The 258562-nt window shown below is 48.1% G+C and overlaps 2 protein-coding genes, 1 long non-coding RNA gene, 1 other non-coding gene and 2 pseudogenes across 7 annotated transcripts; 3 read left to right on the top strand and 3 right to left on the bottom strand.

The window, feature by feature from the left end:
* The first annotated feature begins 17143 nt into the window (after positions 1 to 17143).
* On the top strand, positions 17144 to 164315 carry UGGT1 (UDP-glucose glycoprotein glucosyltransferase 1). Of its 3 annotated transcripts, none has more exons than XM_028134827.2 (42): positions 17536 to 17596; positions 20425 to 20495; positions 22403 to 22538; positions 26887 to 26969; positions 29418 to 29548; positions 51146 to 51258; positions 52779 to 52953; positions 54013 to 54109; positions 55304 to 55382; positions 62428 to 62528; positions 63420 to 63519; positions 65105 to 65165; positions 68367 to 68458; positions 69717 to 69867; positions 72320 to 72439; positions 74562 to 74647; positions 76159 to 76294; positions 80267 to 80398; positions 91018 to 91182; positions 95174 to 95294; positions 98220 to 98318; positions 99033 to 99056; positions 99537 to 99631; positions 102363 to 102569; positions 103273 to 103404; positions 104157 to 104287; positions 120905 to 121000; positions 125821 to 125923; positions 126719 to 126798; positions 128080 to 128269; positions 132327 to 132485; positions 133645 to 133730; positions 135633 to 135717; positions 137374 to 137462; positions 137874 to 137978; positions 139333 to 139417; positions 140679 to 140861; positions 141414 to 141574; positions 146840 to 146954; positions 161415 to 161531; positions 161789 to 161954; positions 163132 to 164315. In XM_028134827.2, exons 3-42 carry the CDS (start codon positions 22417 to 22419, stop codon positions 163155 to 163157), a joined length of 4599 nt encoding a protein of 1532 aa, XP_027990628.2. In that variant the 5' UTR covers positions 17536 to 17596; positions 20425 to 20495; positions 22403 to 22416; the 3' UTR covers positions 163158 to 164315. The 3 variants fall into 3 exon arrangements, with proteins under 3 accessions (XP_008156352.3, XP_027990628.2, XP_027990627.2); XM_028134826.2 differs by having other exon boundaries at positions 20425 to 20521; XM_008158130.3 differs by lacking the exon at positions 20425 to 20495 and having other exon boundaries at positions 17144 to 17596.
* Positions 46172 to 46681, top strand: LOC129150777 (protein tyrosine phosphatase type IVA 1-like; annotated as a pseudogene).
* LOC103301219 (ORM1-like protein 1) lies at positions 123726 to 124526 on the bottom strand (annotated as a pseudogene).
* A 31036-nt stretch (positions 164316 to 195351) lies between the features above and the next one.
* HS6ST1 (heparan sulfate 6-O-sulfotransferase 1) lies at positions 195352 to 226017 on the bottom strand. The gene is made up of 2 exons (XM_054723319.1): positions 225251 to 226017; positions 195352 to 196339 (listed from the first exon to the last, which is right to left on the bottom strand). The coding sequence occupies exons 1-2, from the start codon at positions 225766 to 225768 to the stop codon at positions 195634 to 195636; spliced, it is 1224 nt and encodes a 407-aa protein (XP_054579294.1). The 5' UTR covers positions 225769 to 226017; the 3' UTR covers positions 195352 to 195633.
* LOC129150730 (uncharacterized) lies at positions 210377 to 212406 on the top strand. Of its 2 annotated transcripts, none has more exons than XR_008557473.1 (4): positions 210377 to 210448; positions 211556 to 211655; positions 211893 to 212202; positions 212309 to 212406. It is a non-coding gene; the product is annotated as an uncharacterized LOC129150730 (long non-coding RNA). The 2 variants fall into 2 exon arrangements; XR_008557472.1 differs by having other exon boundaries at positions 211465 to 211655.
* Positions 226018 to 236830: 10813 nt separating the features above from the next.
* LOC114229951 (U6 spliceosomal RNA) lies at positions 236831 to 236939 on the bottom strand. The gene has a single exon (XR_003615815.2). It is a non-coding gene; the product is annotated as a U6 spliceosomal RNA (small nuclear RNA).
* Positions 236940 to 258562: the final 21623 nt, after the last annotated feature.

The following is a 258562-nucleotide window of genomic DNA, read 5'->3' as shown; positions in this document are numbered from 1 at the left end:
CATCTCTCGGATAATTAGTGACGTTGAGCATGTTTTCATGTGTCTCTTGGCCTTCCTTCTGTCTTCTTTTGTAAATATTCTATTTAGGTCTGTTGCCCATTTTTTTTTATTGGATCATTTATCTTCCTTTTATTAAGTTGCATAAGCTGCCTGTAGATGTTGGAAATCAAACCTTTATCAGTGATGCCATTTGCAAATATGTTCTCCCATGCAGTAGGCCTTCTTGTTGTTTTGTTGATGGTTTCTTTTACTGTGAAAAAGCTTTTTATTTTGATGTAGTCCCATTTGTTAATTTTCTCTTTAGCTTCCATTGCCCTAGGGGCAGTGTCAGTGAAGAATTTCTTTTGGCATATGTTTGAGATTTTGCTGCCTGTGGATTGCTCTAATATTTTTATGGTTTCCCGTCTTATGTTTAAGTCCTGTATCCATTTTGAGTTTATTTTTGTGTATGGCGTAAGTTGGTGATCAAGCTTAATTTTTTTCATGTATCTGTCCAATTTTCCCAACACCATTTATTGAAGAGACTGTCTTGACTCCATTGTATGTTCATGCCTCCTTTATCAAATATTAATTGAGCATAGTGGTTTGAGTCAATATCTGGATTCTCTATTCTGTTCCATTGATCTATATGTCTGTTCTTGTGCCAGTACCAGGCTGTTTTGAGAACAGTGGCTTTATAATACAGCTTGAAATCTGGTATTGAGATCCCACCTACTTTATTCTTCTTTCTCAGGATTGCTGTGGCTATTCGGGGTCTTTTTTTATTCCAGATGAATTTTTGGAGAGTTCTTTCAAGGTCTGTGAAATATGCCATTGGTATTTTAATGGGGAGTGCATTGAATCTATAGATTGCTTTGGGTAGTATGGACATTTTAATGATGTTGATTCTACCAATCCATGAACATGGTATGTTCTTCCATCTGTTTAAGTCTTCCTCTATCTCTTTTTTCAGTGTCCTGTAGTTTTCCGTGTATAGGTCTTTTACCTCCTTAATTAAGTTTATTCCTAGGTATCTTAATTTTTTTGGTGCGATGGTAAATGGGATTGCCTTTTTAGTCTCTCTTTCTGTAAGTTCACTATTGGTGTATAGAAAGGCCATAGATTTCTTGGCGTTAATTTTGTATCCTGCTACATTGCCAAATTCATTTATTAAGTCTATTAGTTTTTTGACAGAGTCTTTCGGATTTTTTATGTACAATATCATGTCATCTGCAAATAAAGACAGCTTTACTTGTTCTTTTCCAATTTGGATGCCTTTTATTTCTTCTTCTTGTCTAATTGCAATGGCTAATACTTCCAGTACTATGTAAAACAGGAGTGGTGAGAGTGGGCATCCCTGTCTTGTTCCTGTTCTTAGGGGAAATGTTTTTAGTTTTTGTCCATTGAGTATGATGTTTGCTGTGGGTTTATCACATATAGCTTTTATTATGTTGAGGTATGAGCCTTCTATTCCCACCTTGTTGAGAGTTTTTATCAAGAAAGGGTGTTGGATTTTGTCAAATGCTTTTTCTGCATCTATTGATATGACTATGTGATTTTTATATCTCAACTTGTTTATGTCATGTATCACGTTTATTGATTTGCGGATATTGTACCATCCTTGCATTCCTGGGATAAATCCTACTTGGTCATGGTGTATGATCTTTCTGATGTACTACTGGAGCCGATTTGCTAGAATTTTGTTGAGGATTTTGGCATCTATGTTCATGAGGGATATTGGTCTGTAATTCTCTTTCATTGTGTTGTCTATATCTGGTTTTGGTATTAGGGTGATGCTGGCTTCATAGAAGGATCTTGGAAGTGTTCCTTCTTCTTGAATTTTTTGGAATAGTCTGAGGAGGATAGGTTTTATTTCTTCCTTGAATGTTTGGTAAAACTCTCCTGTGAAGCCATCAGGCCCCGGGCTTTTGTTTGCCAGAAGCTTTTTGATGACTGCTTCAATTTCGTCCATAGTTATTGGCCTATTGAGCTCTTTAGATTCTTCTTGATTGATTTTTGGAAGATTATATTTTTCTAGGAATATGTCCATTTCCTCCAGGTTGTCCAGTTTGTTGGAATAGAGTTATTCATAGTATTTTGTAACAATCCTTTGTATCTCAGCGGGGTCTGTTGTTATTTCACCTCTTTCATTTCTGATTTTGTTTATTTGGGTCCTCTCTCTTTGCTTCTTGGTGAGCCTGGCTAGAGGTCCATCAATCTTGTTTATCCTTTCAAAGAATCAGCTCTTGGTTTTGTTGATCTTTTGTATTGTTTCTTTGGTCTCCATGTCATTTATCTCCGCTCTGATCTTTGTTATTTCCTTCCTTCTGGTTACACTGGCCTTTTCTTGCTGCTCTTTTTCTAGCTCTTTGAGTTGTAGGGTTAAGTAATTTATTACCATTGTTTCTTGTTTTTTGCAATTGGCTTGTAGAGCTATGAACTTCCCTCTCAAGACTGCTTTCGCTGTGTCCCATAAATTTTGGATTGTTGTGTTTTCATTGTCATTTGTTGCCATGATGTTTTTTATTTCTTCCTTGATCTCTCTGGTGACCCAGTCCTTGTTTAATAGCATGCTGTTTAGTCTCCATGTGTTTGATTTCTTTGGATTGTATTTATTGTAGTTGATTTCCAGTTTTATGCCACTGTGATCTGAGAACATGCTTGATATAATTTCTATCTTCTTGAATTTGAAGAGACTTTGCCTGTCACCCAGCATATGGTCTCTCTTTGAAAATGACCCATGTGCACTTGAGAAGAATGTATATTCTGTGGCTTTGGGGTGAAATGTTCTGAAGATGTCAATTAATTCCATCTGGTCTAGTGATTCATTTAGGATTGCTGTTTCTTTGCTGATTTTTTGTTTAGAGGATTTGTCCAGTCGTGATAGTGGGGTATTAAAATCTCCTACTATGATTGTATTGCTATTAATCTCTCCCTTGAAATCCTCCAGGAGTTTTTTAATGTATCTTGGTGCTCCTATATTGGGAGCATATATGTTTACCAGAATTATTTCTTCTTGTTGGATTTCTCCCTTTAGTATTATGAAGTGGCCTTCTTTATCTCTTGTTATGGCATTTACTTTGAGGTCTATTTTGTCAGATATAAGTATTGCTATCCCAGCTTTTTTTTCATTTCCATTTGCCTGAAAGATATTTTTCCATCCCTTCACTTTCAATCTGTGTGAGTCTCTTGTTCTGAGGTGGGTCTCTTGTAGACAGCATATATATGGGTCGTGTTTTTTTATCCATTCAGCTACTCGATATCTTTTGATTGGAGCATTTAGTCCGTTTACATTTAAAGTTATTACTGAAAGGTATTTGTTTGTAGTCATATCTATTTTTGTGTCTGTATTCCTTCTTACATGTTTATTTCTTCTTTTTACAGTATTCCCTTTAGCAATTCTTGCATTGCTGGTTTGGTGGTGATAAACTCCTTGAGCCTTATTTTGTCTGCAAAGCTCCTGATTTCCCCTTCAATTTTGATTGATAGTCTTGCTGGATATAGTATTCTTGGATTCAGTCCTTTGCTTTGCAACACTTTGTATACCTCCTTCCATTCACTTCTAGCTTGTTGTGTTTCTGTTGAGTAATCATTTGACAATCTGATGGGTGTTCCTTTGAAGGTAACTCTCTGTCTCTCTCTTGCCGCCTTTAAGATTCTCTCTTTATCATTCATATTTGCCATTGAAATTATGACATGTCTTGGTGTGGGTCTTTTGGGGTTGATCCTGCTTGGGACTCTCTGTACTTGCGTAACTTTTATCTTTCCCATATCCGGGAAGTTTTCTGTCATTATTTCTTCAAATAGATTTTCTAATCCCTGCTGCTCTTGTCCTTCTGGCAGCCCTATTACACGTATGTTACTTCGTTTCATGTTGTCCCAAAGCTCCCTTAGGCTTTCCTCCTGCTTTTTAATTCTTTTCTCCAATTGCTGTTCAGATTGAGCTTGTTTCTGTACCTGATCTTCTAACTCACTAATTCGGTCCTCTGCTTCTTGTAGTCTACTGTTGAAACTTTCCATGGTGTTTTTGATTGTAGCTATATCACTTTTCATTTCTTCCTGATTCTTGCATAAGTTGTTGATTTTCTCATCCATCCGATGTATAAATTCCATGACCATTACTCTAAACTCCTTTTCAGTCATGTCGCAAGCTTCAGTTTCACTGATTTCCTTTCTTGGCGACTCCACATTTTCTTTCCTCTGTGAGTTATTTCGTTTCCCCATTCTGGCTATCACCAGAAAGCTCAAGCTTCCGTTTGCGTGGACCTGGGTCGTGTGTTGTGGGGACTTCGCTCCACCCGAGTTTCACTGAAGTGCTCTGACACTAGGACATGTGGCTGCCTTTGGTTGGTGGGAACCAGACTTGCCCAGGGTCAGTGTCCCCAGTGTTCCGTGTGGTCTCGTGTGCACACTTAGAATCAGGGGCCCTGTCTGCACCACACTGTTGGTATGTGCCGAAAATGAGATCCTTAGCATGTGTCAGGAGTCAGAGTTTCCCTATTTCTGCACCAAGACTCGAGTGTCAGAGTCTCTGTTGCCTTGTGCGGTTTCTCGTTGAGAATCAGGGTCCCTGTGTGTGCATGCACCAACAATTGGGGTTGCTGGCTCTTAGTGTGAATGCGCTGTGAGTCAGGGATCCCAGGCAGCTGTGTCCAGTGTGCCAAATTCCCTGAAGTTGAGCTGCGTCCTGTTTGAGCTCTCTCTACTGAGCCAAACCGGGCGCACACTCTTAATTTCCTGAAGGTGAGCTGGCTCCGTGCACTCTACCGGAGTCCTAACCTTTTTCCAGCCCTTTACTCTCAGTCTGTATGCGTCCTTTTTTTTTGAGGTGGGTTTCCTGTAGACATCAGATATATGGGTTTTGTTTTCTTATCCAGTCTGTTACCCTGTGTCTTTTGATTGGGGCATTCAATCCATTTACATTTAAAGTTATTATTGATAGGTACTTATTTGTCGCCATTTTTATTCTATACCCCTGTGTTCCTTCTTTGCTTCCTATTTCTTTCTTTCTTTCTTTTTTTTTTTTACAGCAGACCCTTTAGCATTTCTTTCATTGCTGGTTTGGTGGTAATAAACTCCCTTAGTCCTTTTTTGTCTGTGAAGCTCCTGATTTCACCTTCAATTTTGATTGATAGCCTTGCTGGGTATAGTATTCTTGGATTTAGACCCTTCCTTTGCATGACTTTGTATATTTGATTCCATTCCCTTCTGGCCTGATGAGTTTCTGTTGAGAAATCAGTTGCTAGTCTGATGGGGGTTCCTTTGTATGTAACTGTCTGTCTCTCTCTGGCTGCTTTTAAGATTCTTTTTTTAAAAAATATATTTTATTGATTTTTTACAGAGAGGAAGGGAGAGAGATAAGAGAGTTAGAAACATCGATGAGGGAGAAACATCGATCAGCTGCCTCCTGCACACCCACTACTGGGGATGTGGCCACAACCAAGGTACATGCCCTTGACTGGAATCGAACCTGGGACCTTTCAATCCGCAGGCTGATGCTCTATCCACTGAGCCAAACCGGCTTCGGCTGCTTTTAAGATTCTTACTTTGTCGTTGGTGTTTGCCAACTTAATTATAATGTGCCTTGGCGTCGGTCTTTTGGGGTTCATTTTGCTTGGAACTCTGTGAGCTTCTTGGATTTGTGTGGGTTTTTTCTTCCCTATATCAGGGAAGGTTTCTGTTATTATTTCTTCAAACAGGTTTTCTATTCCTTGCTCAGTTTCCTTTCCTTCTGGCACATCTATTATCCTGATGTTGTTTTGTTTTGTGTTGTCCCGAAGTTCCCTTAGGCTCTCCTAAATCTTTCTAATTTTTGTTTCTAGAAGCTGTTGTAATTGGGTATTTTTTTCCATCTTGTCTTCTAGCTCACTTATGCGGTCCTCTGCTTCTTCTAGTCTACTCTTGATGCTTTCTATTGAGTTCTTTACAGCAGCGATGTCATTTTTCATTTCTTCTTGGTTCTTCTTCATTTCCTCTTGGTTCTTAATCATATTGTCGAATTTGTCTTCCATCCTTTTCAGCCACCTTATGACCATTTCTCTGACTTCTTTCTCTGATAGGTTGTTTGCCTCTAAATCGTTTACTTCCTTTTCTGGTGATGCCTGCTTTTTTTTCCTATGGGGGCTATTTCTTTGTCTCCCCATGGTCTCTCTTCTCCGGATGTCTGGTTATATAGATCTCTCTCTCCGGCGGTGATTTAAAGGTACAAAATACAACACAACCAGGCACAACAGACAAGGCACTTTCCGTGGTGCAGTGAAGAGTTCCTTTGAATCCGAATGTTTGCGCCGATAGGGGACCGGTGTTCTGGTGCTCGCAGCTGTTCAGTGTTTGCAGTTGTCGCGGAAAGTTAGGTTTCCAATAAAATCCTCCTTTCCTTGCAAGATGGCGAGGCGCCCGGTGAACCCGCAGCTCCGGGAGGGGACCCAGCCCCTGTGGGTGCTGCCCGGTCAGTGGAACACTGTCCAGCATTCCCCCGCCTTCTCCTGGAGTTTAGCTGTCCCTTGGCTTGCCAACATACACTCCCCCTGCGAGCCTCTGCTGCTCCTTCTCTCCACCCCAGGACCAGACTCCAAACACAACTCTGTTCAGTCACCATTTTTTATCTCTTTTCTTGGCTTTTAGAGGGAATGGAAGGGATGGGGAGATACAGAGAAACATCTATGTGAGAGAGAGACATCAATTGGCTGTTGCTCACTTGTGCCCTGACCAGGGCCAGGATGCAACCAAGGCATGTGCCCTTGACTGAAATGGAACCCAGGACCTTTCATTCCACAAGCCAACGCTTTTCCACTGGAGCCAACCTGGCTAGGGTGATTGTTGTATTTCATTGTAATTTTTATTTAGTCCTGAAAGGAGGTAAATACAACTCTTACCTACTCTGCCACCATCTTGGATTTATAATATACATGAATATTTTAGTATGTGTATTATCCTTTTTGCAATATATTGGGCTGTATTTTTCCCCACTTCACTCTTAGTGCTAATTGTACTGTACAGAGTTTGTTATTTTGAAGATTATTTCCCTTGTGAATTCCTTGTATTTTACCTCATGCCAATGTTTAAAACTGAAATGTCAGAAAGAATAATCCTAACAGTAAAAACCTATTAGTATGAATAACATGATTTTATTTAAAACAATTTTTAAAGGTTTTTTAATTGGTTAACTTTTTTAGAAAGAGAGGAAGGGAGAGTGAGAGAGAAACATAGATGTGAGAAACATCAATCGGTTGCTCCTCCCCCTACCCCATATGCACCCCAACCAGAAATGGAACCAGCAAAACAGGTATGTGTCCTGACCGGGAATCGAACCGAACCCACCACTTAACCAACTGAGCCATACAGCCCAGGGTGTAACATAATTTTAAAAGTTAATGATTTTGTAAATTGTGCTATTAGAATTAAAGTGCCATGTGATGGATGTGTTTTCTCTGAGCCAGATTATCATCCACTAAATGGTACTTATGCCCACAAATCTTTAGTAGGTGCTATAGAAGATACAGGAAAAGAATAACACCTAGTCTTATTCACTAAGCTTATTTTAATTTAATATAGAATGTCAAACTGCTATCTGACAATTAGGGAAAAATCTGTCTTTACTGGCAGTTGGTCTTAACCCCTCAATTACTGATCCAAGAATACAGCTGTACCACAGACATGCCTTTTAGGGTGTGTAAGGGAGGCAACCAATTGATATTTCTCTCCCACAATGATGTCTCTTTCTCTCTCTCTCTCTTCCTTCATTGCTCTCAAAAAAATCAATAGAAAAACTTTGAATAATAAAAAAGTTTACTCTTATGATATGAGAGGACATAAAATGGAATTATATAAAATGCTCAATTCACAAAAGAGATGGCAGCCCTGGCCTGGGTGGCTCAATTGGTTGGAACATCACCCTATACAACAAAAAGGTATCAGATTTGATTCCTGGTCAAGGTACATACCTAGGTTGCATGTTCAATCCCTGGTCAGGGACGCACAGGAGGCAACCAAGTAATGTTTCTCTCTTGCATCAATGTTATCCTGTCTCTGTCTTTCCCCCTTCTTCTCTCTCTAAAATTAATGAACATATCCTTGGCTGAGGATTTAAAAAAAAGAGATGGCAGAAAAGAGGGGTTGATTGTAAAACAAAACAAAACAAAACAAAGGACAAACACAGTGAACATGGAATCATTACAAACATGAAAGGATAAACTGTGGTAGACCCATACAATGGAATATTATTAAGCAATAAAGATAAATGAGTACTCACACTACAAAAGACATGGAGAAATCTTAAATATGCTAAATGAAACAAGCCAATCTGAAGGCTACATACTGTATAATTTCAACTATGTGACATTTTGGAAAATGCAAAACTATAGAGGTTTCTTAGTCCTTTCTGACTGCTCTAAAGAAGAGAGAATCTGGGTAGCTTATAAACAAAATAAACTTACTTACCCGAGTTCTGGAGGCTGTTTTATGGAGAGGCTGAGACCGAGTCTCTGATCAGTGTGGTGTCTGCGAGGCCCGCTTCCTGCTTTGCCGTCAGCTGGCTGTCTCCGTGTCCTCACGGGGTGGAAGGGCCAGGGACTCTCGGAGTTTTTAAAATCCCCATACTTAACCCACTTCATAAGGGCTTTACTCTCATGACCGACGGTGCCTCCCAAAGATCCCACTCCCAAATATCACCACATTGGGGATTAGGTCTGAACATATGGATTTGGGGAGGGACACAAACATTCAGTCTATACAGATGGCGAAAAGGTCAGCGGTTGCCAGGGATTTGGGGGGAGGTGAATCGGTGAAGCATACAGAATAATTTCACCACATAAGAGTGGTGAAATTATTCTGTATAAATCTGTAATGGTGGATGCATGTTGTTATACATTTGTGAAAATCCATAAAACTGCAATGCTAAGAGTAAACATTGATATAAACTATGAAGCTAAATTAATAGTAAAAACATTATTTCGACAATATTGAATTTTGAGGGTCCTTTATATATTTTAGATATGGTGGTTTGGACGTTATTCCATTTGAAAATAATTTCAAATATTCCACTGTATTTATGTTATTCTAATGTGCCACAGTGATGCAAGGTGTTAATATCAGAAACTCTGGATTGGGTGTTGGGGTGGGATGGGTATATGGAACCATATGAATTATCTGTTCAATTCTGTAAAATTAAAACTGTACTAAAAAATAAAGTATAGTCCTTATTTTTAAAGTCTGAGTCTCCTTTGTCCTCATTTTACAATGAGCACAAAGAGTTAGGTTATCTTTTTATGTATTTTCCATGTTTAAAATTTACGATTTCTCCATTTTAAATGTACTGTAGTGCTCACTTTTACCATATACTAAAAATTGGAATGCTGCAGAGATTAATATGTTCTCAGAGCAAAAATGACACAAATTCATGAAGTATTCCATTTCAAACATATATTTATACTTTTTAGAGCAGTTTTAGAGCCACAGTAAAATGAGCAAAAGTGCAGAGTTCTTCTACATCCTGCCTTGCATGGCATCTCCCATTATCAACAACCTGCATCAGAGTGGTAGATTTGTTACAACTGATGAACCTACATTGACACATCATCACCCAAAGTCCATAGTTTACATTAGGATTCACACCTGGACCCTATAGGTTCTATAGGTTCGACAAATGTATCATGCATCCAGTACTAGACTATAATGTAGAATAGTTTCACTACCCTAAAAGTCCTCTGTGCAACACTACTTGTATCTTTTTCCCCCCTAACCAATCAGAGATCTTTGTGGTGCTGCAATAGTTCTGTATCTGGATTTTGGTTGTGGTTACGCAAATCTATACATGTGATAAAATGACAGAACTATACACACACATTATACTAATTTCAATTTTCAGATTTTGATGTACTACAATTGAGATATAATCATTAGGGAAACCACTGAAGGTACTCTCTGTACTTTGTTTGCAACTTCTTCTGATTTGATAATTATTCTATACTACAGGCCCGGTGCACGAAATTTGTGCACAGAGGGGGGGTTCCCCCAGCTCTGCCTGCACCCTCTGCAATTTGGGACCCCTACACCTTTTTCTTATCTAGCTAACCTATTTACATTTTAAAAAATTAACTGAAAATCACCTACTCTAGGAAATCCTCTTTGAACAAATGTCTTTACAATCTGTATTAAGTATTTTCATAGTATACCATTCTTTATCTTTAACAGCTACTTAGAGTGGATGCAATGTGGTTTTCATTCTTGCATCTGAATTTTTTCTTCTTGCTCTTGTAATAGCAAAGCTTATCCAATTTACATTTGCCCTTCAAGGGCTTATATTTGGTTCAGTTTCTAGTTGGCTCCCTGCTTTTTTTCAAGCAATAAACTTGGGTTGTGATAGTAAGCCTCACTTGTAATCAAGCCTGTAGATCTCTCTATCTGAATATTTCTATATACCTATCACTTTAGCATACCAGAGATTGTGTTCATTTATAGAAAATAACAATAAATGTCACCTGATCATTTGATCTTCTAGTAATATTTTATAGCAAGATGTATTATTCTAGTAATTTAACTATTACAAAACTGAGGCATACAGAAATAAATCACTTTGAACAATAAAGAATGACTCAAATATCAAAGCATGGTACACTTAGGGCCTCCCTTGTCCTGTGCCTCAGATATCATAGCATAGTTCACAGTTCACGTGGAACTCAGCTTCCTTTAAAATAGGAAGGGATGCCATACTCATGAAGCAGCTGATTTTTATTTAAGGGCCTCACTTGTTCTGCACCTTTACAGAGGGGTGAGTAAGGGCTGAGGGAATTTGAGGAAACCCAGACAGAATTCTCCTCCTAAAAGATTTTGCTAAGCTGGCCACCGGGTCTGCTGGGCATTTGTCCAATTAAAACCCGGACACACGGCAATAACAAAGGCACTGGTCTCCTACTGCACATGCGTGGGGATCAAACCCCAGCCTGCAGGAACTCACCCTCGCAGTCAGGACCAGGCCGCTGGGTAGACCTGGGCTGGTGCTCCTAACTCTGGGGAGAGGGAGACTTCCCATGGCTGCAGGCTAGAGGCCCTGGACTCCGCACGACGCTCCCGAACAGGTCCCTAGCGTAGGTTGGTCAGCAGAGCGGCTTCTTCGCCTGGGATTGCAGGGCAGCTTGGCCTGGCCTATTCTGTTCTCCCATGATCATGGGGGTCAGCTCAGCTTGGCCTGTTTGCCCCGTGATCGCAGGGCACCTTGGACCACGGCTCTTCGCCCAGTGATCGCAGGGAGGCTTGGACCCAGGCAGGCAGCAATGCCGCCTGCCCGAGTCCAAGCTGCCTGACGCTGCCTGCCTGGGTCCCCATCTCAGCTTGGATCCACTGGTGGCTTCAGGCGCTGCCCCCTGCTGCCTGCCCCTGTCCCCAACTCCATCAGCTGCATAGGGCCTCTGCCTCCACCACCTGCATATGCAAATTTACCCGTCATCTTTGCTGGGTTAATTTGCATATCACTCCTGAATGGCTGTGGGTGTAGCAAAGGTACGGTCAATTAGCATTTTTCTCTTTTATTAGTGTAGGTAATATGCAAATTGAGTGTCAAGCCCTCGCACACAAGATGGCCTCCCCCATGTGGTCACAAGATTGCCGTGCCCCTGTCATCACAAGATGACTGCCACAAGATGGCCAGCAGGGGAGGGCAGTTGTGGGCGACCAGGCCAGCAGGGGAGGGCAGTTGCGGGCGATCGGGCTGGCAGGCAGAAGCGATTAGGGGTGATCAGGCAGGCAGGCAAGCAGTTAGGAGCCAGTAGGCCCGGGTTGTGAGAGGGATGTCTAACTGCCGGTTTAGGCCCATGGAATCGGGCCTAAACCAGCAGTCGGACATCCCCCTTGGGGTCCCAGATTGGAAAGGGTGCATGCTGGGCTGAGGGACACTTCTCCCCGTACCCTCAACCCCCAAAGCATGAATTTTGTGATTTTTGTGCACCGGGCCTCTAGTCCTATCCTATCTAATAAAAGAGTAAATATGCAGCCTTAACTGGTTTGGCTCAGTGGATAGAGCGTTGGCCTGCGGACTAAAGGGTCCCAGGTTCGATTCTGGTCAGGGGCATGTACCGTGGTTGCAGGCACATCTCCAGTAGGGGGTGTGCAGGAGGCAGCTGATCGATGTTTCTCTTTCATCGATGTTTCTGGCTCTCTATCCCTCTCCCTTCCTCTCTGTAAAAAATCAATAAAAAAAGAGAGTAATATGCAAATTAACCATCACTCCGCTACACCCATAAGCCATGCCCACAAGCCAATCAGGATCAAATATGCAAATAAACCCAACCAAGATGGCTACAGCCGCAGAGAGCAGGAGGGAGGCTTGGGCTTCCCCGGAAATGGAGGAAGCCAAGCTTTCTGCCTGCCCTTGCTAGCCTAGGCCTCCACTCAAGACTACAGTTTCAATTATAGAAGGTAAACAAATCCAAACAGAAATGGTGGCAGCCATGGAGCTGGAAAGAGCGGGAGGCTAGGGTTGCCCCCAGCAATGGAGGAAGCCAAGCTTTCTACACACCCTGGATGGCCCAGGGCTTTACTTAAGGGTACAAAGTTTCAATTATAGAAGATACACAAACCCCAAAAGAAATGGCTGCCCCCTCAGTGTGGCTTTGCTTCAGGCTACAAAGTTTCAATTGTAAAATATACATAAATCCCAGATACCAGGACCTCCGCTTGGGTTGCCAGGGGGCGTGGCTGTCCTGCAAACCACCACAGGCCCCTCTCTCAGGCTGCCCCACGAAACAAGGGAACCCCCATCCTGATCTCGGACACCTTTCAGGGCAAACCAGCCGGCCCCCACCCATGCACCAGGCCTCTATCCTATCTAATAAAAGAGTAATATACATATTGATCATCACTGCAACACACAATATAGCTGCCCCCATGTGGTCAAAGATCCTGTCCCCATGTGGACACAAGATGGCCACCACAAGATGGCCAGCAGGGGAGGGCAGTTGGGAGGGACCAGGCTTGCAGGGAGGGCAATTGGGGGTGATTAAGTCTGCAGGGGAGGGCAGTTAGGGGCTATTATGGAAATCGGCCGAACAGCAGAACGACAGGTCGCTATGACGTGCACTGACCACCAGACACTCAGTGCAGGAACTGCCCCCTAGTGGTCAGTGCGCTCCCACAGGAGGAGTGCTGCTCAGCCAGAAACTCTGAGCCGTGCTCATGGTGAGTGCAGCGGCAGTGGCGGGAGCCTCTCTTGCCTCTGCAGCAGCACCAAGGGTATCCGTTGGACATCCCCCGAGGGCTCCTGGACTGTGAGGAGGCACAGGCTGGCTGAGGGACCCCCTGAGTGCACAAATTTCGTACACCGGGACTCTGGTTTCAAAATAAAAAGTTTAAAAAATTAAATGTCTTTATTCAAAGAAAATAGCACTGAATTGTCTGTGGTTTAGGAAAAGGGAAACCCACATTTCTTCAGAGCTCCCACTTACTAATAGTTGTATGTAATAACTAAGCAACCATTGGTGATGTCCAGCAATAGTCTCTGCCACCTATTCAATGCCATCAGTAGTTCCCATTGTGGGGTTTAAGTGAAGGGTGAGACTTTAAGCAGCTCAAATGTTGCAGTTAGAGTGTTGCTGCTCTGATGATACAGCAGAAACTGGGGCAACTCAGCAGAACTTGTGCTCTACTGATACAAAGGGAGAGAGGTTACTGCCCCCGGCCCTGATTGGTCCATTTCTATGCAAAGGACTCTAAAGGCACACAGACTGATCCAAATAGCACCGCCTTGATTGGCCAGCTCCACATATTCTGGTCGTTGTGGAGCTGTTCTGATTGGTCAGTAAAGGTGCAAATGAGGTCAAAGCTCTAGAGCTCCAATTGGACAGGAACCTCTCAGTCCCATTGGTCAAAATAGTATTCTAGGAACTCCTTTATAAGGATCAACTCAGGACAGGAGCACAGTGCAGGAGGCTGGCAGTCTGGTCTGTGGGTTTTCCCCGAAAGGCAGCCCCTGGTAAACAATGGCTGCTACTAGACTCTGGTTATGATTTTGGGCCCAGTCAACCACAAGGAGTCCTTCTAAGCAAGTACATCCTTTCTTGGGGTCAACTGTGGTGTTTATGTATCACAGAGCAGAAGACAAAGTTAAATAACAATAAAAAAAAGTAAAAAAAATCAGCTCTGTAATGTGAATTAAAAAACTGTGTCTTGTTTTGTTTATTATTGGAAGCATCACCTGAAGTATTTTGACAGTGGCAAAAAAACACCCAATGGAAAGCTACTAACAAAAAAGTTCACTCAAGGGTGAGGCCACATTCCCCTGGGTCAGGGATGGTCTCATCCCTGGGTCCGGGTGAGACCATGTGTCCCTGGATCTGGGTGAGGCCTTGTGCACCTAGGCCCGGGTGAGGCCACGTGCCCCTGGGTCTGGGAGAGGCCAAGCGTCCCTGGGGCCGGGTGAGACCATGTGTCCCTGGATCCGGGTGAGGCCTCATGCACCTAGGCCCAGGTGAGGCCACGTGCCCCTGGGTCTGGGAGAGGCCAAGCGTCCCTGGGGCCGGGTGAGACCATGTGTCCCTGGATCTGGGTGAGGCCTCATGCACCTAGGCCTGGATGAGGCCACGTGCCCCTGGGTCTGGGAGAGGCCAAGCGTCCCTGGGTCCGGGTGAGACCATGTGTCCCTGGATCTGGGTGAGGCCTCGTGCACCTAGGCCCGGGTGAGGCCACGTGCCCCTGGGTCTGGGAGAGGCCAAGCGTCCCTGGGTCCGGGTGAGACCATGTGTCCCTGGATCCGGGTGAGGCCTCCTACACCTAGGCCCGCGTGAGGCCACGTGCCCCTGGGTCTGGGAGAGGCCAAGCATCCCTGGTTCCGGGTGAGACCATGTGTCCCTGGATCCAGGTGAGGCCTCATGCACCTAGGCCCGGGTGAGGCCACGTGACCCTGGGTCTGGGGGAGGCCAAGCGTGCCTGGGTCCGGGTGAGACCATGTGTCCCTGGATCCGGGTGAGGCCTCGTGCACCTAGGTCCAGGTGAGGCCACGTGCCCCTGGGTCTGAGAGAGGCCACGCACCCCTGGGTCCGGGCGAGACCATGTGTCCCTGGATCCGGGTGAGGCCTCGTGCACCTAGGCCCGGGTGAGGCCACGTGCCCCTGGGTCTGGGAGAGGCCAAGCGTCCCTGGGTCCGGGTGAGACCATGTGTCCCTAGATCCGGGTGAGGCCACGTGCCCCTTAGTCCGGGTGAAGCCGTGCCCCTGGGTCCGGCCGAGACCAAACCAGAGGGAGTCGGACCTCCGTTACCACCATTTGTCCACCATCTAGAGCTGAGGGGTCAGTGCTGACATGTACACATAAGGAACTGGTGGACATTGAAATTTGGTCTCAAAAAAACTGTTGGTCCAGAAAGAAACTCACTACAGACTGATCCATCTGCCTGTCAGCATAGCTATTATTGCTCGTCTCACATTCAGTTCTCATAAGTATATATCTAGTGACGTATGATCTCGCTCATCTAGGGGAAATGATGAACAACATAGACTGAGGAACAAGAACAGAACCAGAAGCAAGGAGGCATCGATCGGACTATGGGCCTCAGAGGGAGGATAGGGGAGGGTAGGGGGAGGGTGGGGGGAGGGGGAGAGTTCAACCAAAGGACTTGTGTGCATGCATATGAGCCTATCCAATGGTTAAGTTCAACAGGGGGTTGGGGCATGCGTGGGGAGGGGGGGGGGTTGGGAATGGGGGGATGAGGACAAATATGTGACACCTTAATCAATAAAGAAATTTAAAAAAAAAGAATATCAAAACATGTATTTTCATTCCTTAAAATTATTTTTAACTCCTTTTGTCCTAGCAAGGAACAGAAAAACAATAGTTAGCTGTTAAATTCTTAAACACAGTCCATACGTACAACTGTTAGGTGAAGGAAAAGTGTTTCAGTCCTTGTTCTGGCATTCTCAGGGGAAGGGTTTGTGTCACACAAACAAGCCAGTCAAAATTTTACACCTTTTATGTACTTTTGTTAATCCTCACCAGAGGGTTTTTAGAGAGTGGAACGAAGGGAAGGAGGGAAGGAGAAGGGGAGGGGGCAGGGGAGAGGAAGCGGGAGAGAGACGCGTATTTTGGCGCCCCCTTGCCCCCCCAACCAGGAACCTGCAACCCAGGTAGATGGCCCTGACCAGGAATCCAACCTGGGACGCTGCCGTGTGTGGGTGAAGCTCTAACCACTGAGCCCACTGGTCAGACACCTGTTATGTACTTTAAAATCTATTTTTGGCTTTTAGTTCACTTTGACTTTATTGTTAAAAATATACCCTCTAAAGACATATTCATTGTTGGGTGGGTAAAATGATCTGCCCAGTGTCACATATTCTAAAACAATTTTACATAGCGATTTATACTGTTAAATAAATAAACAAATAATTGTAAGGACAAATCAGGGGTCCTCAAACTTTTTAAACAGGGGGCCAGTTCACTGTCCCTCGGACCGTTGGAGGACCGGACTATAGTTTAAAAAAAACTATGAACAAATTCCTACGCACACTGCACATATCTTATTTTGAAGCAAAAAAACAAAACGGCAAAAACACCCGCATGTGGCCCGTGGGCCGTAGTTTGAGGACGCCTGGACAAAGTAATCCCTGTAGATTAAGTTGCTACTGCCAGTATAAAATTAAATTTTATAAAATTCTTCATAAAATTTAAGTCTTCTTTTCCTGAAACGGGAGCTACCAAAATTTGTGGTTTCAAACAATGACTAAGATATTCTGAAATATCATCTTTCTTTTTTAAAAAAAATCTATTTTATTGATTTCTTACAGAGAGGAAGGGAGAGGCATAGAGTTAGAAACATCGATGAGAGAGAAGCATCGATCAGCTGCCTCCTGCACACCCCCTACTGGGGATGTGCCCGCAACCAAGGTACATGCCCCTGACCGGAATCAAACCTGGGACCCTCCAGTCCGCAGGCCGACGCTGTATCCACTGAGCAAACCCGGCCAGGGCAATCTTTTTTTTCTTTATTGTGCTTTAAAAGAACCTGTTTTTAATCCTCACTAGAGGACGTTTTCAGAGAAACACTGCGCGGCTGCCGCCCGCGGGGCCGGGGGAACCCTCCCTAGGGCTGCGCCGAGGCCGGAAGTCCAGGATCCGCCGCCTTTCAGGTTGGCGTGGGGCGCCGGGCGGCGGGCGGAGGGGCTTTAACCAGAAGTCCACGGCGCTGGGCCGCCGAGGCTCAGGCGGAAAGAGCGCCAACCCGCTCCGTGGGCCGCGCCGGCAGGGCCTCCGGGCTCCGCGGCCGTCCCTTCCCCCGCGGAGACGGCCGTGCTCCGGTCGCGGGAGCCCGGAGGAAGGCGGGGCCTCCTCGGGACAAGATGGCGGCCGCGCGACGCTCTGGGCTTCCCGGCCACGACTCGGTCGCCGGAAGTCCTCTGGGTCTCGCCAATCGGAAGCGGAAGTAAAGGGCAGTTGGCTGCCGGGCTCTGGCTCCGCGAGGCCGCCGGCGAGCGGAACCGCGGGAAGGCGCGTGTCGGCCGCTCACTGGCGCCGGCGCCGGCCCCGCCCCCAGCCCCGCCCCGGCGCCGTCCCTGTGCCGCCGCGGACGGAGCGCGCCCTGCTTGGGCCGGAAGGGGACGCGAGCCGTGTGGCGTCGCGGCTGCGCGGCAGGTGACAGGTACCCCGGGCTGGCGCGGGGGGGTCTCGCGGACGGGGAGGGTATGGGGCGCGAGGTGCCCCTCTGCCCCTGTCACCCGAGCTTCCGCTTCTTCCCTGACTCAGTTTCCCCTCCGTGTCCCCCGCACCCGTCGCGGGCTTCCGTGCAGCGTCCTTCCCTCGCGGCCGTGGCGCCGCAGCGGTTGGAGCCTCGGCGCAGGGCTCCGGGACGCACGTGCCCGGCCGGAGTGGACGGCGCCTGGCCTGCGGGCCGCGCGCCCGGGTCTGCGGGCCCCGCTGGGGAACAGCTGGGTCCCTACAGCCTTCCGTGTGGAGGGGGCCGCCGGCCGCCGTTTTCATTGAATAGGAGGGGGTCGTGGCTGAAAGCTGGGCGATCGGTGCCGCTGTCCGTGGGGGCCCTGCCGGGAGAGGATACGGCTGTGCCTGTGAACAGTTCTTGTTCCTGGGCCGGACTCAGATTGTTGTGCATTTCTCGCCAGATTTGAGAACTAGCATATTTTGTGCTACACTATTTTGGCAACATCCGCCGTGCACTTGCTGGCTGGTTTTAGTGCAGGTTTGAAGGCATTTTAAATAGCTATTTAGCAACATTACAAAATTTGGGGTGATTGTAGCCTTTCTATTTGGCTTACTTTTGGTAGATTTAGCTGAAACTATTTTTTTATTAAAGGAAATGAACATAGCGTTGTACAGTAGTGTGTCACCTTTACAATGCACTTTTAATATCAGGGGAATAAATGGAACTAAAGAGAATTCTATTAGACTTCCTTTCTGCAGCTACCTGTGATCATTTTCATGTGAGATGAATAGTAACTACTTGCATCAGAAATTAGATTTATATGGTTCACAACAAATGGTTTTGTAATAGGTATACACGTATATTAAGTTTATTATTGGAGAAGTGAAGTTATTTTTAGGGAAGGGTACGTCCTAATATTTTTTTACTGGGATGTATGTTGAAACACGGATGGCCATCTCTGCACTTGCAGGGTGTGAGTTGTTGAGTTTATTAGGTGTTATCTTCAGGTTAACAATGGGCGAAGAGAAAGTTGGCGATGACTTAGAATTTTATGCCTTTTTTGTTTCTCAAAAAGGGAAAAGCATTTCCATATTATAAAATTTAATATTTCTCATATCTTATTGTAGATCCAGAGATAGTGTCTTCAATTTAAACTGAGAAAAACAGGCCACAGAGTAGCTTTTACAGATGATACATTTGGACCTAGAACTTTTTTAAATTTTTTTTTATTGATTTCAGAGAGGAAGGGAGAGGGAGAGAAACATCAGTGATGAGAATCATTGATCGGCTGCCTCCTGCGCGCCCCCTACTGGGGATTGAGCCCACAGCCTAGGCATGTGCCCTTGACTGGAATCAACCTGGGATCCCTCAGTCCACAGGCCAATGATCTATCCACTGAGCCAAATCAGTTAGGGCAGACTTAGAACCTTTTTTTTAATCCTCACCCGAGGCTATATTTCTATTGGTGAGAGATAAACCGGAGAGAGAGAAAATCAGTTGTCCCCTGAACACACCCCAAATGGGGTGAACCTGCAACCTTCTGGTGTACAGAATAATGCTCCAACCTAGTGAGCCACAGGCCAGGGCTGGGCCTAGAACCTTTTAAAGAATGTTTTTATTTATATATCATGCCACATTGCAGATTCTGACAGCTATTATTTCTCAGACTATTCATCTTTATAAACAACATTTAAAGACCGATAAGGTCAGGGTGATAAGGGATCTTGTAAAATGAAGGCATCCTCAAACAAAAGTCCACTTCAGTGAGGTTCTTACCTTTGCTTCTCTAGACCAGCGGTTGCCAACCGCTGGTAAGGTTGGTGACTGCTGCTAGACCACCGTTTCCTTAATAATGAAGCCTGCGTTTGTTTCTTTTATTTTGATAATTTCCCGTCTTCCAAGCAGTAAGCTAGGCCTGTGACAGTGATAGACAAAACTACCAGCTCTCCAGGAGCCCAGCCTAAGTGTGCATCTGGTAGGCTAGTTGGATAGTTTGCTCTGGTCCCAACTTCAGACCCACACGCTTGGTTTCAGTTAAAACTGTTCCTCTCTCAGCCTCCGGGGTCCCAAGGACTCTGTCCCCAGAAAATCCTTGTCTTGCCCTTGTTTGCTCAGTCTGGCTCTGCACAGTTTGAATTCTTATCCCTTGTGAAATAGAGAACCAGGAGAGAGAACATGGTAGAGAACTTTTAAAAGCAGGCCGATGTGCGTCCGAAGCATTGCTGTGGCTTACTCAGCCTCTGAGCTTCCGTTTTCCTACTTTTAAGCAGGAGTGCTAGTGCGGATGCAGCATCCTCATGGCGCAGCTCCTGTTTGCCAGGCTGTTGCTGTGGTGACCGGTGGACATGGCTGCTCCCACCTCAAGGAACTGCAGTGTTTGCAGAGCACCTGCCCGGCTCCACCCGGAGTGATTGCGCATTGAAGGCTGATGCTTCCTCAGTTCCTGTAGCTCCCTGCAGGGGTGTCCAGTTTCTCATCTGGGTCATCTGCCTTTGAGGGTTACCCAGCTAGACTCCTTCCGGGAAAGGCATGCATATGGCCAGCGCATACTATTGGCTCAATCGTTCAGATGCTCTTGCCAGGTTATAAATTTAGTGACTTTGGGGAGGATTTATTTTTATTTTTTTCCTAGCCAGAGTTTAGGTTTTCATGGCATATTTTTGAGGCCATGTAATAATGGTGATACATTATTCTGTAATTTAAAGATAGTTTTTAGTTTTTTCCCATGATGATGTATTTTATTAGAACAGTGTGGTATAGTATTTGGCACTTTTTGCAGTGATATTCATACTGCCTTTTCATTTTCACAGGGACCCGGTGTGGCAGATACTGTTACTCCTATTTTAGAGACTGGGAGACTAAGGGCCAGAGAAGTTATTAGGTAACATGCTTGTGGTTAAACTGCTAGTAAGTAGCAAACCCAGGAATTGATCTAAAATGTTTTCTCTTTTCCATGACCTTGTTTTTTCTATCAGGCAGGCTGTGGGGGAGGGTGTCTATTAATACCCTAAGAGAGTTGGGGTGGTCTGCAATTGTGAAAGTTTGTGTCCTTCTCTGCACTTCTGTGGGAAATGTTGGTAGCTTCTGCTGGATCAAGAAAGGGCCCTACGTTATCCTCTCTGCAACCTCACCCCAGCCCCCAGCAGCTCCCTCCCCCACGCTGCTAGTAGGTTTCATTGTCAAAAGTCTAGTTTGGTTAGCCCTAGTCTTTGAAAATACTGATTGCTTAAAATACTTACTTGTAAATGGGATGTTCATATTTTTTGTTTCCAAAGAAGCTGGCAGAGCCTGAACTTAAAACCCACGTAAAAGCAACTTCTATTTGGTAGAATTTATTTTGCTTTTGCCCTTTGCCCTTTAGAGATATTGTGCGTTATATGAACAGAATGATAATGCTTTTTCTAAAAGGAAGATACCAAATGGTGGCCTGCAATATGGACTTTCTTCCCCAACAATAGATTTTATTGTTGTTTTTTCTTAATCCTCACCTGAGGATACTTTCCCATTGATCTTTTAGAGAGAGGAAAAGACAGAGAAACATTGATGTGAGAGAAACACATTGATTGGTTGCCTCCTGCATGTAGCCAGCGGGGAGGAGCCTGCAACCAGGATACCTGCCCTTGACCTTGCCCTAGACCAAAATCGAACCTGCAGACCCACCCTTTGGTCTGCAGGCCGATGTTTTAGCTCAGTGGTCGGCAAACTGTGGCTTGCGAGCCACGTGCGGCTCTTTGGCCCCTTGAGTGTGGCTCTTCAACAAAATGCCATGGCCTGGGCGAGTCTATTTTGAAGAAGTGGCGTTAGAAGAAGTTTAAGTTTAAAAAATTTGGCTCTCAAAAGAAATTTCAGTCGTACTGTTGATATTTGGCTCTGTTGACTAATGAGTTTGCTGACAACTGTTCTAGCTCTATCCACTGAGCAAAACATGCTAGGGCCTCCAACAACAGATTTTACCGCCAGTATTGAGGAGTTGGGACCAGCCTTTCCAGATATTAATGCTCAGAAGCACAAGCTTGGTTTATTGTTTCCCACACTCACATTCCCTTCAGCTGACGGGTGGAACTTGGATGTTGACTTACAGATAGCCCAGACAGAAGTCTGATTAGGAGTGAAAAATCCGATCAAAGGAGTCTGAAGCTGGAGACCTCTCTCTGAGGCTCAGTGCGCTGGGGGAGGCTGCTGCTGGGAGTCCAGGACGCCTGCATTTTATGGCTGTGCCAATTTACCAGTGACCTCAGCTTCTTTAGTTTGTGGTTGAGTTCTTACATTTCCGTTTCAGAACCTACCTTTGAGCTTACATCGAGACCCGTCCTATTAGCTTCCTAGGGTTCCCATACAAAACACCACAGCCAGGTGGCTCAGAGCCACAGCAGTTTGCTGTCTCACAGTTTGGGAGGCTAGAAGTTCTAAGGCACCAAGTACTACCCTGACAAGCTCAGGGAAGGTCTGCACGGTGGCTTTACAACTCAGAGACCTACAATAACCACAAAGGAGAGTCTGAAATTTAAACTCTTTAGCTGGAAGCAGTGTATGGTGGGTAGTCATGTCGTGTCTGTCACTCAGCAAATATCTGTTGAACTATGTACACATCAAGCATGTCAAACTCGTGGTCAGCGGGCCACACCGCATGCCTCTGGAGTTTGACATACTTAATGTACATAGTAGGGCCATTGTATTTAGGAAGCATTTCTGTTTCCGTAATATTCATGTTACTTTGTGTCTCTTAGTATTAAGATTGAGGTTTAAACAGTTCCTTGTAGCTAAACTTTTTTTTTTTTCCCTTTTTAGGGGTTTGCTGTAAAATGGGACTTTTGACTGTATTCACTGGACTGTGGCTGTTTTCCTTAGTAAAGGCAGATTCAAAAGCCATTACAACCTCTCTGACGACAAAATGGGTTTCTGCTCCATTGTTGTTAGAAGCCAGGTAAGAAGACCTTTTTCCCTTTCACATGTTTGAGCAAAGTACAGACTCTCTACTAGTGAATTTTCAGGAGCTTTTTAGAAAGTGAGGTTATCATCAAATGTATTTATTGAAGGCCTCTTTCCGTGTCCATTGTGCTGTTAGAACACAGAATCTGTCTATTAGTAGGATAGGACTATATGGATTCATAGAGAGACTTCTTTAGACAAATATGTTGAATTGGTTAGATTATTATGCTATCTTCCAGGAAGAGTGTATGTGGTAATAAGGGAAGAGAGAGTCGTACTTAAAGGAGAATTTCTATTTATTTATTTAAAAGGAAGAGAAGAGAGCTTGGCAAGATATGGGGAAAAGAGGACCTGCTTTGGGAGAAGACAAAATAAGATAGTGCCGGGGAAGCGGGGGAGATGGCCAGGTTCTACCTGCTGTAAGAAGTGCTTGTTCGACATGTGAACATTGCCCCCATCAGGATGCATTCTAATCAAATCAGAATGCTTTCTTACAATTAGAATTGGCAGCATCTTTCATTTTTGGTGTTTCATAAAGCAATAATATGTCTTAAAATCACTAGTGCCTTAAAATCAACAAAATACAATATAGTAAATGATTTCTTGGAAAATTTATATTCCAAGTGTACTTATTACTTATATATAATTTATATGTAACATATATATTACTGATATATAACATATATATTACTTATATATAACATATATTACTTATATGTAACCAAATACCTCTCTTTCAGTCTTTTTTTTTTAACGTTTACAGATGGAAACTTACTGTGTGTGAAATAATAGATAGCTAGGACTTGCACAGAATCTTCCTAAAGTGTAAGTTAGGTGGGTTGAATGGCAGGCATTTGCTAAGTCTTATAGTTTGATAGTGCTAGAAATTTGAACCGTTGGGTTACTTCAGTTAACTTTGTGGTCTACCTTTGTGATCTTCAACTTAGAATTTCATCTTCTAACATTTCCCCCTTAATCGCTAGAAAAGTGGGAATGAAAGCTTTGTCCTGTTGGTTATGTATGTGAATATGGCTTCTCCTAAGGAAGAGCCGAGTTTGGCATTGATAAGGGGCAAGTAGGACGCTTGGGCGTGGTCTTGACTTGCGTAGAAGCCCCTGACTTGCTGCTGAGCAGACTTGCTTCCATCCCTACTGCGCCTGCTTTTCTCATCAATAAAATGGCAAAGGCAAACAAGACAAGCACTGCATCTGTGTCGTAGTGCTGTTGCAGTAACTAGCTTGATAGATGGGGTGAGCTCCTCAAATACAAGTACTTGGTTAGATTTAGGGCAGTTGTTCAAGTGAAGTGACTGAGATCTTTAGAGATCCTAGCCTGCCTGCGCCAGGACTCCTAACTCACCTTTTTCTTCCTTTTGCTAACCTTATTTTTGATGATTTGTCTGGTGTAAGTCTAGGTTATTGAGATTTGCTATCACTCTCTAAGTGCATTTGTGTTATTAACTGTAACATGTTTTATGATATTCTGCTTACCATTCTTAACTGAATTCCATTCCATTACTCTCACACTGATTGGTTTCCTATTTTCCCCAGTGTACATTGTCTCAGAAGATACTTTTGGCATATCCCTATGGACTTTTGAGAAAGTATGTTAAGTTTGTCAGCCTTAATTGATCACTTTTTTTCCAGTTTCTTTGATGTGTCTGAAGTGAGTATTGGATACTTCACCAGCTTACCCAGCACAGACACCTCACCTTTCCAGCGTATCCTGGCCATTTGCCACTTGGCTCACTGTTTTGAGCCCTCTCTGTAGCTATTTGCAGACAGCTTGCTAGAGTAGTGGGATATGTTTGCAACTCAGAAATGAGCTGGCTTATTTGAAACCACTCCATGTGCACTTCAGAGCTAGCTGACGCAGGCTCTGCCCTGGTCCTGGCAGCACTGATGGTGGGTGTGGTCCAGGGGGAGGGGACAGACTCTCTCCACACATAAATGCTCCCTACATTTGGCCTTAGGGACAAAAACTACTCCCAGGTATATTTTAATATTGGGCCTGATGCTTTGTAGTTATCCGTAAAGTGTTAGACTGGTATATTTAATTGAAGTCAAACACTGGATATGTTTTGAACAGCTATAGTTACTAACAGAAATATTATGTAAATGAAGTACTATTAAAAATGAAAACATAGTTTTTTGACTGCTAGATATTATAATGGCTCAAGAATACAGCATGATAGAGATATAAATCAAGGATATTGGAACTCACATTCTGGATTTTCCATTTGCTACCTCTGTGCCTTGAAGCAAGTCTACTGAATTGGAGGGTTGCTGTGAGGATTTGGAGACCTGGATGAATATGCTGAGCATAATGTCTGTCACACAGTAGAACCACTTAAATACTCATTTCCCTTTCCTTTCTAGTTCTGTATTAAAGAGAGACCTACTCTGATCTCGCACAATAACTTCAGAAATCGAATAAAACAAGTTTACTACCAGACTTACGCTGATAGGTAGACATTTGTTTTTTTTCTAGTTTTTTGTTTTCTTTTGCCAAATATTAAAATCTTTTTATTAATGGCATTCCAAAAATGTTTATAATTGGAGAGAATGGTATAATGTGCCCTCCCTCTACTTATCAGGATTTTACAGTTATCAACTCAAGTCCAATAACCATTACTAGCACCATTCTCCTCCCTTCCCTTGCTGGAATGTTTTTTTGTTTTGTTTTTATGTTTCTGTTGATTTTTAGAGAGAAAAGAAGAGGGACAGAGAGATAGAAACATTGATAAGAGAGAAACATCATCGATTGGCTGCCTCCTGCACACCCCCCACTGGGGATGGAGCCCACAGCCTGGGCATGTGCTCTGACCAGGAATCGAACCAAGACCTCTTGGTTGCTAGGTTGACACTCAACCACTGAGCCCCGCTGGAATGTTTTAAAGCAAATCCCAAACAGCATATAATTTTATCTGTAAAACTATAGATTTTTTTTTTTTACTCAGTGGAATAGCTATAAGAAGCTAATAAGCCTTTATAGGGGGGACCTTACAATAAGCCTTTATAGGGGGACCTAACTTCACTGAATCCCTGTTCTCATCATACAGTTGATCAGTGTATTCCCTCCCCCTTCTGCTCACTTATTTGTGAGTGAAGCTTTAATTTAGGAATTTAGTGTTCGTCTGCATGTCATAATCTATCTGTCTTAGTGCCTGCCTTCTTAGACTGTAAACCACTGTCAGGTTGGTATGAAGTCTTAATCAGTTACTAGAAAGCCTAGAAAAATGCCACACTTAGTGAGGCGCCAGATACTTCCATACGTAATGATGGGTATTTTCAGAGCCAGTTTTTCGAGAAGCTGTGTATTACCAGGAGATGTTTCCTATTTTCCCCATATACCTGTGTTGAGCTGTGAAGTAGGGTGAGAGCTGTACACCTGAGTGTTGACAGGTACTGGGAAAGTCTTCCTTTGGCTAGGTGAGCTGAGACCCACTGCCGTTCACGTGCAGACGGAAAGATGGCCACGAGGAGGAGAGAGCCAGTTTGTGTGCGTCTCACTTAACAACGCGCCTTTTCTTTCAGGGATAAATGACTGAATGAATGAAAATTGAATGCAGTCATTATTTTAGGTCAGTAGTATTAAGTAAAAAGAAAGTTAAAATGGCATTGAGTTCTAAGACCTGATTTTATTAGGTCAGTGTTATCTTTAAACTAAAATTTGGTGATTTTGAGAATGTGGATTTATGGCTATTAAAAGATTACAAAATGCTGCCTTTAGTTTTCTAGAAAAATTTTAAGGTTTATGTTTTCCTTGGGAGATCCTTAGATAAAACATTTTTTTTTTTCTTTGTAAGGTCTTTGAGAAAATAAGTGAGCAGAACTAGTGCTAGAAAAATAAATTTATTTTTAAAAAAAATTTTAAAATTGATTTTAGAGAGAGAGAGAAACGTCGATTGGTTGCCTCCTGCACTTGCTCAGATCTGGGGTCAAACCCGCCTCCTGGGTGTGTGCCCTGATGGAGAACAGAGGTCTGTGGTGCGCAGGAAGACGTGCCAGCCACGTGAGCCACACGCCAGGGTGAATCACCAGCTCCAACTCTGTTTCTGCCGCGGATAGCATGTTCCCAGTTAGCCTTCTTTGTATGGGGGCTTCTCTGTTGTTTCATTTTATTCTAGTTTTCTCCAAGGAATATCCATTGAACTATTAAATTATTAATAGCTAGTTAGCTAGTAAGATTTGCTTATCATGTATGTTTATATAATATGTATTATAAATTAAAAGATAAACTGAACATTTGGAAACTCATAAAAACCTAATTCCCTTTCTTTAGTAATAGAGCTTATATTCGAAGATTTTTATTTTGAAGTTATTTTATTTTTTTTCTCCCAGTGAATTTTTAGCAGAAGACAGTCAAGAGAAGTTTTGGAATTTTGTAGAAGCCAGTCAAAATATTGGATCACCAGATCGTCACGGTAAATTGAAGCCAATGCTGCTTTGACTTTGTCGTCTGGGAAAATATTGGGAAAAGGCTCTTTCAGAGTATGTGTGGCACGGCAGTGAATGGGATTCACTTTAAACTTAATGACTAGAGTTATGATGGCAGCCAGCAGAGCCAACACAGACTAATAATTATTTTTGAAGTTTATAACTTTGGCTTTAAGCACTATCCTTGACTTTCACCCTCTTGTTTTTGTGTTGTTTTATTAAAAATGTGTGACTATTTTGTGGAAGTCAAAATCATTTAGTATTAATATTAAGTTAATACCCATTAGATTTTATTTACTTTTTTTGTTATGAACCAATTACATAACTGATCTATTATCTGTTAAGTCTAACTTGTTTGTTTGTTTATTTATTTATTGGTTAATCCTCATGTGAGGATAGTTTTTCCATTAATTGTTAGAGTGGAAGAGAGGGAGGAGGACACAGTGAGAGAAACATCATCAGTATGAGAGGGACACATGAATTGGTTGCCTTGCACAAGTGCCCCGACCTGGGCTTGGGATCCAATCTGCAACCCAGGTACGTGCCCTTGACTGGGAATTGAACCCTAGACCCTTCAGTGAGTGGTCCGATGCTCTAACCTCTGCACAACACTGGCCAGGGCAAGTTTGTTATTATTAAGTTAGTGCTACCAAAAATGTTTTCTATTATGTCTGCCAGCCACCCACAGATTGAGTGTCAAGGTATCAAGTAAATTACAACGTAAATTTTCTAATTTGTTTACAGATTATGATGTGCTTTTATATATATTTTCTAATTCAATATAAACTATATAGAGTATAAAAATTAATAGTTAAAGACATATGAGTAGCTAAAACCTTAGTATTAAATTGACAGGCCCATTTGAAGAGAAAATATGTAAAAATTTTGTGACTGCTGCCACTGCTAATAGTAAACTAAATTGATTTTAACATAGATTTTTATTCACACAATATGTATTAATAAAGTTCTGTCTGAATTTTTGTGTGGTATAAACACAGAACAATTTTGAACAAGCACCTGTGCGTTTTAGTTATGTAATTCAGAGTCAACTAGAATTGTTTGAGTTATCAGAAAAATAATTTTACATTTAGTTTATAATTTCATGAAACAAATTATAAAGTGGGCTTTATAATGAATTTGAACTCTGACATATAAATGACATGTCTTCAATACAAGTGGCTGGTTAGAATTATGTGAGTATGAATTCTTGAAAGTGATCGTAAAAGTATGTTAAACATTTTATTTGAACTATATCTGTAGTCTACCACCCAAAGATATTCATCAACATTCTGACACAACTTTGAGATACTCTTTTCTACCTAGATGCTAATGCAGACTGACCGTTTATATTTTGCTTTTTAAAATGTTAATATTTCCTAAAGAAAAGCTATATGAAAGGTTATACTTACAGAGAAAAATCTTGTTGCCTCCCTCTTTTTGTTTCTCTCCCATATTTTTTTAAATGTATTTCATTAATTTTTTACAGTGAGGAAGAGAGAGGGATAGAGTTAGAAACATCGATGAGAGAGAAACATCAATCAGCTGCCTCCTGCACACCCCCTACTGGGGATGTGCCCGCAACCAAGGTACATGCCCTTGACCAGAATCGAACCTGGGACCCTTGAGTCTGCAGGCCGACGCTCTATCCACTGAGCCAAACTGGTTAGGGCTCTCCCATTTTTTATAACCATTTAATTTAATTTGTTTGGCCTTTAATTTTTTTTTGCAACAAATACATATGTATTCTTATTTCTCATTCTTTCTTAGGGTGAAAAATGATAGCTTATGGTATATATTGTTTTATATGTTACGCTTTTCATTTAGCAACATATCCTTGGGGTTTTTTCATATTGGTTCATGTACTTTTTTCTTCCTAGATAATTTGTTCCAATTGTTTGTTTAAATGCTTTATCCCAAACTATAGTTTTATCAGCATCCTTTAATACCTTGCACTTCCTCATCACCTGGCTCAGGAGTGTTGGGTTATTCGAGTAGATAACATGTAGTAGGCACTAGGGATACAAAGACAAATAAGCCATAGTTTCTGCCTGTGGGGACTCAGACTATATGGGGAGGAGTAGATAGTGAATAAGTAATTTAGTAAATAATGTGAATGAAAGAGGTAAGCAAAGAAATATGAGAGCAAAGAAAAGATGTACTTGGTCCAGTGAAGCATGGGTGGTATTTGGGTGTCTTCTTGGAGTAGGTAACTAGCAGTCCCATGGGGAAGGAAGACTGGACAAAAGGTAGAAGGGAGGAAAAGTCCACTTGTGTACTCCAGGGAATTCGGAGCATCTGACAATAGTTGAAGACAGTATAGTGGTGAAATGTTGCTTTCCTATGCCTTTGTATCACAGAGCTCTATACCTTACAAGCTATCTTACTGGGATATCTCCAGTCATGGGACTATTTTGCTTCATATTTTTTCTTGGCAGGCACTGATTACTCCTATTATCGTGCAATATTGGGAGCTGCATTTCCGTTTCTGTCACCTCTGCAGCAGAATTTGCTGAAATTTTCTCTGTCTCTCCATTCCTACTCTGCTACAATTCAAGCCTTCCAGCAGGTGAGTGCAGTGCTTACACATAACAGTGTTTGTTAAGGGTTGTATAGCATGATAATTGGATATATATATTGCAGAGCTGTAACTTTTCTGCCTAAAATTTTCTAGGGTTTATGATTTGTTTGTAAATAAGCAAAGTTGTTGTTCAACCTTCAAAACACATATTATAAGAAATACTAGAGACCCATTGCATGGTTGAATCATGCACGTGTAGGGTCCCCTACACGCTTTCGCTTTTCGCGGTGGAGCTGGGTGCCTGTCCGCTGGTGCACCAGGCCTTTCAGAAGCCTCGGCTCAGCGAGGCTTCTGAAAGGCCTGGTGCCAGAGCAGACAAGCACCCAGCTCCCCCACTTTTGATGGTCCACGGCCGCTGAGGGGGGCTACCCTGCGGTTGAGAGGTGCAGGGAGTGGGACTCCCGCCCCCTGTGCCTCTCAACAGCCGCTGAGGGGGGCTGTCGCGGACACCTGGCTACTCTGACGTTGAGAGGCGCAGCTGGGTGTCCACGGCAGGCCCCCTCAGCGGCCGCGGATCTGGCCGTTGAGAGGCACAGGGGGCAGAAGTCCCGTCCCCTGCACCTCTCAACAGCAGGGTAGCCCCCCTCAGTGGCAGCGGATCCGTGCCTCTCAATGGCCGGATAGGCCACCCCGAGTCCCGCCGCCCAATCGTGGGCGTAGCGGAGTGATGGTAATTTACATGTTACTCTATTATTAGATAGGATAATTTGCACTTATTTTCATTTAAGAAATAAAAAAAATATATACACAAAAAAGAGACTACGAGACTTAATTTGTACAACATACCCTAGGAGGTAGTCTTTGTTTTTGTTTTTTTAATCCTCACATAAGGATATTTTTTTCATTGCTTTTTCAGAGAGTGAAAGGAAGGGAGAGAGGAGGAAGAGGAAGAGAGAGAGAAACATTGATGTGAAAGAGACACATAGACTGATTGCCTCCTTCATAAACCCTGACCGACCAGGGTTCGGGAGCGAACCCACAACCCAAGTACATGCCCTTTGACTGGAAATTGAACCTGAGACCCTTCAGTGTGTGGGCTGATGCTCTAACTACTGAGAACACTGGCCAGGGCAGGAGGTATGGTCTTGCTAAACCAGTGGACCCTCACTCTGATCACAGCCTGTAGATCACAAAGCAGTTCACAGGAAATACAGATATGGGAAATGTGAGGCAGTATAGCAGGGGTACAATCAGCAAAATCCAACATGCGGGAGACTTTAGAGCAGTGGTTCTCAACCTTCCTAATGCCGCGACCCTTTAATGCAGTTCCTCCTGTTGTGGTGACCCCCAACCATAAAGTTATTTTCGTTGCTACTTCCTAACTAATTTTGCTACTGTTATGAATTGTAATGTAAATATCTGTGTTTTTCAATAGTCTTAGGCGACCCTGCTAGCAGTTCTCAACCTGTGGGTTTCGACCCACAGGTTGAGAACCGCTGGTGTAGAGCCTAAAACCATGTTAGAGTAACGTGATTTGATATCTTCAACAAGTAAGTTAAAAGGAAAGGGAAACTGGGAAGGAGGCACTTCAAAAGAGACTAAAAATGTGTCAACTTAATGCAATTTGCAGATCTTGTTGGATTTTTCTAAAAATATACTTTTATTATTGACTAGTGGCCCGGTACATGGATTCGTGCACATTGAAAGAAAATTAATTAGAAGAAATATTTTAATATCGCTATTTGTTCTTTCTCTATAATAGAAGTGTCAGAGATGAAAGGAATTTAGTAAAATGTATATGAAAGTAATATATAAATTGCTTAATAAATAAACAATATAACAACAAAGACATATAAAAACAACAAAAACATGCTATAAAAACAATGTTGATAAAAACAATGACTGATAAATTGATTAAACTCATTCTAATATCTCCTGCTATATCTCATTAAGAGTAAAAACACTTTCAGAGTGCTTGACTAATGTAAACTAAAACAACCAAATTCACGATTGACAGTGACAGATCAAAACACGTGCGATTGGCGCCAGGGAGAGTGTTATATGTATCATAGATGCGTGAGTCAACATTTATTTTTAAACTAGAGGCCCGATGCACAAAGATTCTTGCAAGAATGGGCCTTCCTTCCCCTGGCTGCTGGCACTGCCTTCGCTTTGGCTGGAGCCCCCTTTCCACCTTCCCATGCTGCCCAGAGGCCCAGAGCAGTACGGAACGCCTGTGTCGTCGCCATGGCCCCGCATTGGCCATTCTGTGCCTGCGTATGCAAATTAACCGGCTATCTTTGTTGTGTTAATTTGCACACTCACTCCTCATTGGCTGGTGGGTGTCGTGAAGGTACAGTCAATTTGCATCTTACTCTTATTTATTTATTTTTTAAATATATTTTATTGATTTTTTACACAGAGGAAGAGAGAGGGATAGAGAGTTAGAAACATCGATGAGAGAGAAACACCAATCAGCTGCCTCTTGCACACCCCCTAATGGGGATGTGCCTGCAACCAAGGTACATGCCCCTGACCAGAATCGAACCTGGGACTCTTGAGTCCGCAGGCCGACGCTCTATCCACTGAGCCAAATCGGTTTCGGCGCATCTTACTCTTTTATTAGTGTAGATTGCCAGTGTGCATCATATGTACCCGCCCTGGCCAGTCCTTCTGATGGATAGATGGACGGTCAGTCGGTCACTTAGCCACTTATATATATATAGATGGTATTACAGATATCTCCCATTTCTCCTCCTTTACTCCAGTCCTCTGAGCCCCTACCCATCCCACCCAGGTCTTTACTACCCTACTGCCTGTGTCCATGGGCTATGCATAGAAGTATATAAGTTCTTTGGTTTAATCTCTTCTTGTACCTCACCCCCACATCGAGGTATATCAGTCTGTTCCATGCCTCCCTGCTTCTTGTCTTATTTTGTTGGTTAATTCATTTCGTCCATTAGATTCCACAAATAAGTGAGATCATGTGGTATTTGTCTTTCTCAGATTGCCTTATTTCACATAGCATAATAGTCTTCAGGTTCATCCATACTGTCCCAAAGAGTAAAAGATCCCACTTTCTTGCAGTTGCATGTACTCCATGGTATAAATGTTTGACAGCTCTTTTATTCACTCATCTACTGGTGAGCACTTGGGCTGTTTCCAAATCTTAGCTATTGTAAATAACAATGCTATGAACATAGGGGTGCATATACTTTCTGATTGGTGATTCAGGTTTTTAGGATATATTCCTAGAAGTGGGATCACTGGATCAAACAGGAGTTCCATTTTGATTTTTTTAAGGAAACTCCATACTGTTTTTCATAGTAGTTGTACCAATCTGCATTCCCACCAGTAGTGTGCTAGTATTCCCTTTTCTCTATATCCTCGCCAGCACTTGTTGTTTGTTTAGTTTTTGATGTTAGCCATTCTGACAGGTCTGAGGTGATAGCTCATTGTGGTTTTATTTATTTTTTAATATTATTTTTAAATCTTTATTGTTAAAACTATTACATATGTCTCCCTATTTCCCCCAGCCTGCCCCGGCCCATCGCCCCAGGCCTTCACTAACTCTATTGCCTGTGTCCATGGGTTATGCATATATGCATACAAGGTCTTTAGTTGATTACCTCCCACCCACCCTTCCCCCTCCTTCCCACTGAGATTCCGCACTCTGTTCCATGCTTCCATGTGTCTGGATCTATTTGGTTCATCGGTTTTATTTTGTTCATTAGATTCTGCATATGAGTAAGATCATGTGATATTTGTCTTTGCTTAGCATAATACTCTTCAGGTCCCTCCATGCTGTCTCAAAGGGTAAGGGACCCTTCTTTTTTACTGCTGCATAGTAAAGACAGTCTTTTCAATAAATGGTGCTGGGAAAATTGGATAGATACATGCAAAAAAATGAAACTAGACCACCAACTTACACCATACACAAGAGTAAACTCAAAATGTATAAAAAGACTTAAATGTAAGTTGTAAAACCATAAAAATCCTAGAAGAAACCATAGGCAGCAAAATCTTGAGAGTGATATGTTTACAGATACATCTCCTAGGGCAGTGGTCGGCAAACTCATTAGTCACAGAGCCAAATATCAACAGTACAATGATTAAAATTTCTTTTGAGAGCCAAATTTTGTAAACTTAAACTTCTTCTAACGCCACTTCTTCAAAATAGACTCGCCCAGGCCATGGTATTTTGTGGAAGAGCCACACTCAAGGGCCAAAGAGCCGCATGTGGCTCACGAGCTGTGGTTTGCCGACCACTGGCCTAGGGCAAAGGAAACTAAGAAAATATATAAAGCTATGTAAAGATGAAATCATGAGCTCATGCTGATATTTTCAATTTAAATTAATGGTTACTTTGTTACATGTATGTTTCTTTTCTTCCACATTGAGCATCTTAGTTCTGAAGGATATAAGGGATGATAGAATTAAGACTGTCTCAATATTACTTACTAGAAGCCCGATGCACAAAGATTCGTGCAGAATGGGCCTTCCTTTCCCTGGCTGCCAGCCCCGCCTTCCCACGCTGCCCAGAGGCCCGGAGCAGCTGGGGCGGTGTGGGACGCCATGGCGATGACACCAGCGTCCTGCGCCGACCTCCAGCCACTTGGCGCCCGAGAATGCAAATTAATCCGCCATCTTTGTTGGGTCAATTTGCATACTCCTGATTGCTGATGGGTGTCTCGAAGGTACGGTCAATTTGCATCTTTCTCTTTTATTAGTGTAGTTTTTTTTGTCTACATTACATACACAATAGCATTAACAATCAAAGTCATGCTATTGCCACAATTACATTTACTGAATACAAGCAAAGAATTTTCTTTTGGCCTAGTGATCCCTATTCTCCATCCCCCCCATTCTACAAAATGAGTACATTCCATCTAGAACATAGATGTTTCATTTCATATACTATCTCCCTTTAGTCCTCATTTCGTTGTGCTTATGTAAATAATCATATCTGTAATGTTCACCACCGGTCCTTTTGCCAACTGTCCATAGTCAGTTGGCTTTCCCGATGCTGCTTGCTGGTAGGTTTCTCGCGAAGGGCTCACGGAAATGGTGTTCCTTGAGTTTTTGCATGTTTATATAATAGTCTGGATATAAAATAGTTGGTTTATATTTTTCTTTCTTGACTATCTTAAATGTATTTCTGTATTTACTTTCAGTGTATGTCTTTCTTGTAGAAAAATGATAGTATAATTTTTTTCCTCCTTAAGAGTTTCTTGGTATTTTATTGTTTTTTGTCTAGAAGCCCAATGGACTTTTTCTTTAAAGACATAGTTTACTAGAATATAATATAGCAGTGATTGTTCTGGGCCAGTATTTTTAGGTATATGTTCTTTTAATGTAGAGTTTCTAATCATTTTTTTATTTCCAGAAAGTTTCCTTAAAAACTTAAATTTGTTCTGTACCCTGTTTTGGAATTGGTTATTGTCTATATGTTGAATTTTCTTTACCAGCACATGCCCAGGTTGCAGGCTCATTCCCCAGTGTGGGGCGTGCAGGAGGCAACCCGATCAATTATTCTCTCATTGTTGGTGTTTCTAGCTCTCTTCCCTTCCACTTCCTCTCTGAAATCAATAAAAATCTATATTTTTAAAAAGTATAGCTCTTCAGCTGCGTATCAGGCAGTGCCAGTGTAAAGATTCTGTCCCCACAGAACTTTCCCTGGTGTAGTGCTCACCTGTCAGTGCAGAGTGATGGACTCCCTCTGGGCGGGAGCTGGCGGCAGTGGTGGCACCGGTATCCCCACCCTAACTCACCACTCCCTGTGTCCAACCCGTGCCCTGCCTGGGAACCGCTAGGACCCCTCACAAACTGCGGCCTGGCAAGAAGAAACCCGACTGGGCTACAGTTATCAGGTTCCGCTTGGCCATTCTGGGCCCCGCAATGCCAAAAGCCAATGTGGTCCGTTCCCTGCCTCCCTCCTCTGCAGCCTTGCCCTGGGACCAGTCAGAGGCCTCCATCTTCCTCTCAGAGGTGTGGTTGCTTGGACCCAGCCTCTGTCTATCCAGCGGCTCCAAGGCAAAATTCATTGTTGGAGGAAAATATACACTGTATGAAGATTGGGTCTGGCTCCTTTGGGGACATTTATTTGGTGATTGACATCACCAATGGTAGGAAGTGGCTTCCTCATGCAGCAGGAGAGCAAACTCTATAAGATTCTTCAAGGTGTGTTTGGCATCCCCCACATAAAGGGGTACCATCAGTAAAAAGACTTCAGTGTGCTAGTCATGGATTATGTTAGACCCAGCGTGGGAGACATGGATCGCATTAGACCCAGCCTGGGAGACCTGGATCGCGTTAGACCCAGCCTGGGAGACCTGGATCGTGTTAGACCCAGCCTGGGAGACACGGATTGCGTTAGACCCAGCGTGGGAGACCTGGATCGTGTTAGACCCAGCGTGGGAGCACCCAGCCTGGGAGACACGGATCGTGTTAGACCCAGCCTGGGAGACCTCCTCAGTGTCTGTTCAAGGAGGTCCATAATGAAAACTGTACTGATGTTAGTTGACCCAATGACCAGTAAAGTTGAAAATGTACACACAAAGCATCCTAGTATATAAAAATGCTGGGTCCGTAGGTCCATCCCCCGGCCCTCAGGCTCCATTGATCAGGCGATGGCTATTGGGGGAACTGGGTCCCTCAGGCTCCAATGAATCTGTGGCGGCAGCGACTGGTGAGCAGGTGGAAGGCAGACCTCCTGGTCCCTCCCCCGGCCCCCAGGCTCCCTTTGATTAGGGGATGGCTAACAGGGAACCGGAGTGAGTTCTGCAGGGACTGGCGAGCAGCTGGAAGCTGAGTTCTGCAGGGACTGGCGAGCACGCCTTCTGGTTCCTCCTCCAGACTCTCAGACTCCAATTAGTCGGTGGCGGAGGTGGGGCGGAACTGGGGACTGGCTCCCTTAGTAATGCTGCAGGTGTAATCTCCAGAGGACAGGCCCGGCACCAATGGACCAGCGCTGCCTGCACGATCCTGGTAGCGCTGCCGGCCTCCTGGAACTCAGCCTCGGGCACTGCAGCCGCTTCTCCTCCCTAGACACTCCATAAGGAAGAAAAGGATATCGCCAGCAGCGCCATCTAGCGCTGTTACTGCCCTACAGCGCCAGAAGTTACTGCTCTCCCTGTGCTTCCTCCAGGTCGCCTGCCGCTCCAGATGAAGTGTGTGCACTGCACACGGAAGGAGATGTGAGTAGATAGCTCACAGGCAATTAATTTCAAAAGATTTTGGACCAGTCATTTCCCTCATTGGCCTGTTGGTTTGTTCCTCTCTAAGTATTTCCTCAACAACCTCACAAAAGGAGCAGATACCAATAGGAATAGTCTATTAAGGCTGATTAAAGCCATTAAAGTTAATTTTGTTTGGAGATTTATTGGGAAATTTGGGACTCCCATTGATGCACGCCAGGGAGTCACCCAGCGGAGCCCCTGAAGCCACTGCTGCTGGGGGCTGTGACGCAGTGGCTGCCCCCCTGCCCCCCGCCCTGCAGGCCTGGCACTGGCTCTGAGGGGCTCTGGCTCTCACTCTCAGCTCATCATCGAAGCTGCACCTCCAACCCCTTCAGGTTGTGAGGAGAATAAGAGGGTGTGAACCGTGAAGGCCAAACTGGGAGATAGATGTTTTCACAAGAAGAAGGACCCAGCCGTCATTTTTGTGATGTGGTTTGTGAGCCATTGAATGTCCCCCTTTAAAGTACATCCTCAGGGCGTGCCCAGTGCCAGGGAGCCCTTAGATGTGAGCATTCTGTGCGTTTCAGGGTCTCCTGAAGGTGTACGTCCCCTGGAGGGTGAACCCCAGGCTTCAGGGAGGCCTCACAACGTGTGAAGGCAGGAAAACCGGCCGTGACATTTGCACCCCGTCCCCAGGTGGTACAGGGCGACACGCAAAGCTAAAGGGGTGGAACTGCGACGGCGCCTTAGCTGACTGAGGCGGGAGGGTGCCTGAGTCCCTGGGCCTCTGTGATCGCGGGAGTCGCACGGGGGAAGGAGGCAGAGGAAGGACCTGAGGAAGCGTGAGGGGCTTGGCTGTTCTTGCTGAAGGAAGAGGCTGGACGCAGAGCCAGTGGTTCTCCCGAGGCCCTGGGCAGAGACGCGCCTGCCACCCCCAGCGCCGCCGCTGTGTCCCCGCCCACAGAACTGCAAGTCCATCACGTGCGCTGCTGTCAGCCCGTGTGCGTGGTCCTTTGTTACAGGAGGAGGGAAACTGGCCCCCAGGGGGATGGGGTCAGAGGCTCTGTGGCCTGAGCGAGCAAGTGGAGAGTAAGGGGCGGGAGGGTGAGGCCAGCACTTCAGAAAGTGAGGTGCACTCAGGAATACACGGGGGACACTGAGCAGTGCAGGACCCGGGGGCTGGGCAGGCAGACAGCGGTGCTGCACGAGAGGGAGGTGGTGGCAGAAGGCATTGGGGGCAGTAAAACCCCCGTGGACTTGGCCAACAGCAGGCCTGGGTCTCACAGGTCCTGTGGTCAGAGTGGGGCAGCTTAGCGGACCCTCTGCTCCAGCTCTCACGCTGCGCAAGGCTGCGGCGAGCGGGGAGCCTTCTGGCCCACGCTCATCGGGACGCTGGCAGGACCCGTCCTGGGGACTGTCTGCCTAGAGGCCCAGCTGCGTGCTGGCTGTGGACAGAGACCCCCTGAGGTCCTAGAGGCCACCCCGGCTCCTTGCCACGGCTTCTCCAGTCCCCAAGGGGGCCTCCCACCACGGCTGCCACGACCGAGCAGGACAAGCCCCAGGGAGCCGCGTGAGCCACGTCCCAGCTCCCTGGCTGGGCTGTTAGGAGCAGCCATGCCTCTCCCACACTCAAGGGAAGCGTTCACACGAGGCAGGACACCAGGAAGCTGGGCCACTGGGGTCTGCCCACCATGGACACTAGTCAACCTGGACCTCGTCACAGTGCTGCCTGGATCCTAAATGTTGGGAAACGTGCGACTCCTGCCAACTGTTTGTCCGAGGAGACGATGGGTCCATTCTCCATGGTCCTCACGGGCAGTTGTCCGATCTCCCAGGAGGCCTTGCAGAGGCCGTCTTGCTGGGGGGCCTAGAGACTCAGATCTTTTTGTCAATGTGAAACGGCCCAAGTCTAGCATGTCAGACACAGATTCCACTGTGAGAAACATACAAATGACCAAAACAATTCTGAGATGCAGTGTCTGTCAGCAGTGTCTCCTACGAGGGGCCCTCGGGGGTCGTTGTAGAAATTCCGTCACCTGGGAACCCACAGGAAGACTGCTCAGGGCTAGAGAAAGCGCTGGAGGTGTTCGCCGAATGAGTGCATGACAATATGGTCCCCGATTTCTGTAATAGAGGGGACGTCTTAGGCCTTACCAGGCAGCCTCTGTTATGATATATTTACATCATCCTATATATCCTATCTAATAATAGAGTAACATGTAAATTACCATCACTCCGCTACGCCCACGATTGGGCAGCGGGAGGCTGGGGGGCGGGACTCGGGGTGGCCTATCCGGCCATTGAGAGGCACGGATCCGCTGCCACTGAGGGGGGCTACCCTGCTGTTGAGAGGCGCAGGGGGCGGGACTCCCGCCCCCTGTGCCTCTCAATGGCCAGATCTGCGGCCGCTGAGGGGACCTGCCGCGGACACCCAGCTGCGCCTCTCAACGGCAGGGTAGCCAGGTGTCCCCGGCAGCCCCCCTCAGCGGCTGTTGAGAGGCGCAGGGGGCGGGACTCCCGCCCCCTGCGCCTCTCAACAGCAGGGTAGCCCCCTCAGCGGCCGCGGACCATCAAAAGTGGGGAAGCTGGGTGCCTGTCTGCTCCAGCACCAGCGGACAGGCACCCAACTCCACTGCGAAAAGCAAAAGCATGTAGGGGACCCTACACGTGCATGATTCAGTCATGCACTGGGCCTCTAGTATATAATAAAAGCCTAATATGCTAAGTGTCTGGTCAGCCATTCAATCAAAGCGTAATATGCTAATGGTATGCTAAGGTCGCCCAGCGGCTTACTATGACATGCACTGACCACCAGGGGGCAGATGCTCCAACCAGTAGGTTAGCTTGCTGCTGGGGTCTGGTCAATCGGGACTGAGTGAGACAGGCCAGACACATGCTGCAGTCCTCCCATGGTCTCTCCCCAGCTGGCCAATCTCCCGCATCCCTCCCTGTCCCTGATCGTGCACCAGTGGGGGTCTCTTGGCCTGGCCTGTGCCCTCTCAATCCGGAACTCCTCGGGGGATTTTGGAGAGCCAATTTCGGTGCGACAGCGGAACGACTGGTCTCTATGACATGCACTGACCACTGGGGGGCAGATGCTCAACCCAGGAGCTGCCCCCTGGTGGTCAGTGTGCTCCCACAGGGGGAGCACTGTTCAGCCAGAAGCTGGGCTCACGCTGGCAAGCACAGCGGCAGTAGTGGGAGCCTCTCCTGCCTCTGTGGCAACGCTAAGGATGTCTGACTAACGGCTTTGGCCTGCTCCCCATGTGGGCGAGCGGGCCAAAGCCGTTAGTCGGACATCCCCTGAGGGCTCCCGGACTGTGAGAGGGTACAGGCTGGGCTGAGGAACATCCTCCCCCTCCCCCCTCCCCAGTGCACGAATTTTGTGCACCGGGCCTCTAGTGTTATATACAGAGACATTATATCAGGTAACTTCCTAATGAGTATTGGGCATCACTGTAATAAGTTATTCCTTATTGATTTTGGTTTGGTCAAAAGTACAGAGTCAACAGGATGAGGCAAGACATACCATGTAGAGAAGATAAAAATCTTACTGGCACTGCCGATAATGCTAGCATCGATGCACATCTTTGTATTGAACAGAGTTGCTGAGATGACATGGAATCAATAGGATCTGTTTTGATGTATTTTAATGGAACCAGTTTGCCATGGCAAGGACTAAAGGTTAGGGCAAAGATATTTAAAATATATATCGTACCTAATAATAGAGTAATATACAAATTGACCGCACCTTCGCTACACCCACCAGCCATGCCCACCAGGAAACCGTCGCAGGGAGGCTGGGGTGCAGCCGAGCCCAAGGCCGCCGCCCGGGGCCAAGCCCCAACCCTGAAAGAAGGCAGAAGGCGGTGGCCACAGCCAAGGCCTGGGTCCCCGGTGACAGCAGAAAACTGGTGCAGGCAGCCAGGTGAATGAAGGTCTATTGCACGAATCTTTGTGCAAACGGGCTACTATGTGTGTGTGTGTGTGTGTGTGTATATATATATATATATGTGAAAAGATTAGTGAAAAGAAGTTTTATGTAAGGGGTTTCCTGCAGAATTTGCCATGCTTACACTATTGTTGGGGCTACATTTGAGGATGCCCTGGGTCACAGGTATCTGAGGCAGCCATTTTCCGGACCCTGAATCACCAACAGGCCTGCACGTTGGACTGGTCAGTGTTAAAGCAGAAAGCAGCCATCAGGCAGCTTCAGGTGGACAGGGTCAGCAGGCCCACCCCCCACAGGTTTCTGAGCATGAATTGAGGAACAGAAGCAGCTGTGTCGTGATCGGAGCAGCATTTGTTTCCCCCCAAATGTAGAAGTTTTGGTTCTTATGTACACTAGCTAGTGGTTATGAGGAACCATTTATTGGGAGTAAAGAACCTAATTTCAGTATAAACTGGGTCAGGGCATCACTGGTGATGCTCTGTCCTGGGTTATAGACATTGTAATTGTGAATATTAAAACAGTGAAGCATTTTTTTCAAGTGGAAAAGTTAACTAGATGGTTGCTACCCACAAATTAGTGAAGAAGTTGTGCTTATGCCATTTTTTTTTTTGTTAAAATCTTTTACTTTGAGATCTCATTTCAGAAGAACGGCATGAACAACCTTCAGCCATACCTGTGATGGTTGTGAATGCTCACAATTGTGCATTCTTAGAGTTTATCCATCCTGGGGGATTTGCAAGTTGTTCACCTAAAACATTCTTAAAGTGGTGGCTTCTTGCCCTAGCTGGTTTGGCTCAGTAGATAGAGCGTTGGCCTGCGGACTGAAGGGTCCGGGGTTCGATTCTGGTCAGGGGCATATGCCCGGTTGCGGGCTCGGTCCGCGGTTGGGGGTGTGCAGGAGGCGGCCGATCAATGATTCTCTCTCATCATTGATGTTTCTGTGTCTCCCTCTTCCTCTCTCTAAAAACCAATAAAAATATATTTTTTAAAAGTGGTGGCTTCTTGTTTGCAAGGCAGCTTATTTGGTAGCAACCAAAGATTCTGTGTTTGAGCACATGAAAGACTGCCTGCTCCCCTGTGCTGGACAAAGCAGCATTCAGAGCACAGACCCAAAACTTAGTGACCCCTAGATTATCCTTAGGATTCTGCGTTAACTCTGTAATGTTACTGGTATTAATAATAATAACAAAAGCAGGCCTGGCCTGGTAGCTCAGTTGGTTAGAGCGTTGTCCCTATATGCCAAGGTTTCAGTTCCATCCTGGGTCCGGGCACATACACAAATCAACCAGTGAATGCATAAATAAGTGGAACAACAAATCGATATTTCTCTCTCTTTTTAAAAAAAATATATTTTCATTGATTTCAGAGAGGAAGGGAGAGGGATAGAGAGATAGAAACATCAATGATGAGAGAGAATCATTGATTGGCTGCCTCCTGCGCGCCCCCTACTGGGGATCAAGCCCGCAACCCAGGCATGTGCCCTTGACCAGAATCGAACCTGAGACCCTTCAGTCTGTAGGCCGACGCTCTCTCCACTGAGCCAACCTGGTGACTTTCTTTCTGTCTTTCCCATTCTCATTCATTTCTCTCTCTCTCTCTCCTCCCTCCCTCTCTCTCTCTCTCTCTCTTCTCTCTCTCTCTCTCCCCCTCTCTCTCTCTCTCTCTCTCTCCCCCCCCTTTCTCTCCCTCTCTCTCTGAAATCAATAAATTAAAAGCATATTTTTCACAGAAATTGTGTTAACATCTTAAAACTGAAAATGTATGTATGTTGCTTAGGTAAATGCAAACACTGTAAACATTTATGTATTCTGGAATTTTATTTTTATTTTGAAATGGGAGCTTATTGGTTTACAAGTTCATTAAAAACTAAAAAACGTTTCTGTAAAAAAAAGAGAAGGGTGTATTTCTGTTATCCCTCCACCCCTTTTCTTACAGTAGCTTTGTATGGGGCTTGACATGGAGGCTTTTCTGCTCATTTTGATGTGAAATTAGTTTTACTTTTAGAAATTGACGTGGCTCCCCTTCTGTTGATTTTATGTAAATGTTAAAAAATAAGGGTGGTTTAAAAAATAGTGGCTTGCTTTCTGAAATTTCCTGACTTGGTTCCTCACCTGTGCTTTTACTTGGACTTTCTCTTTCATTGCCTCTATCTTTCTGTCCAACTCCAATTTTCTTCCACCCTCAGCAGTTTTTCCTTAAGAGTGGGGCACTAGAAGGGAGTCCTACTTGTGAGTTTGAGAGTTCAGAGTGGCTTAACTGCCCTAACCCCTTTAAACTTTAATATGAGCCCCTTGGATTCCCCAGATACGAGATTGAACAACACCCGTTGACCCACGACTTTCCAGTGAAATCTCTTGGCTGTTGAGAGTTTTCTTGTTCTCAGGTTCATCTAAATCTCTTGTTTACCTCTGTGTCCTTTTCCGTGGCCTCCTGATAAGTTGGATCTTGTTTAGGTTTTGTATCATGGGGATTTCTTTCCACCTTGTTTTCTCATAAATGTGTCCATTTGCTTTTTGCTATCTAGTTGCTTTGTTTTTGTGGGGAACTTGGGAAAATTGAAAAATTATGCTGTCAGTTGCCCTTTGTGCAGAATTTTATTACTTTTTAAAAAATATATTTTTTAAATTGATTTCAGAGAGGAAGGGAGAGGGAGAGAGAGAAATAGAAATAGCAGTGATGAGAAAGAATCATTGATCGGCTGCCTCCTGTATATCCCCTACTGGGGATTGACCTGGGCATGTGCCTGTGACTGGAATCGAACCCGGGACCCTTTGAGACTGATGCTCTATGGACTGAGCCAAACTGGCTAGGGCCAGAATTTTATTCCTTTTTAATGATAGTGGTATTATGTTATTGTAAAAAACTCTTATTGTGACATACGAAAACTTTACAAATGAAATGAAATGTTATTTAGAATTTATGTTGTAATGACTCAGTGATGTGTCCTAGAAAGGTAAATGAAATAGATTGGCCATAAGTTGATAATTTTGAATATTAGTCGCCTGGTGCACGAATTTGTGCACATTGAAAGGCAATTAGTTAGAAGAAATATTTTAATATCACTATTCACCCTTTCTCTATAATAGAAGTGTCAACCAAATTCACAGTTGACAATGGCAGATGGAAACACATGCATGCGATTGACGCCAGCGAGAGCTTTATATGTATCACGCATGCGCGAGTCAACTTAGCGTTTTATAGATATAGAATAAACTTGCTTAATTAGACCTGCTTTCTGATGTAGCTAAACTTTTTCCAGCCCAGTGAAGCACCCCAACGTCTCTTTCAGGTAATTATCAGCAACACAGCAGTTAATATCAACACGAAGCAGATTATTGTTGTAGATCACCCAGGGAGAACAAAGGGTAAAATATTTAACTGCAGCAGTGTTTGACTATATTCTGTGCAGTGAGAAAACCTGAAGCCATTTTCAAGGTCCACCATTTCTTACTTCTTTAAAGTCGGGTCAAGTTTCTAAGCTTTCTAAATCTCCATTTTCTGGCTAATGAAAATAGGATTCCACCGAGTCTCCTATCTACCTACTCCAGGACTTCTGTGAGGATCAAATGGGATGAGACACGGGAAAATGCTTCAGATGTTTGGTTACAGTGTGAAATGTTTGCACCTGGTTATAAAGCAAGTCGTGTTCCTGGGCTGGAGAAACTCCAAGGAGGCTAGTTGCCAGGGAGAGGAAGCCGGGCGCTGCTATGTGACATCATTACTTGGTGCCCACAGCCACCATTGCTGGGCTGGGCTGTGGGCCGTATTTTGTGCCATGGAGTCTCTGCAGCGTCAACTGTGATTTGTTGGGGTGTCGCTCCAGGGTGGTGGCGGGGCCTGTGTCCCACTTGGGGGAAGCTGAGTGTTGCTTTGTGGGCACAAGGTCTGCAGTGCCATTTCTCTGTAAATGGCCAGTGTGCATCACGGCAGCTCCTGCATTGAGCATCTGCCCTCTGGTGGTCAGTGCACATCATAGCGACCGGTTGGACGGTCAGACACTTAGCATATTAGCCTTTTATATATAGAGATGGGTCACAGGTACATGGGGGCTTATTACTATTTGTTCTTGTGTTTGTAAGTTTTAGAGTAACTTGCAGGAAAAAAAAGAATATTGAAAAAGTTTTAATATCAGTTTTTTTATAGCAAGCTTTACATTTCCTCCCTTTTCTTAATTTTATCTATAGAAGAAGGTGTCTTAATATTAGTATGTTACACCATCAATGCGTACACCAGTGCTTGTCATTTTATCCTTTCCTTTTTTCATATTATCATACTCACTCTTCTCAGTGTGCCTCTCAGTAAAGTTGCAGATTGACTGGTCTCATTCTGCACTGGCATTAATGCATTTCACTCCAAGCATAATCACCTAGTGTTCAGCCTTTCCCTTGATTATCTTACTGTGCTCATTAATTTTATCTTTCCATTTTTACAATTTTTTTAAGCCCCGTTTTTTTCTGGATCTGGGTTATTCCTCTGTTAATTTGCATGTTATGCTTAATTAGGACTGCATCCTTATTCTTTGGTACTTAAAATAGACATTTGTAAGCTTAGTTTTCTACAAAGTACATACTGCATTCCCTGGATACCTTTTTATATCTTCTGAGATAGATTTTTAAAAAAAATATATTTTATTGATTTTTTACAGAGAGGAAGAGAGAGGGATAGAGAGTTAGAAACATCGATACATCGATGAGAGAGAGACATCGATCAGCTGCCTCCTGCACAACCCCCATTGGGGATGTGCCCGCAACCAAGGTACATGCCCTTGACCGGAATCGAACCTGGGACCCTCCAGTCCGCAGGCCGATGCTCTATCCACTGAGCCAAACCGGTTTCGGCTCTGAGATAGATTTTTAAAGTTCTGTTTTGGGGGTAATAATAACACCTTCCTCATGGGGTGATATCGCGAGGAACTAGAGGAAATCATACAAAGAAAGCAGCTATGGCCTTGGGGCACGTATTGGCCCCATGGACTGTGGACCAGCTTGGCTGCATGCTCTCCCGAGCAGTTCACTGCGTGGTAGAACGTGGTGCGCCCTCCCTGCCCTGCTGCTGCCTCCACCGCCGCTTGGGACAGGCTGTAGGTTAGGCTGCAGTCCTCAGTGAGCAGACATACTCCCCAGGTCTGTGGAGCTCTCGGCCACACATTGATGCATTGCTGAAGGGCAGTGGAGGTTATTGCCGGGCACAGCACAACCTCTATGCGGACGAGTGAACTGCAGAAATTCATTACTGCTCCGCCAAGAGGGCCCATGTGAGTGGTTAACCTGGACACAGAAGTGTTGAATTGAAAGCTACAGAGCAATTTATAAGAGTTGTGACCTGGATGGGGTAACCCTCAGTGCACTTCCTTGCTGAATTACTCGGTTGAAGAATTGCTGCTTCCTGTCAGGAGGTTCGTATCATTTCCCATTACTCCCAGCGTCACTCGCAGCACTGAGAATGCCCAGTGGAGTATACTGAAGTAGACTGTTTCTTTGCATCATTTCTGCATTCAATTTTTAAATTCGTCTCCCTATTGAGTGTTCTTTAACTAGATTCATGGCTCGCGTGAGCCGCCCCGCTCCTGTGGCAGTCACATACAAGAATGTGAGATTTCTTGTTACACACAATCCAACCAATGCGACCTCAAGCAAACTCACAGAGGAAGTTAGAAGCACGGCGTTACATAGTGAGACCGTGTGGAGCAATGTCTGGCGCTCTTGTTGTGGGGAAACAAGGAAGGCTCCGTGTTCTTGATTGGCCTTCGGTGATGGTGCGCTGCCATTCAACCAGATGGTTGACTGGTTAAATCTTGTAACAATTAAGTGTCGTGAAGAAGCTGGTGTGGTATTGCGGCTTGGGTTGCAGGCCTGGGAGGAGCTCCGGTGCTCGCTGCCCTAGCCTTAGTCGAAGGCGGGATGAAATAGGAAGATGCAGTGCAGCTCCTAAGACAAAGTGGCGTGGAGCTTGTAACAGCAAGCGACTTCTGTATTTGGAGAAGTTCGTCCTAAAATGTGCCCTAAAATGCGGTTGTGCTTCAAAGATTCCATCTGTCATAGAATCCACTGATGCCATTGCCTTGGGAGTGGAACTTGAGATGGGACCTAATTTGTCTTACATCTGAGCCGACATGTTGGTGAGGTGCATAAGTCTAATGCGGCTTCCATAGGAGTGTTGAAAAGCAGTTTTACTCTGCTCTTAGCTTGACAGAATTGCAACCTCTATGTTTGGGTTCTAATCAACCTATTTTGACACTTAGCAAAGCAAAAGATCCTTACTGTTCAGCATTTAAAATGTGCTTATCATTTGTACCAATTTGCTTTTCCTGAAATTGTACAGTATTGAGTTATGTCCTTAAATCTATTCCCATGCCAGAATCTTATTGATAGACTAGAGGCCCGGTGCACGAATTCGTGCATGGGTGGGGTTCCTCGGCCTGGCTGGAGATCGGGGCCTATTTGGGCCACGGGAGGTTGGCCGGTGGGGGGAGGGGCCATGGGAGGTTGGCTGGCGGGGGGAAGGGGCCAAGGGAGGTCCTCATTAGGGCCATCAAGGCCAGCTGGCTGGAGGAAGGGGCCACGGAAGGTGGGCTTGTTGCCCCATTGGAGCAGATGGAGCTGGCTGGCCGGGGGGAGGGATCGTGGGAGGTTGGCTGTGGAAGCACATTGACCACCAGGGGCAGCTCCTACATTGAGCATCTGCCCTTGGTGGTCAGTGCATGTCATAGCGATCGGTCGAGTGGTCATTCAATTATTTGGTCACTTAGGCATGTATGTGTGTGTGTGTGTGTGTGTGTGTGTGTGTGTGTGTGTGTGTGTATCTATATCTATAGATATAGATTAGAGGCCTGGTGAATGAAATTTGTGCATGGGGGGGGTCCCCTCAGCCAAGCCTGCACCCTCTCCATTCCGGAACCCCTCAGGGGATGTCCCGACTGCTGGTTTAGGTTCGGTCCCGGGGATTGGGCCTAAACTGGCAGTTGGACATCCCTTTCACAATCCTGGACTGCTGGCTCTTAACCACACACCTGCCCGCCAGCCTGGTCACCCCCAACTGCCCACCCCCCGCCAGCCTGGTCACCCCTAACTGCTCCCCCCTCCCCCCCCGCGCCGGCCTGGTCGCCCCTTACTGCCCCCTGCTACAGGCCAGGTCACCCCTAACTGTCCCCTGCTGCCGGCCTGGTCGCCCCTAACTGCCCCCTGCTGCTGGCCAGGTTGCCCCTAACTGCTTCCCGCTGCCATCCTGGTTACCCCTCACTGCCCCCCCTGCCAGCCTGGTCGCCCCTTGTAGCCTGCTGTTCATTCGGTCATTTGGTCGTCCCTCACTAACCTCCCTGCTGGCCTGGTTGCCCCAGGCAGCCTGCTGTTCAGTCGTTTGGTCGTCCCTTACTAACCCCCTGCCGGCCTGGTCGCCCCACGCAGCCTGTTTGCTTGTTCGTCCAGTTGTTTCAGTCGTGAGGGCTTCTGGCTTTTTATATCTATACTAATAAAGAGAAACATGAAAATTGATTGTTCCTCCGCTATGCCCACCAGCCAATCAGGAGCGAGTATGCAAATTAACCCAACAAAGATGGCGGCGGCCATGGAGCTGGAGCGAGCAGGAGGCTTGGGTTGCCCCCGGCGACAGAGGAAGCCAAGCTTCCTGTCCGCCCTGGCCTCCATTCAAGGAGGGGCTGGGGGGAAAAAAGGGTGGTTGGGAGCCTGGGTCACCCAGGGCCTTGGCCAGTCTGAAAACGGCCCTCAGCCCCTTACCCAGGCTGGCCACATCCCCATGGAGTAAGAGTCCCCGCTTGGGGGCCTGGCCAGCCTGCACACAGCCATCAGCCCCTCACCCAGGCTGGCCATGCCCCCCAAGTGGGGACCCTCACCCCATGGGGGTGTGGCCGGCCTGCAAAGAACCACCCCTCGCCCAGGCTGCCCCATGCCTCAAGAGAACCCCCACCCTGATCCGGGACACCCTTCAGGGCAAACCAGCTGGCCCCCACCCGTGCACCAGGCCTCTATCTATACTAATAAAAGGGTAACATGCTAATTAGACTGGGAGACCTTCCAGGAGGCCTTCCGGACATTCTTCTGGACAAAGCCATGGTGGTGGGGCTGAGGTAGAGTCAGTTAGAGTCCAAGAGGGGAGGGCAGTTGTGGGTGATCAGGCCAGTGGGGGGGCAGTTGGGGTTGAACAGACAGGAGGGGGACCAGTTGGGGGCGAGCAGGCCGTCAGAAGGGGTCAGTTGGGGGTGATCAGGACAGCAAGGGGGGCAGTTGGGGGTGAGCAGGCCAGCACGGGGGGCATTTTGGGGTGAGCAGGCCGACAGGCAGAGTGGTTAGGGGCAATCAGGCAGGCAGGCAGGCAGGTGAGCGGTTAGGAGCCAGCAGTCCCGGATTGCAAGAGGGATGTCCAACTGCCGATTTAGGCCCGATCCCTGTAAACCGGCAATAGGACATCCTTCAAGGGGTCCCAGATTGGAGAGGGTGCAGGCATGGCTGAGGGGATCCCCCCCCCCCCCCGCATGAATTTCGTGCACCCGTCCACAGTATATAGATAAGAGATTTAGAAAGATTAGGTGCCAGAATACCAGCATAATACTTGTATACTTTAGTTTCATACAGAACTAAAACCAGGAACTGTGAACACTCTGGACCTTATGTGGTTTCTCCCTTCAGGTATTTCAAACTTAGAAAGTAGGGCCGATATGGTTATTTGCCTGCTGACTTTATGCTTACACCTTCCCTCATTCATACAAGTATACATCAGTGTCAGAACCAGCCTGACAGGTTGAACCGGGCTGAGGTAGGGAGGTGGGATTTGAGAAAAGAAAGAATAGGAGAAACAACAGCAAGAGAAACAACAGCGGGATCAGGAGGTGTACGAGTCTTTGAGAGGCTGTAGCACCGTTTATTAACTCTGTAATGCCTTTCATACATAAGACACTAAGCAGGGGATCAACCAAGAGGAAAACATTCTTTGTTCTTCTAAAACCACTACTGGAGGGATAAGTTGAAGGACAAGTTCTGGTTACAATAAATCTCACTAATTGGATATATATTTCTTGGTAAGCCATGAAAGTAGCTCTTATCCTATTGATATATAAACAAACCTTGGAAAGCTTTGTAGGTAGGGGTTGCTCTCATTGTACTGATTAATTGCCATCCAAACAGGCCTGGGAAATCTGTGTAAGGTAAGGGACTGAGCCTTGCTAGTCCCTTCAGGTGCAAGGACCGTGTCAGCTTACACCTTGTCTCCAACACATCAGGTTTGCTCAACATTTTTATTTTTAATCCAAGTCTTAGTTATTATTTAATGTCTTTCTATAAATCTTATTTATTGTCTTGTGTGAAACATGTAGAATATTCTCTTTGGTCAATATTTTTTTAAAGGTAGACATGCTATGTTGTAGCTAAAACGATTCTTAATCACAAAAAGTCTGAAATTCTTGTATTTTTTTCATACATTCTGAAGTTGTTTACCAACTTATTTTTGTTTGAAGTGTGATTTTTCCCTTCCCTCTCTTGCAAAAAAAAGGAGTGGGTTTCTGCTTATGAATTGAGCAGATATCTAATATGTTATTTGCCTTTTGAGCTGTGTAACTTAATGTTTGTATACTTGATAATTTGTTTTATTATGTAATAGATAAAATGGTGTTGTGTATTGATGTTCGTTCAACCATATATTTATACTGTTTGGGAGTGCGTGGTTATAATACTGTGGGAGAAATAATTTGTCATTGTTCACTAGCTTGTAAAATTTAGTGTCAGAGCTTAAACATCTAAATAAATGAGAGACATTTATCATCACTGTTTTTGCTTAATGTTAACTTAGAACATGTTAAGACTAAATTGGGCTTCACTTAGTACCTAGTACCATTTGAAGTAAAGTGTGTATGTGTTTTTTTAACAAATGAATGATTAAAGGAAGTTGTCATTTTAGTAAGCTCCTTATAGACACAATTTGTTAGGGTCATGAAGACTATTTATTATTAAAAGTGCTTTCCATTATAAACTGCTTTTTAGAGATTTAGATAATTTTGAACCATTATGTACTATTCTCTACCGAGGAGAAACGTATATATCATAGGGGAAGTCTTTGATTTTAATTTCAATTCCACCAAATAATAACTGGTTAGGATCAACTTCTGAGCTTCAGTTTTCTCATTTATAAATTAATTATATAACTTTATAGGTTTTTAATTAATTTAAACAAGTATTTGGCACAGGAGGGCTTGATAAATGATAAATTTTTTTTTTCAGTAATCTGAAACAAGCATACAAAGCTTATGCTAATCTAAAAGGTCCTTGTCTGTTTCTTTTTTTAAATTACAGTTACATCCAAATAAAAGACTCAAATTTGAGTGAAGAAAAAAAAAAGGAAAGCAGCTACATGTAAAGCTCTTCCTGTCACATAACGGGTGTTCAGTAGAGGATAATTTTTGCTTTTACTGATGTTTTGTTATCATTTTATTACCTATGTAGAATATGCATGTCTTTATCTTGCCTTTGGTTAGAAGTTATTTTTAAAAGACTTGTCTTAAAATGACAGATAGCGGCAGACGAGCCTCCCCCGGCAGGATGTAGTTCCTTCTTTTCAGTGCACGGGAGGAAGACCTGTGACTTCGATGCCCTGGAGACTCTTCTACTGACAGCACCTGAACGGTAGAGTGTGTGTTTCTCTCTAAATGTCATGCATTCACTGTGCTCCCTTTTTCTTCTACATCAAGACTACTTCTAGTTTTTTAATGAGTTTTACAGCCTCGAGTATGGATTCTGGAACCAGACTGATTAGATTTGATTCCATCTCTGTGGCTTAAAAAGTTTTGTGAACGTAGGCAGATTACTAACCTTTCTTTTTCATCTCATTTTAAAATGGAGATAATGAGAGTATTTAATATTACTGTTATTATTTAGTAGTGACTGCATCTGAGAAATTACATGTGCTTTGTCATCAGCTCGGTGAGGAATGCTCTGTGCATTAGAGCCAGAGCCTGAGGGGACTGTAGTCACGGTAATGACCTCTCAGGGTGGATTCGTTTCAGACAAAGGAAACTGTTCAATTTGAACATTAAATGGGTGATGAACAGGCTAGCTTTTGCTTAGAGGCTGATTTCCTGTGGTGGACAAGCATCTACTCCCTCTTGCTGTTGGCTAGGGCAGGAGGTGCGCCCTCCACGGGCCTGATGAGCTGGAGAGCAGTGCCCGCTCTTTGTGGTTTGCTCTGCGGGGTCAGAAGTGCGGAGGGTGTTGTCAGCGGGTAGTTCTTTCCTGAGGTTACCTGCCCAGCACTTGCCCAGCAGATGCCATGAGTGCTTCTCACTCAGCTGACAACCAAAACCCAGCGGACCGAGGTGGCTATGTGGTCAAGTAATGCTCCTTGGGGGAAACCAGACAGATTAATTTTTGTTTCACTTGTTATAACAATAATGCATACTTTGTAAGGAGAAGAGTGGTAGTTGACTCTCTTTTGAGAGGTGGCAACTATTTTTAATGGTTTGGCTTGTATCCTTTTAGACTTTTTCTGTGGTTATGCTTTTCCTGGAGTCATCTTTCTTTAGTACACTTAAGTGGACCTCCTTATGGTCATAAAGTCTATGCATTAATATCTGTTGGTATCTCGATGTTATTTTTAAAGAAGTGTTTTTGGAGGGTAAGTTGTAAAATTTGAGGAAAACATAAATTAGGAAGATCATAGTAAAGATGATAGTGAAGGAAGATGCTCTGATTGACAAGTTATAGCTTCAAGCATTCCTCTGCCTTTTTGCTTTACTTGTACTTAGGTTTTCAGGTAAAAGGGCAATTATATCCTATTTATGGCAGAATCATTTATTAAAGTTTTAGTGCTGTGAGGTCTGGATATATATCTTTCTTCTAGCTTCCCCCCTTCTCTAGGAATTGGTAACAATTACTAATCAAAGTCTGCATTTTATAGCTAATATTTTATGTAATGTACTATTATTATTATTTTTAGTGAAAATAATATCCTTTTTAGAAAGGAGAGGGAGAGATGGATGATGAAATAAGACTCATACCTGACAGTATTCTTTCTGAAAACTATTTAGCGTTTTGATATTTTTATATTAAGATGCTCACAATCTTTACTTAAATTATTGCTGCATCTATATTTTCTTTTAAAAACTTTTTAAAGTTTATAATTTTAAGCTTTTGCTATTTATTTTCAGACCCAAGCCCTTATTGTTCAAAGGTGATCACAGATACCCCTCATCCAGTCCTGAGAGTCCAGTGGTGATTTTCTACTCGGAGATTGGTTCTGAGGTGTTTTATAATTTCCACCGCCAACTTGTATCAAAAAGCAATGCAGGCAAAATCAATTACATATTCAGACATTATGTATCTGTAAGTATTGACTTATTTTACAACTCCTTTAAATACTAATTTGCCCAGCATGATTTTACCACACAAGCTAATAATTTTCCCATTTATAAAGTTTTATTTTTTTGAAAAGTTAAGTACTTTCATCAAATGTGTTTTGCACAGAGGAGATACTTTGCTTACCTTTCTGAAGTGTAAAACAATTATGCTTAAAAATAGCGTAATAAAGTTTATGTTCTATTTCAAAATGAACCACGTAAATTATATTTAATTTGGCCCAGATTTAATATGCTCGCATACTATGGAACTACTTCTTTAATTAATTTCCTTTCTAAACTTTTTTTTAAAAAAATCTTTTCATAAGATTGAAAAGGAAGGATTTCTAGAGGTAAAACCAGGCAGAATCGATTGAAAATGAAGGTTTTGAAACCTTGTATAGCATTTAGCTTTAAATTATTTATATGTACAGATTGTTAGCCTTAAAGTTTCTGTGTTTTAATAAGCTTAATAAATATTGGATGCTAGGCCCATGCAAGTAAAATAAAAAGTTTGAATGAAAATTTGTATGAGCAGGAACATTTAAATTAATATTTAATTTTTGACAACTGCACTCCTTCCCTCTGCCCCCCTTCCCTGTGGCTGGTCTTAAAGATTACACTGTCTAAAGGCCCATCCTTATTCAGGGTGGCGGTAAGCCTGTGCCATTGGGTCAGCCCAAACCCTGACTGAAGACGTTTGAATTCCATCAAGAATGGAAACACGCTCCGCACACACGCCCAACGCGCACTTCTGGGCAGAGACCTCGCTCGCTCTTTGCAGCCTCCGCGCAGGTTGTGAAACTCCTCCTTCCTCCGCTTCTTCACGTGGCTTCGTGCCCTTCCTTTGCCTTTCCGCCTCCTCCCTGGAGTCCCCATTTTCATCCGTGTGGCAGGATTCGCACCTAAAGGAGCGAGGATTTCCACGGCAGCTTAAGTGTATCAGAGTGCGCAGTCCTAGGTTAACCTCACAGCACTGACACAGTCACGTCTGGACATGTGACGTGTGAAGACTCAGGTAACGGTGGAATTCTCGCTCTACTTGCAGCGGCCCAGGAGGGAGCCTGTGTACCTCTCCGGCTACGGCGTGGAGCTGGCCATTAAGAGCACCGAGTACAAGGCCAAGGATGATACTCAGGTGAAAGGTGAATTTGTAAATTAGACCAATGTGTTTTCTTTTCTAAAAACAATGAGTTAAAGGAGAACCTTGTTCCTTAATGATAAAGAATAAATTTAGGAATATGATGAACCTGAGTCTTCTGTCCCATGTGAGTTGGGTGACATTAAGCAAATGCTTATGTCCCAATTTTTTCCTGTGTACAGATAATGATATATGCTTCTTACAGTACTTGTGTGGAGAAAACAAGATGTATAAGTAAGAAATTAACACAGTTTTATGCACAAAAATGTTCAATAAGTAGTAGCTATTGTTATTGATGATACGCAGTTCACAAATATCCATTAATTTGTGGCCCAATATGAAATCTTAAACTACCCTATAATTAACGTTTTAATGGTTTCTATTATTTTCGGCACTTGGAACAATTTACTATGGATACTTCTTGACATACTCTAGGGTTTTTAATTTATTATTTCAACCACAAGTTTTATTTTTATTTTTTCAAATATATTTTTATTTATTTCAGAGAGGAAAGGAGAGGGAGAGATGGAAACATCAATGATGAGAGAGAATCATTGCTTGGCTGCCTCCTTTATGCCCCCTACTGGGGATTGAGTCCACAACCTGGGCATTTGTCCTGACCGGGATTTGAACTGTGACCTGGTTTATAGGTCAACGCTAAGCCACACTGGCCGGACTCAACCACAAGTTTTATGTACAGTCTTCTTTATTTCTTTTGTTTTAGCCTTTTAAACTTTTTTTTTTTAATGTTTAGTTATTTAAGTTGATTGTGGTTCTCTATTTCTTTTGAGCTTATTTTAAAGATAAAAAGGATTGGCTTGGTACGTGGAAGATAGCCTAGTAACTCATCATTCTGTTCTCAATAATCTATTTAGGGTTAAGTTGCCTCGTTGCATGTTCTTTAGAATTTTGATATTGAAAAATCCATTGTTTGTAATTTTAAAGGTATTAATTTAGAAAATTTTAATGTAATTTTCCAAAGTTTAAGGAAAAAAATATATTCTTTATCCAGCAGCATAGGACATATTAAAAACACATTAATTTTCTTTGTTACCATTGCAAGATTAGATATCAACATTTTAAATGGTATAATAATATTGGGTGTTTCTGATTATTTTTCTTACATTAGACGTATGAGGTTATAGTGTTTTTATTTCTAATCTGAGTGATTAGACATGACTTTGCTGTGCCTTTACAGGAATGGAAGTAAACACCACAGTTATTGGTGAAAATGATCCTATTGATGAAGTTCAAGGATTTCTCTTTGGAAAATTAAGGTATGTATATTCTTTTGGGAAATGTTCTTAACTCTATTTAAACCTCCAGGCTTCCTCACACTATGAACATCATCTTCCATACTGCTGTCTGAGTTACAGATCTCTCAGCAGGATTTTATACGTGTCATCTGATATGAAGGGACAACCACTTAATTATAGGGCAGTTTGTGATTTCCAGTCGTTCTGAGCACATATGATACTGTGGTTCCCTGCTTATGGCTTACATTTGAGTTCCTTTTCTGGGCTTCGTAATCGGTGGCATAAAATTACATGTCATTTTTTTATTCACATAATAGGAGAAATGTAATTGTTTCAGTCAATATTTTCCTAAGAAATTCAAATGTATTTTAAGTTAGCAAGGTAATAGCTATTTACTCATGCTCAACGTAGTCTGCAATAAAAATGCAAAAGAGGCGTAGCAGGGTGTGTCGCAGATTTTATACATGCTCAGTTAACGTCCATTCCATTAGTGTTTGCTCTGTGTGAAAGAGGATAGAAAATGGTTTTCTTTTGAAGAAAATTTCATAACCATCTTATGAAGTATCAAAGGATCTTAGAGCTGAAAAGTCTTCTTAGCTCTTTTTTAATTCATTTTATATATATATATTTTTTGCTGATAAATTAAAAAATATATAATTCTTTATTGTTGAAAGTCTTATATATGTCCTCTCCCCTTCCCCCACCTCCCCCCACACCCCACATCAGCTCTCTCCAGCTGGCCCCCACCCCCGCCTAGGACCTCACCCTCCACTGTCTGTGTCTGTGGGTTATGCATATCTGCATACCAGGTCTTTGGATGATTACCTCCCACCCACCTACCCTCCCCCCGCCTTCCCTCTGACATTCCACACTCTGCTCCCTGCTTCCATGTCCCTGGATCCACTCCCTTCATAAATTTATTTTGTTACTTAGATTCCACATATGAGTGAGATCATGTGATACTTGTCTTTCTCTGACTGGCTTATTTCACTCAGCATGATACTCTTTAGGGTCGCTCCGTGCTGTCTCAAACCGTAAGAGATCCTCTTTTTCACCATAGTACTCCATGGGGTAAATGTACCACAGCTTTTTAATCCACTCATCTACTGAGGGGCACTGGGGCTGTTTCCAGATCTTAACTATTGTAAATTGTGCTGCTATGAACATAGGAGTGCATACATTCTTTCTGATTGCTGTTTTGGGTTTCTTAGGTTATATTCCTAGAAGTGGGATCACTGGGTCAAATGGCAGTTCCATATTTAATTTTTTGAGGAAACTTTGTACTGTTTTCCATAATGGCTGCACCAGTCTGCATTCCCACCAGCAGTGCACTAGGGCTCTCTTTTCTCCACTTCTTCACCAGCACTTGTCATATGTTGACATGGTAGCCATTCTGATAGGTGTGAGGTGGTACCTCATTGTTGTTTTAATTTGCATCTCTCTGATGATCAGTGACTTTGAACATTTTTTCATCTGTCTCTTGGCCATCTGCATGTCCTTTTTGGTGAAATGTCAATTTAGGTCCTTTGCCCATTTTTTTTTTTTTAAATATATATTTTATTGATTTTTTTACAGAGAGGAAGGGAGAGGGATAGAGAGCCAGAAACATCGATGAGAGGGAAACATCGATCAGCTGCCTCCTTCACACCCACTACTGGGGATGTGCCCGCAACCAAAGTACATGCCCCCGACCGGAATCGAACCCGGGACCTTTCAGTCCGCAGGCTGACACTCTCTCCACTGAGCCAAACCGGTTTCGGCCCATTTTTTAATTGGATTGTTTGTCTTCCTTTTGTTAAGTTGTATGAGTTGCTTATATGTTTTGGATATTAACCCCTTATCAGACGTATCATTGCCAAATATGTTCTCCCATACAGTGTGCTCCCTTTTTGTTTTGCTGATGGTTTCTCTTGCTGTAAAGAAGCTTTTTACTTTGATGTAGTCGCATTTGTTTATTTTCTACTTAGTTTCCTTTGACCTAGGAGATGTGTCCATGAACATATTGCTATGACAGCTGTCTGAGATTTTGCTGCCTAAGGTTTCTTCTAGGATTTTTATGGTTTCCCAGCTTGCATTTAGGTCTTTTATCCATTTTGAGTTTATTCTTGTGTATGGTGGTCTAGTTTCATTTTTTTTTTTGCATATATCTATCCAATTTTCCAAACACCATTTATTGAAGAGACTGCCTCGACTCTATTGTATGTTCTTGCCTCCTTTGTATGTTCTTGCCTCCAAATATTAATTGAGCATAATGGCCTGGATTGATTTCTGGGGTCTCTGCTATGCTCCATTGATCTCTATGCCTGTTTTTATGCCAGTATCAATGATGAGAGAGAATCATTGATTGGCTGCCTCCTGCACGCCCCACACTGGGGATTGAGCCTGCAACCTGGGCATGTCTCCTGTGAACCGTAACCTCCTGGTTCATAGGTTGCTGCTCAACCACTGAGCCATGCCAGCTGGGTGCTGTTGGTATTTTAATAGGGATTGCACTAAATCTGTAGATTGCCTTGAGTAGTATGGACATGTTTATGTTGTTCATTATATTCCATAAATGAGTGAGATCATGAGGTATTTATCTTTCTCTGACTGGCTTATTTCGCTTAGCATAATGCTCTCCAGGTCCATCCATGCTGTTGCAAATGGTAAGAATTCCTTCTTTTTTACAGCAGTGTAGTATTCCATTGTGTAGATATACCACAGTTTTTTGACCCATTCATCTGCTGATGGGCATTTAGGCTGTTTCCAAATCTTAGCAATGGTGAATTGTGCTGCTATGAACATAGGGGTGCATATATCCTTTCTGATTGGTGTTTCCATTTTCTTAGGATATATTCCTAGGAGTGGGATTACTGGGTCAAATGGGAGTTCCATTTTCAGTTTTTTGAGGAAACGCCATACTGTTCTCCACAGTGGCTGCACCAGTCTGCATTCCCACCAGCAGTGCACGAGGGTTCCTTTTTCTCCGCATCCTCTCCAGCACTTGTTGTTTGTTGATTTGTTGATGATTAAATTTTTTGGCATTTTAATTATGATGTGGGCTTGCTTGGGGTTCTCTGTTCTTCTTGAACTTGTGTGACTTTTTCCTTTACCAAGTTAGGGAAATTTTCTTCATTATTTCTTCAACCACATTCTCTGTTCCTTTCTCCCTTCTTTCTGCCTCTTTTTAAACTCCTGCTACTCAAATATTGTTACGTTTCATGTTTTCCTACAGCTCCCTTAAGCTGTCTTCCTATTTTTTTTTTTTTTTTGGTTCTCATTGAGTGATTTTCTTCAATCCTTTCTTTTAATTCACTGGTTAGATCCTTAGCTTCCCGTAATCTGCTGTGTATTTATTCCTTCCAATGTGGGGATTTTTTTTGTTCTTGTTTGTTTGTTTTGTTTTGTTTTCATTTAAATTTTTTATTTTTTAAAGAATTACATATGTCTCCTTTTTTCCCCTATTGACCTCTCTTTGGCCACTCCCACCACCCTACAATCTGTTCTTTATTTGTTCAATGTCATTCTTTATTTCTGTTTTCTTTTCTTTTTTAATTTTACTTTTTAAAATATATATATATTTTATTGACTTTTTACAAAGAGGAAGGGAGAGGGATAGAGAGTCAGAAACATCGATGAGAGAGAAACATCGATGAGCTGCCTCCTGCATACCCCGTACTGGGGACAAGGTACATGCCCTTGACCGGAATCGAACCTGGGACCCTTCAGTCCGCAGGCCGACGCTCTAACCACTGAGCAAAACCGGTTAGGGCTATTTTTGTTTTCTTACTTACTATATATTTTCTTATGCTGTCGAGCATCTTTACCATCAGTATTCCGAAGTCTATATCCGATACATTTCTTATCTCCATTTCATTTTTATCTTCGGAGAATTCTCTTATTCTTTCATTTGTGGGGTTTTTTTCTTTGTCTTCTCATTTTGGCTGCACGTTCGGCTTGTGACTATGTATTAGGTAGATCTGCTATGTCTCTCAGTCTCTAGTGCAGGACAGTGTCAAATGCTGTTTCTGACTAATTAGATCAGGAAAGACTCAAAGCCTCCAGAGACCTGCCTCTGCCTGCAGATTGGATTCGTATTGAATAACCCTCAGGCAGTTGTCCACAGATGTCATGAGAGTTTTTCAACAGAGTGGGGCAGTTGCTTCTTCCTGGAGGCTAATTGTTATTCTCAGTCTTTAATTGACTTCAGACACTATGCACCATGCAGTGGGTCAACTGTCTTACCCCAGGCAAAGCCGCCTGGATGGTTAAAGTCTTCCTTTTAAAGATGTCCTCTGCAGTGTGAGGGAATGACTCACTACAGGAAACCAGGGTGCCTGCTTTCCCAGGTCTAACCCCAGAGCCGCCAACCCTGGCTTCTGCTCACAGCTCCAGTCCACTCTGCCCTTCCTCTGCCAGAGCACAAAGTTGGTGGCTCCACAGGTTGCCCTTTAAGAGGGTGCCTGCATTTCCAGCCATGTCTCCCTGGTGGACAGCAACCCTGTGGTTTTTCACAGCCACATGGTATGTGGGTACCCTTCTCAGTTCTGGTGCTCTGGGCTGGGGAGCCCAACTTGGGGATTAGACCCCAGAGTTCTCAATGGCAACCCCCCACAGCTGAGATCTCTCCAGAACCTCAGCTACTGTCTCTGTCTGTGGGAGCCCGGCCAGCCCTTTCGCGCTTCTGCCCCTCCTACCAGTCTCTATGGGGTCTTCACTTTTGGTCCTAGGTGATCAGGGTTCTCTCAAGCGAGTCTTCTGTTGATTATTCAGGAAGTTTTCTGTATTTTAGTTGTAATTCCAGTTTGGTCCTGGGAGCGTGTCTGTGAAGCATCCACTTACTCTGCCGCCATTTTTAATCTCTTAGCTCTTTTTATAAATGTTGCAGTTATTTGAGATATGACTCGATAATTGTTCAGAGCCCTGAATTCTGCTTTATCTGAAAATCTTAATTAGGACATCTATAGTATGCTTTGTTTTTGTTTATTTTTAAAGGAAGAGATCATCTATACTAATAAAAGGGTAATATGCAAATTGGTCAGGACACCCTCATAGTAACGACTGAACAGCAGGCTGCTTGGGGCGACAAGGCCGGCAGTGGGGTTAGTGAGGGACAACCAAACCACTGAATAGCAGGCTGCGTGGGGCCACCAGGCCAGCAGTGGGGGCATTTGGGTGTGACCAGGCTGGCGGTGGGGGGGGGGGCAGTTGGGGGTGACCAGGCTGGCAGGGGGGCAGGGGGGCAGTTGGGGATGACCAGGTCGGCAGGGAGGGCAGTTAGGGGCAACCAGGCCAGTGGGGGGGCAGTTGGGGATAACCAGGCCGGAAGGCAGAGGTGGTTAGGGGTGATTAGGCTGGCAGGGGAGTTAGTTAAGGGCAGGCAGGTGAGCAGTTAGGAGCCAGCAATCCAGGATTGTGAGAGGGATATCCTACTGCCGGTTTAGGCCCAATCCCAGGGACATCTGGCAGTCAGACATCCCCCGAGGGGTTCCCAGAATAGAGAGGGTGCAGGCTGGGCTGAGGGGACCCCCTCACCCCATACATGAATTTCATGCACCGGGCCTCTAGTATAAAAATAATAATGTATAGGCTCGGTTTCCTCTACTTGCTTTAACATTTGGCTGAGTGAAATGCCTTAACCAGACTAAAAGTTTAGCAGAGATGGCTTAGTTCATGTTAAATTGCTGTGGATATGTTATGTTCCTATGCATATGTACATTTCTTTGTGTTTAACATCAGTTTTACTGAATTAGTATGCAATCAAATTTCATTTTTTTAAATTGGCTTCAGGTTTCCAGAATTACTTTGAATGTTCATGTTTTTTTGTTTTTGTTTTTAATAGGTTTTTCAATATTGATTTTAGAGAAGGGAGAGGGAGGGAGAGAGAAACATCATCGATTTGCTGCCTCCTTTGTGCCCCTTACTGGAGATTGAGCCGTAACCTGGGCATTTGCCCTGACCAGGAATTGAACCCATGCCCTCTTGTTTGCAAGGGTTGATGCTCATCCACTGAGCCATACCAGGCACGTTATGTTTGTTTTTTGAATAGCATTATGATTTCATGTATTTACAGTACAATGTATTTTTTTGAATATTGAATACATTTTTTTCTTTTTGGACATTCAGAATAGTTATTTATTTATTGACAATAATTTGAGCATTTTTTGATACTTTTATCATGAAAAAGTTTATAGTGACTGATTAGAAGTGGATTCTTTGGAAGGTAAAAGATGTGAGTAAATATTTAACTTTATGCATGTTGTATTTAATGTTTATGCTATACATCTGAAACTGGTGTAGAATGGTATTGAATGTTAACTGGTTGAAAAAAGTTAAAAATTACAAACAAGAGCCGAAACCGGTTTGGCTCAGTGGATAGAGCGTCGGCCTGCGGACTGAAGGGTCCCAGGTTCGATTCCGGTCAAGGGCATGTACCTTGGTTGCGGGCACATCCCCAGTAGGGGGTGTGCAAGAGGCAGCTGATCGATGTTTCTCTATCATCGATGTTTCTAACTCTCTATCCCTCTCTCTTCCTCTCTGTAAAAAATCAATAAAATATATATTTTTTTAAAAATTACAAACAAGAAAATTTGAGTTTCTAGCATTTAAAAGAGCAGAATGACTCTTATCAGCCATTTGTCTCTCTGTCTAAATGATATATCTCTGCTTCTGTCTTCTGTTGAGTACTAGATTGAAAGAGAATGTACTATATTTCAAGATAAAACTAAACAAAACTCAATAATCTTTGTTAGCTTGAATTGTATTCATGAGACCAAAGGATTTATGAGCATTTGGGGATTAGTCCAATATAGATTCAGTTTTATTTTGAGAAATTATAAAGACTCACAAAAGTATGGAAAATAGTATAACATACCCATGGATTGTACTTACCACCCAGAAATGATTGTTGCTATCATACTTGCTTTTCTGTACCAAAGAATTATTTATCAAGTCCCCTACCCCCAACATACATGTGCTTTTACTTAAAGAGAAACAAGGTGAAAATTATGAAATAAAATTGGAGCCAACCTTTGAGTGTGCTTGGAGAAAGAAAAGACACATGACAAGGACTGATTTTATGTTTCAGAGACCTGCACCCTGACCTGCAGGGACAGTTGAAGGAACTTAGAAAGCACCTTGTGGAGAGCACCAATGAAATGGCACCTTTAAAAGTTTGGCAATTACAAGGTAATAAAAACATACAGCAATCACTGGCTGACTTTTTGACTTTATTTTGTAGTACTACAAAAAGGTAGAATTTGAATGCAATTGTATTGATTCACATGATTCTAAAGGTACCACCAGTTTTAAAGCTAGTCATTAATTATGATTAATCAGACAAGAAAGTCCTTTTGTAGAGAGATATCACTATTCAGAAGTAATGTTTGTAAATGAGTGCCAGATCTTTCATTGTGTGACCAGATGCATAAGCTTGTAGTATCTATAATAATAAAAGCGTAATATGCTAATTAGACTGGACAACCTTCAGGACGAAGCCGGGGCTGCAAGGGAAGCCCGGGTCCCGGGTGCCAGAGGGAAACTAGTGCCAGCAGCTGGGGGAAGGAAGGCCTACTCTTGCATGAATTTCGTGCATCGGGCCTCTAGTAGAAACATATTTGCCTTGGTCTCAATGTGTCTCTGTGTATACATTTACTAAACAGTGTATCTATCAAATGTCAGAGGCATGTCAGTATAGGAGAATGGATGTATACTTTTCTGTTCCAAAAAACTATTCATTATTTTTTTCCCCAACATAATTTACTGAAGCCCTATGTTATAATTTGAGATTTGTTGTAAATTCAGAAGAAGGAAAAGTATTTGGGATGGATTTATCCTCTGCTTTGTGAATTAGTATATGCCCTATTATTTTATGCAGGTAGATGAAGAAACGGTTATAATAGATACCATAGGGACTAGGAAGTCAATAAAATCTGAAATTAAACAGTGGGCACTCTCTGGAATGGTTGCATTCTAAGGCATTCTTAATTACCAAGAAAATAGTGGGAAATAAATGTGTTTTCTTTCCTGTTTTTCATTGCATTATGTTAATACACTTTGTTATATTTTACATTGTTGCAGATCTAAGTTTCCAGACTGCTGCCCGAATCTTGGCTGCTCCTGTTGAATTAGCTTTGGTTGTTATGAAGGATCTTAGTCAAAATTTTCCTACCAAAGCCAGGTAATATGAGGCATTTATTCCTGAACATATGCCTAATTAGCTTCATGCTTATATGTAAAAATGAAGCAATTAAAATATATAAAAGCTTAGAAAATGAAAGTTCTCTTGCTGTCAACACCATCCTGCTAATGATACTCTCTTTCTGGGTAGAGGCAAGACTGCATTGTATGGTTGAATAGACCCATATTGGTTGTATTCCTGGCACTGCACTTCCTGGCTGTATGAACTTGTAAATAAACTTTCTTCAGCAGTGAAATAGCTGCCTTTCAGGATTGGATGAATTAACAATCTAACCTAAGCAAACAACCAATCCAGGGTCTCACATGGATGATAGTATTTTTCTTTTTCTGAAGAGTTTCACATATATTATCTTATTTAATCTTGATGAAGAAAATGAGTTATAGAGGCTGATGTGTGTTCCTAGTGACAGAGTAAGATTCTGAATGCAGCTTTTCTGGTGTCGGGTCCGAGCTCCTCTGCCAGGGGCTGGACCTCCTGGGACCCTGGGTATTTGATGAAGAAGCCATTAGAAGTCATGGGTAGATAAGAGAGTCTTCATTGTAGGAGCCAGTGGCCATGTTGCCACTGCTAACAAAGAGCCACTAGACAAAACAATTCTATAAGCATAGTTCCATACAGCAGGTAGCCCCACACCGGCCAGGTAACAACACATCTTTCCACATAGCAGCAGCAGCCTCACATAGTAGCCACATCTGAACTCACAGCCTCATAGCCTCAGTAACATACTTTAAAACTACTTAGACAAGAGGCTTTCTGCCAAAACGTGACATCAGTTCTTTGGGTTATAGAAGGTCATGCTTGCGAGTCTAGGTTGCTGGGTCCATGCACCTGTGTGTAGCATCTTAGCCTTGAACATTCTTTTTAAGATTCCCACGCTCAGAGTGGCCTTGGGCATCCGGTGTACTCTGGCATGATTCCCATATCCGGTATTGCTTTCAATTGAATAGTAGCCCTCCATATCTCATAAATCCATGGCAAATTGTTTTAAAAGTCAAATTTTTATAGACTAATGACTTAAATGAGTGTCAGTTTTTCTTAAGTCACTGAATGAGGTATTTTGAATTCTGATATGAGACGTTTTATAAATAAATTTGTTTTATTAGTCTTGAAAATATTTCTTAGGACTTATATAGTATGTTCTCCTTTAGTCAAGCACACTATTGAAGATGTACATATAGGATTCCCTCTTCACCACAAGTGCGTAAATAGGATGAGCAGTCTGTTGCCTTAACTTATTTAACATTATCCTTTAGCCTATTAACTATAGAGATCATACACAGGAAAAGAGTTACATTAGTTAACTAATATCTTGGAAATAACTGTACTTGCATTAAAATGCTGCCATTACTGCTACTTTTCCATGATATTGTAGCTTTTAATAATGAAAAAATATATACACATCTGAGAGGAGAAATATGTTTATCAATTGTAAAGGTTTAAGATTTTTTTCCATTAGGTTTTTGTGTTTTATCAAGCAATTTGTTGTTTCATATGTAAATATAGGGAATTTGAAGGCATTTATATAAATATTAAACTAAGTACTGCTAATGTCTTCTTTCCTTAGAGCAATAACAAAAACTGCTGTGAGTTCAGAACTTAGAACCGAAGTGGAAGAGAATCAGAAGGTAATAATAGCCAATGGAAAATAGTGTCCTTTCTGTTTTTTATTATAGCTTTAAAGTTGAGAAAATCTTAGTTAAATCCGTGACATGAATAGTTTTAAACTTGTTTGATCAGAGGTAGTGGTATTTTAATTCATTTCTGTAATCTTTTATATTTTTAGTTTTTAATCAAAGTTGAATATGAATATAATTTAAAGCACCAAATGATGCCACCTGTTTATTAACAAAAATAGCATCCCCTCAACATGTCTCACTCCGTGTGCCCCTTTTCCCAGAAACATCTGCTTCCAACGCTTAGATGATTCTTTTGATATCTGTCTCCAGACTTGTAACAAGCTTAAATTGGTACTTTATTTTTGAGTTTCAGATCTTATTTATTGGCCTCTTATTACAAGGATGAGATTTAGCTTTCTGTCACTATCCCCTCCCACCCATGTCTACCATGACTCCATATTGGCACTTTCCCCATCTCTTCACTTTCCCTGTGTTTTTATGTCATGATTTTACCCCTTTTTTACCTGCTCCACTGTGGACAGGTGGTTTCCCATGTCAGTGCCTAGCAGTGGTCCTGGGACCGTCCTTTCACCTCTTTGCTGGATGTCCTGTTCCTTGGACTCCAGGTCTTTGTTTTTGGTTATTCCCTTATTTTAATCAGCAAATCATTCTTCATGAGAAAAGTTTCAAGCAAGGTAAATTTCAGACTGAGAAATCAATTTTCTATTTTTGTTTTTATTGCTAGTTTGGCTGGATATAGAATTTTAGATTGGAAATCATTTGGAAGTTTGAAGGCATTACTACTTTTAATTTTGATTTCCATTGTGGCTATTGAGAAGTATAAAATCTTTGAGATCTGGCTTTTCTTTCTAGAATCATCTAGGATCTTTTCTTTGACCCTAAAAATATGAAATTGTATAATGACATGTCATTTAGAAAAAAATCTGTAGTGTTGGGTGGTTGATGGGCCTTTTGAATCTGGAAAATTATTTTCTCTAGTTTGGGGAAATTTATTTATTTATTTATTTGCATTTCTTCCATTGGTTTCAATTTTCTGTTTTCCTAGAACTATTTATTTTTAAGATTTTGCACATCCTTGACTAGCGTGGCCTAATTTAAAACAACCACCTTTTCTATTTTTCAATTCTTTTGTCTTTTACTATAAACTTTCTGGGAAGGATTTTCCACTCCTTGGTTAAGGTGTATTTTCCGTGGTCTCTTGTCTTTAATGTTAGAGGCTTCCCAGAATGTCTGGTATGCGTGATATGGAAGAATGAGGCAGTCAGAAGCTGATTGGAATCCCTAAGGGTGAGGCTTTTTTACTGTAAGCTCTCCTGGAATGGCCACTTCCGAGGGAACCCCAGTAACAGTGTCTTTCAACCTTTCCCCTTGAGCTGTTGAGTCTCAAGAAAAGGATCTTCTATAGTCTTCTGCCTGGAGGGTGAAGTTTGGCTGCCCAAGTGGAAGAGGCCCAGTAGAGAAGAACAATCAGTAACTTCACTCAGTACCCTATTTTCAGTGTGGGCTCCCCACCCTCAATTGTGCTTCATTTCCCATAGTTCCAGATTCTCTCTCTTACTCTTTCCAAGGATGAGCCTTCAGTTTTTTGGAGTGAGTCATGACAGCACTCACCTGCTATGTTAAATTAGGGGAGCCTGGAGCTGTTATCTTCAAAAGGCTTTACATGGGAACTCATTTTTAGCCTAATCATTGCCCTCACACACTGTTCTTTGTGCTCTCACTTCCTGGTGTCACTGTTGCCTTCTCCCACTGTCAGCCTAGCATCCAGCTTCCTCAGGGTCACTAGATACTGCTGCTCACACCTCCTTCTAGCTTCCAAAATTACTTTCTTTCCTGTTCTCTTTCCTGTTGTGGATTTATAACTTTAAGAGAGTCCCTTTTTTAAAAACTGACATTTCCAGAATGTTTCAAAAGAGGAAAAAAATGTTTGTGTTCAATCTACTACCTATAAGCCAGATTTTCTAAATCTTTATGTAGATTAGTTATTTAAATAGACCTAAGGAATAAGTAAGCCAGATATATCTTAAATATTTGCTAACTTGAAGAAACTTGACAGCTTTTATTTACTTAATTTTTAATTTCCAGGATAACAGCATCAAATATTACCTTAATTTTAGGGCTCCCCCAGGAAAATAAAGGTTATATATTGGTACATCCTGAATTTTTCATTTTTTTGAGTAAAATATTTTATTAAAGTATAAAAAACAAAAATATAAAACACATACGAAAACATGCATGGAATTTTAGTGTGATGGATTTTCAGTAAGTGAAGCCAACTATGTTATCAGCATCCAGATGTACAAATAGATATGAGCTGTGTCTTATAGTCAAAGGTCGCTGTTCTTGCTGCCTGGCAGGGAGTGGACATGCAGTTTTTCTCTCCTGTGTAAGAAAATTTAATTTTCATTGACACAACTCTTCATTATCCCCTTAATCTCACTTGCCATTTAATCCCGGAGGGGATAGAAGCAAAGCCATGGCTTCCTCATTGTTTCGTTTGTGTTTTTCCCAGGTAGTGCTAAATCTTAAAGATGATTTCTCTTAGTCCACTGACTATGGGAGAAGGAAGGAGCGCAGGGTCCCTGTACTTCCTTCCCCAGCAGTGGGAGAATCAGGGTGCAGCCGTTGAAGGCACCCCCTGCCCCATGGACGCCAGGTCTTGGAGAGCTACGTTACCTGTAGGTGCGTCCTTAGCACAGAAACTCGAGTCTCTCGTGTGCTTTAGTTTGGAAGCTGAAGGGAGGTGTGGGGTTTTGAAACCCTTCCCTGGACTTGATCAAGAAGGCCTAGCTGTTACTGACTGCTGTCACCATCTTGGTTGGCATCACAAACAGGGAAAAGTAACAGAAGTCCTTTTATGAAAAGTGACCCTCTGCACTTGGCTAATTTGACACCACCACCCCCTTCCCCCCGCACCCCCCTCCCCATTATAGGCAATAGTTTTGTTCATTAACGTGGGAAGGAGTGAGGGAGCGGTAGGTGAGGAGCAGGCCACATAAGCCAGCAGTTTGACCAGATTGGGTAGTAAATGCCGAATGGGGTCCGTAAAAGGCAGTCTTCCCAGCCTTGGGGTTTCCTGTGGGCCTTCAGAGGACGGCAGCATTAGTGCACACAGTAAAGCCAGAAACATGGACGTTTCTGTTGAACATTCTCTTCTTGCTCCTTAATAACTCTCTTTAACTATTTCAGTATTTCAAAGGAACTTTAGGGTTACAGCCTGGAGACTCGGCACTGTTCATCAATGGACTTCATATAGATTTAGATACGCAGGATATATTCAGGTATGGATAATATTTCCCACGCTCTGGAAGTCTTGATCATGTGCAGTTCCTTGCTGTACATTCACATTGTTCCCATGGTGGTGGCATGTTGGCAGCCTGATGGCTCACCAGCCAGGGAGAGCACTCAGGGAGGGTCTGTGTTCTGACTGGGAGGGCAGGATGACACTTGCCCTTTTTTTCCTTAATCACCATGTCCATTTAAGGCCTTGGGCACGTAAGGCCCAAGTGTCTTTCGAGAATGCCCTTGTAGAAGCTGTATTGTCCTATTAACCAGGACAGCAGAAGAGGGCAGCTTGTGCTCTGGGAATAGAGTGAAAGAGGTTATTCCATGTGCTGCTTCTGGTGTCCAGGACACCTCCCTTTCTGTTCCGTTAAAATGTGGTTTAGGACTAAATTGTTGTAAATTGCCCTCATGAATTTTTGGAGCAGGTTGGTGACAGTCAGGTGGACTTCACATTTTGTCCTGTGAGTTAAGATTGACAGGCGACACCATGGCTTCCCAGCAGCAGAAACGAAGCAGTTCCCCAGGGTGTGCTCCACAGGACCTGAGCTTGTGCACACACGACTCCGCAGAGCGAGTAAAAATTAGTCAGGGACGCTCAAAGATTGCCCATGCTTGTTTTTCTAATTAAAAATACATACCTTTAATTTTCCCTGGTATTACAGACTGGGTACTTGCTCATAGTAAATTTTAAATAACTCAACTATATCAAAGAACTAAAAAGTACAGACTTTATCCTGTCCTCTTATTTCCTCCCCCCTGGCAAACCTCTGTTGGGTGTGCCTTCCTCCAGCTATGGTCATATGTTGTGTGCCTGTGTAAATTGCTACTGATATTAAAACACGTTAAACATATGTAATGTAGTATTTCTTTCTTTGGTGTTTTTTAATAAACTCTTGGTTTTGAGATAATAGATTCATGTGCAGTTGTAAGAAATAACACAGAGCGATTACTATAGCATATTTTAAGATGTGCAGTGTAAATTCCAGATCTAGGATTATTTTGCCCTGAAATTGTATGTTTATATTAGATAATTTCCATATGCAGTGTATGTGTTGGTAAGTGTAAATAAGCATGAATCAAGAAGGAAGTACCACTTGCTTTTTTCTACATACTTGGCAAGAGAAAACAGAGGGAAGACCACCCTTTTCTGATTTCCCACCTAATCCTACAGGGAACTGGGTTTGAACTGATACCTTTCTTTTTATGGCAAGAGTATTGTTAAAAGCTTTTTCTTCTAAATGCCTATTTTTTCAGTTTGTTTGATGTACTGAGGAATGAAGCTCGGGTCATGGAGGGTCTGCATAGCCTGGGAATACAAGGCCTTCCTCTGCACAGTGTTTTAAAACTGAACACCCAGCCCTCCGAGGCCGACTATGCCGTGGACATCAGGAGCCCTGCGATTGCGGTAGGTGTTCTATCAGAGGCCCGGGGCGCCTGGCCGGGTGTTTGGTTACATTTTTTTAATGAGAGGTAAGTTATTCCTGCCAGCTCTTTTGTTGGCATCAAACAAAGATTTACCACAACTGCGTATATGGGATTGTGTGCATGTAATGTAAGGACTTAAATGCTCCAAAAAGTTGAGTGATGCTTAATATGGTTAAGACAGTGATTTTTCCACTTTCGTATCACCCTGTGATTCAGCAGAGCATGTCTTAGGAAAGAGTGTTTAGTTTATATTTGCTCTGCTGCGTATTTGACATTTTGTATGTGAGGGATTCATGTAGATTCCTGTCTGCTGTCTGATGCCTCTGGGCCTTTGTCTTCACGTCTGTGAAAGGGAGTGGAGGGAGTCGAGCTATCCTGAGCAGTCAAGATGAAGTGAGATCAGTGTTGGAGATAGTCTAGCTCAGCCTTGGCACTCCAGTCCTTTATTTCTTGATTTTGTACTGCATTTATTTTAGGGAATATATTTTTATTGATTTTTAGAGAGAGAGAGGGGAGGGAAGAAGAAACGGGAAAAGAGAGAGAGAGAGATTGGGAGGGAGGGGAGAGAGAGAGAGAGAGAGATTGACCAGTTGCCTCCCATATGTGTCCCAACCAGGGATCAAACCCAAAACCTAGGTATGTGCCCTGACCCGCAAATTGAATCCGAAACCTTTTGTTGTATAGGACACGGGACAATGCTCCAACCTACTGAGCCACACTGGCCAGGGCTTTAGGGACAGTTTTTAAAAGAGAAATAATATAGAACCTAGATGGTCATTATTTGAATTGTCACTTGGTGCTATTTTGGTGAATACTGCTGTTATTTATTTTTCTATTAAAAATGTTTTTAGCCAAAACCGGTTTGGCTCAGTGGATAGAGCGTCGGCCTACGGACTGGGGGGTCCCAGGTTCGCTTCCGGTCAGGGGCATGTGCCTTGGTTGTGGGCACATCTCCGGTAGGGGGTGTGCAAGAGGCAGCTGATCGATGTTGCTCTCTCATCGATGTTTCTAGCTCTCTATCCCTCTCTCTTCCTCTCTGTAAAAAATCAATAAAATATATTTTAAAAAAATGTTTTTAATTACAAAGAGTAAAGAGATTAACATAATTAACAACTGTGTGACCCACCGCTATACTTAGTAAGTGTTAGCATTCATTTTGTGTTAGATCTGGCTCTCGCTGTTCCCCTCCTGTCTGTAATTGCTCTTCTGCAGCTGGTGTGCATCCCTCTGCCCTGTTTTATCCTGTTATTCCATACTGTACGTTTTAAAAGTTTGATAAATGCCGTATCAGTGTCCTTCATCAGCTTCCTTCTTCTGCAGCAATTTTTTCAAGACTTATATAGGTTGACATGTACCAATCAGTTTTAGCATATGAGGTTTTATCTTTTACTGATTTAAAAAATGTTTACAGAAAGTTTAAAATTTAAGACATACAAAAGAGTTTATAGTCTCACCTCTCAACTCTTGAGTTTTTCTCCCCAGAAACAACAGGTATTAGCAATTATTTGTGTACCCTTTCAGAAATACTCTGTTTGCAGTGACTGCTCCAGGGGACCCTTCCCCCTCCCCACGTGGGAGTCCATTCTGTGGGACTCTTCCTCTCCCCACGTGGGAGTCTGAACTTGTTCTTCAATAAATCGCCACCTTTGCTCTACCACTTTCTGTCCATGGATTCATTCTTCGACTCCAGCCGACAAAGAATCCGGGTTCCAGTCCAAAAATTTGGTATCAGTGTCAACAATAAAAATAATATTTGAAAAATGAATAAATAAGTAAATAAAGTCACTGCTCCAGACACGAACATACATGAGAATTCTCAGTGCTCTGTGTCCTTGCCTACTTTTAGATCTTGACAAACTTTTAAATTTTTACAATTTAATGAGTTTGAAGTTTTATTGTGCTTTCAGTTTATATGTCTCAGAGGACCAGTGTCGATGTACAGCTTTCCTTGTGTTAATTGCTCATGAATTTTTTTCTATAAATTTCTCATTCATGTTTTTTACTAATTTGTTTCTCATATATTGTTTGCCTTTTATTGATGTTAGATTTCCATACATATTCTTTCTAAAATTGAATTTATTGGGGTAACATTGGTTAATGAAATTATAGTTTTCAGGTATACAATTTTACAATACATCATCTGTATATGTATATTGTGTGTTTACCACCCCAACTCAAGTCCCTTCTATCACTTATCCCCTCTCCACCTTCTCCCATACATATTCTCGACACTAGTCCTTTATTACTTTTATAAGTTGCAAGTATCTTCTATTCTTGGCTTATGTTTAGCCACTCATTTTTTACTTGATCTTTATATTTTTGAAAATGGTGTTTAACTGTGTAATTCTTAAAACAATTTAAAGTCTATTTTTTCTGCAGATTTCATTAATGTTGACTAAAGTGTATGTACCATGTTGTATTTTTTTTTCTAGTGGATCAACAACCTGGAGGTCGATACCAGATATAATTCATGGCCTTCTAGTCTACAAGAGTTGCTTCGACCCACTTTTCCTGGTGTTATCCGGCAGATCAGGAAAAACTTACATAACATGGTAAGTAAAAGTCCTCATTGTCTGGTGTGAACTCTGTTTCTGCCTTGCCTGCTCTCCTACCTTTTGTCACATCTGGAATGTCACTTCTCTCCTTCCTAGCTGCTGTTGCCCAACGCTGCGCTGCCAGTGCCCCCTTGGCCCAGCTCCGTATTCACATGAAGAGGGTTTGAAATGTATTGATCGTTGTAGGGCTGTAAGATTAGTGTGTTAGGAAATGCCTCTCACCCCACAACCTGGAGATTCAGACTGTGTTGTTTTATTTTTAAGATAGTGAAGATACATATGTTGCTACTTGTTTTTCTTAAATATCTTAATCCCTGAACTTTAATAGATCAGTTTATTTCCTTAACTAAGTCTTTCTGTCCTATTTGTTATTCCATATTTCAGTGCTTGAGGTAGTTATTGGAAGAGGGTTCATAATTCGCCCTCTTTTCCTTCCCATTTCCTTCTCTGCCCTTATTGGCTCCTAAAGAGGTAAGAGGCAGGTGAGTGCCAAGGTTGGCTTCCTCAGAACTTTCAAGGAGCACTGTCCTCTGTACTTCCCTTATTCTCGAAACCACCTATTTCCTTCCCAGCCAGAATGTCTGTGTTACTTCTTAACCATACGTCTGACTTATTAAATGAAACTAGAGGCCCGGTGCACGAAATTCGTGCACAGAGGAGGGTTGTCCCTCAGCCCAGCCTGTACCCTCTCCAATATGGGACCCCTCTCACAATCCAGGACTGCTGGCTCCAAACTGCTTGCCTGCCTGCCTTCCTGATTGCTCCTAACTGCTTCTGCCTGCCAGCCTGATCACCCCCTAACCACTCTGCTGCCAGCCTGTTTTCCGCCAACTTCCCTCCTCTGCCAGCCTGGTCACCCCTAACTGCCCTCTCCTGCAGGGTTGATCACCTCCAACTGCCCTCCCTTGCAGGCTTGGTCCCTCTCAACTGCCCTCCCTTGCAGGCCGGGTGCCTCCCAACTGCCCTCTCCTGCTGGCCATCTTGTGGTGGCCATCTTGTGTCCACATGGGAGCAGGATCTTTGACCACATGGGGGCAGCTATATTGTGTGTTGCAGTGATGATCAATCTGCATATTACTCTTTTATTAGATAGGATAGAGGCCTGGTACAGGAGTGGGGGCCAGCTGGTTTGCCCTGAAGGGCATCCCGGATCAGGTGGGGGTTCCCTTGGGGTGTGGGGCGGCCTGAGCAAGGGGCCTGTGGTAGTTTGCAGGCCGGCCACGCCACCTGGCAACCCAAGCAGAGGCACTGGTATCTGGAATTTGTTTTCTTTCTACAATTGAAACTTTGTAGCCTGGAGCGGAGCCAAGCCTGGGGCTCCTCCGAGGCCAGAAGCCATCTGTGTTGGGGTTATAATTGAAACTTTGTTGCCTTAAGCGGGTGGGCCCAGCCAGGGTGTGCAGAAAGCTTTGCTTCCCCTGTTGCTGGCGGCAACCCTGGCCTGCTCTCTCAACCTCCATTCTGCCGCCATTTGTTTGAATTTGTTACCTTCTATAATTGAAACTTTGTAGCTTGAGTGGAGGCTTAGGCCTGGCAAGGGCAGGCGGAAAGCTTGGCTTCCTCTGTTACCTAAGAAACCTTGCTCTCTGTGGCTGTAGCCATCTTGGTTTGGGTTAATTTGCATACTCGCTCTGATTGGATGGTGGGCGTGGCTTTTGGACGTGGCTTGTGGGTGTGTCAGAGGTATGGTCAATTTGCATATTTGTCTATTATTAGAGAGGATAATATTTTTAAAGCATGTGAAAACTTAATAATGATAGCTTTTATTGTCTCAAAATTGAATTCTGAATTCAGAGATCCTTAGAAATCTAATCCAAATTTTCCAAGGTGAGAGAGTTAATTAAACTTGGGTTTTTAAGGTGTAGTAAAGAGAACGTGTTAGCAATCTGGACCGTACCCACGTTAGCAGCGTTGACCCTGAGAAAACCCCGTGTCCTGTCAGGGCCATGCTTTTGAACGTAAAGGGAGGGTAATTGCTATTTGTGTGACTCCTGTCTCACGGGGTTCGAGAGTAATTGGAAAAAGAGGGCCTTTAGGTGAAAGGACTGTGGGCATTTTTATTGGCCCAGGGACCTCGTAGTGAATGTCATCTCATGCTTTCTTTTCCCTCTGCCCACAGGTTTTCATGGTTGATCCTGCGCATGAGACCACGGCAGAGCTGATGAGCATAGCTGAGATGTTCCTTAGTAACCATATACCACTGAGGTAACACTGGTGTTGGTTTGATGACCTGTTTAATTAAACTGAGATGTTGTTTGTCATTCTTAAGTGCAAGACTGGTGCTATTAAATTGTAGGATAATTAATAGTGGGAATCATTAATAGCAACATGAAGCCAGCATCTTTGGGGTAAAGAGTTTGATTCTCAAGGAATAGAAGCTTACCACCGCTGAATTATTCATCAGTGGCTTGTACACGAGGAGTTTGTGGTCTGAGTTTGCTTGCCAGGGAAAGGGTTTTACTGAGTGCGTGTCTATGTCACAAGCCTCTTCCCTTTCAGTGCAGACAGTCTTGCCAGCAGCTTTTGTTAGACTGTGGAGGACTGCATGTATAGGACAAGCATTGTTTAGGTGCACACAGACACACTTAATTCATTTGTGTTGCCAAGTATACCAACAGGGTAGTTGAATGCCTTTGAAGAACAATGTGTTTTCTTTTTCTTTTTAAAAATATACTTTTATTGATTTCAGAGAGGAAGGGAGAGGGGGAGAGAGATAGAAACATGAATGATGAGAGAAACATTGATCGGCTGCCTCCTGCATGCCCCACACTGGGGATCGAGCCTGCAACCCGGGCATGTGCCCTGCCCAGGAATTGAACTGGTGACCTCCTGGTTCCAGGGTCATTGCTCAACCATTGAGCCACACCAGCCAGGTGGAAACAGCTTGCTTTTTTTTTTTTTTTTAATATATTTTATTGATTTTTACAGAGAGGAAGGGAGAGGGATAGAGAGTTATAAACGTCGACCAGCTGCCTCCTGCACACCTCCTACTGGGGATGTGCCCACAACCCAGGTACGTGCCCTTGACTGGAATCGAACCTGGGACCTTTCAGTCCGCAGGCCGACGCTCTATCCACTGAGCCAAACCGATTAGGGTGAAACAGCTTGCTTCAACAGTTGAAAGTCCAAGCCACCTTTGGAAACCTCCTTTTTTATCCTGTAAGTGATGAATGCCTTTGCCAACCATATTGGAGTAGGATGTGAACTGTGTTTTTCAATAACGAATAGTTTTCCTGTTTCAGGTGTAGAGCATAGTGGGTAGACAGTCATATACTTACAAAGTGTTCCCCTTCATATTTCCAGCACCCACCTGGCACCATAAATAGTTATTACAATATTATTGACCATATTCCCTGTGCTGTACTTTACATCCCATGACTATTCTGTAACTACCAACTTGTACTTCTTAATCCCTTCACCTTTTTCACCTCAACCCCCTTCCGCTCTGGCAACCATCAGTCTGTTCTTTGTATCTATGAGTCTGTTTGTTTATTCATTTATTTTGTTCTTTAGATTCCACATGTAAATGAAGTCACATGGTATTTGTCTTATTTCACTTAGCTTAATACCCTCTAGGTCCATCCATGCTGTCACAAATGGTAATTCACTTTTGTGTTTGTGTCTGTTGATGGGCACTTGGGTTGCTTCCATATCTTGGCTGTTGTAAATAATGCTGCATTGAACATAGGGGTGCAGCTCCTTCTTTCTGTCCTCAGACTTGGTTTAATCTTCGTGGTTAATGATTCTGAAGATGTGGATGGGATGCAAGATGCTGGAGTGGCTATTATGAGAGCATATAATTATGCTGCCCAGGAAGTGGATCATTATCACGCCTTCCAAACCCTGATGCAGGTATGTTTTCATTCAAAATGTTGAAGAGTTTTTAAATCTAACCTACTCTAAGAAACAGTGTGTGGTAAGAGAATTCGGTATATCTTTAAAGAGAAAAGGTAAGAAATCACTAGCTAGTGTCTTTTGGTAAATGTGATGTTTTCTACTTGTTTTTAAAAAATGTTTGCTTTTCCCCTCTAAGACCATCATGATATTTTCATTAGGACTGAGTTTATTATTCAAGTCATGAAATTCTCAATGTCTGCTTTCTTCATATTAACTGGAAACTTTTAAATGCCCTAATTTTACATATATTTAAAATTCTTGCTCAAGTTCAAATATAAAAAACTTCATAGTCAATAAATTTTAAAAATTATTATATTCAGAAGAAGTACCAATTAATTCTGTTACAGATTAGTGGTAATCATTCAAAACCATCTGAAGCATTGAGTCTCACCACATTTATTTTACCTGGAAACATGGAGTCAGTCTGCTGTCTATTATGCTGTTATTTAGAGATTCAGTCAGGGGTGCTTTTTAATTAGTTAAAATGTGTGTTTATTGGCTAACAGTCACCAAAGGCCCTTTTCCAGACCTGATATTAGCTGGGAGGGGTAGAGAACGGGGGTGAGAAGTCACCTGTGTCCTCAGAGAACTGGCGGTCTGGTGGAGACACCCGCAGTGTGGGAGCACAGCTGGCTGTGGCAACACCAGGCCTCAGCCACGAGGGTGGCCGCGGCGTCGTTAGGGAGGGGCCGCTGTCCCGCCGCGTGGAGCAGGAACAACCCGAGTAGGTGAACAATGGCTGCAGATCAGAGGTAGTGATTCTAAGTTGTGAATAGGACTTGAGTAGAGGACTGTGAGAGCCGAGTGGAGAGGAGCACCTGGTTATCGAAGCCAGGGGGCACAGGCGTGCAGATCCCAGAGTTAAACTACAATTAGAAACGCCATTCTGATCACGCGTGGAGATGGATCTGATGACGGTCAGGAGAGCGGCCGGGGTGCCAGGTCAGCCGTTGCTGTTTCTCTGCGCAGTGAGGGTGGCGGGAGTTAGCAGGGCCGGGAGCATGAGGAAGTCCGAGACGGTGCTGCGGATGGTGTGTGAAGTCTGCTTTTTAACGATCCCCCCATAGTTATGTGAAAGAAAGGATAATGAGTTTTTATTTATTTTTGTTTATTCTTAATTGCAAAAGTAAAAAAAAAAAAATCACTGTAAATGTTTTCCCTAAATAATATTAAAGTGTGAATTTAAAATTTAGCTGCCTCCACTCCCTAATCCTGCTCCTTAAAGTTAACCACCATTAAAAGATTGCCTTGTTTCCTTCTAGATCAAGTGCCCTCAATCTACAGCCTGCGGGCCACATGCAGGTGTTTTTGCCGTTTTGTTTTTTTACTTCGAAATAAGATATGTGCAGTGTGCATAGGAATTTGTTCATAGTTTTTTTTAAACTATAGTCCGGCCCTCCCACGGTCTGAGGGACAGTGAACTGGCCCCCTGTTTAAAAAGGTTGAGGACTCCCGTTAGATGTTTAACAGCACATGTATGGACATCTGTTTTATGTCTGCTTTATAAAAACAGGGATTTTGCCATATATATATTGCAACTTATTTCCTCTAAACATCATGGACATGAGTTCTTATTTCAAGGATTACTTACATTCAGATTTTGGAAAATTTAACACAGTTTTACATTTGGGGCTTAATGTAAGTATGAACAGATTGGGTCATTTTATCAATATATAGTTTCTAAGAAGGCATCTTGAAAATACTAGCAAATTAAATACAACAATATATTAAAAAAATGATACATCATGATAGAGTGGGGTTCATTCCAGGGGCACAGGATGGTTTAACACACACAAATCGATCAATGCAAGACGCCACATTAACAAAACAAAGAATAAAAATCATATGATCTTATCAATAGATGCAGAAAAAGCACTTGATAATACAACTTCAGAAAAAGAAATGGAAAAAAACAACAATTCCTTTTGCAATTGCCACCAGAAGAAGATACCTAGGAAGATACCTACATACTGAAAACTACAAAGCATAATTAAAAGAGATGAAAAAGACACAACAAAATTGAAAGATATTCTGTTTGTGGATTGGAAGAATCAACATTGTTAAAACAGCCATATTACCCAAAGCAATATACAGACTTAATACAATCTCCATCAAAATCCCAATGTCAGTTTTTAATGAAATAGAGGAAAAAAATAATCAGATTTGTATAGAATTACAAAAGACCCCGAATAGCCAAAGCAACCTCGAGAAAAAGAACAAAGCCAGAGGTATCACACTGCCTGACCTCCCATTCTACTGCAGAGCAGCCTGGCACTGGGAGAAAAACACAGACGAGTGGGCCAGAAGGGAGAGCCCAGAAACAAAACCACGTGATCATGGGCAGATAATTCTTGGCAAAGGAGCCAAAACACACAATGGAGAGAAGAAAGCCTCTTCAGTAAATGGTGCTGGGAGAATTGGAAAGCCACACGCAAATGAATGAAGCTAGATTACAGTTTGTCCCCATGTACAAAAATTAATCTAGAAAGCATCAAAATCCTAAATACAAGATCTGAAAACAATAAAGAACATAGAAGAGAACATAGGAACTGAACTTAATGGACCTTGGTCTTAGCGAACATTTTATGAATTTGACTCCAGAGGCAAGGGAAGTAAAGGCAGAAATAAATGAATGGACTCTGTCAAACTGAAGAGCTTCTGTGCAGCAAAGAAACCAGCAACAACACAAAAAGGCAGCCGACCAGATGGGAGATGATATTTGCAAACCCACAAAGGTTTACTATGCAAAATCTATAAAAAACTCATACAATTCAACACCAAGCTAACAGTCTAATAAAATGTGCACTTCTCAAAAAGACATACAAGTGCCCAATGCATATATATGAAAATATGCTCAACTTTAGTAGGTATTACAAAAATGCACATCAAAACTACAATGAGATACCACCTCACACCTGTTAGAATGGCTGTTATCAACAAGACAAATAGTAAATGTTGGAGAGGCTGTGGAGAAAAGGGAACCCTCACTCCCTGCTGGTGGGAATGTGGATGGTACATCCACTGTGGAAAGCAGTCTGCAGTTCCTCAAAAAATTAAGAATAGAGTTACCATGTGACCCAGCAATCCCTTTCCTGGGTATCTACCTGAAAAACTCAAAAACATGTATTTGCAAAGATATATGCACGTCTATGTTCATTGAAGCATTATTCATTGTGGCCAAGACATGCAGACAACCAAAGTGTCCTTCGATAGAGGATGTGATAAAGAGGATGTCATATATACTATGGAATACTACTCAGCCATGAGAAAGGAGGAGGTACTACCATTTGCGACAACATGGATGGACCTTGAGAATATTATGCTAAGTGAAATAAGTCAGTCAGGAAAAGCTAAGAACCCTACGATATTGCTCATGTGGGTTATAAACAAACTCAGATACAGAGAATAGTATGATGATTACCAGAGGGAATGGGTGAGAGGGGTGGGAATTAAAGGGGCCTAGTATTTGGTGACTGAAGATGATTTGACTTTGGGTGGTGGCACACTTGAAACTTGTTAATACATTTAATTAAAAAAAAGAAGGCGCCGAAACCGGTTTGGCTCAGTGGATAGAGCGTTGGCCTGCGGACTGAAGGGTCCCAGGTTCGATTCCGGTCAGGAGCATGTACTATGATTGCGGGCACATCCCCAGTGGGGGGTGTGCAGGAGGCAGCTGATGGATGTCTCTCTATCATAGATGTTTCTAACTCTCTATCCCTCTCCCTCTCTGTAAAAAATCAATAAAATATATTTTTTTAAAAAAAGAAGGCATATTGAGGTATATGGAAAAGAGAATTGCTAGCCCCTATTGACTCCATTTGACCTTTTAAGAAAAATAGTCATGTTTTCCTCCACATTCATTAATCTTTTGTAATAAACGCTCTGAAATTGAAAAGTGTAGTTGGTTAACCAGTTGTTTTTTTCCAGATATATAACAAAGTAAGGACTGGAGAAAAGGTGAAAGTTGAACATGTGGTCAGTGTCCTGGAGAAGAAATACCCATATGTAGAAGTGAACAGCATTTTGGGGATTGATTCTGCTTATGATCAGAATCGGAAGGTAAGGATTCTTCAGCATTTCTCATTGGACGGCAACACGGTACTTTTCTCACCTCCCTTTTTTGATGTTGTCATTATTAGTGGTGCTGGTTAAAGTACTTAGGTACTAGCATTTAAAAATTTAGAAACCAGATCACATCTCTGAGTCTACAAATGTAGTTTATATTTCAATTTTGTGAAGATACTGATTTTTTAGCTGGCATATTAAATTGAAAAGCCTTTTCATTTTCACAATGCAATGGTAGTACTTGTATGATATACTGTATATTCTGGATAAAATTTATTGAAAGTATGATTGATTGCCAGAATATGAGGTATGACAGTGTGTATCATTTATAGTTATTCAGGCTAAAGACGGAAATGTCTTAAGAAATGTAATAAACAGAATGGCAAAATGTGGTAATAAAAATATAGAGAAATATTTGAAAATTTTATTTAAAGCTAGTATGTTCCTTAGTTTAATATTAAGTACAGTAAAGCTCTTACCTATTGCAAGCAGTAATGAGGTGGTCAGTTTATTGAAAACAAATGTTGTGGCAGTGAATCAAAATACATTTCCAGAACATATTAATTTACAACTATAAAAGGATATTTGTTTACCAATGGCTTTCTTTTTCTCAAATGAAGAACAAGGCCTTTGGTTCTTCTCTTTGGAGATCTGAGCTATCATTCCTTTAGAAGTCATACTCATGATTAATTGTTTATTTCTTTTTCATCTGAGTATAGAATCCTTTGAGATTTTTATAATCTTCATCTCCCCTTTTGTAGTTGTCTTACCCACATCTAATTCAGCATCAGCTGTTTTTAGTTTTTCACTTTTTTGAATTTTGCTAGTCATTCAGTTTTTCTTCGGGAGACCGACTTTTTCTTTTTGCAGTCATATTTTGTTGGCTGTATAATATTAAATTTTTTTTTTTCATTCACTAAGGAAAACAGTTGGTTTGGAAACAGACACAAATGATTTTTGGTAAACAAACAGCTCAAATGAGGGGAGCTAATATGTGTGCATTCTAGAGAGTAGCTCACCAGTGTAAGAACTGAGCATGCTCTATAGCAAGTCTTTGTTGTATTACCTTATATTGGTTAAGAGATCTGCTACTATAAATTTTCCTCGTTTTAGAGATCTTCAACAAAAAACTACGTAGTAAGAACAAAACTTAACAACTAGAGACATTTCTGAAATACTTTGAAATAAGGAATAATGTTTTACTTTAGACACACCTGGTCACCCCTTTATCATAGAAAGGGAACAAGCGTGGTGCCTGTTGTTGGGGCGCCTGTTGGGGAGTGACACACAGCATGAAGTGTGGTTGTGATGGTAGTGTTGGCATGTTGTAGGTGGGAAGCCTACCGTGGGCAGCTCTGCCAGTTTGGGCAGTGATTGATGAAAGCTTCCTAGGGAGGTGGTGACACTTGTCTACCCTGGGATTGAAAGTTTTTAGAGGGATAAGTGAAAAAATAAAATAAAACATAAACCCACAGGTTTAGTATATGTGTACATTGATATTGAGTACAAAACTAATTAAAATACTGGCTCTCTACCAATTTGTTTGAAAAGGTAAATTCATACCAGGAGCTAGAGGGTCTATGAGGATGACAGCTTGTTTTTCCTCTTTACTATTTCTATTATGTGCTTTAGTATCGTTGTTGTTTACAGCCAATGATAAGGAATTTCCTGCAGCTTTATTGTGGTACTAGGGGCCCAGTGCATGAATTCATGCACCTTGAAAGGAGCTTTGGGCCACAAGGCTGCAATGGGCACAGGTGAGGGTCTCGGCCCATCCTCTGCGCCCCCACCCAGCCCCTCCCGCTGTGGGCCCCGGTCTCCTCTCTGCCAGCAGCCCCGCTCCTGCTGCTCCCATGCACTGATGGCGCCAGCTCCGCTCGCACCCACTGATGGTGCGGAGCGATTGGGGCTGGTGCCAACAGCAGATGCAAGTGGGGCCGGCGCTGTCAGCGAGTGTGAGCAGTGGCTGCTGCCCCGATCGCCCCTCAGGAGCAGGGGCCAATGGAGAAGCCCTCACGGGTGATTGGGGCCGGCAGCTGCCGCTTGCACCCGCTGATGGCACCGAGTGATCGAGACCAGCGCTGGGCGCCAGCAGTGGGTGCAAGGAGTGGCTCCGGCGCTGGCAGCAGGTGCTAGCAGGGCTGTCACCAGCAGCTGGTGCAAGAGGAGGCAGCTGGCCCCAATCGCCCCTCAGGAGCAGGGGGAGGTGGAGAAGCCCTGAGGGGCAATCGGGGCCAGCAACCACCGCTCGCACCTGCTGACAGCATGGAGCAACTGGGGCCAATGCTGGGCGCCAACAGCAGGTGCGAGCAGTCCCGGTGCCAGCAGCAGGTACGAGTGCCGGGGGGGACAGTGGCGTACGGGAGAAAAGAAATTTCAGTAAACCACCAGAGGCTTATCCCGATGACAGCGACTGGCGTCCTGCCTTGTTCAGGCACACCTGCTCACCTGCTCCACCATCCTGCCGTGGCCGACGCCTGCCATGTTCTGCGCTCTGCTTGCTGCCTGCTGCTGATGCCCGCCATGTTCCACATGCGCCCCCTGGTGGTCAGTGCACGTTATAGCAACTGTTTGTTCAGTTGTTCTGCCATTCGGTCTATTTGCATATTAGGGTTTTATATATATAGATAGTTGACTTGTAACATTGTGTAAGTTTGAGGTGTACAGTTTGTTGATTTGGTACATGATTAACCAGTAATGTTAACACCTCTATCACCTCACATAATTACCATTTCTTTTTTGTGGTGAGACTATTTAAGATCTACTCTCTTAGCAATTTTCAGGTATATAATATAGTATTGTTAAGTGTAATCATCAGGCTGTACACTAGGTCCCAGAACTTATAACTGGAAGTTTATATATTTTGAAGAACATCTCTTCGTTTACACCATACCCAGCTCCTGACAACCACCATTCTACTGTTTCTATGAGTTCAGCTCTTTCAGATTCCACATATAAGTACTTGTCTTTCTCTTTCTGATTTATTTAGATCCATGATATTGCAAATGGCAGGACTTTTTTATTTCTCTTGGCTGAATAATGCCATATATATATATATATATTTGTGTGTGTGTGTGTGTATAAAAGGCTAATATGCAAAGTGTCCCCTTGAGAGTTTGAGCAGGAGACCGGGAGTTCAGTTGCTCACTATGATGTGCATTGACCACCAGGGGGCGGCGCAGAATGAAAGAAGGCCTCGACGTCAGCCAGAAGGAAAGCCCCAGCCGGCAGCTGGAAGGCCCTGATAGGCCCTGATTGCTGGCCAGGCCTAGGGACCCTACCCGTGCACAAATTTTGTACACCGGGCCTCTAGTTTCATTATATATCCATTCTGATAGACACTTAGGTTGATTCCATATCTTGGGTCTTATAAGTCATGCTGCAGTGACAACATGGTAATGCAGATATCTCTGAGAGCCTGTCTCCATTCCCTTTAGCTCTATCTCTAGAAGTGAGATTGCTGGATCATGTCATAGTTTATTTTATAATTTCTGAGGAACCTCCATACATTTTTCTACAGTGGCTGCACCAACTTATATTGCCATCAACTACATGAGGGTTCCCTTTTTTTCATACCTTCATGAAAATTTGTTATCTCTTGACTTTTTGATGATGGCCTTTCTAACAGGTATAAGATGATATCTCATCTTGGTTTTGATTCACATTTCTGTGATGATTAGCGACATTTAACACCTTTTCATGTACTTGTCAGTCATCTCTATGACTTTGGCAACATATCTTTCAGTTGTTCTACCCCTTATTAATCAGACATTTTTTTCTTACATATTTTGGATATTAACCCTTTATCATATATGTGATTTGCATGTATTCAATAGACATCTTTTTTATGTTGTTATTTGCTTCTTTTGCTATATAGAAGCTTTTAATTTTCATGTAGTCCCATTAGTTTCTTTTTGCTTATGCTTTTGTTGTCTTATCTAAAAAAAAATCATTGCCATGACTGATGTCAAGGAGTTTTTTCCATCTGTTTTCTTCTAGGGGTTTTATGGTTTCAGGCCTGTGTTTTAGTCTTTCATCCATTTCTAGTTAATTTCTGTGAGTAGTGTAAGATGTGGTCCAATTTCATTCTTCTGCATGTGTTTATCAAGTTTTCCAGCACCATTTATCAAAGAAACTATCATTTCCCCATTGAGTATTCTTGGCTTCCTTGTCTTGTGGGAGCCCCTTTCATGTCCCACGTGGTTCAGGGTTCCTGTTCAGGGTTCGGGTTCTGGAGAAGGCCGCACACAAATGAAAAGAGACTAGAAAAGTATTAATTTGGCGATATTGGAGGGCCAGGCGGGAGTCTACCTCTAGGGGGTGGACTACCACTGCTCTGGCCTTGCCATCCCTTTTATTAAGGTTATGAGATACACCCAAATCCTTTAGGCAGGAAATTCCAATAATAGACAATCAGCAAGAATTTACATATGACTAACAGGTGGAGGCTGCTTTAACTACCAATGTCTCAACTAAACAATGAGTGATTAGCTCCGACCATTCAGAGCAATTAAGGTTGACCAGCCTTCCGGATTCCCTTTTCACATTTCTCTATTAGTGACAATGATCGGTTTCTGGCATTGTCTAACATTAGTTGGCTGTATATGCATAGATTTATTTCTGAGTTCTTGATTCTCTGGTTGTGTGTTTATTTTTATGCAGTACCATGCTGTTTTGATTACTATATCATTACTAGAGGCCTGGTGCACGAAATTCGTGCATGGGGGTGTGTGTCCCTCAGCCCAGCCTGCACCCTCTCCAATCTGGGACATCCCTCTCACAATCCAGGACTGCTGGCTCCCAACTGCTCGCCTGCCTGCCTTCCTGATTGCCCCTAACTGCTTCTGCCTGCCAGCCTGATCACCCCCTAACCACTCCCCTGCCAGCCTGATTGATGCCTAACTGCCCTCCCCTGCCAGCCTGATCGCCCCTAACTGCCCTCCCCTGTAGGCCCGGTCACCCCTAACTGCCCTCCCCTACAGGCCTGATTGCCCCCAACTGCCCTCCTGTGCAGGCCTGGTCATCCCTAACTGCCCTCCCCTGCCAGTCTGGTCACCCCTAACTGCCCTCCCTTGCTGGCTCAGTCACCCCTAACTTCCCTTCCTTGCCAGCCTGGTCACCCCTAACTTCCCTCCCCTGCCGGCCTGATCTCCCCCAACTGCCCTCCCCTGCAGCCTGGTCACTCCTAACTGCCCTCCCCGCCGGCCCGATCGCCCCCACTGCCCTCCCCTGCAGGCCTGATCACCCTCCACTGTCGGCCTGGTCGCCCCTAACTGCCCTCCCTTGACAGCCTGGTTGCCCCCAACTCCACTGCAGGCCCAGTCACCCCCAACTGCCCTCCCCTGCTGGCCTGATGGTCCACAACTGCCCTCCCCTGCTGGCCATCTTGTGGCGGCCATCTTGTGATGACATGGAGGTGACCATCTTGTGATGACGAGAGGGTGAGATGCCACCTAGGCTTTTATTAGTATAGATTAGAATCCTTTCACTTCAGCTTAAAGAATTCCTTTTGACATTTTTTGTAGGGCAGGTTTAGTTGTGATGAACTCTTAACTTTTGTTTGGGAAAGTCTTTATTTCATTTCTAAAGGATACCTTTGCCTGGGAGAGTATTTTTAGTGGGCAGTTTTTTCTTTCAGCACTTTGAACACATCAGGCCACTCTCCTTGCCTATGAGTTTCTGCTGATAAATCTGCTGACAGCCTTCCTTTAAAGCAACAAGGTTCTTTTCTCTTGCTGCTTTTAATATTCTCTCTTTGGCTTTGACTTTTGACAGTTTCATTATAATGTCCGTTGCTGAGGATCTCTTTAGTTGATTTTTTTTTTTTTTTGATGAGTTCATGAACTTGGATATCAAAATCTCTCCCCAGATTTGGAAAGTTCTCAGCCATTTCTTAAAATAAGCTTTCTGCCTCTTCTCCATCTTGTCTCCTGGGACTCCAGTAATTTCCAATTTAACCATATACCATTTCTTTCATTCACTTTCTTTGTTCTTCTCTGGCTATATAATTTCAAAGTTCCTGTCTTCTAACTCAAAGATTTATTTCTTCTGATTGATTGATTTGATGTTAATGCTGTTTCATTTTTCATTTCATTCATTGTATTTCTTAGCTCTGGAATTTCTGCTTGGTTCTTTTATTATGATTTCTCTTTTTTTTTTGTTAAACTTTTAATTTTGCTTAGATATTGTTTGCCTTATTTTGTTGAATCTCTCTCTCTCTCTCTCTCTCTCTCTCTCTCTCTCTCTCTCTCTCTCTCTCTCGTAGCTTATTGTATTTCCCTAAAACAGCTATTTTGGATTCTTCATTGGGTAAATCACAGGTCTTCCTTTCTTTGGGATCAGCTTATAGAAGATTATTGTGATTCTTTTGGTGATGTTATGCTTTCTTTATTTTTCATGTTTCTTGCAGTTTTGCATTGCTTTCTTTGCATTTGAAGTAGCAGTCACTTTCTCTAGTCTGCCTTTGGGTGAGAAATACCTTTCTTCAGGCTGCTAGGCATTCTGAGGCATCCTGACGGTCTGTGGATACACCTGCTCCGTGCTCTTTGTTCCCTCTGATACAGAATTCAGAAGCTTGTATAAATTCTCTTGATTCTGCAATGTCAATATTGAGCCCTGACCAGCCCCCTTTTGTTTCCCCCAAGATGGCCCTAAAGCTCAAGTCTTTTGGCTCTTTCTGGCCCACAGATTTGGGCTGACTTTCTGTGTGTGCTAACTGGCCATCTGGCAAAACCCGTCTCTGCACTGTCAGGAGTGCACTGGAAGCCGCCACAGGGTGGAGTGTGTTTGGGGTGAGCACTGGTACCGTGAGCCCTTGGGGGAGTCTGTGGAGGAGGTGTTCTGGGTGGCTCATGGGTGTACATCTTGATGAAGGCAGTATGATCTGCCTCCATTAATGCCCCCTGAAAGCAGCGTCTGTGTTCCCAGCCTCCTCCCACTCCGGCATGCAGCTCCCGGTCGGTGCTTTGGGATGGATGAGAGAAATGAGCCTCTGTGCAGCATCCTAGATAGTTGGGAGCCAGGGCCTGCTCACTCGCTCTCACTTTCCTCTGCAGGAGAAGCCACAGGCACAGAGGTACCTCTGGGCCATGAGCTGCACTGCCTTGGGGAGGGGTGGTATGGGTAAAGTCAGACTGTTGCTCTTAACCTCTTAAGTAAGAGCTGCTATGTCCAAACTTGTAGTTATTTTCTCCAGTGCTGTCCTGGGGCTTCTCTGCTAGAAGCCTGCACTTCCACAAAGGCTCTCTTGTCCCTGGATGATGTCGTAAGACATTTTCCCCAGGCTGTGTCCAAGAGGCTCTGGAGCCAGTTCATGGACCACGCAGGGTCCATAGGCAGGGTTGGAGTCTGGGTGCCCTTCACCCGATGCACCAGTGGGCAGGACTCTGCCTGGGCCACGTGGCAAATGGTGCTGGATAACCAACCTCTCACAAAGGCACTTTTGTCCGTGGTGGATGCCAAATGGTTGTGGGAGGGATACCGTCTTCAGCCATAATGCTGACATCATTCTGCTTTAGTGTGACGTCTCCTTGTGTTATGACATATCCAGGTGGGTGTGGAGCTGAAGCTGGGCATCAGATCTGTTCAGTTGACACTGGAGATGGATCCGTTATGATATTATAGCATTCTGCTCAGTCACTTATCTTTTATGATTTTTTAAATAAAGTAATATTGATATGGACACCCAGTGATATTTTTATTAAAATTTTTAATATGTTTTTATCAAATTTTTTTTAGAGAGAGGAAGGGAGAAGGAGAGAGAGGTAGAAACGTCGAAGAGAGAGCAGCATTGATTGGCTGTCTCCTGCACATCCACTACTGGGGATCAAGCCTGCAATCCAGGCATGTGCCATGACCAGCAATTGAACCAGCAACCTCTTTTAGATATATAGGGTGTATATACAGTGTGTGTGTGTGTGTGTGTGTGTGTGTGTGTGGGAGAGAGAGAGAGAGAGAGAGAGAGAGAGAGAGAGAGAGAGAGAGAATGGGAGACGGAGAAGAAGAGGGGAGAGAGAGGGAGAGAAACATCGATCTGAGAGAGAAACATCGATTGGTTGCCTCCCATATGTGCCCTGACCTGGGAATCAAACCGGAAACCCGGGTAGGTGCCCTGACAGAATCAATCCAGCAATCTTTTGGTGCATGAAATTGAACCAACTAAGCCACACTGGCTGAGCTTAGTACTTTTTTTTTTCATGTTTTCACAAACAGCAAGAATACTAGAATACTAGATGAAATAAAGAAAGACCACTTGGGAATACCAAAGATTTGAGGAAGTTAATGGAATTTTATCTATTTCACATTTAGAAAATATTTAATTCTAATTTTCTCTATTCTATTGAAGAAAAAATTCATGTTGCCTTTTTATTGTGGGTGATTGTTATATCAAAAGTATTTGCTTGGAAAGTATGCAGTAGACAAGTTTGGGGGAAGGGTATTTTTACATGTTGTCTTTTACGTTTTTAAATCTTTATTTTGCTAAAGAATCAAATGGGTGTATCAGACCTAGCTCCTCAGGAATTTCCAGACGTGGCCATTTTCCTCATCTGCACTGATGAGCAGCTCTTCCTGTATGAGAGATCATATTACTGGCCGTGCTACTTCATTTTCTAACTACTTGAGTCACTTACCTTTGTGATTTTTTGAATGAAGTAACATTGATAAGGATGGCCAGTGCGTGTCTCACCTACCCCAGGGCACTGAATTGTTGAGCTGCATGCTGGGAGTGGGAGGAGGCTAGGTATACTCTTAAGAGAAGGGTGTTGTGAGATTCCTATAGATTCTAAGAATCTAATGATTTAGTAAGATTTTTAAACTCGTGGGAGCTGTACCCTCACACAATAAAAGCCCAAGGAAATAGATTCTTTTGAACAAAAGGAGAAATGAGTGCATTCAGCAAATTTTTTATACTTATACATATCTGTAACTTTTGTTATAAATCTGAAGCTGTGGAATCTTCTATCTCTGATTATGGAAGGAAGCAGTTATTTCTAAAACTGAGCAGTACAATTAAAGTAGAACTTTTAAACTGAAGAGTATCATCTGGTAAGTGTATCTTTCAAAGCCAGTAAGATAATGGTAGTTAAAAAAGTTCTAACTTAACACATACAAACATTTTGCATTTGGCATATTAATTCTGTGTCTTTATTAATCCCAGTTGTCACTTGTGAGTGGCTCATTCATAAGACTTTTCTAGTGGTTAATGTTTTAACATTATTTATAATTAACATTTTTGGTGATCACTTCATAGGAATGCTCACATGTAATTTTTAAACTTGGCTCTTTGATAATTGGGCTGCATTCTGTTATTTTGTCTGGTAAACTCTTTACAAGTTGTAAAAATGGAAGCTATGTAGTCAAAGCGTCTTCTTTCCACTCCTGCCTGTCACTCAGTTGCCATTCCCAAAGACCACCAATGTTACTTAACTTTTTCTTGTCACTTAGAATTAAAATGTGGGTTTGGTTTTGTTCGGGAAATGATTTTCAAAGCTCAAAGTATATTAAAATTGAGTTTTTACAAACTTCTTTGAAAAAGCTGAGATATCACAGAACAGAATTTACATGGTTACACTTTTGAAAGTGTAAATTTTAAGTCTGAACAATGCTATGGAGAAAAGGCCTTTGTCCTGAGCCATCTCCAGTCCCTCAGAGGTCTCGCCGTCAGGTCTACTTTGGCCAGATCTGGGTGGGAACGAAGCAGTCCATGGCTGACGCTTGGTGCTGGTTACCCAATCCCTGTGTTCTCTCGCCAGCGGTCGCCAACCGGTGGTCCACGGTCCACGGCCACTGCTGGTCCGTGAGGTCCGAAAGGTTGGCGACCACTGCAGTAGTGTGCAGGTGAAAAAGTTCTGCCGTTTTCAGTGATAAGATATTTAACAAGGAAGTTTTAATTCTGGGCTCTGTGGTTGTTATGTGGGAAATGTACCTATTTTGACAGGGAAACATGGCAGTCAGGAAAAAATATATTTACCTGCCATTTATATTTGCCATTTTGTCAGCCTGACATTTCCCTGCCAAGGAACCTCTTATGTCCTGGAGAGGAAAAAGCTTGAGCTGAGTATATTGTAGAGCAATTTTTGAACACTGTTTTCCCATTAACTGTGGTTTGTTTTCTGCATGTGTGATTTCTTTTTTAGTGACATGGACCCTTTTCCACTTAGAATTGGTGTGAATGTTTCTTCTTAGACTGTATAGCCAAGAGCACTAATAATTTATGGCAGGCTGTTGTGTTGCCCCTTCAGTAGCCTCTAGCTTTCACGTGGATATTTGTGGTCAGTGGCTGCTGCATTGGAGAGTGGAAATAGAAGATCTCCATCATTGCCACAAGATCTGTTGTATAGTTTTGGTAGCTTGAGCTACTTAAAATTACTCCTAACCCCAAACGACTTCCTAATTTGCAAGGTTTTGTGTTTTTATAAAATGTCAGTAATTTAATCTCAGATTTACCCAGTAGGATATTAACTATGATGTCATCTGTGATTCTTCAGTTATTTCTTGGTGACCATATTTCTGTTTACTTTTTGGGGTAGAATTTGTATGTATGAAAAATAGGCTGTGTTCCATTTGTCTTATGACGGACAAAAATGTGCTGTTTGTGGTCCCTTGTGTTTTAGGAAGCAAGAGGCTACTACGAGCAGACTGGGGTTGGTCTGCTGCCTGTCGTTCTGTTCAATGGGATGCCCTTGGAAAAGGCACAGCTGGACCCTGATGAGCTGGAAACCATCACCATGCACAAGATCCTGGACACCACCAGCTTCTTCCAGCGAGCAGTGTACCTGGTGAGCTGGGTTTGCAGACTGGTTTTGAAAGAGAATGGTTTGCTTGCATTTGTGTAGTAGGCAATAAAGCTCTTTAAGTATCACTATTTTCTATACACTACTAATAAGTGATTTGCAGATTTCTAGCAAGTTCTGTAATAATGAAAATATTTTTTAAATATATATTTTTTATTTCAGAGAGAGTGGGGAGAGAGCTATAGAAATATCAATGAGAATCATTGATCGGCTACCTCCTGCACGCCCCCTACTTGTGATCAAGCCGGCAACCCAGGCATGTGCCTGGACCGAGAATCGAACCTGCAGCCTTTTGGTGTGTGGGTTGACGCTCACCCATTTAGCCACACTGGCCAGGCTCTAATGAAATATTCATGAGACTTTCTATACATTGTTTTTGTAATAGCTGATTTTATTCGTTTCAGGATTAAATTTTATTTTTAAAATTCTTAAGATAGTCATTCTGGGAGATATTTGTTCTACTTATAAGGAATTTTGACTTTTAAAAAGTTAAAATATTTCACATATATAATTATTGTTGAGATATAACTCATATGCCATAAAATTCAACCTCTTAAAGTGGACTGTTCACTGGTGTTTAGAGTATACACAGTTATGGAACTGTTACCTCCGTCTAGTTTCAGAACATGATCATCACCCCTAAAATATACCCGACACCCAGGAGCAGTTACTCTCATTTCCCCTTACCCGACCGCTGCCAACCATGAGTCTGTTTCTCTGTGGATTTGCCTCTTTCGGTCATTTGACATAAACGGATTCATACAGTGTGTGGTCTTTTGTGACTGATTTCTTTCACTTAGCGTAATGCTTCCAAGGTTTATCCTTGTTGGAATCTGAGTTAGCGTGTCAGTCCCTCCGTGGACAAATGGAGTTCCTCAGATGGATACAGCGCGTTCACCTCCTCAGCGGCTGGGGCGTGTGCGGGCTGCTCCCGCTCTGGCTGCTGTGGATAGCCGTGTGCGTGCTGCCCTGGGCAGGAAGCCAGCAGTGGAACTGCCTGCTGTTTTCACAGGCTCTGTTCCAAAGCAGCTGCACCATGAACATTCCTGTCAGCTGTGTATCCAGGTTCTGCTTTCTCTGCATTGTAGCCAACACTTGGTATTATCCGTCTCTTTAAGTGTAGCCTATATCTTCTTTGTAGAAATGTCTATTCAGATTATTTGCCCATGTTTAATTGGGTTGTTTTGTTATTTTTGAGTTATAAATTTTTTTATGTATTCTGGATACTAATCGCTTATATATATGTATTATTTTCACACATTTTCTCCATTTTATGATTTGCCTTTTCTTTTTTTTGTTTTGCTTGTTAATCTTCACCCAAGGATATTTTTCTTTCCCATTGATTTTTAGAGAGTAGCAGGGCAGGGGAGAGACACAGAGAGAGAGAACATCAATGTGAGAGAGACACATGGATTGGTTGCCTCCCAAAAGTGTCACGACCGGGGCTGGGAATTGAGCCTGTAACCAAGGTACATGTCCTTGCCTAAAATTGAACCCATAACCCTTCAGTCTGTGGGCTGGCACTCTAACCACTGAGCAAAATTGGCCAGGGCTGATTTGCCTTTTCACTGTTTGGTGGTGTCCTTTCAAGTTCAAATGTTTTTAATTTTGATTAAGTCCAATTTACTCTTTTTCTTTTGTTGCTCATGCTATTTGAATAATATATAATAAACTATTGTTTAATTCTAGGTCACAAAGATTTATACCTATGTTTCTTTTTTCCTGAGCATTTTATAGTTTTTCTCTTAACATTTAATTTTTGGATCCATTTCAGTTAGGTCTCCCAGTGAAAAATCCTCTTCATTTTTCTTTATCTGGGAATGTGTTTATTTGCCCTTCATTTAAAAGTGATAATTTACTTGGATATGGAATTCTTGGTTGACTGCCTTTTCTTTTCAGCACTTTGAATATGTAATTCCATTGCCTTTTGATCTCTGATTTCTCTTGAGAAATCAGTTGTGAATCAGACTCAGGACTGGGTCTATGTGATGAGTCTCTTCTCTCCCTGTTTTCAGGGTCCTCTCTTTGGTTAGTTTTAGGATCTTTCAGGACCCCCTTCCACTGTGACATTTCATCATTAGGTGTAGGTGTAGGACTCGGAGTTTTTCCTACTTGAAGTACATTACATTTCTTTCTCAACTTTCATTTTTGTTGGTTTTTTTTTTTGTTTTTACAATGAACTACAGTTGATCCTTGAACAATTTAGGGGTTGGGGTGCCAACCTCCCTGCAGTTAAAAATTTGCATATAATTTTTGACTCCCTAAAACTTACCTACTAAGCCTACTGCGGTGACTGGAAGTCTTACTGTTAACATAAGAAGTTGATAAACACACATTTTGTATGTCATGTATTATATACTGTATTCTTATAATCAAGTAAACTAGAGAAAAATGTTAAGAAAATCATAATGAAGAGAAAATACATTTATAGCATTTATTGGGGAAAAAATCTGTGTATCAGTGGACCCCTGCGAACCCAAGTACTTCAAATGGTTATTTTTCAAGGATTAGCTGTACAAGTATTTCTATAATATGAGAAGTATAAAAGGGAAGAGTCCCCACTATAATTGTGATTCTGGAAATACGCAGTTACTTGGATGCCTGAGAGGGAAAAGGCTTGGGGTGATTTTTATTACAAAGTATATTAACTGCTTGAGAGAATTTATGTGGCCTTTTTCTTTAAGAGAAACTAACAATGAGCAGATCTCAGAATGTTTTTCTGCTTGTGTTAACTTTTTTTGTTGTTGTTGTTAATCCTCACCCGAGGATGTTTTTTCATTGATTTTAGAGAGAGTGGAAGGGAAAGGGAGAGACAGAGAGAAACACCGAAGTGAGAGAGACACACACATTGCTTGTGGTTACCTTCTGTACACGCCCTGACCAGGGACGGGTATCGAACCCACAGTCAGGTACATGCCCTTGACTAGAAATCAAACCCATGACTCTTTGGTATGTAGGCTGATGCTCTGACCACTGAATAACTGGCCAGGGCATGCTTGTATTAACTCTTCATTTTATTTTATTTTTTAAAGTATGGCAACATTTTATTACGTATTTTCCGGCGTGTAAGACGACTTTTTAACCCAGGAAAATCTTATACGCCCAGTCGTCTTATACGCCTGAAAATACGGTATATACCACTTAAGGACAGGTATTGCCAGATAAAACTAATACCGTATTTTCCGGCATATAAGACGACTGGGCATATAAGATTTTCCTGGGTTAAAAAGTCGTCTTATACGCTGGAAAATATGGTATTTTTGGTGCATCTTCTTACGCATTTCTTCAAGGGCTGCTTCTTGCATCTGCTTAAGTCTTATTTTTTCATCTCTAGTAGTTTCTTCTAACTATGGTGGTGTCATAGGAAAAATGTCTTCAGTATAATTTTTATTAAAGGACTGACTTTGTCCAAAATCTGCATTTGAAACCAATGCGACTTTCTCCTGGCTCTCACGGGTACGGGTTCCACCTCAGTTCTCCTTTCTCCTTTGGTGGGGTTGCAGCTTGTGACCATGTTATGGTGTGAAAATGTGAAGTTATAAAATACAGCTTATGAGTTGGGAACTGGTGACATTAACTCTTTACTAATTTGAAGAACTTGCTTATTTCTGGGGAAGCACAGTGGTATGTGGAGAGATCAAATAAACCTGGATTTGCATTTTATATTCCCTTCTCATTAGTTCTGTGATCATGAGTTAGCTATTTAACCTTCTGTGCCCTAGGTGCCTCATCTTTAAAATGGGCTTCAATGATATCTGCCACACATTGTTGAGGGAGTTAACATTACACTGTGCGTAATACACCGAGCTATGCTTGGCAATACCAGGGACCTGTGAGGTGATAACGTCTGTTTGTAGCAGTTACTGTACATAAGAAGATAATATAAAGTTAATGATTTCTTAGTTTCTAATAAATTATTTTGATCAGATGTTTTAACGCTCATCCCACCCACACCCTGTTTTCTTCTTTTCTTTAGGGTGAACTGTCCCATGATCAGGATGTGGTAGAGTATATTATGAATCAGCCAAATGTTGTTCCACGAATCAATTCTAGGATTTTGACAGCTGAGCGAGAATACCTGGATTTAACAGCAACCAGTAAGAAGCATTTCAGGAACAACTTTTGGGCTGTTTTTTATTAGTTTTTCAGAATCTTTGCATTTATTAGATGTCAGTGTTCAGAAGATAACCCAAGATTGTGACACAATTTTATGTTTAAACTCATTGCACCTTGAATTTATAATACAAGCTTCTAAATTCACAAGAGTATCTTCCAAAAGGAGAGAAATTCTTCCTGGATAAATCCTTGTAAAGTTTGAAAAATATTCAGTGCCTTTAACCAACTAAACAAGCATAGATGATAAAGGGAACCTGTGTCATTCACTTTCTTAGTTATAAAACTCACGCAGCTATCTCTTCATCACCATTCCAGAAACAGCAATAACGTCAACAGATAATTTAGGTAGCTTTACTTTGAGAATATAATGCCTTTCTAAAAAATAAAGCTTCATTGAGAAATAGTGTCATGCCATAAAACTAAATCCTTTAAAGTGCGCAATTTCAAATTGTACACATTTTAGTATATTTTCAAAGTTGTGTGATCATTACCACTATCTAATTTTAGAACATTATCATCACCCCCAAAAGAATTGATGTGCCCATTAGTAGTCACCTTCCATCTTTCTCGTCTATCCTCCAGCAACCACTAATGTAGTTTCTGTTTCTGTGGATGTTTCTATTCTGGAAATTTCACGTAATGGGGAGTTTTTGTGACTGGCTTCTAATGTTTCTCAAGTTCATCATGTCGTAGCACATGTCAGTAGTACTTCACTCCTTTTTATGCTGATTAATGTCTAGGATGTAACTAGCCCGTGTGCTGCTCAGCACTCCTCAGGGGATGGGTGTTGGGTTGTTTCCACCAGAATGCCTTCTGCGAGGCAGATGTGCTTCGCCCACGTGCAGTGTGCTCCTTAGGCCTTCCTGTGCGATCTGGCGGCCACTTCAGCTGGAAGAAGGGACGCGTCATCACTGCCCAAGCAGTCTCACTGGGGGAAAGACGGGGACTGGCGAAGTCAGAGCCAAGTGTATCTGTTGTCATGGCGAATAATGAATGTGTAGATCTACTTATGGCTGTTCCTTTATGGCAGCCATCTCCTAATCTAACGAACTGAATATCTTTTCAGAAGAGGGCATTGCACATGTATGCTTATGTTTGAAAAAGAAGATAGTCAGAATGTGAACTGCATTGTCTCTTTACATTAGGTTTTAGCTTTTCACCAGAAGTTTTTTGTTTGTTTTTGTTAATCCTCACCAAGGATTTTATTCCCATTGATTTTTAGAGAGTGGAAGGAGGAGGGGGAGAGAGAGAGAAACAGCCATTTGAGAGCGACAACATCCATTGGTTGCCTCCCACATGTGTCCCAGGCCTGGGGATTGAACCTGCAGCCCTTCAGTGCAACCACTGAGCCACACCAGCCAGGGCACCAGAAGTTTCACTAGAGCAAGGCGAACAGTGTTGTGAATCTTTATCCTGAGCTTTTGTTGTTTTCATCATTTTAAACTGTCAGTAGTTACCTTTGGGGTGCGCATGAATGAAGAGCGCAGACGAGTCCTTTCTTCATGGGTGCGTGGTCACGAGCTGAGAAGCGGTGCTGGTCTCTGGAGCAGTGCAGTCTGCCCGGCGAGCTGTGGGCCTGTCAGGGAAGGCGCAGCTGGCCGCCTCCTGCCCCAGCCCCTGGCTCTGCCACCTTCGCTGCTCTCTTTTAGACTTGGAGGGCACTGCTTTCTGTCTAACTTACCAGTGCTTTCCTGTCTAGACTATGGCCTGAAAGGGTTAGTGTGTTTTGTGGAAGGAAAGGATAGGTGGGTGAGTGGGTGAACAGACAAATAGATGTGAGGATGGGCACGACATGCTGGGACGGCAGCGAGAGAAGAGTGGCATCAGTGTTGGGGTGAGGTGATGCATAAGCTTGGGGAGGTTCTGGAGAGAGAGGGTGTATGATACCAGGCTGAAGCCCATTTTGTAGGTAGGAAGAAATTACTGGGTAGATCAGAGCAAGGGAATGACTTGCTGAAACTGGAATGTTGGCAAGAGGAATCTGAGGGGAAATGACTATTTTTTTTTTTTTTTGTGGTCTTCTCACTTTTTTTTTTTTTTAATTTCTTTATTGATTAAGGTGTCACATATTTGTCCTCATCCCCCCATTCCCATCCCCCCCCTCCCCACGCATGCCCCAACCCCCTCCAGGGAAATGACTATTGAGAGCATGCCTAGGGGCACTAATCAGAGAAGATATGTATCGGAAACTGGCCTTTTGTTTCTGTCAGGGCTACGAAGATACTGTTTTCTGAGCCATGAAAACATTAAAATGAGAATTTTTTAATTTTCTCTCCTATTTTTGCACCCCGCCCCCAAATAGGATAAGGAGGAGCTTATTATTGGGGGATGGACCATGGAAGGGAGAGAGGAGGCCAAGGGGGGTCTTTAGGAAATCACTCTCGGGCAGTAAAGTGATAGAAGTGGGACTAGAATAATTCAAACCATTAAAATGACATACATACATGAGAGTCATGTGAGATGTGTTCATTTTTTAAAAAAAATATATTTTATTGATTTTTTTACAGAGAGGAAGGGAGAGGGATAGAGAGTTAGAAACATAGACGAGAGAGAAACATCGATTCAGCTGCCTCTTGCACACCCCCCTACTGGGGATGTGCCCGCATCCAAGGTACATGCCCCTGACCGGAATCGAACCCGGGACCCTTCAGTCCGCAGGCCGACGCTCTATCCACTGAGCCAAACCAGTTAGGGCGAGATGTGTTCATTTTTATTAACTTTGTGTATTAAAATGTTATTACTGGAATAGGGGTCTGGGATTATAAAATTGTTTAATAAATATGAAGCAATATATCTCACTCATGCATTTTTATAAAACTTATGGTCATGTCAGATTATCAGTTGAAATTAACATTAGATTGAATTTAGGCATATTAATTATAAATCTATTTCAATTTTTTTTTCAGATAACTTTTTTGTGGATGATTATGCTAGATTTACTGCCTTAGATTCTCAAGGCAAGACTGCTGCTATAGCCAATAGTATGAACTATCTGACAAAGAAAGGTAATCTATTCTAGGCTTATCTTGGATTCAACATTTGTTTTAGTATTTGCAGAAAATTCAATCATTAGTATCTGTTGGGAGAGAGATGTCATAATTTATTTTATTAATTATTTCTTATGATTTGAGCATAGAAAATTTAATTATATATTTCTGAAAAGTTAAAAGTTGTCTTTGTAATTTTTAAATTAGATATTAAAGTCAAAAGGGAAACAATTTAATGGCTCAGAATGGGAAAACATTTATGATATTTTGAAGGGTTAATGGATTGGAAATTGTTTTGACTTGCCTCTTCAGTGACAGCATTGGGTTGAATTTTTAAAGATAAACTTGGTTCTAGAAATACTTGTGTAAGTTTTAAACCTGATTTAATGTAGTTACTTATCTAGGTTAAGACTGTGAAATGATATTCTTTCAATGGCAGACAGAGAGAGGCACTTCCCCTGCGGTCACTCTGACTGCCCTTCAGGCAGCTGTTTGCATCCCACTGTAATCCCCAGAAAGCTGGTCTGGTTCCCGGGCCTGTGGAAGTGCAGGCATTGCTCCATTTGATTCTTCTGGAAACTGGTTCCGAGGAGCACTGGACAGTGCTCAGCACGCGTGGAACTAAGGAACAGAACAAAGCATAGGTCGTGTTAGGCGTTATTTAAAATTGGACTCTGGTAATAGTCAGTAATCCTAGAAATGACATTTTCTTTTTCCTTTGCCTTTGCCCAGGAATGTCCTCCAAGGAAATCTATGGTAACTTTAAACTTTAGTATGTTCTGTTTCTTTTCTTAATTATCGTATTTCAGGTACTGTTATAATTCAGAATTTATTGACCCTTTATTGGGATGTTTATGGAACCCGTGGGTAACATAATTTATCCATTCAGATAAAGTTTGTGTAAATGTTTGCAAAGAAGTATATTTCAGAAAGTTATAAATTAACATGATTAAAGACTATACGTTACCCACACGTTCAAAGGTCTTTTTCATTTTATGTGCTAACAGATGCCCAAACCTTAGTAGAATTAATAAATGCATGTCCCTAGTTTATATTTAAGCCATATGGAAGGTACCCTGCTTTCATTCTATCAGTTTCACTACTTTTGCTTTGTATCTTTATTAAACTTGTAATCTTCTTTTGCATGGTTTTCAGAAATTATTTTACTTAATAACCATATTGAAACAGAATGTCCTTTCTTCTCTCCAACTCAGTTTTTGTTTTGTTTTTCTACAGATGATTCTTTCATTAGGCCAGTGACTTTTTGGATTGTTGGAGATTTTGACAGCCCGTCTGGAAGGCAGTTGCTGTACGATGCTCTAAAACATCAGGCAAGTGTCTACAGCTCAGTGTTGTCCTCGTGAGCATCTGTGTGCGATCTTGCTCTTCTGGCGGCCTGCCCGCTTTCCTAGCGCTTGAGGGAGCAGAGCCCTGCTTCTCCACGGCCCGCCAGCCAGTAGAACAGAGAAGACGGCGCCTTCTGCTTAGTTAAGGGGTAGGCTCTTTCCGAGGAGAAAGAATGAGATCATCGTAGACAAGCTTTTACTGTCTGGCTGCGCACGGTCTTGCAGCCGGGAAGCTGGGAGATTGTGGGGTGCGTTGTGTAGGTGGGCAGGTGCCTACACTGAGAGCCTGGGGGGGAGTGAGGGGTGCAGAAGCAGGCCCGGTGTGCAGAGTGCACGAGCGTCGAGGGCCTGAGCGAATGGCAGTGGGCTCGTGGAGAAGAAACCGACTTCGGGAGAGTGTCATTGTCTGAGGTGTTACATCTCCTTTTCTGGGGCAGCTTCAGACTGAGTCTTCAGTCCAGTGTCACACCTCTGGGTCCCCTTGGCACCTGTGTCTCAGGGAGGCTTTCTGAAACACTCACATATCCAGGCGGCCGCAGCGTTGCTGAGGAGCGGAGTTCTCTTCTGCTCTGAGAGGAATCAGATGGTTGCTGTGGTTAATTCAGAGTTGAATCAGGAGTAGTCCTAGTGAAGGATCATCAGTACATGTGTGAGGTGCCCTAACTCAGACTGACACGCGTGTAAGGTGCCCTAACTCAGACTGACACGCGTGTAAGGTGCCCTAACTCAGACTGACACGCATGTAAGGTGCCATAACTCAGACTGACATGCGTGTAAGGTGCCCTAACTCAGAGTGACACATGTGTAAGGTGCCCTAACTCAGACTGACACGCGTGTAAGGTGCCCTAACTCAGACGGACACACGTGTAAGGTGCCCTAACTCAGACTGACACGCGTGTAAGGTGCCCTAACTCAGACGGACACACGTGTAAGGTGCCCTAACTCAGACTGACACGCGTGTAAGGTGCCATAACTCTGACACACGTGTAAGGTGCCCTAACTCAGACTGACATGCGTGTAAGGTGCCATAACTCAGACTGACACGTGTGTAAGGTGCCATAACTCAGACTGACACGTGTGTAAGGTGCCCTAACTCAGACTGACACGTGTGTAAGGTGCCATAACTCAGACTGACACACGTGTAAGGTGCCCTAACAGACTGCCCTAACTCTGAGTGATAGACATGCAAGTGGTGGTAGAGTGGGAAAAGGAAGGGAGTTGAATATTTTAAATGAAGTAAATATAGGTTCAAAAGAAGTGCAGAAACTATAGGCTACAGAGTGTCTCAAAGTGAACACACGCATGTGACCATGCCTGGGGGAGAGAAGTGTCACATTCCTGAGAGCCCTCCCTGCTGTGGCCACACCAGGTCCCCAGCCTTTCCCTCTTCTCTCATAGAATAAGTTTGTCTATTACTTTATTTTAATGGAATCTAATAATGTGTATTTGTGTTTGTTTTTTCCTCAATATTTTTGAGATTCATGAAATTACAAGTAATGTTAGTTCTTTTTCCTTGTGTCGTTTTGTATCATGTAACTATATCACAGTTTTGTTTATTTAGTATATTTGATAGACATTTGGGTTGTTTCTGGTTTGGGGTATTCTGAAGAATGCTGCTGTGAATATTCTTATACATGTCTTTCGATACACAGACGTATGAATTTCTGTTGCTTATGTTCTTGCTACGAGCCCTTTTTTGGTTTTAAGGGTCCCAGATACCTTCTCTCACATGGATTCTTGTCTCTTTGCTCAGGGAGAGGTAAATCTTACTAGAAATCTGGAAAGGCCATGTGAACTAAGGAGGGTGGAGCAGAGCCCTGAAGAATGCTGGGGACTTAAGGAAGCAAAGATGGGTGTACTTGGGGTTCCCATGCCAATGTGAGGCATGATGTGCATTAGAAGAATACAAAATGTGGGGGGAGATACAGGACTCGGATGGTTTGTACTGTATGCTCTCTTTACAGGGTGGTAAAAATGAAGGGGGAAAGGTAGGGTAGAGGCCAGTTCATACAGGGGATCACATGACTTGTAGCATTTTAACCTTGTTCTGTATACAGAGAGGGACTATGCACAACTTTTAAGAGAGGTATTTCCTCTATAGAATACTAGAGGCCTGGTGCATGAAAATCCATGCACTGGAGGTGGCATCCCTCAGCCCGGCCTGCCCCCTCTCACAGTCCGGGAGCCCTCAGGGGCAGGAGGCGACCCGGCCATCAGGGGAAGGCGACGCCCCATCACACCTCTCCTGCTGCCACTGCCGGCAGCGCAAGCCTCAGCTGGCCCTGGTTACCTGAGCCTTGGGAGGCTATGGGCGGCTGGGCAGCTGCCATCCGAGGCTTGCCTACTCCTCGGGCCGGCCCTGGGGGGCTGAGGGGACTGGGAGACTCTGGAGGCAGGCGCCCCAGCAGGGCTGAGGGGACTGGGCACCACCATCTTGTGGCTGTGGGCACCGCCATTTTGTGAGGGTGTGACGGTCAATTAGCATATTCCCTCTTTATTAGGTAGGATGGCTGATATTGATGCCACTTTTTAAGTTGAAAACATCTACCATATATAAGAGTAACCAACGGATGCAAAACATTGGGGGGTGAGGGCATGTATGGGAGTGGGGGGGCAATGGTAAGATATGTACACATGTAATACCTTAATTAAAAAAATGATTAAAAAAAAAAGAAAACACCTACCATATAATCCTTATTTCCTATTTTGTAAATAGAAATCCAGTAACAATGTGAGAATAAGCATGATCAACAATCCTAAGGAAGACATAAAGTATGAGAACACGCAGATCTCCCGAGCAATCTGGGCAGCTCTCCAAACACAAACCTCCAGCACTGCCAAGAACTTCATCACAAAAATGGCCAAGGAGGGGCCTGCGGAGGCCCTGGCTGCGGGGGCTGATGTTGGGGAGTTCGCCGTCGGGGTGAGTGTCTGCACTGCTTGGGGCCACCTCTCTGTAATTTACCACAGAAGTCCGCTCCCGGGGGCTGCATTGTCTGGGCAGGATGGTGATTTTAGTTTTCCGTCTCAGGATTTCTCTTTTTGTTGTTGGAGGAATCTTTCTAAGAAATAGCAATTCTGCCACATGCCCTTTATTGCTTTTAAACTTGCTAGATTTTTAACATGTATCTTTTAAGCACAGGCCATTTGTTTTTATAGTTTTTGAAAGATAGACAATATTTGACTTGTCAGAGCAAAAGTCAGTTAATGAGCTAAGAGCTAATGTGTTTGATGTGTTTCCAGTGTGAGCCCATGTTTATTCACTTACATGTAAAACGCCTTTTACTGTTTTTCAGTCTAAAAACTTATTATAAAATGGTAAGTATGCTTCATATTTCAGTGAAAAGAAAGGCTCTCTCTTGAAATCAGAAAGGTTTTACAGTGCAGAGGAAAGGTATCGTGAACACTAGTTTGCCACTTGAACATCACATAAAAGAGAGGCAAAGGAAATGAGCGTTATTGATAGGCAGGAGGGTGGGAAAATGGGAGAATGGAAACATCATAATGTTAATTATTAAAATTAGTTATTACTTTCACTAATAGAGCGTTTTAATGATGTACTCACTATGCTATTCATTTTTGTGGTTTAATAACTTACTTTTCCTTAATTACAATTACTTTCCTAGGGCATGGATTTCAGTCTTTTTAAAGAGGTCTTTGAGTCTTCCAAAATGGATTTCATTTTGTCTCATGCCATGTACTGCAGGGATGTCCTGAAGCTGAAGAAGGGACAGAGGGCTGTGATCAGCAATGGAAGGGTGAGGATCTTGTCCTGAGACAAGCTTGGCTTCCAATTAGATCAGTGCCCAGCCTTGGCCGCACTCTCCTCGGAAGGTAGACGCCCTTCAAACAGAGCCACTCTTTCCAAAGGGGATGCGGCTGACGAGTGCTGGTGATTGTTTCGACTCTGGTTCTGGAGGTGTGCTCACGTTGACATGTGTCCTGTGTTTGCTTTTGTCCTGCCGTGGGGCAAGGCGGTGAGACGCAGTGGCTCTCCGAACACAAGTCCGTGAGACCTGGACACAGGAAGCACTGAGCCCGTGGGGCGTGCCTGCAGCTCGGCAGCCTGTGTGCATGCAGCTGGGTTGGGCTTACACTCTTTAAGGCTCGCAGCACTGAGATGAGAGCGTAGGCTGTGGTGGACAAACCTGACTTTAAAGTCTTAGCCTGTAGGGCAAACCTTCTATATCGACTGCTACATCTCTGTTTTGGCTTTATTATTTATGTTTGGTGAGAATTGATGAAAACTGTATTCTTTTATTTCAGAGTTTGCTTAGTGTAAAAATATTGCAAAGTGTACAAGTCTACACTCTGTGTAGTTGAGGAATTGATAAGTAAATAGCAGTGTGAGTTCATAGGGATGGTACTTGTCCATTTTCATTACTTCATTCTGAAGTAAGCTGGTCTTGGGTCTCTAACGTGGTTTGGTTCCTTAGGTAGCCTGAGGACAACCACGCCCTGCTTTACAGCTTGCAGGTTTCCACACTGGCCACTCTGTTCTCCTTCACAGATCATTGGGCCACTGGAGGATAATGAACTCTTTAATCAGGATGATTTCCACCTCCTAGAAAACATCATCTTAAAAACTTCAGGACAGAAAATTAAATCTCACATTCAACAGCTTCGGGTAGAAGAAGATGTGTAAGTTTTACATAGAAGAAATTTGTTATGTCTGAGGGGCTATATATGTTTTTCATCTGTATTTTTAAAATTTTATTTTTCAGTTGCACTTTACATTCACTGTTATTTTATACTAGAGGCTCACTCCTGATTGGCTGGTGGGCATTGCAAAGGTACAGTCAATTTGCATCTTTCTCTTTTATTAGTGTAGATTAGTTTCAGGTGAACAGCATAGTGGCTAGACATTCATGTAACTCACAAAGTGATCCTCCTAATCCTACCTAATAAAAGAGTAATATGCAAATTGACCATACTTTCGCTACACCCACCAGCCACGCCCACCAGGAAAGCATCCGCTGGAGGCTTTTCCGGCCTTGGTCACCAGCGGGGAACCTGCGATGGATCGCAGGGAACTGGGGGTCTGCTCCTGTGATCCGTCACAGGGAGGTTGGGGTCCAGCCTTGGGCACGAGCGGGGAACGTGCGATGGATCGCAGGGAACTGGGGGTCTGCTCCTGTGATCCGTCGCAGGGAGGTTGGGGTCCGGCCTTGGGCACGAGCGGGGAACGTGCGATGGATCGCAGGGAACTGGGGGTCTGCTCCTGTGAGGGTGTCTGCTCCTGTGGTGGATTGCAGGGAGCTGGGGTCCCCTGCCCAATGGGTGGTGTCTGCGATCACAGGGAGCTGGGGTTCCCTGCCCAATGGGTGGTGTCTGCGATCACAGGGAGCTGGGGTCCCCTGCCCAATGGGCGGTGTCTGCGATCACAGGGAGCTGGGGTCCCCTGCCCAGGCCTAAAGCTTTGGCCAGAGGCTTTAGGCCTGGGCAGGGCACAGCCTGTGATTGGTGTGAACTATAGAGGAAACACCTTTTCTGACTCCTCATTGGCTAAGCTTTCTGTATGCCACTGGTAATATTCTTAGTAACTTGGGTAATAAGAATCCAAAAAGGTAATCTAGGGCTTTTCCACCACACTCCTGGAGAAAAAAATGAGTGTCCGCTGCTGGAGGGCTAAGAAATGTCATATCCTGCCCTAGCCAGTTTGGCTCAGTGGATAGAGCCTCGGCCTGCTGACAGCAGGGTCTGGGTTGGTTCTGATCAAGGGCATGTACCTAGGTTGCAGGCTCCTTCCTGGCCCGGGCCCAGGTCAGGGCTCATGCAGGAGGCAACCAATCAAAGTGTTCCTCTCACTTTGATGTTTCTCTCTGTCCCTTTCTCTTCCACATTCTCCAAAAGTTAATGGAAACATATCCTTATGCGAGGAAGGAAGGAAGGAAGGGAAGGAAGGGAGGGAGGGAGAAGGAAAGGAAGGAAGGAAGGAAGGAAGGAAGGAAGGAAGGAAGGAAGGAAGGAAGGAAGGAAGGAAGGAAGGGAAGGAAGGAAGGAAGGAAGGAAGGAATATCCTATGAAAGACACATCTTGAAAATGCCTAAAGAAAGTTGTCATTTTTTCTTGGTGAAGGGACTGGAGTCCGTGTTGATGAAAACACCTTGGTGGCTGTGGTGACTGGCAGTGGCTGCAGCAGTGGGGTAATGGGGCTGGTGCCTTCCCCTGATCAGCCCGGTCGCCTCCCACAAAGGGAGGCCAGACTGTGGCTTAGGCCCACTTCCCGTGGGGATCGGGCCTAAGCCATCAGTAGGACATCCCCTGAGTGCTCCCAGTATGTGAGAGGGGGCAGGTTGGGCTGAGGGACCTCCCCACCCCCAGTGCACGAATTTTGTGCACTGGGCCCCTAGGAAGTCTAATAATGACCGTAGTTATACAATATCAGTGACTTTACTCCCTATGCTGAACTTTGCATTCCTGGGACTATATTGTAACTACTAATTGGTAATTTTAATTCCTTCACCGTCTTTACTCAGTCCCTCAAAATTCCTCTCATCTGACAACCCTCAGTTTGTTCTCTGTACTTATGAGTCTATTTCTGTTTTGTTCATTTGTTTTGCCCTTTAAATTCCACATATAAGTGAAATCTATGGTATTTGTCTTTCTTTGTCTGACTTAATTCACTTAGCATAATACCCTCTAAGTCTATCCATGTGGTCTCTAATGGCAAGATTTCACTTCTTTCTTTGGCTGAGTAATATTCCATTGTGTGTGTGTGTGTGTGTGTGTGTGTGTGTGTGTGTGTGTGTGTGTATGCGCACGCACGCACACATACATACATACATACGTACATACCAAATCTTCTTTATCCATTCACGTATCGCTAGGCACTTAGGTTGCTTCCATATTTTGGCTATTGTAAGTAATGCTTCAGTGAATATAGGTGTGCATATGTCCTTCCTTTTTTTTGTTTTGTTAATCCTCACCTGAGGATATGTTTCCATTGATTTTTAGAGAGAGTGGAGGACAGAGGGAGAGACAGAGAGAAACATCAGTGTGAGAGAGACACAGCTTTTGGTTGCCTCTTGCAGGTGCCCCAACCAGGGCTGGGGAACCTGCAACTAAGGTATGTGCCTTTGGCCAGAAACAAACCCAGGACCCTTCAGTCTGCAGGCCGATGCTCTTTCCCCTGAGCCAAAACTGCTAGGGCTGCATATGTCCTTTCAAATTAGTGTTTTGCGTTTCTTCAAATAAATACCCAGAAGTGGAATTGCTGGGTCATAGGTAGTTCCATTTTTCATTTTTTGAGGTAACTCTTTGCTTTCTGCAGTAGCTGTATCAGCCTGCATTCCCACCAACAGTGCATGAGAGTTCCCTTTTCTCCATATCCTTGCTAACATTTATTGTTGACTTATTGATGATAAGCATTCTGACAGGTGTGCGGTGGTATCTCATTGTGGTTTTAATTTTCATTTTTCTGATGATTAGTGACATTGAGCATTTTATATACGACTCTTGACCTCTTTGAAAAAATGTCTATTCATGTCCTTTGCCAATTTTTTTTTAATCAGATTGTTTGGGGGTTTTTGTATCCTGTTCTGTGAATTCTTTATAAATTTTGGGTGTTAACCCCTTATCTGATGTATCATTGGTGAATATCTCCTCTCATTCAGTAGGTTGTCTTTTTGTTTTATTGATGGTTTCATTTGCTGTGCAAAAGCTTTTTAGTTTGATGTTGTCTAATTTTATTTTTTTTCCTTTTATTTTTCTTGCCTAAAGACATATATCAGAAAATAATTACCAAAAGCATTGTGACAGAGTTTACTGCCAAAGTTTTTTCTATGGTTTTTATGGTTTTGTGTCTTACATTTAAGTCTTTAATCAATTTTGAGTTTATTCTTGTGTATGGTGTAAGTAGGTGGTCTAGTTTCATTTTTTTGCATGTACCTGTCCAGTTTCCCACCACCATTTCTTGAATAAGCTGTCTTCATCCCATTGCATGTTCTTGCCTCCTTTGTCAAATATTAATCAACCATAAAGACATGGGTTTATTTATGGGCTCTCTATTCTGTTTCTTTGATCTATGTCTGTTTTTATGCCAGTACCATGCTTTTCGGATTACTGTGGCCTTGTATAGTTTGATATCAACCAGTGTGATACCTTCTATTTTGTTCTTCTTACAAAAATTGCTGACTATTCAGGGTCTTTTGTGGTTCCATATAAATTTTTGGAATATTCGTTCTACTTCTATGAAATATGCCACTGGGATCTTGATAGGAATTGTGTTGAATTTATAGATTGCTTTGGATAGTATGGACATTTTAATGATATTAATTCTTCCAACACATTTAGTATGATGTTAACTGTGGGTTTGTCATATATGGCCTTTATTATGTTGAGGGATGTTCCCTGTTCCCATTTTTCTGAAAGTTTTTATTATAAATAGATGCTGGATTTTATCAAATAAATAACTTTTCTGCATTTATTGTTATGATAAATAATTTATATTTTTATATTGTACTAGAGGGCTGGTGCATGGAAATTCATGCACTGGAGGGGGTTCCCGCAGCCCAGCCTTCCCCCTCTCACAGACCAAGAGCCCTCAGGGTGGGAGGCGACCCGGTGATCAGGGGAAGGCCACACCCCATCACACCTCTGCTCTTGCCACTGCCGGCAGAGGAAACCTAAGCTGACACTGGTTACCTGAGCCTCGGGCTGGCCCTGGGTGGCTGGGGGGTGAGGGAACTGGGGGACTCTGGAGGCAGGCAGGGCTGTGGGGACTGGGCGCTGCCATCTTTGAGGGCATGGCAGTCAATTAGCATATTCCCTCCTATTGGCTGTGGGCGCTGCCATCTTTGCAACAGCATGAGGGTCAATTAGCATATTCCCTCTTTATTAGATACTAGAGGCCCAGTGCACAAAATTCATGCACGGGGGTGTGTCCCTCAGTCCAGCTGCACCCTCTCCAATCTGGGACCCCCTCGATGGATGTCCGACTGCCCCTTATGTCCGGATTGGACCTAAAGGGGCAGTCGGACATCCCTCTCACAATCCAGGACTGCTGGCTTCCAACTGCTCGCCTGCTTGCCTTCCTGATTGCCCCTACCCACTCTGCCTGCTAGCCTGATCACCCCCTAACCACTCCCCTGCTAGCCTGATTTATGTAACCGCTTCCCTGCCAGCCTGTTTGCCCCTAACTGCCCACCCCTGCAGGCCTGGTCACCCCTAACTGCCAACTCTCCTTCCCTGCAGGCCCGGTCGCCCCCAACTTCCCTCCTCTACCAGCCTGGTCACCCCTCAACTGCCCTTCCCTGAAGGTTTGATTGCCCCAACTGCCCTCCCTTGCAGGCCTAGTCCTTCCCAACTGCCCTCCCCTGCTGGCCATCTTGTGGTGGCCATCTTGTGTGTTGGAGTGATGGTCAATTTGCATATTACTCTTATTAGATAGGAGGATATCACATTAATTTATTTGCATATATTGAACCAACATTGCATTCCATTTGATCATGGTGTATGATCTTTCTAATGTATTGCTGAACTTGGTTTGCTAATATTTTGTTGAGGATTTTTACATCAATGTTTATAAGGGATAATAGCTTGTAATTTTCTTTTTTGTCGTGTGTTTGTCTGGTTTTGGAATTAGGATAATGCTGGCCTTGTAAAATGAGCTTGGGAGCCTAGCCTCCTCTTGAATTTTTTGAGAAGTTTGAGAAGGATTTGATTTTGTTGGTGATAGAGTCTTTTGTTGGTGATAGATTTTGTTTCTTTCTGTTTCTAGGAATTTATCCATTTCTTTCATATTGTCCAATTTGTTGGCATATAATTGTTCATAGTATCCTATATAGTAAAAGGGTAATATGCAAATTGACCTTAAGGCAAAATGACCAGAAACAACCCATTGCTATGATGCGCACTGACCACCAGGGGGCAGACGCTCAATGCAGGAACTGCCCCCTGGCAGTTAGTGTGCTTCCACAGGGGTAATGCTGCTCAGCCAGAAGCTGGCTCATGGCTGGCCAGCACAGTGGTGGTGGTGGGAGCCTCTCCCGCCTCCGCGGCAGTGCTAAGGATGTCCAACTAACGGCTTAGGCCCGCTCCTGAGAGGACCTAAGCCGTTAGTTGGACATCCCCCAAGTGCTCCTGGGGTGTCAGAGGGATGTCTGACTGCCAGCTTAGACCTGCTTCCCTGGGAAGCGGGCCTAAGCCATCAGTCAGACATCCCCGAGGGGTCCTGGACTGCAAGAGGGCACAGGCTGGGCTGAGGGGACACCCCCCCCCCCCTGAGTGCACAAATTTTTGTGCACCGGGCCTCTAGTTTTCTTATAATCCTTTGTCTTTTTGTGGTGTCACCTTTTTCATTTCTGGTTTGATTTGTTTGGTTTCTGTCTTTTTTTATTCTTGAGTATGGTTAAAGTTTATAAGTCTTGTTTATCTTTTTTAAAGAACCAGCTCTTGGTTTCATTGATTTTTTTTTTTTTTGTATTATATTTTTGTATTTTATTTTGTTTATTTCTGGCCTGATCTTTATTATTTCCTTCCTTTTACTCATTTTGGGCTTTGATTGTTGTTCTTTTTGTAGTTCTTTTAGTCTAAGGTTAAATTGTTTATTTGTGTTTTTTCTTTATTTTTGTGTTACTATGAACTTTCCTCTTAGGAATGTTTTTGCTGTGTCCTATAGGTTTCTTTTGGGTGAGGGGGATGCAACAGTTAATGTTTTATTTATTTTATTTTTTTCTTTATCGATTAAGTTACTACATATGTGTGCTCATCCCTGCATTGCTCCCCCACCCCCACACTCAAGCCCTCACCCCCTAATGTCTGTGTCCATTGGACAGGCTTATATGCATGCATACAAGTCCTTTGGTTGATTTCTCCCCCTTACCGCACCCTCCCCTACCTTCCCTCTGAGGTTTGACAGTCTGATTGATGCTTCTCTGTCTCTGGATCTGTTTTTCTTCATCAGTGTATGCTTATTATATTCCACAAATGAGTGAGATCATGTGATATTTATATTTCTCTGACTGGCTTATTTTGCTTAGCATAATGCTCTCCAGTTGCATCATGCTGTTGCAAATGATAAGAAATCCTTCTTTTGTACAACAGTGTAGTATTCTATTGTGTAGATGTACCACAGTTTTTTAATTCACTCTAAATGATGGGCATTTAGGCTGTTTCCCAATCTTAGTTATGGTGAATTGTGCTGCTATGAACATAGGGGTGCATATATCCTTTCTGATTGGTGTTTCTAGTTTCTTGGGATATATTCCTAGCAGTGGGATCACTAGGTCAAATGGGAGTTCCATTTTAGTTTTTTGAGGAAACGCCATACTGTTCTCCACAGTGGCTGCACCAGTCTGCATTCCCACCAGCAGTGGTCTGGGAAGATGCTTGATGTGATTTCAATTTTCTTGAATTTGGGGAGACTTTGCCTGTGACCCAATATGTGGTCTATCTTTGAAAATGTCCCATGTGCACTTGAGTAGGACGTATATTCCGTGGCTTTGGGGTGAAATGTTCTGAAGATGTCAGTTAATTCCATCTGATCTAGTGCGTTATTTAGAAATGATGTTCCTTTGCTTATTTTTTGTCTAGAGGATTTATCCAGTGATGTCAGTGGTGTATTAACATCCGCTACTATGATTGTATTGTTGTCGATCTCTCCCTTGATATCTTCTAGGAGTTTTTTTATGTATTTGGGTGCTTCTGCATTGCGTGCATATATGTTTACCAGGGTTATATCCTTTTGTTGTATCGATCCCTTTAGTATTATGAAGTGGCCTTCCTTATCTCTTGTTATAGCCTTTACTTTGAGGTCTATTTTGTCAGATATAAGTATTGCTACCCCAGCTCTTTTTTCATTTCCATTTGCCTGGAAGATATTTTTACACCCTACACTTTCAGTCTGTGTGAGTCCCTTGTTCTGAGGTGGGTTTCTTATAGACAGCATATATATGGGTCATTCTTTTTTATCCATTCAGCCACTTGATGTCTTTTGATTGGAGTATTTAGTCCATTTACATTTAAAGTTGTTATTGATAGGTACCTGTTTGTAGCCATTTTTATTTTTTGTGCCTTTTTTCCTTTTTCCCTTTTTATTTCTTCTTTTTACAGTATTCCCTTTAGCATTTCTTGCATTGCTGGTTTGGTGGTGATAAACTCCCATAGCCTTTTTTTTTTTTTTTTTTTTGTCTGTGAAGCTCCTTATTTCCCCTTCAGTTTTGAATGATAGCCTTGCTGGATAGAGTATTCTTGGATTCAGTACTTTGTTTTGCATCACTTTGTAAATTTCCTTCCATTCTTTTCTGGCCTGCTTTGTTTCTGTTGAGAAATCATTTCATAATCTAATGGAATATTTCTTGTACATAATGTTCTGTCTCTCTCTTGCAGCCTTTATGATTCTCTTTTTGTCCTGAACATTTACCATCGTAATTACGATGCGTCTTGGTGTGGGTCTTTTCGGGTTCATCTTGTTTGGGACTCTCTGTGCTTGTGTAACTTTTTTCTTCCCCACATCAGGGAAGTTTTCTGACATTATTTCTTCAAATAGTTCTTCTAACCCATGTTCCTCTTCCTGTTGTTCTGGCACCCCTATTATTCATATGTTGCTTCGTTTCATGTTTTTCCATAGCTCCCTTAGGCTCTCCTCCTGTCTTTTAATTTTTTTTTCTCCAGTTGCAGTTTAGTTTGAGTGTGTTTTGCTTCCCTGTCTTCTAATTCGCTAATTTGGTCCTCTAGTCCACTGTTGAAACTTTCCATGGTGTTTTTTTTATTGCAGCTATATCACTTTTTATTTCTTCTTGATTCTTACATAAGTTGTTGATTTTTTTCGTCCATCCGGTTTGTGAACTGTATGATCCTTATTCTGAATTCTTTTTCTGATAATTGCATGCCTCCATTTCACTTAGCTGCTTCTCTGGTGATTCCTCCTTTTCTTTCCTTTGAGGGTTTCTTTGTCTCTCCATTTTTGCTCTCACCGAAGGATCTATGTGTCGAGTCATGTGGGGACTGCTCCTCAGGCGGCAGCTGCTCCTTGGGTGGTTGCAGCAGCAGCTGTTCCTCTGTTGGCGGCGGCTTCTCTCATGGGCGCTGCTCACAGCAGTGGTGGCTCCTCTGGCTGGCGGGGGCAGGCTGCATGTGCAGCTGCTACTCCTCGGATGGGGGCCAGCTGCTCATGAGGCTGCTGCTCCTTGGATAGGGGTGGGCTGCTCGCGGAGCTGCTCATCCTTGGACGGGGGCAGGCTGCTCGCACGGCTGCTGCTCCTGAACAGGTGTGGTCTGCTTGTGTGGCTGCTGCTTCTCGGACTTGGGCGGGCTGCTCACGCAGCTGCTGCTCCTCAGACGGGGGCAGGCTGCTTAGGCCTGGTATACTTTTAAAAAAAGCAAGAGTAACTGTTTCTCCAGGATTGCTGAAGAATTTTGCCAATTGGCTTCTCGATCAGAGGGCTTGTAGAGCAGACTGGAGTTATGCTGCTGTACATCGAAGGTTTCCATTGCTGTTCCTTTTTGCAATCAGATAAGGACTTCTCACTACACAATGTCCTGAAAACGGTGGTCTTTGGGAAAGGTGTCAGACATATTCCTGTCCAGAAGAACTGGAGACTACAGCGTGGGTTGTGACCTTTTGCTTCATGCCTGATTTCAGGCCAACTTGGTAGTGACTCTTGGGCTCACACATGGGAAAGGTACCCTTGCTCAGCAACATGCAGCACAGGAGCTCGACGAGAAACTTTGCCATATACGAGTAGTGGGGCAGGTCCCTCCAAGGGGCAAGGTATTGCCTGCAGGCTGGGGGGCTGCCCTGCCTCGCCCTGGGACCGGGCCTGAGACCAAGCACGCTGGCTGCCCATCCTCCGCACTCTGTGTTGCAAGGTGCGCACAGTTTCGCCTGCCAACCCAGTCTCCGCCCTGCGGGATTGGGCACCTGTGGTCCACTAGCCTTTCCCACTGAATGCTGCTATTACCACCATCAGGGAGGGCCCGCCGAGGGGTGGCGGGAGGGCCAATGCCCTGCATGGCAATGGCCACATGGGCAAGGGCATTGGTGAGCAGAGCACCGCAGCTCAGGCACCGGGCAGCCCAGCCCTGGGCTTGGACACTGTAGCAACACCGCTCGGCTAGAGCCGAGCCCTGACACTCAGCCCAAGAATGGGAGGCGAAGGCGGGAAAGGGTCTGCCCTTGCGAGCCCATGGGCTGACCCACTTCCCTTTCCCCTCCTCCGTGCTAAGGCAGGTGGAAAGGCGCTGCTCTGGCTGCTCTGTCCCATAGTTTGTGAGTAGTTGTGTTTTTATTTTCATTTGTCTCAAGATATCTTTTGATTTCTTCTTTGATCTCATTGTTGGCCCATTCATTGTTTAGTAGCATGTTATGTAACCTCCATGTGTTTGTGCTTTTAGTTTTTTTCTTTCAGTTGATTTCTAATATCATACCATTTTCGTCAGAGATGCTTGATATGATTTCAGTTTCTTTAAATTTTTTTTGAGACTTCTATTGTGGCCTAATATGTGATTTATTCTAGAAAATGTACCATGTGTACTTGAAAAGAATGTGCATTCTGCTGCTTTGGTGTGAAATGCTTTATTAACGTCCATTAAATCCATTTAGGCTAATATGTCATACTAGTGGCCCGGTGCATGGATTCGTGCACATTGAAAGGAAATGAATAGAAGAAATATTTTAATACCGCTATTCGCCCTTTCTCTATAATAGAAGTGCCAACCAGATTCACAAATGACAGTGACACATTGAAACACATGCATGCGATTGGGCTACAGCAAGAGCTTTATATGTATCGCGCATGCGCGAGTCAATGTTTATTTTTAAACAAGTAGCCCATCGTACGATATCGCGTGCAGTAGGCCGCCCGCCACTTCCGTGGGAGCCGTGGGAACCACAGCACACCGCCAGGAGCCGCGCAGCTTCCGCGGGAGTCGGGCCCACCATCTCCTCTCCGGGCCTGCGCTCCCGTGGGCTGGCCCCGTGTCCCCCAGAGGCCTCGGCCGCCCAGAGGCCCTCCACAGGGCTGGAGTGGAACGGTTGCCTCGTCACTGTGGCGACGAAGTAAGCATCCCATCAGGCTGCTCACACTGCCCACTCTCAGCGGCTGCCCCCCGAGGACTGGGAGACTCCGCGTGGCTGAGGAGACTGGGCGCCGCCATCTTGTGGCTATGGGTGCCACCATCTTTGTGACGGAGTGATGGTTAATTTTCATATTACCCTTTTATTAGATAGGCTTGCCAGTGCGTGTCATATGTACCGGGCAGTCGGACAGTCGAACAAAAGGTCACTTCGCCTTTTATATCTTACCTAATAATAGACAAACGTGTAAATTGACTGTACCTCTGCTACACCACCAGCCAATCAGGAGTGATATGCAAATTAACCCAACAAAGATGGCAGTTAATTTGCATACTCGGCTGCCGAGTGACGGGCATTCTGCCCCACCCCCAGTCTCTCAGGGCCTCTGGCAGTGTGGGAAGGAGGGGCTGGAGAGGAAAGAGGCGGCTCCCAGAGCGAAAGAGGTGGCTCCAGGGCCTGAATGGAAAGGTGCTGGGCCGGAGTGGAAAGGTGGTGCTGGCAGCCAGGGAAAGGAAAGCCCATTCTAGCACGAATCTTCATGCATCGGCTTCTAGTATATAGAAGCCTGTTTATTTGTTAATGTTCTGTCTGGAAGATCTATCCATTGATGTCAATGGGGTGTAAATCCCCTATATGACAGTACTACTGTCATTCTCTCCCTTTGTGTCCAACAAGATATCCTTTATATGTTTGGATGCTCCTTGGTTGGGTGCTTACATGTTTGCAAGAAGTATATCCTCTTGTTGGGTTACTCCCTTTATTATTATGTAGTGTATTTGTTTGTCTTTTACTATAGCCTTTGTATTAAAGTCTATTTTTTCTGATATACTGCTGCCCCAGCTTTTTAAAATTTCCATTTATATGAAATATATTTTATTATCACTTTACTTTCAGTATCTTTTGACCTGTGGTGGGTTTCTGTATACAGCATATACACTGAGTGGCCATATTATTATGATCTCTGAATGCATAATAATCTGGCCACTCAGTATATATATATTAGAGGCCCAGTGCATGAATTTGTCCATGGGTGCAGTCCAACCAGCCTGGCCAGGGGGAGGGGACATGGGCGGTTGGCTGGCCTGCCTGCTGGTCGAACTCCTGGTCGAGGGGACAATTTGCATATTTGCCTTTTATTATATAGGATATACACTGAGTGGCCAGATTATTATGCGTTCAGAGATCATAATAATTGGCCACTCAGTGTATATGGGTCTTGTTTTCTGATCCACTTAATAACTTCTGTCTTTTGATTGGAACATTTATTTCATTTATATTAAAGTGGTTATTGATAGGCATATACTTATTTTCATTTTATTATTTATATTTATGTGTTCTTTATTTCCTCTTAAATAAGTCATTTTAATATCCTACCTAATAATAGACAAATATGCAAATTGACCATACCTTCGACACACCCACAAGCCACGCCCACCATCCAATCAGAGAGAGCATGCAAATTAACCCAAACCAAGATGGCTACAGCCACAGAGAGGAAGGTTTCCTAGGTAACAGAGGAAGCCAAGCTTTCAGCCTGCCCTTGCCAGGCCTAAGCCTCCACTCAAGCTACAAAGTTTCAATTATAGAAGGTAAACAAATTCAAACAAATGGCGGTAGAATGGAGCTTGAGAGAGCAGGCCAGGGTTGCCGCTGGCAACAGGGGAAACAAAGCTTTCTGCACACCCTGGCCAGGCCCACCTGCTTAAGGCAACAAAGTTTCAATTATAACCCCAACAGAAATGGCTGCCGGCCTCGGAGGGAGCCCCAGGCTTGGTTCCGCTCTAGGCTACAAAGTTTCAATTGTAGAAGGAGAATAAATTCCAGATACCAGGGCCTCTGCTTGGGTTGCCAGGGGGCATGGCCGGCCTGCAAACCACCACAGGCCCCTTGCTCAGGCCGCCCCACGCCCCAAGGGAACCCCCACCTGATCCAGGACACCCTTCAGGGCAAACCAGCTGGCCCCCACCCCTGTACCAGGCCTCTATCCTATCTAATAAAAGAGTAATATACAGATTGATCATCACTGCAACATACAATATAGCTGCCCCCATGTGGTCAAAGATCCTGCCCCCATGTGGACACAAGATGGCCAGCAGGAGAGGTGAGTTGGGAGGCACCCGGCCTGCAAGGGAGGGCAGTTGAGAAGGACCGGGCCTGCAAGGGAGGGCAGTTGGAGGTGATCAACCCTGCAGGAGAGGGCAGTTAGGGGTGACCAGGCCGGCAGAGGAGGGAAGTTGGGGGCAAACAGGCTGGCAGGCAGAATCGGTTAGGGGCAATCAGGAAGGCAGGCAGGCAAGCAGTTGGGAGCCAGCAGTCCTGGATTGTGAGAGGGATGTCCCATATTGGAGAGGGTACAGGCTGGGCTGAGGGACAACCCCCCTCCGTGCACGAATTTCATGCACCGGGCCTCTAGTTTCTTATAACACTGGTTTGGTGGTGATCAGTGTTGTCATAGAGGCTCCTTTAGCTTTTTCTTGGCTGGGAAGCTCCTTAACTGCCCTTTGATTAGAAATGATAGTTTTGCTGGGTAGAGTAGTCTTGTTTGTAGGACCCTGCTTTTCAACACTTTGAATATTTTGTGCTAATCCTTTCGATCTGCAAAGTTTCTGTTGAGAAATGAGCTAATAGTCTCATGGGATCTTATGCTTTTCTCTTGCTGCTTTTAGGATTATCTCTTTGTCTTTAACTATTGGCATTTTAATCATGATGTGTTTTGGTGTGGCCTCTTTGGGTTCATCTTGTTCTTCCTGGACTTGTGTGTCTTTTTCCTTCAGGTTGGGGAAGTTTCCTGTCATTATTTCTTCAACTAGGTTTTCATTTCCTTGCTTTTTCTCTTCACCTTCTGGTACCCCTATGATATGAATGTTGTCATGCTACCCAGAGGTCCCTTAAACTGTCACCTTTTTTAAATTCTTTTTTTCTGTTCAGATTGGGTGATTTCTGCTTCCTTTTCTTTCTAATTGCTAATTTGACTCTCTGCTTTATCTACTCTACTGTTGATTACCTGTAATGTATTCCTCATTTCAGTTCTTTTAGTCTTTATTTCTGATTGGTTATTTTTTATGATTCCTACCTCCATTTTTATGTTTCCTATCTTTTTGTTGAAGTTCTCACTGAGCATCCTTATAACCTGTGTTTTGAACCTGCATCTGATAGATTGCTTCTCTCCTTTTTATTTTATTTCTTTATTTTTCTGGAGTATTGTTCTGTTGTTTCATTTGGGACATGTTTCTTTGTCTCATCGTTTGATGCATTGATGTGCTTGTATTAGGTAGAGCTGCTGTATATCCGGTCTTGGTAGAACGGCCTGTTGTATCAGTAATCCTGGTGGGCCTGGTGGAGGAGCCTCCCTGATCACCGCACTGGTGTACCCCCAGTGTGGCCTGTGTGCCCCCTCTTGTTAGAGTGGAACCTTGATTGCTTTGGACAGGTCAATGGGAGGGATTTATCCCCAGGCTGATTGGCTGCAAGGATTAGTTGCAACCACAATGGGGAGCTGTTGTGCAGGGGCTTACCTGATGGAGCAGTACTCACTTCACTAGGGCCTTGATGCCCGAAAAGTTCACCCCTTGAATGTGTCACTTGGGTTAGTATTTGGGTGGTGAACTTGCATGCTCTGAAGCTGACCATCAGTTGTGCTGGCCCTGGGGCCTACCTGGAGGGGCAGGCCAAAATCAGCTGCCACCTGTATGTACCCTGCCAGGGCTACCCAGCATGACCTACAAAACAATCTGCAGATGGATGCTATTTGTGGTGGCTTGGAGGAGCCTAAGAAAGATCAAACTGCGTACTGTGGCCAGTTGCTGCGACTGCCAGGCTTGGAGCCACTTAGCAAAAAGTGTATGGCATGCCTCGGCCAGATGCTGCTTGTGTGGGGTTTGTGAACCTTTAAGAGATTTTAGGATGGAAATGGCTTAGGTGGGTGTGTAAGTTGTATGGGGCGGGGTCTCGGGGAGTCATAAAGATGGGGCACACAGTGTTGGCCGGGTTGGTAGAGACCAACCAGATCAGGCTCCGCCTGCTGGCTCTGGTGTGGTGGCGGCTCAGCAGAGGAGCAGTGGCCTCTGCCAGCGCTTCTGTCTGCGAGAAGGCCGGCTCTTCAGCTTCCACTCTGATGCCAGACACCTCAGTTCCTCCCTGAACGTCCCTGATGTGCCTTTTGAGCCACTGCCCCAGCGCTGGAGCTCAGAGTGAGTGAGTTTGAGTAAGTTCATGTGCCGGCCCTTTAAGGGCAACACCTGGGACTCCAGCAGCCTCCATGTCACTCAGCCACAGTCCTTGCTGGTTTATACCCAGAAGTTATGGGGACTTCTCTGCTTGGCACTGGAACCCTGGCTGGGGGTGGGGAGGGGGACTTGGTGTGGGGCTGGGACCCCTGGTACCTCAGAGCACTTCTGAAGACGAAGTATCCCTCCCTCCCTCCCTCCTCCCTCCCTCCCTCCCTCCCTCCCTCCCTCCCTCCCTCCCTCCCTCCCTCCCTTCCTTCTTCTTTTTCTTTAATATATTTTATTGATATTTTACAGAGAGGAAGGGAGAGGGATAGAGAGCTAGAAACATCAATGAGAGAGAAACATGAATCAGCTGCCTCCTGCACACTCCCTGACCAGGGCCCAGGCCAGGGAGGAACCTGCAACTGGGGTACGTGCCCTTGGCTGACCCTTCAGTCTGCAGGCTGACACTCTATCCACTGAGCCAAACCACCTACGGCCCAAGGTATCCCATTCAATTCTTAAGTGCCACACATGTTTCCGGCCCTCCTATCAGTGCTGTCATAGAGGCTAGGTCGTTTTACTTCTCACCAGGAATGATAAGGATTCCAAGTTCTCCACATCCTCACCAACACTTGTTACTGTGTTGTTTTCATAATACCCATACTAATGGGTCTGAAGTGGTATCTCTTTGGTTTGGTATGTACTAAGGATTAGTGATATTGAACATCTTTTCATGTGCTCATTGGCCATCTGTATATCTTTGAAAAAATGCCCAAGTCCTTCGCTCATTTTGTTCATTGTTGCTGATTTGTAGGAGTTCTTCATATATGTTCTTGGTAGCAACACTTCACACATGTATGAGATGGAACGGTTTCTCCCACTTCATGGGTTGCCCTTTCACACTTTTGATCTTGTTCTTTGTTGTGTAGTGGAGTATATAAAATTTAAAAGTTCTGGGATTTTATTCATCTTTGTCATAATACCATCATACTGTAGAATTCAAGATGTGTGTCTTAGTGAGGTGTTGACTTCAGTAGTTGCCAAATTAGTCTCTTTGCCCAGTCTTGGGTGATATGGCAAAGGATCTTTTTCCTTACAGATAAAGAGGTGCCCTGTACCTCCGTGGCTCTGAAGTGACGCCCTGAGCCGTTTCCTGATGCAGGCCAGGAGGTGCCTATGACTTGAAGCCACCCTGTCATGGGCATAGGCATGGGCTTGGTGTGGTGGTGCCAGGGATCACTCCCCCTTCCTGTGGAGGTTTGGGGGTAGCCCCGTGGAGTCTATGTGGACTAGTGTGTAATAGCCAGACTATGCCCAAAAGCCTTGCCTCTCATTCACCGGAGATGGCTCCGAGCCTGTCCTGGGTGAATTAGGGAATGAGGTAGTTACGGGGCTGCCGAAGGGTTGATTCTAATGCTGTTAGAATTTCCTTGCCGGTCAGGGTCTCTCCCTGGTGCCCATGCAGCCCCCCTTGGAGCGCACCCTTCCCTCATCACGGCCAGCTTCCTCCGGGACAGGCCTGCAGGAGGAGACTGCCCTCCGCCTCCGGGAGCCCCGCCGCGGCTCTGATCGCGGTGCCTGCGAGCCTTTATGAAGTCCCTTTTTTTTTTTTTTTTTTTAAAGTATATTTTTGTTGATTTCAGGGAGAGGGAGAGAGAGATAGAAACATCCATGATGAGAGAGAATCATGGGTCGGCTGCCTCCTGCACGCCCCCCACTGGGGATCGAGCTCACAATCCGGGCGTGTGCCCTGACTGGGAATCGAACCGTGACCTCCGGGTTCATAGATCGATGCTCAGCCACTTCCAAAATATCATCTCCATTCACATAGGGAAAAATCAGTACCTTCCCCAAAGTTATAAAACTCACCATTCTCAAAATCAGTACTTTTTTCATGCCTGTTGATACAAAATTCAGACTTTCTTCTTGTTGGGTTCACTATTCTAGCTGCTTATACTGTGTTCAGCAGTAATTGGAAAAACTTGCTGCTTAAAGAGACGTTGAATTTTTACCAACCACATCTTTCAGGGCAAGTGACTTGGTGATGAAGGTGGACGCTCTCCTGTCTGCTCAACCAAAAGGAGACACAAGAATCGAGTACCAGTTTTTTGAAGACAGACACAGGTATGGGACTAACATTGAATTTGTGTGTATCCTTGAATATTGAACTTTTTTTTAATGAACTTGAATGTTTTATTACTAAACTGTTTCTTGTTTTCCTACAACGCTGTTGCTTCTCTGTATAAAAATAGCACCAGCAAATACAGTATATTGTAAAATTAACATAGTTTTGTTCTTCATCAGACACTGTACAACTAACAAAACTTTTCTCCGCTGCTGGTTATATCCAATGGAAAGGTCACTATGTATTTTGAAAGTTACAATGTTATATAAGGCTTAAGATTACAATGTTATCCTTGAACTACATGGTTTTTATAACTGGGTTTTACCACAGATAGTTTCCGGAATTCTGAAGGTTATAACTGTAGCCTCACCGGAAAGTCACAGGGCGTTGAGATAAAGATGCATGTTGTGTGTCTGCAGCCATTAGAGCAGGGCATCTTCTTCCAGGAGTGCTGCTGGAAGGCGTTTCTTCTCCCGTTGGTGTTACTCAGTGGGCTCTGTCCTGCCACCACGCACTTCAGGAGCTGTGCTAGTTGAGGTGTCACATCTGCTTTATTCGGGCTCCACTTTCCCATCCTAGTAGACTGTGTATTTCTCCTGCCTCTTCACTCACTGGCTCTTCCGTCTTCACAACAAGATCTGCCGACCATCCCGGACCCTCTGCAGGAGCGTCACTGCTTTCAGTTGCTCCTGGACAGGGCGCGTCGGGTTCCCGGGCAGCTTCCACTCTTCCCGAAGCACCACACTCGGCACGTTCGGCTTTGCTCCGGGTCAGGCTGGCGATAGTGAGCACTGTCCCCAGAGCTTCCCGAGCAAATGCTGGCTCCCGTGTGCAGAACCATGTCTGTCACCGAGTTTGTGCCTGAGAGCAGCGGGCCGAGGCAGAGGGTGGCGCCCTGCGGGCAGCCCCTCGGAGCACACAGTCTTAGGCTGCCTTTCCCTCAGACCCGTCTGCTTTTCACATAGAGTCTGTGTGTGAGTTCTTCCATGATTGGAAAGTTTGTCTGGCCTATGGTTCTCATGTGTATTCATATGTAAAGCTTCTATACAGATCTCAGTTGTCTAAATCCATTTATTTCTAAATCCACCTGCATTAGTTCTGAATGCATCCTTTCAGAAAACAGCATTTAATTACATGGATCAGTTGTAATTTTCTGATATTCAAGAAGAAACAGAATTTGTTAGAACACTTTTCTTGTTCATCTTTTATTGAAAACTGTTTTGTTTTCAATAAAATAAAAATGAGTTTAGCATTATGAGGATGTCCTTGTCTTTTCCCTCAAGTTTTTTATTTGGAAAAGTTTCAAACCAAGAGAATAGTTGAAAGGCTGTTACAGTGAACACCCAAATATATTTAACCTAGACTTACCTTTTTTTTTTTTCCTACACCGGAGAAAAACTTTATTGAAGTATTTAAAAATATACGGGGGGAAAAATACATGAGAGAAGACAAACATACAAAGGCATTGTCATACAACTGATTTCTAAAGTCAGTACTTTTGAAATGTAAAACAATGATCATTACCCCCAAAAGTCAGTTTATTGAAAAAATATGATTTTAAGTTGGTCTATAACTTTTCACTCAATTTTGTTTACAAATATTACTAGGTTTCTCAGTTTCATCCCATATCAGAACTTTGTTTTTTGGAAATATTTACTTCTCAAAGTTGTATATAGTTACTTCTTGCAATTAATGTTAGCAACTTGTCTAAGTCACAAGAATTCAGTATGACTGCTGCTTTGGAAAGTTACCATACTGGGTCATCTACAGGAAGATTCATGTACTGGAAGTCCAAATAGTGGGAAAAGTAAGGGGACTGAGAGCAGGAGGACCAAGAAAAGACGGTGTATCTTTAACTGCAGACCTGCTGAAAAAGACTCCGTTAGTTACTGTGGTACGAGTGCTCGAGAAGCAGTTGCTGCCAAACCACAAGCTGGCTGTGTAACTGTCCTCTCTAATTCCTTCTCTAAGGAATGGCAGACTTAAGTAATGAGATTGCTCAATCACATAGGCAGAGACTTTTAAGTTAGAATACACTTTAACTGGGAAATAAATTATTTTCGTAATTGGCTTAGCAGCCTTGGGTCTGCAAAGGCAGCAAACCCCGTTTTGTCTCACAACTGGAAGGCTGACTCAGGCTGTAAGATGCCCAACTACCTTCTATGGCCAGTCAGTCGTGAACGTGGACCTTCCTGAACTAAGTTACTCAATGTGACAACGATCTCATCATCAACACACACTGTTGAGCCAGCAAAATGAGGGGGACAAAGTCCCCTCACAAGGTAGGCATTGGCTGATGTAACTGAGAGGGCTATGTCCTCTTACACAGCACAGGAGGGACATATATGGCAAAAAACACCCCACACCAGGCTTGGGAAGAGATGGTTTTGGTTTACATGTAAGTTGGCTTAAACTCACCATGGCAGAATGATTGGAAAGTTTCTCCTCCTAACATAATGCCCATTCGTTATAAACTAAGCTGGTCTTAGTTTCTTATAAATCTTATTTCCTGGGATTTATCTACTACACCCTCATTCTATAGCCATTTAACTTATAAGCTGGGCCTGCCCAGCCTACCTCTAAAGCCGCTCTTGAGAAAGGCACCAGATGCATTGAACACAGGCATCCTCCAGTAAGAATGCACTTCCACACAGCACGTGAAGACCAGCGCTAGGCTCTCCGTGTAAATGCCTCACCTCACACTATCAGGGAAGCAGTGTTTACCAGCCACTCCTTCCTTACAGGCAACTCAGTAGCTGTAAAAGCTTTTCTTCCGTTTCAAAGCTTTTCAATACTGGTTAATTCCAAAAATCCGAACTCCGTGCAGCCGTGACACTTTGGGAACTGGCACACTCAGGAGAGGAGCTGTTCAGCATGAAGTGAGTTGGAGCTACTTCGTACAGAAACTTGCCAGGAAATACAGAATTGTTGGAGAAATTGTGAGAAACCTCCGTGAAGATGTGAACTGGACTCCATAGTCCAGTTGTTCCAAGGAGTTAGGAGCCGTGCTTTGCCCTGGCCGGGAGTTTCAAAGGTGTTCCTTTTACGGCATGCAGAAACACGCCTCCCAGCTCACTTGTAACGTGTTAGGTCCACGCCCCAGGAGCACTGAAGCAGGGAACGCTGAGCAAGACAGCATGAAGCGAGCCAACGCCCACCGCATGTGTGCGCCACGTCCCCGGCTGCTCATTGCCAGGTGTTGGGGTTCACCTCGCTGTGGGCACCTCCAACATTCACGTTTGCCCCTCCGCCCCCCCCCCCCAGCGGCCGGCTCCAGAGCCCTGGATTCGGTTAACAAATGCCATGTTTACCTCTCATCTGTGTGTGCATGAGCGTATAACACATCCCAAGTGTATGTGTCTTCGTACAAACGTGCACTCACATATTTTCTGAATTACTTGAAACGGCCTGCAGACACCCTTACACATCATGCCTGAATTCTTCGGCGTGTCTCACCCCAGTGCCGTCTCCGCACTTACTCCTGAGCCAGTCACATTCGGTAACGCACAGTTCAAACCTCTCCATCGCCCTCGTAATCACCTTTACAGCTATTTCGTTTTGATCAGTCTTTTTTTTATTTATTATATTTTATTGATTTTTTTACAGAGAGGAAGGGAGAGGGATAGAGAGTTAGAAACATCGATGAGAGAGAAACATCGATCAGCTGCTTCCTGCACACCCCCCACCAGGGATGTGCCTGCAACCAAGGAACATGCCCTTGACCGGAATCGAACCTGGGACCCTTGAGTCCGAAGGCCAATGCTCTATCCACTGAGCCAAACGGGTTAGGGCTGATCAGTCTTTTTTAATCTGAAGTAGCTACCTGCTCCTTTTTTTCTTTTTGTCTTTTATGCTGACTTTTTAAATAATCCAGACCAGTGTCTTGTGTAGCGTTTCACAGTCTGGCTGTTTCCTCGTGGTGAGATGTCGGTTACGTGTCCTCAGGAGGAACCCCTAAGTTGGTGTGTGTGGCCCTTGCCCGAGGGGGCATGTGTACAGCCTAGTCGCCCCTTAGATTCAGCAGGAGCGTCAGATAGAGCCCGCCCTGCCCTTGGTCCTGACGCACCTGCCTGAGCAAAGCGGCGTGGCCGACCTGTGCTGCTCACCCAGCCCTGGGAGGTCAGGGGTGAGCAGACGGGCGATTCCAGGCTGGAACGAGGCCCCCCCCCGCTGCCTCGCTGCTGTGTCTCCCGAATCCCTAGGCTGCCAGTGGGTGAGACTTGGGTCTCCTTGCACACACCCTTCCATGGCCAAGACAGTGCGGCCTGAGCAAGAGCTCTCCTTTCTGGAGCAGCAGTGCCAGCCTTCCGGACCTCAGGGCTGCCGACCGCTGTTCCAGAACTAGCCCCTTTCTTCATGAACCTTAGACAATTAAAATGCCCTCATTGTAAATTCTGTTACGATACAAATTATAATTAGAGAAATTCTTTTTATTGGGTTTGTGTTAGTATTTGCTTTATATCAGAAGTTACTTATTTTCCTAAGAACTGAGGTCTGAATTATGGGTGTGTGCATGCATCCTTGCCCTAAAGAGTGTCTCTGGCCCAGGCCAGACTTCTGACAGCACGTCCGCTGGAACAGGTCCCCAGTGACTCCCGTGTACATCAAGGTGGGTGACCCCTGCGTTCCTTGGCATTTGCTCTACTCACCGCCAGGGGCCTAGTTCTAGAGATGAGGTTTTTTTGAAATGCTAAGAGGACTGATAAATTATATTGGACTCTGCCCTACCCCCTGCCCCTCCAAACCCCTGCGGCAAAAGCAAATTAACTTTGTTTCTTGTTTTCCTCCAGCTTAATGCTTTATCTTTTGATCTCTGTAGTGCAATTAAACTGAGGCCAAAAGAAGGGGAGACGTACTTTGATGTCGTGGCCATCATTGACCCTGTCACCAGAGAATCACAGAGACTGGCCCCACTGCTCTTGGTATGGACGGCGCGGGGGGTCATACCGTCCTCCTGGGAAGTGACCGCGTGCCCGTTGCTCTCGGAGGCCCTCAGTGTCCCTTAGTGACCCGCAGAGGCATCGGAAGCCCCGGAAGGCCTCTTGGGCGAGCTCGTGTCTTCAGGCAGACTGGCAGCAGCTCTGCCAGCAGCTTCCTAACCTTAGCTGGCACAGCTTTGATTGCTTGGCTCGTGCTGAGGAGAAAAAAGTACCCTTACTTAGAGCACAATGTCTTTGCATTAAATTGATTATGCCATACTGTAATTTATGATGATGAAGAGCTAAAAAGGTAAAAGAATTTTGCTTTATCATTTTCCCTTTTATAACTAGCATGTCTTAGATATGCATAAGGCATTGCAGTTTTGAGAACATTTAAAAGAGCTCTGCCTAAAAGACCGTTGCTTCAACTTGTTTTATGTTGTGGGTTTTTTTAAAGATAAAGTTTTAATGAAGTGTAACAAACTAACCTTCTGTCGTGGGTATTTGTGTGCACGTGTTCTCATACCACAGTATGTAAGCTGCACCGGGGGGACTTTCAAAATGCTGCTGCTTCACACCTGCGTAGGGCCGGTGGCTGCAGTGTCCGTGGCGTGCGCACGTGTGTGTGTGTGTGTGTGTGTGTGTGTGTGTGTGTGTGTGTGTGCCTGTGTGTGCGCGCATGTGTGTGATTTAGATTGTGCGCTAGAGTGTGTCTCTTTTCTTGAGAAGTTAAGAAATGTTCTGTCTTTTAGTATCAAGAGATAAATTTATGTTTTGTCATCTGGTTTGCTCTTTTAGGTGTTAACTCAGCTGATCAACATGAATCTAAGAGTCTTTATGAACTGCCAATCTAAACTTTCTGACATGCCTCTAAAAAGGTAAATCAAGCTCTTTAAGAAATCAACAGCTGACAAACATCTAAAAGCTGGGTTTAAAGTGGATTGTCATGTTTGGAAAGATCATTTACTGAATGCTTAGGTTTGCTAGCTCCCTGCTCCAATCAGAAGTTGTAGGAACTCCCTGTGGGTGTGGGGTGGGTGTGGGGGGGGTGGGGATGGGTGCACTTCTGTGGCACTAGCCACTCTCCCTGAGCTGCTCTCTCTCTCTCTCTCTTTCGTTGGTCAGAATTATACCGTTCTCTAATTTTAGAACGTTTGATCAGTGTAGCTATTACATTGACCTCTGTGTGCTGCGCTGAGAAAAGACTTGTCTGTGCGTCTTTACCTTAAACTCCGAGCAGTGAGTTCAGGTGGAGGGTGGACGTCCGAGGAGCTCGTGGAGGCTCCTGTGTGTGCATCTCCAAAGGAGGCAGCTTCCTCTCGGAGCTGAAATGTCGTTATGAAAAAAAGGAAATGTCGTTATGAAAAAAGATACAGAAAGCAGTCACTGGTCACAGTGTGACACACATTGGGGCTACGGGAAATTTCTGATTTACAAATATGCTGTGTTCTATAGGTTAGAGTCTAAGTGAGTTTATTTCTGTACTAGAGGCCCAGTGCATGGTGGGGTCCTGCTGGTCCACCCCGATAACAGGGCCGCCTGGGGAAGGGGACGCCGGAGGTTGGCCGGCCAGTCTCCCGGTCGAGAAACACATTGATTGGTTGCCTCCTGCACGAGCCCGGACCAGGGCCCGGGCCAGGGAGGAGCCTGCAACTGGGGTACATGCCCTTGACCGGAGTCAAACCCAGGACCCTTCGGTCCACAGGCTGACACTATCCATTGAGCCAAACTGGCTAGGGCCGATTCTAATTGAATTTAAACAGAGTTTGAAAGAGACAAAAGAGTTCCCAGCTCCCACCATTGCCCTTGTTCAGGAGAAATGTTTAAATTATTACATATAGTGTTTTCAGGGTGCATCTGACAACCCAGTCACCATTTAGGACTTGGTAAGATAAAAATGAGTTTCTCACTGAAGAAAGGCAAACACTCAGGAAACGCCTAAACCCCACATCCGCACCGGAGGGGCGGCCTCCCTCCCAGGCCTCTTCCTCTGCCTCTTCTTTGCATCTTCAGCAACCACAGGAGGCCAGTTCGGTCAGAAACAGTTTTGGAAACTCCTTCCCAATCTGGAAGGAAACCAGTGACCTTTATGGAGGCCTGTAATCTCAAGGACTGTGGGTGCATTTTTTAAAAATTAACACTTTCCTTTTTATTTTCAGCTTTTACCGTTACGTCTTAGAACCAGAGATTTCTTTTACTTCAGACAATAGTTTTGCTAAGGGTCCAATAGCCAAATTTTTGGATATGCCACAGTCTCCTCTGTTCACTCTGAATTTGAACACACCTGAGAGTTGGATGGTAGAGTCTGTCAGGACGCCGTATGATCTGGATAACATTTATTTAGAAGAGGTAAGCGTGTCAGCGCGTCCAAGTGTTAATCGTGTGAGAACCTGCTTTAGGTGTAGTGGTGATAGCCCCTGACTGAACAGACTGGTCACCGTCTAGGCAGGCCTTTGAGATGTCAATATTCAGGTGTAATTATATTCTTTAGAATAATAGCTTCATTGAGATTTAATTCCCATACCATAGACTTCACGCTTTTAAAATGGATAGCTGAGTAGTTTTAATACAGAGCTCTGTAACCAACATCACTACCTGATGATAGGACGTTTCCGACGGAAACCCCACACCCGTTAGCAGTCACTCTCATTCCTCCTGGCCACCACTACTCTAACCTTTGTCCCTGTGGATTTGCCTGTTCTGACATTGCATCTAAATGGAATCATTTTTATGACTGCCTTCTTTCACTTTAAATTTATTTTCAAGATTTATCCTTGTTGTAGCATATGTTAGCACATTGCCAGATAATTTATTGCCAGATAATATTCCCTAGTATGGATAGACCACATGTCAATTATTTATTCATTGATAGACATTTGGGTTGCTTCTACTTTTTGGCTGTTATGATTAATGCTGCTATGAACATCCATGCACAAGTTTTTATAGATATGCTTTTATTTCTCTTGGGTATATACTTAGGAGTAGAATTGCTAGGTCGTATGATAATTCTATGTTTGACCTTTTGAAGGATTGCTGAGCTGTTTTCCAAAGTGACTATACCATTTTCCATTCCTGACCCAATGACAAATGATGATAAGCATTTTTTAATGTGTTTAATGTTCATCTGTATTCAAATCTTTTGCCTGTTTTTAAAAATTGCTTGTCTTTTTGTCAAATTGTAGGAGTTCTTTATATAGCCTGGATACTGTCCCTTATCAAATACATTATTGGCAAATAAGTTTTTTTCATTCCATGGGTTACCTGTGAAGCACAGACGTTTCAAATTTGATGAAGTCTGATTTACCTGTTTTTTTCTTTTGTTGTATTTCCTTCTGGTGTTCTACTTGAGAAACCATTGTTTAATACCAGGTCACAAAGATTTGCTCCTATGTTTTCTTTTAAGACTTCCAAAATTTTAAACTCTTAAATTTAGGTCTTTGATTCATTTTGAGTTATTTCTGTGTATACTGTGAGGGTGTCAGCTTTATTCTCAGTGGATTTTCAGTTGCATCATTTATTGAAAAGACCGTTCTTTTCCCAACTGAATGGTCTTGACACATTTGTTGAAGATGAATTAATCCTAAATGTGAATATTTAATTGTAGACTCTCAGTTCCATTCCGTTGATCTGTGTCTATCCTCAGGCCAGTACCACATGTCAATACCACATGGCTTTGTAATGAGTTCTGAAATGGCTTTGTGTGAGTTTTCTAATTTTGTTTCTTTTTCAAGTTTATTTTGGCTCTTTTGCCTTTTGGAATCAGCTTGTTAATATCTGCAGGAAAGGCTGTGGGATTTTAATAGGAATTACATTAAATCCCTAGATTTGGAAATTTGCCGTTTTAACAATACAGTGTTCTGATCTATGAATATGGGCTGATTTTCCATTTATTTAAATCTTTAATTTCTTTCAACAACGTTTTGTAGTTTTAGTATATACAAGCCTGTACAAGATCATGTCACCTGCACATAGGGGTAATTTTACTTCTTTCTTTCCAAACCAGATTTCTTTAATTTTCTTGCCTAATTGGGAAATTTAAAAATTACCAATTCAATCTCTTGTTATGGGCCTATTTAGATTTTCTGTTTTAGCTTGTCAGTTTCCAGAGTGTTTATATATTAGGAATTTATCTTTCTACCAAGGTTATCTAATTTGTTGGCATACGGTTATTCATAACATTTTCATATAGCCTTTTAATTTTAGTAGCAATGTCTCCTGTTTTCTTGCTAATTTCAGTAAATTGGCTCTTCTCTCTTTTTTTCCTGGTCATTCTAGCTAAAGGTTTGTCAGTTTGTTGATATTTTTGAAGAACCAGTTTTGGCTTCACTGATTTTTCTCTATGTTCTGTCTTCTTGGGCATTTGGAGATCAGAACTTAAAAATAGCCACCAGAGGATTTCTGTCTTTTTCATCGGGTTAAACCAGTCCGGTTTCTTTAAGAAGGGTCCCTTAGGCACTGAGTTAGGGAAGCGTGTTTGTGTGTGCACACTCACCTCACTCCCCACCGCAGTCCTAGCCTCCATCTTTTTAAGAAATAGGAAGTCGAGTCTGTGCTCCCGAGGAACCAGCTTTTGCGGAAGAGGCTATGAAACAGCCACAAGCAGCCCTGAAGAGCAGTACACGGAGGCACAGAGTCAGGTGCAACACGGGTTTCCTCCCTGTCTCCAGAGCCTGGGCGCTCGTTTCTGTTATGACTAGAGGCCGGGGCACAGATTCATGCCCCCTCTCGCAATCCAGGACCCTCGGGGGATGTCGGACTGCCGGTTAGGCTCTAGTATGCATATAAGATCTTCGGTTAATCTCTTCCCGCCCTCCCGCTTCTCCCCTTTCCTCTGAGATTCAACAGTCTGCTCCATGTTTCCATGCCTTAGCGTTGAGCGTCTGCCCCCTGGTGGTCAGTTTGCATCATAGCTAACGGTCGAATGGTCACTTAGGCTTTTATATAGAGAGACTAGAGGCCCAATGCACGAAATTCATGCAAGGGGCTCAGCCCTCTCAGCCCTGGCTTTGTCCAGAAGGTTGTCCGGAAGGACGTCTGGCTGTCTGGTCTAATTAGCATATTATGCTTTTTTTATTATAGATTATTTTTAAAATTTATCTTTATTATTGAAAGTATTATAGATGTCCCCCTCCTTTTCCCCATTAACCTGCTCCACCCCATACATGTCCCCCCCACCCAGGCCTTCACTACCCTACTGTCTGTGTCCATGGATTATGCATATATGCAGGCAAGTACTTTGGTTGATCTCTCCCACACCCCCAAGGCTTTCTCTTGTTTCTTGGCATTGCATTGCACACCCAGGGCCTGGACCCTTACCTCTTTTTTTTTTTTTTTAAAATATGTTTTTTTATTGATTTTTTACAGAGAGGAAGGGAGAGGGATAGAGAGTCAGAAACATCGATGAGAGAGAAACATCAATCAGCTGCCTTCTGCGCACCCCTTACTGGGGATGTGCCTGCAACCAAGGTACACGCCCCTGACCGGAATCGAACCTGGGACCTCTCAGTCCACAGGCCGACACTCCATCCACTGAGCCAAACCGGTTTCGGCTGGACCCTTACCTCTTAGCTCTTGTTACTGCGCTTCTGGAATTGAGGTTAGCATTGCCGTGTCACTACATATTGGCCCCAAGGGTGCATCAGTAGCAATAGCTCGCGTTACAAAGCCGAGCCTAGGGCAGAAACTCTTTAATAAGCGAAATCCAGGCTGCCCCCAGACACTGCAGCTGTTTTCTGCAAGGAATCAGGGGTAACTTTGCCAGTTGGTGTAGAACATGGATGATTCTGTGCCATTATGGAGCCATTTTGGACAGTTGCATGTAGAATAGCAGTATTTTCAGCTGTAATCTGAAGGGCAAGATGAATTTGCGTCTCTGATGTTTCTTGGATTTTTCTCATTGTTTCCATGTTATCTTAGTAAACGAATCCTTGTAGGATTGTCTTTTCTATCTTCTCCACTATTTAGATTTAGATCTGTTCGTTTGTTTGGCAGTTTATGTTCCATGCTTGCCCTGTACTACCTTTCTAGTTAGAATCTCCCCATCCTGCTTGTGGAGTAACCTCTTTTTTTAAAATCTCTTTTCAACCCACCTTAGTTTTTAAAATTGAATACTGTCTGCAACCACAGGCCAGTGAAGTTACAGAGCAGTCCTTCACCCTGAAAGCTCCCCGGGCCCCAGGCAGGCCGTGCCCTTCCCACTCTTGGCCCAGGCAACTGCAGATGTGCTTTCTGTCACTGAAGTTGGCTTTTTTTAAATTTCTTATAAATGTGTCCTACGATATGTCAGCCTTAAGCATAAGCCTTTATTCACTTTGCATCATGCATTTTCGCTTCATCCATGTAGTTGCATGTAGTTTGTTTCTCTTTACTGCCAAGTGGTCTAAGTGATGGGAGTGTGGTGTTGCAGGTGGACAGCGTGGTGGCTGCTGAGTACGAGCTGGAGTACCTCCTCCTGGAAGGTCACTGCTATGACATCACCACCGGGCAGCCTCCGCGAGGCCTGCAGTTCACGCTGGGAGCTTCAGCCAGCCCTGTTGTCGTGGACACCATCGTGATGGCCAACCTGGTAATGACCGGGCATCGAGGGGGGCACCGCGTCCTGTGCTTGGGCACTGCCGTTTATGATGGCTTGATCCCCTGGTGGGTGTGCAGGAGGCAGCCATCAATGATTCATCAAGCATTCTGAACATGAGTGAGATTAAAATTCATGGCTAACTACATTTGGTCAGTACAGAAATCCTGTTTAAAATTACAGGTTGTAGTTACATGTCGCTTTAGAAGAAAGCGTGCTGGAATGGTCCACTCTAAAGCACATTGGAGCCCGCACACGCATTACTTCGGAGCGGTAGCGCTCCTCTCCGTTGGCGGCGTGCAGCTTCCTCCCACGTCACACACTGGTTCTTCACTGAAGGGCGGCTCAGGGCAGGCTCTTGGCGGGGCTGACCTGTATTTTCCTAGTGTTTCTAACAGGTAGATTTTTTTGTGTTGCACTGATTTGTTAGCTATCTTATTTCAAATATAGGTGACTATTTAAAAAAGAAATAACTGTCCCTCAAAAACAGGATATTGATGTTTGAAAGAGAACTTTTAAGATGAAGACCAGCTATTTATTTTAATGACAACAGCAATACATGTGTGCAACCTCCTTGTGGTCATTTTTTTCAAATACAGATAAAGCAAACATTCTCCGTTACTAAGCCACCAATTTCTCTTCCTAAAATTAACCACAATTCTTCTAGAATTTTCTATGTATTTGCATGCATACATCTAAGTATAAAATGTATAAATTTGTTTTGTTTGTTCGTACTGTATTGTAAACACTGTTCCATTGTTCTGCATCTTGTTATATAACAGTGCATATAGATCCACCTCATTGTTTTTAAAAGCTGCAGAATACTCCACAGAATACACATGACCCTAGTTGAGCAGTTCTCCAGTGTGGTCTGGGAACCCTAGCAGATGCTCAGGGTCTCTTGGGGTCAGAATTACCTTCATCGTAACAGGCGAGAACTGCTCGCGTTGCAGCCTCACAGACGGGCAGTGCCGTTGTCCAGAGGCTCCATGTGTGATGATGTCATTGCTCTGACAGCAATGAAATGTGTACGCCTATTTCTTACTTTTCCAACTTGTTCTAAAGCAGGTTTAGGGTATAAATATGTGCGTTTTCAAGAGACTAACTCTGTTCTTGGACTCCTGCTACAATTTGTCTTTTCTTCTCACCCTAGGGTTACTTCCAGTTAAAAGCCAACCCAGGAGCTTGGGTTCTCCGGCTGAGGAAGGGCCGCTCCGAAGACATTTACAGGATCTATAGGTAGGAGAAGTGATGCACATGGAGCACCACGGTGGCAGTTAGCCAGGGGGGCAGAATTGAACTTATAGCCCGGCGCTCCAGATGTCCGCGGGCCTGGCACCCTCCCCCTGAAGGCCTGGCCTTGCCTCTGCGGGTACAAGCCCTGCAGAAAGCCCACGGCCTCCGGCGAGCCCGAGGTCGGGGCCGCTGATGCCAGGCTGTGTAGCAGGACCACGTAGAACAGGCTGCGGCTCCCCCTTCACCTGGTTTCCTGGGGCCAGGGTAGCCCTGGTTCCTCCCTCACGGATAGTCCTTGGAGGGACGCTGCAGGCAGCTGTGAAACGGCCACCACCTTGCCATCCCCCCCACTCAGGCTGCACAGCAGGGCCAGTGGGTGTGGGTCTGGGCTGCCAGCTGCCAGCAAGAGCCTTTCACTTCAGGAGACGGAGTCAGACCACAGAGATCCCAGGATGCACTTGCTGGGCCCGCCCTGCGCCTCTGGCCCTTTGCTCCCAGGCACTGCTACTGTGCAGGGAGCCGAGGGAGCCCGGCACAGGGTTTCACGGCCCTGCTCCGGTGGGCGGCGCACTGGCAGCCAGCGCCCTTCTGCAGTATACAGCTGGCAGTAGTTCTAGTTCGTTCTCTGCCTGGGTGGCACCAGATTCTACCGGCTTCATGTGCTTGGGTCATTCCGCACAGCTGCCTCAGAACAAAGCCCAGCATTCGGCAGGTCCCCCTCCTGAAGTCACCGCCCCCCCCCCCCCCCATTCAGCCTAGGCCGCTCCCACATGGCCTCCAGACGGCCAGCTCTCGCAGAGCCACTCCGCACGCCCTCGGGGCGCCTGCGCGCTGGGCGGGGAGGGAGAGATGGGCCTTTAGGTCCCGTTTTCTTTCTGCTGTCAGTCACCTCGCTGTGATGGAACCACGCTGTGAGAAGTCGGTCATCTCAGGAAGGGAGGAAGGAAATGTGGGACAGTCAGACTTCCCCGCCCCATAGCCTGTTTCCCGACCCTGAGGTGCAGGGGAGCAGCCCTGTGAGCTGCAGCGTGGGTCCTGGTGCGCCCGGGCCTGGCCTGGCCTGCCGTGGGCTGGAGCAAGGCTTCAGGGCGTCTCGTCAGGAGCAGGGGTCTGGCTTTAAGGTTTGTGACAAATGACTGTTGGTTTTAAAAATTGCACTGCCTCTACAGAGGGGTGGTCTGAACCCTGCCGACAGTTGAGGTTGGTGGTGAGCTGTGCGGAAGGCGTCCTCTCGGCGCGCAGAGGACGTGGCTTCCGTAGCGCTGGTTCGCACGGCCTCTTGCTGTGTCCGCCTCTGCTCCCTGGACCGGCCTGACCGGGTGTTTGTTGCCCGGGACATGGAGACTCTGTGTTATAACACGTTCTTCATTATCAACAGTAGTTCTCTCCCAACGATGTTTTCCCCAAATAGCATTTCACAGAATTGTGATCTGCCGTAAGACGCTTCTGTTTTTCTAAACGGCCCTCCGCGTGCCTTTCCCTGGCCACTTGCCTCCCCCAGCCCCTGTTCCCACCTCCAGAGCCTCTCGGCGCCTCTGCCTGAGAACTTGCCCTGCGTGACAGTGAGCCCCGGGTCCTCTCTGCCTGGCTCTCCGCACTCCCCACGGGCGGCGCGGGGCGTGGCCGTCACGCTGGCGGCCCTGCGCTCTCACGCTGAAAGGTCATTTCAGTGACTCGGGAAGGAGGTCTGGGCTGTGACGGACGGGGATGCACGGGGTTTAAAGCAGAGACTTTGGCAAGTGCTTCTGTTCCCTTGAAGGGGCTTCCTGCGGCCGTGGAAATAAGTCTGTTCTGGAAAACTCTGGGCGCCCCAGTGATGGGGCAGGTGTGGGGTGGGTGTCAGCAGCTCCTGCATCGGGGAGCTGTGGTTTGTGGCGTCCCTCTTACTGCTCCCTTTCTCCTCAGCCATGACGGGACAGACTCTCCGCCCGATGCCGGTGAAGTTGTTGTCGTCCTCAATAACTTCAAGAGCAAAATTATTAAAGTGAAGGTGAGTTTGGTGTATCAAGGCAGCTCTTTTATAGTTGTTAACAGGAGCAGGACTCTGGCGTTCGGTAGATATTATCTAAAATATGCATCGCGCCCGGCTAGTATGGCTTGGTGGTTGAACATCAACCCATGAACCAGGAGGTCCTGGTTCGATTCCCGGTCAGGGCACAGCCTCCCGGGTTGTGGGCTCGATCCCCAGTGTGGGCATGCAGGAGGCAGCCAATCGATGATTCTCTCATTGTTGATGTTTCTATTTCTCCCTTTCCCTTCCTCTCTGAAATCAGTTTTTAAATAAAACATATTAAATAAAAATATATATCAGTCTAACGAATCTCAGAAGGAAGGTGGGGTGGGGAGAAATTAACCAAAGAATTTATAAGCATAACCCATGGACACCGGCGAAGGCGTGGGGGGGAAGGGGAGGCACCTGTAATACTTTCAACAATAAAGATATAAAATTTAAAATAAAACATTCTTACACTGAAAAAATAAAAATAAATATCTTGAAACCAGCCCCAAACTTTGTGAGTTAATGGATGTGTTAACTCCAATAATAATCTGTTGTGGTAATCATTTCACAGTATGTATGTAGACAAAATTATCACATTGTATATCTTAAGTTTATACAATGTTATTTGTCATAATTGTCTCAGTAAAGCTGACAGGGGAAGAAAAAGAAACCCAAGACTAATTCATCATTGGAATTTCACTGTCGTGTTTATAGGAATGCAGCTTTAAGTACAAAATGTCTTTTCTAAATTCATTTGTGACTTGCTTCAGCCGAGAGCCCACTTTTGGGTGATCTCAGTGAGAATAGAAGTCTCATTTCAGATAAAATGTTTTCATAGACATTGTGGTGCAGATACGCCATAATTTACATGGTTATTCATAATTTTATTCTCAGGAAATTGGGGATAATGCCAATGAAAATTTCAATAATTATAAATGGTAGCTCATTTAACTTCTTTTCACTTCTTTCTACTCTCAGAATGTTCAAGTTCTTAGTGCCTTAAATTCACAGGTCTCACAGAGTAAACACCGGCATGCCTCATTTTATTGCACTTTGCTTCATTGTGCTTCGCAGATTTTGTGTTTTTTTACAAATTGGAGGCGAGCCCCTCCACCAGCAAAAGGATTACGACTCACTTTGTTGAGCAGCTACTCACTTTGCTGTGCTGGTCAGGAACTGAACCCACAGTTCTCACGCCAGGAAAGCCCAACGCAGCCGCACATCATGGCGGGAGCCGGCCCTCCCTGTGCTGTCCAGGAGCCCTGCTGGCTCGGCCAGTGCATCCGGACAGAGGCTGCGCACACAGGCCTCCTGCCAGGACACGCCGCTGCGCCTCCCCGACCGCTGGCTCTCGGGCGGTGAATCACACTTGCAGTTTCCCTCGGACTGTGTTCCTGCACAGTTGTTGGAGGGTTTTTGCCCATTTTGCAAACTGAACACAGCTATTGTCTAACGAGAGGGGCTGCTGTCTTCACTTCAGGTTTGGTGTCATGTGATTGGGATATTTCTGTTGAGTACATGGAGCCTCGGAGTGGCTGTGCTGCTGATGGGAGAATTAATTCCCGGGGGTTGGCAGTACCCACAGTGGACGTCAGTTCAATGCCTGTTAAACAACAGGAGGACTCAGTCCGTCATCCGTGATTGCAGGTTCAGAAGAAGGCAGACATGGTGAATGAAGACTTGCTGAGTGATGGAACTAATGAGAATGAATCTGGATTCTGGGATTCCTTCAAATGGTAAATTGGCATAATAAAAAAAGTGCTTTCTTAGGAAAACAGACACAAGCATCCTCCCTCTCTGCTAAGCATTCTGTCTTAGACCTTCTAGGTGCCATCCTGCGTGTGCAGCCAGCAATGGCCCTTCCGTTCGTGGGCACGCCGCGGCCCTGGGGAAGGGCCCTCTCCTGCTCTTGCCCCTGCAGCTGTGCTGCTCTTGGCAGGGCTGGCGGGCCTGCCGTCTGTGTTCTGTCTTTTCCTGCAGCTGCCCCTCTCCTCACCCGGCGGGCGGGAGGGGCCCTGCTCCTGGTCCCGCTGCGCCACTTGCTAGGGAAGGCGCGGGACTGTCAGGCCCATCTCCCGCTCCCCCTCACGGCCGCTGTCTGTCTGAGCATTTCCCCTTTTGTGCTTTTTTTCCCTTTTTGATTATAGGGGCTTCACAGGAGGACAGAGGACCGAGGAAGTGAAACAAGATAAAGACGACATAATTAATATTTTCTCCGTTGCATCGGGTCATCTCTATGAAAGATTTCTCCGGTTAGTACTGTTGGTGTTTTCCGTATGAATTAAGAGTGAATTTGTCACCGTGTTCTTACTGAGAGAGGAAGCGCTCCGTGCACTCCTGCCCGGCACACTTCTGTGCATCCGGAGTGCTCCGAGGGCTCTGAGAGATTTCCGTGGGGTTTGATCTGGCTAGCAGCATGGACTGAAGCTCTATAGTGAAAGCACCGGTGTGGCTATTACACGGCTAGAACCCTTTACTATCATTGTGCACATATATAGATGGTGTTTGACTGGCCCCCAACCATCAATTAGGAGGTTAACATAGATAACAGATGTGGGATGGGACCATGGACCTGCCTTCTAAAGACTCATGGGGTTTGAGAGCTGCAGTGGGGCCTGTTTCATAGGCAGCTAGAGACAGGGCGAAGGGGCCTGCCTGAGGTCACGGCCAGAGCCTAGGAGAGGCCCCGGCTTGGGCTGGTTGCCCCAAGGGTCGCTGGGGGAGGTCCTGAGGAGTGCCCTACCTGAGGCACTTTGCGAATGCCAGGCTCTTGTTGCTTTAATATTCCACTACAGAGCTAGTGTAGCAAGTCATCAGAATGTCATTTCACTCCTGTCTCCAAGAAACAGCATCTGACCAAAACAGTAAGGCCAGATGTTAGTAACAACTAAATTTAATTAAAATCCTTGACTCAAAAGTATTTTTTTAAGATATATTTTTATTGATTTCAGAGAGGAAGGGAGAGGGGAGAGAGAGAGAGAGAGAAACATCAGTGATGAAAGAGAATCATTGATCGGCTGCCTCCTGCACACCCCACACTGGGAATCGAGTCCATACCTAGGCATGTGTCTTGACCAGAATTGAACCCGGGACCCTTCAGTCCGCAGGCCGATGCTCTATCCACTGAGCCAAACAGGCTAGGGCTCAAAATGTATTTTTGTTATCAAAGTAGGGAATCCTGGGACTATAACCGTCTGCCGTTCCTTTCCAAACGCGCTCGGCCCCCCCCCCCCCCCCACCTTCTCTTCACGGCCCCACAGGCTTGGAGGCAGCCAGGGCTTTAGGGGCGCAGTCAGCACAGCCTCTGCTTTCAGTTGCTTCATCACTGACATATCCGGTCACGGAGCAGTCTCTCTAGGAGGCAGCAGGCCCGAGCCCTTGGCCTTGATCGGTTGTGTACGTTTGTGGTGAGAGGTGCCCCTCCTCACTCGGTGATGGGTTCACGCCGAGGAACGAGTGCCGCTCTCCATTGCGAGGGTCCCTCTGAGCCGCACGAGCCATCAGCTAGCTCTGCCTGCAGAGCTCTTGGGGATCCGTCCCTCACGACTGGGGCTGTTGAGATGAACAGCATCGGAAGGTCATTAGTGTCTTTCTTTTCTTGGGCAGCATCATGATGCTATCAGTGCTGAAGAACACCAAGACTCCTGTGAAATTCTGGTTTCTGAAGAATTACTTGTCCCCCACATTTAAGGTTTGTTCCTCAGAAAAAAGAAAAACGTTCTTTTTTTTTTTTTTTTTTTTTTTTTTTTTTTTTTTTAGTACGATATGAAAGTCTTAAATATTTAACATAATGCTATGCCATATACTTACATGTATGACATTACCTTTAATAGGAGCTGATTAATGAGGGTGACATAAAGCAAGAATGATTATTAGCTATTCAGACACCAGACAGCCACCCGAAAAGTCATTTTTTCTCCAGGTCTCATTCCTTAAGATTATAGAAATGTCAATTGTTTTGCAGAGTTTTCATTTCGAGAAGCAGTTATTCATAATCCCCAGAGAACTCTTCCCTAACAGACTACAATAAAACTTAGAATTAATGGCCGTGACATTTTAGACCTGAATTACTGCCTTCCTGGTTTAAGTAATTATGCTGCTATGTCTATGCAAGGAGCTTTCAAATTTTCCACTTCATTTCTGGCTTATCTCTCATCTTCACGGCTTGACTAGTTTCTTGTCCCTTACAACTGAATACAGGAGGCTGGGTTTCGAACTTTCCTCTTCAAATTCTCCTGCGTGTTAACAGTACGTTAAAGGTAATTAATCTAAAGTGGTTTTTCAGAAACCTCTTCTCCAAGGCTATCTGGGCTGTGCATTTCTTCTTTCATCTCGGCGCTTATGCTTGAAAAGAATGGTTGCTGCTGTAAAAACGTTCTTCTTAAGGAGATAGTCAGGGAGACAATGCACATGACCTCACGGACATGTGGGCTCCGAGAACACTGAACTGATAGACAAAATGGGTCCTGAGGCCCGATGCATGGAGCAGACGACAGATTGGGGAGGTGGGAAGAGATTAGCTAAGAGCGGGTATGCATAGCCCAGGGACACAGACAGTGGGGTGAAGGCCTGGGTGCTGGCAGGGAAAAGGGGGGCATCTGTAACAGTGCCAACAATAAAAAGTCCAGCTCAAAGAAGTGCTTTACTGATCGAGTCTAGACAAATGAAGTTCATGTGTCTTAAACACACCCACACAGATGCCAATTAGTTGTCTAAAGGCTTTTCTTGAAGATGTCTGTTATTTCATGTAGTGCTCAGAAGTCATAAAGAAGGGGATTTGGCAAAAGTTCATACGTATTCTTTTATGTCCTCACAAGTGGACCAGGGTCGGAGTTTTTATGAGATCTTTGGGACTTGTCACTGAATGTGTTCTGTGCCGTAATCGTGACGGTTGCCTTCTGTTCTGAAGCCGGTTCCTTAAGTAAGGGGTGTTGTTCCGTGTCTGGCCATAGGAGTTCATACCTTACATGGCAGACAAGTACCGCTTCCACTACGAGCTCGTGCAGTACAAGTGGCCGCGGTGGCTGCACCCGCAGACGGAGAAGCAGCGCACCATCTGGGGCTACAAGATCCTCTTCCTGGACGTGCTCTTCCCGCTGGTCGTGGACAAAGTGCTGTTCGTGGACGCCGACCAGGTGAGCGCCTGGAGGCCGCGCCCACCGGGGCAGGCGGCGCTGGGCTTCCTTTCCTTTTTGGATTATCTTACTTCTCCAGTCATGAAACATACGTGTGTATTTCACATTATTTAGAAATAGGGAAAATAGCACCGAGATGTGATCACTTTTAACATTTGCATTTGATGTGTTCCTTTTCTACTTTCTTCTTTGTCTTTGTTACATAGTTGTCATTACATCATGGTTTTTATCTTAGTTCATTTCACATACAGACTAAAAATAGGCATTGTTTCACATGTGTTTGCATATTAATTCACATAAACCTCCCAGCAGTCTTGTGAGTTTCCCATTTTACAGATGAGGCAAGTGAGTCACAGAGAGGCTAAGCAATATGAATTTGTTTATTTCTCCTCTCTGTGTGCCAAGCGCTACATTGGGTGTGTGCCTGCTGGTCAGTGGAAGAGGCAGGTGTGGCTGGCGCTCCCGCTGCAGCCTGAGCCTCAGTGCGGCTCAGGAGGCCAGGACATGCTGTCTGCGAGGTTGTCTAACAGATGACTGTGACCTTTTCTCCAGATCGTACGGACAGATCTGAAAGAGCTAAGAGATTTCAATTTGGATGGCGCCCCTTACGGTTACACCCCGTTCTGTGACAGCCGGAAGGAAATGGATGGCTACCGCTTCTGGAAGTCAGGGTACTGGGCCAGCCACTTAGCTGGGCGCAAGTATCACATCAGGTACTGAAAATGGCCCGCTCCTAACGCTGGTTTTACTTTCTTCAAATTAATTTTGTATATTTAATACTGAATAGCTAATACACGAATATGGTTCATAAATAAGAATTATAAAAAAGTATACATTGAAAAAAAAAAGTGAATCCTGTCTCTATTCCACCCGGTTTTCATTCCACAGCAGATAACCTCCTCTGTTAATTTACTGTATGTCCAATGGAATTCCGTAATTCCTTTATTTTATTTTATTTATTTTTACTTTTTTTATTGATTTCAGAGAGGAAGGGAGAGGGAGAGAGAGATAGAAACATCGATGGTGAGAAAGAATCATTGATTGGCTGCCTCCTGCACACACACACGGGGGATCAAGCCAGCAACTGGGGCATGTGCCCTGACCGGGAGTCGACCCGTGACCTCCTGGTCTACACTCAACCGCTGAGCCACACCTGCCAGGCGGAATTTCTTAATTCTTACATGAACAACTCTGCTTTCTTTTTGCACAAAATATGAATTCCCTTTTACACCAAATATACCATCCCATTCATAGTTTTATGCCTTGCTTTTTTTAACGTAATCTCTCTAGCAGATCTTATATGTAGAGAGATAACTTATTCCTTTTTAACAAACATCTACATATTATTCCACTAGTGTTACTATATAGTCTTTTGCTGTGACATTATTGCACTGGATAATTACAGACATTGCTTTGTATGTTTCAGTGTAGCTGTGGGATCCATTCCTAGAAGGGGAACTCCTGGGTAACACCATGTGTGCATTTGATGCTTCCCACTGCACATTGCATGGTCTTCTCAGGCAAAGTGGGATTGAAAGGTTGGAGCGTGGGGCTTGCAGGGAACAGCACACACGGGTGAGGGTGGGGCTTGCAGGGGGCAGCACACACAGGGGTGAGGGTGGGGCTTGCAGGGGGCAGCACACACAGGGGTGAGGGTGGGGCTTGCAGGGAACAGCACACACACAGGGGTGAGGGTGGGGCTTGCAGGGAACAGCACACACGGGTGAGCGTGGGGCTTGCAGGGAACAGCACACACGGGTGAGGGTGGGGCTTGCAGGGAACAGCACACACGGGTGTGGGTGGGGCTTGCAGGGAACAGCACACACGGGTGAGGGTGGGGCTTGCAGGGAACAGCACACACAGGGGTGAGGGTGGGGCTTGCAGGGAACAGCACACACACGGGTGAGGGTGGGGCTTGCAGGGAACAGCACACACGGGTGAGGGTGGGGCTTGCAGGGAACAGCACACACACGGGTGAGGGTGGGGCTTGCAGGGAACAGCACACACACGGGTGAGGGTGGGGCTTGCAGGGAACAGCACACACAGGGGTGAGGGTGGGGCTTGCAGGGGACAGCACACACAGGGGTGAGGGTGGGGGGCTTGCAGGGAACAGCACACACACGGGTGAGGGTGGGGCTTGCAGGGAACAGCACACACGGGTGAGGGTGGGGCTTGCAGGGAACAGCACACACGGGTGAGGGTGGGGCTTGCAGGGAACAGCACACACAGGGGTGAGGGTGGGGCTTGCAGGGAACAGCACACAGGGGTGAGGGTGGGGCTTGCAGGGAACAGCACACACACGGGTGAGGGTGGGGCTTGCAGGGAACAGCACACACAGGGGTGAGGGTGGGGCTTGCAGGGAACAGCACACACGGGTGAGCGTGGGGCTTGCAGGGAACAGCACACACAGGGGTGAGGGTGGGGGGCTTGCAGGGAATAGCACACACAGGGGTGAGGGTGGGGCTTGCTGGGAACAGCACACACAGGGGTGTGGGTGGGGCTTGCAGGGAACAGCACACACAGGGGTGAGGGTGGGGCTTGCAGGGAACAGCACACACAGGGGTGAGGGTGGGGCTTGCAGGGGGCAGCACACACAGGGGTGAGGGTGGGGGGCTTGCAGGGAACAGCACACACAGGGGTGAGGGTGGGGCTTGCAGGGAACAGCACACACAGGGGTGAGGGTGGGGCTTGCAGGGAACAGCACACACAGGGGTGAGGGTGGGGGGCTTGCAGGGAACAGCACACACAGGGGTGAGGGTGGGGGGCTTGCAGGGAACAGCACACACAGGGGTGAGGGTGGGGCTTGCAGGGAACAGCACACACAGGGGTGAGGGTGGGGCTTGCAGGGAACAGCACACACAGGGGTGAGGGGGGGGGGCTTGCAGGGAACAGCACACACAGGGGTGAGGGTGGGGCTTGCAGGGAACAGCACACACAGGGGTGAGGGTGGGGCTTGCAGGGAACAGCACACACAGGGGTGAGGGTGGGGGGCTTGCAGGGAACAGCACACACAGGGTGAGGGTGGGGGGCTTGCAGGGAACAGCACACACAGAGGTGAGGGTGGGGCTTGCAGGGAACAGCACACACAGGGGTGAGGGTGGGGCTTGCAGGGAACAGCACACACAGGGGTGAGGGTGGGGCTTGCAGGGAACAGCACACACAGGGGTGAGGGTGGGGCTTGCAGGGAACAGCACACACAGGGGTGAGGGTGGGGGGCTTGCAGGGAACAGCACACACAGGGGTGAGGGTGGGGCTTGCAGGGAACAGCACACACAGGGGTGAGGGTGGGGGGCTTGCAGGGAACAGCACACACAGGGGTGAGGGTGGGGCTTGCAGGGGGCAGCACACACAGGGGTGAGGGTGGGGCTTGCAGGGAACAGCACACACAGGGGTGAGGGTGGGGCTTGCAGGGAACAGCACACACAGGGGTGAGGGTGGGGCTTGCAGGGGGCAGCACACACAGGGGTGAGGGTGGGGGGCTTGCAGGGAACAGCACACACAGGGGTGAGGGTGGGGCTTGCAGGGAACAGCACACACAGGGGTGAGGGTGGGGCTTGCAGGGAACAGCACACACAGGGGTGAGGGTGGGGGGCTTGCAGGGAACAGCACACACAGGGGTGAGGGTGGGGCTTGCAGGGAACAGCACACACAGGGGTGAGGGTGGGGCTTGCAGGGAACAGCACACACAGGGGTGAGGGTGGGGCTTGCAGGGAACAGCACACACAGGGGTGAGGGTGGGGGGCTTGCAGGGAACAGCACACACGGGTGAGCTTGGGGCTTGCAGGGAACAGCACACACAGGGGTGAGGATGGGGCTTGCAGGGAACAGCCCACACAGGGGTGAGGGTGGGGCTTGCAGGGAACAGCACACACAGGGGTGAGGGTGGGGGGCTTGCAGGGAACAGCACACATGGGTGAGCTTGGGGCTTGCAGGGAACAGCACACACAGGGGTGAGGGTGGGGCTTGCAGGGAACAGCACACACAGGGGTGAGGGTGGGGCTTGCAGGGGGCAGCACACACAGGGGTGAGGGTGGGGCTTGCAGGGAACAGCACACACAGGGGTGAGGGTGGGGCTTGCAGGGAACAGCACACACAGGGGTGAGGGTGGGGCTTGCAGGGGGCAGCACACACAGGGGTGAGGGTGGGGCTTGCAGGGAACAGCACACACAGGGGTGAGGGTGGGGCTTGCAGGGAACAGCACACACAGGGGTGAGGGTGGGGGGCTTGCAGGGAACAGCACACACAGGGGTGAGGGTGGGGCTTGCAGGGAACAGCACCCACAGGGGTGAGGGTGGGGCTTGCAGGGAACAGCACACACAGGGGTGAGGGTGGGGCTTGCAGGGAACAGCACACACAGGGGTGAGGGTGGGGCTTGCAGGGAACAGCACACACAGGGGTGAGGGTGGGGCTTGCAGGGAACAGCACACACAGGGGTGAGGGTGGGGCTTGCAGGGAACAGCACACACAGGGGTGAGGGTGGGGCTTGCAGGGAACAGCACACACAGGGGTGAGGGTGGGGGGCTTGCAGGGAACAGCACACACAGGGGTGAGGGTGGGGCTTGCAGGGAACAGCACCCACAGGGGTGAGGGTGGGGCTTGCAGGGGGCAGCACACACAGGGGTGAGGGTGGGGCTTGCAGGGAACAGCACACACAGGGGTGAGGGTGGGGCTTGCAGGGAACAGCACACACAGGGGTGAGGGTGGGGCTTGCAGGGGGCAGCACACACAGGGGTGAGGGTGGGGCTTGCAGGGAACAGCACACACAGGGGTGAGGGTGGGGCTTGCAGGGAACAGCACACACAGGGGTGAGGGTGGGGCTTGCAGGGGGCAGCACACACAGGGGTGAGGGTGGGGCTTGCAGGGAACAGCACACACAGGGGTGAGCGTGGGGCTTGCAGGGAACAGCACCCACAGGGGTGAGGGTGGGGCTTGCAGGGGGCAGCACACACAGGGGTGAGGGTGGGGCTTGCAGGGAACAGCACACACAGGGGTGAGGGTGGGGCTTGCAGGGAACAGCACACACAGGGGTGAGGGTGGGGGGCTTGCAGGGAACAGCACACCCAGGGGTGAGGGTGGGGGGCTTGCAGGGAACAGCACACACAGGGGTGAGGGTGGGGCTTGCAGGGAACAGCACACACACGGGTGAGGGTGGGGCTTGCAGGGAACAGCACACACAGGGGTGAGGGTGGGGCTTGCAGGGAACAGCACACACAGGGGTGAGGGTGGGGCTTGCAGGGAACAGCACACACAGGGGTGAGGGTGGGGCTTGCAGGGAACAGCACACAGGGGTGAGGGTGGGGGGCTTGCAGGGAACAGCACACACAGGGGTGAGGGTGGGGCTTGCAGGGAACAGCACACACAGGGGTGAGGGTGGGGCTTGCAGGGAACAGCACACACAGGGGTGAGGGTGGGGCTTGCAGGGAACAGCACACACAGGGGTGAGGGTGGGGCTTGCAGGGAACAGCACACACAGGGGTGAGCGTGGGGCTTGCAGGGAACAGCACACACAGGGGTGAGGGTGGGGGGCTTGCAGGAGGCAGCACACGCAGCGTGGGTGTTGGGGATTATGATTTTAGTGCTCAATTTTGTTTTTGTCCAGAAGAATGGTAGCACTTGTTTTTTTCTACTTGCAACATTTAAAACATCAGCAAGACATCTTGGACTAATGCTTATTTAGTAGTTACTAGACCTTTTATTACCTAATCTGCCGACATTTGCTAGAAGAGGTTAAATGATTTCTTTTGGAAGGCAATTAAATAAGAACAGTGACAAAGGGCACTTGTGGTGGCGGGATGTGGGATTTGTAATCATTTCCTTAGCCATCTTTGGGGTGGCATCTCCTGACCCCAAGGTCCACTCTCAGGCCTCCGCTTACCTTTCAAGTGGAAGCCAGAGTGTTTGCCTAGTGACCCGTCCCTTGTCGGTGGGGCCGTTCCTGCCATAATGCGTGGCTGTAACAAATGGTCTTCTCTGTCCAGTGCCCTGTATGTCGTGGACCTGAAGAAGTTCCGGAAAATAGCCGCTGGTGACAGACTCAGGGGACAGTACCAAGGTCTGAGTCAGGACCCGAACAGTCTTTCCAATCTCGACCAGGTGAGGGTGTTGTTGGGGCACGTGCAGTGCTTGTCCGGAAAGGGGGTGTTGGCTGCACTGTGCCCCTCTGCTGGGACCGTGCTCTGCTGCTTCGGGGGAGGAGTTGTGTGCAGGGGGGGCGTGTCCACCTGTTCTCCTCAGAAGACACGGGGCCACGTCCTGGGCTCAGGGTTGCTGGAAGGGATGGGAGGAGGCGCCGGCTCCCTGAACATGCCTGGATCTTTTCAGTTTGTACCCAAGCTGCTCGGATCCGTTTGTTTCTCTGCCTGCTAGGGTCAGTTCATTCCTTCCCTCTAGGAACTGCTCCAAGTCACAGTGTAGCGTACAGTACCACAGACTCCTTTTCTGTCAGAAACCATGGTGTTTGTTAAATTTAGCTGAGCTCAATACTGTTCATTGGTGCTAAACAATTTTCAGAGGTAAAATTATAGTTTAGATGTTGTATATAGTTTCACCTAATTTGTTTTCCTTCAAAGTCTGCCTTAAACACATTTAAGCCTTTTTGTGCTGTATAGCACCCATAAAGAAAAGTGTACAAAACAAAAATATTCATGTGCATTAATAAATCACCACCGAGCAAATGCCCATGTACCACCACCTAGTTTGAGGCTAGCATCCCAGAAGCCACCCTTCTCTAACAAGTGTCCCGCATCCTGACTGCTGTGGTGGCCATCTGACTGCTCTTCTGGAGTGACTCTACAGAGCATACAGTACATGTTCCTATAAACCAGACTCTCGTCTCCCTGTTTTTCCCTTTCCCGTCTCTCTGGCGTCAGAAAGATGAGCTCTTGTTCAGCGTTGTGTGGAGGCGCACCCATGTGGTGTGCGTGTTGTGCATGATGCTGTTTGCTCACCTCCCGGGGAGTGCTCTGTGGTCACTCACGCACGTGTCTGGGTGCACGTGTATGTACAAATAGAATTGCTTGGTCATCAGACTGGTGTGTTTTTATCTTTACTAGGTAATTCCAAATTGCTTGGTCATCAGACTGGTGTGTTTTTATCTTTACTAGGTAATTCCAAACAGTTGGTACAAAGTAGTTTTAATTTATACTCTCATCAGCTATATAAGAATTCATATTTGACCAATACTTGTTGGCAGTGTATTAATTTGGTAGGTGTGAGCTGACATCCCATGTGGCTTTCAGTTGAAGAGTTTAATGCATCTGCACTTACTGTAATTATCAGTGAGATGGGATTCACATCTGCCATTTCCTGTTTGTATCCTATATATCCTCTTGTGTTCCTCACGTCCTACATCATGGCCTTTTACGTTGGATATTTTAATTCCGTTGTTCCTTTTGCTATATACTTTTGAGTTATTTTCTTAGTGGTGTCTTGATGTTTATCATTAATAATTTAATTTATGACAATCTAGTTTGGATTAATAACAACTTAACTTTAGTAGTATCCAAAAGCTTTGTACCCCCATACTGTTATTGTCATATAGTTTAGATGTTTACACATTATATGCCCATCAGTACAGATTTATAATTATTGCTTTTTGTAGTTGTTTGTTTTTTTTCTAAATATATTTTATTTTATTTTTCAAATTTTAAATTCTTTATTGTTTAAAGTATTACATATAGTATTACATATGTCGCCCTTTACCCCCATTGAGCTCTCCCCAGCCAACCCACACCCCCAGCACATGCCCTCACCCCCTGGTGTCTGTGTCCATTGGTTAGGCTCATATGCATGCATACAAGTCCTTTGGTTGCTCTCTCCCCCTTCCCCGCCCCCCACCCTCCTCTGTCTTTCCTCTGAAGTTTGCCGGTCTGTTCGCTGCTTCTCTGTCTCCGAATCTGCTTATGTTCATTATATCCCACAAATGAGTGGGATCATGTGATATTTATCTTTCTCTGACTGGCTTATTTCACTTAGCATAATGCTCTCCAGGTCCATCCATGCTCTTACGAATGGTAAGAGTTCCTTTTTTTTTTTTTTTTACAGCAACGTAGTATTCCTTTGTGTAGATGTACCAGTTCTTTAATACACTCACCTGCTGAGGGACACTTAGGCTGTTTCCAAATCTTAGCTATTATAAATTGTACTGCTATGAACATAGGGGTGCATATCTCCTTTCTGATTGGTGTTTCTGTTTTCTTGGGATATATTCCTATAAGTGGGATCACTGGGTCAAATGGCAGTTCAATATTTAATTTTTTGAGGAAACTCCATACTGTTTTCCACAGTGGCTGCGCCAGTCTGCATTCCCACCAGCAGTGCACGAGGGTTCCTTTTTCTCTGCATCCTCGCCAGCACTTGTAGTTTGTTTATTTGTTTATGATAATCATTTTGATTTGCTTCTCTTGGATGATAAGTGACTTGGAGCATGTTTTCATATGAAGTCTTTTGGCCTTCTGTATATTCGCCTTCAAAAAGTGTCTATTTAAGTCCTTTGCCTATTTTGTTATTGGATTTTTTATCTTCCTTTTGTTAAGATGTATGAGTTCCCTATAAATTTTGGAGATTGGGCCCTAATCAGATATAACATGGGCAAATATGTTCTCCCATGCATTGGGCTTTCTTGTTGTTTTGTTGATGGTTTCTTTTGCTGTGCAGAAGCTTTTTATTTTGATGTAGTCCCATTTGTTTATTTTCTCCTTAGTCTCCATTGCCCTAGGAGCTGTATCAGTGAAGAAATTGCTACGACATATGTCTGATATTTTGCTGCCTATAGATTCTTCTAAGATTTTTATGGTTTCCCATCTTATGTTTAAGTCCTTTATTCATTTTGAGTTTGTTTTTGTGTATGGTGTAAGTTGGTGATCTAGTTTCATTTTTTGCATGTATCTGTCCAATTTTCCCAACACCATTTATTGAAGAGACTGTTTTGAACTTCATTGTATGCTCTTACCTCCTTTGTCAAATATTAATTGAGCATAATGGCTTGGGTCAATTTCTGGGTTCTCTGTTCTGTTCCATTGGTCTATATGTCTGTTCTTGTGCCAGGACCAAGTAGTTTTGAGAACAGTGGCTTTGTAGTAAAGCTTGATTTCTGGTATTGTGATCCCTCCAACTTTGTTCTTTCTCAAGATTGCTATGGCTATTCAGGGTCTTTTTTTATTCCATATGAATTTTTGGAATGTTCGTTCTAGATCTGAGAAATATGCCATTGGTATCTTAATGGGGATTGCATTGAATCTATAAATTGCTTTGTGGTAGTATGTTGATTCTACCAGTCCATGAACATGGTATATTCTTCCATTTGTTTATGTCTTCCTCTGTCTCTTTTTTCAATGTCTTATAAGTCACCTCTACTCCTGGCCCAAGTATAGGTCTTTCACCTTCTTAGTTAAGTTTATTCCTAGGTATCTTAATTTTTTTGTTGCAATGGTAAATGGGATTGTTCTGTACTTTTTTGTTTCTCTTTCTGTGAGTTTATTATTGGTGTATAGAAAAGCAATAGATTTCTGGGTATTAATTTTGTATCCTGCTACATTGCCAAATTCATTTATTAGGTCTAGTAGTTTTTTGATGGAGTCTTTGGGGTTTTCTATGTACAGTATCATGTCATCTGCAAATAAGGACAGTTTTACTTCTTCTTTTCCAATTTGGATGCCTTTTATTTCTTCTTGTCTGATCACAATGGCTAGTATTTCCAGTACTATGTCGAACAGGAGTGGTGAGAGTGGGCATCCCTGTCTTGTTCCTGTTCTTAGAAGAAATGGTTTTACCTTTTGCCCATTGAATCTGATGTTGGCTGTACGTTTGTCATATAAGGATTTTATTATGTTGAGGTGTGTTCCCTCTATTCCCATGTTGCTGAGAGTTTTTATCAAGAAAGGGTGTTGATTTTTGTCAAATGCTTTTTCTGCATTAATTGATAAGATTATGTTCTTTTTATCTCTCAATTTGTTTATTGATTTGTAGATGTTGTACCATCCTTGCATCCCTGGAATAAATCTCACTGGTCATGGTGTATGATCTTTTTAATGTAATGCTGGATCTGATTTGCTAGAATTTTTTAAAATATATTTTATTGATTTTTTTACAGAGAGGAAGGGAGAGGGATAGAGAGTTAGAAACATCGATGAGGGAGAAACATGAATCAGCTGCCTCCTGCACACTCCCTACTGGGGATGTGCCCGCAACCAAGGTACATGCCCTTGACCGGAATCGAACCTGGGACCCTTCAGTCTGCAGGCCAACGCTCTATCCACTGAGCCAAACCAGTTAGGGCATGATTTGCTAGAATTTTGTTGAGGATTTTAGCATTTATGTTCATCAGTGATATTGGCCTGTAATTTTCTTTCTTTGTAGTGTAGTGTCTCTCTGGTTTTGGGATTAGGGTAATGCTGGCTTTATAGAATGAGCTTGGAAGTGTGCCTTCCTCTTGAATTTTTTGAAATAGTCTGAGGAGGATAGGTTTTAGTTCTTTGAATGTTGGCAAAACTCCCCTGTGAAAATATCTGGCCCAGGGCTTTTGTTTGCTGGAAGTTTTTTGTTTACTGCTTCAACTTCCTCCATAGTTATCACCTATTCACATTTTTAAATTCTTCCTGATTGAGTTTTGGAAGGCCCTATTTTTCTAGGAATATGTCCATTTCTTCTAGGTTGACCAGTTTTTTGGAATAGAGTTGTTCATAGAATTTTTTTTTTTTTTACAATCCTTTATATTTCTGTGGGGTCTGTTGTTACTTCACCTCTTTCATTTAGATTTTGTTTATTTGAATCCTCTCTCTTTGCTTCTTGGTGAGCCTGGCTAGAGGTTCATCACTCTTGTTTATCTTTTCAAAGAACCAGCTCTTGGTTTCATTGATCTTTTGTATTTTTTGTTGTTGTTGTTCTCTATGTCATTTACTTTCTCTCTGACCTTTATTTTTTCCTTCCTTCTACGTACTCTGGGCTTCTCTTGTTGCTCTCTTTCTAATGCTTTAAGTTGTAGAGTTAGATAATTTATTATCAGTTTTTCTTGTATTTTTGAGGAAGGCCTGTAATGCTATGAACTTCCCTCTCAGGATTGCTTTCATTGTGTCCCATAGATTTGGGGTTGTTGTGTTTTCATTTTCATTTATTTCCAGGATGCTTTTTATTTCTTCTTTGATCTCTTTGGTAACCCAATCATCTATATAATCTAAGCCTCAGCGACCATTAAGGTGGAACAACTGGTCACTGTGATGCGCACTGACCACCAGGGGGCAGACACTTAACACAGGAACTTCCCCTGGTGGTCAGTGCGCTCCCACAGGGGGAGCGCTACTCAGCCAGAAGCCGGGCTCACGGCTGGCTATCACAGCTGCCACGGCAGGAGCCTCTCCCAACTCCGCAGCAGCAGGCCGGGATAAGCGCAAGTGGTGCGGTGCCCGGCCCCAGTTCGGGCTCCTCCCTGGTTGCCACCTGGTGCAATGCTACATCCCTTGAGGGGTCCCAGACTGTGAGAGGGTTGTCCATAGGGATCTGAACCTGCAGTCAGACATCCCCCAGAGGCTCCCGGATGGCGAGAGCCACCCTCCCCCCAGTGCAAGAATTTCATGCACCGGGCCTCTGGTTGTTTAATAACGTGCTATTTAGACTCCAAGTGTTTGAATTTTTGTGGTTGTTTTTATTGTAGTTTATTTCTAATATTATGCCATTGTGATCTGAGAAGTTGCTTGATATGATTTCATTCTTCTTGAATTTGAAAAGACTTTGCCTATGTCCCAATATGTGGTCTGTCTTTGAAAATGTGCACTTGAGAAGAATGTATATTCTATAGCTTTGGGGTGAAATATTCTGAAGTAGTCGATGAATTCCATGTGATCTAGTGAATTGTTTAGAATTGATGTTTCTTTGCTGATTTTTTGTTTAGAGGATTTATCCAGTGATGTCAGTGGGGTATTAAAGTCCCCTACTGTGATTGTATTGCTGTCGATCTCTCCCTTGATGTCTTCCAGAAGTTTTTTATGTATTTGGGTGCTCCTGTACTGGGTGCATATATGTTTACCAGAGTTATATCCTCTTGTTGGATTGCTCCCTTTAGTATTAGGAAGTGGCCTTCCTTATCTCTTGTTATGGCCTTCACTTTGAAGTCAATTTTGTCAAATATAAGTATTGGTATCCCAGATTTTTTTTTTTTTCCTTTTGCCTTAAAAAATATTTTTCCATTCCTTCACTTTCAGTCTGTGTGAGTCCCTTGTTCTGAGGTGGGTCTCTTGTAGACAGCATATATATATGGGTCGTGTTTTCTAATGCATTCAGCCACTCTATTTCTTTTGATTGGAGCATTTAGTACATTTACGTTTAAAGTTATTATTGATAAGTACTTGTTTGTAGCCATTTTCATTCTTTATGCCTGTGTTCCTTTTTCCCTTTGTTGTTTTTTTTTTTTTTTTTTCTTTTTACAGCAGTCCCTTTAGCATTTCTTGCATTGCTGGCTTGGTAGTATTAAACTTCCTTAGACTTTTTCTGTCTGTGAAGCTCCTGATTTCTTCTTCAATTTTGAATGATACCCTTGTTGGATAGAGTATTCATGGATTCAGTCCCTTGCTTTGCATCACTTTGTATACTTCATTCCATTCCCTTCTGGCCTGATGTGTTTCTGTTGAGAAATCATTTGATAATCTAATAGGAGATCCTTTGTAGGTAACTCTATGTCTCTCTCTTGCAGCCTCTAAGATTCTTTTTTTGTGATTAACATTTGCCATTGTAATTGTGACATGTCTTGATGTGGGTCTTTTTGGTTCATCTTGTTTGAGACTCTCTTTGCTTGTGTGACCTTCCCCAAATCAGGGAAGTTTTTTGATTATTTCTTCAAATATGTTTTCTAATTATTGTTTCTCTTTTTGTCCTTCTGGCACCCCTATTATATGTATGTTACTTTGTTTCACGTTGTCCTGAAGCTCCCTTAAGCTCTTCTCCTGCTTTCTAATTTTTTTCTCCAGTTGTTGTTCAGTTTGGGTGTATTTCCATGCCCTATCTTCTTACTCACTAATTCAGTCCTCCACTTCTTCTAGTCTACTGTTGAAACCTTCCATTGTGTTTTTTATTGTAGCTATATCATTTTTTATTTCCTCTTGGTTCTTACATAAGTTGTTGATTTTTCTCATCCATATGGTTTATGAACTGTATGACCTTTACTCTGAATTCTTTTCCTGATATATTGAATGCCTTTGTTTCATTTAGTTCCTCTTCTGGTGGTTCCTCCTTTTCATTCGTTGGGGGTTGTTTCTTTGTTGCCACATTTTTGCTGTCACCAGGCGCTGTGTCACGCAGGGCCTGTGGCTGAAGCAGAGGGCTCGACGGGAGGGTGTGCATCCCGAGAGTCACCAGAGAGCCCAGGCACTGGGACACATGGGGCCTGTGTTTGCAGTGGCTGGTCGGCAGGAGCGTTGTGCACCTCGATAGTCACTGGAGAGCCCAGTTGCCAGGATGTGCGGGGCCTGTGCCACAGCAGTGGGTCGGGAGGTGGTTGTACACTCAGGGGCCACCTGCGGCTGCTTTTATATCCTTTCTTCCTTTTGGAGCATCTAGGGAGGGGAAGTGGCCGTGGTGTCTGAGGCTGACTTCCAGGAGTCTGGCGGTGCTGTTGGGATTGTGCCGGCAGCACTGATGCATCGGTGCATGGCCTCTGGAGAGATTGGACCTGCAGGACTACTGAGGGAGTGAGTGGCTGCCGCCAGGCTGGTGGGCCACTGAGATGGGTCAGTCAGCTGAGCGACACTGCTGCTGCTGTGGGAGTGAACTACCACCAGGGGGCAGCTCCTGTTTTGAGTGTCTAATTTTTATTATACACACTGACCACCCTCGTGGTCAGTGCGTATAATAAAGACCGGTCATTACATTCGTAATGGCCGCTTAGGCTTTTACATATATAGACTAGAGGCCCGGTGCACGAAATTCGTGCACTGGATGGGGTGTCCCTCAGCCCAGCCTGCACCCTCTCCAATCTGGGACCCCACAGGGATCGGGCCTAAACCGGCAGTCAGACATCCTTCTCACAATCTGGGACCGCTGGCTTCTAACTGCTCACCTGCCTGCCTGATTGCCCCTAACTGCTTCTACCTGCAGGCCTGATCATCTCCTAACTGCTCCCCTGCTGGCCTGATTGGCGCCTAACTGCTCCTCTGCCAGCCTGATCGCCCCCAACTGCCCTCCCCTGCAGGCCTAGTCACCCACCACTGCTCTCTCTTGCCAGCCCAATTGCCCCCAACAGCCATCCCTTGCTGGCCTGTTGTCCCCAACTACCCTCCCCTGCCAGTCTTATTGCCCACAACTGCCCTCCCCTGCTGGCCATCTTGTGACAACATGAGGGAGTCGTGCGAGGGCGTCACACGAGGGCACGAGGACCACCTAGGCTTTTATTAGTATAGATAGTATACTAGAGGCCTGATCGGGTGTGGCCGGCCAGGGGAAGGGGCTGCAGGTGATTGGCCGGCTGGCCCCGCCTCCTAGTCAAACTCCTGGTTGAACTCCCAGTGAGGGGACAATTTGCATATTAGCCTTTTATTATATAGGATTCTTCATTAACTATGTTGCAAAATTTCCTACTTTGACTCTCTTAAAGGGATCTTTTGTAGTCTCACTGGTCAGTATCTTCCTTTATGGTTAATGCTTTTTAACTCTTCTTAAGGTCATGTAGATTTTAAAAATATATATATTTTTATTGATCTCAAAGAGGAAGGGAAAGGGAGAGAGAGATAAAAACATTAGTGATGAGAGAGAATCATTGATTGACTGCTTCCTGGACACCTCCCACTAGGGATCGAGCCCGCAACCTGGTATGTGCCCTGATTGGGAATCAAATCAGTGACTTCCTGGTTCATTGGTTGACGCACAGTCACAGCCACACCAGGCAGGCCATGTAGATGTTTTGTATATGAGCCTTATTTTTCTTTTATATTTAGATCTTTATTCCAGTAGAAATTTGTTTTATGTATGGTGTGAGGTAAGAGTTCAGCCTTCATTCTCTATGTGCACACAGCATGATTTTCTTCTTTAATGAAACCTGCTGTTCAACAGTGACATCTTTGTCAGATATGAAGCTCCCATGGATTTGGTTCTTGAGCCTCTATTTTATTCCATTGGTCTGTTTGTCTGTCTCACACCCATACTAAAAATATTTCAACTCCTGTGGCTTTATAATGAGCCTTGATTCCTAGTAATTCAGATACTCCTGTCTCATTCTTTTTTAAGAGTGTCTTACAATATTTTTTGTCTTTTGTTTTCCTATATATATTTGAGAATTAGATTGTCAAGTTTGGGAGAGGAAAAAACATTTTCTAGGATTTTATATTTGGGTTGTGTTTAATTTCATTCAATAAGTTTTCTTCATAGCGATCTTGTAAGAGTTATTTTTTAAAACTTGTTTTTTATTTGTTGCTAGTATCTTTGATTTTTGTTCATTGGTTTAGTCAGTTACCTTGCCAATCTGTATATACTTTTGTATTTTTTATTTACATAATATTATCTACAAATATGATAATTTCACCCTTTTTACAATCTTACTTTTAAAGATTTTTTTCATGCTTTTTCTGTTTGCTAGGACTTCGATACTGCTGAGTAGAAATGTTGATAATGGACATGCTTGAATCGAAAGGAGAGTTTTTGGCATTTCAGCACTAAGCATTGCGTTTGCTGTATTTGTGCTGTAGGTGCCTCTCGTTCAGATTAAGAAAGCTCCTTGTATTCCTAGTTTGCTGCTCTTTTTTTGAAAAATCTCATGTTAAATTTTGTATGTTTTTTACATCTGAGATTATATTTTTCTTTTATTCTGTAATGTAGTTAATTATTTACTTAATATAATTTCTGAAATATATTACAACGTGGTCATACTTTATTATTGTTTTCTGTACGTTCCTGAATTCTTTGTGCTGGTGTTAGTTTAAGGAATTTGCATTTATGTTTTTGTGTGACACTGGCTTGTAATGTCCCTGTCAGGTGTTGGTAACAAGCCTATCTATGTTGGCTTAATAAAATGTTTTGTTCTTTTTCATTTAATTTATTGGATTATTTATTTCTTAAATGTTTGGTGGAATTCACTAGTGCAGCCAGATAGAGCTTTTCTGTGTTTAAATTATGACTCTAATTTCTTTAACATTTATGGGACTGTTGACATTTTCTGTTACTTCATTTGTCAATATTTTTATTAAGTTGTATCTAAATGTCCTAGCATATTGTCACTGAGTTGTTTGTACTAAATTTTCATCTTTCTTATTGAGATGATTTATATACAAGGACACGGTTAAGTATACTGTGTAATAAGTATTAAAATATGTTTATCAAGAGCCAGAATGTTTTCATCACACCAGCTATCTTTTTTAAAGTCTGTAGGATCTGTACTTATTTCTTTGCTCTCTCCCTCTCTTTCTCTCTTTAATTCTTTTTTTAAAATATATTTTATTGATTTTTTACAGAGAGGAAGGGAGAGGGATAGAGAGTTAGAAACATTGATGAGAGAGAAACATCGACCAGCCGCCTCCTGCACACACCCCACCGGGGATGTGCCCGCAACCAAGGCACATGCCCCTGACTGGAACCAAACCTGGGACCCTTGAGTCCGCAGGCCGACGCTCCATCCACTGAGCCAACCCGGTTAGGGCTCTCTTTAATTCTTGGCATTGTTTATTTGTGCTTTCTCTTTTTTCCAGCTTAAAATAAATCAGTTTTACTAGTCTTTTTTAGAGATCTAGTTTTTAATGTTTTTCATCTTGTCTATAGTGTTTCTTTTCTGTTTCACTAATTCTGGTTATTATTTCTTACCTTTTACTTAATTTCATTTTTTTTCTAATTTATTGAAAAAAATGAAATGAATTATTTTTAGTCTTTTCTAATATATGCAGGAAAATTTCAAATTTTGCCTCAGCAGGATTTTGGCTGCATTCTACATGGTTTCTATGTGGTAATCCCGTATCATTTGATTCAGTATGTTTCTAGTTTCCATTGTGATTTCTTCTTTGACTCATGAGTTGGAGAAGTGACCACAAATACACGGGGTTTCCCGTTCTATGTATGGTGTCATTGCAATGCTTGCTTTCCTCCGTGGTCTGAATGGGGACCTGCATTGTCTCTGTGTGCGCCTGCGCTGTGCTGAGGCAGTGAGTTCAGAGTGAAAGCCAACGGCGCGCTCCCTGCCCCCAAGACAGCGTGACGAGGCCCTCGCAGAGGAAGGCCTCTGCTCCCACAGGCAGAGGCCTCCGGTCCCAGCTGCGGCCGGGGGTTTGCTCCCAGTCTGGGTCATCACCCTCAGCCGGCCGCTTCCTGCGCGCTGCCTGGCCCCGCCCTCTCCGTGTGCGGAGGCACCATCTTCCAGGGGCCCCTTCGCACGGTGGACGGCTGGATGCACCCTCACACCTGCCCTGTGTTGGTCCAGGTGGGACTGCTGCGCCCACATGATTGTCCGCCCTGCAGCTGTGGGGGTGCGGGTGCTGAGCCCAGCCTCACCCCATGCACAAGGCCGTCTTTGTTAATGATGCCATTCCAGCTCCTTCCATCCCCTGGCGATAGGGCCCTGCCCTGGGCTAGGGCGGGCTTCCTGGGCGTGGCCACCCCCCCTTTACACTGCCCTCCCACGCATGGGCGCTGCCTCCACCTCAATGCCCTCCACCACGGGTGCTGCCCCGCACCGTCTTGCTCTGACAAAACACAATGGTGGTGGCCTCCCGCTGTGATTTTGTTAATTTCTGGCTCATTTGCTCTGTGATCTGAGCATGTATTCCATGTGATTTCAGGCACTGAAGTCTACTGAGATTTGCTTTTTGACTCAGATATGGTCAGTCTGGGTAAACAATTCATCTGGCTTTATATTCTACTAGAGGCCCGGTGCACAAAATTTGTGCACTGAGGCAGGGGGTGTCCCTCAGCCCAGCCTGCACCCTCTCCAATCTAGGACCTCTTGAGGGATGTCCGACTGCCGGCTCCCAACTCACCTGTCTGCCTGCCTGATCACCCCCTAACCACTCCCCTGCCAGTCTGATCAACACCTAACTGCTCCCCTGACAGCCCAGTTACCCCCAACTGCCCTCCCCTGCAGGCCTGGTCCCGCGCAACTGCCCTCCCCTGCAGACCCAGTCGCCCCCAACTGCCTTCCCTGCTGGCCTGGTCGCCCCCAACTGCCCTCCCTCTCCTGCTGACCTGATTGCCCACAACTACCCTCCCCTGCCGGCCATCTTGTGGTAGCCATCTTTGACCACATGGGGGCAGCCATTTGTACGAGGGTGTGAGGGTCAATTTGCATATTATCTCTTTATTATATGGGATAGTCATTAGGTATAATGATTTTCCATATGTGCTTGTTAGGGCAAGTTTAGCAATATGTTATGTGTTTTATGTCTCTTTTCTTTTAGTTTCTGAGAAATTGTTTTAAAATCTTTTTCTGTACTGTAAAATCTTTCTCGTTCCTGGTTTTGTCAAGTTTTGCTTTACATATTTTGAGATTGTTATTGAGTGGCTAGAAACTTAGAAGTCATATACATATTTTTGACAAATTAACTTTTTATTATTTCTAGTAATATCTTTTTGGACCTTAAAGTGTGCTTATTCTTATGTTAGTCTTCCTTTCAGTTAAGGTTACATTATATATTTTTTAAAACCTTTATTTTCAATCTTTCTCTACCCTTATATTTTAGTTCTGTTTTTTCACAAATAGCTTGTATTTGTTTGTTCTTTCATTTGGTGTAACAATCATTTAATTTGAACTTTTAGCCCATTTATAGTTAGTATAAGTTTGTCTTTTCTATATTACTCCTACTTATTACATGTATCTGATGTTTCCTTTTTCTCCTCAGTCCGTTTCTTTCAGATTGAGTGAGAGTTTTAATTTCATTTTCCCTCGATTAAACTATACACTTTTTTACAATTCTTTTAATGACTATTCTACCAATTATAGTGTGTATGTCTGACTTTCCAAATATTTGGTATATTTGGTATATTATTTGGTATATTTTACCCACCTACCACATAGTGCAGAACAATTGGGAAATTTGGTGTCAAATTTTAGCATGCGTAAAAGAATCACCTGGAGCGCTTACCAGAGCCTGACCCCTCCGTCCCGTGGGCACAGGGTGATTCATAAATGGGTGGCGGGGCTGCGAGTCTGCCTGCTCCCAACGCGTCATCCCAACCTGATTGCCTCCCGCCTTCGTTTGCATCTCTCTGCAGTTCACTCCTCAGGAGAAGTCCTTGAGGAGCAGTCAGTATCTAGATTGAGGTTTACTTATGGACTTGCCTTTTGGTTACTCGTCATTCTTCCCGGTCTTTCTGGGCTTCTATAAAGGGTCACTTTTCATCTGCCTGAAGAAGATTCTCTAATTTCCTTACTGTGAGTTCACTAGTAAAAAAATTAATTGTGGTAAAATACACATAACATAAAATTTACCATTTTAGTCATTTTTAAGTGTACAACTCAGTGACATTAAGTACCTTCCTAGTGTTGTGTAAGTGTCCATCTCCAGAGCTTTTTTATCCTCCCAGACATAACTGTGCACCAGTCACAGAGCAGTCCCCCACCCTGGCCAGTGTGGTTCAGTGGATAGAGGGTCAGCCTGTGGACCTGGGCACAGGCCCCGGTTGCGGGCTCGTTCCCCAGTAGGGGGCGTGCAGGAGGCAGCCGATCAGTGATTTTCTCTCATCATTGATGTTTCTCTCTTTCTCCCTCTTCCTCCCTCTCTGAAATCAGTAAAAATGTATTTTTTTTAAAAAGAGTAATTCTCTTTTTCTCTTTGTAACCGTTAGTCTATTTTCTGTCTCTATGAATTTGCCTATTTACATACTTTTTGGAATCATACAATATCTTTCCTTTTGTATCTGGCTTATTTCACGTGGCATGTGTTCAAGGTTCGTTCACGTTACAGCAGGTATCAGAGTTTTCTTCCTGTCCAGATGGTGTGATACTTCATTGCATACATGTACCATGTTGTGTTTACCTGTCTGTTGATGGGCATTTGGCTTATTTCTACCTTTTGACTATTGTGGGTAATGCTTCTATGAACATTGTCAGACAAGCATCTGTTTGAGTCCTTTCTTTCAGTTCTTTTGTGTACATACCTGGAGTGTAATTGCTGGCTCATAATGGAACGTTTTATTGTGTCAAACACAAAATGTTTTCTGAGAAAAAAAGCTTCAAAGCATAGGTACAGTTGGCTAGCAAACGTGTGGGCTTCATCCACTTGGGACCAGGCCTCGGAGGACAAGATGAATTCAGAGCTTCCATTGAGCAAAACTGAACAGAAAGAGCCAGGCTCTGTCTTGAAAGTTGACTTTCAAAAGGCAGCAGTGCTTTTTCTTACAATCGCCCTCGTGGTGGAAGGTCCAGGTGCAGGCTCTGCGATGTTTTATGGACTCTCTAACTTTGTGGTTTTTAAAAACACCATAAATAAGTATTTTAACTTCTCTAAGGTTTTTGGTAAGCACCTTTTCAGTTCTGAAAATTTGTGACTGGCACGTGTTATGCGATGAGCAGCTAACATCACTAATTTGCTATGCATTTATTTATATTTCCCCTGAACTTTACATTGTTGTATTGTTGGTTTTTTTACCAAATAGGATTTGCCCAATAACATGATCCATCAGGTGCCAATTAAATCGCTCCCTCAAGAATGGCTGTGGTGCGAGACGTGGTGTGATGACGCCTCTAAGAAGAGGGCCAAGACCATTGACTTGGTAAGCTGGCCGCCACCCCTGCCCGTTCCGGGGTGTCTGTCTCGGGGCGCATAGTCTCATCCGTCTGCCTCTGCAGCGTAGGTTTAGGGGCGCGGGGAGCAGCCCTCCTGTGTGCGCGGCTGTCCCGGAGCCAGGCCCGCTCCGCTCTGCTGCCAGGCCTCGGGTGGGTGAGGGCCCGAGCAGAAACGCTCTGGGCTCTCTGACGCACCTTCTCCAGCTCTGCTGAAGCACGTGTGTCACTTCTCTGGTCTCCACAGTGTAACAACCCCATGACCAAAGAGCCCAAGCTGGAGGCAGCCGTCCGCATTGTCCCCGAGTGGCAGGACTATGACCAGGAAGTCAAGCAGCTGCAGATCCGCTTCCAGGAGGAGAAAGCGGCGGCAGCCCGGGCGGACGAGCCGGCGGAGGAGCCTCGCGCAGACGGTGGGCTTGGCTTCTGCTTCGGGAAGGCCTGCCTCGCAGTTCTGGTTTCTGGGGCTGCAAACAGCAGGAGAGTGGCCTCTGTCCCGGCGCTGTCCCTGTTCCCCACTCCCTCCCTCAGCCCCCGACAGGAGCGGTCACCCCGCAGTCGCTGCCTTTTCCTCCTTTTTTTTTGAGAAAGGGTGCTTTCCTTGTATTGTTATTTAGGTTCAGGAGTTTGTGTTACGTAAGCCAAACGCGACAGTAGATTGAAATCCCTTGCCAGATCCCTTGGTTTTTCATGACTCGGTCCAGGCACCAGTGAGTGAACACATTCGGGACCAGCAAACATGCGTGTCTGTGACTCAGGCCGCGAGCGGAGAGCCGTCTGCACGCCGGCCTCGCGCCGTGCCTCCTTGAACCCTGGCCATTAGGAAAATTGTTAGAACACAGTGTGCCTTCTGGGAACTGCTCAGCTGAATTCTGGACTTACCACTTACTCAGCTCAAAACTAACTTTAAAAAAGCAGCTACACAACATGGATCTTGAGCGATGCACCCAAACATCCTGGAGATTGTATCATGATATTGACTATCACACTTAAAGGGTGGATATTCAAGATACAAATGATTCACATTCATGGGTGAAACTTCAAGGATTTCCGTAGACGGGCAGAGACTGTAGACAGCCTGCTCAGCCAGAGGGAAGCACGTAGTGAGTGGACCTGAGGGGACACTAGGGAGGCGACAGGAGCCCGTGTGGAGATGTTCCACCCGGGGGCACCGGGGGCTGCCTCAGTAATTCCTCTCTCGCAGTCACCTCCCAGAAATCACTCAACACAAGAAGTTATGGAGAAATTACTTGACGAATATTTATAAGCCAGAGGCGTTGAAAACAGCTTACACACCCTAGCATACCAGTAGAGATGGTACATGAGCTACGTAGGAAACTGTTTATTAAAGGAAAAAGGAAGGCCTGACTGAATCAGTACTGTGCTCTGGAAACAGTTCCTATTGTGTTTCCTTGTAAAAGTACAAATGTCTTTTTGTTGTTGTTTTTGCTTTCAAGCACATCAAACCAAAGTTTCTAAAAATTTAAAAAGAGATAAAATGCAGGTGTGGGCACAAATAATAGGTCATGGTACTAGAACATGTCCAGTCTATTTTATAACTTTCTTTGCAATTACTGTCTTTTTCTATAGGACCTCAGACTCATGAAGAATTGTAATCTACAGAGAAGGATAGGAACTCGCACCATTTGAAAAACACTTTGTCTTAAACGCTCGTTCTCTCTGACCTGTCTACACGACTGCTGATGCCTCGGCTGGGCAGGAGCCCAGCGCCTTGGGATTCGGGCATTGCCTTGGGCGTGGCGGCTCGGAGTCTGGAGTGAAGGCTCTCGTGGCTTTGTACCTCAGAGGAAGGCCAGTGGCTGAGCTTCCGGGACTCTGTCAAGAGCCGTCTTCTAACCAGAAGGGAAACCGGCCCCGTGCGCCCCGCCCTGAGCCACAGGCCCCTCTGCCCCCTCGCCGGCCTCGCCTGCCCTGCGCTCTGCACCTCGCACCTCGCGGCGCCCTGCCTGCTCCTCCCGGCGCCCGTGCAGCGGAAGGAGGCCAGCCAGCAAGGGTCGCCGTGTGGGCTCAGGGAGGAGAACGTGAGGAGCAGAGGCTCTGGGGCGCACGGGGAGGGGAGACGGGGGACGGGCTGTTCTCTTGTAAACATCAGAACCGTTGTGACTCACTGAAATGAAAACATCCTGTTCCCACCCACTTCGCTGACTACTTTAGGTAATTATTTGTAAACAGTTTTTGTATCTGTGAAAGTCTTTGCTTTTTCCCCATTTTCTAAACATTGTTTTTGCTGCTTTCCTGACTGGGAACAGCCAGAGGGCGCCCAGGGCCAGGGCTGCCCCGGAGCCCCCTCGGAGGACTGTCCTCCCCGCACAGGGAAGCGCTTTGGCTTTCTCCACGAGACGCTGGCACCTGAGCCAGGACGGTCTGGGCTGTGTCTTCTGTTCTCCAGCCACCGGCTCCGCTCCTGCTGGCTCCGCCCGGCCTCACGGCGCCATCCTGAGCCCACGTGAGCCCAGTCAGGGAGCGGCCTGTGCTGGGAGCCTCCGAGGGGGCGGCTCCAGGTCGCTCTCTAGCCGCAGGCGACGGCGCAGGAGCATGGCCAGGGGCTCCTGCTCGCCTGCTTTTTAAAAATACCAGGAGGGCGCACGTGGATAGCTCAGCCCGGCGGCATTAATTTGCAGGTTTTTTAATATCTAAATCTCATGATAAATATCAAGTACTTTATCATTTCCATATTCCAGACGAAAGGTAGCTTAGGAGTCTCTCAAGCACTCCGAGCTTTGGAGTTTGCTTCTATAATCCCATTAAGCATGGCGGGGGGGGGGGGGGGGGGGGGGGGGGGGCGGGGAGCGACAGGCAAGAGTGGACTCGTCCTGGGAGTCTCTGCAGCACGAGGCTCGCCCAGAGCAAGAAACGCCTCAGCTTCGTCTTGGAGCCTTCCAGCCGCTCCAGCTCCCGCGGCTGCCTCTTCCCGGCAGCTGCCTCCCTCCCCGGTCCCGTCCGGGAGGCGGAGCAGGGCGGAAGCCCTGGGGTGTGCTTTGGGCTGCTGGTTCCCGTGGGCCCTGCGCCAGGCCACCTTTCTCCGGGCCTTCCCGCGGGTCTCGGGTGGCCCAGTGTGAAACCCTGTGCCGTTCCGTCACACCCTGCACGAGGTCTTCACGTTTGAGTTTAAATATGCAGGACGCAGCTTGCTTCTGAAGTGGCCTGGGCCCTCCTGCCGGTGGGCCTGACTCCCGCCTCGGACAGCAGGTGGTGGCCAGCTCCCCGCTGACGGCTGTGTGCGGGGTGAGCGCCCGGGAGGCCGGCGAGGGCTCGGAGCACAAGGACTGATTGACGGGAGCTGGGCGCTCCGGAACGGCGCCGTTCTCACCACCTGCCGGTGACGGGTCCCCTCGCGATGCCGGGACGGAAATGCCCTTTCTGAACGAGGGCCAGGAGGATGTGAAGTGCTGTGACCCTCTGTCCCAGGCACAGTGGCAGCGGCCCGAGCTCCGGGCCAGCACACAGCCTGCTGCGGGCAGGCCTCTGTCGTGTGGGGCTTGTATTCAGTGCTCACACTGAATGGCGGCATGTTCCTTTTCCATGAGATTGACGTGTCAGGTCTGTCAAAATGGCACTTCACGGGAACAGACACGTCTGCCTGCCCACCACGTGTGCATGCATCGCTCTCGGCCCATGTGGTGTGTGCACCCAGCTCTTGGGAGAACAAAGATTGCACGGATACTAAGAAGTGGTTTCCAAGAATGGAGCTTAATGTGCTCTGCTGCCTGTCATTGCTCACAGCAGGGCCGCTCTGCCTGAGGGGCCGCTGTACTCTGGTCGCAGGCGAACCACCTGGAGGAGGCTGCACGCTGGGGCGGGGGCAGCACAGTCCTCTCCCCCCGCCCCCCGACTGGCCTGTGCTGGGGAGGAAGGAGCCCCGTGACCTGGAGCTGGGAAGCGGCTTCATCGACAGCACCTCATGGCCATGGGGGTCCACCGGTCCCTGCCCCCCCCCCCCCCCCCAAGGACTTGAAAGCAGTTCTCCAAGGTTGCCGTGAATGATTAAAAAGTAATTCAACCCAAGAGTCACAGGGGACGATCTATCCAGTGCATTTTTCTGAGCAAAACGTTACTGTGATAACAGATTTCATGGGATGGAAATGTTTTGGTCAAGACACCTAAGGAAACTTCCTTGGTAACACAAGTGGGGGGTGCATTATGTGCAAACTTATTTAAATACACAGACCGTTGCTGTGTGATTTTATGATTAATTTTTCAAATATTTGATTTTGTGGGGGATAATTAGAATTAATCAACTTAAATATAGCTGCCATGTGTCTAGTTTGGTTGGACCACATTTTAAATTTGAATTTGTGTTTCCCTGCCTGCATGCAGGAGGGGAAGATCTGCCAGGCCTGTGGTCATTATGTGGTTAATTCACACCTGGGAGACGCACTAGCTCGTGTCTTCATGGATATTTCAGAGCGTCCTGAGGACACCAGGTTCTCTTTTGTTATTTGGTCTCTGATCTCTGCTCTACCACGGAAGGGACACTGCGGCCTGAGTCTGCGCTCAGGGGCCCGCCCCTGGGACTGTGCCGACTGTGAAAACCACCCCAAGATCAGCCGAGCACGGACACTCCATGGGGAGGACGCCAGCAAGAAGCCATCTCCCGAGTCTCCCCGTTACTTAGCAGCGCCCGGGCCGGGTGCGGAAGCTTTAATTGCGCAGGATACAAGATAGGGTCTGAGCGAAGGCCTTCATCCCATCTGTAATCTATGCAATGCCTTACTTAAGATTTAGATCTCCAGAGAAACAGGCATACTTCCTCTTCAAAGTGGAAGCATGAGAATACATCAACGTGAAGTCAACAATTTGAGAAAAAGGTGGCCAAACACCATGTTTTCCAACCAATTATCCTTGGTATAACAATGTAAACATGGAAATCCGGAGAAAAATGTTAAATTTTTTAAAAACCATGTACCTAAAACACACACCCTTTTTATAAAAACTTCTATTTTACTGTAATTCTGTTCCACTAATTGCAACGTAGGTCCCGGTGCTGCCCTTGGTGGCACACGCCCTGGCCCTGAGGTGCCTGTGACTGAACCTCCTGCTGCTGCCACAATAAACTTCTCTTCACAACTGTCTGGTTGGGCATCCAGCTCGTACGTCTTGGAAGGCAGAGTGTCCGAGCTCCAAGTCCACGCCTTCATCCGGCAGAAGCAGCAGGCCAGCCAGGAGAGCTTTGCCTGACCCTCACGCCTGGTGGTGGAGCTGGGTCCGGCGGCAGCCAGTTTGCTGGAGCCAGGATAGTGCCCAGGCCTCTGCTAGGGACCCAGCCTTGCGAGCTGCCCAGCAGCACTAACCGTGACGCAAAGGAGGGCATGGGCTTCGCTCATTTGCAAGTTTGAGCTCCCACTCGGGCCAGATTTGGAGTTGAAGATGTGGTCCCTTCTGGCAGGTTCTCATGGCACACTGCAAGCGCGTGCAGTGAGTGCCGTTGCTGAGCTGGAGGTCGTGGGTGGGGACCTGTGGCTGTGCACACACCAGAGGGCACCTAAGGCGTCGGCAAGGGGGCTCCGTGGTCAGGAAAAGCTTCTGCAAGATGATGTTTAAATTGAAACCTGAAGAATAAGGAGTAATCCATGGAGGGGGAACAGAGTTATTGTCTCTTATTTAGGGATTCATATGGGAACTTCTGTGGCCAGAGCCATGGCAGGAGAGAAGTTCCAGAGAGGGAGTCTGAATTTGATCCCAGGCCACAAGAAAGCCCCTGAGGGGTTTTAAACTGGGTGCCAACATGAATCTTTTTCTTGTAATATTTTTTAATTGACTTATAGCAAATGTAGACACAAGTACATAAACATGCACCTTGACAGGTTTTCAAAGTGAACACATTGTGTACCCATCACCCAGATTAATAAAAGAAAGGAAGTTGGATTTTATTTTATCTTAAACTAAAGGCCCGGTGCACAAAATTCATGCAGTCGGGGAGGGGTGTCCCTCAGCCCAGTCTGCACCCTCTCAATCTGGGATCCCTCTCACAATCCAGGACTGCTGGCTCCCAACTTCCTGCCTTCCTGATTGCCCCTAACTGCTTCTGCCTGCCAGCCTGATCACCCCCTAACCACTCCCCTGCCAGCCTGATTGATGCCTAACTGCTCCCCTGCCAGCCTGATTGCCCCTAACTGCTCTCCCCTGCTGGCCTGGTCACCCCCAACTGCCCTCCCCTGCTGGCCTGGGTCCCTCCCAACTGCCCTTCCTTGCAGGCCCGGTCGCCCCCAAATTCCCTCCTCTGGTGGCCTGGTCACCCCTAACTGCCCTCCCCTGCAGGCTTTGATCACCCCCAACTGCCCTCCCTTGCAGACCTGGTCCCTCCCAACTGCCCTCCCCTGCTGGCCATCTTGTGGTGGCCATCTTGTGTCCACATGGGGGAAGCCATCTTGTGTGTTGGAGTGATGGTCAATTTGCATATTACTCTCTTATTAGGATAGAGGCCTGGTGCACAGGTGGGGGCCGGCTGGTTTGCCCTGAAGGGTATCCTGGATCAGAGTGGGGGTTCCCTTGGGGCATGGGGCAGCCTGGGCGAGGGGCCTGTGGTTGTTTGCAGGCCAGCCACACCCCCTGGCAACCCAAATGGAGGCCCTGGTATCTGGGGTTTATTTACCTTCTACAATTGAAACTGTAGCCTGGAGCGGAGGCCTAGGCTGGCCAGGGTGTGCAGGAAGCTTGGCTTCCTCCATCACCGGAGAAACCCAAGCCTCCTGCTTGTTCCGTGGTCACAGCCATCTTGGTTGGGTTAATTTGCATACTCGCTCCTGAAAGGCTGGTAGGCGTGGCTTGTAGGCATAGTGGAGGTACAGTAAATTTGCATGTTTCTCTTTTATTAGTGTAGATAACATGTAGGTTTCTGATTACAATGTGGCCTCCAGTAATGGCAAGAACATTTGTATCAGACTAACGTATTGGTCATTATACACACTGTTGAAATGCACTTGGAAGTGACCAGAGACAGGCAAAACTGGGGAGCGGGGGTCCAACACAGAAGAGAGACGAGACGATCCGCTGCGGCCACTCCTCATGTGCCCACAGGGAAGGCGAATGGCAGTCTTCCTGGGCTGCAGAGCTACGCGGGGTTTGGGGCGGACTGCACAGCTGGAAGTTGGAATGGAAATTCCAGAAAGGAAGAAGCCACAGAGCCTTGAATTTGCCCTACATGTTCCCCACAAACCCTTGACTGACTAAATGAGGATGAACAGGACAGGATTCCAAGAGGCCCAACAGAAAGCAACAACTGGGAGACTCGAAATCTCAGTGGCAATTTTAGCAGATGCCTGGTGCTGGGGAGTGGAAGTTTGAAATTTATGTCCCACCAAATTAGAGAGGCTTGGTAAATACTTTGGGCTTTCTATTGAAAACTTAAAGGGCTATACTACCTTAGATTAGAACCATATCACAAAGCTCAGGCCTAGGCCCTCAGACTAAGGACAAAACTAAAGTAGATCCACTCTAGCAAAGCCTAAAATCAAGCCTGTGAAGAATCAAGGTGACCTGCTAGTAACTTAACTGCCTACTAAACAAAACCAGCAAGCTTCCCGGAAAAAATAATTGAATTCAGAGTCTCTAACTGAGTCACTCAGACTGTTCAGTGCACAACCACAAATCAGGAGACATAAAAAGAAACCAGAATATATGACAATAACCAAGAAAAAATGGAAAGAAACACCCACAGAGACCAAGATGTTGAAATTATTGAATAAGAATGGAGCATTTAATATCTTGCTCTTTGGCATATGTCTTCAGATTGGCACAGATAAACATAAAAATTCTTGTACTAAAAAAAATCATATGTTAAAGAATCTATAGGAAAGGATAGATGCATTGGATAAAGATGTGGGGAAATTTAGGCGAGAAATGAAATTTTGAAGATGGATTTCATGAATAAGCTTAAAAGAAGATTAATCACTGCAGGAGAAAGGATCAGTGAGCTTGAAGACAGGATAACAGAAACCCAAACTGAAGAGCAAAGAGGGGAAAAAAGATTGAAGAAGTAAACAGATGCAATGATATGTTAAGTGGAGTACTAGACAAAGAGAAGATATTTGGAGAAATATTAGTCAAAATTCTTCAAAGTGTGATGAAAAGTATCAGCTCATAGGTCCAACGAAGTCAGTGACTCCCTGAAGTATCATTTCTTAAAATGCTGTCTTCACCCAGCTTGAGGCCCTGGCTAGAGGCCAGTTATCTTAAACAACTGATTAAATCCACACCTTAACCACCTCACTTATTGGACCTTCACACTCTGTGCCACTGTGCACCCCCCTAATCACCCAAGGCCAGGTAACAGACAGCCAGTGACAGCTCTTATGCCCCAGAGCCCATTGGAATTATTCAAATGAGCCAATCCTAAACCTTCTTCGCCTGCCTCACCCACCTATGCCTGGGAGGGTGGTGCACAATAAAGGCTCTCACCCACAGTTTCTACCTTGCCAACCCCAGTGCTGCTGAGTGGCCCTGTGTGTGTGCATGAACTGTGAGTATACTAGTAACAGCACTAAAACTCTCCTGGTTTCTCTCTTGATCTGTATCTGGCCTCACCATATGCCACCCCCTCCCCAAAGCAGGATAAATATAAAGAAACCACAAATAGGCACATCCTAGAGTCTAGGACCTAGACCAATGTGGACTTTTCATCAGGGAAACAGAACAGATGCAGTGACATTCTAAAATGTGAAAAGAAGGCTGTCTTAACATTCTGTATGCAGGGGACTTATTCTTCAAAATGAATGTGACATAAAATTTCATAATAACTGAATGCTGAGAGCATTCCTTGCCAGTAGACCTGGACTATTAAAAAAATGGTAAAGCTTTTTCCGGCTAAAAGAGAAGTGATGCCAGGTGGGATTCAGATCTACAGGAAAGACTGAAGATCACTGGAAACAGTGTGTGGGGATTTATACTGTTTTTCCCTTTAAGTGACTTGATGGACTGATGCAAAAATGGTACCTATGCTTATATTGTGGGGTTTATAACACGTCAAAGTAAAATATTGCACCAAGGTTGTGAGTTACAGATTCTTACATTGCATGTGAACCGATGTGATGGTAATGCAAGATAAACTGTGATAGCTGAGGAAGTGTATTGTTTTCCCTAGAGCAGCCATTTAAAAAAATACAGTAATAGGAAGAGAAAGAGAAATGGAATGCTTAAATTAAATTTTAATTTTAAAAAACTTTATCAATTCATAGAAATAGGAAAGGAGGAACAAAGAAACAAGTGTAGAGGAGATAAAGAGTAAACAAATGGATAAATAATGGACTTTAGACTGAAAAAATTAATAGTTGCATTATATATTGACCATTTTAAACATTCAATAAGGCTGAGATTTTTCAGATTGTGTTTTTTGAAGCAATTTATGAGCGATGCACTCTAAATAGAAATAGATGGGCTGAAACTAAGAAATATACAACACTGCTCTGGCCCGTTTTGCTCGGGGGTTAGAGTGTTGGCCCACCAAGTGAAGGGTTGCAGGTTCGATCTCTGGCCTCGGTTGGGGCATGAGTGGGAGGCAACTAATCAATATGTTTCTTTCTCTCTCTCTCTCCTCTCTCTCTCTCTCTCTCTCTCTCTCTCTCTCTCTCTCTCTCTCTCTCTCTCTCTCTTCTATCTACCACCCTCCTTACACTCTGTCTAAAAAATCAATGGAAAAAATATCCTCGGGTAAGGATTTAAAAAGAAAGAAAGAAATATACAATGCAAACACTAATAATAAAACTAGTGTGACTATCTTAATATCAAACAGCGTGAAATTCAAGACAATGAGTGTTACCAGAGGAAAAAGGACATTCTATAATGATAGAAGTCAAAAAATCAAGAAGACATTCACAATCCTAAATATGTGTGCACTGAATGATTATTTAAAAATACACAGTGCAGGAGTGACAACATGCAAAATTGCAGACTACAGATTTGGGGTCAGTCACTCCACTAAGTCCATCGCTAAGCTAGAAAGAGCCCGTGGAACCAATGCTTTGGGAACTCTGAACAGGGGTGGGCACTCTGCAGCCATGGGGAATGCTTCATGGTTGGAAATGCTTCTGACCTTTGTGAGTGGCCTTCACAAGCCAAGGGCCAGTCCCAGTGCTCAGCACCTCCGCTAAGGGGCAGCAGCCAATGTTCCGGGAACAGCTGGCTGGTGCGACTGAGCAGTGTGACCTTGTCCTCAAAATACTTGGATTTGTGCATTTGGGCTGATCTAGTGATGTCTGACAAGTTGGCATAGGTATTTGCCTTGGTTTTGGCCCTCAGTAGACAAGACCCTTTGTTTTCCTTATTGAAGATGGACATTTACAGAAATTGTTCTCCGGGCACTGCTTGACTAAAGAAATAATGGAACAGAATTGTCAGGGGAGAGAGGAAGCTACACTGACACTCTCCCAGGACCAAACTGGAGATACAATTAAAATACAGAAAAGCCACCCTGAAAAATCAACTGAAGACTAGCTGGAGAGAACCCTGATAACTAAGGATGGAAAGTGGAGACCCCATAGAGACTGGTAGAAAGTGTGGAAGTGTGAAGAGGCTGGCTGGGCTCCCACTGACAGCAGCTGAAGTTTTGGAGGGATATCTCAACTGGGGGCAGGGGGAATTCCCACTGAGAACTCTGGGGTCTAAACCCCACACTGGGCTCCCCAGCCCAGAGCACCAGAACTGAGAAAGGTGTCCACTTAACACCTGGCTGTGAAAAGCAGCAGGATTGCTGTCTGCCAGAGGGAACTGAAAATGCAGGGACCCTCTTTAAGGGCCAATGCACAAAATTTCGTATGCAGCCACTCACCTTGGTCTCCAGCAGTGGGAGAGCAGAGTGGACTGGAGCTGTGAGCAGAAGCCAGGGTTGGGGGCTCTGGGGTTGGAGATCGGAGGGCAGCCACCCTGTTTCCGGTGCTGGGTCATTCCCTCATGCTGCAGAGGACATCTTTCTCCAGTGAACCTTTGCTATCCAGGCAGTTTTTGTCGGGGGAAAGGCAGTCACCACAGCCTTGTTGGAAGAACTCTTGCCCTGTCCTGTGGTACATAGCCTAAGGCCAATCAAGGCTGTTGACAATCAGTCAGCAGGCAGAGGTGGCTCTGTGAGGCTTTTAGTTTCTGCCTGATCTAATCCAGGACACAGGGCTAGGAAAAGCAGACCCTGGTGCACATCTTGGTCCTTCCAAAGGCACCCAGCCCCAGCAGAGGGAGTCACGAGCTGTGGATTGCTGATAGCCCCAAAGAGGGGACTCAGGGAAAATCAGAAACAGCGTCTGGTATTGTCTCACACTAGAGATTGGGAGTTGTAACAGATCCACCTAACACACAGACACAAACCCAAACAGGCAGCCAAAATGCAGAGGCAAAAAACAACCTGCAAATGAGAATCCCTCAGAAGAAGAGAGAAATGAAATGTAGATATGAAATGTATCTAATATAGAGTTCAGAATAATGATGGTAAAGATGCTCAACAGCATGAGAAAAGATATAGTAACTATGAAAAATCCCACAGAAATAAAGAATGGCATAGCACTAATAAAGAACACACTGGAAGGAATACACAGCAGATTAGGGAAATCTGAGGATCAGATTAGTGTTTTAGAAGACAGGGTAGAATAAAAAGCACTCAATCAGAGAATCAAAAAGAAAAAAACAATAAAAAAACAGGAGGACAGCTTAAGGGAGATGTGGGACAACATGAAACGTAACAATATTCACATAGTAGGCATGCCAGAAGGGGAAGAAAGTGATCAAGGGATAGAGAACGTGTTTGAAGAAATAATAGCAGAAAAACTCCCTAACCTGGTAAAGGAAAAAGTCACACAAGTTCAGGAGGCACAGAAAGTCCCAAGCAAGAGGAACACAAATAGGCCCATGTCAAAACACATAATAATTAAAATGACAAAAATAAAGACAAAAAAATCTGAAAGGTAGTAAGAGAAAATAAAATTTTTACCTACGAAGGAGCTCCCATAAGGCTGATGCCTGATTTCTCATCAGAAACTCTACAGGCCAGAAGGGAATGGCATGAAGTACTCAAGGTAATGAATAGCAAGGATGTGAAACCAAGATTACTATATCCAGCAAGGCTATCATTCAAAATAGATGGTGAAATTAAGAGCTTCCCACACAAAAGCTAAAGGAGTTTGTTACCACCAAGTCCGCACTATAAGAAATGCTAAATAGACTGCTGTAATGAGAAGACATATATAGAGAAACATAGACATACAGAATTAAAATGGCAATAAATAAGTATCTCTCAATAATAACCTTAAGTGTAAATGGATTAAATGCTCCAATCAAAAGGCATGGATGAGAGTGAAGGGATATATGGGGGTTCTCCAGCTGCGACCAGCACGGCTAGAGAGCAAACGAGTCCTGAGTAGGGGTGACTGGGGATTGAGAAAAAGAAAAAGACAGACACAGAGACAGTGGGCAAAGCTGGGACCAGGAGGAACACTGTTCTTGGATGGAGAGACAGTGACCCAGAGCTAGTGCAGCACGTTTATTATATACAGCATTATACCAGAAAGTATTACTAGAGTTTAAGACAAAGGAAATTATGTGAAATCATGCTTAAAGATCAAGCTGCAATTCTTCATCCTTGTGGCTTCTTGTAATCATCAGGCCTGACTGGACCCTGATAACTGCATCTGCCCCTGGTGCCTAGCTGAACTTAGATAATGACACCCGCCCCATCCCACCCCGGCATCTGAGCTATATATAGGTCAGGACTGACAACATTCTTACCTTTTGGCAAGGTATGTTTTCCAGGACACGGCTTTGCCGATGCCACTGGACTCAACCAATGACCCTCGCTCAGGTGCTCTTCCAGGTGCTCTCTATATCATGGAAAAATTTTTTACAGGCAAATGGAAATGAAAAACAAAGTTGAAGTAGCAATATTCATATCTAACAAAATAGATTTCAAAATGAAGGCCATCACAAGAGACAACAAAGGTTACTACATAATATTAAAGGGATCGATCCAACAAGAATACATAACCCTCATAAACATATGTGCACCCAACATAGGAGCATATATACTTCTAAAGGACTTTAAGGGAGAGATCAACAACAATACAGTCATAGCAGGGGACTTTAACACCCCACTGACTTCACTGGATAGATCTTCCAGACAAAAAAATTAACAAAACTGTCATTTTTCTCAGATGACATGATATTGTACATAGAAAACCCTATAGACTCCACTAAAAAAACTACAAGATTTAATAAACGAATTCAGCAATGTAGCAGGATACAAAATTAACACCCAGAAATCAATGGCATTTTTATACACCAATAATGAACTCACAGAAAGAGAAACTAAGCAAACAATCTTATTTACCATTACAACAAAAAAATTAAGATACCTGGAAATAAACTTAACCAAGGAGGTAGAAGACTTATACTCAGAAAACTACAGGACACTGAAAAAAAAAAGAGAGATAGAGGAAGATATAAACAAATGGAAGAATATATGTTCATGGATTGGCAAAATTAACATCATTAAAATGTCCAAAGCAATCTAGAGATTTAATGCAATACCTATTAAAATACCAACAGCACATTTTACAGATCTAGGACAAATACTCCAAAAATGTATATAGAACCAAAAAGACCCCAAATAGCCGCAGCAATCTTGAGAAAGAAGAACAAAGTTGGAGGGATCACAATACCAGATTATCAAGTTATACTACAAAGTCACTGTGCTCAAAACAGCCTGGTATTGGCATAAAAACAGTCATGTATATCAATGGAACAGAACAGAGAACCCAGAAATCGACCCAAGCCATTATGCTCAATAATATTTGACCAAGGAGGCAAAAGTATACAGTCTCTTTAATAAATGGTGTTGGGAAAATTGTACAGACACATGCAAAAAAAAAAAAAATGAAACTAGACTACCAACTTACACCATAACAAGAATAAACTCAAAATGAATAAAAGACATAAAAGTAAGTCAGGAAACCATAAAAATCCTAGAAGAAACCACAGGCAGCAAAATCTCAGACATTTCTCATAACAATATGTTTATGGATACATCTCTTAAGGCAAAGAAAACTCAGGAGAAAATAAACAAATGGGACTACATCAAAATAAAAAGCTTCTGCACAGCAAAGGAAACCAACAAAATAAAAAGGGAGCCCACTGCATGGGAGAACATATTTGGCAATGATACATCTGATAAAGGGCTAATACCCAAAATATATAAGGAACTCATAAAACTTAACAAAAGAAGACAAAAATCTAATTTAAAAATGGGCAAAGGACTAAATAGACACTTCTCCAAAGAGGACATACAGATGGCCAAGAGACATATGAAAAATGCTCAAAGTCACTGATCATCAGAGAGATGCAAATTAAAATGACAAGGAGGTATCACATCACACCTGTCAGAATAGCTACCATCAACAAATCAACACATGACAAGTTCTGGCGAGGATGTAGAGAAAAGGGAACCTTAGTACACGGCTGGTGGGAATGCAGACTGGTGCAGCCATTATGGAAAACAATATGGCATTTCCTCAAAAAATTAAAAATGGAACTGCCATTTGACCCAGTAATCCCATTTCTAGGAATATATCCCAAGAAACTAGAAACACCAATCAGAAAGGATATATGCACCCCTATGTTCATAGCAGCACAATTTACTGTAGCTAAGATCTGGAAACAGCCCAGGTGCCCATCAGTAGATGAGTGGATAAGAAAGCTGTGGTACATTTACACCATGGAATACTGTGCAGCAGTAAAAAGAAGGATCTCTTCTTCTTTGAGACAGCATGGAGGGACCTGGAGAGGATTATGATAAGTGAAATAAGTCAGAGAAAGACAAGTATCACATTATCTCACTTATTGTGAAATCTAAAGAACAAAATAAAGTGACAAAACAGATTGAGAGACAATGAAGCATGCCACAGAATAACAAATTTCAGAGGGAAGGGGTGGGTGTGGGAAGAAATTAACCAAATAATTTATATGCATATATTCATAACCCATGGACATAGACAATAGGGTGGTGAAAGCCTGGGGTGGGTGGTGGCAGTGGGCTCAAAGGAGCCAAGGGGGAATAGGAGGACATATGTGATACTTTCAACAATATAGATTTAATTTAAGAAAAAAATACATCAGGAAGGCATATTTTGTAAAATTAGTTTGAGAAAGTCACAGACCCTCAATAAGCTAAAATTGCCAATCCCTGAGAAGTGGGAGAATCAGATTTCCAGAGTTAACATATTATAATACCCAGAATGTCCATTTGTCAACAAAGAGTTACACACACACACACACACACACACACACACACGCACACACACACAGTCACAGGGAAAAACATAATTTGGAAGAAACTATCCCTGAGGCAGCCCAGATATTGGAATTATTTAACAAAGACATTGAAGCAACTAATTTAATGTGCTCAATGAGCTAAAGGAGGTGATGGGCAGAGAACTAAAGTAAATCAAGGAAATAGCATATGAGCAAAATAAAAATATTAAAAAAACAAGAAATAGAAATTATAGGTAGGTGCCAAACAAATTCTGGAGCTGAAAAGTACACTATTATGAGCATTTACTAGAAGGGTTCAACAGCAGGTTTGAGTAGGCAGAAAAAATAATCAGAGAAATGAAGATTAAGACCATTGAAATTATCCAGTCTGAGGTCCAGAGTCTATGGACACTTGGGGCACGATCTATGTATCATAGATGTCCTAGAAGAAGAAAAGTGAAGGAAAAGAATTTGAGAGAATAATGGTAAAAAAAAACTTCCCAAATCTGTTGAAGGACATGAATCTGCATATCCAAGAAGTTTAATGAACTCAAAACAAGATAAATTCAAAGAGATTCACACCAAAGCACAGTCAAATTGTTGAAACCCAAAGACAGAATGTTAAAAGCAGCAGTAGAGAAGCAGTTTATAAGGGATCCTCCTAAGATTAACAGCCAAATTCTCATCAGAAGCCAGAAGATAGTGAGATGACATATTTTTGTGCTTAACACAAACAAGAATTCTCTATCTACAACTGCTTTTGAACAATGAAGGAGAAATTAAGATATGCCTAAATAAAAACTGAAGGGGTTAATTCCCAGTAGACCTGCCCTACAAAAAATGCTAAATAGTTCAGGCTTAAAGGAAAAGCACTAGACAGTAACTCAAAGCCATAAGAAGAAACATTGTTCAAAGTAACAACATCAGTAAATATAAAAGCCAAATAAGTATTAACTTTCTTTAGCCTCTTTTTTACCTATACGATTTAAAGGGAAATACTTAAAATAATAATTAAAATTTCATGTTAATGAGCACAAAATAGTAGGGATCGACAATAATATAGTGACACCAGCCCTCTTTTGGTTGGTTACTATTTGCATAAAATATCATTTTCTGTCCTTCCACTTTCAGCCTCTTTTTGTCTTTGTATCTAAAGTCAGTCTCTTGTTGAAACATATAGATTGATCAGTTTTATTTTCCCCCCCCCAATCTGTCAATCTCTGCATTTTAACAGGAGAGTTTAACCCATCTAATCTAATAATAGACAAATATGCAAATTGACCGCACCTTCGCTACACCTAAGCCACGCCCACCAACCAATCAGGACAAGTATGCAAATTATCCCAACAAAGATGGCGGCTAATTTGCATATCAGACAGCGTGAAAGAAGCCAGGGGCGAACGGAAAAGCAGGCGGGCTGGTGGAGAAGGCGGGGTGGGTGACAAGGGCGGAGCGGAGGCGGGGCCGGGGGCGAAGGGAAACGTGGGCGGGCTGGAGGAGAAGGCGGGGCGGGCGACAAGGGCGGAGCGGAGGCGGGGTAGAGTGCAGCAGGAAATCCTATTGCAGGATTTTTCCTGCAACGGGAACGCTAGTTCTATATAATAAAGGCCTAATACACTAAGTGCCTGACCGTTGGACCAGTTGCTATGATACACACTGGCCACCAGGGGACAGACACTCCGACCGGTAGGTTAGCTTGCTGCTGGGGTCTGGCCGATGGGGACTGGGCGAGATGGGCCGGACACGCCCTGGAGCCCTCCTGTGGTCACTCCCTGGCCCTGATCATGCACCAGTGGGGTCCCTAGGCCTGGCCTGTGCCCTCTTGCAATCCGGGACCCCTTGGGGGATGTCGGAGAGCAGGTTTCGGCCCAATCCCTGCAGGTCAGGCTGAGGGACCCCACTGGTGCATGAATCCGTGCACTGGGCCTCTAGTTTACATATAAAGTAAATACTGCTAACAGATGATTTGCTTCTGCCTTGGCTGGTTTGGATGGAGCGTCGGCCTGCAGACCGAAGGGTCCCGGGTTCGATTCCGGTCAAGGACATGCCCAGGTTGTGGGCTCGATCCCCAGTAGGGGGTGTGCAGGAGGCAGCCAATCAATGATTCGCTCTCATCATTGATGTTTCTCTCCCTCCCTCCCTCTCCCTTCCTCAATGAAGTCAATGAAGATATATTAAAAAAAAAAAAAACTGCCCTAACTGGTTTGGCTCAGTGGATAGAGTGCAGCCTGCGGACTGAAGGGTCCCGGGTTCGATTCCGGTCAAGGGCATGTACCTTGGTTGCGGGCACATCCCCGGTGGGGGGTGTGCAGGAGGCAGATGGTCGATGTTTCTCTCTCATCGATATTTCTAACTCTCTGTCCCTCTCCCTTCCTCTCTGTAAAAATCAATAAAATGTATTTAAAAATAAATAAATAAAAGAACTAATTTTTTAAAAAGATGATTTGCTCCTGCTATTTAGCTATGTTTTGTCATACCGTTTGACCAGTTCTCCGATTACACTGACGTGTGGGTTTCACTTGGTCTTTTCCTCCCTTTAAACCAGGGACGGATGTTGGCCCCAGACGGGACCTTCCCGGCGGGACAGGGAGCAGGTGCCGGCGGGAGGGGGCCCCACCGCAGCGCCCCGTCCGGCCCCCCAGGCCCCGCCCCGAAGCCCGGCCAGGGCCGCGGGGCCCGGAGGCCGCGGGGCTCGGAGGGGAGGCGGCGCCCTTCTCCTCCCGGCGAGCCGGCGGCCTTCGTCTGATTTCTCGAGGCCCCGGGCCGGGCCGAGATGACGAGTGGGGGCCCCGGGGGGTCCGAGGCCGCGGCTCGGGCTCCGAGTTGGGAGGAGCGGGGCTCCCGGAGCGACGGTCCCGAGCCGCGGGCGCCCCCATTGCCCTCAGCGGAGCCCGAGCCCGAGCTCGGTTCTGGGCGCCCCCCGCTCCCCAGGGCTCCCCAGGGCTCCGGGCGGCCGCGGACAGGGGCGTCGGGGGCACTGCCCCGCCCTTGCCGCTTGGACGGGCCGGACCGGGTCGGCCAGGAGGGACAGATCCGGTCCAGATGGACGCCGGCCTCTGTCTCACGCGGAAGGCTGGGCTCCCGTGGGGCCCGGCCTGTCCATCTGCGCCCCGCCCGGCCGGGGCCTCCTCACGCCCGGGCCCCCGACCCCGTAACCGCACAGACACCAAACCCGCCGGGCCTCTCCGGGCGCCGAGCGCTGGTCTCCGGACTCACCGGAGCCGCGGGCCGGACCCAGGGCGGGGCCTCTCCTCTCTCCTCTCCTCTGGGTCTCACATCAATGAAAACCTGTATTTAGAAAAGAGAGTCCAGCTGAAGGCCGGGCGAAGGTGTCCCGGGCACAGGCCCTGACCAAGGCCCCTCCGGCCCGGCCCGCAGGGCGACAGGAGAAGACAGAGCAGCCCAGGAGCAGAAGACACAGCAGAGGGGAGACCTCGGCAGCGTCCCTCCCGGTAATTAGCACTGACACCTGTGAGACACAGCGAGCCCTCACCTAACCTTGTCGGTAGATTCTTGGAAACGGTGACTTTAAACCAAGTCTAAACTGAATGATATAAATTAAGTTCCTAAGGCATATTTCTGGCCACAATAAACCAAGCTTCTAAATAAAGACCCAAAAGCCCACTACTATTAAACATAAAACCAAACGTGTGCCATACACACACTTAAGAAAAAGTAATAAAAACTAGTAGGATGATGAGGTTCCAGTTCAGGGTTGAGGGTGGGGACTGTTCAGGGAGGGAGGCCTCCCGCCCCGCACTCACCCAGCCGGGCAGCGCAGGTGTCTCTGGGTGGGAGGAACCCGCAGACACCGGCCAAGAACCCTTTCTCCCTCACCAAGATGGTGATGAGTGAGATGAGTTACTTGCTGGCCTGCTGGAATGATGACAATTGAAAAGACCAACATTAACCATGGTTGGCAAGAATGTGGAGCAATGGTGACTGTCATCCATTGCCCGTGGGGGTAGATTAGTTCAAACACTTGGAAAAACTGGAAGTTTGTTATAAAGTTAAAATGTACTTTTCTATGGCCCAGAAGTTCTACATTTTGGTATTTACCCAAGAGAAATAAAAATATGCCGTAGCCGGTTTGGCTCAGTGGATAGAGCGTTGGCCTATGGACTAAAGGGTCCTGGGTTAAATTCCAGTCAGGGCACAGGCCTGGATTGCGGGCTCGATCCCCAGTAGGGTGTGTGCAGGAGGCGGCTGATCAGTGACTCTCATCATTGATGTTTCTATCTTTCTCTCCCTCTTTTCTGAAATCAATAAAAATATATTAAAAAATATATATGTCCACAAAATTAATTTTTTTCTTTATAAAAAATATGTTTTTGTTGATTTTAGAGAGAGAAAGGGAGAGGGGAGAGAGAAACATCGATGCATCAACACCGGTAGGGGCTCTAGGTTGTGTCCCCAGAAACAGACAGAGCAGGGGCTCAGGGCACCAGCGCACTGGGCGGCGGTCCTGGGAAGCCCAGGCCGTGCAGACACCTGGGAAGCCAAGGAAGGGCGGTGTGTCTAGCAGGTCTGTGAGGCAACTGGGACCCCAGCAGACGCATCCCCCTTGTCCTGGGACCATGGAGCCTCCAGCTAAAGGCCTACCTCCTGGGAGGACCAGGCAGCCACGCCCTCCTGGCATCACCAGCCTCACAGGAGCCTGCCTTCCACAGCAGGAGTACGTGAGGAATGTGAGGCTCTGCCCAAAGCTGGCATGTGGGGAGCGGGAGGCAGAGCCTCACACCCCTTCTGGGCCAGGGGAGCGTGTGAGGGCAGGCCTGGGGCAGGGGGCCCAAGGAGAGTGTGGATGAAGTATAGTAATGATCCCTCCTCTGGGAAAACTGCTGTTTGAAACTGCTATTCTGAAGTTCTCTGCTATTTCTTGCTAGTCCCTTGTTCCATAAGTCAACTCTGTTATTTTTAGACGGTCTCTTATTCTGTAAAAACAATTTTGCTTTTTAGCTTAAATAATAGAAAAGATAAACTTAACTGTCTGACCTTGCAAGCTAGCCATTTAATGGGGCTGATACGCTAATAAGTGATAATAATTCCCATATTCAAATGCCAGGTGTTTGCTCATTGTGTATCCAAGGTTACAGGTGTCTGTATAGATATGATATGACTCAAGGTTACAAGCTGTCTGTATAGATATGACAGGTGTTTGTTAGATATGATATATACTCAAGGTTACAAGCTGTCTGCAAAAATAATTTACACAAAGACCTAGAAGGATATAAAAAGGGAATGCTCCTTCCTTTGGTTGTTCAGAATTTGACAGAGATATTCTGCTCTGAACCTGCACAAAATAAATGACTCCTAATTAATTGGCTTGTTAAGGTGTCTTGTATGTAGCTTGCTGATTGACAATACAACATTTGGAGGCCCCATCGAGATAAGAGACAAGTGCCTACCAGCACCTGGTCTCAAATGCCTGGGACAGACGGCTTCCCTGCCTGGCTGCCAGGCCCTGAGGATCTCTAGGGGAGGTACCACCTGATGAAGTTCCAGGGCCCCAGAGATGCTTCTCTGTGGTCGTGACAGCCAGACCAGGGACACCTGACATGCCCCTGCATTCTTTTGGAGTCATCGGAAAAAGTCTCCGGAGGTGAGTGAATTCTAATTCAATTAAGGAATTTTGAGTTCCCTTTTCTGTTTGTTTGTTTGGGACTAGTCATCTTGCTACCGAGAGGAGGACTGGACATAGTCTTAACTCCTCCAGTAGGTTCTCACCGAGATGTTGGTAGAGAACATTGTCTTGGGGCGTGGGTTCTGGGAGTACCCCCATGTCCATTGGGGGAGTTAGGCAGTGTTTCAGTTATCTGCTTAACTCCCAAGAGTGCCTGTCTGCTAAAAAAGTGTGAGTGTGGATATTTGTCTGTCTGTCTCAGCATAATTATCTGTTCATTAACTGGTCTATAAATGTAAGTGTGAGAGTCTGTATAAAAGTGAAAGCCACTTTGTGTTATTTTGTACTTCTGCTGACTTGTCTGGCTAAAACGTTTGATTTATTTAAGGCTGAACGCCGTGACAAACTGCAAATGTCCTAAGCAGTGCTACTGAGATTTATTTCTCTCAGGAACGTTTGCTGTCTGTCAAGGAGGAAATCAGCCCACTTAGCTAATAAAATTTCTGTCTATATTTGTACAGTGGAGGCTTTGGTTTGCTCTTCCCTAATTTGTGATTTTGCTGTATTAGGTTAAAATTTTGGAATTCTGGGGTTGATTTAAAGGTATAAATTTGTAAAGGGTGTAGCCCAGAGAAGGTTAAAACAAAGGCTGAGTAGGTTCCAAGATTCCTTATAAGAAAAAGCAAGAGAAAAGTCTTCTCAATTAACTATTTTGCAACAAAGTAGTAAAAAGCTATAAAAATTTCCAGGAACAAAGAACTTGTTATTTACAGCTTTCTTATCTCCTCCGGCTGACGGAGGTTTCCAAGGACAGAAAGAGAGGCAGGACTTGCTAAACTCGGCAGGGCAGAGAGATTTACAGGACCCTGCCCCTGCCTGTGACATCATAGTCCCACGCAGGCCAGCCGAGGTGGAACTAAGGCTTATGCAGTGGCTCTCAACCTTTCTAATGCCGCGACCCTTTAATGCAGTTCCTCATGTTGTGGTGACCCCCAACCATAAAATTATTTTTGTTGCTACTTCATAACTGTAATTTTGCTACTGTGATGAATCGTAATGTAAATATCTGTGTTTTCCGATGGTCTTAGGCGACCCTGCTAGCGGTTCTCAACACAGGTTGAAAACCGCTGCTGTAGAGCCTAAGACCATCACTATTCATTAACAGCTGAAGCCCGCAGCTTCCCTGGTGATTTAGAGCTGGTTGCTAGGCAGACCAAAGATTCAGCCCCGAGAGCCAGGTGAAAGAGGTGGAGGGGCTAATGCCTAAGCCACCTGCAGCCGCGCCCATAAGAAGCAGCAGTGAGCAAGTGGGGATGCCAGGCAATGCCAGGCAGACCTGACATCCAAGCTGCTGCCCAATGAATTATGAGTGTTTTACAACACAGGACAAAAAACTTAAACATTTGACTTACTGGTTAAAAGTAAAAATGACAAGCAACGAGCCCTGGGATCAGCTGGCAATAGAGCTGGTAAAAGTTTCCTGGTTGCAAATGTACTGAAAGGGTTAGAGCTTCAACAACAGCTGCTGGTACAGCAAGACGTTAACAGGAGAGAAGACACTCCTTTGAGTTAAAGGACTCAGGACTCTCCTGAGGAAGTGGAGAAAGTTAGCCCCTTAGACCAAGGGGTGGGAAAGACATCCGGTTGGGGGGGGGGGGCCTAGATGCCCCATTCTGGCAAGGGAGCCCGCAGAGGAGGCCCCGGTCTCTGCCAGGAAAGAGGACAGGTGGGAAGGCAGAGGCCTGACGCCCAAGCCACTGCCACAGGAGCGCTTTGCTGTGTGCAAACCGTCTCTCCCTGCAGCCCCGGCTGTGTTTGGCTGGCCACTAGAAACCAAGCAGTGGTGAGAGACAGGGATGGCAAGGCCCTGTAACTGGTAAACAGGGTTAACAGGAGAGGGTAAAGGGAGGCACGCTCACGCTCACAGCCACACCCCAGCCTGGGTTCTGGGCCGGGTGCCTGCCGGGCCCCTGTCTCAGGGCCTGAGTCTGGGCCCACTCTGCCTCAGGTGCAGGTTGTGTTCGTAATGACTGTGCTTTGAGAAGCATGAAACCACACGGAAAAGTATAAGGAATATCGTGACCAACACCCATGGACCCACCGCCCAGAAATGACAGTTGTTATTCTTGCTTGTTTTCTTTCCTTTTTTAAAAAAATTTCTTTATTGATTAAGGTATTATATATGTGTCCTCATCCACCCATTACCCCCCAAACCCCCCCTCCACACACACACTCATGCCCTCACCCCCCTGTTGTCTGTGTCCATTGGTTGGGCTTATATTCATGCATACAAGCCCTTTGGTTGATCTCTCCCCCTTACCCCCACCCTCCGCTACCTTCCCTCTGAGGTTTGACAGTCTGATCGATGCTTCTCTGTCTCTGGATCTGTTTTTGTTCATCAGTTTATGTTGTTTATTATATTCCATAAATGAGTGAGATCATGTGGTATTTATCTTTCTCTGACTGGCTTATTTCACTTAGCATAACGCTCTCCAGTTTCATCCATGCTGTTGCAAATGGTAGGAATTCCTTCTTTTTTTACCGCAGCGTAGTATTCCATTGTGTAGATGTACCACAGTTTTCTGATCCAGTCATCTGCTGATGGGCACCTAGGCTGTTTCCAAATCTTAGCTATTGTAAATTGTGCTGCTGTGAACATATGGGTGCATATATCCTTTCTGATTGGTGTTTCTAGTTTCTTAGGATATATTCCTAGAAGAGGAATTACTGGGTCAAATGGGAGTTCCATTTTCAGTTTTTTGAGGAAACTCCATACTGTTCTCCACAGTGGCTGCACCAGTCTGCATTCCCACCAGCAGTGCACGAGGGTTCCTTTTTCTCCACATCCTCACCAGCACTTGTCATTTGTTGATTTGTTGATGATAGTCATTCTGACAGGTGTGAGATGGTACCGCATTGTCGTTTTGATTTGCATCTCTCGGATAATTAGTGACTTTGAGCATGTTTTCATATGTCTCTTGGCCTTCCTTCTGTCTTCTTTTGAAAAGATTCTATTGAGGTCCGTTGCCCATTTTTTTATTGGATTGTTTATCTTCCTTTTGTTAAATTGTATGAGTTCCCTGTAAATGTTGAAGATTAAACCTTTATTGGAGATAACATTGGCAAATATGTTCTCCCATGCAGTGGGCTTTCTTGTTTTGTTGATGGTTTTCTTTGCTGTCCAAAAGCATTTTGTTTTGATGTAGTCCCATTTGTTTATTTTCTCTTTAGTTTCCATTGCCCTAGGAGCAGTATCAGTGAAGAAATTCCTTCAGCATATGTCTGAAATTTATGTTGAAGTCCTTTATCCATTTTGAGTTTGTTTTTGTGTATGGTGTAAGTTGGTGGTCTACTTTCAGTTTTTTGCATGTATCTGTCCAAATTTCCCCACACCATTTATTGAAGAGACTGTCTTAACTCCATTGTATGTTCATGCCTCCTTTGTCAAATATTAATTGAGCATAGTGGTTTGGGTCGATATCTGGATTCTCTATTCTATTCCATTGGTCTATATGTCTGTTCTTGTGCTGGTACCGGGCTGTTTTGAGAACAGTGGCTTTGTAATACAGCTTGAAATCTGGTATTGAGATCCCTCCACCTACTTTATTCTTCTTTCTCAGGATTGCTGTGGCTACTTGGGGTCTTTTTTTATTCCAGATGAATTTTTGGAGAGTTCTTTCTAGGTCTGTGAAATATGCCGTTGGTATTTTAATGGGGAGTGCATTGAATCTATGGATTGCTTTGGGTAGTATGGACATTTTAATGATGTTGATTCTACCAATCCATGAACATGGTATGTTCTTCTATCTGTTTACATCTTCCTCTATCTCTTTTTTCAGTATCCTGTAGTTTTCCGCATATAGGTCTTATATCTCCTAAGTTTATTCCCAAGTATCTTAATTTTTTTGGTGTGATGGTAAATGGGATTGATTTTTTAGTCTCTCTTTCTGTAAGTTCACTATTGGTGTATAGAAATGCCATAGATTTCTTGGCGTTAATTTTGTATCCTGCTACATTGCTGAATTCATTTATTAAGTCTAATAATTTTTTGATGGAGTCTTTGGGGTTTTCTATGTACAGTATCATATCATCTGCAAATAAGGACAGTTTTACTTCTTCTTTTCCAATTTGGATGCCTTTTATTTCTTCTTGTTGTTTAATTGCAATGGCTAATACTTCCAGTACTATGTCGAACAGGAGTGGTGAGAGTGGGCATTCCTGTCTTGTTCCTGTTCTTAGGGGAAATGGTTTTTGTTTTTGTCCATTGAGTGTGATGTTGGCTGTGGGTTTGTCATATATGGCTTTTATTATGTTGAGGTATGATCCTTCTATTTCCAACTTGCTGAGAGTTTTTATCAAGAAACGGTGTTGGGCGGTAATGGGTTTGGTTCAATGGATAGAGCTTCAGCCTGTGAACTCAAGGGTTCCAGGTTCGATTCTGGTCAGGGGCATGTACCTGGTTGCGGGCACATACCCAGTGGGGAGTGTGCAGGGGGCAGCTGATCGATGTTTCTCTCTCATCCATGTTTCTAACTCACTCTCCCTCTCCCTTCCTCTCTGTAAAGAAAAATCAATAAAATATATTTTTTTAAAAAAGAAATGGTGTTGGATTTTGTCAAATGCTTTTTCTGCATCAATTGATATGACTATGTGATTTTTATCCCTCAATTTGTTTATGTGATGTATCACATTTATTGATTTGCGGATATTGTACCATCCTTGCATCCCCGGGATAAATCCTGCTTGGTCATGTGTATGATCTTTCTGATGTACTGCTAGATTTGATTTGCTAGAATTTTGTTGAGGATTTTGGCATCTATGTTCATTAGAGATATTGGCATATAATTCTCTTTCATTGTGATGTCTTTATCTGGTTTTGGTATTAGGATGATGCTGGCTTCATAGAATGAGCTTGGAAGTGTTCCTTCCTCTTGAATTTTTTGGAATAGACTGAGGAGGATAGGTTTTAGTTCTTCCTTGAATGTTTGGTAAAACTCCCTTGTGAAGCCATCTGGCCCTGGGCTTTTGTTTGCTGGGAGCTTTTGGATGACAGCTTCAATTTCTTCCATAGTTATCAGACTATTGAGATTTTTAGAATCTTCTTGATTGAGTTTTGGAAGGTTGTATTTTTGTAGGAATGTGTCCATTTCTTCCAGGTTGTCTAGTTTGTTGGAGTAGAGTTGTTCATAGTATTTTTTAACAATCTTTTGTATTTCTGTGGGGTCTGTTGTTATTTCACCTCCTTCATTTCTGATTTTGTTTATTTGGGTCCTCCCTCTTTGCTTCTTGGTGATCCTGGCTAGAGGTTCATCAATCTTATTTATCCTTTCAAAGAACCAGCTCTTGGTTTCATTGATATATATATATTTTTGTCTCTATGTCATTTATTTCTGCTCTGTTCTTTATTATCTCCTTCCTTCTGCTCACTCTGGGGTTTTCTTATTGCTCTCTTTCTAATTCTTTGAGTTGTAGAGTTATGATTTACTACCATTTTTTCTTTTGAGGTAGGCCTGTAAAGCTATAAACTTCCTTCTCAAAACTGTTTTCATTGTGTCCCATAGATTTTGGATTGTGTTTTTATTGTTATTAGTTTCCAGGATGTTTTTAATTTCTTCTTTGATCTCATTGGTAACCCAGTCATTACTTAATAGCATGCTATTCAGCTTCCAAGTGTTTGAGTTTTTTGGATTGTTTTTATTGTAGTTTATTTCTAATTTTATGCCATTATGGTCTGAGAAGATGCTTGGTATGATTTCAATCTTCTTGAATTTGGGGAGACTTTGCTTTTGACCCAAAAGGTGGTCTATTTTTGAAAATGTCCCATGTGCACTTGAGATGAACGTATATTCTGTGGTCTGGGAGTGAAATATTCTGAAGATGTCAATTAGGTCCAGATGATCTAGTTAGTCATTTAGGATTTCTGTTTCTTTGCTGACTTTTTGTCTAGATGATTTATCCAGTGATGTCAGTGGTGTATTAACGTCCCCTACTATGATTATATTGTTGCCGATCTCTCCCTTGATATCTTCCAGGAGTTTTTTTTTTTTTTAATGTATTTGATTGCTCCTGCATTGGGTGCATATATGTTTACCAGGGTTATATCCTCTTGTTGTATCGATCCCTTTAGTATTATGAAGTGGCCTTCCTTATCTCTTGTTATGGCCTTTACTTTGAGGTCTATTTTGTCAGATATAAGTATTGCTACCCCAGCTTTTTTTTTTTTTCATTTCCATTTGCCTGAAAGATATTTTTCCATCTATTCACTTTCAGTCTGTGTGAGTCCCTTGTTCTGAGTTGGGTCTCTTGTAGACAGCATATATATGGGTCATTCTTTTTTATCCATTCAGCCACTCGATGTCTTTTGATTGGAGCATTTAGTCCATTTATGTTTAAAGTTATTATTGAAAGGTACTTGTTTGTAGCCATTTCTGTTTTTTGTGCCTGTGTTCCTTCTTACCTTTTTATTTCTTCTTTTTACAGCATTCCCTTTAGCATTTCTTGCATTGCTGGCTTGGTAGTGATAAACTCCCTGAGCCTTATTTTTCTCTGTGAAGCTCCTGATTTCCCCTTCAATTTTGATTGATAGTCTTGCTGGATAGAGTATTCTTGGATTCAGTCCCTTGCTTTGCATCACTTTCTATACCTCCTTCCATTCCCTTCTAGCTTGATGTGTTTCTGTTGAGAAATCATTTGATAATCTGATGAGGGATCCTTTGTAGGTAACTCTCTGTCTCTTGCAGCCTTTAAGATTCTCTCTTTGTCGTTAACATTTCCCATTGTAATTATGACGTGCCTTGGTGTGGGTCTTTTAGGATTCATCTTTCTTGGAACTCTCTGTACTTTGTAACTTTTTTCTTCCCCATGTCAGGGAAGTTTTCTGTCATTATTTCTTCAAATAAATTTTCTAATCCTTGCTGCTCTTCTTGTCCTTCTGGCAGCCCTATTATATGTATGTTACTTTGTTTTGCGTTTTCTCAAAGCTCCCTTAGTCTCTCCTTCTGCTTTTTAAGTTTTTTCTCCAGTTGCTGTTCACATTGGGCTTGTTTCTGTACCTTATCTTATAACTCACTAATTCGGTTCTCTACTTCTTCTAGTGTACTGTTGAAACCTTCCATTGTGTTTTTGATTATAGCTATATCACTTTTCATTTCTTCCTGATTTTTGCATAGGTTGTTGATTTTCTCATCCATCTGGTATATGAACTGTAGGACCATTACTCTGAATTCTTTTTTCTGTCATGTCACATGCTTCCGTTTCACTTATTTCCTTTCTTGGCGATTCCTCCTTTTCTTTCCTCTGGGGATTTTTTCATTGTCCCCCAATTCTGACTATCACCAGAAGATTCAAATGTTGAGTTGTGGGGGCCTGGGCTGTGTGCAGTAGGAGCTTGCCCCCCCTCGTGTCACTGAAGAGCTCTGACTCCAAGACATGTGGCTGCTGTGGGTTTGTGGGAGCCACGCTAGCCCAGGATCAGAGTCACAGGCGCTTAGTGTGGCCTTGTATGTGTACCTAGAATCAGGGACCCTGCCTGTGCCATGCTGAAAGAGACCCCATTGGCATGTGCCAAAAATCAGAGTCCCCTAGTGCAAGTCAGCAGTCAGAGACCCTGTGTCTGTGTCGAGAATCGAGTATCAGAGTCTCTGTTGCTTGGTGTGGTCTTGTGCCGAGAATCAGGGTCCCTGTGTGCACATGCACCAAGAATTGGAGTCACTGGCTCTTAGTGTGAATGTCTTGGGAATCAGGGATCCCAGGCACATGCAATGAGAAACAGTCTAGTCACTGGTGCTCCTTGCTGCCTCTTTCATGGAGATTCAGGGTCCCCGGTCTGCCCGGGAGACCGGTTGCTCAGTCGCACTGTGTTGGCAGGAGGTCCACTCCTGCCCTGTGGAAAACAGCCTTCCATGTGCACTTGCACTGAATCAAAGTCAGGTGGCACTGCCACTTAGTGTGGGTGTGCGGTCTGGTCACGTGGGTGTGCACTGCGGGAAACAAACTCCCCGTGTCCATGCACCCAGGTTCGAATTCAGCGCTGCCCTCCTGTGTGGGCACGGGGTCTGGTCATGGGAAACAAACTCCCCAAGTTCACATGTCCAGGTTCAAATTCAGTGCAGCCTCCCTGCCTGGGCATGGAGTCTGGTCGCGGGAAACAAATTTCCCGTGTCTGCACAGCAAGGCTCAAATTCAGGTAGAGCTGCCGCTGCTGTGTGTGGGCAGAAAGCCTGTTTGTGCGGAGAGGGTCTGGCAGTTCCTATGCCACTGCTGCGGGGCCGGCAGGGAGGGAGATTGGCTTTGTGACTCACAGAAATCTGTGGGCCCTGACCGGTGTGGCTCAGTGGATAGAGCATCAGCCTTCGGACTCAAGGGTCTCAGGTTCGATTCCAGTCAAGGGCATGTACCTTGGTTGAAGGCACATCCCCAGTAGGGAGTGTGCAGGAGGCAGCTGATCGATGTTTCTCTCTCATCGATGTTTCTAACTCTCTATTCCTCTCCCTTCCTTTCTGTAAAAAATCAATAGAATATATTAAAAAAAAAAAAGAAATCTGTGGTCGGGGTGCTTGGTGTCTTGGTGTCCCTGGGTCTGCAGCTGTGGTCGCAGGTCTTTTACCCGAGTGGCTGTAGGGTCCCCGTTTTCAACTGAGACCAGATTGGATAGTGGCGAGGCTAGGATCCTAGTCTCGAGCAGTTCTGTTCTTCAAGATGGCGCGGTCTCTGTGCTGGCAGTGTCCTCTGCGGAGTGTTTGCGGTGGCAGCGGGGTTTTGCCGTCTAAGACTGCCCGGTTTGGCCGCCCCTTGGAAGACCTGCAGGATCTAACTGTCCCTATTTCACTCTCACACACACAACCACACACGTCCACCCACTCCTCTATCGCTCCCTCACTCTCTCACACACTCTCCCTCCCTACCTTCTTGCCAGTCGCCATCTTTTTTCGAGTCTACTTGCTTGTTTTCTAACTGTAACATGTAGCATGTTCCAAAGCTGAAGTTCCCCCACTCTTCCACCGGAGTCCGCCCTCTCCGCTCTCCCCATTCTGAGAAAATCTGTCATGAATTTCGCAGTTCCCTTCCGTTTTGCTTTGCGTGTTTTCACCTGTTTCCGATAGGTAACTCATTCACGCTTCACAGCTACGAAGGTACAGACACAGCCGTCCACTCACCCGGCAGCCGCTGTGGGAGCGGCGTGGGGGCAGGAACAGAGGCCCAGCGATGGCCACGCGGGCTGCAGTGGCCGCCGAGTGCCGTGTGGAGTGGCTGCGCGTGCGGCCCACGCAGGAGGACGAGCTTCAGTGGAGTGACAGAAACCCAGCCGCACCTCACCTGCGGTTACCTGAGGCCCATGCTTCATGAATCCAGGCTGGAGGACCTGCCCAAGGTGGGCAGGTGGCCCGTAACCCTCAGGGCCTGTGGGCAGCCCTCCTACCCTCGCACTCCTCCTTCATGGTTCAAGTGGCTGCTTGGCCTCCAGCCATCACCTCCCCATCCCAGCGATGGCGGGGAGGGAGCAGGGAGGACCACTGCTTTTCCCAGACTGTTTCCCGCAGCTGCAGGCTCCCTCCTCCCGCTCCAGGCGGGCGTGTGGCGAGCCACCTGCCGGGGGTGGGGGTGGGGGCTAGCGTGCATGCAGTCTTACTTGATGCTGGCTGGCTGAGCTCCACTGAGAGCGGGAGGAGGAGGGGGAGACAGCCAGCAGGCGCCTCCGATGCCTGATCTTTAAATCCCTTGACTGAAGAAATTGCCTCCGGATTGCCCTGCAGTGCCTCCCGCCTGAGCGCAGGGCCCAGCAGCTTCCTAAAGAACGAGTATTCCAGCTGGAAGCCAGTTCCCCCAAAGCCCTTCCTTCAGGGCAGGCCCTCCGGCCAGTGTCCCCACAAGCGGCCCCTCCCCAGGCTCGCTGCTCAGGGCCAGGCCGCCTGCAGCTCCAGGGCCCTGGGCCCGCCCCGAGGCTGCCGGAGGGCCAGGCTGGCTCCCAGGACCTTGGAGAGGCCTCTCGTTTGAGAAAAGTGTGTTCCCACAGCCCCAGGTTCATTTCCGACAAATCCCAGGGTTCCATGAGCCACGGGGTAGGGCTGACCCTGCGGATGGGCCCATTAGAGGGGGTGGTGAGAGCCGCGGAGGCAGCCATGGCCTTTGGCAGGGTCAGGCCTGAGGACAGCGTGGATGGGCTGAGAGGAACGGCCTCGGACTAGTCGCAGTGGCACGGACATGGCCATGTGGCCAATCAGAGCCAGGCCTCCATGGCTGTGGGGGTTGGGGAGAGGGACCTCTGGAAGGCGGGGGGGGGGGGGGGCAGCAGGGCCAAGGGAGCCGGGGGCTCAGCAGAGTGTGGGGGGACTCACCCAAGCCGAGAGCTGACAGTCCCACCGCCCCGGCCAGGCCTGATGGCTTTACTGACACGGTGGCAGGGGCGAGGAGGGGCCGTCACGGGACAGGAGTGCCCTGGGCCAGGTCCCACCAGAGCACAGAGGACCCTGGCCCACTGGCTCGACCCCGGAGACGATGACATTGAACAAACGGAGGAAAATGAATCCCACTTCAGAGGAAATGGGAACCAAGTCAGGGTGTGAGCAGCTTCTCTAACAAGGGCACACCTGGGGGGGTCTGGGCAGGGCCGTGCGAAGTCAGATCCCCTGGCCTGCCGGGAGCCGGGTCCCCCTAAGCCCGAGGCTGCTGCGCTGCGGGGAGAAAAGGTCGTGCCACCTGCCTGACGAGGTGGCTGGTGGGCGGGAGGCGGGGATGCAGAAGATAAAGGAGGTGGTGGTGCTTCGGTGAGCCCCCCAGAGGGCTCCGTGGTGTGGGGGCAGCGAGGGGGTCCACCGGAGCAGGAGCTGTGAGGAGGGGGCCTGGGGGCCAGGAAGGTGCTGAGCCAAGTGTCCCCCCACTCTGCTGCACTCAGTTCTTCCCCCCTCCCCGCCCCCGCCGCCTCTAGTCCTGAGGTCCCCGAGGCCTGGTTCCTGCCCAGGGGACTGCAGGCTTCTCTCAAGTCTGGTGACACCCCAGGAGCCCCGAGTGCCTGTTGCAGGGTGGGGCGGGGCGACCCCCTAGGTGGAGGGGAGGAGGGGGCCGAGCATCCCATGCGGACAAGCGCTTGCTGAGACCGTCTGAGGTGAGGACACAGGGAGGCTGCAGGGAGCAGGCCACCCAGGAGGCTGCAGCTGCTCATCACAGCCGAGTGCTGGGTGTGGCCAGGGCACAGAGGGGGAAGCAGGGCTGGGGGGCAGCAGCCACGAGGGGAGGGGCCCAGCAGTGGAGGCCGGTCCTGGGCCCGAGGGGCATCTGAAAACGAACCGAGGCCCTGGGCACGGTCACACACACACCAGCTCCGCCTCAGGGTTTATTTCATCAGCAACATTCGCTCTTGCCCGCGACAAAAACAGATTATGACTTGTCTCCCATCAACTCAGTTTTTGTATGAATAACCAGATTTCTTCTCAGCACTGTTTTTAAACAAGAAGCTATAAATAAATAAAGCTTTAAATGCTGCTCAGTCCAAGTTAAACACCTCCAGTTCTGAGTTCAGGCTCAGGCCCCCTGGAGGGGCCTGTGGGGAGCGAGGGTCCCTCCCTGCGCTGCTCCTTCCTCTCAGCGCCAGAGGGGTCTGCGTGGGGCCACCCGCGCCACCGAGGAGTCCTGCCCTTGGCATCGGAGTGGACCGTCGGCACGAGGACGCTTCCTCTGCAGCAGGCGGCCTGCTTGGGGCATGCCAGGCAGGAGCCTGAGGGCTGCGGGAAGCTGCCTGCCTGCACCTCCTCTGGGCACCTGGGCCTGGGCGCTGCTCTCCAGATGCAGCCAGGGCACCGAGGAGGGCCGTTTCCGAGGGAACGGGACCAGGCCCTGGCTAACACATCCCCCGCGGGCGGCAGGGTCCCGGCTCAGGCCACCCCTGGGAACCGCTGCAGCGGAGCCGGCCGCCCCGGAAGGCCTGAGCACCCGCTTGCACCCGAGGCGGCGCCTCCCAAGCTCTCGCATGTCCGCTCCTGCGCCCGCAGCCGTGCTGAGCGCCGGTGCAGGCCCCTCTGCCATGTTGTCCTCTGCTTCCCTTTAAGAGCCACTAGGTCACCTGGGTGCTGGTCTCCGATGTCTGCCCACCGTGGGTGGCCCTGGGCCGGACTGGCACCACCCATCGGCCCGCTGGCTGCTCTGTCTTTGGACACAAGATGGAGGGGCCAGCGTGGGAAGCGGACAGGACTAAGTTTGGGCAGCCCCTCACCTGACACCGGCGGCTCCTGCTTGAACCCTCACTCCCGGGGCAGGCGGCTGGCGGGGCCGCGGGCGGGGACTGCCTGTGAGGCTGCTGCCCTTGCTGGCCCCTCGTGGGCGGCCTGTACCCCGCCTGCTGCCTCCTGGAAACGGGGTGCTGGTCCTCCTCAGTGTGGGGCTCATTCAACTCCCGGACCCCAGGTTTGGGCCTCAGGCTCTGCAGTTTGCAGGACCTGCCAGCCTTGGGGGGGCGGGGGCAGGGCAATGCTGGGAGCCTAGGTGGGAACCCGAGAGCCGGCACGCCCTGTCCTGCCGTCCAATGGGGGGCTCTCCGGGCCAGGCAGTCCTCACAGGTACCAGGGGCCAGAGGAGGGCAGGGCAGGGGCCCTCAGCTATGCCCCCCGACTCTGAGCTGGGCTGATGGGGGCACCCCAATGGCCATGCTTGGGCGCAGCCTCCCCACTCCCCCTCCTGGATGTGTGCTCCATGCCTCAGTCTGAGATGACAGAAAGGGGGCGGGGCCCCAGGGCTGGACCAGAGTGTCTTCCTGGCTTCAGAGGGCCTGTTGCTGAACAGGGGCGAGTGTGGAGCCCCCTCCTGACATCTCAAGGGCTTGCAGCCCCAAGGAGGGGGCTGGAGGCCCAGGGCTGCAGGATGGCTCGAGCTGGAGGAACCCTACCGCGGGGGGGGGGGGGGGGGGGGGGGGGAGGGAGAGAGAGAGAGAGAGAGAGAGAGAGAGAGAGGGGGGGGGGGGGGAGGGGGAGGGAGGGAGGTGTGTGCAGTGGGCGGGGCCACTCCCCACTCCTGGCTCTGTGGTCTGTCCCTTGTCTTCACATCTCCACCTGCTGCCACGGCCACAGGACTCCGCTCCCCCCGAGCCCGTGGGCGGCACAGGTGGGTTCCTCAGACCCAGGCCTGGGAACCCAGGAGCACCGGCCCCACCGGGCCACTGCCCATCCCCGTCTCAGTTCTGGACGCACCTGCCCTCGGGGAGCGGACCTGGAAGGCCCCGCCCCTCGGGCCTGCGGCCGCCACTACCACTTCTCGATGATGTGGCTCATGTAGTCCTCGGTGGGCACGCGGCCCGGCTCCTCCGCCTCCTCCCGCGGCGCCTCCTGGGCGCGGTGCAGCAGGCGCTCCTCGCGGCTCCGGAGCCGCTGCTCCCGGCGCTCCAGCTGCCGCTTGTACTGGTAGCGCTGCTGGAACAGGTCTCGGGCGTAGTCGTAGAGCTGCACGTCCAGGTCGTTGAGCTCCTCGATGCGCCGGACGGTGTCGGCGTCCACCTCCACGCCGCCGGCCCGGGTGCTGTTGTACTGCATGAAGGGCCGGATGAACTTGAGGTTGAACGTCCGCTCGAACAGGTACTGCGTCTTGCGCTGGAACTCGGTCAGGCCGAAGAAGGCCATGCCCCGCAGGTTCTTCTTGGCACTGTCCAGCAGCAGCTGGGCCCGCCGGGCCTCGGGCACGAAGGACAGGTTGTAGCAGCCCACCAGGCTCAGGTCGGCCAGCATGCGCACCTGGCGGTTGTTGGCCAGGTTGTAGGGGCAGTCCATGAACTCCTGCAGCGTGCAGCCCGACCAGTCCGTGCCCTCATAGCAGGGCGGCAGCTCCTCGGGCGTGGGCGTGCGCCCGTCACACATGTGCAGGGAGGTTTTCCAGGTGGCCCCGCGCTGCACGTGCCGCCACTCGCTCAGGTAGCGGGACACGGGGTCACGCAGCAGCGTGATGTAGTAGAACTTCCTGCAACGAGACGGGGCAGTGAGGTGCAGAACACACGGGGGGGGGGGGGGGGGGGGATTGGGGGCTGATCTGGCTGACGCTGAGTCCCACCGTGGGCCCCAGACTTCACCTCTGATGCGAACCCTTAGGCTGAGATCTCAAACCCTTAGGCCATAAATGAGAGACCCAGCCACCGCCCTGGCCGCGTGTGGCCACGCGGTGCTGCCTTGGTGCCCTGCCACTGGCCACAGTTCCCGGGACAGCCTGGTCTGACCTGCTGGGCTGGAGTGTGAGCCCCTGAGCCCGTGCACCTAGAACCAGTGGCGCAAAGAGCCGTTCCCAGCACAGGCTCAGCGCCACCGGGCCCACGCAGCAGGGCACTAGCTGGGGCCTCTCACGGGCACACCCACGCCCAGGCTCCCGAGAGGCGGGGGGCGCACCAGCAGAGCCCAGCCCAGTCCCCGGGGTGAACGACAATCCGTAATTTGTGCTGTTTCCTGAGAACCGTGCCAGCCCCTGAGCCGGGCCTGTCCACAGGGCGTATCCATACAAGGGGAGAAATGAGCCCAGGGAGGTTCTGACCCACCTCCGGGGCAGAGGCCGATCGTGACCCTGTCCCTGTGAAGCACCCGTCTTCTATAAGAACTGCTGTTTGAAATTCTAACCCTGCTATTTGGCTTCTGTAAATGCGTGCTGCTTAAATAACAAGGAAAATAAGACCACTCCCATTCCAGAGAGGCCATAAACCTTCCCCAGACTAAGTTGTCAGTGCTGGCGCCAGGCCAGGCCTTGGTCTCATGGCCCCTTCCCAGCACGCAGGCCTTCTTTCCCAGAAGGCCCTGAAGTCTCATTCCAAATTTGGGAGACAAAAGAGCTAGGTCAGTGGTCAGCAAACTCATTAGTCAACAGAGCCAAATATCAATAGTACGATTGAGATTTCTTTTGAGAGCCGAAAACCGACTTCTGCGCATGGGCCACGAAGTTTCAATCGCACTGTACGTGCGCCCGCACGTGGCAATTTGTGGAAGAGCCACACTCAAGGGACCAAAGAGCCACATGTGGCTCATGAGCCGCAGTTTGCCGACCACTGATCTAGGAAAAGTATAAATAGAAAAGGTTTCCTCCATGTGGGGGGGGGCCCAGAATTAGAAAGGCACATTTTTCTCTGGCCCTGCCCTTAATAAAATGTAACTCCCTTTCTCTACGCACGGCTTGTTTTTCTCTGGTCTTCTGTAACCTGAAGAACATGAATGGCTGGCCCCAGGGGCCAGGGCACCTTGAGCTGGAGCCCAGGTGTTCCCAGGACGGGCCTGGGTGGGGCTGCGCCAGCTATTCTTGGAGGGCCCCAGGGCGGGCAAAGCTGACATGCAAAGTGGGGTGGGCAGCAGGGGCCAACTCGGCCCCACACACCACTCCCGCTGGACGGCACCCACACCACCCTCCTCAACAAGAGCACCCGACTCACCCGCCACCCCTCACGCCATCGGGGAGAGCCTCGGCGTGCGACGCACCTGAGGATTCTGCTGGCATTGCCCTGGTCTGACCATGGGTAAGAGGGCCCAGGGGTAACGGCAAGGACAACGCTAGAGCGACGGGGGCGCTCTAGCCGGAGGGCACCTCCAGGACACTGGAGGATAGCAGTTCTTGAGGACCTTCCTTAGGGGGCGGGGCACCCCTTCCCCTCCCAGCAGGGCCCACGCCAGAAGGGCAGCTGGCTTCCTCCAGCCAGTCCCCGGCTGCCACGGCTGGTGCTGTGCCGCGGAGGCCGCCACCCAGTGCGGGCAGGGCCCTGTGCAGCTCCTGTTCCAGCCCCTCCAGAGGGAGTAGCTTGTGGCCCAAACCTGAACCCCCAGCTCCTGTGGAACCTGCTTCAGTGGCTCTTGCCGCCCTTGGGAGAGGAGCGAAGGCCACCTGCACCCTCGAGTCCCTCCCTGGCTCCTGGGACCTCCCCTTGGCCTCTCCTGGCTCCCGGGGACCCCAGGGCCTTGCTCTGTCGGGGTCCTCTTCCCTCGCTCCTTCAGTGCTGACCCGGGCCCCTCCTCTAGGCCTTAGCCAGACCCCCAGGCAGCCTCGCTCGGCAGACACGCCTTCCTCACGGGCCTGGCACAGCTGTGGCTGAACCCTGACCTCTGAGCTCACCCTCGGGCAGGGAGTGGATGGCAGGCGGCCGGCTCCTGTGTGTGCGCTGAGCCAGGCCACGGTGCCTCCCTGGGACAGGACCGAGAAGGAAGGGCGAGGGGTCCCAGGTAGAAGGGGTCCCAGGGCAGGGGCCTCACCTTCGGCCCCAGGAGAGGACACTTGCCCTGAGGCGAGGCGGCTGCCTGGTGCCCGTGGCCCCAGGCTGCTCCCTGCAGACTCCGGTGGGGCCCACCACAGGCCAGCTCCCAGAGACCAGGTGTGAGACCGATAGACCCTGACCCACAACCGCTTCTAAAGAGGCCGAGACAGGGCACGCCCAGACACACGTGTGTTCACGAAGCACTGCGCATGCATGCACGTTCCCGGGAGGTTCTGTGTCTGCTGCCACGTCCAGCCCCGCCCGCCCAGGCCCCACAGGGAGGCCGCCACACAGAACCCCACCCACCAGGAAACAGACGAGTGTGGGGGTTCTTCCTGGACCCACAAAACCAGGACGTGCATGTTACCTGGCAGAGGCGTGTCCCCGCAGCCCCTGCAGCCACCTCACCCGAGGTCCCGCAGCCCCTGCGCACACGGCCCCAGGCGTCGGGGGAAGCCTGCGGCCTGCATCCTGCGGCCTGATGCCAGCTCTGCGGTAGGGCACCCAGGGCCTGCGCTGGAACCTGGAGGGCCAGCACAGGGGAGCCTCCCTGCCTGAGGGGGCCCCTGCTCGCAGGTCCCCGAGTCACAGCCACAGGCGGCAGAAGACTTCCTGCCACACTGAGCTGAGGCGGCGAGTCCGCGCTGGCGGGCCTAACGCCCATCACAGAAGACGCCCCTGCTGCCAGAGGACCGGCCGACTGTGGAGTCTGGGTGCTGAGGGCCCACGGATGGGGCTGCTGAGGGCCACAGGGGTGCCGTCTGCGGGTATCGCATGGGCCTGGGGTCCCTGGTGGAGCGAGGGGTGACCAGCCCCAGAGCCGGTCACTGACCCCACAGCTCCCCATCTGCCACATGGACGCTGAGGGGGTGGCTCTCCTTGCTGCGCCCCAGGTTGCTGCCCGTCTGGGGAGCAGGGCTGGCCCATGAGGAAGGGTGTTAGGATGGGCACACCACACCTTCTCTGCTCAGGACACTGCCACGCCCTGGGCCCGTCGGCCAGACAGGCCTGTGGGAGGGCCAGCAGCCCAGTCCCTGCTGATGCCCCGCCTGCTCCTGCGGGCGGGCTCAGGAGCCCTCCTCGGGGGCTCGGGCACATGCCCACCTCCGCTCGCCTTGCCTGCCCGCCTGCCCTCGCTCACTTGCTGCCACCGCACAGCAGCCACTGTGGCCACAGCCTGGGCCTGGCCGCCCCCCGCCCCCGCCCCGAAGCCCCTCCTCCATCTCCCTCGCTGGGCTTTTGGGCCCATTAGCTCGGTCCCCAGGCACACGGCTGTTTGTTCTGGTTTACCGTCTGCTGCCGGGGGTGCAAGGGCCGCCAGGGGGTGCAAGGGCACGTGTGATGTGGGAAAGACCCCGAGGACGGGTCCCACACCCAGGTGGCTCACAGGGATGACCTGTTCGGCATTCTCGGGGTGCTCACACTCAGACACGAGGACGTGGGCCGGGCAAACAGCTGTGCACGTGCGAAGGTGTCCCCCGCCCTGCCACTGGCTAACCAGCCCCCCCCCCCCCCCCCGACACACACACAGGAGGGTCTGCCTCAGAGCACATTTCTTCCTGCGCTGACGTCTGGCTCCCCACAGCTGGGGGCTTTCTGCCTGACACCCTCCAGCAGGCCTGTCCGTCCAGGCAGCCCACGTGCTGACCCGTTTCCAGAGCCGGGAAGGGAGGGGAGGAGAGAACCTCATTCGTTCAGGGAGATGGCTCGGGCCCAGCCTGGGGACGTGAGCTCAGACGTGAGATCCTGGCAGCGCGGCGGCCCACGGAGAGGGCTGGTGTCAGAGCGGACTCAGCTCCTCAACAGTAACACCGAACCCCAAACCGGCAGGCACGGGCTCCCGGTGCGGGGAGATGGCCTCGACTTCATACCTTTCAAGGTATCGACCGAGTGTGATGGGAGAGCAGGCAGTCTGCCATGACCAGTGGGAAGGGCTCGGAAACGGCTTCCCAGGAACCCTGCTTTAGGAAGATGCTGGCGTGATCTCATCCCGCAGGTAAGAAACAAAAGGGAGAGCCAGGAGCCTGGAGCACCAGCCTCGAGGGAGGGGTGTCACTGCGCCTCCTGCTGGCCGGTCAGGGCGGCGGCGGATGGACAGCCTCACGCAGCGCCTGCGGAGAAGAGCCATGCCCGTGGCGGGTCTTTGGAATCAGTGGAAAAAATTAAGTATGAGGCAGAAAACAAGCAAGTGAAAATATAGGGCAATTGGTGAGCCCAGGAAAAACAAAATGTAGCATTAAAAAATGAAGTATGCCACGAGGCTCAGAAGTAAACGCGGTTTTATTTTTTTTATTTTTATTTTAAAAAATGTATTTTATTGGCTTTTTATGGAGAGGAAGGGGGAGGGATAGAGAGTTAGAAACATCGATAAGAGAGAAACATCCATCAGCTGCCTCCTGCACACCCCCTACTGGGGATGTGTCCGCAACCAAGGTACATGCCCTTGACCGGAATCGAACCAGGGACCCTTCAGTCCATAGGGCGACGCTCTATCCACTGAGCCAAACCAGTTAGGGCTAAACGGGGTTTTAGAGACATTCTAATGTAGTGATTACTGACTTAGTAAAAACCTGAGCATCCCCCTGCCTGGCAGGTAGGTGGGGGATGCGACGGCGGGGATGGCGACGGCGGGTAAGGGCACTGGGAACAACCTTCACCTTCCAGCAGGGTGGGCGGACACGGCTGACGCCGCGCTTCCCCGCCAGCACTGAGCCGCTAGACAGAGCTGGGCGCACGGGACTCGGAGGGGCAGCGTGGCTGGGGCTGGCTGCACCATAGCCTCCGGGAACTATTATTATTTGTCTTTAAGTAGGCTACAAACTGTACCTGGAAAAACTAACAGAAAACAAGAAAACAGGGTTGAAGAACATACGGAGAGACCAGAGGCCCGATGCAGGAAGATTCACACAAGAGTAGGCCTTCCTTCCCCTGGCTGCCGGCACCGGCTTCCCTGCGGCACCCAGGACCCTGGTGGCTTCGCCCCTGCCGCCGCCGCCACCAGGCACCTGGGACCCGGGCTGCTTTGCTCCGGCCGCTACTGCCACCCATGGGGGGGCATGCTCTGAGCTGTGCCGCGGCTGCTCAGAGCACGCCCCGCCATCCCCTCCCACCCATCTGCGCCCGCAGCTCCTCCTGAGCCGTCACGGTGCCTTAAGGTGTCCCGGCTAAGCTGCATATTACCTCTTTATATATAGATTACATACAGATGCCTACTTCCTGCCACTGAGGCGTGGCCAAGGGGACCCACCCCCACTGAAGCAGCAGGCAGAAGGGGTCCCAGGTGTGACCTGGAGACCCAGACACGGACCCCTTCCCTGCTACACGTCTTCCCGGGACATGACACACCATCCGGGAACCCTCTGCGCCGGGCGACGGGACAGGCCTGCTGCTGCCGCAGCGCCCACCGCAGCCGCACGTGCCCCATGAGGACGTGGGTTCCAACCGAACGTCGCTCAGCCATAAACAGGAACAAACCACGGCCACTCACACAACGTGGGAGAATTTGATGGCTAGGAGGTTGCAGGAAAAAAGCAAATTAAGAAAATGTAACAGAGCACAATGATACTGTTTATCAAGCTTCCAAAAATAAAAAGCAAAGAAAACACTCCTTAGCGGCACACACACACACACACACACACACACACGCTGAGACTGTTTCTGAAAAGGTGCGATGCGATGAACACCAACGTTCATGCCGCGGCGAGCCCGTCTGGGCGGGGGACAGGGCGGCACCAGTGCGCGCGCGCCACGCTGTATCTCTTCTGCACGTCACACAAGTTCTTTCATATGCTCCAAGCACTTCTTGATAAGGTAACAGTTTTAAGAATTTTATAAACAAAACCAAGATTCTTCAGGGCAGCATGAGGGCCCCAGCCAGCCTTCTTGCCAAACCAGGAGTCGGCTCCCCAAATTGTGCGGGTCCCCGAATCCTGCCCGGTGCTCACTCTGCTGCAATGCCACCCCTCCTCTGGCGTCTGCCAGCCCCGCCTTGTAGCCTTGCCCCGTCCCCCCACCTTCCCGCCGCCCGGCCCAAGGGGAGGGTCCTCTGGGACCTGGAAGGGTGGCAGGTCGCTGGCACGGACCAGCACTCACTGGCCGGCCCTCAGCGGCCTCTCCAAGCAGCGACCACAGCTCTTCCCCAGCCAGGCACCAGCTGGTGCTGCTTCCACCCCGCCGGGAGGGCCGCTCCCCTGGGCTCCCGCCGCGGCGGCCAGGTGTACTTCAGGGTGAAGAGCTGGGCCACTTCCTGCGAGCGTAGCCTACAGCACACCCTGGCCTGAGCGGGCGCCACGGGGCCCTGACCTCCAGGGCAGTCTGTGCAGCAGGCAGGTGGGAGCCTGCCCTCGCCCTCCGGGCTGCAGCACGCTGGCTGCTCCCTCCCAGCCCGGCAGCAGCGGACGTGGCAGAGCCCTCCCAGCCTCACACCCACGCGCCCGTGCAGCCCCCACGTGCCACCCCGGGTCTGTTTCCCCTCCCCCAGCAGACTGGCTCCTCTGGACGGCAGGCCTGGGCACCAGCCTGTGCCCCGAGGGTGTGACAGCCCGATCCCAGGGCCCTGCACGGGCAAGGAGGCCGCGGAGGTGGCTCCTCCGCTGCCCATGACGCCTGGCAGGGGAAGGGCAGGCCGCCCTCGGGGTGGCGAGCGTTGGCCCAGGGCGCATGGGGCTGCGCAGCCATCTGGGACCCGCTCCGGGCACAGGGAGGGTCTCACGCTGTCCCTCTGCCTCCCGGACGAAGCCGGACACGCACTCGGGGGGCTGGGCCGTCTCCAGGACACGGGGACTCACAGCCGATGACCATGGCCAGGAGGGGAGTGGACTGGGGAAGGAAGAAGCCCTGGCACTCAGGGCTTGCTGCTAGTGATCAGCAAAGGCCATCAACGGGCATTGCCCTCTGGCCCCTCACCGCGGCAACAGCGCCTACGGCCCCTCAGGCACACGTCGGGCTCCCCAGTGGGCCCGGCTCAGTGATCAGGTCCCAAGGCCCTGGCTGGAGGCACCGCTCCCCAACGGGCAGTGGCGGGTGGAGAAGGGTCTGGTCCATTTCACAGAACACAAGGTGGCTGGGTCAGGACAGGGGTGCCCTGACCAAGGACCTCAAAGATAAAGCTCGGGCGTGAAGAGCGCCCCTGCTGAGCGGCCCGCCGCCGGCCCGGCCTCCACGGCTCGGCGGTTCTGCATCCTGGGCACGGGCTCCGTGCACGGCCAGGTCCTAGTGGACAAGGGTGTCTTGTTCGTGGGTCCAAACACCGCGGCCCGGCCGTGACCCCCGCCCACTCCAGGCCCAGCAGGCTCTGCCTCCCTCCTGGGGAGGCGGGCACCTGGGCGACAGGGGAGAGGCGGCTGAGCAATGGGGAGGCGGAGGCCAGGGCCCGGCGGTACCGAGAGTGAGAGCCTCACTCAGCGTCCTGGCTGCGCGGGGCCCACGGGGCAGGCTGACCTGAGCCTCCTTCCCTCACAGGCATCGCACCGGGAAGGGCAGGGGTGTGGCCAGGCAACGCCCAGGTGAGGGAGGGCCCTGAGGAGGGAGGGAGAGGCAGGCGGCAGAGAGCAGGGGGAGCATCCCGACCCCCAGGATGAAGGGGCGGCGCCAGAACAGGCTGCACTGCATGACGAGAGGAAGGAGCGTGCCGCTCCAACGGGAAAGGACGCTGTCACCAAGTGGTGGGAACACACAGCATCTCTGTCCTTGTTTCAAAATTCCAAGCGGCTGCTCTGGTCAGCGTGGCTCCGTTGGCTGGATTCCCGGTCAGGGCACGGGCACATGCCGGGGTGGGCTCGATCCCCAGTAGGGGGCGTGCAGGAGCCAGCAGATCACACACGGAGGTTTCTTTTCCTTCCTCACTCCCCCTCTCTCTAAAAATAAAGCAAAACTAAAACAAAAACTTTAAAAATATTCCAAGTTTCTGAAAAAATATGAAAAAACACACAAAAACCAAGTTTTACTCGTTTAGGCTTAGCAACACCTCGCCAGCCCCCTCCTCCACAGCATCTGCGGTCTGCGGGAAGCAGCAGGCCCTGGGAGTAGATTCCAGGGGCCCAGAGCCCCCTTCCTCCCGAGGGCTTCCAGGAAGTGGGCTCCATGCCTGTGAGAAGCCCAAGGTCCCCCCCTCCCCGGCCCCCCGCCCGCCGGGAGACCACGGGGCAGGGTCACTTCACCACTGGTCCACGGGCACTGCTTCCCGGCGGCAAAGCCCTGCCCCGAGCCCTGGTGGGAACAGCAATGACACAGCAGCACACGCATGTGTGCACATGAGCAGAAGCACCACGTCACAGCTCGCGCTCACACGGACCCGGCGGCTGACCCGGGGACCCGGCGGAGAGGTGGGCGGACGCCCGGCCATGCCCGGACTCAGAGGGGCTTGTTTCTGGGTCTGAAGCCCCGCTTTTAGTGGTTCTGCATTTTTCCAGTTTTATAAAACCCAGTACGTGTCACCACCCGACAGACACAGGGGCTGAAAGCCGCTTTTCTCACAGGAGGTCAGAGCTGGCACGGGGAGGCTGCTGGGCCACGGACCACGGCGACGTGCTTTCCTAGACCCCACAGCTCACAACACCCTCCTCCCAGGATGCCACGCTCTCCCACGCGGACTCGGGCCTTTGAACAGCGGGCAGGGCCAACCCTACCCCCTCCCAGGCACAGGCATCAGGGGGGCCGGGAACGGTGGCCTCTGCAGGTGAGTCCAGAGGCCTCACAGCACAGAAGGCGCCGGGTGCCCCCTTCTCCTGAGGCAGCGCAGCTGGGGGCCGGGGGGGGCGTGCCTGACCGATGAGCTGGGAGAACCCAAGGGCTGCGGTCCCTCCCAAGGGCTCCTGTGGTCGGGATGGGAGGAAGAGCAGGCCACTGAGAAGGGCAAGAGCCAGAATGGACTCACCTGCTCTCGGAGGGGAAGGGGAGAGGGAGGGGGTCACAGACACACTTACTAACACCCAGTGTCGGTCAGTAAAGCAGCCACGGAAGAGCATTCCCTTCGCCTGACACAAGCCCCGACCCAGGACCACGCGGCAGACGGAGGCCAGGCCTGTCTGGAGGGAGGGCAGGTGGCGGGCGGGGAGAGAAGCGCCAGGCCCTTGTGCTGCCACAGGCCCAGCTCGGGGCCGTCCTGGGTGCCGGTGCGGGGGGGGGGGGGGGGGGGGGGCCGGGGGGGGGGGGGTCTCTGGCGCGGACAGGCTGCAGAGATGGTCCGGGTCAGAGGCTCCCGCGCACGCACTCGGGCACCCACACGTGCAGACGAGGGAGAAGCAGGCGAGTGCCCTCAGCAGGGTGTGCCAGGCCCTGGGGGAGGGCAAGGGGAGGCTGAGGCGGGCCTGGGCCCACTGCCCTGCTCTGGGGGCACGGATGGTGCCGCGGGGACCCCGGAGCCGAGGCGGGGACACCTGAGTGGATGGGCAGCGTGGCTCAGCGACTCACTGGGCACATGGGAGGTGGTGCCATCAGCTGACAGGCTCCAGAGGGAGGAAGAGGGCGTGACTCACACCGGAGGCAGGAGACTCAGCGCGAGGGAGGAGGCCGTGGCCAGAGCCGTGACCACCAGGCGCAGCCCTGCTGCCCGCCGACCGAGGACGCAGCGCCCAACACCTCGGCGCCCACAGGCAGGACAGCCACTCGGCCTCGAGGTCCCCCTGGATATGTCTGTCTGTCCAGGCGTCTGGTAGGCAAAACCCAGGCCGAGGCCTGCCTCAGGCTCCTGGGGGGCCCGCTGCTGGGAGCTCAGGTGGGTCCCCACTTCGGTGCCTCTTCCACCCGGCACCACACTTCTCAGGGCTCCCGGGTCCGGCATTACCTGAAGACGCAGCCCCTCCGGGACCCAGGCCCAGGCCGGCCCACCTCACCGCCTCAGGAGCAAGGCTCCCGATGGGGAGCCTCACAGCGGCTGTGCCAGGATCCCCAGGAGGCGGCCTCGTCTGGCCCAGTCCTCCCCACTCCCTCCCACCGGTCCCCGTCCGGATGCACACGGTGCTGGGGCGGCCTGGTGCTCGCCGGGGCACAGCTGGGCTTCCTAACCCCATGGGTCCTGGGGGTCCTGGCAGAGCTGCTCCCCTCCCGTCCCCATGGCCGAGCCCTGCTGTGAACTGATGGGCAGCCCAGGGCCCCCCACTCTACCTCCTGGTCCGCGGCTGAGCTCTGCCCGGCCTGACTCAGGTCACCTCCTCCCGTCACTCTCCTCCTGGACGCACCCCAGCATGGCACCCTTCCCTGGCGGCCTCCCGCAAGCCGAGCCGCGCTGAGCCGAACCCACCTGCCCGCATCCCAGGGCGGGCGGGGCTCAGCACGCAGAGGCATTGGGGTTGGACAGAACGGACCAAGTCAGCGGGGGCAGCTTCAGGGGCCGTCACCCCCCTCCGGGGCGTCCTCCACTCGAGCCGGGAGGCTTCAGAAGTCACGCCCCTCCCTGGCGAGGAGGGGAGTGGCGGCCACCAAGGGCCTGTGCAGGGATCTGGAGAGCTCGAGGGCTTGGCCGGCTGCCCGGCTGCCCTCCGGGAAGGAAAGCAGGTCACACACTGAGCACAGATACAGCTGCTTCCCAAGGCCAGGGGCAGGAGCTGGCCCAGCCCGGAGGGGCGGGGCCGCAGGCAGAGCCCATGCCCAGCCCGGGAGGGTGCCAGTGGCCACGAGGAGCCCGGGGTGGGACCTCTAGGCCTTCTGCTGGACACCTGCCACCGACCCACAAGCGCCCCGGGCCCCGCCTCCCGCGTCCGAGGCCGGGCACCCGTATGCAACACCCTCCGGCCGAGCCAGGAAGGAGGACAGCCACGAGGACGTGGAGAAACTGAAGGCCCAGGCATTCCTGGTGGCAAGGTGAAACCGGGCGCTGGTGCCTCCAGCTTAAACATGCTGTCACACGACCGCAACTGTTCTTTGGACACGCACACAAAAGCACTGAGAGCAGGCCGCGGCGCCCGCCGTGTCCACCCATGGGGACGTGGACAAGGAAACAGCACTCAGCCTCCAACCGCAGGCAGAGGCGCAGGGCGGGGAGGAGGGGACTCCGTGTTTCACGGGCACAGTCCGTGCGAGAAGATGGGTGTCTGTGCGGCACTCAGTGCCACGGCTGTGTGTTAAAACGGGCACGTCCGCCCTGGCCGGTGTGGCTCAGTGGATAGAGCGTTGGCCTGCGGACAGAAGGGTCCCGGGTTCGATTCCGGCCAAGGGCACATGCCCGGGTAGCGGGCTCGATGCCCCCCAGTAGGGGGCATGCAGGAGGCAGCCGATCCATGATTCTCTCTCATCCTTGATGTTTCTCTCTCTCCCCCTCTCTCTGAAATCAATAAAAATATTTTAAAAAATAAAAAATAAAACGGGCACGTTCGATGCTATTTATACAGGGTACCAGGGACCCGCGGCAGGAATATTCCTCCAAGACTTCTGGCGGGCTTCCCTCCCGCCACGGCCACCTCTCCTGCCCCCCCAGCGGGCGGAAGGGGCAGGGCGCCCCCCGCCGTCCCGCCCACCCAACCCAGCCCTCGGCCACCTCCGCCTCCGCGTGGGGGACACAGCCACTGCTGCTGCGCGCCCCACCCTGCCCACCCGCCCCGCCCGCAGCCACCTCTGCCTCCGAGGCCGCCGCGGCCTCGCACACCGCCCGCCACTCCCCGCCCACCGCTGCTGTGGCCATGTGCAGTCGCCACCGCCTGCCACCGCCTCCGAGGCCGCCATGGCCGCGTGCTCCACAGCCAGCAGCCGCCTTGTTTTCTGCTTCCTTCACTCCTCCCTCCCTCAGCGTATGCAAATTAACCGCCATCTTGTTCGCTCTGATTGGCTGTGGGCATAGCGAAGGCAGTCAATCTGCACATCAGTTTTATTAGACAGGAGGCCCACACTCTTTAGAAAAGGCCCTTCCCCCAGAGCGCCTGCGGGCAGACCCGGCTCGCGTGCTCTCAGGAAAGCAGTCCTTGGGCACCGTCACCCCGACGCCGCAGGGTGGCGTGCAGCCCGGTCTCACCTGCCCCACACGCGTGCTCTGGGATGATGGGGCCAGAGGCCGCGGGCGGGCGGAAAGGCACTCAGACAGGCCAGGACTCGGGGGTGACCTGCGGGAGCCCCATTTGTTCTTTTGGACCGAGCAGGGCTCAGCAGCAGCCCCTCCGGGCCCTCCGGCACCATGCCTCACCCCACAGGGATTTGGTCCTCACCCCTCCACAGCCCAGGGCCACCAGAGGAGACAGCCTTGGCCTCAGCCTGCCCTTCCCACTGCTCTCAACCGACTTCAAGAAGTGAGGACAAACCGCGGACGGATCTAGTGATGGGAACGGCTGCCCCTGGGGCTCCACGAGTCTCAGACTAGGACACGAGAGTGGACGGGACAGACAGGACGGCGCCCCCGGGCAGGACCCCGCACCTGGCACCACGCTCCGCACCTCAGGCGAGTGGAGAGCCCAACACCCGCCCCATTTAACAGGTGAGAAACTAAGGCACACAGGTCACACGTATGTACTAGAGGCCCGGCGCACGCCATCCGTGTGCTGTGTGGGGGAAGGCGTCTCTCAGCCTGGCCTGCACCCTCTTGCAGTCCAGGACCCCTCCCATGGGGAGTGGGCCTAAGCCGGCAGGTGGACATCCCCCGATGGTCCTTAGCGCTGCTGCAGAGGCGGAAGAGGCTCCCACCACTGCCGCTGCGCTCGCCAGCCGTGAGCCCGGCTCAGGGCTTCTGGCTGAGCGGCGCTCCCCGTGGGTTGAGCTTCTTCCCCCTGGTGGTCAGTGTGCATCATAGCGACAGGTTGTTCCACTGTTTGGTCGATGTGCATGTTAGCCTTTTATTATATAGGAGAGATATAGTTAATCCTCACCTAAGGACATTTTTCCCATTGGTTTTTAGAGGGAGGGGGAGAGAGAGGGAAACATCACTGTGAGAAAGAGAAAGACAGTGATGAGCTGCCTCCCGCACGTGGCCTATCAGGTCAGGGATTGAACCTGCAACCCAGGGACCTGCCCTTGACCAGGACTCGAACCTGTGATCCTTCGGTCCGGGGCCGACATTCCATTTGGCACCACCGCCAGGGCAGCAGAGCTCCTATGTGCCCAAGTCACACTGGTGAGGAGTGCAGTGGCCTGAGCCAGCCTCTGCCTCAGGTCATGACCTATTCGGTTAGGACCCACAGGTGAGCTGGTGGGACAGAGGCCGACAAGCGGGCTGTGCAAAAACCCTCCCGGCCTCCCCCTCGGGCCGCACTCACTGCCGCCTGCAGGCAGGGTTTCGTCTGCAGCAGCGCAAACACCAGCCCTTCCTGTCCTCACCAGGCCCTGCCTACCCGCGCCCGGCACCCCGCCCACTCTGCCTGTGCAGGCTGGGCCAGTCTGCCAACATCACCAAGCAAAGGGCTGCTCCCTCCATACCTTCTGCAAAATCTCTCTCTCTCTCTCTCTCTCTCTCTCACACACACACACACACACACACACACTCACACACACACTGACCCGAGGTTCCCGCAGCTGGGATCACAGCCCGTCTCTAACCCCAGCATGTGCTGAGGGCAGGACTGGTGCAGGCCATCTTGTCTCCTTGCAGGGAGGCAGGGGCCCCGTTACTGAACAGCCTTGGCAGTTCTTCACGCTGCTCACCTCCGAGTGCAGCTGGGTGTACGCCACACCCACAGCCCGCCCTTGCTGGAGAAGGGCCATCACCCCTCCCCCCCCCCCCACAGCCTCCTGCAGTGCCTTTCCCGTCAGGAGCAGCCACTCCTCCCTCAGGCCTGAGGAGCTGGGTGAGTGTTGTCAGCCCCGAGGAAAGAAGACACTGCCAGGGCTCCCTGTGGTTAACTGGGCCCCAATCCTCCGGGGCCCCTCCCGGAGGGCTCCAGCATCACACCTCTGCGGACCAATCAGGACAGTGCCATTTGGACCAACCAAACTGTGTGAGTATGGATTCCTCATCTGCCTGAAAGTGGGCCAATCAGGGACTCCCCTCTATCAGCCAGCCCCCGCTGTTTGTAGGGTTTCCCCAGCTCTCCGCCTGAGGTGCTCTCACTGAGCTGTGTGATGGAATAAGTGGTCCCTTTTCAGCACCTCAGCTCAGGGGCTCCTGTTGGTGTTGGAATTGCGGGCGACAACCTTTGCATGATGGTGTTTTGACCTGGGTGTGTCTACCTGGGGGGTGTCTGTCGACTTGGGGGGTATATCTGTGGGGTGATATGAGTGTCGGCCTGAGGGTTGTCTGTGGGATGTGTCAGGGGGTGCTGTGCTCGTGAGGGTGGTCACAGCTGCCGAGCAGCTCCAGTGGCAGGTCTCCCGTCCCCAAGACCCTCCCTGCCGTGGGGGAGGGGCCTCCAGACCCCACCATCTGCCAATGCCATTTGTAACTCATCTCTTTGGGGGGCACGCATGCACAAGCCTCACAATACCCCAGGCATCGCCAGGCCCTGTAAGGCCATCCCAAGGGCATGCCCACTGCAGAGCGAGCTCTGCCCCAGCAGCACCGCCTGCCTGCGTGTGCTGAGGGTGGAGGTGATGCACACACAGGGCGTGCCCCACACCCTGTAAGGCCTGCCAGGAGCACAGGAGACTTACTGTCCTCACCATTAGCCAGGCCCCTTCTCCTGGAAGGCAGGAGGAGGGAGCCCGAGGTCCCCGACCCCACAGCCTCCCGCAGAGCCCAGCATCAGCGCCCCCACCTCTGTGTGGACTGGGACGCGAGGGGCCACAGGCAGACTCCAGCCCCCGCCCCCCGCTCCGATTCTGCAGCAACAGAAACTCTTCCGTGAAAACACGGTCTCTCATGACCTGGCTGGTCCTGAGGGCAGGGCCAGGGGCGGCCCTGCCACGGGGTGCAAACTTGCTATCCCTAAAGGGGGATAGCGGGGAGGGGGAGGGCAGGCTCAAAGTGCCAGCCACTTGTGAGGAGGAAGGCCGCTCACCGCCGGGGACTCTGTAGCCTGGCCCACCCGCGGCCCCGCCCGGGAGGACACGAAGCCCACTCCCGGCCCACGATCACTGCTCCGGATGTCTCTGCTTCATGGTGACAGGGAGACAGACCGCCAACTGGACACAGGCCCGGGCCACGTGGCCAGCCCAGAAGAGGCTGCGACCACGCCCCAGCAGCAGTGGCCTGCTCCCGCTGTCCAGGTGCGCCCAGCAGTGTGGGTGGGAGGGGCTGGGAGCCGTGGAGCCGTGGAGCCGGTGGTGCCCCCGGGTCCTGGGCAATCCGCACAGGATAGAGGTGGAGGTGCTTGTCCCAATCTTGGGGACGCTGTGTGCAAGTTTGAGGCCCGTGGCTCTGCCCACCAGAGCATAGCCCCCTGGGTCCTGGTGCCTGGAAACCACGGCTGAGCTCACACTCAGGTTGGCCTGTTCCTCCACCAGCCACAGGGTTGGAGCCCGAGCAGCCGGAGACAGCACGCTGCCCTTGCCCCGCCGGAACCACGCAGATGCCACTGAGTGAGAAGGCAGAGGGCAGCTTCTGTGGCCATCAGGTCCGCTCCACGAATATGCATTCCCGCCTGCAGCCCCTGGAAAGCGGCTAGGCCCCGCCCGCCTGACCCCTCACGCGAGTGGTCACCTAAGAAGGCTTTCAGCTGCCTCAGAGGGGCAGTGAGGGAGGTGCCCGGCCCAGGCCAGGATTCCCTCTGCTCCTGAACTACCACAGGTGCTACTGTTATAGGAAGAACTCAAGGTAAATATTTAAAACTAGTGACCCGGTGCACGAATTCATGCACACTGAAAGGAAATTAATTAGAAGAAATATTTTAATATCGCTATTCACCTTTTCTCTATAATAGAAGTGTCAACCAAATTTACGATTGACAATGGCAGATGGAAACACGTGTGCGGTTGGCGCCAGAGAGAGCTTTATATGTAAGACGTATGTGTAAGTCAATTTAGCCTTTTATAGATATAGAATAAACTTGCTTAATTAGACCTGCTTTCTGATGTAGCTAAACTTTTTCCAGCCCAGTGAAGCACCCCAATGTCTCTTTCAGGTAGTTGTCAGCAACACAGCAGTAAATATCAACACAAAGCAGATTATTATTGTAGATCACACAGGGAGAACAAAGGGTGAAATATTTAACTGCAGCAGTGTTTGACTATATTCTGTGCAGTGAGAAAACCTGAAGCCATTTTCAAGGTCCACCATTTCTTCTTTTCAGTTGGGTCAAGTTTCTAAACTTTCTAAATCTGTTTTCTGGCTATTCAAAAGAAAATGGGATTTTACCGAGTCTCCTATCTACCTACTCCAGGACTTCTGTGAGGATCAATGAGATGAGGCACGGAAAATGCTTCACAGACATTTGGTTAAAGTGTGAAATGTTTCCACCTGGCTGTAAAGCAAGTCGTGTTCCTGGGCTGAAGAAACTGCAAGGAGGCTAGTCGCTAGGGAGATGAAGCTGGGCGTTGCTACGTGACGTCATTATCTAAATAGTCGGACACTTAGCATATTAGCCTTTTATATACACTGAGTGGCCAGATTATTATGATCTCTGAATGCATAATAATCTGGCCACTCAGTGTATGTATGTATGTATGTATGTATGTACACACACACACACACACACACACACACACACACGAGGCCTGGTGCATGAATTCGTGCATGGGTGGGGTCCGACCAGCCTGGCCTGCCTGCTGGTCAAACTCCTGGTGGAGGGGACAATTTGCATATTAGCCTTTTATTATATAGGATATACACTGAGTGGCCAGATTATTATGCGTTCAGAGATCATCATAATCTGGCCACTCAGTGAGTGTGTGTGTGTGTGTGTGTGTGTGTGTGTGTATTAGAGGCCCGGTGAATGAATTCGTGCATGGGTGGGGTCCGGCCAGCCTGGCCAGGGGGAGGGGACATGGACGGTTGGCCAGCCTGCCTGCTGGTCGAACTCCTGTTCAAGGGGATGATTTGCATATTAGCCTTTTATTATATAGGAGGATATACACCAAGTGGCTGATTATTATGCGTTCAGAGATCTTCATTATCTGGCCACTCAGTGTGTATAGATAGTGCTCAGGTCTAGTCCTGAATGTCCATGGCCCTGAGCACCCCCTGGCACCCGGGGAGACTGGCGGCTCTGGGCAACACGGCCTGGGCCGGGATGCGGCTGCCATGCAATGGCCCCTGTGGCTGCTCCGGGGCAGGAGGCCTCCGCTGGCCTGGCTCCGGAGACGGCTGCCAGGTGGCCCTGCCACGTGGGTGGTGCAGCCAGGGCTGCAGGCCTCCCTGAGGCAGGGGAGTGTGGCGCGCCCTCAGACAACCGGGAGCATGCCTGTGCCCAGACCCATGCGGGCCGGGGCTGAGCTGCTGCTGGAGGCCAGAGCAAGGTGTGAGCGAAGGGACTGACCTGATGGCCCTCGGAGAAAACCAGCATCTGGCCTGGCAGATGGACAGCAGAAATGCCACCAGAGGGTATTGGGGCCTCATTTCCCCCCGTAAACTCAGTGGTGCCACCAGCATAACCCAAGGGAGGTGCCAAGACCACCCCCCGCCCCGGGCCCTCCCAACCCCGAGCTGCCCGTCAGACACAGCTGGGAGCCCTGGTGGGGGTGGGGCTGGTCCCAGGTCAGTGTCCCTCTCAAGACCGCAAGGAGCGAGGGCTCAGTGAAACCTGTTAAGTTAAAAGGCGTAAAAGGCTCTGACAGAATCGGGCTGGGGTTCCTGTGCTACCTCGACAGCCCCAGCCACGGAAGGGCCCCCAGGGTTAGGCTGTCAGCTCCTGGCCACAGGTCAAAGCTGGGGCTGGGGGAGGCCGGTGACCCCGGCACACCTGAAGGAGCGTTTCCTCCGGCAATGACCTGGGACAGCTCTTGGGAGGGGCTGGACAGACGGTCCCCGCTGAGCAGGAGGTGGTGGGCAGGAGCGCCGCCCATGCTGCCACCAGACCTGCACTACCACCCCACCAGCAGCGCGGGCACGACCGCCACCCCAGGCTGGGCATCACCGCAGGCCACCCCTGGCCTGGGCAGCAAAGGGACACAGTGACCAGACGTAGGGCTCAGGCTGGGGGTGCGGAATGGGCAAGCGGGGCTGGAAGGGCCGGCCCACCTCCCCAGCCAGGAGCTCCTCGGTCCACAGGGACAGTGCAGGCGGCCTCAGCTCTCCGCGCCTCAGGCCGGTGCGTGTGGGCCGCGAGGGGAACAGCCAGGAGAAAGGCGCCTCGGGCCGGGCTGGGATCTGCGGGCCTGCTGTGGGCCTGTGACCCCCGCCGGGCTCCGCTGGCCGGCCCTACTCGCCCACCGCCCGCCTTCCACCCACCTGGCTGAAACCTGACCGCCTTTCACTTGATAAAAATGGTGTTTTCTTCTGGGAACGTTGCCAGCCCAGCTTCCAGAGAAACAAACAAGCCTCTCCTCAGAGCACCAGGCTGACCGCCGCTCCCGGCCACGGTGAGCGCTGGGCCTGTGTGAGCAGAACAAGCGGCCGCCGCCCTCCCGCAGGCAGAGAGGAGCCTGTGCTGCCAGAGGCGGGTGAGGAGGCCATGCCAGGCGTGAGGCTGGTGGGGCCTGGTCCTCCCGGAGCAGGACTGCGCTCGTGGGTGGCCGTGCCCCTTGCCTGGTGCCTGCGGGCAGGACCTCCCCTCACAGGTGACACCGAAGCCTCCAAATCGCCCCGGAGGCCGCGTTCTGCGGCCCCCTCCACCTGCCTTCACCGCTGGGGGAGCAGCCCTGAGATCTGACTCAGCTGGTTCGGGCAGGTGACCCCGGGCAGCTGGCTCAGGGAGGGTGAGCTGCTGGGCATGGGGCCTCCCTCCAGGCCCCTGTACCATCTGAGCTCCTGGGAAGCGCGTCATTAAAGCTGCCCTGCGGCCCTCCCCAGGCAGGAATGCCGCTGCCTGGCTCCCTCCTCGCTGGACCTGCCTGCTCCCTGCCCCTGGAGAGGGGTAACAGGGACTGGGGACACAGGCCTGGGGCATTCCGCTCTGCTACACGTGCCCTTGGGCGACAAGTCGTTGAGGCCCTGAGCCTCAGTTTTCTCATCTGCCCTGTGGGGACCCCGAACGGCATCAAGAACAAGGAAGGCCTGGCACTCGGTGGGGTGGAGTCTTTCCAGCCACTGGGCTCCGACGATGCCCTCGGCAAGGCGCCTGCCCCCAGCCCAGCCGACTGGGCGCTCGGAAACAGCACCACAGCTTGACAGCCTGGGCTGAGGCTGCCTCCTGCAGCTGCAGTGTCCTCGATGAGAAGGTGACCCCGGCTTAAAGAGAAAACACCATACTGCACCCCAAACCTGGCCCCAGCTCCAGGATGACCCCCCACGGCCCCTCGCGGTGGTGACATGACTGCAGAGCCTCAGAGGCACTGGCACCGAGTTTGTGGCGCTCAGGACTCAGGGGCGATGCTCACCCCACCCGCAGGCTCGAGTCAACTCTGCCCACGCTGGTCCCGGGGCTCTGGGCCCGTGGGGCTGGGCGAGGTGCACCCAAGCTGCTGGGATGATAAGGGAGCCCTGCCCTCGTCCTTCTCCTCAGCGGGGGCAGGAAGCTCTGCCCACGGGAGGGCCCTGCAGGGCGGCCCTGGGTGTGGCTGTGGAGATGGGGTGCAGGCTGGGCCAGGCGGGGAGCACAGGGACTCCTGCAGGCCTCACTCTAGGAAGCCCACCTGGATTTCCATCGAGGGAGGAAAGGCTCTGACTTCAGAGCAGTGGCCTCCAGCCTCTGGTTCTGACTACAGGACCCTCTCTTCCAACCAACCTCACAGGCAGCCACCCCAGGGCTGGTGGGTGCCAGACGCCAGGCGGGAGGCCCCCACTTGCCTGGCCTCTGGGAGCGGCTTCAGCAGCAGGCGCGGCCGAGGCCTTCCAAGGCAGGCCCTGGGGACACGCCTGCTGCAGGGAGGAGGGCTGGCCACCATCTGTCCCGTCAGCTCTCCAGGCCTCCCGCTGAGCCCCAATGCATGGGGTTCCCAGAAAGGTCAGAGGTCAGCAGGGCCACTCCCCTCCAGCGCTGCCCCCTCCCTACAGTGCGAACGCTCAGAACACACGGTGTGGGAGGGCAGACGGGGTGTCATCGCCGTAGAACTTCGTAACAGAACACGTCGGGGGACAAACCAACCCTCTGGGCCGAGACACCAACAGCAGCCAGTAACCCCACGGGGCGCCGGCCGCACCGGCCGCACCGGCCGCACCGGCCACGGGAGCAGCGTGCCAAGACCATGGCGACTGGCTTGGCAAATGGCAACGCTGACGGTCCCATCGGTGGGGGAGCTCGGGAACGGCATGGGGCAGTTTGGAGGAGATGGGCTGGAGGGCGCTGGACCCCTCGAGCAGAGCTGAGGACGGACCGCCCTCTGCTGGGGAGGAGCAGGCTGGCCAGTCGCCGGCCCTAAGCGCTTCCTCTGCTCGCAGGACAAAGCACAGGCAAAAGAGAGCCGTGTCCAGACAAACTCGGTGCCACACCAGCATCCATGAACTAAACATGCATGCCATGCACCGACGTGGATCAACCTCAACAACAAGGCTGAGTGGGGAAAGTAAGGTTCAGAGGGCCATGTTCCATCTGATGCAGGTTCTAGAAGGATCTACACTGCTGTGCGCCGCTTCAGGGGGCACACGAGTCTGCAGTGACATGTAAGCACACAGCGCGGGGGGGGGGGGGGGGGGGCCTCAGCGGGTGGAGGCACTGGGACTGGGACCGCGGCGGATCAGACCGTCATGTGGTGCGTGTGTGACCCCGGCCCGGCCGAAGGAGCCGGCCAAGAAGGGGAGCGGGGCTACAGGGCGGCTCCGACTCAAGAGCTGAGGTTCCAATGTCGGCCCTGGGGCATGAGGCCCCCTGCAGCCCCTGCTGTGACCTGGGTGGGACCCCCTCCGATTCCACAAGCTTACAAACAGCTAACTCCAGGGCTTTACCTCTCCAGCCATCACCACGCCAGACAATCACGGTTTGCTGGTCCCTGCGCTGGGCCGGCGAGTGTTCCTCATACAAACAAACTGGGGCGGCTGCACCTGCTCAGACATCAGAACCCCCTCCCCCAGCCTGCTGAAGGGCGTGGTTAGCCCCCGAGGGCCCACCACACCGGCGAGGCCCCGGGCCCACTCCTGCAGCAGGCCTGTGCGCTGCCCACGGCAGAACAAGGCATGGACATGGGGCTGGAGGCCAGGCCGCAGTGCCTCGGGCACACCAGCAGCCACAGCCCCCGGGAGATGGGGCCTGGGCGCCGAGAGGTGGTTTCCTGTGCTGCCCACGGAACTCCAGAACAGGGGCGAGGCCGCCTGGGGCCCTCTCCTCCTCCGGTGCCCAGCTGGGCCCAGAGCCAGAGCGGCTGCCCAGAAGGAACTCTGGGGCCACATCCCACATATGTCGTCCCAGAGCCCCACCTGTACACAGAGGGCGAGACCCTGAAGAGGACTTGTGAAATTCAGGGCATGTCTGTCCCCACCAGCAGCCCTGGTGAGCGGGGGCCCAGACCCAGGGTGCTTGGCTGAGTGAACACGCCCCTGCATGTCTGACCCAGTGGGAGGTGGAGGGGCTCGAAACAGTGACCCTGGAGGCAGCCTTAGGGCCAGGCCACCCGCGGCCCGGGGAAGGCCACACCCCCTCACGCGGAAAGGCTGCCATCACTGAAACAGGCCCCAGGCCCCAGCGAGGTTGGCAGGGTGAGTGGGTGCCACAGCTGGCGGCGTCCTCGTGGCTGCTCCTGGTGTCAGTTAAGTGTCCCCGCAGCCCGGCGGTCTGGAGCCAGTCCTCTCACTCTTCCCAAATGCCTGGCCCTGAAAGCGGGGTCTGGGACAACGTCACACCAGAAGAGGGCATTGTCAGGCCGCAAGTCCCACAGCCAGATGGGCCTGCGTTCAGGGGCAGACGGGCAGCCAATGCCTGGGCCTCTGCCTGCCTGCGGAAGCCAGTTGCAGCGTGTCAGCAGGGCTGAATCATCTGGAGATGGCTGAGGGCATTTCCCCAAGCCTGAAAAGGATGCATAAATGATTGTTTGCTGCCAGACAGCTCAGGGCATCTTAATCTACTTGTTATTGCCTCCTCCTGGCCAAACACCTGAACAGCCGAAGGCAATTATTCCAATCTGACCATAAATTGTGTATGCAGACCTACCCTTTGACGAGAATATCTCCACCTTGCCTTAGGACAAATTGTGTTAATAAAAAGCAAGGGGTCCTGAGACAAGGAGAACTTGGTTTCTTTAGCCAAGCTCCTCTGGTCCCCCAAATGCCTTTCAAAATTATGTGTCTCTGGACTCTTGATTAATTTATGCACAGTGCCTTCTCCAGGATCCTGAACCTTCTAGATGCCGGATCAAGACCACCTGGGAGAGCCCTTCTCCACTCACACTGTCCCCACCCCACTGCCACTTAGGCCCTACTTGTCCCTACGAATGGCTGTCAGAGGACGAGGACATGACTAGAAACCTAACAGTGGATCCAGAGCACCACTTCCTTGGTGTACTCCTATTCATCCTGCAAAACCCTATGTGGAGGCAGCTTCTGCAAACCCCTCGGATGTTCCAGGGCACATCTCCTGCCATCACCACTCACTTGCTGGACTATTTTTGTGGCTGGGGCAGCATCTCATCCCTGGTGGCCCCAGCCAACCTTGATACTTTTTTTCCTGAATAACACCCCCCATTCCCAAGAAAGAAAAACACAAACAGACGGCAAAAACTTCATGGGAAGAAAAAGAGCCAACTGAGTTCTGGAAGAGGCAAGAACAAGAGTCTTAAAAGAGAAAAACCTTCTTACGAACATGTCTTCTCACCTGTGAGTGCTGGCAGGTGAGGCCGAGGCCCGCCTCAAGGAGGAGCCGGCGTGCAGTGAGAGGCTGTTGCGTGAGGTTTTAAGTCACGTGAGGAGAAATGCTCAGAAAGTGTCAGGAGAGAGCCCAGCCCCTGGCGGCTTTGTGTGCTCTCAGGTGAGTCACGTCCTGGCTGAGTGACACGACTTCCACGCCCGTCCACGGGAGAGGCATCGGCTTGCTGCCCAAAGCCCTTGCTCGGGCACCACAGTCTAAGCTGCCGCCAGCGAGCTTCCTAGGCACAGCCAGAGCGGAGGGTGTGGCCCGATCAGGGTCCAGCGAGGCTGCAGATGGTTCCCGTACACGGAACCCTCCGGAGACTTCCCAGGTCTGCCCAGGGCAGGAGCCCATGTGCTGGGCCTGGCCGGCCGCCCCAGGGCTGGCTACTGCTCACCACCACCGCCTCCCGGCTGCAGCTGAGCGGGGGCCGGCACAGGCTTGGGACAGCCAGATGTCCGTGGCCGGCTGTGGGCTCTCCAGGCCAGGGGCTCGGCAAGTTCCCCGACTTCCCTGGGCCCTGCCCGGCTTTCTGGTGGAAAACGGGCCAACACCACACGCCTGCCTGCGGGGCTGTGGCCAGTGAGGACGCTCTAAACACCGCAGACCCGGTTCCCGGACGTCTCCCAACTCCAACCATTTGGTTCTTAACCAAGTTGCTCAGAGAAAAAATGTCTCCATTTTCTAACAGAGCTGCAGTTCTCAACCGGACAGCCCTCCATGTGGACACATCCGCACGACAAAAAGCCTCTCCCCGGCCACACACCCAGGAGCGAAGTGGACTTCACTCCTAACCTGGGTTTACTCCTAAACCTGGAGTACTTAGCATCTCAGGAAATCATGAATATTTTTGTGGTTTTGTTGTTTTTTTTTTTGCTTTTGTTGCTGGTGCAATGGACAATTAGCACAATTTTAAAACATAAAGAGGTCACCAAGAGAGCTCACGTTGCCTTAGCCAGTTGGCTCAGTGGATAGAGTATTGGCCTGGGGACTGAAGGGTCCCAAGTCTGATTCCGGTCAAGGACACCTGCCCGAGTTGCGAGCTCGATCCCCAGTAGGAGGCGTGCAGGATGCAGCCAATCAATGATTCTCATCACTGATGTTTCTCTCCCTCTCCCTTCCTCTCTGAAATCAAAATATATTAAAGAAAAGGAGTGCTCATGTTGCTAAGGGTGTGAAAGTGCTCACAAAACAAAGCTCACAGCAAGTGGAAGAGGCAGGAGAACGTGCTGGTGTGGACAGAGGAACAGCAGTTAGCCAGTGACTGCGTGTGTGAGGCAGAGATAGTGGACAAGCTAAGATGCTGCACCCCGGACCGAGGGCTGAAAGTGACCCGCTTAAGGCTAGTAGGGGTGGTTCCACAAATTTATTGATTAAACAGCACATTAGACATGTACTGTATACAGAAAGGGTAAAACAGGGAATCATTTGGGGGTCTGGAATGGATTAATTCAATTTACGTCGTTTCTAATGGGAAAAAAGATTCGGGTTTCAAACAAATCTCTCCTCGAACAGCGTTCTGGAAGGATTTAAGTTTGAGCAGCAAGTGTGAGGGAACCAGACCAGCCTCCCACGGACTCTTCAGTCCCACAGGGGTGCTGCCGAGACAGGCACCCCCTTCCACCAGAGGCAACACACAGGCGCAGGCTTGCTGAAGAGCAATTTATGCGGAGAGCATCTAGACATCCCGGCCATTCCACTCAGCAGTTCACTCCCAGGAATTCCAGAAGGAAACCGGAGCTATGCGAAACATTCACAGCCGGGCTCGCTGCAGGGCGGTCCGGGCCTCGGGGGGAGGCCCTGCTCCGTTATGCTCAACCACACGGAACGTTTACGGAAGTTCTGTGACGGCTTCAGGGACAGACAACGGGGATGCGTGGGAACAGGCCTCTTCTTTTCCACCGCACGCCCAACCCTCCCTTTACGACAGAGGAGGGGGCTGTGAGAGAGGACCACAGGCCCTACCTCCGCACAGCAAATGCCCTCACCACCGCGCCCTCTCCCAGTGCAGCCGCCACACCTCTCAGACCTTCCGCCAAGAACAGTGCCGGCCGCACGGGTCCGGGCCAGGGCGGGAGCTGGGCGCACAGGAAAGGCTCACCCGGGAGCGGACAGGCCAGGCCGGAGCCAGGCCACGCCAGCGGCTGGCACCCTGCGCGGCCGGCTCCGCAGCGGAGCGCCGTGAGGACAGAAGCCCGGGACAGCACCACGCCTGGTGTGATGACTTACAGGCCAGAGCCGTTTAAAAGAACCGTCCATAAACTGGCTGAGAGTTTGCTTCAAAAGAAAGTTCTCCTGCATCTGCTGAAAAAGATGTTTTTTCCCTTTTCTTAAAAAATGAAAATGTGTCCAGCGGGTGTAGCTCAGCGGTTGAGCATCGACCCAGGAACCAAGAGGTCACCGGTTCAATTCCCAGTCAGGGCACAAGCCCAGGTTGCGGGCTCGATCCCCAGTGGGGGGCCTGCAGGAGGCAGCCAATCAGTGATTCTCTCTCATCACTGATGTCTCTATCTTTCTCTCCCTCTCCCTCCCTCTCTGAAATCAATAAAAAAAAAAAAAAAAAAATGAAAATGTAATTCTGAGCATTTTGACTTGAGCTTCTTTCTGTCTCAACCCAAGTGCTCTCTAGGTGCTCAGGCCACCGCGACGCCCCAGCCAGGCCGCGGGCGGCCGGGTCCTGCTCACGGTCCCAGCCCTGTGCGCCGGGTGACACCTGCCCCGTGCAGGCGAATGCGGCTGGGTCCCGACAGCACAGAGAAGTGACCGGGAAGGCGGGGTGGGCGCTGCACACAAGGCCAATTTCCTGAACCCAACTTGTCTGGGTGAAGCCCGCGGAGCACAGCTCCCGAGGCTGTGGGTCCTGTGGAGAGTATTCTTGTCGGTGCCAACGTTCGGACATGACAGGATGCAGAGCACCCCCGGGGCGCCGCCAGGGCAGCTTCCTGGCGCGAGAGGAGCAGAGCTGGGCTGCGGAGAGGTGCAGCCTGCCGAGCAGTGGCAAGATGAGGGCAAGCCGGGCAGAGGGCAGCACAAGCCCACTGCTGGACCAGAGGACCTCGGGGTGGTGCGGCAGGGCGTGGGACCGTGGATGAGGCACCAGAAGCCACATTCAGGTCCCAAATGCCCTTGTTGGTTCCCAATGAAGCCTACGTGACTCCAGGGCCACCCAGGCCAGACCTGGCATTGCCATCAGCAGACGGAAGGAGGAAGGAGGAAGGAGGGTTCTGGCCCTTAGAGCACCACCCGATCCTGCAGGGTGACACAGGAGTGTGGGGTGCGGAGACGCTCACCAAAGTAGCTCCTGGCAACAGTCAGCCACCTGCCTGCTGCGCAGGGGCAGCCACACCTCTCCAAGGCCAGCCCTGCCCTTACAGCCCTCCGGCTGAGGCCAGCAAGTGCGGCAGCCCCCGCCCCCTTCTCCTGACGGACACAGGACAAACAGGAATCCGCCACGGCCTCACACACCGGCTACTCTCTTCCAGGTCAGGGAGCTCCCGGGGGCTCGAGCACATCCCAGGGGGGGACCCTGCCATCTCCCCGTGGCCCCTCAGCACAGGCCCCGAACGCCCAGCCTGACCAGGAGATCAGAGGCAGCTAGGCGCACCCTCACTTCCGGCACAAGGCCCACCTCCCCTCGCCACAGAGACCCGGCCTCAGGGGCTGGGAGAGGCTTGGCGAGAAATTCTCAAAGCGCCCCTCGTGACAAAAAGGCATCTGCCCAGGTCCTGCCGTGTGCCCGGCCTCACCTGGGCCCAGACCCCCACGGGCCGTGCCAGGACAGCTCTAGGGGCCAGGGCCACCCCTCCTCAGACCCCAGCTGGGGGGTGCCACACCCATGGGGAAGGTGGGACCTGGCCCTACTGGAAGGAGTGAGGGTGACATCCGAGACTCATGAAACCAGGCACCACCAACCCCTGGCACTCAGGGAGGACGGGCACGCCTTCCTGAGGGGGGCTGGGCCCCTGCAAACATGGGCGAGCGGAGCCCACGACCAGGGACCAGGGCCGCCTCCGCACTGGCTTCAGGGCAGGCGCCTGTGGCACAGGCCGCGGCTGCGTGGCCTCAGGAAGCTCAGAAAGAAGCAGCCTATCTCGCTCCTGGACTGAATGAAAGGGGAGGGAGAGCCGAGGCCAAGCTGCCACCTGCTTGGTGGCACAGACCGCTCCGCGTGGACCAGAGCAGGGCCTCCAGCACCCCGAGCCCCCCTCCCGGCGCTGCTGCCGCTGAGCTCAGCAATTAAGGGGGAGGGGGGGGCTGGCAGCCTACCCCAGCAACAGGCATCTGGCTGACCAGGCTGGGCATTTCTTTTCCATTCCTGTTACACACCCCCTGGGTGGGGCCCTGGGGCCCGGTGCGCACAGGGGTGGGGTGTGCAGCAATCAGCTCCACCTGACCCCCCTTCTGTGTGTGAGGAGCCCGATCTCCTGCTCACCAGGACAAACTCCAGAACAGAGGCCAGGACCTTTCACCCTGTGACCCCAGGGAAACCAACCAGGAGGCGGGGCTACGGGAAGAACAACCTGGTTGCAAACAGGGCCAAGGCCATTAGCTTGATTCCGGCCCTGGCTGGGCCTGCCAGCCAGCTCTGCACATGCTCCCTAGGGGCTCTCGGGTAACTCCCTTTGGCAGACCGGCCCCCTCCTACCCACAGGGACGTCCCTAGGGCCTAGGCCTACCTGGGTTGGGCAGTGCCGTTACAGGGGCCTACAGCCCCCAGCCAAGCTCAGTCTAGCACAGGGAGGATCAACCATGTGTGTGTGTGTGTGTGTGTGAGAGAGAGAGAGAGAGAGAGAGATAGAGAGGGGGGGTGCTGGGGGGGTATGAGGCCAGGAAAGTGCATCTGTGCAGAGCTGACCAAGTGTGGGCAGAGAGCAAAGCTCAGCGTCCCTGGACGGGCAGGTCCGTAAGCACCTGGCTGCTGGAGGCCAGGAATGTTCTCTCAGGCTGCTTTTTTGTGGGGGAGGGAGCAACACAGCCAAGGGAAAGGGGGAAGATATTCCCCAACTCCCACCAGCTTTAGGGCCAATTCCCACCAGCTGGGAAAGACCCCGGAGAAGGACTGCGGGGTTGAGCAGGGGGAGCAGTGCATAGACACCGCTCAGCTCCACCGGACAGATGCCCGCGTTCCCCTCCAGGACCCCAGACCCGCGCCTTCCTGAGCGCCGACAAGCAGGACTCCACCAGCCAGATCCCACCGAGCCGACTGCGCACAGGCCTAAGGCGAACGGAAGACAAACCCACCGCAGGCCAAGCCTCCCCACCTGGGAGAAGGCCCCCAGAGCACCCCCACACACAGCCTGAACCACCCACACCCCAGCACGGTCCTGCGGGCGGCCCGGGAGAGGTGCCCCCCATTAGGTCAGTCCTGTGTCCCCAACCTCCACAGGATAGGGGGTCCCCAGGAAAGGTGCCTGGCTGCACCTGCCCCTCCCAGCTCAGCTCCCCCCAACCTGGCTTTTGTTCCTCTTTCAGGGCAAGCTCACACTTGGTTTGGGCCCAACTCTGCCGAGTCTGCCGTGTCTGCCATGTCTGCGAGCCAGCAGCCAGGCCACACTCGGGCCTTTGTTCGAGGGGCGCACAAGCAGGCAGCCTTCCCAGCCCCTCGAGGCAGGCTGGGGGCCCACAGGGGTCTCCATGTCTCGCGCTAGCTTAGGGTGGGAGTGCCTTAAGAGAGCGGCACAGGAAAGCCACGCACCTGGTGGGAACACACGCCCAGAATGTACTGTCCTGCCCCGCGACCGAGGCCGGCTTGGGCTTACACGTGGGGCGGCCCCGGTTCACACCGGCCCGCGGTGACCGGCGGGAGCCCGGGCACTACACGCCCCGTGGGAGGTGGGGAAGGAGCGAGACTGGGGCAGGAGGGCGAGCGAGGTCGGATGGCTGGGGCACATGGGGCTGGGGCCAGCGGGACTCGCGGAGGGCAGGGCGGGGGAGCGGCCAGACAGCGCGGGGGGCGCGCTCGGTCCGACCGCGTGGCCGCGGCGGGGGGCTCACCTGGGCGCGCGCAGCGCGGCGGGGTCGCGGCGGTCCAGCACGCCGGGCACACAGCTGGTGAGCTCGGTCCAGTCTGCGTGCAGCCCGCAGCTCCAGCCCGTGGAGAAGCGGGAGAAGAGCCAGGTCTCGCGGCGGTTGGGGCGGTAGCAGGTGCACTTCTTCTGGCCGGGCCGGCAGTCGCAGGGCACCTCGAGGCGCACGTTCTGCACGAGGTGGCGGCCGAAGGTGGTGCCGCCCGTCTTCTGGATGTGCAGGAAGACGATCACGTCGTCGCCCTTCATGTCGAAGCGCAGCGAGCGCTCCAGCTCGCGCGTCGGGAAGTAGTACTTCCGCTCGTAGTGCGGGTCGGGCGTGGGGAAGAGGTCCAGGTCGTCGGGCGGCGCGCGGCCGGGGGCGCCGCGGCCCAGCCCGGGGCCCGCGTACTGGTAGAGGATGAGCATGAAGCACGCCGAGCCCGCCACCACCAGCACGAACCGGCTGGCGCGCTCAACCATGGTCCCGCCGCGCCGCCGCCGCATGTGTCACCATCGCCGGCCGGGCGGCCTGCGGGCGGGCGGGCGCGGGCGCTGCTCCCTCCGCCGCCGCGCGTCGGCCCCGCCCGGCTACTCGGCGCCCGGGTCGCGCGCAGAAGCTCGGGCCCCGGCCCCGCGCGGCGCCATGACTGCTCTCCGCCGGCCCGTCAGGCCCCGGCCTCCCCGGCTCGGCTCCCGCCGCCTCCGCCCGCCCCGCGGCCCTCACCGCCCCGCGCGCCGAGGAGACTGCGCAGCCCCGCGCGCCGCCGCGTCCGCCGCCGCCCGCCCCGCCCCCCGCCCCGCCCCCCGCCCGCGCGGTGCCTCTTGCCGTCGCCGCCCGCGCCGATCCTCGGCTCCGCCCCCGGGGCTTGCGGGCCCGGCCCGGGCTGTGCGCCGGGACCTTCTCTGGCCGCGGGGGCCTCTCCGAGGCGGGAGGCCGCCCACTGGGAACCGTTCCCGCGTGCAGGGTCGTGGGGAGCGCCTGGAGGACGTGACGCGGGAGCGGCGGCTCTTCGTGCGGGAGGGCGTCGGCGGGCCTGCGCCCTCCTCCCCGACTCGCTGGGGGAACAGCTTCCCGCTCTGGGAGGGGGCGTGGAGCTTGCATGGGGCGGGGGGGGGGGGGGGGGCTCCCTTGCGGGGACCCGGCCGCGGTGGGACCGCCCCTCGTGGGGAGACGCTGCCGTGTCTGCGAGGCCTTTCGGCCGTTCCACGCAGTTCGTCCTTGGTGTGCACCGGTCCTCCGTGATTATAACCCTAATGAAAAAGTTGTAGAAAGTGAGCCAATATTTACAAAATTGCGGGAGTCCACAAAAGCGCAGCCCCCGAGGAGGGCTGGCGTGTGGGACCCTGCGTGGCCCCAGCGGGTCAGCAGCGATGGTGGGTTCCAGTGCCCACACCACCCCCTGCCAGGGGTCCTTGGTTTCCTTCTGTTGGGGGCCCTGGAAGCATGGGGGGAGGGTTTGTGAGGGTTTATTGTGTCAATCAAAGCGACATTGTTAAAATATATTAAATCACACCACAAACTCCCGGAAGCAAACAGAACTGGAACAATCACCCTGAGCCCAGAACCCATTGAGACTGGGATTTGATGGAACAGCCGCTGGGGACAGGGTGCGGTGTCCTGAACACGATGAGAATGACTTAGAGCGGGGGGTGTGCCACCTCCACCTGCAGTCACTGGACCCTCTTTGGGCTGAGTCCTGGGGAGTCTCCCTTCAAGGCCTGGAGGGAGCGCAGGCCCAGGCAGAGGTAGGGAGATGGATGACACTTCTCCACCAAATGGTCAGTCAGAATGGAGGCTGCTCTTCCATCGGAGCTACCACAGACGTGTCCTCCTAACCCATCAGCCGGCCTTCGGAGTAACTCTGTCCCCACTGGGCAGAGAGGAGCACAAGCTCCAGTGGGTGAGGGCCTGGCGAAGGTCACATGGCCGCTGGTGGGCTCCCTCGGGCCCGGGGAGCAGGGTGGGCAAACCCCAGCCAAACACTTCCCCATGGCACCGCTGCCCCGGCCCAGCACGGAGCCCACAGGTGTCCGCCAGGGCACCCAGCTCCTCTCTTGTGAGAGTGACAGAGCTGAGCGTCTCTTCTTGGGTTGTCTGGCTCCAGAGCCGGCCCTCCCCCGCTCGCTGCCCGCTCTCCCCGGCAGGGCCGAGGCCGGGGTGGAGGCTGTGAGAGGCTTTAGAGGCCGGTCCTCAGCTCCTGACAACCGTCTCTGCTGCCGGAGGGACGTGGGTCCAGCGCTCACGAGTCAGCTGGTGTCATCAGTGCTTGGCCTGCGGCCCCACCCTGTGAGGGTCTCACTGACCCCGGGGGGCTCGGAGAAGGGCCTGCAGGGTCCCAGTGGCGGCTGCCCTGCCGGCGCCCAGCAGGGCCAGATAAACAGCCCCCGGGGAAGCCGTGAACATGGCTCTTTCTGGAGTTCTCTTAGGAGGGAGCACGCCTCCCGTTCGGCTGGGACTGTACCCTCTTCCCCTGCGCCCGGAGCGCTGCCCACCCTGGGCCCAGGCTGCAGGCAACTCTCTCCACCTCCAAGTCAAACCGGACGCACCCGGAATCCGAACCCAAGTTGCTTCCACAGGTGGAGGCCAGGGCACCCCGGCGACCCGCCCGGGGTGGGCGGAGCTCTCAGCAGAGCCCCCCGACGGAGCCCCCGTGCCGCCTGGAAGCCGCAGGAACACATTCGTGCGGGGCGCGGGCCGGTCCCTGGTCCTCAGGGTCCGAGGAGAAGGGCCCGGCCGCGCGGTGAGCTCCGGCAGCTCCGTGCCGGCCTTTGTTCCCCAGACACGCTCGGGAGAGCCTTCCTGTCCGACCTCCCGCTGGAGGCCCGGGAAGGCGGCCAGGGTGGGAGGTGCGGCCCGGACAGCCGGCCGCCCCGCCCCGCCCCGGGGGAGGAGCCGCGGAGCACTGCGGCCTTCGGAGGGAGGGAGAGGCGCTTGGACCCGGCAGCAGCCTCGGACCCAGACGCCGGCCTTCTCCCGCCCCACCGTCCTCCCCGCGAGTCCGAGAACCGCGAGATCAACCGGCGGCTCCCGCCCGCAGGCCCGCGGCGCGGCGAGCGGGGCAGCACCGCCGGGCGCGCTCCTCGGCCGGGCCTCCCGGGGCCGGGGCCGGGGCCGGGTCTGTCCTCGGGGCCGCCTCCGCGGGCCCCGGCTGCCCCCGCGGGCGAAAGGGCCGGTTTGGGGACAGGCTTTCCCCTTGGAGCCGCAGCCCCACCGGGCGGCCCTGCGGGACCGGGGCGGGGCGGGGCGGGGGGCGGGCCACTCGGGTCCCACCTGGGGGCCCGCGCCCGGGGCCTCTGCGTCGCCCCCAGTTCTCCGGCCGGGGTCTTCACGGTCCGTCCGCGTTTCCAGCAGCGGCCCACCTCCTCCAGGGCGCCCGCCCCGCTCCCCCCGCCAGGTCCCCGGGGCTCGGGACGCACCGGCCTTCCCGCCGCACCCGCGCGGGGCCTGCGGTGTCGTCCGGGCGGCTGTCGGGGGTGTGGGTGTGTGTGAGGGGGGAGTGAGGGTGTGTGGGGGGGGTGTGAGGGGGGAATGGGGGTGTGTGTGGGGGGGTGTGGGTGTGTGTGAGGGGAGAGTGAGGGTGTGTGTGTGGGGGGTGGGGGGTGTGGGGGGGGAATGGGGGTGTGTGGGGGGGAGTGAGGGTGTGTGGGTGTGTGTGAGGGGGGAGTGAGGGTGTGTGGGTGTGTGTGGGGGGGGAGTGAGGGTGTGTGGGGGGGTGTGGGGGGTGTGAGGGGGGAATGGGGGTGTGTGGGGGTGTGAGGGAGGAGTGAGGGGGGGTGGGGGGTGTGAGGGAGGAGTGAGGGGGGGGGGTGGGGGGTGTGAGGGAGGAGTGGGGGTGTGAGGGGTGTGAGGGGGGAGTGGGGGGTGGGGGGGGTGTGAGGGAGGAGTGAGGGGGGGGGTGGAGGGTGTGAGGGAGGAGTGGGGGTGTGAGGGGGTGTGTGGGGGGTGTGGGGGGGTGTGGGGGGTGTGAGGGGGAGGAGGTGAGGGAGGAGTGAGGGGGGGTGGGGGGTGTGAGGGAGGAGTGAGGGAGGAGTGAGGGGGGGTGGGGGGTGTGAGGGAGGAGTGGGGGGTGTGAGGGGGGAATGGGGGGGTGTGGGGGGGTGTGAGGGGGGAGTGGGGGTGTGAGGGGTGTGAGGGGGGAGTGGGGGGGTGGGGGGGGTGTGAGGGAGGAGTGATGGGGTGTGGGGGGGTGTGAGGGAGGAGTGGGGGTGTGAGGGGTGTGAGGGGGGAGTGGGGGGGTGTGGGGGGTGTGAGGGAGGAGTGAGGGTGTGTGGGGGGTGTGAGGGAGGAGTGGGGGGGTGGGGGGTGTGAGGGGGGGGAATGGGTGTGTGTGTGGGGTGTGTGAGGGAGGAGTGGGGGGATGTGGGGGGTGTGAGGGGGGAGTGGGGTTGTGTGGGGGTGGGGGCCGGTCTCAGGCGCTAAGAGGCCACCAAGGCGCCTGCCGCCCGCCCGTCCCCGAACTTCGAGGGGTCCAGGCCTGGGAGCCGGGGGCTCAGCTCTCGCGTTCTCGGCTGGACCGGCCGCCGTGGGCAGAGGGCAGAGGGAGGTGGGCAGTGGGCAGAGGGAGGTGGGCAGAGGGAGGTGGGCAGAGGGAGGTGGGCAGAGGGAGGTGGGCAGTGGGCAGAGGGAGGTGGGCAGTGGGCAGAGGGAGGTGGGCAGAGGGAGGTGGGCAGAGGGCAGAGGGAGGTGGGCAGAGGGAGGTGGGCAGTGGGCAGAGGGAGGTGGGCAGTGGGCAGAGGGAGGTGGGCAGAGGGCAGAGGGAGGTGGGCAGTGGGCAGAGGGAGGTGGGCAGAGGGCAGAGGGAGGTGGGCAGTGGGCAGAGGGCAGAGGGAGGTGGGCAGAGGGCAGAGGGAGGTGGGCAGAGGGCAGAGGGAGGTGGGCAGTGGGCAGAGGGAGGTGGGCGGTGGGCAGAGGGAGGTGGGCAGAGGGCAGAGGGAGGTGGGCAGTGGGCTGTGGGCAGAGGGCAGTGGGCAGAGGGCAAAGGGAGGTGGGCAGAGGGCAGTGGGCAGAGGGCAGAGGGAGGTGGGCAGAGGGCAGAGGGAAGTGGGCAGAAGGAGGTGGGCAGAGGGCAGTGGGCAGTGGGCAGAGGCCAGTGGGCGGTGGGCAGAGGGCAGTGGGCAGAGGGCAAAGGGATGTGGGCAGAGGGAGGTGGGCAGTGGGCAGAGGGAGGTGGGCAGAGGGCAGAGGGAGGTGGGCAGAGGGAGGTGGGCAGTGGGGCACTCTGGGAAGATTCCCAGGGGCACAGTGGCCCTTTTAAGGGTTAAATGGAGTAGACTGAGCTGAGCCACCAGGACCGGGTGCTGCCACTGCCCCACCCAGCTCCATGAAACTGCTGGCCCCGGGGGATGGGGGATGAGGAGTGAAGAAGGGACGGCCCAGGGGCCCTGATGCCTTTGCAGAGATGTGGGGTGGGTTAACTGCCCTCCTGTTAGCTTCAACTCTTTTCTTATTGATGGAATTTGTAGAGATGACATTGGTTTGCAGTACATACAGGCTTCAGGTGTACAGTTCAATTAAACATCGTCTCCACAGTGCACCAGGTACAGGCCACCCTCAGGCAAAGTTTCTTTCCATCAGCATTTCCCCCTGGCCCACCTCCACCTATCCTCACCCCATTCCCTGCAGCTGTCACACACTGTGGTCGGTGTCTCCCTGTTATGTATATACTAGAGGCCCAGTGCATGAAATTTGTGCACGGGGGCGGGGGGGGGGGAGGGCTGTCCCTCAGCCCAGCCTGCACCCGCTCCAATCTGGGATCGGGCCTAAACGGGCAGTGGGACATCCCTCTCACAATCCAGGACTGCTGGCTCCCAACTGGTCACCTGCCTGCCTTCCTGATTGCCTCTAACCGCTTCTGCCTGCCAGCCTGATCACCCCCTAAGCACTCCCATGCCAGCCTGATTGATGTCTAACTACTCCCCTGTCAGCCTGTTTGCCCCCAATTTCCCTCCTCTGCCAGCCTGGTCTCCCCTGCAGGGTTGATTGCCTCCAACTGCCCTCCCTTGCAGGCCTGGTCCCTCTCAATTGCCCTCCCCTGCTGGCCATCTTGTGGTGGCCATCTTGTGTCCACATGGGGGCAGGATCTTTGACCACATGGGGGCAGCTATATTGTGTGTTGCAGTGATGATCAATCTGCATATTACTCTTTCATTAGATAGGATAGAGGCCTGGTACAGGGGTGGGGGCCAGCTGGTTTGCCCTGAAAGGTGTCCTGGATCAGGGTGGGGATTCCCTTGGTGCGTGGGGTGGCCTGAGTGAGGGGCCTGTGGTGGTTTGCAGGCCAGCCACGCCCCCTGGTGACCCAAGTGGAAGCCCTGGTATCTGGAATTTATTTACCTTCTACAATTGAAACTTTGTAGCCTTAAGTGGAGGCCTGGGCCACCCAGGGAGTGCGGAAAGCTTTGCTTCTTCCATTGCTGGGGGGAACCCTAGCCTCCCGCTCTTTCCAGCTCCATGGCTGCCGCCATTTCTGTTTGGATTTGTTTACCTTCTATAATTGAAACTTTGTAGCCTTGAGTGGAGGCCTAGGTCGGCAAGGGCAGGCGGAAAGCTTGGCTTCCTCCATTGCCTGGGAAACCCAAACCTACCTCCTGCTCTCTGTGGCTGTAGCCATCTTGGTTGGGTTTATTTGCATACTTGCTCTGATTGGCTGGTGGGTGTGGCTTGTGGGTGTAGCAGAGTGATGGTTAATTTGCATATTACGCTTTTATTAGGTAGGATTCTTATTTATGCCTGTGTTCTTCTCTTGATCTCTATTTCTCCTTCTTACAACAGCCCCTTTAGCCCTTCTTGCAGTGCTGGCTTAGTGGTAATAAACCCTTTTCGTTGTTTTTGTTTTTTTTTTTTTTGCCTGCAAAGCTCTTTACCTCACCTTCAATTTTGAAAGATAGCCTTGCTGCATAGAGTAGTCTTGGTTTCAGTCCCTTGTTTTTAATTATTTTGTATACTTGATGCCATTCTATTCTGGTCTGAAGTCAGCTGACAGCCCAATGGGAACTCCCTTGTAGGTGACTTTCTGTCTCTCTCTTGCAGTCTTTAAGATTCTTTTGTTGTCTTTAATGTTTGCCATTTTAATTATGATGTGTCTTGGTGTGGGTTTTTTTTGGGGGGGTGTTATTTATTTATTTATTGAAGTTCATTTCCCCCCGAAGGAATGCTTTATTGGTTATTTATGTGTTCTTTACTTTATGGAAAAGACACATCCGTTGTAGCCCTGCCTCCGGCCTCCTGCCAGGAGTCTGAGGTTCCGACTCTGAAGAAACAACACTGGGCGGACCACAGCCCCCAGGGTGTCTGAGGTGACCGCAGACACTCTGGTCCCAGAGCAGTCCCCCAAAGTGGTCACTGAGCTGCTGGCTTCTCCCCAGGGGGTGCGCCCATCACATGCAGGCAGGCCAGGCCTGGGCCCGCTAAGAACCAGGAAGGCACAAGCTGCCCCTCCAGACACACCCGACACCTGGGGCCCTGGGTGAGGCTGCTGGGGTGTGGCAGCTTCAAAATGGGGAAGAGATCTTTGTAGCTCCTGAGAAAAGGCAACAGCAGAGGTCCAGCTGATCCCACACCCCACCCTGCCCGGCCCTGCAGGGTCCATGCACTTCTCCAGTGTCCTGGGCATGTGAGCAGCAAACACAGCTGGAGCCACTGAGTGCCGTGCCAGCTGCGCCTGGTCAGGCCTGGCCCACGAGGGCAGCGCGGCAAGCACTGTAAGGTGCTGGCTTGTCTTTCTCCTATCGCCACTCCCCAAGGCCCAGGAGCCCTTTGGCCAGGGTTGTTGAGGAGAGAAGAGTGAGTTCCATACACTGGGAGTGTGTTAGTGAAACAAAAAACACCACTGGTGTAGGCATGCAGCCTTTCAGGGGCTTATTTTGATTGTGACTCTCTGTGTTTCCTGATCTTGAGTTACTCTTTTTTCACCAGGTTAGAGAAATTTTCTGCCATTTTTTCTTCAAACAGGTTCTTTGTTCCTTTCTCAGATTCTGCTCCTTCTGGTACCTTTATAATGTGAATGTTGTTACATTTCATGTTGTCCCAAAGCTCCCTTAGATTCTCCTCCTGCCTTTTTAAAAATTTGCTGATCTGAATGGGTGTTTTTTCTACCTTGTCTTCTAATTAATTGATTCAGTCCTCAGCTTCCTCTCGTCTACTGTTGAATCCTTCAGGGTATTCTTTTTTTTTTAAACATATTTTATTGATTTTTTATAGAGAGGAAGAGAGAGGGATAGAGAGTTAGAAACATCAATGAGAGAGAAACATTGATCAGCTGCCTCCTGCACACCCCCTACTGGGGATGTGCCCGCAACCAAGGTACATGCCCTTGACCAGAATCGAACCTGGGACCCTTCAGTCTGCAGGCTGACGCTCTATCCACTGAGCCAAACCAATCAGGGCCTTCAGGGTATTCTTTATTTCAACTCTATGTTTCTCATTTCCAATGGACTCTTATTTAATGTTTGAGCCTCTCTTTTCAAGTTGGTGTAGCTCTCATTAAGGAACTTAATTCTTATTAACTTGCTTGTAGTCTCACTGAATTGTTTGAGCACCCTTATTACCATTACTCCAAATTCTTTATCTGACAAATTGCTTGCCTCCATTTCATTTAGTTCCTTTCCTGGTAATTCCATCTTTTCTTGCATTTGGGGGTTATTTCTTTGTCTTCCCATTTTCTGTCCCTTTGTTTTTGCTTCTATGTATTAGATCTAACTTCTATGCCTCCCAGGCTTTGTGGGATGGTCTATGTATTAGGTGTTTTGTGACACCCAGTGGTGCAGTCTCTTAGATCTCCTGAACTGAGTGATCTAGGAAAGCCTCTTAATTGAGCTATTTGGGTGCTCCTGTAGTTGGGTCTTGAATGTTAATTTCCCATTTGTGGATGGAGTCTCCTCTCTGGCTGACTATGTGGCTCATCTCCAAGCACACCGTGAAAGCTGTTGTGGAGGTGCTGACTGAACAGAATAAAATATAACACAACAAAACATGAAACAAAAGAACAAAACAAAAATCTACAAAAGACCCCTATAGCAGCAACAAAAGCAACCACCAGAGAGAGAGCATTAGGAAAGAGAAGAGAGAGCAAGAATGATAGAAACACACACACACACACACACACACACACACAATAGGAGGAGAAAACAAAACAAAAAAACCCCCAAACATACAAAAAAGAAAAACAAAGAATAACAAAACGGGGGGCCGCGGGGGGGGGGGGATATGTAAATGCAGAGCTGAAATAAAGAAAATAAGAATAAAGAATTAGGACATTAGGGGAAGGAAAACAGTTTAAAATGGAGGATGAAAAGAAAAGAAAAGTAAGGAAGAAAAATATTGAAAAGAATAATAGAGGACAAAGCAGATAAACATAAAATAAGAAAAAGAAAAATGTTGGGAAAGCAGAAGAAAAAGAAAAGAGAAAGGAAGAAAAAAATTGAGTAGTGAAAAAAAGAAAAAAATTTGAGTAGGAAAGGGAAGAGGAAAATTAGATATATGAATGAAAACAGTGACTAGAACAATAACAAATTAATAAAGTAGATACATACAGGAGATAAATTTAAAACAAACAAACAAAGAGAAAAAAGGAAGAAGAAAAAAGGGAAGTGGCGTTTGTTTCAGCCGAGTCTAGTGCCCAGGGGAGCTGGCTTTGGAGCCCTCTCCTGAGCTTCCTGCGAGGCACGTAGGTGCTAACCACTGCCAGGCACTGTCCTTTGGCTTTGGGCACCCTGCTTGAAGCCTGAGAGATCCACTGACCTGCCGTGTGTGTCTGTCTTCACAGCCCTGGCTGCAGCAGGAGGGGCCAATCTGCCCTGGACTGTAGGCTTGTTAGCAGCCTGGGCCCAGGGCTGCTCAGCAGACTTCCCTGGTTCCCTGGGCTCTGCCTCTGCCCAGCTTTGCCTGGAAGCCAGCTGTCAATCTTCATCACCAAAGTCTGTTTCTGAAAGGGCCTTAGGCGGGGAGGTGCTGTTTAGCTTTCAGGGGATGTGGCGGGTGTGTTTCCCTGTCCCACAGCTACTCCTCCGCACGTGGGCAGAGGTCCTGTGTTAACGAAAAAACCCTATTGAAACCTGTAAAGAACTTTATGAGTTTATTTGAGCCAAACTGTCGACATATGCCGGGAAGCAGAACCTCAATGAATTGAGATAATGCTCCGAAGAATGGTGGGTTACATCTGTATTTATACATTGCCATCAAAGGCGGGACAGAGGTGGGCTACATGAAATTCATTGGTGACGGATTAAGGAGGTGGGATAAAGTCAAACGGTGGGAAACCCCTGGGATTGGATAAAAGTAAAATGATGGACACATACTTAGGTGGGTGCAGGAACAATTAACATGACAATGAAGGAATTTGAGGCATCTGTCCTGGCGCCCACCACATTTGGTTGTGCCCCAGGGGCTCCAGAAAAAGGGAAGTTACAAGTTACCCAGACATCTCACAGATATGTTATCATAGAGGCAAAAAGGCAAATGGGCTCAGGAAAGATCTAAGTTGATCGTTGTCAGGGAAAATATCGGCCTAGGACATGACTGCCCACTATAACCTGTTTGTAGTTAAATGTTTAATTTTCAGACCATCTTTTGTGGTTATTTTAGGTCTCTGAGTTTGCAAGACTGCCACACAGGCCTCCCCTGAGCTTGTCAGGTCATGTGGCTCCTTTTGCCCACACCTGTGTGGAGACCAGTGGGGCTGGCTGGAGACCTGGAGTTCCTATCAGCTCCCTGTGTGGGGAAGCCCCAGCCTGGTGCCCAGGACAGTGGGGCGGACAGCCCCTCCCCCGATCCAGGCACTGATGCTCCAGAGACCTTTCAACCCCTTAGGCCTGGCCTCTGTTTTTGTTTCCTCTGAGAAGCTCAAAGGCAGGGTGTGGCATGAGGCCTCCCGAGGGTGGGGCGGGCTGTGTCACCCAGGGCGGGTTTTCTCCTTTCCCTGCCCTGCGGCTATGGGAGGGCCAGCTCCTCTCAGGAAAATGGGTTCGGTTTGGGGTCTGTGACGTAATACTGTGGCTGCTGCTTTTCCAGGTCTCCCCTGATGCTTCATTTCAGCCTCTCCTTTGGCACCTCCCTCCTTGCAAATGTAGCTGCAAATGAAAACTCTTGTGCTCTGGGTTTTAAAAACACACACAAAACAAACCAAAACAAACAAAACAAAACAATGAAACTGGCTTTCTCTCTGACCAGCTTCGGTCTATCAGCTCTCGTCTCCGCCATGGCCAGCAGCTCTGCCGCCTTTGACGGCTGGATCTTACCTGGGCCGTGGGTCTCGGCTCTGGTGCTCCGGACTGTGCGGCCAGCCCCGATCTTCTCAGAGAACAGCCCCCGAAGCAGGAGCTCCCTCCCCTCGGCCTGCTGCCTGCTGGCTGCCTCCCTGGGAGCTGGGGCAGCACCTCTCCAGGCCTCCCTCTTCCCACTGGTCTCCAGGTAGCTTCTGTCCTTCCTTGGTATAAGTCTCCTCCTCAGCTGGACCTCAGTGGGTAATTCCAGGTGCATGTTCTCTGATTTAGTTGTATTTCCAGTCTGAACAAGGGATGAGGTGCACAGCAGGTCTGCCTACTCGGCTGCCATTTTCTCCTCTTTCACAACAGGCTCTAAGGCCTTTGTTCTTTTTTTTTTTTTTCTTTGCGCAGGGGCCATGCTAATCTTCTCTGTATTGTTCCAATTTTAGTATATGTGCTGCCGAAGCGAGCACAGGCCTTTGTTCTTGATAGATCCTCCCTTACCCCAACTGATGGATGGAGTATGACGTAAACTCCACCTGCAGCCCGAACATTCCTGAACACCTTATATGGACTGTACATTGAACCACCAATCAGCACCTGCCAAATACCCTCAGCCCACGATTCCTAAGTTCCTAGGTGCCTAATCATGTGCCTTACATGAAACCACCAATCAGCGTGTGCTGAGTGCCCTAAGCCCTGTCCCCTCCTTTCCTCCCCTCAAAAGGTGCTTACACCCCAGCATGCCCTCTCTTTTCCCTCTGGAAGGGAGCCGGCAGGGGTCTTCTCCTCCAATAAAGCCTGTGTCCTGGTCTCTGGCCCTCTGTCTCATCTTTCATCTTGGTGCCGAAGAACCTGGGTGAACGTGGACGATCCTCGGACCGGGCCCCGAGCTTCTGACTCCTGCTCTGGCTCTGCTTGGTGGCATGGTTCTGAGTTGATTGGCCTGTTCAGAATACTTCTCGAACCCTGCTGTGCCAGGACACGTGGGAATCTCATTGCTTTCTTACCAGTAGGCTTCAGGGACACCCCCCTCACCCCCCCCCACCCCCGTTCCCTTGACCTGGAAGGGCCTCGAAGTTATCCTGTCTCCTTGGCTTCACATCTTCTCGAAAGCCCAGGTGCCTGGCCAGGAAAACTCTGCTCATCTCTACAGGAAAGGTCTCGGGGTGATGACCTTGGAACCTTCTCTCGTCTCTCTCTCTTGGGTTGGTTGAGGGAGAAGAAGGATGCTTCTTCTTTCCTCCCCAACTTATCGTTGGCCCTTCCCTCCGGTCCTGGGAACCTCTCATTCCAAACCCCCTCACAAAACAGATAATTTTTGCCACCGGACAAGGAAGCCTCAGAGATTCCTACAAACAGGCTTCCCCTCCCCACCCACCCTCCCACTCTCACCCCTTGCTTTACTCATGTTCCACCCATCAGGTCCTCCTCGTGAAGTCCTCTTTGCCCTCTCAAACCCCTTTCTCTGTCTTCTGACTCTTTTGACCCAGCTCAGCGGATCATTCCTCTCCACGTGTCTCATCCCGCCATCTCCTTACAACCCTGAACCTGTCCCTCTCTGACTAAGCACTCTTTTTCCCAGGTCAGCACTGGAGCGCAGGAGTCCTTGGCAGACTCTGGGAGTACGGTTAACCATTTTTTCCCTTAACACACACTGGTCCCGCCCACTGACCAGCTGCTGCGGCGGCGGCTGTTGCTGCTGCTGTGGAGGCATTTGCACGCCCTTCCGCCCCTCAGGATGTTCGCTTCCTGAGTCCTCAGTCTTCCTGCAAAGCCCCTGCTGGCCCCGCCCTCATTAGGGGAGGCAGGGTGGGGCATTTCTACCTCTGTGCTCTCCGCCTAATCTCCGCCCTTGTGGCCTCCAGCAAACAAATTCACAGGTGGCTGGCCCTTTCCCTTCTCACTCTCTGATCTTTCTGAAATTGAAAAACGCCTAGGCCAGTGATGGGCAACCTTTTGAGCTTGGTGTCAAACTTCGCCAAAAAACTGAGCATAACTCGGGTAGTGTGTCACTTTGAGGAAAAAACATTATTTCGCGATATTTATAGTATAAATAACATAAATGTATAATTGTTATATGTAATTGTATTTAATAAACCAAAAACTAAATATTTAACTTACCTGCTTAGTGACTTCTTTGTTCATCCGTCAGTCGGTTTCTTTTGTTGGTCTTGATATTATTTAGCTTGTGTGGGGTGCTGTGAACTAAGATAAGTGACGGGGAGGGGAAATTCTTTAACTAACCTGCCTATTAATGACTTTTTTGTTGCTGAATTTCATTGGCTAAATCTTCAATTGAAGGTTGGTATTTTGTACACTTCAGGCCCAAGCAAGCGCTACTAACTTCATCTGTCAATTTGTTTCTTTTGTTGGTTTTGATATTATTTAACACTGAGAATAAGGCCTCACAAAAGTATGTAGAGGGAAAAATTGTGAGTAAAGCCATTGCTATATTTTTCAGGGTGCTAAAGGTGTCTGGTAGTCGGTTCCAGGCACTCCAAATTTCCTGTTCGTAGTGGCACTCCTCTTGATTCTCCAAGCGGCACCTTTCCAGATTCTCAAGCTTTGACCTCAAGTCGACAAACACCTGAGCCCAGACACTGTCTTGAAATTCTGCAAGTTGCATCTCCAAATCATCAATTTGCATCCATTGGAAACCATTTAATTCCAAACTACTGTAGACTACTACATCAGGATATTTAATTATTTTCATGGTCTGTTCTAGACTTCTAAATTGACTAAATCTATCACTAAACTGGTCAAGTAATGAGTCTAAAACATGCTGGTACTTCATATGCAAGAGTTCCATTTCATTTTGTACAGCTGCACTGGCCTTCTCAAAATACTTCGTTACTCGAGGAAAATACTTATAAGTTTTAGTTTCTACATCTCGCTTGAAAATTTTAACTTTACTTTCAAAAGCTTTTATGTATCCAAACATAACGTCAATACTTTTGCCAAAACCTTGTAACTTTAAGTTCAGTTCATTAATATGAACAGAGAGATCTTTAAAAAACCCACTTAATCATCATTAAGCTGAGGAAAGTTTCCCAGATCCTTAGCGTCAAGAAATACCTTAATTTCTTCAAAGCACCCCACAAAGCGCTCAAGAACTTTGCCTCGGCTCAGCCATCTTACATTATTGTACATCAGCAGTCCAACGTAGGTGGAATCAACCTCCAGTAAAAGTGCCGAAAATTCTCGCTTGTGAAGTGGGCGAGCAGCTATTAAATTAACTATTTTTGTAACAACTGACATTAAGTCGTTTAAGTCTGTGAATCCTTGGCACATAAAGCCTCCTGGTGGATAATACAATGAAAAGGCACAATTGGATGTCCAATAGCTTCTGTAAACAATTTGACAAATCCGACTTTTTCCCCCACCATATTTGGTGCCCCACCTGTCGTCACTGACACAACTTGAGAGATATCAATGCTTAGGTCACGAAATGTTTGTGTAACAACCTTACATATTTTGCTTCCTGATTTACTTGTTGACACTGATACTAACTTTATCAACTCTTTTCTCATTGTGAGACCATCAGAATATCGACCAATAATGGCCAACTGAGTATGTGATGTGACATCAGTAGTTTCATCAAGAGAGATTGGAAAATATTTACACTTCCTTATGTCTCTCTTTAATTGATGTTGCACGTTTGTGTTCAGTCTCATTATTCGGTCTTTTATGATATTTCTACTGAGTGGTAACTCAGATATTCTCTTAATAATTGCATCTTTATTTTGCATATCATGAAATAGAACTGGTGCACATCTTAGGAGAGTTTTTTTAATAAATTCTCCCTTACTGAGCGCTTTTCCATGCTGAGCTACAGAGTGAGCAATGCTCAAACTTGCAGATGTTAAATTTGTAGAGCCTTTCATAAATTTAAGGGTGGAATTAGATTGGCTCTTATAAAGGTGTAGCTGCCTGGAAATGTATTCCTTCCTTTCATCCTCACTTTTTTCCAAGAGCTGGGAATGATTAGTTTCAAAATGTCTATTTATATTCCACATTCTGCTTACTACCGTTTCAGTTCATAGAACACAAAATGATCTGCCATTTTTTTCTATAAAGCCATACATCTTGGTCCATGTCTCTTGAAAGGGTTGGCCACTGCTACTACCACTTCCTTTACTTAACCTTAGTTTTTTTTTTTTGGGTTCTCCATCAGGGGGGCAGTGACAGAAGATAGAATTATAGATAGCTTGTTAGGCCTGCAGGCAATTAGGGGTTAACTAGCCTAACTAACCACAAAATGGTGCATATAACTGTCTTTTAGGAAAGGTCAGGGTTAATAAGCAGAAATAGGGGTTAATAAGGATGCACAACAGTAATAGTGGTGAGATGGAGTCTGCACTATGGAGCAAGATGGTGTTCCTTATGTGAATTAAAATGGCTGCCACTATTTCTAATGGCAGGAAACGGCACCCATAGCGCACCACAAACCTTCGCCTCTCCCAGCCTCCCCCTCACTTATCTCAGTAATGATGGATTAGAAATCCATGACACCCCAGAACAGTAGATAATGGTTGCTGTGGTTAACTGTTATTTGGTTACTGGTAATGGCAGGGCCACCAGAGATGCGTCCCCGCTGCGTTCCGCTGCTCCCTGCTCTGCCGGCAGAAGGGAGGTCAAAGATCCCGGCTGAACCGGAAGTCCCAGAACTAGACGCTCTGTGCCGGACTTCTGTTGTTTTGGCCTACAGACCTCTGGCACAGAGTGTCTAATAGGGGAGGATGAAACATTTGCAACTAGAGTCTTGGAGTCCAAGACTCTAGTCACAAATGTTTCATCCTCAGGAGCAGCAAATGTTTCATCCTCGGCATGCGACTGCCTCAGCGGCCACGTGACATCAGAAATGGCTACGCGTTTTGATTTGCATCTCTCGGATAATTAGTGACGTTGAGCATGTTTTAATGTGTCTCTTGACCTTCCTTCTGTCTTCTTTTGAAAAGATTCTATTTAGGTCCGTTGCCCAATTTTTTATTGGATCATTTATCTTCCTTTTATTAAGTTGTATAAGCTGCCTGTAGATGTTGGAGATTAAACCTTTATCAGTGATGCCATTTGCAAATATGTTCTCCCATGCAGTGGGCTTTCTTGTTGTTTTGTTGATAGTTTCTTTTGCTGTAAAAAAGCTTTTTATTTTGATATAGTCCCATTTGTTTATTTTCTCTTTAGCTTCCATTGCCCTAGGGACAGTATCGGTGAAGAAGTTCTTTTGGCATATGTCTGAGATTTTGCTGCCTGTGGATTCCTTTAGTATTTTTATGGTTTCCCGTCTTATGTTTAAGTCCTGTATCCATTTTGAGTTTATTTTTGTGTGTGGCGTAAGTTGGTGATCTAGCTTCATTTTTTTGCATGTATCTGTCCAATTTTCCCAACACCATTTATTGAAGAGACTGTCGTTATTCCATTGTATGTTCATGCCTCCTTTGTCAAATATTAATTGAGCATAGTGGTTTGGGTCAATATCTGGATTCTCTATTCTGTTCCATTGATCTATGCCCCGGCCAGCGGGGTCTTCTAACGGGGGTACCGAGGCGGCGCACCTAAGAGAATGAGAGACAGACAAGGGACGCAAAGAATGGAGGCAAGACAAAAGGGATTCTGATCAAGCCTCAAAATTTTATTTTTTACAGCGTTCTTTATATGTGATTTCTAGAAGGGTGGATGCCTAGGAGGGGTGGGGGCTGACCTAGATAATCGGCTAAAGTCGTAACTATAGATAAAGGGTGTGGCAGTTGAAGGGCGGCTACAGAAGAAATGCTTTGTCCTCAGGCAAGAGGAAGTGGGCCTAGTTTCAGTAACTTACTGAAGGTCAGAGTTAATCCTTTGACCAACTCTTGGCTCCTGACAGATCTATATGTCTGTTCTTGTGCCAGTACCAGGCTGTTTTGAGAATAGTGGCTTTGTAATACAGCTTGAAATCTGGTATTGAGATCCCTCCTACTTTATTCTTCTTTCTCAGGATTGCTGTGGCTATTCAGGGTCTTTTTTTATTCCAGATGAATTTTTGGAGAGTTCTTTCAAGGTCTGTGAAATATGCCGTTGGTATTTTAATGGGGAGTGCATTGAATCTATAGATTGCTTTGGGTAGTATGGACATTTTAATGATGTTGATTCTACCAATCCATGAACATGGTATGTTCTTCCATCTGTTTACCATCTCACACCTGTCAGAATGGCTATCATCAACAAATCAACGAACGACAAGTGTTGGTGAGGATGAGGAGAAAAAGGAACCCTCGTGCACTGCTGGTGGGAATGCAGACTGGTGCAGCCACTGTGGAGAACAGTATGGAGTTTCCTCAAAAAACTGAAAATGGAACTCCCATTTGACCCAATAATCCCACTCCTAGGAATATATCCTAAGAAACTGGGAACACCAATAAGAAAGGATATATGCACCCCTATATTCATAGCAGCACAATTTACAATAGCTAAGATCTGGAAACAGCCTAGGTGCCCATCAGCAGATGACTGGATCAGAAAACTACGGTACATCTACACAATGGAATATTATGCTGCCATAAAAAAGAAGGAATTCTTACCATTTGCAGCAACCTGGATGGAATTGGAGAACATTATATTAAGTGAAATAAGCCAGTCAATGAAAGAAAAATACCACATGATCTCACTCATTTATGGATAATAAAGAACATTATAAACTTGAACAAAAAGATAGATACAGGGGCAGTAAAGCATCAAACAATCTGTCAAATTACAGCAGGAAGGTTAGGGAGAGGTGGGGAAGATAAGAGATCAATCAAAGGACTTGTATGCATGCATATAAGCATAACCAATGGACGCAAAACTCTGTGGGGTGAGGGCATATATGGGAGTGGGGTGGGGGGCAATGGTAAGATATATACACATATAATACCTTAATAAAAAAAATTGAAAAAAAAAGAAATGGCTACGCGTGTCAGTGCTGACACGTGTGTCATAGGTTCGCCATCACTGGCCTAGGCTCTTTCTCTTCAGACCCTCTTAACCAGCAGCTGCCTTCTCCCCAGTCCCTGAGCCCAAATCCTGAGAACGTGAGCTCCAGAACAGCCTTTCCCATCTAACACTCATTCTCAGGCCACCCAAAGACTGAGTTCCTCAACAGCTTCTCCTATTCCCACGTCCACCCTACCCCTGAGGGAGGCAGCAGGAGCTGAGGGCATAGTCTGAGTCCATGTCCCATTCTCTATGTCCAGCCTCACAGATTGAGAGGCATCTCAGGTTTCTTTTTCCACTGACCTGACCACCTTTACTCCCCGACATACGCCGCAACTTCAAAAATAGATACAGGTCCACAAACCCCTCAAAAGACCTCGTTAACCTGACCTTTAAGGTCTTTAATAATAGAGACAAGGAGACCCAAATCCAAAAATCAAAGGCGAGATCAGGCCAAGGCAGAGGCCTAGTAGGGGGCCTTCTAGCTCCTAGCCACCACTTTCAAACCCCAAACGGAGTGCCGGTCCTCCAACCACGGGTAAGACAGGGGCTAAGCCTCCTCCGGGCCCATGCTTCTAATGCAGCAAGGAAGGACACTGGGCCAAGTCCTGCACAAACCCGAGACCCCCGCCTGGGCCCTGCCCAAGGTGTGGAAGGGAGGCCACTGGAAATCAGACTGTAGTCTGGCCCCTCCAGGTCGTACCTCAGCCAGTCCAGCATGGCCGCCCTCTGGATCCGGTTTGGAGCTCCCAGACCTCCTGGGAATGGCCACTGAAGAAGCTGCCCAGGCCCTGACAGGGCCCCACAGACTTACATCACCAGGACAGAGCCTCGGGTAACCACTGTGGTGGCAGGTAAGCCGATCTCCTTTTTAATTGACACTAGGGCCACTTATTCTGCCCTCTCTGAATTCGCTGGGACCCTTGTCCCCTCCTCAGTCTCTATTATGGGGGTTGACACATTAGTCTCACAACCATTAGCCACCTCACGTCTACACAGCATCTTAATAAATTCCCCCATTCACTCTTTTCTCATTCTACCTTGGTGCCCGGCCAGGGCTACCATGCATCCCCTCATAAAGCCCAGTTGTCCCAAACCACAGTCACCTACCTCAGTTTCACTCTCTCACCCCACAAGGCCGAGCCATTCCTGGGACTGTAAACGCCTTATCTCCTTATCGCCTCTATGATCATTATCTGTAGGAAGAATGTGGCGGTTTGGGACTCAAGCGGCTAGAGGCCTGGCTAGCCTGGGAACGGGCTTCGGAGCCTGCTCCCTCCCCCGCTGTCTTTCTAGCATACAATACTGAAACATTGATTGCTAGACATGTTTAGAAATACTTAATAGAAGGTCTGAGGCATGGTTATGCATTTTTGAAGGGCATAGAAGGAAGGTTTGAAGGCTAACTTGAAATTGTGAAGGTTTTTGTGAAGGTTGTGCATGTGATGAGGTGGAACAGAGAAATGTGAAAGAAAGAGAGAAAGAAAGAAAAAAAGAAAGAAAGAAGTTACTCTCAGCAGGAAAGTGAGGCTTCAGTCTCCAAGCCTGGCAGAACAAGGTTGCTGGATACTTCTTAAGCTAAACCAGAATATTCAGTGTCTAATCCAGGTGTCCTCAAACTACGGCCCGCGGGCCACATGCGGGTGTTTTTGCTGTTTTGTTTTTTTACTTCAAAATAAGATATGTGCAGTGTGCATAGGAATTTGTTCATAGTTTTTTTTTTTAAACTATAGTCTGGCCCTCCAACGGTCTGAGGGACAGTGAACTGGCCCCCTGTTTAAAAAGTTTGAGGACTCCTGGGCTAACCTCTTATCCAACCATCCAGGTCCCTGGCTTTCACTACTCCTTTCCTTCCCTTTCCCTCCCACTTTCACTGCAATACAATCTCAATCACTCATCTGTCACCCCTTATTGGCAGCACCATGGTGACCACCCTCTCAGCTTGGAGCGTGGAACTAGGAATGGGAATCTCATACCCTTTAGTCCACTTCTTCTCCCTACACCTTTCAGCTAACCTCCATGATCAGGGATTTTTCTTCCCCTGTGGGGAAAACACATACATCTGTCTCCCCATCAGCTGGACAGGAACCTGTACTCTCATCTATCTCTCACCCAATGTAGATGCAGCCCCAATAATCAGTCTTTACCTGTCCCCGTAACCCATCATATCTGACACAAAAGGGCAGTCCAGATAATCCCTCTCTTCATAGCCCTGGGCATCACAGCAGGGTTTGGAACTGCCACAGGGAGCTTAACCACTGCTCTACCTATTTTGAAACCCTGTCTCAGGACCTACAAGAAACATGTGGATGCCCAGCAAAGGGAAAAACTGGGAAAACAAGAACCTCACCCCCAGGGTAACCTATTCTCCCCTTTCATATCACTAGTGAGGCAACTGAAACCCCTACTCTTTTCCCCCTAAAAATAACATATAGGCCTCTGTTGTACTTCAGCTCCAGGCCCAGAAAAGCAGCAAAACCAGACAAGTGATGCTGTGGCAGCCTCAGGACCAGCTTTTACCTCCCAAGTGACTCAATAGGATCACTCTCGAGACTTCACCAACCAGTCTCTTGGGAAAGTCATGCTGCTGCACACCTCATCCAGCACGGAAAACACTACCTGTTTTTTGCTCACTTTCCCCCTGGCTCCTCCCACTATTAAGCCCACTGGTATTTATACTTTTAATTTTGCTCTTTGGCCCCTGTCTCATGTGTTGTTTCACTAGTTTCTTGCAGAACAGAATTCAGGCGTTCGCCAACCAGAAGGTGGGAGAGATCTATCTGGCACTGAATTCAGAACCTAACACCAGAATCATTGAGACCCCAGGTAGATGCCCCTAACGACACCCCCTCTCAGCAGGAAGTAGCTATGGAAGATGGACCTTCACCCCCTGACCTTGCCCCGACTCTCAATTTAAAAAAAAAAAAATTATCAAAAGCCTGGAATGATAGATCCTCCCTTCTCCCAACTGATGGATGGAGTATGGCGTAAACTCCACCTGCAGCCCGAACATTCCTGAACACCTTATATGGACTGTACATTGAACCACCAATCAGCACCTGCCAAATACCCTAAGCCCCTGATTCCTAAGTCCCTAGGTGCCTAATCATGTGCCTTACATGAAACCACCAATCAGCGAGTGCTGAGTGCCCTAAGCCCTGTCCCCTCCTTTCCTCCCCTCAAAAGGCGCTTTCACCCCGCACACCCTCTCTTTTTCCCTCTGGAAGGGAGCCAGCAGGGTCTTCTCTCCAATAAAGCCTGTGTCCTGGTCCCTGGTCTCCGGCCCTCTGTTTCATCTTACAGTTCTGAAGTATTTTTTTTCAGATATGAGTATTGCCACCCCAGCTTTATTTTTGTTTCTAATTGCATAGAGTATTTTTCCATCCCTCCACTTTCATCATGTGTGAATCTTTGGTTCTTAGATGGGTCTCTTGTAGACATCATATATATGGATCATGTTTTCTTATCCATTTAGCCACCCTATGGTTTTTGATTAGAGCGTTTCAGCCATTTTCATTTATGGTTATTACTAGAGGCCCAGTGCACAAAATTCGTGCACTGGGGGTGGGAGGGGGTCCCTCAGCCCAGCCTGCCCCCTCTCACAGACTGGGAGCCCTCAGAGGATGTCCTACTGATGGCTTAGGCCCGCTCCTCATGGGGAGCGGGCCTAAGCTGAGGTCTGGCCTCCCTCTGCAGGAGGTGACCGGGCTGATCAGGGGAAGGCGCCAGCCCCATCACCCCGCTGCTGCTGCCACTGCCAGTCACTGCAGCCACCAAGGTATTTTCATCAACACAGACTCCAGTCCCTTCACCAAGAAAAAATGACAAGTTTCTTTAAGCATTTTCAAGATGCGTCTTTCATAGGATATGCATTTCTTTCTTTTTTCTTTTAATCCTCACCTGAGGATGTTTCCATTGATTTTTAGTGAATGTGGAAGAGAGAGGGAGAGACAGAGAGAAACATCAAAGTGAGAGGAACACTTCGATTGGTTGCCTCCTGCATGAGCCCTGACCTGGGCCCTGGCCAGGGAGGAGCCTGCAACGTAGGTACATGCCCTTGGTCAGAATTGAACCCGGACATTGTGGTCAGCAGGCCGAGGCTCTATCCACTGAGCCAAACCGGCTAGGGCAGGATATGACATTTCTTTTTTTTTTTTTTTTAAATTTCTTTATTGATTAAGGTGTCACATATTTGTCCTCATCCCCCCATTCCCATCCCACCCCTCTCCCCACGCATGCCCCAATCCCCTGTTGAACTTAACCGTTGGATAGGCTTATATGCATGCATACAGGTCCTTTGGTTGAACTCTCCCCCTCCCCCCACCCTCCCCCTACCCTCCCCTATCCTCCCTCTGAGGCCCGATAGTCCGATCGATGCCTCCTTGCTTCTGGTTCTGTTCTTGTTCCTCAGTCTATGTTGTTCATCATTTCCTCTAGATGAACGAGATCAAATGTCACTAGATATATACTAATAAGAACTGAATGTGAGACGAGCAATAATATTTATGCTGACAGGCAAATGAATCAATCTGTAGCGAGCTTCCCCCTGGACCAACAGTTCTTTTGAGACCCAATTTCGATGTCCAGTAGTTCCTTATGTGTACATGTCAGCACTGACCCCTCAGCTCTGGATGGTGGACAAATGGTGGTAATGGAGGTCCGACTCCCTCTGGTTTGGTCTCGGCCGAACCCAGGGGCACGGCGTCACCTGGACTAAGGGGCACGTGGCCTCACCCATACCCAAGGGGCGCGTGGTCTCACCCGGGCCTGGGACCCAGCCTCACTGGATGGATCCAGGGGTGCACGGCCTCACCCGGACCCAGGATCTGGCTTCACCCGTACCCAGGGACGCTTGGCCTCTCCCAGACCCAGGGGCACGTGGCCTCACCCGGGCTTAGTTGCACAAGGCCTCACCTGGATCCAGGGACACATGGTCTCTCCCGGACCCAGGGACGCTTGGCCTCTCCCAGACTCAGGGCCACTTGGGCTCACCCGGGCCTAGGTGCACGAGGCCTCATCCGGATCCAGGGACGCATGGTCTCACCCGGACCCAGGGACGCTTGGCCTCTCCCAGACCCAGGGGCACGTGGCCTCACCCGGGCCTAGGTTCACGAGGCCTCACACGGATCCAGGGACACATGGTCTCACCCAGACCCAGGAACGCTTGGCCACTACCAGACCCAGGGCCACTTGGGCTCACCCGGGCCTAGGTGCACGAGGCCTCATCCGGATCCAGGGACACATGGTCTCACCCGGACCCAGGGATGCTTGGCCTCTCCCAGACCCAGGGCCACTTGGGCTCACCCGGGCCTAGGTGCACGAGGCCTCATCCGGATCCAGGGACACATGGTCTCACCCGGACCCAGGGACGCTTGGCCTCTCCCAGACCCAGGGCCACTTGGGCTCACCCGGGCCTAGGTGCACAAGGCCTCACCCGGATCCAGGGACACACGGTCTCACCCGGACCCAGGGACGCTTGGCCTCTCCCAGACCCAGGGCCACTTGGGCTCACCCGGGCCTAGGTGCACGAGGCCTCATCCGGATCCAGGGACGCATGGTCTCGCCCGGACCCAGGGACGCTTGGCCTCTCCCAGACCCAGGGCCACTTGGGCTCACCCGGGCCTAGGTGCACGCGGCCTCACCCGGATCCAGGGACACATGGTCTCGCCTGGACCCAGGGGTGTGTGGGCTCTCCCAGACCCAGGGGCGCTTGGCCTCGCCCGGGCACGGGATCCAGCGTCATCCGGGTCCAGGGGCACTTGGCCTCACCCGGACCCGGAGTCCGGCCTCACCTGGACCCAGGGGCATGTGGCCTCACCTAGACCCAGGGACGTGAGGCCTCACTTATACCCAGAGGCGTGTGACCACACCCGAGCCCAGAGGCGCGCAACCCCGCCCGCACCCGGGTCTCAGCGGGGCCCCGTCTTCCCGATCCCAATTCCTGCCGGTCAATCCCCCCTCAGCAATTCCCCTGGCCATCCTTCCAGAGCTCCAGTATGGCTGCTGCAGAACTCGTCGGGCGGCGGCTCGGCGAAGCTCCGGTGCACCCGGTGCATGGTGGTGGGCCAGTCTGGCGTCGCTGCGTCGGCCCTTGGGTCTGCATCGGTGGCCGGTCGCCGAGCATGCACACCTGGCCGCTTCCGGGGCGTTGAGATTATTGACGGACTCAGAGGTCAGCAAGCGCGGAGTCCCCCACCCCATGTCTCATAGGGGCTCGACTGTCCGTGCTTGGCTGCCAGTGGAGCCGTCCCCTCAGCCGGAGACTGCCGGGGGAACTGCACCGAGCACGTTCCAGGCCGCTGTTGTATCGCCTGAGCCATAGTTCTTTTGTGTCGCCTGAGCTGTAGTTCTTAAAGTGTGGTCTTTGGGTCACCGGCATCAGCATCATCCCACATATCCCTCTTTTATTCTAGTTGTAGAGCATCTACTCAGCCAGCCCTATGGTGGTCTTGGATGGTGTCTGCTCTGCTCTCTTGTCGTAGTCTCAAAGTTGTTGTGGTAGGCAACAATCAGGCTTCCGCCCTATGCCTCCATCTTGGTCCTCCTTTGTATAGTTAAGTCTTGATTGTTGTTGGTGTCACTGGGGGGGTGCTCTTTGTCTATAAAGGAAGAGTTGCTGTGCAGGAGACACGTTTATGGGCCGGGTCTTGGTGCAGCAAAGCTTTGGCGCTCACTGAATATTCCCGTTGAATGTGTCCCTTATGCACGTGGTTGAAATCTGGTGTCATCTCCCACAGACCACTAGATGCCCTCGTTTCTGGGTCTCCAACGGGGTGTAGATCAGCTACTGCCTTAGGCACTCAGCAAGGATTACAGCAAAAACTGTAGTTTCTTCCTCCTGTCTGAGTGGCCCTGGAGCAGTCCGACTAGAACAGCAGATCATCTGGTCCACTGCCAGAGGGCAGGCCACCCACATGCATAAGCCGTTGCTTGGGGCGCAGGTGTGCCTGCAAGACTTGCGGGGCAGGTCTTCAAAACGTGCGGGGCGGGTCCCAGGGCGGGGCGGGGTCTCAGGGCGCCAACAGGCCATGGTGCGGCGAGCCTCGATGGCTGTGAGTCTGGTCCTTCTGCCTTCCATGTATCTAAGTCCCCTCGTTCCGCACTCCAGCGCAGCAAACACTGATTGCTGGGCGCACCTCTGCAAGAGTCCCGCCTCTCCCCGCAGGCATCTGGGTCTCCCGGGGTTTGCCAGAAGATGGGTTTCAGGGTGATGGAGAGCTAATCTCCCTTAGGTTTGGAACAAAAGCCCCTTTCCCCCGCCACCAGCCAGACCCACGCACCTCCACACCTCATCCCCTCCGATTTCGCTGGGTGCGAGGCAACAGAACAGCCTTTAACCTCTGCCGCCATCTTTTTCAAACTTCTCAATTTGTACTTCTTAATCCCTTCATTTCAGTCAACTCTACTGAAGTCTAGCGCCGCCGGGAGGTGCACGGAAAGGGCGCCCGGGCCTCCGTCCGGTGCGCGGTGCGCGCGTCCTGCGGAACCAGGCGCGCGAGGGCCGCGCGGCTGGGACGGGCGCTGGGCGGCCGCCGAGCTCCAGGCACCGCCATCGCCGTGTTCCGGACGTCACCGCCGCGGCGTCCCCCCCAATTTATACTTCTTAATCCCTTGAATTCAGTCAACTCTACTGAAGTCTAGCGCCGCCGGGAAGTGCACGGAGAGGGCGCCCGGGTGGCACGGAGAGGGCGGCACCAGGCGCGCGGGGGCTGCGCGGCGGGGACGGGTGCTGGGAGGCCGCCGGGCTCCGGGCGCCGCCGCTGCGGCGGCGTCCCCAGCGTCCCGGGCCGGGCGGCCTGCGGGGGCGGCGGAGTTGCGAAAGTGAGTGAGTTTCCCAGGGTTTCGCCCGGAATGGGGTTCAGTGCAATCGGAGCCGGTGCTCAGCGCACTCCGGAGCCTTTATCTCCTTCCTGCCAGTGAACTCCAGCCAGGTCATCAGCTGCCCCTTCCTCTCCGGCTCCATCCTCCCCGCAGGCGCGTGTGCTCGTGTCTCCGCCCATTTCTCCATACCTCAGGCTTTTACGGCTTCCCCGACTGTCCCCGTGGCCTTCTCCTTCCCCCCAGCTGTGGGCATTTCAGTCCACCAACTTTCCTGTGGTTCTGGACGATGTCCGTTCTGACCTCTAGTTGTATTTTTGAAATTGTTGTGCCCGGCTGCAGGTTAGGTGTTTAACCTATGCCGCCATCTTGGTTTTTTCAGGATATGACATTTCTTAATCCTCCAGCAGCGGGCCTTCGTTTTTTCTTCCAGGAGTGTGGTGGAAAAGCCCTAGATCACCTTCTTGGATTCTTATTACCCAAGTTACCAAGAACAGTGTGAGTGGTGGTGTACAGGGAGCTTAGCCAATGAGGAGTCAGAAAAGGTGTTTCCTCTGCAGCTCATGCGCAGAGGCCCCCCTGCATTGTGTCCTTGGGCTGGGGGCATGCTCTGAGCTGTGCTGCGGCTGCTCGGAGCAGGCCCCCACCCCTGTGTGTGTCCACTGGGGTGGGGCGTGCTCCAAGCTGTGCCGGTCGTGACTGTTAAGGCTTGGAGCCAGTTGTGACTGTAAAGCTGTCCTGGACAAATTGGTACATTACCTCTTTATGTATATAGATTGATATTTATTTATTGCCATTTTAATTCTTTATGCCTAGTCCTCCCTGCTCCCTTTCCCGCCTCCTTCTTCTACTTAAAGCAATCCCTTTAACATTTCTTACAATGCTGGTTTGGTGGTAAAAAAGTCCTTTATCCCTTTTATTTTTATTTTTTTGGTCTGGGTAGCTCTATTTCACATTCAATTCTGCTTTTTATATTTTTCTCTTTGCTGCTCTGATTGAGTGATTTTTTTCTACCTTGTCTTCTATTTTGCTGATTTGATCCTCTGCTTCATGTAACCTATTGTGTGTTTTTTCCCTTCCAGTGTATTGTTGATATGAGATATGATATTCTTCATTTCAGGCTGGTTCTTGTTCATGGCTTCTATATCTTGTTTCATGCTGTGGTACTTCCCACTAAGTTCATTGTAATTCTCACTGAGTTCCTTGACATCCTTATAACCATTACTCTGAATTCTCATAAATTGCTTGTCTTCCTTTCACTTAGCTTTTTATCCTGAGATTCTTTCTGTTCTTTCTTTTTGAGCCTGTTTCTTGGTTCCCCCATTTTTGCTGTTTCTTGGTGTTTGTGTCTGTGAATTGGATAGGACTGCTATGACTCGCAGTCTTGGTGGGGTGGCCTTCTGTAGTGGGTGTCATGTGGGACCCAGTTGTATAGTCTCCTCGATATCCCAAGCTGTGAGCTCTAGGAATGTCCCTTGTGTGGACTGTGGGCCCTCCCTTTGTCATTTGGTTTTGATTGCTCTTGTCCCATTCGCGGAGTGCTCAGCCCATGGCAGCTGACTGTGCTGCTCTGTCATGCCAACTTTTATCTAGGTGCTGGCAGAACCAAACCAGACAAAACAAGACCACACCGAAAACAATACTATAAACAACAACAAAACACCAAAAGAATTAAATAAAGAATACTGAAAGGCAAGAGACCAAATGAATTAGAGAAAAAAATAGAAATGACAAAAGAATATGAAAGAAAAGAAGGAAGAGATAAGAAAAATGATAAGAATAAAAAACAGCCCTAACTGGTTTGGCTCAGTGGATAAGCATTGGCCTGTGGACTGAAAGGTCCCAGGTTCGATTCCAGTCAAGGGCATGTACCTTGGTTTCAGGCACATCCCCAGTAAGGGGTGTGCAAGAGGCAGCTGGATGATGGTTGTTCTGTAGTTTAGTTGTAACTTGTTATGGTTGTAGAAAGCTGTGAGTACAGCATTTACCTAGTCTGCCAACTTGACCAGAAGCCCCTATAATACTTACTTTCTGTTGTATTATCTGATCCAAACAATTTTATAGTCAAAGTCTACCACACTTTTAGTAAGTAATTTCCCTTAAATTTCCTTGATGTCAAAACTTGATAAAGTCAACACCTACACACGGATGCATGCACACAGCTACATAAAAGGTTCACTGTTGAATATAAACACAAAAATATGAAATAGTAGAAATTTAAATCTAATGACACTATACCATGACAAAATAAGATTTATTCTAGGAATATAGGAAGAAACCCACATGATTAACCTAAAGCACACACACACAATCCTTTGCAAGTGTCATGCTGTAGAGGGTGCAAACTTGTTTACCATTGTTAGGCCTGAGTGTCTCAGACAGCAGTGGGGTGTCAGCTTTGAGGGCAGGGCCTCCCTCAGACACTGTGGATGCTCAATAAGCACTGATTGGACAATAAAATTAAGTCAACAATCATCTTACTGTCATTACCAGCATGTTCAACCTCTTACAGAACCATCTGCATAGCCTCTTCCACCCGCTCAATTCTTTGTAAAAACTGCTTTAGTATCAGCCAACAAGCTTGACCGTGGCTCAGGTAATTAAATCCACAGCCGCCGGCCAGCCAGGCGCTGCTCCTGTCGCCCTCTCCTGGTCACTGGCAGGGGACCTATGTCTGTATGTAAGGGGGTTGCCTGTCACTCACGCTGGCCGTGTGCCGGAGCCTGCCGGCACTGCAGTTGAATGGTACCTGAAAAGGGGGGTGAGGATTAAAAAACACAGACACAGTAGTTTCCGGGAGGGCAAACAGTTCAAGACTGCGCGCCGAGTTTATTTTCTCAGCCCTTTTTATAAGCAGAAACAGCTTGTACAAGCATAAAGGTCATTGCCAAGGCTAGATGTTTTTCCCGCCTCCACAGGATCCTAGGTACACTCTATACTTCTCTCCCCGCCAACCTCCCTATCCTAGTTCCTGATATCAAGAACATACTACAGCTTTTGTCCCTGCTATTGAAAACATGTTGCAACTTTTGTCCCTACCACAATGCTACTCCCTCTTCGAGTCTGCTATGTATCAAACCTAAATATGTGAAACAAAGGGCCCCAGTAAAGCGGGGAAAACAAGGTTACTGGATTGTTTACCTGATTGCCTCTCACGGTTTCCCACAGCCGTGTCCTCTTCACAGGCTGGGGGCATCCAGTGACACCCTCCCACTCCCAGTCTGTGGATCCTTGGAGAAAGCCTGTCTGGAGGAAATCAGAGAAATACACCTATTTTAGGTCACACAAAAGAGAACAGACGGAACTTGAATGACATTAAGCCCTAGTCTGGTGGGCTCTGACCTTGGCAAGCTTAGGCACATTAGCATACATTATCCTGAGAAGTGCCTTAGAGATGACACTTTTATTGCCCCAGTTTACAGAGGGGAACACCGAGGCCCGTGGAGTGACTGGCTCTTGTGCATAGCTGGTGTCTAGAGCGTCCTCGGGGTGCTATCCTGTGGCAGCCTTCTGTGAGGATGGGGCTGTGGTGGTTGAGGGCCTTGGTGTGAGAGGAGCCGATGGCCTTCCCTGGGGCCCCTCTTGAGCCAGCCCCAGAGTCTGGCAATCCAAGTGTCAGTAGTCGTGGGACCAAAGCCACCACACCTCCTCTGCTCACCAGGCCCTGTGTGCCTCCTCCACACCCCCTGCCCAGGACAGAGCCTGGAGGCAGCAGGGACACAAAGCTTCCCAGGCCCATGAGGGATCCCCTTGTACTCCCCATGACAGGGAAAGCACCAGACCCGGGTTCAGACCCAGCTGTGTGGCCTTGGACAAATCACTGGCCTCTCTGCCTCAGCTTCCTCCTCTGTGAATGGTGTACCTGGTGATTCCCATGTGCCAGGTGCTGCTCTAAGTCTGTGCACAGATGCCGAGAGAGAAATGAAGGCGTGTAGTATCATTTTACAGATAATAAAACCGAGGTTCAGGGAAGTCAGGTGCCCTGGCCTAGGCCCCCAGCGAAGGTGTTCCTGACTATTTGTGCTCCTCAGACTTCATCCGATGTCTGAGTGGCCAACCCCGACTCCCTCAGCACCTCCTGAAGGCTGGGGTGTGGGTGGTATGGAGGCAGGTAAGCCCCCTGTGCCTAGGGAGAGGGGGCTGGGCCGTGGAGGAGGGTATCCTCTGCTCCAGGCCGCTCTGCTGGGCGCACCCTCCAGGCCTCTGGAGGATTCTCTGGGCACCAGGGGATGTGACCTGAGACCTGTTCTAACCAGGGAGGGAGGTTGTCTCTGCATTTTGCCAGCACCCAGTCCCCCTTTCCCTGTGCCTGCCTCCCTCGGCCTGCCCTGGGCACGCTGCCTTTCTGCCATCGGGAGTGGTGTCTGCAGGTCCTGGTCCTGCAGGGCTCTCATTCCCCCTGGACCACCTGCGGTGGAAGAAAAGCCCAGCCCCCACTCCCCAGGCGCCCACACTTGCAGCCACGGCCATGAGGAACTGTGTGTGCTTTCCTGGGTGGCAGCTATTTCAAGGCTTACATTTCACGTAGCCTTTATTTTTTAGTTATAGTTGACAGGCCATATCATGCTTCATATGTACAAATAATGACTCAACATTCACATACTTGTCTACTAGCTCAGTTGTTGAAAGTCTGTTCAACTCATCACCAACCAGAATTGCACAGAGTATATATGAAACAATAGAAGTTGGAATGTCTAACATTTTCAGCAAGTGAATTTTTATTCTTGAACTTTGTTTGCTTTATTCTGCCTTTGATAGACTTTGTTCTGCACTTTATAAACAATCAAACTGTGGGTGGCTGGATGGCTGCCTCCCTGCCCCGCCGCCCCCCCGCACAGTTTGCCTAGAGCCCGCTTGGGCCTGGAGGGGGTTGGGGGGCACAATGCACGCCCCAGCAGCAGTAGCTTGTTCCCAGGATGGCGGCAGGAGGAAAGGTAGGTGGGTCTTTCTTGCACCTCCTCCCAGAAACAAACTGGGAATAAAACTAAATTGGGGAATTAAAGAAGATGGCTGCTGACGGGACGGCAGACTGCAAGATAGTGTGTGAGTGAGAGAGCCAAAGGAGAGTGTGGTCGCACAGGGAGTGGCTATTTGTGAGTGAGGGACAGCTATCCTCCAAGGGACTGTTGGGGACTGCCAGATGGGATTCCCCTGACCCTCCACTGCTGCTGACATCTCTCCCGGGCGACCGGCTCTGCCGGGGAGACCGCGCCATCTTGAAGGGGGGAGTGTCTGTTATCGGAAGCCTAAAAATCCCGGGAATCTACAACAACAACTCCCAGGGACCAGCTGCGAACCCAGGATCACCGGACCCCAAGCAGCACCAATACGGGATGCGGAGGAACTCTGCACCTCCTCATGGAAAGGTCAGATTTCGCCCAGAGAAAGGTGAGGTCTGCGATCCAGGCTGGAGAGAAAAACGTGCACAACGGGATCTAGAGGTTCAGGGGAAGTCTGCGCCCCAAAAATCCATGGCCATGGGGCTAGTGTGATCCTCGAATGTGGAAGGGGATCTGCAGGGCTGCTAGCAGAAGGGAACTCTAAATAAAAATCAACCGATAGCTGGACTGGGTGCAAAAAGAGAAGCCTAACAATTTTAACAGTGTGCCGGCTGCTTAGAGCCAGGGGAAAAAGAAGTGCACAGAGATGTTCAAAGAGTTGCCTGCAGTGCCAGAAGGTAAAAGTCGTGAGTTCGTGCACTTACTCTGACTCTTTTTTCCTCTTTAAATCCTTGCTTTTGATTACTAAGCACAGGATCACCCAATTGTGGACACTCTCAGAGACTGCAGGGGAAAGTTGTTTTTGTGGAACCTGGGGATCAGAGCGGGGAGTAACAATCAGAGAACCAGCTCTGGGGCAGTCCATTCTCCCAAACCAGTATTAAGTGTGACAGAGAAAACAAAATCTAAATACTGGCTAGAGAGGACTTATAGCCCCGGATGTCAACCCAGAAACACTGCCACCCAGGGGTTGAATCACAAATTGACTCTGTGTAAACACAAATAAAGGAGTATAAGAAACAAAGACGTACTGCCTGCTTGAAAATCAAGACTGGCTTACAACACTGAGGAGCAGTGGAACACAGGGAACTTCAATACTGTTCTCACTAGGAAACAGGCGTGCCACACAGAACAGTAGAGGAAGTGAATGACCTTCACTACTGCACATTTTAAAAAATCTTTTACTTAAGAAACTAATTTTTTTCTTTTTTCCTCACTTGATTTTACCTTTTTAATTATTATATTTTTATTTTTAATCAGTATTATTACTACTACTATTTTACCCTTTTTTTTAAAAGTGTCATTTTATTTTCTCTTTATTTTATTTTGGGATTAGTGTTCTACATTCTATTTTCATTTTTCCTTCAGCATAATTTTACTCTATCTCAACTTTACCTTTATGCCATCACTCTCTTCCTCACTTTTCCCCTTTTGGTGTCCTGTTTCTCTTACCCTATTCCTGCTTTAGATTTTCCCTATTCCTTCTTTTTGCCCAGTTAAAAATTCACCCTACTTATATATCTAATTTCCGATCCCCGGCTCTAAGTCCATACACACCTCTCTCTTCTCTTTCTTCACTATCCAATTTTTTCTTTCTGCCCTTTTTTGTTTGTTTGTTCTTTGTTGTTGTTGTTATTGTTTTTTGTTTTGTTTTGTTTTTGTTCTAGGTTTTTTTGTTTTATTTTGCCTTGCTTTCTCTCTTTCCTATTGTTGTTGTTTGCTTGATTATTGATTAGATTGTTTTTTTGTGTGCTTATTTGTGAGATTGTTTCTCTCTCTTTTTTTTGTTTTGTGTTTGTTTTTCCTCTCCTCGCTTGTTATTAGTTGTTGTTTGTAGTTTTCATTAATCTTTAAGTGTTTGTTGTTTGCATTTTTTGGGATTAGTGGTTGTTCTATTGGAGTTTTCTCCCTATATACATAGTTTCCCCCTTTCTTTTTATTCTCTTTATTTTCTCTATTACTTTCCCCCCTTTTCTAAATATCATTTTTGTACTCCTTTTTTTATCCTTATCCCCTAATTCTCTTTTCTCTGGTGGTCACCTTTATTTGGGGTTATTAGTATTGAGAATACATTTGTGTTCAATGCCTTGTGTGTTGTACCTGGTTGTGTTGTATGTTGTGCCTTTAAATCAATGCAGGAGAGAGAGAGAGAGCTACATAACCAGATACCCGGAGAAGAGAGATCATGGGGAGACAAAGAAACAGCCTGCATATGAAAGAAAAGGAGGCATCACCAAAAAAAGGAAGTAAACGAAATGGAGGCAAGCAATATGTCAGAGAAAGAATTCAGAGAAATGGTCATAAGGTGGCTGAAAAGAATGGAAGAC

Source organism: Eptesicus fuscus, chromosome 11 (genome assembly GCF_027574615.1).
Source record: "Eptesicus fuscus isolate TK198812 chromosome 11, DD_ASM_mEF_20220401, whole genome shotgun sequence".
Lineage (NCBI taxonomy): Eukaryota > Metazoa > Chordata > Mammalia > Chiroptera > Vespertilionidae > Eptesicus > Eptesicus fuscus.
Note: the sequence above shows the minus strand (reverse complement) of the source record. Positions and strands in the feature narration are given on the sequence as shown.

Excerpts from the sequence above, each read along its gene's own strand:
- UGGT1 (XM_008158130.3), top strand. The coding sequence starts at position 22,417 with ATGGGACTTTTGACTGTATTCACTGGACTGTGGCTGTTTTCCTTAGTA. Across the intron at positions 125,924-126,718 it reads GACTGGCCCCACTGCTCTTG|GTGTTAACTCAGCTGATCAA; the intron begins GTATGGACGGCG and ends TTGCTCTTTTAG. Across the intron at positions 126,799-128,079 it reads TCTGACATGCCTCTAAAAAG|CTTTTACCGTTACGTCTTAG; the intron begins GTAAATCAAGCT and ends TTTTATTTTCAG.
- HS6ST1 (XM_054723319.1), bottom strand. The coding sequence starts at position 225,768 with ATGCGGCGGCGGCGCGGCGGGACCATGGTTGAGCGCGCCAGCCGGTTC. Across the intron at positions 196,340-225,250 it reads GCCGCGCTGCGCGCGCCCAG|GAAGTTCTACTACATCACGC; the intron begins GTGAGCCCCCCG and ends GTCTCGTTGCAG.